The 285,226-nt window shown below is 38.4% G+C and overlaps 21 protein-coding genes and 2 long non-coding RNA genes across 42 annotated transcripts in view; 14 read left to right on the top strand and 9 right to left on the bottom strand.

The window, feature by feature from the left end:
* Positions 1-5,071: 5,071 nt before the first annotated feature.
* Positions 5,072-8,748, bottom strand: LOC131361217 (protein S100-A13-like). Its single transcript, XM_058402198.1, has 3 exons — positions 8,590-8,748; positions 6,786-6,911; positions 5,072-6,568 (listed from the first exon to the last, which is right to left on the bottom strand). Exons 1-3 carry the CDS (start codon positions 8,599-8,601, stop codon positions 6,398-6,400), a joined length of 309 nt encoding a protein of 102 aa, XP_058258181.1. The 5' UTR covers positions 8,602-8,748; the 3' UTR covers positions 5,072-6,397.
* Positions 8,749-9,267: 519 nt separating this feature from the next.
* On the bottom strand, positions 9,268-17,487 carry dcst2 (DC-STAMP domain containing 2). The gene is made up of 16 exons (XM_058387172.1): positions 17,468-17,487; positions 17,105-17,361; positions 16,707-16,877; positions 16,459-16,560; positions 16,143-16,337; positions 14,777-14,842; positions 14,444-14,657; positions 13,881-14,038; positions 13,587-13,751; positions 13,017-13,184; positions 12,574-12,674; positions 10,906-11,036; positions 10,460-10,587; positions 10,115-10,208; positions 9,557-9,730; positions 9,268-9,460 (listed from the first exon to the last, which is right to left on the bottom strand). Exons 1-16 carry the CDS (start codon positions 17,485-17,487, stop codon positions 9,418-9,420), a joined length of 2,187 nt encoding a protein of 728 aa, XP_058243155.1. The 3' UTR covers positions 9,268-9,417.
* Positions 17,488-17,500: 13 nt separating this feature from the next.
* On the top strand, positions 17,501-26,498 carry dcst1 (DC-STAMP domain containing 1). The gene is made up of 17 exons (XM_058387184.1): positions 17,501-17,522; positions 17,735-17,800; positions 17,881-18,006; positions 18,114-18,188; positions 18,305-18,433; positions 18,867-19,006; positions 19,275-19,446; positions 19,619-19,762; positions 20,031-20,152; positions 20,346-20,503; positions 20,783-20,882; positions 20,949-21,044; positions 21,914-22,044; positions 22,138-22,250; positions 23,790-23,932; positions 25,542-25,652; positions 26,259-26,498. The coding sequence occupies exons 1-17, from the start codon at positions 17,501-17,503 to the stop codon at positions 26,496-26,498; spliced, it is 2,088 nt and encodes a 695-aa protein (XP_058243167.1).
* Positions 26,499-27,282: 784 nt separating this feature from the next.
* On the top strand, positions 27,283-55,118 carry adam15 (ADAM metallopeptidase domain 15). Of its 10 annotated transcripts, XM_058387275.1 has the most exons (25): positions 27,283-27,930; positions 31,083-31,177; positions 39,221-39,297; positions 39,422-39,500; positions 40,092-40,168; positions 42,158-42,362; positions 42,687-42,752; positions 43,050-43,121; positions 43,638-43,807; positions 43,909-43,993; positions 44,294-44,442; positions 45,647-45,824; positions 45,925-46,017; positions 46,150-46,345; positions 46,601-46,709; positions 46,948-47,143; positions 48,309-48,386; positions 48,863-48,974; positions 49,083-49,233; positions 49,761-49,869; positions 50,749-50,817; positions 52,109-52,189; positions 52,956-53,024; positions 53,136-53,308; positions 54,226-55,118. In XM_058387275.1, the coding sequence occupies exons 1-25, from the start codon at positions 27,684-27,686 to the stop codon at positions 54,293-54,295; spliced, it is 3,006 nt and encodes a 1,001-aa protein (XP_058243258.1). In that variant the 5' UTR covers positions 27,283-27,683; the 3' UTR covers positions 54,296-55,118. The 10 variants fall into 10 exon arrangements, with proteins under 10 accessions (XP_058243258.1, XP_058243276.1, XP_058243285.1 ...); XM_058387293.1 differs by lacking the exon at positions 52,956-53,024; XM_058387302.1 differs by lacking the exon at positions 52,109-52,189.
* Positions 55,119-55,266: 148 nt separating this feature from the next.
* On the top strand, positions 55,267-57,079 carry LOC131351781 (cell surface glycoprotein 1-like). The gene is made up of 2 exons (XM_058387369.1): positions 55,267-55,682; positions 55,897-57,079. Exon 2 carries the CDS (start codon positions 56,006-56,008, stop codon positions 56,543-56,545), a length of 540 nt encoding a protein of 179 aa, XP_058243352.1. The 5' UTR covers positions 55,267-55,682; positions 55,897-56,005; the 3' UTR covers positions 56,546-57,079.
* Positions 57,080-60,253: 3,174 nt separating this feature from the next.
* LOC131356803 (polyadenylate-binding protein 1-A-like) lies at positions 60,254-65,585 on the top strand. Of its 2 annotated transcripts, XM_058396012.1 has the most exons (9): positions 60,254-60,480; positions 60,887-61,087; positions 61,836-62,026; positions 62,135-62,250; positions 62,581-64,015; positions 64,228-64,312; positions 64,609-64,742; positions 64,901-64,951; positions 65,447-65,585. In XM_058396012.1, exons 2-9 carry the CDS (start codon positions 60,901-60,903, stop codon positions 65,525-65,527), a joined length of 2,280 nt encoding a protein of 759 aa, XP_058251995.1. In that variant the 5' UTR covers positions 60,254-60,480; positions 60,887-60,900; the 3' UTR covers positions 65,528-65,585. The 2 variants fall into 2 exon arrangements, with proteins under 2 accessions (XP_058251995.1, XP_058252004.1); XM_058396021.1 differs by having other exon boundaries at positions 60,254-61,087.
* A 4,198-nt stretch (positions 65,586-69,783) lies between these two features.
* LOC131357725 (uncharacterized) lies at positions 69,784-75,548 on the bottom strand. The gene is made up of 4 exons (XR_009205310.1): positions 75,437-75,548; positions 72,998-74,361; positions 72,767-72,893; positions 69,784-72,678 (listed from the first exon to the last, which is right to left on the bottom strand). It is a non-coding gene; the product is annotated as an uncharacterized LOC131357725 (long non-coding RNA).
* Positions 75,549-81,585: 6,037 nt separating this feature from the next.
* Positions 81,586-87,696, top strand: LOC131354550 (membrane-spanning 4-domains subfamily A member 15-like). Its single transcript, XM_058392329.1, has 7 exons — positions 81,586-81,742; positions 82,418-82,618; positions 84,554-84,655; positions 84,985-85,041; positions 85,227-85,391; positions 85,566-85,679; positions 87,420-87,696. The coding sequence occupies exons 2-7, from the start codon at positions 82,451-82,453 to the stop codon at positions 87,465-87,467; spliced, it is 654 nt and encodes a 217-aa protein (XP_058248312.1). The 5' UTR covers positions 81,586-81,742; positions 82,418-82,450; the 3' UTR covers positions 87,468-87,696.
* Positions 87,697-87,849: 153 nt separating this feature from the next.
* Positions 87,850-93,471, top strand: si:dkey-7j14.5 (uncharacterized protein LOC556563 homolog). Of its 3 annotated transcripts, none has more exons than XM_058392353.1 (8): positions 87,850-88,141; positions 88,297-88,439; positions 88,922-89,032; positions 89,493-89,549; positions 90,290-90,406; positions 91,018-91,086; positions 92,495-92,608; positions 92,836-93,471. In XM_058392353.1, exons 2-8 carry the CDS (start codon positions 88,380-88,382, stop codon positions 92,920-92,922), a joined length of 615 nt encoding a protein of 204 aa, XP_058248336.1. In that variant the 5' UTR covers positions 87,850-88,141; positions 88,297-88,379; the 3' UTR covers positions 92,923-93,471. The 3 variants fall into 3 exon arrangements, with proteins under 3 accessions (XP_058248336.1, XP_058248326.1, XP_058248340.1); XM_058392343.1 differs by having other exon boundaries at positions 88,374-88,439; XM_058392357.1 differs by lacking the exon at positions 91,018-91,086 and having other exon boundaries at positions 88,374-88,439.
* A 2,588-nt stretch (positions 93,472-96,059) lies between these two features.
* Positions 96,060-109,139, top strand: nudt17 (nudix (nucleoside diphosphate linked moiety X)-type motif 17). Its single transcript, XM_058392315.1, has 13 exons — positions 96,060-96,385; positions 96,467-96,583; positions 96,820-97,003; positions 97,271-97,296; positions 98,567-98,662; positions 98,995-99,093; positions 99,231-99,367; positions 99,762-101,900; positions 107,060-107,365; positions 107,468-107,530; positions 108,063-108,161; positions 108,389-108,438; positions 108,783-109,139. Exons 1-8 carry the CDS (start codon positions 96,311-96,313, stop codon positions 99,931-99,933), a joined length of 906 nt encoding a protein of 301 aa, XP_058248298.1. The 5' UTR covers positions 96,060-96,310; the 3' UTR covers positions 99,934-101,900; positions 107,060-107,365; positions 107,468-107,530; positions 108,063-108,161; positions 108,389-108,438; positions 108,783-109,139.
* LOC131354540 (uncharacterized) lies at positions 101,886-106,268 on the bottom strand. The gene is made up of 7 exons (XM_058392302.1): positions 106,130-106,268; positions 105,395-105,567; positions 105,162-105,226; positions 104,860-105,002; positions 103,900-104,738; positions 103,457-103,594; positions 101,886-102,047 (listed from the first exon to the last, which is right to left on the bottom strand). Exons 1-7 carry the CDS (start codon positions 106,194-106,196, stop codon positions 102,036-102,038), a joined length of 1,437 nt encoding a protein of 478 aa, XP_058248285.1. The 5' UTR covers positions 106,197-106,268; the 3' UTR covers positions 101,886-102,035.
* Positions 109,140-111,140: 2,001 nt separating the features above from the next.
* mtx1a (metaxin 1a) lies at positions 111,141-124,013 on the top strand. Of its 2 annotated transcripts, none has more exons than XM_058402154.1 (8): positions 111,141-111,239; positions 118,212-118,281; positions 118,988-119,067; positions 120,050-120,142; positions 120,696-120,878; positions 121,252-121,328; positions 122,677-122,834; positions 123,094-124,013. In XM_058402154.1, the coding sequence occupies exons 1-8, from the start codon at positions 111,159-111,161 to the stop codon at positions 123,306-123,308; spliced, it is 957 nt and encodes a 318-aa protein (XP_058258137.1). In that variant the 5' UTR covers positions 111,141-111,158; the 3' UTR covers positions 123,309-124,013. The 2 variants fall into 2 exon arrangements, with proteins under 2 accessions (XP_058258137.1, XP_058258145.1); XM_058402162.1 differs by having other exon boundaries at positions 123,097-124,013.
* A 7,423-nt stretch (positions 124,014-131,436) lies between these two features.
* On the top strand, positions 131,437-146,573 carry thbs3a (thrombospondin 3a). Of its 2 annotated transcripts, XM_058398837.1 has the most exons (24): positions 131,437-131,889; positions 133,474-133,521; positions 134,108-134,314; positions 134,690-134,943; positions 135,191-135,293; positions 135,482-135,508; positions 135,595-135,677; positions 135,768-135,819; positions 136,350-136,498; positions 136,589-136,729; positions 137,597-137,671; positions 137,777-137,929; positions 138,115-138,225; positions 139,050-139,157; positions 139,272-139,431; positions 139,943-140,061; positions 140,436-140,488; positions 141,470-141,672; positions 142,262-142,440; positions 142,625-142,673; positions 142,765-142,961; positions 143,177-143,349; positions 145,248-145,387; positions 145,582-146,573. In XM_058398837.1, exons 1-24 carry the CDS (start codon positions 131,796-131,798, stop codon positions 145,641-145,643), a joined length of 2,940 nt encoding a protein of 979 aa, XP_058254820.1. In that variant the 5' UTR covers positions 131,437-131,795; the 3' UTR covers positions 145,644-146,573. The 2 variants fall into 2 exon arrangements, with proteins under 2 accessions (XP_058254820.1, XP_058254830.1); XM_058398847.1 differs by lacking the exon at positions 133,474-133,521 and having other exon boundaries at positions 131,439-131,889.
* LOC131359206 (uncharacterized) lies at positions 145,840-147,699 on the bottom strand. Its single transcript, XR_009205762.1, has 2 exons — positions 147,455-147,699; positions 145,840-146,902 (listed from the first exon to the last, which is right to left on the bottom strand). It is a non-coding gene; the product is annotated as an uncharacterized LOC131359206 (long non-coding RNA).
* A 3,241-nt stretch (positions 147,700-150,940) lies between these two features.
* hjv (hemojuvelin BMP co-receptor) lies at positions 150,941-155,899 on the top strand. Of its 2 annotated transcripts, none has more exons than XM_058395082.1 (5): positions 150,941-151,070; positions 153,197-153,297; positions 153,602-153,777; positions 153,894-154,417; positions 154,708-155,899. In XM_058395082.1, exons 3-5 carry the CDS (start codon positions 153,675-153,677, stop codon positions 155,302-155,304), a joined length of 1,224 nt encoding a protein of 407 aa, XP_058251065.1. In that variant the 5' UTR covers positions 150,941-151,070; positions 153,197-153,297; positions 153,602-153,674; the 3' UTR covers positions 155,305-155,899. The 2 variants fall into 2 exon arrangements, with proteins under 2 accessions (XP_058251065.1, XP_058251073.1); XM_058395090.1 differs by lacking the exon at positions 150,941-151,070 and adding an exon at positions 152,995-153,093.
* A 4,976-nt stretch (positions 155,900-160,875) lies between these two features.
* On the top strand, positions 160,876-163,457 carry txnipb (thioredoxin interacting protein b). Its single transcript, XM_058414159.1, has 6 exons — positions 160,876-161,343; positions 161,426-161,501; positions 161,584-161,731; positions 161,853-162,212; positions 162,331-162,633; positions 162,742-163,457. The coding sequence occupies exons 1-6, from the start codon at positions 161,088-161,090 to the stop codon at positions 162,787-162,789; spliced, it is 1,191 nt and encodes a 396-aa protein (XP_058270142.1). The 5' UTR covers positions 160,876-161,087; the 3' UTR covers positions 162,790-163,457.
* A 6,323-nt stretch (positions 163,458-169,780) lies between these two features.
* Positions 169,781-179,443, bottom strand: polr3glb (RNA polymerase III subunit GL b). The gene is made up of 8 exons (XM_058401616.1): positions 179,130-179,443; positions 177,492-177,648; positions 173,572-173,701; positions 173,074-173,142; positions 172,001-172,060; positions 170,980-171,047; positions 170,665-170,781; positions 169,781-170,555 (listed from the first exon to the last, which is right to left on the bottom strand). The coding sequence occupies exons 2-8, from the start codon at positions 177,609-177,611 to the stop codon at positions 170,469-170,471; spliced, it is 651 nt and encodes a 216-aa protein (XP_058257599.1). The 5' UTR covers positions 177,612-177,648; positions 179,130-179,443; the 3' UTR covers positions 169,781-170,468.
* Positions 179,444-182,413: 2,970 nt separating this feature from the next.
* On the top strand, positions 182,414-198,409 carry LOC131342496 (ankyrin repeat domain-containing protein 34A). The gene is made up of 2 exons (XM_058373514.1): positions 182,414-182,761; positions 194,561-198,409. The coding sequence occupies exon 2, from the start codon at positions 194,625-194,627 to the stop codon at positions 196,185-196,187; it is 1,563 nt and encodes a 520-aa protein (XP_058229497.1). The 5' UTR covers positions 182,414-182,761; positions 194,561-194,624; the 3' UTR covers positions 196,188-198,409.
* A 6,279-nt stretch (positions 198,410-204,688) lies between these two features.
* On the bottom strand, positions 204,689-225,411 carry LOC131357891 (transcriptional repressor p66-beta-like). 2 transcript variants are annotated; one of them, XM_058397264.1, is made up of 11 exons: positions 225,231-225,411; positions 214,411-214,788; positions 213,722-213,848; positions 213,497-213,628; positions 210,014-210,190; positions 209,669-209,839; positions 208,942-209,305; positions 208,623-208,825; positions 208,404-208,514; positions 207,489-207,702; positions 204,689-205,951 (listed from the first exon to the last, which is right to left on the bottom strand). In XM_058397264.1, exons 2-11 carry the CDS (start codon positions 214,785-214,787, stop codon positions 205,815-205,817), a joined length of 2,013 nt encoding a protein of 670 aa, XP_058253247.1. In that variant the 5' UTR covers position 214,788; positions 225,231-225,411; the 3' UTR covers positions 204,689-205,814. The 2 variants fall into 2 exon arrangements, with proteins under 2 accessions (XP_058253247.1, XP_058253256.1); XM_058397273.1 differs by having other exon boundaries at positions 210,059-210,190; positions 225,231-225,409.
* A 370-nt stretch (positions 225,412-225,781) lies between these two features.
* iqgap3 (IQ motif containing GTPase activating protein 3) lies at positions 225,782-243,150 on the bottom strand. The gene is made up of 38 exons (XM_058394455.1): positions 242,773-243,150; positions 242,307-242,394; positions 241,500-241,656; positions 241,008-241,085; positions 240,820-240,896; positions 240,649-240,716; positions 240,437-240,550; positions 240,056-240,234; positions 239,866-239,947; positions 239,604-239,767; positions 239,418-239,505; positions 239,174-239,337; positions 238,579-238,739; positions 238,099-238,214; positions 237,821-237,984; positions 237,612-237,702; positions 237,261-237,428; positions 236,888-237,030; positions 236,001-236,171; positions 235,770-235,853; positions 235,612-235,683; positions 235,455-235,524; positions 235,036-235,244; positions 234,678-234,830; positions 233,888-234,051; positions 233,522-233,746; positions 233,251-233,391; positions 232,325-232,409; positions 231,976-232,208; positions 231,753-231,885; positions 231,535-231,637; positions 231,077-231,224; positions 229,306-229,393; positions 228,989-229,201; positions 227,953-228,113; positions 227,708-227,836; positions 227,260-227,368; positions 225,782-227,062 (listed from the first exon to the last, which is right to left on the bottom strand). Exons 1-38 carry the CDS (start codon positions 242,804-242,806, stop codon positions 226,949-226,951), a joined length of 4,941 nt encoding a protein of 1,646 aa, XP_058250438.1. The 5' UTR covers positions 242,807-243,150; the 3' UTR covers positions 225,782-226,948.
* A 101-nt stretch (positions 243,151-243,251) lies between these two features.
* On the top strand, positions 243,252-256,699 carry LOC131355897 (tetratricopeptide repeat protein 24). 3 transcript variants are annotated; one of them, XM_058394471.1, is made up of 14 exons: positions 243,255-243,550; positions 243,921-244,167; positions 244,298-244,591; positions 246,669-246,870; positions 247,011-247,217; positions 250,127-250,255; positions 250,376-250,497; positions 250,913-250,990; positions 251,100-251,152; positions 251,273-251,358; positions 253,838-253,952; positions 255,567-255,652; positions 255,779-255,827; positions 255,912-256,699. In XM_058394471.1, the coding sequence occupies exons 2-14, from the start codon at positions 243,958-243,960 to the stop codon at positions 256,021-256,023; spliced, it is 1,743 nt and encodes a 580-aa protein (XP_058250454.1). In that variant the 5' UTR covers positions 243,255-243,550; positions 243,921-243,957; the 3' UTR covers positions 256,024-256,699. The 3 variants fall into 3 exon arrangements, 2 of the variants coding, with proteins under 2 accessions (XP_058250463.1, XP_058250454.1); XR_009204957.1 differs by lacking the exons at positions 255,567-255,652; positions 255,779-255,827; positions 255,912-256,699 and adding an exon at positions 252,442-252,529 and having other exon boundaries at positions 243,253-243,550; XM_058394480.1 differs by lacking the exons at positions 253,838-253,952; positions 255,567-255,652; positions 255,779-255,827; positions 255,912-256,699 and adding an exon at positions 252,290-252,433 and having other exon boundaries at positions 243,252-243,550.
* A 4,692-nt stretch (positions 256,700-261,391) lies between these two features.
* On the top strand, positions 261,392-274,316 carry LOC131368853 (gonadotropin-releasing hormone II receptor-like). 2 transcript variants are annotated; one of them, XM_058415137.1, is made up of 4 exons: positions 261,392-261,612; positions 266,272-266,821; positions 268,383-268,584; positions 269,126-274,316. In XM_058415137.1, the coding sequence occupies exons 2-4, from the start codon at positions 266,294-266,296 to the stop codon at positions 269,521-269,523; spliced, it is 1,128 nt and encodes a 375-aa protein (XP_058271120.1). In that variant the 5' UTR covers positions 261,392-261,612; positions 266,272-266,293; the 3' UTR covers positions 269,524-274,316. The 2 variants fall into 2 exon arrangements, with proteins under 2 accessions (XP_058271120.1, XP_058271037.1); XM_058415054.1 differs by having other exon boundaries at positions 261,392-261,608.
* A 4,425-nt stretch (positions 274,317-278,741) lies between these two features.
* Positions 278,742-285,226, bottom strand: part of LOC131346388 (immunoglobulin superfamily DCC subclass member 3-like) — a 20,710-nt gene continuing 14,225 nt past the window's right edge. Inside the window, exons 10-14 of the mRNA XM_058379826.1 lie at positions 284,986-285,174; positions 284,116-284,232; positions 283,237-283,366; positions 282,345-282,471; positions 278,742-282,198 (exon numbers count right to left, since the gene is read on the bottom strand). Coding sequence (XP_058235809.1) covers positions 282,082-282,198; positions 282,345-282,471; positions 283,237-283,366; positions 284,116-284,232; positions 284,986-285,174 — 680 coding nt within the window. The 3' untranslated portion in view covers positions 278,742-282,081. The remainder of the gene's footprint in view (positions 282,199-282,344; positions 282,472-283,236; positions 283,367-284,115; positions 284,233-284,985; positions 285,175-285,226) is intronic.

Consider the following 285,226-nt stretch of genomic DNA (forward strand, 5'->3'; position numbering starts at 1 on the left):
ATAATTAAAATATTTTAGAATAGAATATAAAAAGCTTCTGTTACACACTTTGATTCAATATAACTGTAAATAGTATGCAGACAGTATGTAGTGTTAAGGATTTAAATATATTTGTAAAGAATGTTTACATCATCTTATTTTCACCAGCATATAAAAATATTACATTTTATGGTAGATCTCATAATTCACATGAAATTCTTACAAACTGGTTAATAAATGTTGGTAATTTTGTGCAAAGAGACAATCTGCTTTATTAAATATATCTAATATACAAATATATGTATAAATATATCTTTATACTATTAATCAATATACTGTATTTTTTAAACAAAGAGGTTGGGAGGGGGGGTCGTGGAGCTTTTGCTATGTATTTAGGGGGCCTTACCCCTCTGAAGTTTGGGAAGCTCTGCCCTATACAATCTTGTTGTAGCTAACGCCTGAGAACAAATGGTTTTCAATTGTAGATTTAGCTTAAGCATTATTTAGTGTTCCTGTTCATCCAGACAGTCAATTTTGGTTCGCTTTTTCTTTTAATGGCAAGTCATACACCTTCACATGCCTATGCGAAGGTTACTGTGAATCTCCAAACATATACAGTAAAGCCCTCAGAAACAGTTTGCAGTCTCTCACTTTAATTAAAGTTTCAGTCCTCCTTCAGTGCATGATTGTCTTTTAGCAGCTCCCATGAAAGAACAGTGTGAAATTGACACAATTGCACTACTCTGTCACCTCACTAAAGAGGGACATAAGGTGAGCCTATCCAAAGTTTGTACAAAAACAAAGTGACATTTCTAGGGCATTTAATCTCAGCAGATGGCAAATGATTGGAAACTAGTAGAGCTGAAGCCATCCAAAACATTCCAAAACCAATCACAAAGAAACAATTAATGTCTTTTCTTGGAATGTGCTCATATTGCAGGATGTTCATCCTAGATTATGCAATCCTCGAGGCTCCCTTGAGTGCTATAGCTCATGGGAAGGGCTTACTAGCCCACAGTGCCCCTAAGTGGATCCTTTAAAAAACTTAAAAGAGCTCTACAAACTCCACAAACACTGGACACCCCAGATCCAAACACTCCTCTCACACAGACAGTTGATGAAAAGCAGGGTTTCATGACATCAGTGTTGTTACAAGACCATGGGGTAAACTCAGACCAGTAGCTTATTTTTCAGCTAAACATCCTATGTGTCTCAGAGCTGCCGCAGTCAACACCTCAAGAGACATTGTGGGGTGCAGCAAACTAACTCTTCTTGTTCTACATGCTGTGTCACAGCTATTGCTAGAACAGAAAACAGTGCACATCACTGCAGCCAGATGGCTGAGATACAACATGGTCTTATTGGAAATGCCTAATATTACAGTAAAACGCTGCACAGTCCTTAACCCTGCCTCTCTTCTTCCAACAGATGCAGATGGAGAGCCTCATAATTGTGTTGATGTTGTTAATTAAATTTGTAGTCCTAGGCCAGACCTGAAGAAAACACTATTGCAAAATCCAGACCTGGACCTATTTGTTGATGGATCGGAATCCAGAGACCCAGACACAGGCCGCTGAAGGAGAATGCTATGAGAGAGCATGTGAGAAAAGGGAAGTACCTCACTCCATCCTCATTTTCTGAATGTGTATGTGACAGACGTCTCTTTGCAAAAAGACATCTGATTTGCGTGCCCTGCACTTTACTTCTGCTATCTTCTTGGGCAGCTGCATTACTACCTCTAGTATTTCTGATATGGCCTATTTCTGATATGGCTTGGCCATGTGATAGTTGACCCGTCAGCTTTCTGAGTCACTTAAAGGGGGGAATTCCCCCTATTTTCCAGGCTCTGACTATGACAAGGATATTGAAGCCACAGTTCTGAATTTGAACCTTAAGATTTTCAAGACAATTTTGAATGGGACTTTTTTTGGAAGGGAAAGGGTGGGGGATGCTTTCGTTTTACAGCAAACATAAGGAAATATGTCTTTTTTTTTACATTCAGCATTTATGCTTTTGTGTTGTTCAATGAAAGAATTAATTAAAGTTTTACTTAAAATTAAATCAAAGTCAAAAATCTCATTCATGCATAAGTTTGCTTGCATGTCAGCTTATGACCAAACAAAATGTTTATATTAATGTTTGTATATTCAGTTTATATAAGTTTCCCCAAATTGCTAAGTAATTTAAATGAATTCCCGTAAATTCCCATAAATTCCTGTTAAATTTCCAACTTGGAATATTTCCAAAATTCCCGAGATGAAGTTGCCATGGAAATTTTCCAGAAATTTACCGGAAATGTTCCGCCTCTTTGCAACCCTACCCAAAAGACACCAAACAAGCATCCAGCTCGTTGCAGTCTAGTGCAAAGTCCCATAAAACTCCACTCTATTTATCCTCTGTAACGGAACGTGCAGATCCAGAACACCAGAGGGAACCATCACCTGAGTTTTGACATCATGAACTGACTTCCGGTGCCTGGGTATATAAACAGTAATAAGCCCTTTGTTCCCTGCAAAGTATCGTTCTCTCTGAGTGCATACCGAGCGTTACCATAATATTGTCTAGATCAGGGGTGTTCAGTCTTATGCGCAAAGGGCCGGTGTGGGTGCAGGTTTTCATTCCAACTGAGCAGAAGCCACATCTGAGTCTATTGAAAGCCAAGATCAGTTGATCAGACAGTTGGAATCAGGTGTAGCTCCTGCTTGGTTGGAATGAAAACCTGCACCAACCACGGCCCTTTCTGGATTAGATTGGACATCCCTGGTCTAGATAGATTGTCTATGATCCTTGCCTGTTCCTATTCGACTTAGAGTTTCGGTTTTGCGATTTGGTTTCAAGAGTGTATTGTTTCCCGGCTTTTGACCCTTTTGCTTATCCATACCTACTACAAGTATTGCCTGCCGTTTTATGAATAAAGTTCTGCAAATGGATTCAGATCAACCCGCTTCGAGTGCGTCCTTACATCCTCCTTTTAAATTTGCTTAGCTTCTTAAAATTGCTGCCTCACTCATTTAATTTGCATCGCTTCTTATAATTGAACACCTTCTTAGAAAAACCCCTTTCTTTGTACTTTTCACTTTCTCATTCACTATATTTGTCTAAGTGATGCTTTATTTATTAACTTATTATGAGACTTTAGTCACCTAACATGCAACTCTTATAGAAATCTTGTATATTTGTGTCCTTTATTTGACCGAACTTTTTAAAAAAACAGTGACCTTATATTTGAATAATCAATACTATAGCCATCTCTCTCTCCTTTTCCCTCTGTTTTCCTCTACCAATCTCTCAAGCTCCAGTAAGTTAATCAAGATGAAGTACACCAGATCTAAGTTTAACAATAATCATTCATAAATTATATTTATCAAATAATCAAAAAATTATAATTTATCATTTATCAAAAATAATATTTTGCTGTGTCAGTATATTGCTTGTTATGCATGGTGTTTCTACTGTATGATCTTTTAACTTATATTTGCCCCTGCTGCTATGGTTAATTTTAACATAAGTTCTTATCTCATCTGCTGGCTGCTGTGGTTAGTGCTCTTCACACCTACTGCTGTAGCTAGCGCTCTTTCTAGGAACACAATGTCTAGTGCACATCCGTCAGACTGGTTACTGCAATCTATTTTTTTTGTAAAATAGATAATAGATGTGGTAGCCCTGTGTGTTTTTTCTGTACTTTTTTCAGGACTGGGTGTTCTCTCTGAGCAATGTACTGAGTCATTATTATTTGATAATAACTCATATCTGTTTTACTCTTCATAATAAACAAATTTTCCTACGTTCAAGTTTGGTTATTTATTCTCATACTACTATTTTCATGCTTCTTGCGTTTAATATGGTTAATATTGCCTTAATACCATAACTTGTAATTTGGTATATTTATGCTATTATAATGCTTAAGCTTAAGTAGAACTATCAGAAAAATCTCAACACATGTCATAGCCTGTGCACCTCACATTGCTTATCAAGAATGACTGGCTTGTCAATAATGCGTGTAATGCATGGGAGGTATACATTGTTACTGGATTGCCCATGATAATTGTTGAGGCATTCTGTATGCAAATGCTGCTGCTGCCATTGCACAGTAACAAGGTGGCAATCCCTTCTCAACCTTGTCAGGACAGTACTAAAACACACAATTAGTAGTTGTCCTGATCCATTTTGCATATTGAGTACTTCTGATGCAAATCCTTTTCTCTCGGACACGTACAGATGGAATGGCATACTATAGACAGGGCTTACCAGTGCTGGTGCTGAGGCCATAGTGCTTTTTAATAGCTCAAATGCCACCTGCCCCTTGGCAGTTCAAGTTAACGGGCATTAGATTTAGTTTGATCTGCAGCCTTTATCATTTCCCTGAGCAGCTAAACCCTTAACACAAAATCACATATCCACGGCCTGCTAAACCTGTGTGCGTGGTCCCTTCCAGAACTTGCCCCAGGTATTCCACCCTCTTTTGGCAAAACTGCAACTTTTCTTTGCTTTCTTTGTGCCCGTTTTGTGTTAGTGTTTTTAGCACCACTAGCGAATCCTCTTAACACTGCACTTTTGTTAGGCTACTAATTAATAAAAGTAATAAGTAATTTGCTGATTTGCTAGGTCCCGTGCAAAAAATTGGTTGAAGATTGACAGGCTTTCACAATACCCTTGTGGCAATGGTATAGGTATAGGTGTATTGCTGCCCTCCATTGGTAAATACAAATAATGGTTGAAAGTCTGGGTGTAATGGAACGCTGAAAAATGCTGAACATAAATCTATCCCCATATACCACCTTCTGGAATGTTGGATAGTAACGTGTGAGGATCCAGGACCACCAGCGTTTCAGCCACTACTACCTGATTGACTGGTCACAAATCATGGATCAGTTGCCATTCGCGATCATCTAAGTGAAGTGAGTGATTTAATTTAAAGAAGCAATTAAAGAGGCTCATACATAATTATTAATATAATAATAGGTTTAACACTGCTGTAACAAAATCTAAATATCATGGACCCCATTGGCTGTGCTAAATGAATTCCTAGACTCCAATTTCAGAAGCAGTGATATTGGGGCTGTCACCAGAGATTTTAGGTACACATCATTGGTTTGAAAAATAATTCATGAACAGGTTTATTTAATGGACAATATGTAATCAAATACAGTAATTATTTTTAAATGTTTTGTCCTTTTATTTGAGTAATAGTTAATTATAAATGTGTGATGTATTCAGATGTTTGAATGCTCTTTTTCATTCTTGTCTTTTCATAGATAATCATATTTACATTGGCTTGTCATGATGAAAATGTAGTCAAGTGATAGACTTGTTTGGAATGAACATTTCACAGCACATCTGTTTTGTATTAGTCTGTCATGATTGCTCAGATTCAGACTGAGAAAGAGACTCCTACATTATGTCCTTCATGATATACAGTAGGTCTAAAAGAGAAATCAATGTGCTGAATAAGAATATATACTAAATTACCAAAGACAAAATGGCCATTGTAAGAATGAACAGCATGAAATGATAATGATTTAGGCGAGGCAGCGCTCTCAAGAGGACTGACTGCTTAAGGAAAATGACTGACCCAAGCCAAGAAGAGTCCTCTGTTGTTTTCCTGGGTAAATGTGCGGAAGGTAATAGACTGCACTTATAGTTCTGTGTACCGTAGAGAAGCTGTTGCACTGGAAGAGAGTCTTTGGAGGCTACATAAGCGTTACACTGACCCCTGCTGTAAGTGCAAACATACTAACCACTGAGGTGTCACTATCATGGCACGTTCTTAACAGTGCACTGGTACCTTTAGAGTAAGACACCCTAGTAGGCAGATAGGAGGATACTAGGAAAGAGATCATAATATTAATAAATCTTAATGAGGTTAAAGCCAGAACTGCATGCAAGTACATATTAGTTACTCACTCACTGAATGCTGCTATATTCATTATATTTTCTTGTAATTTTACTGGATGCCAACATATATTTTTATTACTTTACATACTTATTTATATTTTAGCATGGTACAAAAGTGTATTAGTATGTATAAAAGGGACACTTGTCAAAAAATAACAACAAAGTGTCATACAACACAATTATTATTCTAGATATCATCATTGTACAAAAATATCATGAAGAGTAGGTTAAATCAGAAACGTTTAACCAATAAACTTGCAGCACCAAAGCATATTAGTAAATAAAAAGCTGCTTCTTCACATATTGTTCACAAACTCATGTGTATATGACCCTTACAATGTTGGCACTGTTTAGCCATTTAGGTTACAGGTGTGGCTGAGATTTTGTCTAGGGAATCTGATAACATGTTAAAGATAAGGCAGAGGAAGTCTGAACAAGAGCCTGCTGGGACAGCATTGCACCTACACAAACAGGGAGGGGCTGATGAGAGCACTTTGCATAGATTATTCAGTTGCACTGGATTTCAGAGTAGCAAGCAAGTGCATTTAACACTTTTTTCTTTCTGCAGCAGCCCACACTGATGGTTGGCAAAGGAATTCACCAGCTTCCAAAAGTTCTCAAAGGTGACTCCCTGACCCTCTGGCACATCCATCTCCTTCAGCATCTGGTTAAGACCTTCCTCATCCTTGGGAGTCTGTTAAGGAAGCAAACCAAGCTTTACTCTGGTCATTTTCATGGAATGGTCTGTTAGCTTACAAGCTTACTGAATACAGTTGAAACTACAACATGTCCATTTTGACTGTGTTACATGGATCATGGGGGTGGGGTGGTGTTATTGTGGAGTACAGTAAAATTTGTAATCTGATCTTCCTTTAAGAGAATGAGAGCTTATTGTAGTGAATGCTACCTACCACTGATGGCATTTCTTTGGATAGCATTTCCTGGAACTCCGTAACTGTCAAAGTGGAAGCTTCATTCGGAGAGGCTGCATGGAACTGGGTTACTATGGTGTTGATGGCCAGTTCTAGATCTGTGTACTAAAGAAAACAAGGAGTCTTTTAAAATTTCACACTATTATAGTTTGCACATTTATAACATGTGGAGCAATATTTAGAGCTAGCATGGTTTTGCTTTAAATTTAGAACTGCAATAATATACTACCAATTCAACAGATATTTCTCTTCATTAGTGTTTAAGCAAATATTGGATTATTAACTAATTTCTATATATTTTGCTTGAAATTAGCTTATTCTATTGGTAGATCATTTTGCTAATTTCAATTATTTATTTCTAGTCATTTATAAGATGGAAATGAGTAAATATGTCTAGGAATATGTAGTGGAGTATTCTATTTGTTATATAATAATCTCATAATAAAAAATATTAGCCTCCTTTTACTTTATTTAAAATACCTTCACTTGATTAGACAGCATTTATGTAGTAATTAACCATCACAGAATTATTTGACTCTCACAGTTTTTGTAACAAATATTTAAAAAAAAATAATCCTGTGATACAGTTCACAATCATTACAAAAAAAAGGGTACAGTAAATAACAATAGGATGATTTCAGTATTAGGAAGTGGTAGAAGGAATTAAGTAGTATAGGGACACATACTTTACACGCACTGTTGATTCTACAATCTGCATTTAAATTAGACTGGAAAGCTCTCTAGGTCAGTCAGAGGTTTAGGATGCTGTCTGAGATTTCCAATCTTAAAGCACTACGATGCTACTTTATGTCTTAGCCACAGTAACATTTGTAGCTTATTCAGAAGAATGCCTAAAAGATTAACAGCTGTTCTTGACTCATACCCCAAATTCTTTTGTTGCTGGATAAGCTCTCTGTGCTATAATCTTTTAATGTGTGCTTCAAAACAATCTTGAACCTGAACTACCGAGTATTTGATAAAAGTGGCCGAAAGACAGAAATGTTCTAGCACTAATGCCTAAAACAATGTTGATTTTGATCAGACTTGATTTTGTGGTGATCCTAACAGTCAAAGCTGGGTTCATGTGTACTACATATACTGTATGTAAAACAGAATGCCATGTTACTCATAGCATGTAAAATGATAAGAGGAAGATCCGCTTTACTTAAGCAGGTAGCTGAGCCTAGACAATCAAAACTTGGGAAGCAGTCACACCAGGTTGGGCTAGAGTGTTCGTAACAAAGCAGTACTATTTGCTTTATGGGCGTTGGCCAGCAACCAATTTTGACTGGTATGGTATAGTAGTAGAAATCTCCCCTGAGGTGATTTAGAGCTCAGACTTTGTGCGAACAACATATGTGATTCCCATTTGCATGTAAAGCAAACTTTCTGAGGACATTATCATATTAAAGAAAGAATCATTTTAAACTGGTTATGAACAAAAAAGCTCACAGTTACCTTAGGGATCATTATGAAGTAATTGTGTTAGAAAAGCATGTCTAAAGCAAGGACTATTAATGCTGTTGATCATACCATGCATTACAGGTGAACAATAATTGTAAAAGTTGGCTTGGATTACAGTAGTTTGCTATTTTCGAACTCTTTCAAACAATACACACGTATGCAACGATTACTAATGATAAAATCTACTCAGATCAGAGACTATTCAATTTCAGAGAGCATGAGCACACTGACATGGGAAGCTAGTTCATAAATCACATTCACCATGCAACTGCAAATATGTAAGCTCTAAGGGGGAAAAAAATACTGTACAGTCATTTACCTTTGGTGCCATTCCGTCTGTTTAATCTCCTGATGTCGAGGGAAACTACGTGAGTGAAGATCAGTGACGGTGTGTTTTCACCGCCCTGTGTGTGGAGAGTCCCCTTATCTTCCTCCCTTTCCACGTCAGTCCTTCGAACTTTAATGACGGGCTTCGGGGAGTCGTTTAACTGAATCGATTCTTTTGAATGACCACATTAGAATAATGTTGAACGCTGTGTAGCCGAGATTTGATTCCTTTGATTCAAAACCAAGCGCTACAGAAAAATATTGTGTAGGTACCCAAATTACTTGATGCATATTATTATTTTATCTACAAAGACCTTCTGTTTGACCCGTTAATAATAGTAGACTTAGGTTCACAATTTACAAGTTAACAACAAGTGCTCGTCGGAGGAAACGCATCATATCTTGTGCTAAAGTTTTGTGTGTTAGCAGGAATTGATTTTTTTTCTGCCATGTTAAAGCACATGCCGAAGATCCTAAGTAGGATTTGGAAATCCTGAGTTATTTTATTTATTTATTTATTATTTTTTTGGTGCAGAAGTGCCCATACCGGGAATTCCACAAAGCCGCGGGCCATGAAAAAGTGGAGCAATAACTCAACACCCAACCAGTCCGGCCACATTCTCATAGAACATCTGAAAAACAATGGCATTTTCAAGTTTAGCAATGAAACACAAACACCACAGCGAGGGGCATGCTTTTATTCAATTATTGGGTTAAGGCAAAAAATGCTGTTAAAATAGTGTTGACAATGCTGGATTTGTACAGGAGGTGATCAGAGTGGCCTTTGTCTTGTACAGGTCTCAAACTATGTTTTCAGACTTTATGTCTGTATGTAGAAGTTATGGCACTCGTCTTCATTGTCTCTGTCAATGAAATGCACACACATGAATGAAAATACGCAAGTCTCATCATCTGATATGGTGTACCTTCTGTGCAAAGTGATAAAGTTACCTCACTACCTGAGCTCAGAGTTGCTGGTGTGTGAATCACTCTGCTTCTCAGTATTTACAGACATCCCTGATGCCACAGACACATGCCTTTTTATCAGCCTCATCCTGTCAGTGTTCTGATTGATGTGTGATGATGTCATAGCCACTTCTGACAATTTCACCCCCTCCTCGTCGCTGGAGTCTCTGAGATACCATGCATTTCATTTTAAAGGTTACATGTGTTCACCCCAACACTGTTTTAATTGTTGCATTTTCTTGACCAAATTAACTCATTCATTCATTCATTCATTCATAAACTCCTTTATTCATTCATCTTTAGTAAGGATTTTATCCTGCTCATGGACATGAGCATGACTTCTGTGTGTGCACTTGTTTTTTTTGTTGTGCACATTTTACCAAAGCAGTGCTAATTTATCCATTACTGAAAAAAACGAAAATATGGACCTTTGATATGTAATGTTGAAATTATGTTTCTGATTAGATATCCTTCTGGTGTTGTGCACCAACTGTAAACTTCAGGTTTAGTTAAGTGTTGGCTTGTGCTAATTTCAATAACAGTTGACTCACTGTTCATACTCAGAGTCTTCCTGGAATGTCAGGGGCCCTATACAGACAGCACAGATGTTCCCCATTACCCTGAAGCACTGCATGCAGAAACACCCTGAAAACAAATGTGTACACACACACACACACATAGTTTTGAGAACTCTATCTCCTGCAGATATCTTGTGCAGATATTGCCATTTATGTTCCTTTTGTCCAAGCCGAAACTAAAACACCAAGCTAATCAAGGCCTTCAAGATTGTCTGAATACTAAAACAAAATGTCTTACACTTAACATGATGAAGGATGGAGATATTTGGGTTATGATATTAAAGGCAATATTTCCTTTAGCATGAATACTGCTATGACCTGTGCAGTTTTGTGTAGAGCAGATGTACACATCTGTGCTGTCTTTGACATTCACAGCTTTCCCACAGACCAGGCATGACTTATCACTTAATCCCAGAAATCTGGCAATGGTGCCTCCACCTGGCAAGCTGCAAACATATATAGACACACGAATATGACTGTACTGGCTCCACTCTATACACTGACCACGGAAAAGACATTGCTAGATCTGGCAGTTCTCGATCATTCCTAAGCTCCTAATCCACAGACAATAGCAGAGTAATAATAAATCATTTTTAGTGAGAGGACTAACAGGTACTATTTAATTCATATTATTTGCATGCATCATTCCCTTAACCATCCAAAATTAAACTGTTCTTACAGTCTGTTTGAACCAGGCCAGTATTTACTTGTGTCTGGCTAATCATTAGCGAATTCCATCTACAACAGTATAAGGTGTGACTCACAGCAGTGCCAGAGTTTGCAGTGCACTGCCATTTCCCTCCTTCTCCTTTTTTCTAGCCACCATCTGCAGCAAAGTTTTCCCCAGCGAGCCACGCTGAGAAAGGATACGACTACGGAGCCGCAGAATCCTCACCTGCAAAACATGAAAATGTATACACACTCAAGGACACATTGTCAATGTGACCTTAAAACCAATAAATTTCAAGAGATAATTTGAAAATTACTGGTACAAAACACTTTGTTTGCTTAAGTATATGCACCCTTTTATAATGGGTGTCATAATTGTTTTTGGAGTTAACCATTCTTTTAAAATGATGTCCAAAGGTCAGTAGCATAAAGCTGTCATCCATAAAAGTGACTAATTTACCCTAAACAAAAAATCATTTCCTTTGGATTTCTATGAAACCATCATACTGGTATGGCCATGGTTTGCAAGAAGCTGACAAAACCTCTACAGAACCTTGTTGTCTAAAGGTACTGATCAGGAGAGTGGTATAAAAGAAAGTAAGGCACTGGATGTACAATAGAGCAGCACTCTAAAGACTATCATCAATAAGTGGAGAAAACAGAGAGATTTGCCAAGATCAGGATAATTCTCTAAAGTTCTCTGTTAAAGTTACACTTCAGTTGGACATGGTTTATTACAAAAACCTGCTATTTCAATTAGGGGGTGTAAAGTTTTACATCCAAACAAGTAAATTTTATATTTCAAACAAGTAGATTTCAAAATAGCTTCCTATGAAACTGATTAGTTGCCTACTGAACTAGAGTATATAACAAAGAGATATATAGAAAGGAATCTCCATGTGTAGCAATCGTAAAAAAGTTGAAATATCATTTATCAATATAAGATAGAAATATCAATATCTAATTCACTGACGTCAATAACAGATACAGCTGGATGCACCAAAATATGATCATAAAATGACTAATTATCTGTTGTCCAAAATACTTATAGTCCACAGTAAACAATACTGTCCCAATAACCTATGGTAAGAAAATACTTTTCTAAAAGTAAAATAAACAAAACAATAGAAATGAAACCATATAAAAGTAAATATGATTTATGAGTTTTGCTTATTATGCATATTATGCATTCGTTTTAAATACAGCTGCTAGAGAATTTTTCAAAGTGGTACTCTCTATGGCCAAATGTATGTGAACAACTGACCATCACACCCATATGTGGTGCTTCCCCAAAAAGTTGAAAGCACTCATTTGTTTAGAATGTTTTTGTATGCTGTAGCTGGAACAAAGTGGTCTAGGCCAAACCTGTTCAGACATGACCCCGGTGAACAAAGTGAGCTCCATAAAGACATTTTGCCAAGTATGGTGTGCCAAATAGGATTTTAAACAAATACATATGCATGTGCCAGCCAGGTGTCCACATACTGTTGTCCATACTGTGTATCAGGAATGTATATGGTTTCTTTATTTATTTACTTTGCAAATCCTGTCACTTTGTTTAGGAATGTCTGAGATTTTGGCAAAAGCTTGCACCCAAAATATCCATTATAATGTCTGATCGCCCAAATGATTTTCCAATGAACAAACATTTAGCATTTTTTAAAAAATATTTTGAAGGGGATTACAAAGAGAAGAAATATGGTTTAATAGTGCAGAAAATAACCCAAATATGTTTGTTGTATGGATGGTTTTGGATGTCTTACTTTTTCCCGCTGAGGGTAGTAACGTGCGCACACCAACCTCTGCAGTCGTTTCGCATAACTTCCAGCAAGCACCACAAATAAGTAAAGACCATAAAGAAAGCCTGTAAATGAGCATAAAGTGTGTCATAACCCAAATAATGGTTACCTATTTCATGGCTAGAAAAAGTGAACAAAACTCTAAAATGAAAAATACATGCTTACATAAAAAGTATTACTTAAATGTCAATGCAGGTTTACTTCCTGTTTAGCAGGCACAGCAATTATGTTTCTGTTGTTTTAGAAGTTCAGAATTGTGATAAGTTCCCCTGATCACTTCTCCTTTATTAATTTTGTTCTACTCCCAAACTTAAATAAAATTTGACACCCGTAGTTCTAGTTCCGGCCACTAGATGTCCTTAGATATTTGTTGGCCTATTATACACAAAGCATTCATACTTATGTACCTATGAAAAGGTAGACCATGTATTCGGGCTCCAGAGGTTTCATCAGGCACTTTTTGCTCAGAATTGTAATGTTCCCTTTCTGCAGAATGTCAAAGGAGGACAGAATATCCTTGAAGATGTCAGAAGCATAGCCTGAGCCATTCACTTGTATTTCCATAACCAAAGGTGCTGGAAAAACAAATAAAAAATGTTGCCCATGAAACACTAGAAATGAAATATTTGAAGACAAGTTTTTAAATGTGTCTAAACAATCACATATAATTAACTGCTTCTTAAAAATAAAATTTGATAAGTAAATCGTTAGATCAAGCATAATATCTATAATGAAAATGTACTGTTAGATTGGCAATGTCTAATGGAAATTAAGTATAATAACATTATAGTGGGATGTATCAAATCTTAAATTTGGTTGAATTAGGCCCAATTTTTCTTTAAGTCATCATATATTTAAATTTACCCAAATTTGTCAATTTTCAGGTTAACATCAATGTCAAGTTATGTAGGCAAGTAACAAAACCAGCATAGAATGTATCAGAATATGTAAGAAGTGAACAACCCAAAGCCCCTTACCTCTAGCTACTATTTCTGTTTGAGCGTGGTAATGCAGAATGTCAAACACCCAGAACACCATGAGGTCTAAGGCAATCACTACACAGCCCATTACCATGTGCCTAAACATGGACATTAGGCCGGTCATGACTGCACGCTTCTCTCGAGCTGTCAACCGCAAACAGTCTCATGGGGTATGACATAGTAAAGAGATTATGATTATTAAAACAATTATATAAATTTTATAAATCTATAGGTCTACACTTTTGGCTGTTTTTCTCTTTTTAAATCAAACACACAGACACACATTCTTACAGGGTGTGATGTAGGTCAGAGCCTCTTTCTCACTGAGGGGCAGGACTGCTGGTTTTCCTTGTCTAGAGAACCTCTGATCCATTTCTACAAATTGCTCTGTTATGTAGAAGTTGTCAAAATTGTCTACATGAAGATAGTGTTTTTTGTACAGGACTGCCCTGTTCACAAATGCACAATGTACAAACAACTAGCATAAGTATCATAGACTACAAGGATAGCAGATTACATTTCATTATATTAGTACTTATATTTATTTTGTGGAAACTTTATATACAGTAGGTACTCACTTACATGTATATACTATAATAACTAATTAAATAAATAATCCTCAAACAGTTATTTAGTGTGCTAAATTTCCCTTGTACAAACCCAGATTTCATTTTATTTTAGTAAGTTAGCCTGTTTAAGTTAATGTAAAACTTTATTAAACACCTGAACCACAACAGGGCAATTCTTTTTCCAATTCAGTAGAGAACTTGTCAGGAGCTTTATTGCCTCAAAATAAAATAATAAGCTGTCAGTAACAGACTGTGGTGTTTGCTGCCTACTAATGATGGACTCACTGTAGGTACATGAACAACAGGAGAAACAGGCCTACATAGGTCAGTAGACCCATGAGATCCAGGACATGCTCTCTGTCATGTGACACCTCCTCCATGATCTTCTGAGCCATATGATGCACAGATTGACTGCTGTTTACTTTCATCTCAAAATGCACAGAGGCTGACATGTTGAACTCAAACTCTTTTTTCATTTGATTCAATGCTGCAATAATTGCTAGAGTGAAAACACACACACACACACTCATATGTATATACACACATATCTATCATGAAAGACCTGGGTGCAAGACGTAGAGGAAGAACAGGAAGAAGGAGTTGTAAAAAGAGACTTACGGAAAGCCAGTTTTGTCTTTAGATGGTTGCCAATATATGATGGTATAACACAGAATAACTCGCCAACTGTTGGGAATAAGGTGAGGAGAAATATCATATTACATTCAATATTGCAAATATTATGAAGTGATAAAAAAGTAAAAGCACATAGTCATTAAAACTTTTCAGGTGATACTTGCACTTTAATTTTGTTTAGTTAATATTGGGAAAATCTGGATATTATTATTATTATTATTATTATTATTATTATTATTATTATTATTATTATTATTATTATTATTATTATTATTATTATTATTCTTTCTTTCTTTCTTTCTTTCTTTCTTTCTTTCTTTCTTCTTTTTTCAATTTTTCTTTTTAACCCCTGACATTGTCTGCACTCATTGTCTCATTGTCTGAGGCTGTGTTTATGTATCTGAGGTCATGTTTGGCTTTAGAAGCAGCACTGTCACTACGGTTGTCTTGGCACAAAGGTGAGGATATAAAACAATTTATTCAAAATGAAAACATGATGGCAAAGGAAGGAAGTGAATGAGTCATGGCCAACCCAACCAGCACAAGAATGAGAAGGGAAATGAGAAAGCCATAGTGCAAGCTTAGCATTCAGAGTCCTTCAGAGTGCTAAAACAGATCTCTAGATGGTATAAAAATTTTAAATCACTTACAGTGGCTGACACATAGCACTAACAGCTGCATGAATGTACTACAGCCACTGACCCAGAAAGTATTTTTACTTCTTTTGATGTAGAGAGACACTGAAGACACATGTTGTTGTTGATCTTTCGGCTGCTCCCTACGTGCATGAGGGGTCGCCACAGCAGACCAACTGGTCCGCACAACAACTTGGCACAAGTTTTACACCTGATGCCCTTCCTGACGCAATCCCATTTTATCTGGGCTTGGGACCAGCACTGCATCCAGTGGCTAGGGTGGGGGCACTGGCTGGGACTTGAACCCGGGCCTTCCACATGGTAAGCAAGAAACCTACCACTGAGCCACCAGCGCCCTACACTGAAGACACATATGAAGCCTAAATAAAATAGTCTCTCTCTCTCTCTCTCTCTCTCTCTCTCTCTCTCTCTCTCTCTCTCTCTCTCTCTCTCTCTCTCTCTCTCTCTCTCTCTCTCTCTCTCTCTCTCTCTCTCACACACACACACACACACACACAGACATATATATATATATATAGAGAGAGAGAGAGAGAGAGAGAGAGAACCGAGTACAAAACCAGGCTGGATGAAAAAAAAACAGGAAAAACAAACTTCACCACAGTAATGAGTAAGAAGGCAATGATCAGAAGCTTCCTGTAAAGATGTTAATTATAGGACTGAAAAGGTCACAATAATACATCTGTGGAGAGACTGACCACGTGTGAGGCCACAGAGAGGCCTGAAGCCATCCACGATGTGGCATAGGAAGGAGAACACCGAAAGCAGCTTCATACAGTCAGCACGGCCCTCGTCAAACACTGAGTTACATTTCTTATGTGGTGTCCCCATCTTCGTGTTACAGATATCACCGATGCTTGCTAAGAAGTGCAGCACGTTTCTCAGAGAACGAGCTAAAAAAAGGTCAGAATAAGAGAGAATGAGGTGGTTACTATGGGATACTATAAATCATTCAAGGAGACACGATTTTCTGCTTAGTCCATCGGTCACTAAAATACACTAAAATTCACTCACAGATATGACGTGCAGACTCTGTAAGAGCTCTGATGAAGTTCTGCACTCTGCCTGCCAGTGAGTAGGCATTCCTGCTGACCTCCCTTACCTTCTCTAGCACAGCTATATTTCCGAATCAGAAACACAAAGGCACCAGTGTCAGTCATTTTTTAATTATGAAAGTCAGATCTAACTCAAATCAGAGAGCAAAGAGCACCATGCTTACTTGCTCTTTGAGTTTAGCAACACATAATGAAGGCATTGCTTACGCAACAGAGGAGTGGCAGCCCTCTGCATGAGTTGCTGGGTTTGGTTCATGGCAAACTCGATTCCACACAATACGCTGGCTGCTGCTCGGTCAAAGTTCTCAAGAGTGTTGTTCAAGGGGCCTCGAACCACAAGGGTGATGATGAGGAAGAGTAGGATCTTTTTACCCTCCCCTTCAGAGGTAGAATAAAGACATTGGGAGGGAGCTAGAAATATTCATTTGGGTCTAATGAATAGTTTTACTGAAGGGAATTTGCTATCGAGCATAATAAATAGTGGAGCTAACTGTTGTATAATATATATTCAGAACAATATTCAGAAAATACTCAATCCCATAGAGTTTAGTGCTACTATATAAGGCGTAAGTTTTAGATCTGAAATGATGGAAAGGATTACTTACTGGAGCACAGCATGGGAAGCATGAGTGTAATGTTGGCACGCACACTAGCGGAGAAACCCATTCCAAACGCAGTGAAGGCGGCCATGGTTACCGTGGTGATGATGCAGTACCAGAGTGCATGTTTCTGTATGTACAGTGCTGTTGCACCGTAAATGAAGGCAAGCAGCAGACCAAGAATAAAGGCTGCAAGACTGCGCCAGGCACGACTCCATGCTGAACTGTGAAAGATCCTTAACACCCGGCTTCTGAGGTTCATCCTGAAAAAAAGAGAAATGTTCAATAGTTCAGTTTAAACTTTAGGTAGCTTTATGTCTTATATCCTGCCATTGTCTTTTCTAACTTCTCATCAAAAATCTCACTGACCTTGACTTTTTAGGATGCATTGCCCCAGCTTTTATGTATATTCCCTTTTTGTATTGTTAATACACACTCAAGTCAAAGGCTCTCTCTGAGACTCTCTCAAACTCTTTCTGAGTTTTCACTCAATTTAAGAAACTACAGCTTTTTCCGATATGTAAATCTGTGTATAAATACTGTTTGGTTATTTTCAAATTTAAACAAAAGCATCTGAGAGCTCTATATTACATCACCTTTCAACTGGCAACATTTGGAATGCACCGGCTTTTCCAGTGGACATTGAAAATCAAAAAATGGAGGAACCTAGACGGAAATATAGAAACAAAGCCCCCCATTCGAGTATGTTATTATCTTAAATAATATTATTTTAAATTGTAGGAACATTCTAAATTTTACAGTGTATTTTTTTATTTACCTAGCATTGGAGAAGGTCAGTAAGCTTATCCTGCCTGGCGTGGCTCACAGATTCCTGTTCGGACCAACATCTGATTTCTCATTGGCCAGACTTTTAATAGGAGCTGCATTTGGAGCCATCAGTGGGGTTGGTGAGAGCATACATTTGTGTTTTGCCTCCAAAATGTAAAGGTTTTTCAACATGAATTTCAAATCTAATACACAGAATATGATGTTTTGGTCATTATCTTTATTCTAGCTTTGTTTCTTGGACTCCTGTACAACATTTCACTGTCCCCCTTTCACAGAGTTATAGCCGGATATGTTTTTATAGGTATGTCTCACCTTTTTCTATTGCTTTTGTATGTATTGCACTTGATATGCTGCTGGGAGATTTGGAGCAAAATAGTCTGTGAATGTTTATTTAATGATGTTTGTGTGCTTTTATAGCACTGTGTATCCTAGGTGGAATGCTGTCTTCATATTTTCGTTGCTCAGTACTTTTGATGTTCCCCAGCATCCTTGGCTCTCGTGGACAGGCTTATGTAATGTTGTTCGTAATACAGTGTCTCTATCAAGGTAAACATGTGTTTGAAATATTTCCTATTTTGCAGGTAAACACAGCATATTCCCTGGTCAAATTAGTGCCACAAAGTTAGCTTTCCTGCTGGGCTTAAGAAGAAGTATGCATCTTGTGCATTTTGTTTATTTTGATACTGAATAAAACGACCACAGGATTTATATCTACCATATTCTTCCATTATAAATATAACTCATTATATTTAGGATAATATTATAAACTGAATATTAGTAAATGTAGATATCATGATGATGTCATCATAAGACATGAAATCTTAAATTGACTAATTTGTAGGCTATAAAGAGTAGATATACAAACATATTATTGAGCACCAAGGCATGAAATTAATATAGAAATATTCTTATATGCTAATGCCTGTTCTACAAACATTGTAAAAGGGTTACACTCACTTGCTAAAGTGTATCCTCTCAGGTCCAATCTCCAATATCCAACATAATGTCCAGGATGTGGTGTTTTCTATGGGCTGCAATATAGACCTGCAAATTGGGCACAGTAAGATTATGTGGAGGACAGTTTCTGAGCCATATTTTCAGGTGTTACAGGAGATAGTGGTGAGTTCAACAGTAAAATGAAGTTTCTACTAACCTCACTTGACTAAAAAATATGACACTCACATCATATAAATTAAAATTAATGACACAATTATACATAATTATGAAACTAATAAAATTATGTAATTGAATTAAGATGGTTGTTCGTCAGTATTGATGAAGAAAGTTTACTCATATAAATGTATGCTGATCTTTTTCAAATGCACTTTTATGTATTACAAACATCATCAGCACTGTCGTAATAAGACCATTCTTTTGTCCCTATCAGGCTGACAGTGTGGAACTTCAGAGGGAGGCACTGAATGTGAATAGAGAGTTTGAAGGCATAAAAAATGAAGTGATGGGCCAGTATGGCTATGATTCCCTTGGTCAGAATCTTACAACTACAGGCAACAGCACACAAGAGCAGTACACTGCAAAGACCATGATGCGCTGTGAATGTGAGTGACATACATTGCAGGACAACACAAATGGTACTTTTGTGTGGATTTCCTGTTACAAAGATAATTTAGTGGCATCCTTATTCCAAATGTTGTGGTGTCCATTAACGATTTGCCTCATTGTTTTGAGTATATACTCCTTGTCATGTTGTAATGAGAATGCTGTGTACAGATGTGGTAAAGAAAGGCATTGATCACTGCATCGAGTGGTTCAGTGATACATGGCTGAAGTGCATGGACACTATTAAATCCCCTGTCATCAACCATTTCCTTTGTGTGCCTATGAAATTTGATTTTCTCTGTAATATTATGAGAGGTAAGTAGTTAAATCAAACTGTGTGTAGTCATTGTACATCATGAGATTATCACATTTAATTAGATAGATAGATAGATAGATAGATAGATAGATAGATAGATAGATAGATAGATAGATAGATAGATAGATAGATAGATAGATAGATAGATAGATAGATATGAATTAGCCATATAACATTTTCTTAAAGCTGTCAGTTAGTATTAACAACTAGGTTTTGCGCTTTCCTTTAAACATGGGATTTACTGGTTTAACTGTATATTCACCTCAGTAATGACTCCATGGTGTAAGGAACAGATCCCAGTGGAGGGAAACTTTGGACAAACCTATGACAAACTCAGTTCCTCCATCAGTAAACTCAGTGAACAGTTTACCACTAATGTGCTCCTTAAGGTACAGTGGGTTGTCACAGTTTTGTCTATGCCACAATCCTTAGATTACTGTGCTATATTCTGATAATAAACATTAAATCTCAGATGTATATTCATCTGTAAATGACTCCTGACTGAAGCTTACTAAAATATACATTTCCTATTTGCATGGTTGTATTTGATGCCATGTTAGTCTTGTCCTGTGTTATCTGCAGAAAATTGAGGATCAGCCCATGTTTGGAGTCAAAGTTCTTCAGGACGAATTTCGCAGGGAGCTGACCAGGACATTTAAGGAGAAGAGAAACACTGTTGAGCAAATATTAGGGATCATACAGATTCTCCTTTCTTTCACGTTCATAACTGTTTTCATATCGTAAGTGTACACATTTTCACCCCTGCCTCATAACATTTCAGATTTAGCTTAAACAATACAATAATAATAAAAAGAATAAAGATTCAAATATTCTCATAGATTATACACTGTATGTGTCTTGACACTTGACACCCATAGATAATATTTTAAATAATACAAACTAATTGTCAACCTTGAAAAATATACATTATATAATTACACTATATAATAATTATGAAGTTAATATTATATATTAATATTAGATTTTTATAGACTTCCTTTGTTTTTATAACTACCAAGAGCTTTTAGATATGCACGACAATATACCAGAGATATCTACTTTGACAATGTCTACTTAACAACCTACTTTAGACAGATTGATCAGCGGAGAAAAAGAGGGGTAAGATCCATTTTTCTTTAAAAACTTTTCTCTTATAATTCCGAGCTAACTGTAGCTACATTCCAGGGTAAGAGGTATCTGCTGCCCTTGAAGAAAGCAGAAAAGAGCAGTTTCATCGAGCCCTGGAGCTTAAAAATCCATTCCAATGAGCTACAACCTGTGGTAAAATCTTTAGGGCTTAAGTACATGTTGTATTATATATACATTCACCGTTCATTTTATTAGAAACATCTGTACACCTGCACTTTCATGAAGTTATCTAATTAGCCAAGATTGATATAGGTCAAGAGGTTCAGTTTATGTTCACATTAAACATCAAATAGTATAAAGTGTAATCTCTGTGACTTTGTTTATAGCATGGATGTTGATTCCAGGTGGGCTCATTTGAGTGCTTCAGAAACTGCTGTTCTCCTGGGAATTTCACACAGAACAGTCTAGAATTTAGACAGAACAATGTAAAAAAATAAAAAATAAAATAAAATAAAAAATATTGAGTGAGCAACAGTTCTGTTAGGGGCAATGCCTTACTAATAAGAGAGGTCAGAGGAAAATGGCCAAATCGGTTTGAGCTGCCAGGAGGGATGTAGTAATCATTCTCCTTTGACCTCACTCATCAGTAAGGTGTTTCAGCTTATAGATCCTCCACACACAGGATGTTGTTTTCATGTTTCAGACCAAACTGTATAAACTCTATAGACTGTTGTGTGTAAAATTACCATGAGAATAGCAGTTTTTGAAATACTCAAATCAGCCTATCTGGAACCAACATCCAAGAACAAAGTCACAGAGATCACACTTTTTCCCATTCTAATGTTTGATGTGGACATTAACTGAATCTCTTGACCTGTATATCTGCACAGTTTTATACATTGTTCTGCTGACACATGATTGGCTGACTATATAACTGCATGAAAGCACAGATGTACAGGTATTCCTCTTAAAATGGATGGTGAGTTTATGTCCAGTAGTTAATAACATTTTTGCTTTTGAAATGCGTTGTTTTTGATTATTCTATATAAAAAACTCAACAGACAACAAGCCTACTCCAGGTTGTATCTCTGGCTCTGTTTGTATGTGTTCTGCTGGCCACTGATAGAGTCCTTTACCACATTTTTGACATCATCCGTAGGCATACCTTTATAGAGCACTCTTTTACAAGTGAGTATAACACACACATGAAAATGTTCAGTATACTTTAATCACTATACCTGTAGTGTTCATTTGTGCTCATTATTTCTTCTTGTTTTACAGGTAGACATGACATAAATATTGACATTAAAGGAGAATCCATGTTAGCTAGGCTCCTGCGTAAAACTGTTGGTGCCTTCAACACCTCCTCTAACATAGACTTGCAGTCCAGTAACTGGCGTAGGTGTCTTTTTAATTTTGAACATTACTCTTTCTTTACACTACGGTATGATGGTTGCCCTTAACAAAACTCTGTGCACATTATTCTCTGCATGGTCACATGTCATATGGTCTAGGGGCATATTTTGTCAGAGTAAAAATGAAAATGGATGACATTAAACATTTATTTGACCTCTGGCTAACCTTAGTAGTGTTTTCTGATGCAGACAGCAAATTCATTCTAGAAACAAGCTAAGAACCTGCGGGCAAGGTCTCTATTTATAGCTGAGTTCTCAGTGCTCAGGCTTTAGCATTTCCACTGATCTGGATTTAGTTAATGAGCTGTTGGCTTTGAGAGGTGGAACATTATCCATTTAGAGTCCATTCACAATATGGCTTACAGTAAGACTGTCCACCACTTCCTGTATTTCTCACAGATTTACTAATATGTGATTTGATTGTCTATGATGTGATTTATGCAAAGGTCTTCAGAGTCTTCATATAACTCCAAGAATGCTCTTAATATGTCTGCCTTTATTATTTCTGTTATGTCTGCATGTGCTCAAATGAAAACCACATGCATCTGCAAGTCACATGCTTTGGAACCCTGTCTCTCCTGACGTGTTTAGCATGGCTTGTGATTTTAAGCTGACCAAAGTTTCTAGATTGGGCAGTTTAAACACAAGCAGAGAGCTTGGTCTGGCCTCTGTCTAATCAGATCTGTCCTTTACATGCTGGTAAGCAAAGCTGCACATACCTGTATATATTTCTATTGGCTGTATTAAATAGGGAATGACCCATACATAATTACACCACTGCAAATAAAAATTGCAAGAGCAAGTCTAAATCAAAAAAGTCTAAACAATTATAAGACCACTGAGGCCTTTTATAGATGCATTTACTAATTTCATTCTTTTTGGTCTTATTTTATTGGCAGATGTTTTTGATTTTACTTTAGAAATAGGGAGAATTATCTGCCAATAGAACAAAATACTTTAATTTCAAGCTTCGATTGAGTAATAAATATCTAGAAATATGCTTGACAATCTTATATATAATACAGTATAGTGCCTATTGTCAAGATTTTTACTTGCATTCAGTTATCTTCAGTATCTACATCCTAGTCAGGATTGCTGTGGATGTGGAATCTGGAGCCTATCCTGGCAACAATGGGTATAAGGCAGGAGAAATACCCCAGTCCCCAGTATATTTATATTGTTGCACATTAGACATATAACCAAGTATTCCTTTTTTTTAGTTCAGGTCTGGAGACCTGTTTTTCTCATTATCATGTTGCAGCATACATTCATATTTCATTTAGGAATTCTATTTTTGTGGATATTTATTGTTTTATTGGAGGTATATTTTGCTATTTTTCTTAAAACCAACAAGGACTGCAAACTGAGACCTCTGTAGTGGTCAACAGTATATTTCAAAACTTAGTAATTCTACAGTCTTAGAAGACTGGATCATCGGGATTATTTACAAGCTATTAAAAAGATAAAAAACAAAATGCATGACTTTATGTGAGGGTGTGTGTGTTTGTTTATGTGTGTATAGAATGCCTCCCACAGCCTCATGCCCTGAGCCAGGCTGACTACCTGTGGAGTATCCTCCCAGTGCTGCTCATGGGTCTCATGTGCTGCCTGCAGGTTTATACAAACCGCCTACGCAGGGTCATCACCACCTTCTACTTCCCCAAGGTAACACTGTTAGTTTATTTCAATTTATATTTCAATAGGCTCAGTTAGATCTAAAAATTAATATCTTTAATATAACTACAGTAATCAGACAAGGGAATATTTATTGTGTAGTGTTTTGGTCATTTATTAGTAACTTTATATCAGTCCTCTGCAGAGAGCAGCACAACTGATTCATTTTACTGCATATGTAAGCGCTCAATGCCAAATAGATTTAGTCTTACATAACACAGTTGCAATTTCAGAGAAATAGGATTTAATTTAGTACTGCATCAGACACAAAATATTCATGCAGTTAGTGTTTCTTATATAATGCCCTGATACAAGACCCACTAAACTTTCACAAAGAAATATGAGCAGAAATACAGTCATAATTAAGCAGTGAACGTATATTCTCTCTAAACATCCAGATATTCTGTCATTTATGCCAAATCATATTAAATAATAAATTTGGCCAGTGTTCCCTATGTATAAAAAGTTGCTTTCTGCAATAAATGAAGCATGTATTAGTACTGACAGTGGTCTATGAAAATGTGGCAACATACACATCATTATTCAGCTTCATCACTCCCCAATGATTGCATATATTCAGTCAGCAACTGATGACAAACAAGAATGGGCCAACTAGCAAATAGCCAGTTGGAGTAATTCCTTTAGGAACTGTCTGATTCTCAACATCCATTTTAGCCACATTATTGTTATGATCAAGACAAATTAGAAGAAAAAGTACATTCAAGAATTGTTAAAAATTTAATTTCATGGTTTAATCATGTTAAAATCCTGTTAAAATCCTGCAAGCTTTCCCAGAAGCTTCACAAATGTTGTTTAGCATGTTTAGCATGTAAACTTGCGTATTTAGTATTTTAAATGTTCTTGATTATGAAAAACCATTATGCTTATACTTTTATTTTAGCCTGCAGACCTTGCATTTGTTTCTTGGGTACTTGTTATTTCCTTCTAAATAAATAATAAGGCCATTAAGTACCAGCATTGCAGTGCATTTGATTTACCTCACTTGCTGAATGGTAGAAAGCTCTTACATAAAAGTACGGGACTTGGCTTGGGCTACCATTCACAGGTCTTAAACACTTGGAGGTGTGCTGCGGTGTGTTTCACTGAGTTCATAAGAATGAATAGAACATGCAGCATGAGCACAGTAAAATCCCTATTGGTGTATTTCTCTTATAGTGCTCATTTGTGTAAAGCTGGACCCTTTGTGTTAATCCATCTCTTGTGGGCTTTGTTGTGTAGGAAGAAAAATGTATCTGCATGTGTAATAATAAGCTGAGAGCGTTTTACATTAATAGCTTTGGACACATCATGTTCTGAGGACCCATGTGTCTATGAAAAGGATTAGAGGCTCCATCAGGCTTGAAACAGCTGCAGCATCAATAACACTATTATACAGAACAGATCACTGCTTATACCATTGTATCTCTCCCAGCTCATTCCATTTATCTGCAAAATAAAACGACTAGAATTTATTTTTTCGAGCTTAAAGTATGTTTTAAGTTTTAAACTATTTAAGTTTCTTACATTTTATTTTTATTGTGTTTTCTTGTGACTATTTGAATCTTCCATATGCTTTTCATCTCTTTGGGCTCTTGGATAGAGGGAGAAGAAACGGATTCTTTTCCTCTATAACCTCCAGATGCAGAGACACATTCATTTTGTCAACCGGTTGAGCAAACAGCTCAGGCGTCAACAGCAAGCACCAAAAATGGTGTGTATGCAGCTACACTCCAATTACTACAAAAAGGACCAAACACTACCTTACAATTTTAACTGACAATTTTGCTGACAGTCAACTTTATGTAAATGTATATCTAAGTTTTATTTCAAACTCTATAGAGTTTAGTGTAAAATATTCATTGAATCATGCATGTAGAACATAGAAGGCTATGAAGGTTAGGCTTTAATTAAGATTGTTACACTTCCTTCTACTTTTTTCTAGATTTACATCAATGTTCCAGATCAAAAAATCTCCTTTCTCCTTTTTGCTGCTGTCACTCCATTCTCTTGCCTTTTTTCCATTACCTTCAATTTCCACACTCTGTCTCCTTTTCTTCATGTATAGATAGATGGATGGATGGATGGATGGATGGATGGATGGATGAATAGATAGATAGATAGATAGATAGGTAGATAGATAGATAGATAGATAGATAGATAGATAGATAGATAGATAGATAGATAGATAGATAGATAGATAGATAGATAGATAGATTTGATCCTATGAGGGAAATTCTTGTTTAAGTATGTGTAACACACTAACATCTATCTCTCTCACACTTTCCTTCAAACTTTTTCCTCTTTTTGTCTTTTTCAGGTGTTGTCTGTGCTGCTGTCTCCACTGGACCGGTTGGGGTGGGGTGTGTGTTGGTGCTGGGTTTGTGTGGAGTGTATGAGGAAGCAGCGGGCTGTGCATTGTTCTACTGTGGGCTGTAATGTGCTCTACTGTGCACAATGCTGGAGGGATTTGGGGAGCCGCTGTATTTGCTCCTTCCCCAAGGACAGGGAACCTCAAGACAGTGACACTGACACAGACACTGTTTACTATGTTCATTAATCACATAGTTGTATATGGGACAAAAATGGTCATTTGTACCCCAATAAGCTATATAATCTGTTTATTAAAAAAACAAACCTTTTTAAATGTGTTCTGTACTTGTTTACAAGCATTAGAGTCTGTATTCTGTAATTGTATGATGAAAGCAAATTATAGGCTATAAAACACTTTGGGGTGTGCTGTTATAGGAAAATGATCACAGTCACACCAAACAGCTAAACGAAAGCACAGTTCACCATAATTCAGTTATAAACAGTTGTTCCCTCAACAGTGTCTGTTTGTTTTCCTTCCTTGAAATTAATAAGACAAAAACAACATAGTTTGCCAAGACAGTCCTGAAGACGTTCCTATGGCAGAAAACCAAAGCACTGGAACTGGAGACTCCTTCCAGAAATGCTAGTTGAATATCTCGTTTGAGAAAACTTTACCATATCTACAATTTATGCTCAAACAAAAGAAACCAACCGAACAAACAGTTTAACAATGTCCTTGGAGAAAGAGCTGTAACAACAGAAACAGAGCGCATTAATATCAAACTATTAAAGCCGGAACTAGTGTCCTAGCAGTGATGCTAAATTTTGGCCAGACATTAAACAGCGCTGTGGTACAATTTATTATAGAGAACATTAGAAACATTAACAACATTTTAAAAAATTCCCCCAATCCACCCAATGTGAGATAAGCTGCAAGCTCTGATAAACATGAGCAGTGTCCGCGTTAGTGGTTGGCTATGAAAGGGTTAAACAGCAGGAGGAAATCCCGCCTTGCTGACGAGCACTACAGCGACCTTGTAAACATTTAGTTGAGCCAGAGCAGCAGAGCCACACGCTTGGTTCTACCACAGCGATACGTTAAGATGTGCCACACTGATGAGGAAAGAGTCATGTCCTTTCCCCCAGTTTTTACACTGACAACGTCGGAGACATTTTGAATGGGAAATGACGACTGCATGTGAAGAAGCGAGCACTGGGCCGATCTACAGTGTTCAGTTTGGACCGCAGGCTCAGCAGGTGAAAGGTGTTCACGTCCATTAAATACTTTTTTTTATTTCTCCACCTGCCTTTATTTACGGACAGTGTGTCCCCTAAAGACGTAGCGCACACTCACTCCGACAGCTGGATGCAGTCTTTGTGGGAACCTCTGCTTTTCACTCCTTTCTTTTTCCACCGAATGGAAACCTAGACAATGAGCCACGGGTTTCTTCTTGTGTTTCGGACCCTTGTCACTGTGCTGCTTTTTGAAGGCACCCCGCTTTTAACATTTAGGGCTACACTTACGCAAAGTGTTAACGGCAGGGTGAGTCTACAGCATAAGAGGGCGTGGACTTCAGCTTTACCTGTGGAAGTCTTCAGCACTGATAGAAGGACAGAGACACACAGCCAAGATGATGTGCTGACCAGCACACCAACAATAACTCATTCTGCTCACTCAGGTACGAGTCACTATACGAAATCTTTCTGAAAGAAAATGCACTTCAGGGGTACATCTTTTCTACCTAAGCCCCTTTAAAAAAGATGTTAAATACATACATTGAAAATAAATCTTTTAACGCTTTAACATTTCTAGATACACTACATGCATGTGTCTAGATAAAAGATACACACTGGTACATTTTGTTTATTCTTGATGTTTACTGGTCAGCAACAACGGAAATAACAGTTCAGTTCTGTTTTTTGTTCTCAGAGTGTATAGGGTAAAATTGAGTAAAGAGCCATGTTTACACTCCATAACCAAATAAACAGAGGGCAACATTTTGTGTGAGTCAATATAAAGATAAGATATCATGGGCAACAACAAAGCATGTAATCTTTGCCTGTGTGAATATAGTAGTAGGAAGCCAACTTTAGCCTTCAGTCACAAACATAATTTGCAGACCACAGATGGTCACTCACCCAAACACACACAGCTGCAGACAACACACACATGGATTAGTTCCACAAAACAATTTACAATGACCCTCATTGTAAATGTACCAGCAGTTTAACATGAAAGTAATTATTATTATTTAAGATAAGTACTGATATTGCAGTATATAAGGTCAAAATAGTTGTTCAGCAGCTGACATGGAAAAAGTTGCTAATGCTGTTGTGATTGTAGCTGGCACACAGACACACACATAACATAATGTAGTGTACTTGCTGTGGTCTGCTTTTCACCAGAGAGTAAGCTGCGAAATGTCGTCATGAATTGACAATAACTTTAGCAGAGCTTTGATCTTATATACATTACAAACTGCAATTTCTTGCACCACTATATTATTATTTTTCCTCTTTCAAGCCTTGAGCTCTCAACTGTTTTAAGCAATATTATTTGGAACTGCGTTTTTGTAATGATGAAAGAATCGTATCCTTGGAGTCATCAGATTACATCAGGTTTATACACACTAACTATATGTGATAATACAATAATAATACAGCATGCAATAGATTTGGCCTTCAGGCAGTGAGTATTTTAGCATGGTATATGTTATACAAAGCTGTGCTGTGCTCACAGCTGAAAAAAAAAGTGGAATCCAATACTGAATACAAGATTTTACAATATGCCTCTCTTTGGCTGAAAAATCCTATTACTACCGGCATTACTCTTATGGAAGAATGTTTCTGTATGGGTTCTGCTTTCTCCATTTATTCATGCAGCTCAAATGCATGTTTAAAAATATATAACAGCACTAAAACACATTCAGACCAATCTGCATAAGGCACATTAAGTAGTATGATTAAATTGTTATTAAACCAATGGTGTGTTGAAGAAAAATATTTAATGTGGTGGTATGAACATTGGGAAAAGGACAAAGTGTTTGCAGGTTTAAATCTATATTTCCTTAATCTCAGTATTACAGATGCACACTGAGCTGAAACACACTAGCTACCTTATGTGTATCTCAGGCACCAACAAATCTGGATTGGCCAATGCTAGCTTAGAATAGAAAACATAGAAAACAAAAAACTATAACATCTGGTCACTTCTGATATGTGTATTACCTGTTGTGTGTTCTCTGTAGTAAACAACATTTTAACAAGTTCAAATATCTTGACTATTGTCAAAATGTGCTAATGTTTTTTATTATAAGATTACAATAAAGGAAATATCAGATTATTAAACAAATTTCTAAGCTTAGTAGTAGATAATATTTTGAAGCTTTCAATTTGCTTGTTCTATTGGCAGATTATTTTGCTAATTTTAAGCATTTTAAGAAACAAGCAAAATAATTTGCTAATTGAATAAGAGCGTAGGCTTAAAAATAGTATAATATGCCTGGAAATAGGCTTAATAATATTAGATTTTCTTTATTGTAATTTTATAATAAGAAATAGTAAAGAATTTTGACTAGATTAAGGTACTATTATTTGCTAAGATATAATTTTTACAGTGTAAATTATCTCCAATCCAATGTTCTTCAAGATGTCAAATTAGGCACAAGCACAATGGTGTTAGCACAGAGCAATGAACATGCACACCGAAGGCAAGATAACACCCTGGATGAATCAATTTTGCCGAATATAACTAAATTTAGAAATGCCAAACTATTCTAACCTGCACAAACACCTCCTGCTGTCACTAGCTAGCTGTTATGAGTTCTCTAGCTCAGCAACTGCACAACTCAGTAAGTAACAATACAAATTCTATAACTGACAGTTATTCGTATATTTTCACTAAATCCTGTTTGGGAAGAAAAAACTGTCAGTACTGAATCCATTTCTTCATATTGAGTCTCACTCTGACTCACTCACACTGTCTTCCCCCGGTTGGCTGCTGACTTCTGACTGGTCCTCAGAGGCAGACTTCTGTCATGCTTGAAGTTGCTTGACATATGTAAGCTGCAGAATGATGTATGTGTACAAATATACCACCTATTCTAACCCGATACCCCTGCCACAGTGCTGACAGGATTGTCAGAGAAACTCACAGCAGCTCAGGAACAAATTATAAAGTTTTTTTTTTCCTCCTATAACTCCTATAACCTATAAGATATGATTGTCTTCATTTTTAACAATAATAACACTGTGCACTGTAGCTTTAATGGTACAGTATGTACTGTAGTATGTAGTGTTAATGTTTGCATGTCAACTAGTACATGCTGTTTTTAAAATTCTATTTTGCAGTCAAAATAAACATATGAACACATTGGAAACTGTTACTGTGTTGTAATGGATAAGTACACATTGCTAAGAGGTGGCAGTCAGGTTAAGACTGTTTATAGAGCAAGAATGATGATGTCATTATCGTGACTGGCTGGAGTTCTGTGTCTGGAAGACATCCTTGTGACTGCTGAAGAGCAAAAATAAGATCCCAGCAGTACAAATTGAAAAAATATATATATATACAGAAATATATACACTATTTTGCCAAAGGTTTTGTGACACCCATCCAAATCATTGAATTCAGGTGTTCTAATCACTTCCATCGTCAGAGGTTTATAAAATCATGCGCCTAGGCAAGCGGACTGCTTCTACAAATATTTGTGAATGAATGGGTCTCTCTCAGGAGCTCATTATAGCTGATTCATTATGGCTGACCAATAAGCTATGTAGACAAATAGGTATTTTTTGATATAAGCATGTAATTTTCTCTGTGCCCCTGCAGTGGCAGGTCGTAGCAGAGGAGTTAAGCCATTGGAGAAGACAAGACCTTTTGTGATCATGGATGGACACAGGAGGAGCCTGAGTAACATTTTACAGGTGAGGGAAGAGAGTCACTGCGCTCTACGAGTAGGCACTTATATTATCAACTTTGTGCAGAAATTAACTCTAAACCAGCTTCTAAGGTTAAGCAGGGTGAAGGCTAGCACATGCTTACTGCATTTTTTTTTTTAAAAACTGCTACTCATGCTGAATAACAGGGCAGCTAAACACACTCAGCGGAACATCCTAACTGTTGTCTTTCACATACCTGAGATTACACGCATCCACAATTGACTAGTGTCTCTCTGACTGATAGGGGTATGAGTAATGGTAATCCCTCCCACACACAGAGCAAGACCAATTTTTGCTCTTTACGACTTCGGGCAATAGATGACTGTGGCTTTGTCTGTATTCAAACTTACAGTATTCCCATCACTAGTCAGAATGCGTTTCTGTTTTCTGTCTGCTAGTCATATTTTTCCAAGTGCATTAGATGTTTTATAGACCACCAAATGAGACAGAGAAGAAAATCAGTTTAGCACTGCTTTGTGTGTCTGCTCCAGCAGGATCATCACAGACAGATTTAATCATGCAAGCAATACCTATTCTCTGCTCTCAGTCAAGCAATAGGCAGAGCCAAGATTCTGGTCAGATACTGTCATCAGAAGACAATGTTCACTGTCAGCTGTCATGTGTGAAGCGTCAAGTGTTTTGGATTTAGGAAGCCAGCACTAAAAGCCAACAGATAATTAACAATTACAGTAACAACAAGATTATATAGTATAGTCATATTTGATATTTCTGCCTCTTCTATTATGCAGCCTGCATAGATTATATATACAGATTCTGCTACATATGACATCACATGATTCACAATCTGTAGATATATTATGTGAGGCTTATCAACACATTACAGAATGCTGTTATTGAGCACTGTTATTTTGTCAGTGAACCACACACTACTGTATATATTACACTAAGAAGATTTTAATTTCAACTTAAATGATTCAATTTAATTCTTTTAACAATGGATATTGTTACAAAGCAGCTTTACAGAAATCCTGATAAAGATTTAGATTTAGATTACTAATGAGCAACGATAATGAGCTGCAACTGTGTGGTGCTGTGTGTGGCCTTACAGGACTCTGTACACATAAAGGTACATTATTGATTCTAGATTTTTTTTTGAATCAATGACCTATGACACAGAACTCGAGCCCTAATCACCATTGTCATTGTTGGGATCAGGTTTGCCCGTGTGTTTCTAACTAAGAGTACCACTGTACTCTTGTTCTCTGTGTGTGAGTGTTTGTGTGTGTGTGTGTGTGTGTGTGTGTGTGTGTAGAATATTACAGGATATGATATCAGGGGTCTTCTCAGCTGCACAGGACATGACCATCCCCTCACCATAGCCTCCACTTCCTCTCTTCAGATCAGACTTATTTCAGGAAGTCTCCAGTAAAAAATGCCAGAGCACATGCTTCCTTCCTGCATAGCAGGATGGCAGAAAAAAGGAAACTAGCTAGCAGATCCACCTCTCATCACTCCTTGTTCCCTTTTTAAAAAAAAAGCACAGAGTGAAGACATGACTGAAAAAAGTTTCTGTGCTTCAGGAACTAGACCAGACATTGATTCTAGTTTTCTGCTTAGCTTTAGAGCTCTGTGGAGAGGCAACGCAGGTGTTGGGAGACTCACAAAATCAGACTCACACACATGCCACTTGTCTGTGAGCATTTTAACATCTAAAATTTAGTGTCTAAAAGTTTCTAAGCATTAATTCTTAGCAAGTAAATTTTGATAATTTAGATCTTAGCAAGTAAAATTAGATAATCATAAAAGAAATATAAGATTATTAAACCTATTTTAGACTTTTCAACTACTTTCAAGCTTGAAATCATTTTTCTAGTGGTGGATAATTTTGCTCATTTTAAACATTTGTTTCTTCTAAGAAGCAAAATTATTTGCTAATTATTACAAGAAAATGGAAAGTTTTAAAAGAGGAAAAATGCTTCAAGAGATGTTAAATGTATTGTATATGTATGTACATTGTCTAATGTAATTGTGTAATAGGAAATGCTTCGTAAAACTGACTATATTCAAGATATTAACATTTAGTAAGATGTCAGTTTTTGCGGTGCCTTCTTTGTCATACTTGTAATTGGAAGTTGCCCACATCATTCTTACTCATCTGGGTCTCCATGTTTCAGCATTATCTAGAAACCCATTTCTAAAATGCGGAGGGTGTGTGTGTGTGTGTGTGTGTGTGTCAGTGAATCAGGCTGCTTATGCAACCATGGCAACTGTGGTCTGTTTTTAGATTGTTTTCCAAAAGTGAGGAAAGGTGGGGAGCAATGTGTGTCTGTGTTCAGAGAAAGAGGAAGGGTAGGGTGATGCCATGGGTGTGGGTGTCAATGTGTGGATGTATGTACATATGTAATTTATTAGCCTTTTCTGTTCCTCTCTAACTGACACCCATTCATGAACAAAGTCTGCTCCTTTGGCCCACCCTGTGCCTTTAACAGTTAGTTGCCTGCCGGTGCCAAGTCTGACCTCAGTTGATGTGGAATTAGTTGAGTCCGCTCCCAATTAACCTCTTAATCTCCCAAAGCCTGTCACTGGGACCGAACGTACATTCCTCACTTTGCTCACTTGATACTTCTCTTGTTTGATTTGACTGTAGTTACTGAAGCATTCATATTATATCAAAAGTGTATTAATCACATACACAATTATAAACAGTACAACATGCAGTGAAAATGTTTTCTTGTCTGTCTGTATTATAAAATAGAATTTAATATAATATGGTAAAAAGGGGGGGTAGAATACAATTAAATGAAATAGAATAGGGGAAAAGAGATAAAATAAAAGATAAAGAAAGAAATAAAAGAAAAAGATAAAATAGAATTAGCTGTGCAAAATAAAGTAATGTAAAATGAAATAAAATCAAATTAGCTGTACATTGAACAGAGGAAAATAAATAGGCAAAATATAAATGATGCAGTATATGAGAACGATACAATGGCTAATGATATATGGTAATATGAATATAGAATGATTGTTACCAATGACTTGAAATAAAATGCATATGTGTAAATTGTGAGCTTGTTTAAGTACATAAATATGTAAAAGTATGCTGTGCATGGAGTCTGTGGGTAGTGTGTGTTACAAAGAGTCTGACACAAAGAGTCTGTGTTGTGTAAAGGGTCAGTTGAGGTAGTGTGTGTTGTATGGACAAGTACAGAAAAAGTCCAAGCTCTAGGCGTTTTCCTGGTTGAAGGCCTGAATGGTCTGCGGAAATAAGCTCCTCATTCTCTCTGGTATTCTCTTTATGGAGTGGAAGCACTTCCTTAACCACAACAGAGAGAAGAGTCCATTGTTCAGATGGCTGAGGTCCATGCTTTGGTCCAGCACCCGCTTGCTATAGATGGACTGCAGGTCAGGGAGCTCAGTGCAGATGGTACGCTCAGTGGATCTCACCACTCTATGGAGAGCTCGCCTATCCTGCTTGGTGCTATTCCAAATTACGCTGTTATACTTCCTGATAGGAGGCTTTCATTGGTGCAGATGTAGAAGGTTGTTAGCACCTTTGAGGGCAGTTTAAAGTTCTTCAAGCGTCTAAGATGGTAAAGTCACTGCTGGGCCATCTTCACAAGGGTGTTGATGTGAAAGGACCATGACAGGTCCTGTGTGATGGGAACACACTAGCTGGCGGAAACTATCTCTCTCCTCTGGGGTCCTGATGATTATAGGTGGTTGATGGTTCCTCTTCTGCTTTGTGCCGAAGTCCACTATCAACTCCTTCATCTTGCTGTTGTTCAGGAGGAGATTGTTCTCCTGGCACCATATCTACATTGACAGGCATGCTATAGAAAAAATAAACAGTGCTAGGTTGGTGTGATGTGGTCTGCTGCAATCTGAAAGCCATGTTACCATCATGAAGTTGATTATTATTACACTGAATGTTGTGCAGTGCCCACAAGACAAGTTAATTCCTGTTATCACTTACAATATAGCAGCTATAACCTGCTGTATATCTTCACCAGCCTGTTTTTTCTTTTTATCTAAATTTAAGTAGACAACAAAAAAACTTAGGACTTAAAGTTATGTCACTGAGAAATCAGAAAGTCCTCTGTCCTGAGGTAATGTCCTCTACCACTGAGGAACCTTGAAGGCTTACAAAGCGCTCTTGATACCCAAGTTTCCTTCTATAAATGTCTTAATAAATAAATGTCTTCTTACAGAATTCTTTCCATATCATTGATTAAACATCAAATTATATATGCTTGTATATACAAAGTAAAGAAATTGAGTTGATTCTATAGAAACAATGGCATGTTTGAAGCAGTGCATTAAATCAGTTATATTACATCCTGCATTGTTGTCAGAGCCGTGCTGCTCTAGAAAATTAATCGAAGCTATATGAATAAACTCTGAATAGGCTTATACTGATTTTGACTCATATTCTGGTTTGTCTGAGGCTTGATCTTTCTTAACACCACTGCTTAGTTAAGTGTGATCAAGCACTTAGACTTAGACACACTTCCATTTGGACACACTTAGGGTCTCTGTGCTGTTCCAGTGAAATGCCACACTGCTGATTAGTGAGTGTCTGGGGGTGCAGACACACTGTGTTACTTATCAGCATGACTACTCCTCAGAACATCATTCATTTACCTGCCAGTGTGCTTCAGGAGAAGCACTACAGCTACAGATATGGATGAAAGGATGAAAAGAAATTGGCTGTGTATGATAGTTAGGCTGTTGCTTCCCAAGAGAAAACACAAGGTTTTATCTCTCATTCTCCCATGTTTATAAAATTCTTGAAACATTATGATATGTTGTATAACTGCACATAGTTTTGTGAAAGCCAGGGGAACATCAGAGGCAGGGAGTGGTCTGTTTTTATACTGCAACTGAAAATCTAATTCAAATTTCATAACATTCACTTTTGATCCACAGTGCTAATCAAGGAATATTTTAGCGTAATTAGGATCTAAACCAGCAGTGTCTGGCAGCAGATATTTCGTAAAAGAGACACTGTAGTAATTGTGTGTCTTAATCCTAGCTTTACTGTCTCCATACTGGATTACTTGCTCATAACCGCAAGACCAAACTCACTGTAATGTAATAAACAATAACTGTAGATCTTCTGTTATGAGAGACTGTAAGGAAGACAGATTATTCTCACCCCACATCCGTCCACTAACGTTACCCACTCCCTCTCTAAATTCTTGCTGAGCCTTGCTTATGAACCACACCCAGCATTCATGTGCTGCTGAGGTCATTCCACCAGCTGGAACATGTGTGCAGGGACATTGCATCATGGACAGGAGGTGGGGTGTATGCGCGATAGTGAGCCAGAGCAGTAAAGGGTGGTGCAGTCATCGACGTAAGTGGTTGAGGTCAGAGAGTAGTTGAAATGCTCCAGACAGGCAGGAGATAGCAGTATGAACATGGAGAACAAAAGGCATACAAGGAATGCAATGAGTGAAAAGGTCAAAAAGAAACATCAGGAAGGAGACAGAATGGATAAGAAGTAGAAGAGGAGGGGGGGTAGCTGATGTGATGTGGGAGGCGTTAGCTGCTTAGCATAGTTATGAGTGTGTCATACTGCAATTAGTTCTGTCTCTTGACACCTCTGCTTGTCTTGTGATTACTTTTGAGAGATGCCAGCTCACACCTCTCACTCTTTCACTCATTAACCTTTTTTTGTTTGTTTTTTTACGAGTGTTCTCCTAGCTCCTATACCCCCCCGGTTACCCCAGTTGATTTCCTCTTTCTCTTTTCCTTTGCTTATTCTCGTCATCCATTACCTTGTCCCATGAGAAGGTTCTTGTTTCTCCCGAGCCTTTTTCTTTTCTCAATTGCTGTTCTGTGGTTTAGTCTTATTTCCACCCTTCACATTATTTGCATGGAATCATTAGCTGGCAGTTTGCCTACTTTGCTCAAAGGTATCTTGAATATTTGTGTCTGAGTTCATCCCTGTGAAGTCTGCAAAAATATGGGTGTATCTATCCAATCCATATACAGTACAAACAAAACTACCACTTGGCATTTGTATCATTAAGGCTCTAAGAGTTTTGTTTCTGTAAAGTTTAAAGTCAAATTTATTCAAACAACATAGGAAGTTGAGAGAGCACACTGGCCCTCGACCTCCACCCAATAACTTAATAATGAATCAGACACACAGCTGAGGAAATACCATGCAAAGTTATGCTTTAATTGTCAGTAGCTCCCTTTTCTCTAGGATTATGCTCAATTAAGTGATAACTGTCTGTAACAGTTGCTCATACATCAGCCAAATATATCCAAGTTGTCAATCTTAAGATGAGGTTGTTGAAAGGGTGAGTTTATGCATGATTTAAAACAAAGCAGGTCTAACACTTGTTTTTGTTTTTTTTTGTTTTTTTGAAGAATACTGGAATTGGATTGAAAGCAGTAGGCATAAATATTTACTCTGATAATAGTTACATAGCTTGGATATTGTGTGAGGGGACCATTTATTTGAATCAAGTGAATGTATTTTTCTTCCCCGCTTTCAGTGTATACCTTCTGGTAATTTGCGCTTACTTAAGAACTCTTGTTTTTACCCAAAACACAACACATAACTATTTTAATACTTATCAAGGTAAAGGTGTTGGTTTTTGTAACGTAATTATCAGCACCAATTTCAAAGGTTTAAAAAGTCAAATAGAATGACCATCAGTTTAAATGAATTTAAATCAAATCTTACTGAACGAATAGATAAAAGCTCAGATATATGCCAGGAATAAGTCTTCTGGTGCCTATCAGCCTGGAATATGTGATAATGGAGGTTTTCTTTTGAGATAGCTTTTGTGTGAAGCCTCTGTTCCCATGTGGAGAGAGAGAAGAAAGACAGGAAACAGAGGCGGCTGTGCAGGAGGAAGCAGATGGAGATTTCACTTTTCACCAGTCCTCTGGGGTGGGGTTGCTGGTTATCACTTGTGTATGTGCGTCCATGTTAGTGCAGCTTTATGTCTGTTGCAATCATGCGATCTGGCAGTTTTCCTTCTCTGGCTCCTCTGTGCAGGAAAGAGGCTCGTAAGTAGGGGAAATGTGATTTGTGCAAGCAAGACTCAGGTAAAGGATGTTAGATGATTGTTAAGAGAGTGAAAAGGAAGTGAAGTCTGCTTATAGTGCAGCACCGCCTGCATCACTTAACTCTCCATCAGCAGCAAGATCAGCAGATTTTTTTGTTCTTAATGGTGATGTGTGTGGGGAAAAGAAGTGGATATTAGACATCTCACTAGAGTACACCAGAACTCATCAATGAGTTTAAATCTTTCTAGCAGCTAAAAAAGGACCTGGTTCATTAAAGAGATAGCATTTATGTAGGTTAAGGTGAATAAAGAGGATCGCACTGCCAAGCAATTTATATGTGTATGAACTTCTAAACATTATTTTATGTGCAGAGATATGGAGGGTTTAATTTTTTTTAAAAAAAGTCCTCTTTTGTGAAAATCAAATTACTTTCTGTAAATCTTTAATGTCACTTTACTAGATAAGATGTAGTATTAGAATAATAATTATAAATTACTAATAAAAATAACCAAAAACATGCAACCAGAAATTGCTCAAATTGCACCTGTATTATAAATAAAGTTGTTTAGAAGTGAAATAATAAAAAAAAAATGCACAAAATCCTAATGCAGAAATTCATTCTCATACATAATATATTAGCACTTCCCTGGGTATTTCCAGTAATATGTCATTAGCTTCTATGTTTATAGCATAGCAAATGCAATGTGCTTTTGTTGGATTTCACAAAAGCATTAACGATGCAGGGTTTTAAGCTGGACTCAGCCTTCATGAGGAAAACACTATTATACAAGTAATTTCATGCCAATCTGCTACTAGACATTATACTATGATATTTTACTTAATGCCATGTACAGGATTCTTAATGTTGCAACTGTAATTATATGAATTATATGTATTAATGTGTATACATACACTGTACATACACAATAGGTATATCGGTATATGCATATATTATTTCCTTTTACATTCTTGTAAATAATATAATTCATATAAAATCATTTAACGGTGCCTATCAAGTAATGATTTATTCTTCTGCAGAATGGTCACCCAGACAGACTGCTGTGTGGGCTGCAAGTGGGAGACAGCCTACTTCTGCTGGACCTGGAAAAGAACCAGTGAGTGTGCAATCACTGATATACAGCAGATGAGGGCAATGAATTATTATGTCTATCTTATGTTTCATTTTGTTTATTTATCTTTATTTCTACCACCTCAATCACTGTGATCTGGATTCTGCAGAGAGCTAATGCCTAAGCCGCCTAATGTCTTCTACTACCTGCCAAATGGAGTTGGGGTGTCTGTGGAGGAGAGCCAGGTGGTATGTTCATTTTTATTCATTAATTAATGTGCTCAGTAATTAATGCACTTTATATTCTACAAGGTAAAATGTTTTAATTAATGTTAATATTTTAAAGCAATGCCTTTGGCAGATGTAAAGCTGGTAGCAACTTGCATTTGCAAAGTCAGTGCTGACATTACTCCATTACTCACTGTCCTGAACTGTACTACAAACTGTACACTATGCACCTTACACTCCGGTGCATGCACAGGACTCGTTGAAAACAATCAGATTTACACAGGACTTATTGAAAACACTCAGTTTTTGCACATTTTTAGTATCTATCTATCTATCTATCTATCTATCTATCTATCTATCTATCTATCTATCTATCTATCTATCTATCTATCTATCTATCTATCTATCTATCTACCTGTCTGTCTGTCTGTCTGTCTGTCTGTCCTCACAGACACAGTTTGCTTCTGTCTTGAAAATGCTAAGGCACTTGCCCATGAGTCCTGTGGCATTGAAAGTAGACCATCATGTCTTTGTGTGTCAGATAGATGTAGAGAAGGGACAAGGAAATGGCAGAGGAGCATTAAATATTAAACTACACCTGTTCTCTGTTAGGCTCAGTGTTACTATCATGGCTCTGTGAGAGGGTTCTCCCAGTCCCGCGTGGCTGTCAGCACCTGTGATGGCTTACGGTAAGACTCCTCTCTATAACCACAGTCTGCTAAGCTTTATTAAATTTAGATTATAGTGCTACTGCAGTCATGTTCATATAATAGTCTTAGTCATACCCTATTTAAGGGCGTGCTTCTTCTGAAGCAAAATTTTTAAATAAAATTCTCTAAATTACACTGTACTACTGTCGGAACTCAGAGTCCCCTCCGAGTGGCCATATCACAGGGTGGAATCTTTAACAGTACCAATTTTCTATTATTTTCAACAATCGTACCAAACGAACTCAATAAACAAACAATCAAATACTCAGCCGAAATGAAGGAGATCTCAGTCAGCAGATGAGAAGAAGCAGGTTTCTTTATTCAGAGATGCAGTCAATCACATGCATTTCTGAAGAGAGCAGCTGGTCTAAAAAAAACCCCAAAAAATTCCCTTCTTCTTATACCTCAGACGCCTCATGTCACCCCCTCTTCCAAATTTAAATATTTCTAGAAATTTCCACATTATACTCAATGTATGTATACTTTTAATCCCTCCTTCCTTAATTAACATACTTACTATATTTTCGTATTTGTCCCCATACCGCTCCCTTAGTTAAAACATCCTCTCTTTGATGACATCAAACAACCTTTCGGGTACATGATGTATACAACAATGTGCACGTACGCACGTACCGACCAACTTCGATGTTTTCGATGTGTCAAAATTAGATGTGCTTCAATTTCTTGGAAAACCATACTTCTATTTCTAAGTTTATCTCTTTGTGTATGGAACTAAATGTGCTCCTCTGTTGCCTATTAAGCAATGCTAAAGCTCATAAGATGCCTAGGTTATGTCTGTCTTGGTGAAATTCCCCTTATGTTTGCACTTTTCAGCACAAAAACATCTCCTCTATTTCACCCATCTCAGTACTATTTCTGCCTGATGATTATGAAATTTACAAAAACATTCCCATCTCAGCACTGCTTGATGATTATGAAAGTTACACATGTGCATTAATCAAAAGCTCAAAAGCTCCAAAGCCTGATATTATAAAGGATATATATTTGATATACTTGCATTACTCAAAAGCTTACTATTAATCCGAAGCTAAATAATTTTTGATCGATATTTGGTAGATATTTGATATATGATTGATAACCACTACTTCTATGCAGAGCATTTTAAATCTAGGCTAATGTATGATGTATGATATCTATGTAATTTCTCCGACACTACAACTAATTATTTAGCAAAAAGTCTGCTTGTGACTATGAATGTTAGAGAGACTGAAGATTGTTGAATATAACCTATTAGAAGTAAACACAGTCTATAAATAAGTAATGAAAGGAATATTTTACTGAAGATGAAGTTTAAGTAACCATTAGAAATTCTGTCTCTAGTGCTGAACTAGTACAGAGCTGGTCCTGGTTGTGTGTTGAAAAAGGGTAGTGTTTTCTGGAGAGTGATCCATTCATTCATCTTCAGTAATCACATTATACTGATCCGGGTGGCAGTTGATGCAGAACCTATTCCAGGAACAATAGACATTATGTGTCCCAAGATCACAGTGTGCACATTCAAAGCATATACAACGATCGCCAATCCATGTACAGTCTTATGGTCAAACCATTGACCCTGGAGTTGTGAGGCCAAAAAGCTACCCAACACGTCACCGTGCCGCTCCAGAATTATATACAGAGATATAATTACCCCTTGCATTTTTTCATGCTGGTAAACCATGTGTCTGATCACAACATGGCCTGTAGATCAAGGAACCAGGTCAGCTTAGGGTCAAGACAGGCATTTCTTTCCATGAAATGTAGAGAGTAAAGATGATATTTTAACACATGATTAGTTTAATTATATATATTATAAGTATAAGGAGGTTAATTATTCATCTGCAAACGTATCATTTATACACAAGTATTGGGTTTAGGCCCGTGTGCGTTGATGGTAATATGATCTAACATATAGTGGGGAAGGGGAAATCAATATTAGTAAAGTAACTCTTCTGCTTATCTCTGCAGGGGAGTGATTGTAATCAATGCGAGTTTGAGTTTTGAACTGCAGCCAGAGGAATGTGATGAAGGCATAAGGAGAAGTGGTTGTTCAGAAGAAGAAAAGGACTTGCACACGCTCTACCCAACCCAGCAGCAGAGCTCTGAATCTGGGGGATGTGGTGTTTCTCATACCTTTATACCACCCATCCAGATTATTCCACAAATACACAGGGTGAGAGCTGTGTGTGTGTGTGTGTGTGTGTGTGTAAGAAATTCAGTATTCACATTTTTGTCACATACACAGTTGTATACAGTAGACAACTTGAAATGAAAATGAAATGAAATGAAAATCTGGCCTACTCCTTAGATTGTGCATGTAAATAACTAAATTAAGAAATGATTGATAAATAATAAGAAGCAATAAGAAATAGAATATTTGTGTGTGTGTGTGTGTGTGTGAGAGAGAGAGAGAGAGAGAGAGAGAGAGAGAGAATCATAATCAGAATTTGAAGAGGATCAGTTTGCTGTACACTTTCTTTGTGTTTCTGTTTCACAGACTAAAAGAGATATTCTTTTAGAGACCAAATACATTGAGCTGGTGTTGGTGGTTGATCACAAGGAGGTAAGTGTATGTTTCTGTTACAGTGTGTCTTATACATGTAGTTGTCCAAATATTCACAGCTCACTGTATCATGAAGGGCTTGGCAGTCTACTAGTATTTTGCTTGAACATAATGTCAAAGAATGGTATTCATATATTAAAAAATAAATAAATGAAAAAACATCATGCAGCACAGTAAGCCACATTTGTTACTCCAGCACCATCTACTGGTAGATGGTGTTATCCAGCTGTTACATTTTGTTATCTAATTAAAGACAGTGGTTTAATGTTTTCTTTTGCATACATATCTTTGTCACAGTACCTAAATTATCAGAAGAACAACAAGACTATTATTTATCGCATGCTGGATGTGGCCAACCAGGTAGACTGGGTGAGTTCAGTTGTGGAATTTGTTTTTGTCTTCCCATTAAGTAGAAAGTTTGTTTGTATGTCCAAATAAAAATGCACAGTAACTTAGCACTCTAACCAGCATTCATTAAATGTAAAGAGTATTTAAAAAACAGACAAATCATATTTAAGCATTGATGTTTCAAATTTATAAGGAGGTAGTAAATTTGTGCATCTACTGTGTTTGTATTGGACCTGAATGTATGGTATTATTCTGAATGTATGGCATCATTTGCTATGTTACCACTGACATAGAGTAGTTTTAACAAATTTAAACAAAAGGCCTTTTGAACAGAAAAAATAGGTATTTAGTGATGAGACTGAATTCTTCTTGATTCTGGATTCTTGTGTTTTATGCCACATAAAACCCAAGTTCTCCTCAGTTCAGAGTTAGAGTAAAATCAGCTTAAAAACAGGTCTAAAACTCTGCAATACAATATTATGTGATTTAAGCTATTCAAATGTGGTTGAAGTTTTCTTTTTCTGTCCTGTGTTCCAGTTCTATCGGCCACTGAATGTGCGAGTGGCCCTAGTGGGGCTGGAGATCTGGAGTGATCAAGATAAAATCCTGATAGATAAGAGCCCCAGTGACACACTCAGCCGGTTTTTGGACTGGAGGAACAGAGAGCTGCTGCCACGACTACGTCATGACAATGCACAACTAATCATGTAGGTTCTGATCATTTTGTGCTTGGAAGGCATTGTGTTAGTTCAAACAATATATGTAACAGTGTACAATGTTACAGCTGTAATTTATTGACATTTTTAAGGGGTGAATCATTTGATGGCACAACAGTTGGCATGGCCTCTCAGTCTTCCATGTGCACCAAAGACAGATCTGGAGGAGTTAATGTGGTGAGACTTTGCTATTTAGTGATTTTCAATGGTTTATAATGACAAACACATTCAAAGGTATTTGCATTTTAGAAGCTGGAGAGCTTCCATCTGTTATTTCACAGTTACTGAGAGACTGCTGATATGCTGGTAGTAAACAGTGTACCATGTTGTTCTCCTAGGCAGTGTGCGATGGTTCTGGAACTGCTCATCATTGTTTATCACTGTCAGTCAGTGTGACATTTGCAATACTGAAAAAAAAAACAAGAAGTGAGATAGCACATACCAGAACAAGTTCCTCACCATTTTTTTATGCTGTAGGATCATCTGGTAAGTGTGCTTGGGGTTGCATCCACAGTGGCGCATGAGCTCGGCCATAACCTGGGCATGAACCATGACACAGCTGAGCGCCGCTGTCAGTGCCAGAATGAACGACGCCTTGGAGGCTGTATCATGGAGCCATCCACAGGGTGAGTGCTTCTTGAGAAGATAAGTGAAGGAAAGGTATATAACAATTACATTAGATGACTATCCATCAAATATTAAATATCAAACTAGAAAACTGCTTACAGCTTCAGAGTTGAAATAAATAGGATGACATTACACTGTATGAGCAGTTAAAGTATTCAACAAATTGGGTAGATTTGGAAACTGAAAACTAGCTCGTTATTAGGACTACTGTAAGCAGTCAGTGGGATATCACAAAGATGAGTGACTAAATATTCCTAGGAATGATGTGGAATTATTATTGTAACCAAATTGAACTGATTTAGGTCTTGATTTAGATTTTAGAATTGATCAAGTCAGGGTCAAGGTCACAGCAAGGTTAAATGCATATGTAGACCCCTGACTGTCACACCCATATATGGGTCTTCCACTATCTGTTGCCACAATGTTGGAAGAAATTGTATTAAATGTCTTTGTATGCTGTAGCATTACAATTTTCCTTCATTGGAACTAAGAGGCCCAAACTTGTTCCAATATGAGAATACCCTGTGCACAAAGCAAGATCCATGAAGACATTGTTGGCTAAAGTTGGATTGGAAGAACTCGAGTGGCCTGCACAGATCCCTGACTTCAACCCTGCTGAACACCTTTGGGACGAATCACAACACTGAATATGTTTCAGGTCTTCTCACCCAACATCAGTGCCTGACCCCACTATTGCTCTTGAATGAGCAAAATTTCACAGTCACACTCCAAAATCTAATGGAAGGCCTTCCTAAAAAGTACAGGTTATTATAACAGCAAAAGTGGGCACAAACTTGGAATAGGATGTTCAACAAGCACAAATGGGCGTGAATGGTCAGGTTTCCACATACATTTATATATTGTAAGGATATTAGAGGCATGTAAATTAATAACAAGGAGGATTAGATATGTTGTTAACAGTGGCATCCCCATTGTGGTGTTATCTATTTGTTGTTCAAGTGAGATGTCCTGTGTGATGTGTGATATTTTTCAAGGAATGCAAAGCATCTTAATGTATTTTTATATTAAGAGTAACTATTCTAAATTTCCCTATAGTTTTATTATAGTGTACCATAACACCTACTGTTGAAATAGACACAAAAGTAAAGGTATACTGAGGAAGCTAGATACATCTATCTGAAGGTTCAACATTATTAGACGATAAGCCTTCTCCTCCCTAAACCATGTGTGTTCTGTTCACAGGTTCATGCCAGGTCAGCTGTTTAGCAGCTGTAGTGAGAAAGATCTCTCTCTGAGCCTGATGCATGGTGGTGGCATGTGTCTTTTTAATGTGCCTCAGCCGGAAAAGATGCTGGGAGGGCCACGCTGTGGCAACCTGTATGTGGAGAAGGGAGAGGAGTGTGATTGTGGACTACTTGATGTAAGAAACTGTATTAATCTGTAGACACTCAACTAATTTTATCTAAAGAAGAATGTGCTTTTTAAGTCTCTGAAGTATTGCTTTGTGTGTATATGTGCAGGAATGTTTTGATCCGTGTTGTAATGCCAGCACTTGTAAGCTAGTTCCAGGTGCCCAATGTTCCTCTGATGGTATTTGCTGTGAGAACTGCAAAGTATGTATGAGTTTGTTTTTTTAATTCATACATGATTGGTGTTCTTAACTAATGCTGTAATAATAGCTTTTATTAATCTCTCTGTTTCTCTTATCTCTTGCTTGCTTGCTTGCCTTTGCTCTCTCTTGTCAGCTGCGTGTTGCTGGATCATTGTGTCGAGAGCCTTTGGGAGAATGTGATCTACCAGAGTACTGCACTGGTGCCTCCCCACACTGCCCACCTAATGTGTTTCTTCAAAATGGTGAAACATGTCAAGATGGCACGTCTTACTGCTACAGCGGAGTGTGTACCACTATTGATGAGCAGTGTCATATGCTGTGGGGTACCAGTAAGTGAAACCTGTTCGCTTATTTAATTTTCCCTTATTTATTTAGACGTCATAAAATAAACATCAATAATAAAATTTTTACTAAAAATTAAAGTGCCTAATACTTTTTGCACAGTACTGTATATGTCACAAATCTGTTTCTGGCATAATCTCAACCTGATAATTGCATTTCAAAGGGGTTTCATCTGGTTCCTGTATAAATTATTGCTGTCTGTTATTGGCATTAGAAATAATTTGTGTTTGTGGTTTTCTCAGACTCCACCCGTGCTCCTCCAGTCTGCTTCTCCTCTGTTAACAAACAGGGCAACATGTTCGGCAACTGTGGCCAGATGCCTAATGGCACTTATATACCCTGCTCAAATGGGTATGTGTCCTCAAGTACGCAACTCTGCTTGAATAGTTTCTAACAGATCATAGCTAAAAATAAAATACAGTCAGAGTGTTTTAATTTGCTGCATATGTGTTGAAGAAGAAGAACAGAAGAGAGAAGAATATTAGTTTGTTTGTTTTTTGTTAGGTGAATGAAATTATGACAGTTATGAATGCTTATAAGTGGTGTGTGTAGGAATGCTGTTTAAGTCTGTGTTTTATTCTCTTTCCAGTGATGTACAGTGTGGTAGAATCCAGTGTCAGGGTGGCAGTGATCGCCCACTGATAGACTCAAATGCAAAGATTCTGACAACCAAGGTAAAACTGAACCACAGTGAATTTACCTGTCGAGGGGCATATTTCCACATGGGTGATGATGTCTCCGACCCAGCCATGGTAGCTCAGGGCACTGCATGTGGTCCTGGCAAGGTCAGTGTTTTCACATTGCAGCTGCACAAACATACACATGTTTATATATACTTTCAATATATCTAATATATATAAAACATATAATATGCTCATTGCTAGTAAACTTCATGTTTACTGTAGAGGCATTTTGGTCAAATGATTACATGAATAGTTATATGATTATAGTATGAATAGTTGTCTATATTAAAATGCACCTTGTGCCTTGTTGAATTATTTTAGCAAAGCACCTGTTGGCAGCATTGGATGGTTTCCACTTTCAATTTGTTAAATAAATATACAGTGCTGTGAAAAGGTTTTTGCCCCCTTCCTGTTTTTTTTTATTTTTTCACATATTTGTCACACTTAAAAGATTCAGATCATCAAGCAAATTTTAATATTACACAAAGATAATGCAAGTAAATACAAAATGCAGTTTTTAAATGATGATTTCATTTATTAAGGGAAAAAAAGCTGTCCAGACCTGCCTGGCACCACGTGAAAAAGTAATTGCCCCCTAAATATCAACTGCAATCAAGCGTTTGCGATAACTGGCAATGAGTCTTTCACATCACTGTTGAGGAATTTTGGCTCACTCTTCTTTGCAAAATTGTTTTAATTCAGCCACACTGGAGGGTTTTCGAGAATGAATGGACTGTTTAAGGTCATGCCACAGTATCTCAGTTGGATTTAAGTCACTGTTCGAAGTTTTCTCCATTTGTGGATAATGGCTCAGACCGTGGTTCGCTGGAGTCCCAAAGCCTTAGAAATGGCTTCATAATTCTTTCCAGTCTGATACATATCAACTATTTTGTTTCTCATCTGGTCTAGAATTTCTTTAGATCGCGGCTGAGTTAATGAAATTTAACTCAGCTTTCTAAAATAATGTGGTTAACCACATTTCTTTCATGATTTAACAGGAGGGGGCAATTAATTTTCCACATAGGGCCAGGTAGGATTGGACAGCTTTTTTTCCCTTAATAAATGAAATAATAATTTAAAAACTGCATTTTGTATTTACCTGCGTTATCTTTCTGTAATATTAATATTGTTTGATGCAAAAAATATGCAAAAAATGAAAAAAAAAAACAGGAAGGGGGCAAAAACCTTTTCAAAGCACTGTACTATAATGGCACTGCAGTAATGTATATTATTTACTGTAATATGAATATGCTATTTGTTTCTTCAGTTGTGTTTAGATCAGCACTGTCAGGACGTGTCTATCCTTGGTGTTGAGGAGTGTCGTGAGAAGTGCAACGGCCGTGGGGTGAGATGTTCACACTTGCAGCTCTGTTTTTTTTCTATAAAAGTATGATTTTGGTTGACTTTTCAGTTCCGATTAACTTTGAGTTAATCTGATTAGCTTTTGGCAATGTAAATATTCTTTAAAATGCTTTCCTAGGGTACGGTGGCTTAATGGTTACACCTTGCACCTCTGTGCATGCTGTTTGCATGTTCTTCCCGTGCTTCAGGGGTTTGCTCCGGGTACTCTGGTTTCCTCCTCCATACCTTGTAGGCTGATTGTCATCAGAAATTATCCTTACTGTGTGAATGGGTGTTAGGGTATGTGTGGTATGTCTGTGTTCATCCATGGTGTCCCCTGTGTTGTTTTGTTAAACTAATATTTAACACTATTCATATTCTTAGCTAAACCTATAATACTGATAGCAGCCTGATATATGAAGCAGATACCAAGAGGCATTAACAATTCCTTATCTGTCATTTTTGCTTCTCCATGTGTAGGTGTGTAACAGCAATAAGAATTGTCACTGTGATGTGGGCTGGGCTCCACCAGACTGTAAATACTCAGGGACAGGAGGCAGTGTGGACAGCGGCCCTGTGCAAAAGCCAAGAGGTATCAGATTGCATGTCTTCAAATCTGTTTGATTTTAAGTAAACTGTATATTTCTTTAAATATAGCCTTTGTGTTTTAATGTATCTGTATACATGTGTTTGTGTGTAGATTCCAATCCCATTAGTGTGGCTCTACTGGTCATCTTTTTGTTCGTGCTGCCAGTGATACTAATATTCCTGGCACTCCGCTTCCCTCGATGTCGCCGAAGGATCTTATGTTTCAATAACACACCCTTCAACAAGGCCAGACAGCCCAGCCGGTAAGAGAGAAAGAGAGAAATGCAGTCTTCATATGCTGGATTTGTCTTAACAAGCTGGTGATTTCATATTTGCTTTTACTAACAAGGAGATTTTTTTGACTCCCACGTTTCTTTGTTTTACCCATAACACAGTAATCTCTCTGTGGCTCATATTGAAAATTGCATGAATCCACCAGAGGAACACTTTGAGAGGTATTTGACTAGTATGTGCAGTAATGTTAGTTATGTTGAACATTACTGCACATATGTGTATGTAGTGTAGTGTGTTACAGGTAGATACTGTGTGCTTTATATGAATTTGTTCTATAAATAAATAAATAAATAAAGTGAGCAGTGTAATGGCTACAGTGCAGTATGTACTGCTAGAATCACTTGTAAAAAAATATCTGAGGTTTGTATTGAGGCATGACTCTTCAAAAGCATGTCATTTTGATTCTGCTATAAGCGTAATAGTACAGCAACCTTTGCTAGTTCATTTTCACTTGGTGTAAATTCAGTAGTGCTGACTGGGTCTGTGTTGTTTACAGAACTCCTGCCACTGAGCGAGTGAACGCACATAATGGAGAGCAGATCTTGCCACTGAGGTACCAGTGGACCCCGCAGAATGACATCCCACTCACACGAGCCATTAGTAAGGTACAAGGTGTTACTTCTCTCTTCGATCTGATTGAACAGAACAAAATGCAACCTGAGGTCAGTTATGACCTATGCAAAACAAAAAACTTTTTTTTAAGAGAAAGAAAAGCATGGTCCAGAGAAGAATCATTATAAGGGATCTTATATCTTATAGGGGAGGGATATAGTAAGATTAACTTTTATATATTAATTGAAATTCTGTTTAGTGCAGTTAACACTGCCTAAACCTGTTTATAGTAACATGTAATAGTTTGTTATACTTTTGAAATCTGTAAGTCTTAAGAGGTTCAATTAAATTTTTTCCTTTTAGTCTGTTTCTATTGTATAATCCTCTCAAATGAACTGGCACTTGAATAATTAAACAAAGAATGGTTTTGCAAAGCATCTTTAAATGGATGCATCTAACTGTGATGCTCCCAGAATCTCATACTTGCCCTGCAGACACTGACTGTAAGACAACAGGACTATATATATATATATATATATATATATATAGTCTTAAGTGACAGTTACAACACTTGTTTCCAGCTTGTATTTATTTTTCTTTTAGGGCTACATGGAGTAGCTGAAACCACAGACTCAGCATGACCGCTTTATAGGAATTATAAATACCTCATATCTCACTTCCCACAGCTGCTTCCACATTTTTCACACATCTGTAAAGCACTGCTCAATGGTTCTATGTAAAATGCACTATATTGCTTTTTTTTTTAACTCACTTGCTTATAACTGAAACTTACTGGCACTCAATATTTAAAGAACATGCACGAATGTGCTGTGCTGTCTGCCTGTCTTCTACCTCTCCCTTCACCCCCCCACCTCTCTCTCTCTCTCTCTCTCTCTCTCTCTCTATCCATCTCTCTTTCTGTCTGTGGTTAGGCTCAGACCAGGCCTGCTCCACCTACTAAACCTCTTCCACCTGATCCTGTCTCTAAACAGCCTCTCCAGGTAAACTGTCCTTCTCTAGAGAGATTACTGGAGAAAGACAGGACTCCACATTTCTTACTCTTATTCACAGTCCAGGTCATCCATATACTCTATATTGATTAAACAATTTGTGATGCTTAATACTGTGCTTAATGCAATGAAAATTGCTCTTAAAAGTAAATTAGTTTCCATTGGTGTAAATATTTTAAAATTCATGACACTTTTTATATGTAATTATTTCCTTTTTTATTTATGTTCTCATCGGTGGAACTCATGTGCCTTAACACAATGATAAGAAACTTCTCCATTTTGCAGTTTACAGAGCAGAGAGACCGCAGTCCTGTGCTAATGCTGCTACTTGCTCACTAGTTTGAATACTGAATACAAAGGTCAAAGAGCACCAACTAACCACTATGTAAACGCTTCTTCCAAGCAAAAACACAGCACTCTACATGCACCTCTGCAGGGTGATCAGTCCGTGGGTTTCAACCTCATAGCCTTGAGATTTTTTTTTTATGTCATCGCTCTGGGAGAACCCTTAATATTTCGGTATGTAACTTTACAGTCTACGCAGATCCCAGGAAGGTAGAACTGTGAACACTACTTTTCATAAATGTAGATATGGCTGAATTATGAAGAAATCTTATTTATGCGTGTTATGTACAATGGAACAGATATGCCTAAAAAATAGATAGATGGATGGATAAACAAACAAACGTCCTTCTGTGGGGTGGAACATTTCCCAATAAATGAAAGCTAATGCTGCATTCATGACCATGCATTGGATTTACTTCCCAGTTCCAATTTCCAGTTTCCTAGTTCAGATTCCTGACTTCCCAATTCCAATTTCATGTAACGCTGCAAAGTCAAGAAACTGGGAATTTAGATACTGAGAAATAAAAAATGAAGCTGGAAAATTAGAAAATGAAATCAAGAAGTTGGAAACTGAAACCTGGTAGTTACTGTAAAGTACTGTTCAATGCATTAAAATGCATTAAGTTTGGCAGTTGTACATTTTGGCTGAGATGTGTCTGAGAGGTGGAACTGATGTAGCCTTCTTGAAGAAGAAGTAAAATGTCATCAAGGTTTCAGAACAAGATCAGTCTTCTTGACTTGACCCCTTAGTGTAAGGATAAGCATGTTAATACTAAATAGAAATAATACTAAAATAGCATATGGGCTTTTTTAATGGCCTGGATTTGTGTATTGCGTATCTGAAGCCTCTCTGCTCTGTTCCTAATGTGAACTGATCCATATTATATTCAGTTACTTCTAATAGTGTATATGCATAATGCTTTTTCTGTTGCCGCAGTCGGCAGGGCAACGGCCTGCCCCTCCCAACAAGCCCCTCCCTCCTGACCCTGCCCCCTCAGAGAGCAAGATGCTGCAAAAGGTAGAGACGGGTTATATAAACGCATGACCTCCTGTTCCCGTGCTTCAGCGCAGACCACCTCACCTCCCGTTTTGACAATATCACCTGCTTTTCGTCTCGAGCCTGTTCTCCAGTGTTGTGTAGCTTGTGTCTGAGTTCTGTGTGCCAGTGCATGCGTTCTGTAGCTTGATTATAATTTAGGAGCGCTGGGTATAAATCAGATTTTTTAAGGCTGGGTTTCTTAGCAGCAAATCGATAAGATTTTTTACTGTCTTCTTAAAAGACAAAACAGATGATTCATTTTTGAATTTTGGCTTTCAGTGAGAAACCCTGCTTTAAGAGTATTCATTTGCTGCAGGTCTTGCTGGTTGTCATTCATATAATTAAATTATTTTGTTTACTGTATAGGGAGACAGAGTAAGTCAAAAAAACATGCGAGCATACATAGATAATTATTAGGCTGCCATCTCTTAATAACCTCTTCACTAAACTGCCTAAATTAATGTCATTTGGAATACATATTGAAACCTTAACACTTGCTCTGTCACCTTTTACAGGTCATGTGGTTGAAAATTAATTTAACTAAGCTTACATGCATCATGAACATGAATCAAGGGTATGTGTTAGTAGCTCTCCTTGAGTGCAGGATTTAAGCATGGCTTGTGATTCTCTGTGATTGATTTGGGATGGATAATTGTTGTGACAGGAAGTGGTGGTCGTGAGAGGAGGTATTTGGTTTCATCCGTATTTTCTCTGTTAATCTCCTGCATCTTTAATGGATCTCCAGTTGAAGGTGACACGACCGGCTGCACCAAGCAAGCCTCTCCCCCCCGACCCTGTACTGTCTGACAGACAGGTACCAACAGCTGCAGGCCTGCAGAGAGACGGTCCTCAGGCTCTGCACTAGTCATCTTTTTATCGTCCATGAACAGCATATTGGATTCTTATATTTACTCTCCTATTGCAGAGCCAGAAGCAGATTCCCCCGAGACCTCCAGTTCCCAGGAAGCCTTTGCCTGCAGACCCCTCTGGTTACCCTGCTCCTCTGCCGCTGCTGCCCCCCTCTGAGCCATCAGGACATCACACAGCTGCTGCTGCTTCTGCCAGCTTCAGGCCTTCTGCTGCTGCTGTTCCTGCAAGGTGTGCATGCTAGCCGAGTTTGTGTCTGTTCATTCAGCAGTAGTATGTGAGGGCTACTGGAAATGAAAAAATGTTTAAGAGTCCATATTGTACCTTTTGTAACTTTTCACTCTTAAATAATCAATGCCACTTGATACAGAATGTAAACATGTCATTCATCGGATTTTTGTATATTTTCAGATATGCAAAATGTATCGCACATTCAAATTACATTTATTTCTTCTGTAAAATATGTGTTTTTTACAGTGCCTATACGCTAACTGTCAACTTTATTAGGAACACCTGTACACCTGCACACTTTCATGCAGTTATCTAATCAGCCAGTCATGTGCCAGCAGTGCAATGACACAAAATCAGCACATACAGGTTAAGAATTCAGTTAATGTTCACATCAAAGAAAAAGAAAAACAGCAGAACATTAACTGAAGCTCTTGACCTGGTTCTGTATGATTTTATTCATTATGCATTGTGCTGCTGCCAAGTGATTGGCGGATTAGATAATCAAATGAAGGTTCGGGTGTACAGGTGTTCTTAATAAAGTGTATATATATAAGGTGTGTATATATTGAGCATATAGTGAATTGGAAGCTATTTGAAATACACATTTCCATTTATGTTGCAGAAGGCTTACAACAATGTATTCTTGTATGAAGGAAAGTCAAAAAGTGAAATTTTATCATTAGTTTAATGTCAAAGTCAAAGAAGCTTTATTGTCACTTCAACCATATATAGCAGATGCAGTACACAGTGAAGTGAAACAACGTTCCTCCTAGACCAGAGGTGCTACACATAACACAGACAAAGTACAGTGACGCAGACAAACATAGAACAATGTGGACCATCTGCAACCTTTCTTGTAAATGTTAAAATGTGAATATATATAGGAACAGTGAATTTATTTTTTCTCTTTTATTTAGACGTCCCCTGGCACCCCCAATTAGGGCAGCACATCAGCCCAGGAAGTTCCACACACCTCCCCAAGTGTAAAAAGTGGGCACTGCAATGCATAATCTGTGTGCTGTGACCTGGTAGAGTGCTGAGGATTGACACTGTTCTAAGTGCACTGACCAAGAGAGACTCTGACAGCGGAACCAATGCCACGCACTTGAGCAAATTTGTCTATATGGAGTCCTCAAGTTCATTTTAAAAATAAACACAAAATTATTATCCAGTCAATGTGTTGATAATGAAGAAAAGCTTAGACACTTCAGATGTTACCTGATCAAGTCCTCTGTAATGTGCTAAACAGAGTTCTGTATTTCTGTGTGTCATCACCAGCCACTTTGGTGATGAGCGGCTGTAGGTTGAACATAGGTTAAGAACCAATGTTCTGCAGTCAAAGGGCTTGAAATCTACCCTGAACTTCCAGCCAGTAACAAGGATTTTGTAGCTAAACTTGATATAGCAGTAGCTATGGACTACTGATTCAGAAATTATCCAGATGGTTTGTTGATACTGTCTTGAAGCACCGTGATAACCTTGAGCAAGCTACTTAATGTGTGTGTGTCTAAGGAAATTAGAACTCTGTTAATTTTGTAATTTTTATGCAAGATATGTAAAGAGGATTGAACTTATTGTACTGTGGAGCCCAGGCTGTTCTATATGGCACTTATCTCAGTGTATAAATCTCACATGTCTATCACTCAAGAAACAACGGTCAATAATTTTTGAAACAGGAAAAAATTTGATGCTGCTGGTCTGGACTCTTTGCCTTTTGTAAATAATGAAAGTGTGAGGGGGATGTCATTGTTTATTTTGCAAAATACAGTATTTTTATGCAATAAACATGGAACCAGTTTTTAAAAATTGATTAATTTGTATTATTTGCACTCACACATAGTGATTTTATTGAGCATCTAAAAGCACATTTGACTGATTTGGCATTAAATGTCTGATGATACTATTTGTCCTCCATTTCTAGCCTTGCACAGTGGGTCCTGGCTGCTGATGGCCAGAAGTATCTAGTCATTTATTGTTTTTATGATGTGTATAATGAGATGTCAGTACAACAGAACTCCATGACTTGGGCATTTTAAATGATTATACTTTTAATGTAATATTTTGCTATAGTATATGCTATACGCAGTGCTCCCTCTACTGGCAGCACTCATGTGTAGTAGCACTGTTTCTGAAGAATTCTCTAAAAGGTCTCAAAACCATATATATATATACACACACACACACACACACACACGCACCAAATTATTATTGCCAAAAGTTGAATTCAGGTGTTGTTTTTCAGGGGTTGGGCTTGGCCCCTCCCAAATTTTATGGACTTTATGGACCTTGCTTTGCAGTCATGTTGGAACAGGAAGGGGTCATCAAACTGTTCCCACAAAGTTAGGAGCATGAATAACAGTGAAGCCGTGATAGCGTAAGTAACTCCTATAAATGCAGAATATAAATACTGAGTTTTTCTGCACTGTTATAGGAAGATTACAGTAATATAACTTGTGTAAATACGTCTTGTTTTGATAGGGAGGTTTTCCTGCTTTACAAAACATACACAGTGCTATTAAAAAGGGTTTCTGCTTCTTTTTATGAGATGATTTTAAATGTGCATTGTCTGTTTATCTTCTTTGACACAGGGACACGGAGGGAGACGTTTGCGTTTCCGGAGGATGAGCTCAGCTACAACGGAGAGCTCCGTGACTATGAGGACGATGACAACTGGCCTATGAGAGACCTCTCTCCTGTATGGATCCCACCACCTTTGAGGAGCCCATCCCCACCTATGAGAGGCCTCTCTCCTGTATGGATCCCACCCCCTGTGGGGAGCCTCTCTCCTGTATGGATCCCACCACCTGTATGGATCCCACCACCTGTGGGGAGCCCATCCCCACCTATGAGAGGCCTCTCTCCTGTATGGATCCCACCACCTGTATGGATCCCACCACCTGTGGGGAGCCCATCCCCACCTATGAGAGGCCTCTCTCCTGTATGGATCCCACCACCTGTATGGATCCCACCACCTGTGGGGAGCCCATCCCCACCTATGAGAGGCCTCTCTCCTGTATGGATCCCACCACCTGTATGGATCCCACCACCTGTGGGGAGCCCATCCCCACCTATGAGAGGCCTCTCTCCTGTATGGAGGAGACCATCCCCTTGCAGAAACCCTTCCTCTGTGATGAGTCCATCCCCAGTAACAATACCATCCCCATTGCGGAGGCCATCACCTTCAGGGAATCCACAACGTTCCAGAGTTCCTCTGCCCCTGCCTCATGTCCAGATTAACCCCCACCACATTGTGGCTGGTCAGCTGTATGTTCCTGTCCCACGCCAGGGCATAAGGAGGAGGAGGGACGAAGAGGATGGCAATCAAGAGGCCCCTCCGAGTATGCATGCATGTGGATCAGGATGGGTAGCTGGATTTCATCAGGAGGATTGTCCGATTCCCCATTCACTTGGTTTCTATTTACATGGGAGAGCTGTAAGTTCAAAAGCTCAGTCATCACCTCATGTTCATCACCTCATATCTGTGATGTATGGTAAGTATCTGTGGTAAGTATGCGTGGTAAGTATTTCACCCCTAGATTTCAGCAGTAGTCTTTTAGTTAGACTTTTAGTTATAGCATCTAGTTCAAAATGTGAGTCTGTTGTCTCTTTTGTATTTTGCATTTGTATTTAGTTTGTGTTAAATGTATAGGATTTTTATAAGATTAATGTTGTTTATTTATGTCGTGTATTATCCTAATTTATATTAATAAATAACTATAATTGTATTGTAGAATCATGCATTGTTGTAAATATGTAAATATTACATTTTTAAGATTTAGATTTTAATATTAAGTTATACAAATGTAGTGTTGTGGTATAAAATGTTAAAATATTATATAAAATATTAATATCTGTAAGTGTACAGTTTGTCATTGCTTGTAAATAGTTAATACATTATTTTTTGGTTCAATACACACCTGTCTCAAGCGTATTTTTTTTTATAACACATCATAAACATTTCTCATTTGTTTCTCATATAATTACACAGTAAACAGAGTAGAGTATTGCTGTATTACATAGCAGTATTTTTCTAAAACAGCAGACATGTTACTGTGTGAAATGTTGTCAGAGAGAGAGAGAGAGAGAGTGTGTGTGTATGTGTATTGAGATGAAATCACTGAAAGCTAAATAAAATCAGAAGGTTGTGAGTTCCAATCCCAGATCCACCAAGCTGCCACTGCTGGGCCCCTGAGCAAGGCCCTCAACCCTCAATTACTCAGTTGTATAAAATAAGATAAAATGTAAGTCTCTCTGGATAAGGGCATCTGCTAAATGCCAGAAACGTAAATGTAAATGTCTGATATCTGCCTCTTGTCTCCTCAGTTCTGGTCAAACCTATGAGAGTGTCACACTTATTCAAAACACATGTCACTAAGACCTGTTATAAACATATTCTGTCTAATTTAACTCATGCACCTGAATGAAATAAAACCTCATAAACCTATCTATCTACTTTTTATTCTTTTTTTAAAAAACATGCTACATGTGCTGTATTACACTAAACGAGACTTGGCACAGCACAGCACTTACATATTGTTGCTCCATTGTCTGTTAAATCTGTTGTTGCTTTGGATGAAAGCGTTAAATGAAGACATCAGAGTATCACGAGAGCACTCTTAAGTCACTCTCGCGGTACTTTGACGTTCAATACCAGCTCGGTCTGCGCAGCGCCGCTTCAATTCAAACACACCTATTACCTGCCTCTGGAAACTAGGCAATGCTTCGCTGACGTTGGGATATGTTGTGATGTTATTTTCACTACGTAGACTGAGAGGTCCGTCAACTAATTCCTAGCTGCATGCCAGCCTATCGCACGTCAAGGTGATTGTCTGTACGGCGGCCAAAACAACTGCCCGTAGCTTAAAATAAGTGGCAATGAAATTGTTACATTAACCAATCAGATTTCGAGTTGGTGTCACTGGGGCCATCTAGAAGGCATACGATTACGTCAGCAAGTAGTAGTCAGAGGCAGAGAACCGCACAAACTAAATAAAATATATATTTTTTAGCTCACAATGGCTGACAGAGGAGAAGAAATCGATTTGGTGAAAACCAGTGAAAGCCTAGGTGTGAAATGCACGGCCCGCCACTGGTTATTAGGTACCTGGTTTTACAGTTTCTCGAGTTTGCACATTTTATTGTGTTTTGCACACGGCACTATGTGTCCTGTGTTGTGTTGTTTTTTGTACTTTCTGTCTCACACTGATTGCACCTGATTGCCCATGTTGCACTTTATGTAGCTAGGACAAACTTTCTGTCCCTAGCATTTAAAAAAAATGTAATATTTAAAACAAATTAAATAAAAAAAATATTAATTTATTAAGTCCTGTTCAAGGCACATTGATGTACATGAAGAACGATGCTAGCCCATTTGGTCCGATGCCACAGACATGTAAGCATCAGAACTGGACCCTGGAGCAATGGAAGAAGATGGCCTGGTTTCACATTTTCTTTTACATCATTCGGACCACCAGGTACGTGTGCATCGCTTACATGGTGAAGAGATGGCACCAGGATGCACTATGTGTAGAAGGCAAGCTGGCAGAGGCAGTGAGAGGCTCTGGTCAATGTTCTGCTCTGAACCTTGGGTCCTGATACCACAGCATGCCTTCAGATGTCTAGTGGAGTAGACGCCTCCACTAATGTGTTGTTTTGGTGGCACAAGGGGGACCTTCACAATATTAGACATGTGGTTTTAATGTTATGGCTGATCAGTGTAAGTGTTATGTTAAAATAAAGTAACCAATATTAGTGCCTTTATTTTTACTTAAAGTAAAATACAGCCATGGGAAAAAGAAAGTACGTCCAAATCTATGTTGTAATTATCAGGGCATCAATAACAAATAACCTCAGGTGACAAAAACAAAACAAAACAACAGTAAGAACAAAAGAAAAACAACAAAAAAATGATTTCCGTATGTAGGATTCTATAAGACACTAATAAACACAGACTGAACACTGAACACCGGAAGGAAGTTTTGTGTAAGAAAACAAACAATAATAAAGACTTTGGTGATGTAAATCTAGACAAAATCGAAATGAAGCAATGTTTAAATTAATGTTTATTATTTTAAACTGATTTATCAAATACAGGTGATGAACAATAATAGGAGCTTTAGAAAGAAAAGATTATTGCAGTCACTATTGCAGACTATAAAATACAGCTCTCAAAACTGCATCTGCAAATGTGGATAACTTACAACAAATGCAAAACATTTTTTGTAAAAATATAAAACCATCCAGTTTCACCTGAACACCACACAAGGTGTAAAGTCCTGTACATTTTTTCATTATTGTTGTTTGCCACCAAATGAATAACAGTTAAAAACTGAATGGCAGTTTGATTGAAAACAAAATGGTTTTAAACAGTATTGTACATGCGTATTCACAGGACTGAGTAAATGCAGACTTCTCGGCACATCCACACCAAACAGAAGAGGATAGAAAGACAGAAGATCAAACACTGTAAACTAGTTCATGAGTGAAACGTTACACAGGCCACACTGGTGTACAACTTTACATTAGGGTACAACTTTATGAGTGCAGAGAGTCGGCATGGAGATTACCCACAATGCTTTGCTGATGCTAAAGCAAGGAGAAATGTTGTTTTTTATGAATAAGAAATGATGTCCATTAACTTTAAGGAGTCAAATAGGAAGCCACATAATGCCAGGGGTAAATCCAATGAGGAGGTGATCGGCTTAGCAGTAACACGCTGACGATACACACAGTTCATAATGCATGAGGATGAGCCCTTCATTGCCTTGTTGTTATTATTATTATTATTATTATTATTATTATTATTTAAGACTTGTCTCTGTGTGATTTCTTCACAATACTCTTAGTGGACTGAAAATAGTAATACCTGATTAATTACCAAAAATATCCACACTAGTATTTTTAAGTCCATAAGTTCCATTCATTTTGAATGCCATTAAATGTGGAGTGTGAGGATTTGTTTCTTGCTCTTGCTGAAGTTACTGTTACTTGGGACTGCAGCTAGCTGTTTACCTTCAGCACGGGTCAGCCACTATGAGTTTAAAAAAAAAAAAAAAAAAAAACACACAGAGTGCAGTGATGACCATCAGAAGTCCAGTTCTGTGACATCACCAAGAACCACTCGTCTCCACGGCTACAGGAAAACAAACCATTTCAGTTTCAGCGTTTCAGTGGTACGCATCCTCTCAATGTTTTAGTGATTTCTAATTTAAAAATGTTTTAGAAATCATTTTGAAACTGTTAGCCTAACTAATAGGGTGACTACTCAGTGTTATATAAATGATAAGTTCATCATACTGCTAGGATTAAGCGCTGAAGGCCTTTGCTCTTCCTACGATTTACAGATGTAAAAGTGTTTTGTTAGTTTACATTTTACTTCAATTTGTCAAGATAAAAGTTTTAGTAGCTTTTTAAAAACGATCATATCTTAATACCAGTAGTGTTATCTGAAGAAACCTTGAGGAACGTTTTAGGAAAGAAAGTAGACCACTCGTGTTAGATGAAATATTCAGTCTGCAGTTCAGTGTTCAGTTCTTGTTTTTGTCTGTCACTATAAGTTGTTGTTTTTTTTTCTTGTAGCATTTTGATGAAAAATGAACTGTGTTAATTTCCAAATGGCGTCTCTCTACGTTGGTGATCTTCACCCTAATGTGACGGAGTCTATGCTCCTGAACAAGTTTGGCTCTGTTGGGAAAGTTCACTCCATCCGCCTCTGCAGGGTTAAAAGTCCTGGCACATCACAACAATATGCCTTTGTCAACTTCCAGCATTGGGCAGATGGTAATACAAACATATCTTAACTGTATACTCTACACTTACACTACTTCACATATCGGAACACATGAGAGAAGTAAAATGATGACATATTTAGAAGTAACATTCTATCATTTTTAAGTGTAACACCAACAACAACAGGCTTCAGAAAATCTCGGGTATACACGTCATCCATCTACATACAACACATGTACATGATGTAAAGGAAAAGAAAGCTTATTAGTATAGGCATCAGAAATATCTGGAATATTTTAGTCATGACAATTTTATAACCTTAAAAGATAGGCAACATTAATGCCATTATTTCTATACTGTCTCAGTCCTCTGTTTAAAAAGTGTCTAATGAGCTTCCACACATTTGACATTATAGGTGAAGCTATAAGCTGATGTCAATGCTTAGTCAGAAATAAAATTTCCCTCATGGAATTAGGTGTTTGCTATGCTTTCCCAGCAGCAATTTCCATGTTGTGTGTGGGGGTGGGGGGTGGGGGGCTGTCACTTTCTACTGAGATTTGAAGGAAAAATCAAAGCCTGTGCACTCTCATGAACACTTTTGGTAGAACAGTGAACACAGAACAATAATACAAATGTAGAACTGGTGTATTACTGTACATAATCAGAAAGGGAAATGTATTATTTTACAGTTTTATTAGCAGAATAAGGTCAAGCGTACAGAATACAGAAGTGTATGGCTTTTATTACAGACCTCTCTAAGTTTAATGTTAATAAACTGTAATTCACTTTGTTTCCTCAGCTGAGCGTGCTTTGGACCTGCTCAATTTTGACCCCCTTTTGGGTCAGCCCATGCGTATCATGTGGTCCCGGAAGGACTCATCAAGGAAGAACAATGTGGGAAACATCTTTATAAAGAATCTGGAAAAGTCCATCGACAGCATTGCCCTTTACAACACCTTCTCCATCTTTGGCAACATCCTGTCATGCAAGGTTTGAGCTGTGTTCTCTGCAGATCTGAATAACTTCCTAAAAATGAAGTCTCCAGTTAAGTCTGTTTGACATCATTTCTGTGCGTTGACGGATTTGTCTCTCCTGAAGGTGATGTGTGATGAGAATGGCTCCAAAGGATACGGCTATGTGCACTTTGAGAGTGCTCAGGCTGCCGAGACTGCCATTAGGACGTTGAACGGAATGCTGTTCAACGACCACAAAGTGTAAGTCATGTGAAAATCTCTACATTGTACCAACCTGCTGAATGTGTTCTAGATGTGTGTATAACTAAGTCTGTTTAATGGTTGTTTTATGGCTGATGGTTTGGTTAGGTGAAGATATTTCAGTTAACATATTTGCTCATACATCTAAATAGAGAAAAAATCTTATAAATACAGTGAAAGCCAACAATTTTAATTTACACATTAAAATGCTAAAGTCATTACTACTACTACTACTACTACTACTACTAATAATAATAATAATAGAGACTAAAAATCTATTATTTGTGTTCTGATTAAGGCTCTAACAGCAGTGTCTCAATTGTCTTAAAGGTTCATCACACACTTCAAGTCTCGCCAGGAGCGCCAGGCTGCAAACAGGACGATTGCAGATGAGACCAGCAAACAGGTGCATGTGAGCCAAGTGCAGAAGAAGGAAGAGGGACATCCTTCAATTCAGCACGCTCAGTCTGCAGTTAAACCTGGTCCAGCTGCAGTTAAACCTGATCCAGGTGCAATTAAACCTGGTCCAGCTGCAGTTAAACCTGATCCAGGTGCAATTAAACCTGGTCCAGCTGCAGTTCAACCTGGTCCAGCTGCCATTAAACCTGGTCCAGCTGCAGTTAAACCTGATCCAGGTGCAATTAAACCTGGTCCAGCTGCAGTTAAACCTGATCCAGGTGCAATTAAACCTGGTCCAGCTGCAGTTAAACCTGATCCAGGTGCAATTAAACCTGGTCCAGCTGCAGTTAAACCTGATCCAGGTGCAATTAAACCTGGTCCAGCTGCAGTTCAACCTGGTCCAGCTGCCATTAAACCTGGTCCAGCTGCAATTAAACCTGGTCCAGCTGCAGTTAAACCTGGTCCAGCTGCAGTTAAACCTGGTCCAGCTGCAGTTAAACCTGTTCAGTTTAACTGGCAACCCATTCCAGCGCCAGTTGAACCCGTTCAGGCGCCAGTTAAACCCATTCCGGCACCAGTTGAACCCGTTCAGGCGCCAGTTAAACCCATTCCGGCACCAGTTAAACCTGTTCAGGCGCCAGTTAAACCCGTTCCAGCGCCAGTTGAACCCCTCCCGGCACCAGTTAAACCCGTTCAGATGCCAGTTAAACCCGTTCAGGCACCAGTTAAACCCGTTCAGGTGCCAGTTAAACCCGTTCAGGCACCAGTTAAACCCGTTCAAGCGCCAGTTAAACCCGTTCAGGCGCCAGTTAAACCTGTTCAGGGGCCAGTTAAACCCATTCCAGCTCCAGTTGAACCCCTCCCGGTGTCAGTTAAACCCATTCAGGCACCAGTTAAACCTGTTCCGGCGCCAGTTAAACCCGTTCCGGCGCCAGTTAAACCTGTTCAGGGGCCAGTTAAACCTGTTCAGGGGCCAGTTAAACCCGTTCAGGCAGCAGTTAAACCCGTTCAGGCACCAGTTAAACCCGTTCAGGGGCCAGTTAAACCTGTTCAGGCACCAGTTAAACCCGTTCAGGCGCCAGTTAAACCCGTTCAGGCACCAGTTAAACCCGTTCAGGCGCCAGTTAAACCTGTTCCAGTTAAAGCAGCTGAAGTTAAACCAGTAGAAGCTGCAGTTAAACCAGTAGCAGCTGCACTTCCCACTGCAGCTAAAGCGGTACAGGCTGCAAGTCCAGCCACAGTTAAAAAAGAAGAACCACCTGTAACAGCAGCAGCTCCATCTCCACCTCCATCACCTGTGACAGATGAGAAGCTGACCATGGACGCAATGCGAGAACAAAGCACCAAGCAGTCCATGGATACACAGGTACCAGTGCAGCTAGAACACACACACACACACACACACACCAATAAGACAACATTTTACTTGCTTAATATTGCAATATATTATGTAACCGTATCAATTATTTTTTTATACGTTATTGTTTAATTCATTTGATTTTTTTTTCTACTACTGTTACTATTATTAATACTACTACTAATAAGAACAATAATAATAATAATCTCCTACGTTCCCAGACTGCTGTTCCTGCACCAGCTCGGAAGCCATTAACTCTCTACATGCTGGAGTCAGCTGATGTGGAACAACAGGTCACGATGCTGCGTGAGTCTCACAGTCATATACAAACTCACACACAATTCCAGCTTAAATACACTTCTAACAGCACATTCCTTATGGCATGGGAAGTGTTTTATTAATACAGTATACTTTCCACTCCTCTTACTTTTGGAATATGGAGCTTGAGCCTTGTCTGTATTAGATGATTGGATGACAGGAACCATTAACATCATCCCTGCATAATGCAAAGAAAGCAAACAAAATACAGAACAGCATCTCTCCCTCTCACTCATACTTCTCTCTCTCTCTCTCTCTCTCTCTCTCTCTCTCTCTCTCTGCAGATGAGTACCTGTTACCTCTTGTGGAGCAAATCCATCCGACTCGGGCCAGAGAAATAACCTGCATGGTTATACAAGGAGAGAACAACTACAACCTGCTCGATATGGTCGCAGAGCCCAACCTTCTGCGTGCCAAGGTTCACACACACACACACACACACATTAATTGAATTGTGCCCTGTCTGATTCATGCAAATTGACATGAATTAGTTTTGTTTGTGTAGAAACAAAGCCACACATTGAAACAGCTGAAACACTGTAATTTACTGTCATATACATATGTGTGTGTGTGCAGGTTGAGCAGATGGTGGCTATACTTCAGGGGAGCGAAGCTGGCCAGAACGTGGTGAGTACTCTGATAAACGTGATAATACTTACACAAACACTACACAAGTGTAGTCTGTACTAGTTACACACACTTACACAGCTAAATATACAGTAAGCCCCCTGGGTAGATAGAGACTATATAAAGAAATGAAACATGTAGTATAAGTGTAGTGGGCAGTATAAGGAGGAGATCTCTTCTTCTGCATGATGAAGGGTTCTTAATGAAGGGAACACTTGCTAGGGCAAAATGGACACCAGACATTTCTGTAATCTGTTCAGTAGAAAGGTGCTCAATAGAACACATACAGAATGACGCAGGTTTTTGAATGTAATAATAATTATATATAATGAATATTTAGACTAAAGCAATGATGGAATATCACAATGATAGTACAATATTCTTATATCATAACTTGTAATAAAAGCAATTACCATAATATATAAAATATATATTATAATAATAATAATAATAATATATAATAATCAGTGAATGTCTTCTTTTTTTTTCTTTCAGCGTTTGCTTGCACCCAAAAACAAAAATAAGAAGAGGAGAAAGAAGAAGAAGAATCGATCAAATCTGTACATTAATCTGTAGGACATTTGAAATAGGAATTCTGTTAAACATAATAAATTTTTTTATTATCTATTGTTAATGACTGTGTTTATTTAAGCAAGTCACTCTTTCCGAAAACATGGTTAATCGAGTCGCAAATATTTTGTGCGGCTTTTAGATCCTCAGCAGTAACAGCGCTGAAAGTGGACAGCGAGTGTCCTCGAGGTCACACCCAACAGCACCATAACTTACTACAGAACAACGATTAAAAAAATGTATTAAGCCATATGAAATAGATCAATCAGTAAAATGAAATCAGGAGGCTTTTTGATACATTAAAAGGTAAATTTAATTTTGGTAGATGATAACCAGAGGTGGACAAAGTACACAACTTCCTTACTTGAGTAAAAGTACAGATACCACTGGTCAAACATTACTCCATTACAAGTAAAAGTTGTAAAGACAGATTTTTACTTAAGTAAAAGTACAGAAGTACTTGTTTTTAAAAGTACTTAAATATCAAAAGTAAAAAGTAAATGTCAACGCATTGTTTTATTATTGTTGCATTGCTGTATGCAATACTTACAGTACCTTTTGTAGCAACCTAGTGAATATACTGACCAGTTTGTAGTATCTGTGGAATTAAGAGCTTTTAGAATGTTACAAAACCTATAGAAATTAAACAACTGAATTGACAAAAAAGACGGGTATAATCATTTTCATTTTTTATTTAACACTCCTACCACCCCCAACAAAAAAGTACACATCTATTGTGTCCAGGATACGTTTTTGTGTGTTAACTAATATCATTACCGATGCATTGGTGGTGTATAATATGCAAAGCATATCTTCGTCCATTTTGCCAGCAACTGATCAGAGTTCCAAAAATTACGGAAAACCACTGAACTTCACGACACGTGACGCTACAAGAGTGAAAAAAATCATCCTCTGATTAATGTAACTACTTTCTACTCAATGACCTTGACAGAAATGTAGTGGAGTACAAAGTACAATATTTGTCTTTCAAATGTAGTGAAGTTAAAGTAACAAGTTTCCAGGAAAAATAATACTCAAAAAGTGTACTTAAGTACAGTACTCAAGTAAATGTACTTCGTTACTGTCCACTGTGGCATCCGGAGATGACCCAGCTACAGCCGGGTTCTGCTTGTGAGGATTGGGATATTCAAGCAGCGCCATGGAAAACAACCTCCTTATTGATTTACATAACACTATACACATGCTGTATCTGCATCACACAATTGTCACCCAAATGAGGATGGGTTCCCTCTTGAGTCTGGTTCCTCTCAAGGTTTCTTCCTCATACCATCTAAGGGAGTTTTTCCTTGCCACAGTCGCCTCAGACACCTCAGGCTTGCTCACTTGGGATAACATCTAGGACTGTCTGTCTGTTTGTTATGTCGTTTCTCATGTAAAGCTGCTTTGAGACAATGCTCTTTGTTAAAAGCGCTATACAAATAAAATTGAATTGAATTGAATTGAATTCTGTGATTAACAGATTTAAGCGAAACAAAGAAAAAAAAAATTATCTGATATGTTTTTACAGCAGATTAATTTAGTGGATGTTTTCATCCAGAACATAAAATAAGGGTAGTGAATTGACCAATTGAAATATGTGTATTATTGACCTTTTAATCATATTTCTAAATGTTATGTCAAATTAAGGTTCGTTATACACTGAAAGTTATGGCCAAATTAGGAGTGAAAAAAATTAGCCCTCGTGGATGAAAACATCCCCAACAGTACATGAGGCTTAATAACCATCAATCCATACCACACACTGAACACCAGGGTGGAAAACACATCAGCAATTATACTTCATAACCAAACTATTATTAACCCTGTACTGTACAGTGTTGCCCTCAGGCAACAAAAACTTTTCTTAAGCCCTAAATCCAGTGGATGTCCCTTTACATTTTTGCAATCATCTAGAATATTCAAAAAGGATCAAGGAACAATCCAATAAGGTGTGAGAGTCACTATCCAGCATCATTTGAATGGCCACAGGTGTATAAAATGGTGTGAGATGAAGGTAAGATTTTTTACTTTGGTAATCTAATTTAACTGTAAATTAAATTACATTACATTTACATTAACTGTAAATTAAAAATATATGTGCATGCATGAAGGCATAAAGAAGATTATCGGCATGGTTTAATGTTTTTTTGGTACTTTGCATGTTTATAAAATAAGTTTTTCTTTTTGTTGCCTCAAGGGAATGTTGTGTGATAAGGGGTAGTTTTAAGTTTTTAAGTTTTTGCTGACAGTGTGTTTTGATGTCTTCACAGGTATTTATGCACAATATAAAAATATTTCTTTTCTTTTTTTTTTTTTTAATTTTTCTTATTTTAACACATTGTGCCAGAAAAATGGACATAAAGTTGTTCTATGGAAAGCAAGAGCAGAATTGAAATGTTAGGCAAATCACATCTGACAGTGAGGACAGTGAGGTGGAGCGGAATGGAGAAAAAAGGTTTAAGCAGAAGAGGAAAAATAATTTTCATTTAGGGTTTGGATTGTTGAGCTTATTTGTACACAACCAAGTCTAATGAGTTGATTTATTTCCTGTAGTAGAATGGTTGTGATAGGTTTATGCAGCAGACAGCATAAAAAAATAGTAGTCAAATGTCACACTGTTTTATTTTTGCTGTGCTTTCACTGGCACTGGAAACTTACATTTTGTATGTTTTTATAGATAATCAAGATAGATGTAATACCATGGAGGATGATGAAGGTGAAATTCTGTCTGAAGATGATGAGGTTCTTTCTAAACTCCTCGATGGAAAACATGTCTCACCACTGTGCCTCCAGTTCACCCTGAATGGTTACAGATCCCTCCATCAGCTGGTGAAATTCTGTTTCAAACTACTTCTCTCTGATGACCTCTGTGATCTTATTGTTCATGAGTCAAACCTGTACAGCATCCAGTGAAACCCTGCCAAGCCCGTTAACCTTACTGTCCAAGAACTTGAGCAGTTCTTCGGTACTTTACTCCACATGTCATTATTCGTTCATCCAGCTACCCGCATGTTTGGGAGCCACAGTAGTCGCATTGCATGTGTTGATGATGTGATGTCTCTTGTGCGGTGGGAGGTAATCAAAAGATTTGTTTATTTCAGTAACAATAGCTTACAGCCCATAGCTTGGCTAATCTACAGATGGGACTGTGCCAACAATGGAAAGATGAGAGGTGACCATATGCATCTGTATGCCTTCAAGTCCCAAATAGCGCATAGTCTGTGCAAACCAAAGAAAGATGGGAGGAAGGGGGGACGAACCAGCGGTGGGATTTCCCAAGAGTATGAAGGAAGAAGGAAGCAGGGGCCATGGCTTCCATTCCTAACCAGGATGTCCACTTGGACAATACCTCACATTGCCCAATAATGTGTGACAAGAAGGGAAGGTGCAGAGTTCTGGGGTGTACAGGAACACCCAAAGTGATGTGTAAAAAGTGTAATTTAAGAACTGTTTTTTGAAATTTCACACAGAGTGAAGTATATGCAGTACATGAAACACACTACATGAAACAAACACACACCTGGATCAAATACAATATGTAAATATGTTCGAAGCTGAATAATTTTGTGCCATTGTTAAAGGAATTTGTAAATGTGTATTGAGCTTTCTTTTATGATCTGTGAATTCATCATTTTCTCTGTGATTCTGTACCATTGTTGATTTCACAACATCATTAATTCCACATCATCGTTGATGATGTGGAATTATTTACGTCATGAACCCGGCAAAATGTGTTAAAGGGTTAAATCGAATACCTCCGTACATATTTAATTACCTTTCACAGAAAAAAAAACATTTTGGCAATCAAACAGGTTCAGTCTGGCATCTGATTTTTGACTTATTATTATTAGTTTATAGCATCCAATGAGGTTTATTATAGTATTTAAAAAATCATGATAATCTAACATCAGCTGTGATATTGTCAGAATACACAACAGTTAGCATTCTAGCTATGTGTGTGTGTCTGAATATGGACTGCAGTGTGGATCTTGAGGATGAACATCCCTGGTCCTGTAATGTGTAATGTGTAGTATAACGTTTCTATACACTGGAGTACACAGAAAATGAGACTCCTTTGCCAGCCTAGAAGACATGAACTCTATCTAATTTGAAAAGGCATGTTCGAGACAAGTTCACTAACGTTAACTAACTACATTTAAACTAGTTAGCACGTTTTCTTTGCTAATGCAGCTTCCAGTAGCTAACAGATTTGGCTAAGCAGGAGATCAAATTTCAATTCAGTTTATTTGTATAGTGCCTTTTACAATGGACATTGTCTCAAAGCAGCTTTACAAAAGAAATTTAAGCTAATGGTAAATATTGCAAAAAGGGCACAATAGTTGGGGAGAAAAAAAATACTTTTCACCTGAAAACATAACATTAACCTTCATTTTTTATGAGTACATTCATAAAAAAGAGAGATTTCATTCTAACCTGAACTGCTGTCAGGACCATGCTGAACACCTTCTGACCAATCCCAATGAAGTATAACTTTTAATGTCAATATTGCACATACTTCTCAAATAAAAGTCCATCAAGCGGTGTGTAATAATGTTTCTGTGTTTTTAATTAAAATCCATATTTTGGTGTGATTTATACACATGGATTTGTGCATTCTGACTTTTGGAGGCTTTATTATGTCCATTTTATGATGAAACATGAAAAGACTTTAAAGGTCATCTGTCTTGTTCTGATCATGTTAAATACACTACATTGCCAAAAGTTTTGGGATGTCTGCCTTTACATGGACATGAATTTTAATGACATACCATTCTTAATCCGTAGGTTTTAATATGAAGTAGTCCCGCCCTTTGCAGCTATAACAGCTTCAACTCTTCTAGGAAGGTTTTCCACAAGGTTTAGGAGTGTGTTTATGGGAATGTTTGACCATTCCACTAGAAGCACATTTGTGAGGCACTAATGTTGGATGAGAAGGACTGGCTCAGTCTCTGCTCTAATTCATCCCAAATGTGTTCTATCAGGTTTAGGTCAGGACTCTGTGCAGGCCAGTCAAGTTCCTCCACACCAAACTCGCTCATCCATGTCTTTATGGACCTTGCTTTGTGCACTGGTGTGCAGTTATGTTGGAACAGGAAGGGGTCATCCCCAAACTGTTCCCACAAAGTTGGGAGCATGAAATTGTCCAGAATGTCTTACCGACACATTCTTTCACAAATGTTTGGAGAAGCAGTCTGCATGCCTAGGTGCTTGATTTTATACACCTGTGGCCATGGAAGTGATTAGAATACCCGAATTCAATGATTTGGAGGGGTGTCCCAAAACTTTTGGAAATACAGTGTATAAACACAACTAGACTGAAATATACCAGTATGATATGCAGCTAATTGTAAAACAAGGAAACCAGCAGATATCAGTTTATACCAGGCTCAGCAGTATCACTCTCAGTTATGATCAGTTAATTAAATAAAAAATTCATTAGGCAAGAAGAATTTAAGGAGAAACTTGTTAATTAACTGATGAAAAACTGAACAACTGTGTTTACTCTAGTGATCCACTGTGGGCCAGCAGAGCCAGCATATAGATCTAGATATAGACCTGTATATATCAATGGTTCAATGCATTGAAAGTCTGTGTTCAACAAGTCACAGTATTTAAGTATCTATTACAAAAATGTGACAAACTACCCTATCACACAATGTTAGCAACTTGGATGAAATAAATATTATATCTGGTCACTTTATTAGGTACACCTGTAAAATATAATGCAATGCAATGCAATGCAATACAGTGGCTTATTATAGTAAGGGGTATTTTTAATGTTTTGGACCCCTCATTCATTTTAAATAAGGTGGCCAAAACATTAGAAACATCTCTCCACTCCACCACCCACTATTACTTCAATAATAAACATAGTAGAATTATCACCTTGCTGACAGTTTTAACTTAAAAACTAAGAAATTATAACCTTGTAAAAGTAGAATTCATGGCAGGGCTGCTGTATTGGATGTACAGGCATGAATGTAATGCTTAGGGGATAGATGTTTGAAGCTGATAGTGTCTTAGCCTGTAAGTGATAATATTCTGTGGGCTGTATTTGATGTATTACCTGTCTTTTGTTCACACTGATTTTCTAATATTGTCACATTAAGCCCTTTAAACGTTTAAATAATGATTTGGTTTCAATCTTTTGGAATGGTTGTGCCACCACAGGTGCATGAAAATTTCAGACCATGCATTAATTTTAGGGGTTTGAAAGTTAAAGAAACATATCAAATACCACCCAGTTTTACACTGTAGAATAACCAACTAATTGATCTTACTACAGTATGTTACACATTATCCACAGTCTTATCTTTGACACAGTCATGGCTTTTGAATGTCTGTGCAATCAAACATTTTCTGTGAAGGTTTGTCTATTTCTGCCTTTTTCTGCCTTGTTTATTTGGAGTAGAATTGCATACTACATATTTAACTTGTTCACCAGGTGGCATAGTGAATCTATTACAATTCTAGTTGTATTTAGAGATTTTTACATGGTTAGAGTTAAGTTAAAATGATTTAGATGGAATCATTTAAATAGTTTAAAAAGGCTACAGTATTTGGAGTATATGGCAGGCACCTGAATAAGTGGTTCACTGCTTTCACTGTTAGGGCAACACAGAAATGACTAAAGGACTCCATGGTACTCCTTGTAAAACTTATTAAACAGATTGGTTAACCTCCAAACCTGATGAGAATTCATGTATTGTAATAGGACCAGCTGTTGAACAACACTTGAAAGTAACCTTGAACAGTAAATGTGGTAAAACATCAGAAAAACCAGCATAAAATATATAAACATTTGGTTTTGGCTCTGGCTCATAACTGTCATTTCATCAAGAACTGTCGAGTATCTCACACCCTATGAAAGGATTGTCCATGTGATATGGCTAGTTCCATAATGTTTTTGAAGTCATCAAATGTTGTCAGGTGAGTAACTGGAAATGTAATTGTGCGACTACATGCACTTACAGTTGGAAAACCAATGGTATGATGTGTGTCACAATCATGGTAGAATTTCACAGATATTATGAAGTCCTTCTTCTCACTTGGTAGTACAGGCTTGTGGGCCTGTCCTGTCATCCACTGCATGATTCTGCCAACAGTCACTTCCTGTAGCGCTTCATTACTTTCCTCGTCACACCGGCAACCTTGTTCTTAAATAAAAGATGGGTGTTAGTGTGAACTGAGAAAAAGAAAAAAAGAATAATAGATCAGTAACTGCATATATCAGCTCAAACATACCACAATCTTCAATCTCTTGTAGGAAGTCTTGGAAAAAGTTTATGATGTTTACTTCTTTATTGTACTTCACAGAGCCCTTCTCACTGAAGTCAGGTTGACATTTTTCCAGGACAAAGGCTGCATCCACCTAAAAATAACATGAAACACAAAGAGTGCAGATCTACAACACTACATTGTTTGCACTAAATAAAATTTTATGGGGGACCACCTAAAAGAGGCAAATGCATATACCCTATCATCTTCCCCTGGAACAAACAGTGGCACACAAAGGTCTGGGTGTGTCTTCATAACTGCCAGCAGGTCATACAGCTGCAGGCCTTTTCTCAGCTGGTCAAGCATGGGGACAACTCTCATGGTTGAGTGCAGTACAATAGCCCGGAACACAAAAGGTTTGAAAAAGTAGTAAGTAGAAGTTTTGTAAAAGGTACTGTACTCACAAACTATTTGTAATTGTGTAACTTTGTGCAATTGTGTAATTGAAATTATTTAGAAAAAAAAGCAGTATTTTTTTTGTTTAACCATGACTATACTCCAGACAGTTTTCCTTTAAAACTACCTGATTATGAGTTCTTTTTTTTCCACAGACACTCTTCCAGTGTATCCACAGTTTATCATGTCATCATTAAGCATCATTAAACAGATTTGTCTCAGCACACAAATTGTCAGTTGAAGATGTTTCCTGTTAAAGTCACAACTGTTGACTGTTATTCAATTTATCGCCATCCTGTTACCCCTGCAACAGTTTCACGCAATATTATACAGATAAATAGGCAAAACACCAGCAAGTAACGGCAATCATCCCTGTCGAGGTTTAATATATTTGCAAGTACATTTTAAAGTAAACAGTATAGTGTTTAGTAGGGATGCCACAATACTCAGTATAATATTGAACCGTTCGGTACGACCTCCACGGCTCCATTTTCTTTCTCCTCCTCCTTATGCCCTGGCGTGGGACAGGAACTGTCATCAGGGCGCGAACATACTGTTGGCCAGCCACAATGTGGTGGGGGTTAATCTGGACATGAGGCCGGGGCAGAGGAACAGTGGAACGTTGTGGATTCCCTGAAGGTGATGGCCTCCTCAGTGGGGATGGTTGCATTACTGGGGATGAACTCACAGAGGAAGGGTTTCTGCGAGGGGATGGTCTCCTCCATACAGGAGAGAGGCCTCTCATAGGTGCAGATGGGCTCCTAACAGGTGGTGGGGTCCATACAGGAGAGAGATCTCTCATAGGTGGGGATAGGCTCACAGGTAGTGGGTCCACAGGTAGTGGGATCCATACAGGTGGTGGGATCCATACAGGAGAGAGGCTCCCCACAGGTGGTGGGATCCATACAGGAGAGAGGCTCCCCACAGGTGGTGGGATCCATACAGGAGAGAGGCCTCTCATAGGTGGGGATGGGCTCCTCACAGGTGGTGGGGTCCATACAGGAGAGAGACCTCTCATAGGTGTGGATGGGCTCCTCACAGGTGGTGGGATCCATACAGGAGAGAGGTCTCTCATAGGCCAGTTGTCATCGTCCTCATAGTCAATGAGCTCTCTGTTGTAGCTGAGCTCATCCTCCGGAAAAACACAAACGTCTCCCTCCGTGTCCCTGAAGATAAACAGACAATGCACATTTAAAATCATCTCATAAAAAGAAGCAGAAACCCTTTTTAATAGCACTGTGTAGGTTTTGTAAAGCAGGAAAACCTCCCTATCAAAACAAGACGTATTTACACAAGTTATATTACTGTAATCTTCCTATAACAGTGCAGAAAAACTCAGTATTTATATTCTGCATTTATACGAGTTACTTACGCTATCACGGCTTCACTGTTACTCACACTGATCACTTCTCAATGCTCAAAAGTATCTTCCCCAAAACAATGCAGATTAAACTACATTTCTATTACAGTGTTTTTTCTTTATCAGTTCCTTACTCCAATGCTTCACATCCCCTTTGAGTCCATTTGTGTCTCCTCTCAAAAATTCGCCCTTTATCGTAAATGACACTACTCCTAACTATTTTATTCAGCACAGCTATAAACAAATCCTTGCTGAACAGAAGTGAAACAAACAGCTTGATATTTTTCCCTAAGCTGCACTCTACATTGCCACACTAGCTCCATTTATTTCTAGTGATTGGTTTTGTTCAGCTAGCTGCCTTTCCTCACAGCCCCTTTCTTTCTCCGCTTTAACAATTCAACAAACACGGACAATGAAAAATCCTTAAAATAATAAAATAGATCATGTTATTGTAAACATTTTAACTTGTTTTATTCACTCTTTATAAAAAACTATGAACACTGAAAAACAATTACTTAGCTACATGCTAACTAGCCGTCAAGCAAATCTTTGCTTATACTCCTCGGCTTGTCTTAATAAACTTTAATAAGCGTTAAATAAACATTCAGACTTTTATAAATAGCTGTTTTTAAAATATCTGAAAACATTATCACTGTTTATGTCTTCCCTGCTCGTTTCACTGGAGTCTGCCGCTTTGTCCGCTAGCTTTAGCATGATGATCGTGTACGTAAAGTTATTAGCGGAATAAAGATTAGCCGAACAGAATTTCTCAAAACCATCTAACCAGATAAAACGATATTCCTGATTGCGTTTTTTTGGTAATACTGCGGTGTTTAAAAGACTCTATACTTAAGTGAAAAAGAGGAAACTCAGTAACTGACCGTTCCAGGGGTCGTACAGTCCGCTCCATCCGGGCTCGGGCTCCACATCCTGGTGCTGCTGAAGCACGGCAAAAATGCCAAAGGATAATCCAAATCTTGTGACCTTCAGAACCGCAACACTTTAGGATTTAAAACGAAACATTCCACAGTTTAAACACAAACGTTCTAAAACTAGATCACGTGACGCGGCAGAGTGACAAGAACTCTGTGATTCCCCTCACTCTCACTCATACTGACTTATATTATAGATATATAAATAAAAAAGGCCATCTGTCTCTAAATATCTGAGCTTTTTTTCTTATTAATTCTTATTTTTACACATGCACACATATTGTTTTGCACAATAAAGTGTACATGTATATGTATATATATATATATATATGCATAAATTGATCAGCCATAACATTATGACCACCTGCCTAATATTGTGTTGGTACCCCTTTTGTTGCCAAAACAGCCCTGCAGCCCTGACCCACAGAGGTGTGGTCTCCACTATATCCCTGAATATATATATATATATATATATATATATATATATATACTTATAACTGGTGGAGAGCATGGAGCCAAAACGCATGCAAATCGGGGTTATTCCACCAAATACTGATTTCTTAATTTAGCCAAAGCATTAACACAATTTGTTTACAAATTTTTTCCATTTTGTTTTATTTGAGTTATTAAAGCTCTGCAAATACTGCATGATCTTGGGTTATTTTGATGTGTTGTCATTTCCTTTAAATATACACTCTAAATAACAATAGTTTTATTTTGAGTTTTGGAGAAATATTGTCAGCAGTTCACAAAAAATGAAACCAAACTGTTCATCTCACCAATACATGCACCTGTAAAAACAAAACATAAGAAACTGTTTATTTTGCAGTGGTCTCTTATTTTTTTCCAGAGCTGTATATATATATATATATATATATATATATATATATATATATATGACAGATGAAGTGAATAACACTGATTATCTCCCCATCATGGCACCTGTTAGTGGGTGGGATATATTAGACAGCAAGAATATTTTGTCCTCAAAGTTGATGTGTTAGAAGCAGAAAAATGGTCAAGTGTAAGGATTTAAGCGAGTTTGACAAGGGCCAAATTGTGATGGCTAGACGACTGGATCAGAGCATCTCCAAAACTGGAGCTCTTGTGGGGTGTTCCCGGTCTGCAGTGGTCAGTATCTATTAAAAGTGGTCCAAGGAAGGAACAGTGGAGAACCGACAGAGACATGGGCGGCCAAGGCTCATTGATGCACGTGAGGAGCGAAGGCTGGCCCGTGTGGTCTGATCCAACAGACGAGCTACTGTTGCTCAAATTGCTAAAGAAGTTAATGATGGCTCTGATTAAAAGATGTCATTGCATGATGGGTCAGGGCTGTTTTGGCAGGTAGACAAAATGAATAAAATAAAATTATTTGCTTCTTCCTGATTTTTTTTCCATATTTGTCACACTTAAATGATTCAGATCATCAAGCAAATTTTATTACACAAAGATAACCCAAGTAAATACAAAATGCAGTTTTTAAATGAAAATATCATTTATTAAGGGAAAAAAGCTGTCCAAACCTGCCTGGCCCTATGTGAAAAAGTAATTGCCCCTAAACCCAGTAACTAGTTGTGCCACCTTCAGCAGCAACAACCGCAGTCGATCATAAATGAACTGGCAATGAGTCTTTCACATCACTGTGGAGAAAATTTGGTCAACTCTGTTTTGGAGTATTGTTTTAATTCAGCCACGTTGGAGGATTTTCGAGCATGAACGGCCTGTTTAAAGTCACGCCACAGTATCTCACCAGATTTAATGTCATTCTTCTAGCAGCATTCACTTGTGGATTTGCTGAATGCTTTTTTTATGTAAAAGAACTTACTATGAATGAAACAACTCCAAGCTACACTGAACTCAGACCCAGCTGTCAGATATCAGAAAATGTAAGATTTAAGAATCTGAGAATCAGAGACTAAATAGGAAAATAGATATTGCGGTATGATGACACATCCTGAAATGTTTTATTCCCCTTATAGTGTTAGACTGTGAATGGAATGTGTGTGCAACTGTGTAGGTTTGTCTGTGATGTAGGATTGTGACCTGGTGGGGTGTAGCTGCTGAAAGGGAGGAGCAGGGACTGTGTGTGGGGAGGTGGGGACCAATCAGACCCTACTGTATGTCTATTCAGACATAAGCATAATCTCTGTGTCAGACATACTCATGCATACACACTCTCTCACTCATTACTTGGTGTCTTCTTGCCTTGGTTCAATACAGACAACCAACCCCACATTTAAAAACACATGTTGTATGGCTAGCACACAGCAGATGGACACTGATTATAAACTAATCCGTAGGTACAAACTCCAGTCCTGAAAGGCCAGCATCCAGTTTGGTGATTTTCCTTCTTTAACTCACATTTTAAACCCAGAAATGCAACTGATGCATTTAAGGAGGTGTGCTTCCATGCTGGCTCTGCTGGCCCACAGTGGATCACTAGAGTAAACACAGTTGTTCAGTTTCTCATCAGTTATTTACGTTTCTCCCTAAATTCCTCTTGTCTAATGAATTTTTTAATTTAATTAATCATAATTGAGAGTGATACTGCTGAGCCTGCTAAACTTGGAAACTGTCAGGAGTGTGAGGGCAAGACTAGTGAGAAAACTTGAACACAATCAAAGGGGGCTGAACCCAAATGCAGATGACCAGATCACAGTTCTGCAGATATGTTTATGTATCTTTAATTAGATGATAATGAAAGTCAAATAATCCACAAAACGATTCCAGCTCAAAAGACTTGACAGTAGTTCCAAAGAATAAATCCCCCAAATCCACAAGGTTCATCCAAAAGCTTTCAAAAGGTTCACAGGAGTCAAAAAACAAAAAGTCAATACTTCCACAAAGTAATTCCAATTAGTCTACAAAATAAATCCATAAGGCATTCAAAAGAGCACTTGTCAACAAATCAAAACAAAGAACTATACCAGATGCACAAAGCATTTTAAGGACAAGGCCATAAAACAGAGTAACTGAGGGTGACTTAAATACACAAACCTAAACAAAGCACAGGTGACACATTAGACATAACAACAGAGACTGGAAACCAACAAAAAGGCAGTGGGGGTCTCTAGTGGCCAGAAAAAGGGGGGGCATGAAATGGGGGAAAATGGTTTAGCTTTGAATCCCATTACCTGCATTTATATACATTTAGGGTCTATGGTTATACAAAATGCAGGAAATAATTAAGTTGATTATAATAATAAAGTTTATATAAAAAAGATCTTACTTTCTTTATTGTTTAATAGGGGCCGATCACTAAGACTTGAGAAAATCATTTTATAAAGTCAAAAATGTTCACCATTAATGCTTTGTGTGTGTGAAGAAAATTGAAATAATAATACCTGAAAATGTAAAATAAATGACTTGTTGAACAGGACGTCTGTCAGAGACACATCCACCAAACCGCAGGGATTTAGAATAGAAACATCAAAAAGCTTTCATGAACTATGTGTGTTGAATCACTATTGTGTAATCAACTGCAGATAGACAGCAGCAACATTAATATGGAATTATATGAAAATGTAGATCATTACTTTAATAATTGTCTTTCATGCATAAACAACCACCATTAGTTAATGAACAAATTAAAATATTTACATTCCTGGTGCTAATTTTCTGTGCAGCACAAATACCTAAAAAAAGATCATTTTTATGCCTCCAACACTGTATTATAGCAGGGTGGGAATAATGATCTGTAATCCAAAAGGAAGGTTAAATTGATAACACAATAGATACACTACTTATTTGGTACACAGAATGCAGGATTGGCACACAATCTCACAAACAAACAAAAAAAATATTAAAAACCTTGTCCTCCATTTATCCATTCAATCCCATCTTTCCATCCCCATCATCCCCATAGCTGTATTTCTTTATTTTAAATTTATTGTAAATATGCCACTTATGCAGTTCTGTTTGGATGCTAACTGCATTTCATTGGCTCTGTACATGTACTCTGCACAGTGACAATAAAGTTGAATCTAATCTAATCTAATCTAATCTATGTGTGCATCTGTTGGTCTGGCATCCTATTTATTTCTCAGCCTTTCCTCATAAGTCATGTTATCAAAAATATTAGTGTCTGTTGGGAGAAAAGGCAGTGAGGATAATAACTGGCTGGCTAAATTAAGTAAACAATCAGAAATAAGTTTTGATAATATGGTCTAAATTCAAAGATCCCCAAATGAGTTAGAAGATAGACAAGGGAAGTTTTCAGAGAAATCCATTTGCCATATCTTTTATTTGATTTCGAGAAAAAAAAAAAAGTCGTAAAGCTATTGACTCAATTTCGCACCAGAAGACTCAAACACTAACCTGCAGAGGCTGAAGGATTGTCTCGACTGACTTATGCTGCTCTTTCCTTGAATATTGATAAAGGAATATTGAAAAACATTGATAGCATGTTAAACAATTTTGTTTGGAAAAATGAAACCCACTATATTAGAAAATCAGTAATAATGAATACAACAAAACAGGGGGGACTGGATTATTTAGATTTTACCACCTTAAACAATACTTTTAAAATTAATTGGCTTAAGAATTTTTTTAAAAACCCTCTTCACTCTGGAATATTATCCCTAATTTTATTTTCTCTAAAGTTGGTGGCCTGAATTTTCTCTTACTCTGTAATTATAATGTTTCAAAGATCCCTCTCAAACTTTCTAATTTTCATAAGCAGATGCTCTTGGCCTGGTCCTTAATTTACAAACACAACTTTTCTCCGCACAGATATTATTTATGGAATAATAAGGATGTTCTTTACAAGAATAAATCACTTTTCTTTAACAACTAGTTTGAAAACAACCTTCTTTTAGTTGGTCAGCTTTTTCAGTCACATGACAGACTTTACAACTATTCAAATTTCTTACAGAAGTATAATATTCCTGTATCTGGTGATGAATATGCTGTTGTTTTCAATACCATTCCCTCTGATGTGTCTGTTCTGTTGCAAGAGAAATGTATGCGTTTCTGCAGACGAACATAAAAATAACTATAAAATCAGAGCTCTCTTCCAGAACAATTCCTTAAATATAACCCTACTGGAATAATATTGTGGAGAATATACCTTGGGAGAAAGTATATGGACCTTGCCTCATAAATATCGGCTTACAAATAAAGTAAAATAAATAACATTTAAATTGATTCACAAATGTTACCCAACTAAAGTTTTTTGAGGAAATACAAGTCAGATATTGAGATGAATTGTTGTTTTTGTCATTCCTCTGAAGAAGACCTCATTCATTTGTTTTGGCAATGCACCCGCACAGAAAAAGTTTGGTCAGATTTTTTAAAATTTATTCAAACTTACTTGGTAAGTGACTTTTCTTTTTGTTTTAAAGATGCTTTCTTTGGATTATTTGAATACTCAAAAGAGAATATAGGGAAGTATTATATTATTAATTTGTGTTTGCTGTTAGCTAAATTTCATATTCACAGACAAAAGTTTACTAGCTCTAAACCTCTCTTTTCGTTATTCAAAGTGGACTTGTATATGGAAACTATCCAAAGTTCTGTTAATTTGAAACCAATGAAAACTGTATCTTTATATTCGTCCTTTGTGTCTCCTTGAGATTTATTTCTATATTCTTCTTATCCTGGCAATAAGTCTATATGTATATTCTTGTATTCTTTTTGTTTTTCTCTCTGTTTTCTTGTCCTAATGTTTATAATTGTATTGTCCTATTGTCTTAATGGTTCGATGTCTGTACTGTTTAATAATAAAAATAAATAAATAAATAAATAAATAAATAAAAAACACTAACCTGCAGAGTCGCGCGTCAGTGACGTCCCTTTATTGGTTGGCTATATCAGGGCTGTCATTTGAGGACCAGTGGAGACTTTTATCTTGCCCTTAATCTTAATAAAACGCTACTATTATTATTATTATTATTATTATTATTATTATTATTATTATTATTATTATTATTATTAAACTAGCAACTTGGATAGAAGAACACAGAAAACTGAAGCGTGAATAAAGAGAAAATTAAATAACGTGCAAAACCCAGCAGAAAGAACAAGCATCCGAGTAAAGAAAGGAAGGAAAATAAAAATTTTGTTTTTAATTCCTAGTATATTGTGTTCTTTTCTTTTAGATTTTTCTTTTATTTTTTAAATTTTGTATTTAATTCTGGAATATTTTTACGACCACGATACTATGTGAAATTGACGCCGTTCTAAATCAACCTCACTGAAATGAAACTGAAACCTATCGGGACACAAACACGAATCTTGGAACGCACGATCAGTTTGGTAAGTTGAAATCTACTACAAGCTTAGGATTTTTTTTTATTATTATTATTGGCTCTAAATGTCTTTGATAGATATCAGTGGTCAAATGGCAGTTTAGATGTTTACAAATATATCCTAAAGGGAATTTGTTTCCAGCGCCTGAACGACGTCGTCACTGCTGACCGCAATATTTGTGTAATATTCGAGTGGAAAACACACACACACACACACACACACACACACACACACACACACACACACGTAATTTGGGGGTCTAAAGACGGCCCCAAAAATAATAACGTGGTTGTTCTAACGGTTTTGTGTCCTTAGGCCTCATTTTCCGCGTGTTTCCATTTTGTTTTAGACGCTTTATTTACAGCTACTAACCTGAACACAAGCAGCTCTGATATGATTGCCTACAGTTTCATACTTAACATTGCTAAAGCAATCTATGTATCATGCCACACACACACACACACACACACAGCCTACATGCTGCACACATTTTCTAATTTTTGGCATGTATTAGCACGAAATATATTTACTGCATGTATATATAACATACTGCACTGTAAATAAAACAAATAAATTATAGTCTATGTAATAGAATTAATTTGTATTATGTACATATCTTTCAAAATCTATTCTAGTCAGTAAATACTGCAAGCATGATTTATGAACGTCCATACTTTATAGACACTGTGAGCTTGGGTCTTGTATTCTTGAGAAATGGCCACCACACTGATGACAGATGCTTATGAAGTGACCCAGACCGTCCCTCTGGTGAGTCCAGAGCCTGTCCAGTGTCCAGGTGAGAAGAAAAACAAGAAGATAAAAGTACCTGAAGTACCCTACATGACCAGGATGTTCCTGAAGGGAGAGCCTGTAGCATTAGGGGTAAGACTGATCATCCTTCTCAGTGACAGTTTCTGAGGAAGGGACAATATAACAACAGTCTCTGCTTTCTATAAAAAAAAAGCAAGTTGGCTTAAAATCATTATGACTGAGAAAGAATTCTTGTGAATTTCCTGGTTACAGGTGCACTTTTTGACCATACAGTACAGTTATAGAAGAGAGTTTTCTGTTGATTTTGGTTCCTCTCAAGGTTTCTACAATATCTGCTGGGGTTTTTAATGCCATTTGCTCATTAGGGATTCATGTAAAATTGATGTCATTAATTTATATTTTTCTGTACAGATACTTTGTGAAAATGTTCATTGTTAAAAGCACTATACAAATAAAAGTGAACACTTGTTTGGTAAAACAGTTAAGTCTAGATTTGTTATATAACTATAATGTTGAGATACACTATATTGCCAAAAGTATTCGCTCAGCCATCCAAATAATCAGAATCAGGTGTTCCAATCACTTCCATGGCCACAGGTGTATAAAATCAAGCACCTAGGCATGCAGACTGTTTTTACAAACATTTGTGAAAGAATGGGTCGCTCTCAGGAGCTCAGTGAATTCCAGCGTGGAACTGTGATAGGATGCCACCTGTGCAACAAATCCAGTCGTGAAATTTCCTCGCTCCTAAATATTCCACAGTCAACTGTCAGCTGTATTATAAGAACATGGAAGTGTTTGGGAACGACAGCAACTCAGCCACGAAGTGGTAGGCCACGTAAACTGACGGAGCGGGGTCAGCGGATGCTGAGGCGCATAGTGCGAAGAGGTCGCCAACTTTCTGCAGAATCAATCGCTACAGACCTCCAAACTTCACGTGGCCTTCAGATTAGCTCAAGAACAGTGCGCAGAGAGCTTCATGGAATGGGTTTCCATGGCCGAGCAGCTGCATCCAAGCCATACATCACCAAGTGCAATGCAAAGCGTCGGATGCAGTGGTGTAAAGCACGCCGCCACTGGACTCTAGAGCAGTGGAGACGCGTTTTCTGGAGTGACGAATCGCGCTTCTCCATCTGGCAATCTGATGGACGAGTCTGGGTTTGGCGGTTGCCAGGAGAACGGTACTTGTCTGACTGCATTGTGCCAAGTGTAAAGTTTGGTGGAGGGGGGATTATGGTGTGGGGTTGTTTTTCAGGAGCTGGGCTTGGCCCCTTAGTTCCAGTGAAAGGAACTCTGAATGCTTCAGCATACCAAGACATTTTGGACAATTCCATGCTCCCAACTTTGTGGGAACAGTTTGGAGCTGGCCCCTTCCTCTTCCAACATGACTGTGCACCAGTGCACAAAGCAAGGTCCATAAAGACATGGATGACAGAGTCTGGTGTGGATGAACTTGACTGGCCTGCACAGAGTCCTGACCTCAACCCGATAGAACACCTTTGGGATGAATTAGAGCGGAGACTGAGAGCCAGGCCTTCTCGTCCAACATCAGTGTGTGACTTCACAAATGCGCTTCTGGAAGAATGGTCAAAAATTCCCATAAACACACTCCTAAACCTTGTGGACAGCCTTCCCAGAAGAGTTGAAGCTGTTATAGCTGCAAAGGGTGGAACGACGTCATATTGAACCCTATGGATTAGGAATGGGATGTCACTTAAGTTCATATGCGAGTCAAGGCAGGTGAGCGAATACTTTTGGCAATATAGTGTATCAGGTGCTATGAGTAACTAATTAGAGTGATCTAGATCTTTTTCATATTTTTCAGTTCACTTACATCTATTTATTATTATTTTTGTGTTCTAGATAATTCAATCTGAATAAATATTTTGAAGCTTACCCAAAAATGTTAGTACAAGGTGTGGAAGTGTATGCTATAGATGTGGCAAATAGAGATGAGCTGATAAAAAACATTTATTTTATTTTTTTAATTTTAATAACTTGTGTATAATTTTAAATTGACTGATTTTGGATTTTGGCCTTTCTTAGACTGTGCAGATCATGATTGGGATCATAATGATGGCTATGGGGGCAATTACCTGGTTCACACAAATTCTGTATAGTGAGATCTCTCTGGGGCTTGGACTATCAGTAAGTATTAGCAGCTTTGGCTCCACTGGCATCCTTTTGCATGACTGCTGAAAGCAAGTCTAGCTTTAAGCTGTTAAAACATTTTATATTATTCTGTAGCATGTCGGCAAAGCACAGTAACAGTATTAGGAGTTGACTTCATGGTTTAGTGTATTTGTATTGATTAACTACTGATTGTAAGCCTGGCTGTCCAGCTATTTTATGCCACTTGTGATACTTTATTTTTCCTACTTTTTAACTTGCTAGAGTTGCAAAACATGGTGAACAGTAGTGACCAGAGACAGAGAACAAACATTAAAACCTATTTACAAGTCACTAATATTTTCCAGTTTATCTTCTCTGGATCTGTAACTTTGGGTGCACACAAGGGAACCTATCCTCCACTTGTAAGTAACCTATATGATGGAATTCAACAAGCTTCATTGCAGTACATTTCTTCTTCAAATATTTGTCTTTTGTGCCATTTCCTTGTTGTACAGGTACAAATACAAGTGTGTATTTAATATCATTGTATCACTCCAGAATGTTTTGCTCAGTTCTACAGTCTGTCTAGCTTCTTCTCTTTTGTTAGATTAAAAGTGCACTTGCACTGAACATCATCAGTGCTCTGCTGGCCATGTCTGGTATCTGCTATTTCTGCTTTGCATTTACCGTCCAACCTGATTTGAAAACCTGTAACACTTCAGAATACGACCACACATACCATGAATGCGAATATAAAGTTGAGAGTCTGCAGGTAAGTGTTCCCACTGCATTTTTTTCTTTACAAAACATGTTTTAACCTGTGCAAACTAGTGATTTTGCTCAATAATATTGTGCTGTTTTATTGTTCATAACCATATCTCATGTTATTTGGCTTGAATTAGTTGACCTATTTTTGACAATCATACTTTGTTCTGACATTATTCAGGAATTAATACATGGAATAAAGGGCATCCTGTTGATTTTGTGCGTGTTGGAGCTGTGTGTGTGTACAACAACTATCGTCTTTTCCTGCAAGGCTAAAGCCTTTGGGAACAAAATGGTAAGATTTCCAGAAGGCTAAGCTGATGGTTTCCCTTTCTGCTTCTATGACTCAGTAGTCTGATTCTTAGAGTTTGCATGTTCTTTCTTTTCTTCTGTGGTTTACTCCAGGTTTACATGTATGGTAGGCTGACTGACATCCCTGGTGTGCCTTAGGAAAGGCTTTTGGCTCCCTATGACCCTTGAGCTTATTATAAAATATCACTGCAGAATATGTTTGCTAAACTAACCTAGCAAGTTAAAGTTATCGATGGACAGAAACATGGGTATCATACATTTTGGCAAGTGTAATACAAATTACTCAGAACTCTCACTCTTGTCTACTTTGACAAATAACTAAATGGCTAAATATGCACTATATTTTACTTATACAAAATATAGAATAGCTTTGCAGTAACATGGAGTGGTGTCAGTAAAGCTGACATACAAGCTGACATGCATCAGAATCAGGTTCTTTTCATGATTTATAATGACATTTATCTTAATGTATTATGACTTTATTCACCAAATACTCTGTTTTTATATTTGGTCCTAAAATGCCATTGTACATTTTAGTGTTTATCCTGCCCTAACATACCAATGCCATCAGCTATGTGGATTAGATACAATGGCAGGTACAGGACCAGGACATAGAACCACTATCTGAAGGCACATTTCAAACTCAGGAAACTTTTCAGCAATGCAGTAACTTTTTCAGGAACTAAGGAAATTTTAGAGGTGTTTATGTTTGAGGAGCAATTTTAGTTACCATCATTTTAGTTACCACACCAGCAGTTCCTGGAGTTTTTTTGGGCTCTTCCTTGGGGGTATGCAAATTTCTGCAGTACTGATTACTACTACTACTACTACTACTACTACTACTACTAATAATAATAATAATAATAATATTATTATTATTATTATTATTATTATTATTATTATTATGCTGTATGGAGCATTGCTTTTAAGTCAAATGTAATGTTTAATTATGACTGTCGTACCCATCATTTTAATTTTAAGGCCAATCAGAGACAAGGTAGAGATCAACAGTTTCCAAACTCATGGAAGTGTGTCTATAATCAGAGTAGCTGGAGGTAATTTCTATTTGCATACATACAGTTCCCTGCATTGAAGAGATGCCCCTAACATCTTACACCTTTAGAGTTTATTCCAGCTTTGTGCCCAGTGTTATTGGGATATATATATAAGAACTAAACAAATGTTTAATGTTAATGTTTCTTTTTGTCATTACATATATAATGTAATGTATTTTCTCATAAACATCTTAAAGTTGTAAAGCTATGCTTACCATGCTGTGATTTGACCATGTGTTTGTAAATGCAAGAGGTTGTTGTTCTGTACACATTGCCTCAAAATTCAAGGTGGGGTGATTTTAATTCATAAAACTCCCAACTTGTTTATTGTTTGTTTGTTTGTTTGTTTGTTTATTTTATGCATAACAAAGGTCCATAAGCGGTTAAGCTTCCAGGGATATGCAATACTTCCTCACACATGTGAGATGAGATTACATATCGATATACAATTAAAGCTAAAATTTTAGTTTAATGATTATATTTCAAAATTTCATGAATTTTGTGTTTATACTCTGTGGTTTACAGGTGTCAGTAGAAATGTAATCCATGTAAAAGTGATTTATCCAGTCAATAATCATTCCACCTCCATCTCTAACCATCTAACCTATAATGGGTCACAGAAATACAGAGTTGACATGCATGCTACATTACTGTTGTTTTGATTGCAGGGGAAATGCAGCAGCCATGCAGCTCTGCTAAACATACAAGAGGCTTGAGTGAACCCAAAGTATGAAAGCACTTCATGGTTTGAAGTATAGTAGCTTAGAAATGTACTTGCACCTTTTTGCACACTAATGTAAGAATCCCAAATACAATAAACTGATAACACTATAACACAAGTTTCATGTATTCTGCTTTTGATATTTCACAATTTTCTATAACCTTTGAAACTGCCTGCAGTTATTCTGCATGGATGTATTTTTCAATAAATCCACATGTGCATCACGTATGTTCCTCTTGTCATTGTGTGATTTAGTGACACAATTGCTATAGATTTATCTTCACAGCATAGTGGGGTGAGGCTCATTTACTGTGTCTGCCTTTAGAGCATGTCCTTTCCATACACACAGACTGGAAGTGTCGGCTCTTTAACATCATATTACTTTCTTCTCCTCCCACACCCACGACGTAGAACCCTAGTGTAAATACTGCAGTTCGCCACACCACACAACAGAACCCAGAAGCGTTTGCATAATACATACCCAGCTTAAAATACCGACACACACCGACAACTCTGCATTTGCAATCAAGATTACTCTAGAGTAAGGAAGCACTGGGCTGCAATTTCGCCCTCGTTTGTGTCCGGATTGCTTCACCTCATTGCATACAGAGTGCTGCAGCGGTTTGGACCACTCCTCGGTTTTTCAGCATCACCTCTGCACGGCTCAAGGTAGGGCTTGTTCAAGCTCCATGCATGCAAATGCAATCGCAACATTTTGATTTTTAGACCATTTGCGCTTTTTTTAACTTGAAGATGTAAAGAGTGCGTGCACGCGTGTGTGTGTGTGTATGTGTGTGTGTGTTTATGTGTGTGATGCGGTTCAGTCCCAGACTGGGATGCTGTGATGTTGCTGTGATGCTGATTAATGTCGTGTCGCTGACTGTGTTTGGCTCACACACAGAGCACCATGTCGCTGTATCCGTCTCAGATTAAGGCGTTCAAGAGCAGCGAGCCCAAAACCCTTGGGGTGAGTTGTTTTTCTGATAGGAAGAGACTAGACTATTTGATATAGACTCTACGCCATGGACAACAGCAATGCGATTAGTGGCCTAAATATTGCTGAGTATAGATTTTGCACCTAGTTGTGTCAGACACTAGTCCTGGTCATTTTAAAATTCATTTCTGTGATTAAAATTCTACTTACTATTCAAGGAAACGCCCATATAACTCTCTCTCTCTCTCTCTCTCTCTCTCACACACACACACACACACACAAGTAAACAAACACGTAAGCAAAGAGATGCAGCAGTGCTTTGGAGCAGATCCATTAGCCAGACTTCTTTTGCACGTTTAGATTACATGGAGTGCTTTTTTTTTTTTTGCACTATAGTAGATGATCTTGATTTATTTCAGATAGTTTTGAAATCCATACCTGGATTAACTTAACTAATCATGAAAGAGTAACATAGTGGTGTGTATTCTATTATAAGCTGCTTATCTGTTCAAAAGGCAGTGCAGATCATCATTGGCTTGCTGACGGTCATTCTGAGCACGATTGTGTATAAACTGCACTATCACATCCAGCGGGAGGTCATCATCCTCATCCTGAATGGTGCTCAAGTAAGGCTTGGCTCTTATGAACACTAAATATCTTCTTCACTACAACATACAATTGTGACAATAACTCAAACAATACTTAGATCAGTGGAGTAAGGAGCGAAGAAATGAATGGTTAGTTGTAATTTTAATATACACTTAGAAAAAAAATGTTTTGTCAGTGATTCTGCTGATAGTTAAGGGATCCTGTAGCTTTTTAAATGTAAACCCTGTCTGGTTGGGGAATACAGTGTTGTTTGGGGCTCCACACAGAATCCACCTTAAGATCAAGTTAAAGGACCCTTTATAGGTGTAGATTTAAGGGTGTAGAGTGCTTTTTCTGGGTGTTTGTCATAAATAAGTAAACAAGAGAGCTGGTGTGCTTCACGTCATGTTATAAGATATTTAGGGTTCTTAAACAATTTAGTTGTCTTAGTTTGACTTACTGAAGTGATGCAGTGTTTTTTATTGCTCTTTCCTGCAGCTCCTTATCACTGGAATTGTCTTGGTGCATACTGGTAGGAGACCCTCTAAATGTCTGGTATGATATTTTGTATCCCTAATGTAAAAGACATTCTCATATAATGACTATAATAAATGCATAAAGTGCATCTGTTAAGTACTTGTATTTTAGAAAATGCTGGGCTTGTGCAACCTAGCCCCTTGGACAGCACCCAGTGCTGACTGATAGCTGAAATCTTGCTTCTTCAGCAGCCTAGACATGTGTCTTAGTGTCTTTTTTGAGGTAAATAGGTGAATGACTTTTTTTTGGACGATGATGATGATGATGATGATGTTAGCACTGTGACTGAAATGCCAGTAATTTACTGGCATTTCACTGGCTACTTCAGTGAAGCCAGTAATTTACTTATATTTTCTCAAAGGTTCTTTCATCTTTCATTGCACTTCCTTGATGTACTTGTTCCAGTTAAGCTGAAAGGCCGATATATTGTTGAATGTTCAGTCTTAGAGTAGTCACAACTGTAAAATCTGCCATGTCTTACATTGCTTCATGGTCTCTATAATTTTTTTTTTAATTTTTCGTATATATATTATTGTTATTTGATCCTTCCGGCTCATGCCAGCATCAATACTATCTGTGTACAACGCATTTGTCACTCTGCTGCTCAGTGTCTCTCTTCTGGGAATGTGTCCAGTTTCATTCACCCTGGACTCAAGGAAGAACTCTGTTGAACTCAACACTGCAGTATACAGTATGCCTGCAATTTAGAAGCAGATTTTTATACAGAGACTTCACATTTGTCTTTTTTATTTTCACAGGTGGGTACAACTATTGTTTTGCAGTTGCTAACCGCAGCATTTGATATTGTCGGATTTGGTCTCATAGCCCGACATGTACCCTTTCGTGGGGAATCGTACTACTACAGAGACACTGAGGTAAACATCTGCTACCTTAGACACTTAAGACTTTTTGCATTATTTAATATGCCAATGCCAAGAAAACATCTGCAACATAATTTTATAACTCACTGACCTGGAAAAAAATATTGCACCAGTCATGGACTTTATAGCTGTGTTGCAGTAATATACTTATGTGTATGATCAGTTAAATTCATATTATATATTCAAATGTGTGATGCTCGAATTGGAAAATGTTATACTTCCTATACTATATGTCACTCACATACCAAATATATAATCAATAGTATTTTTTTGTTTTGATTTGTCAACTATTACCTGTGAAGCAAGACCTTTCCTTATTTTATTACAAATGTTGAATCTTCTTTTTAATGACAATATTTAATGTTCAGTACAGGAATATATACATTCAAAGTAATTTCACAATTATCCCGTAGATTGTGGTTAGTTTATTTTATATATAATTCATTACAGTATACAGTATACGAACAGAAAGCATCAGTTATAATGTGAAGCAATTGTCATTTGGATGAACTACATTCCAAACTGAATAAATAGATGGATATCTAGGAAGGTGTGTATCACCTTTGAGAAAGGTGTGACTCCAGGCTCTGCCCTGCTCGTTTCAGTGGTGTTGTGACCCACGCCATTCATTGTGGGCTTGCTGTGGAGAAGGAGATAAAAAGGGACAGAGAGAGGTGAGTTATATTCTGTGCTTTATTGTATGCTCCATTGACCAGTTTAACAAAGTAGTGCCTCTGCAACAATAATAACTTCCTTTGGTTTTCTGAAAAAGTTTATTAGGAATGATAGTTTTTTTCTAACAACCAATAAAAAAATATCACAACTATTTCAATACAGAGTTTTATTTTCTAACAAAGTATAACATTTTCCTTTGAGCATCTGACACAGGATTGTATTTTCTGCACTCACAGAGAACTTTATTAGGACCACCCGTACACATATTCATGCAATTATCTAATTAGCCAATTGTGATGCAGAAGTGCAAGGCATAAAATCATGCAGATTTGGGTCAGCAGCTTCAGGTAATGTTCACATGAACTATTAGACTGGGTTAAAAAATGTGATTTTGACCATGGCATGATTGCTGATGCCACACAGGCTGGTTTGAGTATTTCTATAAATGCTGATCTCCTGGGATTTTCACACACAACAGTCTCTAGAGTTTACACAGAATGGTGCAATACAGAAAAAAAATCCAGTGAGCAGCAGTTCAGAGGATGGAAACACCTTGTTATGGAGAGAGGCCAACAGAGAATGGCCATAATGATTTGAGCTGAGAGGAAGGCTACAGTAACTCAGATAGATGGACTATACCAGCAGAAGTCCACCTCAGCTTCCACTTCTGTGAACCAAGAAAAGAAAGCTGAGGCTGCAGTGGGCACAGCATCACTAAACTGGACAATTGAAGACTGTAAAAATGTAGCCTGGTCTGGTGAATCTCGGCTGAATCACACAGATGGTATGGTCAGAATTTTGCACCAAGATCATGAATCTATGGACCCAACATGACTTGGGAAGTCCAGGCTGGTGGAGGTGGTGTAATGGTGTGGGGAAGGTTTTCTTGGCACACTTTGGGCCCATACCAATCAATCATCACTTGAATGCCACAGGATGTTTAATTGATTTGTTGCTGACCATGTGCATCCCTTCATTGGCACAATTTATCCTCTTCTAATGATAATGCACCGTGTCACAAAACTAAAATAATCAAACTGGTTTCATGAACATGAGATTGAGTTCAGTGAAATTAAATCCAGTACAACACCTTTGGGATGTGGTAGAACAGAAAATTCACAGCATCTGAAAAATCTGCAGGAATTACATCATGCAGTCATGTCAACATGGACCAGAATCTCAAGGGAATGTGTCCAACATCTTGTAGAATCAATGTCCATGAAGAATTGAAGCTGCCCTACCCAGCATTAGTATAGTGTTCCTGATAAAGTGTTCTGTGAGTGTATGTATCTTATTTGAGGAGTAATATCTATTTATATAGTTTACGTTTATGCTTTTAGCTCTGGAAAGTATTGTATTATTTCTTATATCATGTTAGCTCAATAATCTTTTCTATCTTTTTTACAGTTCCTGGTGAATGGCATTCTGGGCACCTTGATTGGCTCTTTGGTATTAGTGTGTATTATCGGTTTGGTTGTGGCACTTTTCGGAGTGTATGCCCTGTCTGTTAGTGCTATTAAGGTAGGACTACTGCTATAAAATGTAATATCATGCATACATGTTGTCATGGCTGCTTTGTAGAATAGTTTTTGGCATATATTTAGTTAAAAACTATAACTGTAAGCTTTACACATTGGAGTTAAAAATTCCATAGCAGAATTCATTTTTAATTAAATGTGGATATAATTTAACATTGATTAAAACTATTGCATTTAATGTTTACATTTCTTCTCACCATTTGCCTGCAGGAGTTGACACCTATTCCCAACTCCAATGCAAAGGCACAGTATGGTTCTGGAGAACAGGCCAGGACTAATGTGCGTAATGGGAACTGACAGAACAAAATCTCTCACAAGATAAGGTCAACGGTTTCAGCACAGTTTCATACCAATCAAAAGAAACAACTGGTTCACCTCTAAATCACACACAAGTAAAAAAAACAAAAAACAAAAAAAACCTTTCGTGACAGTGTAAATAATTTGTAAAATTGTTAGCTCCTGTTATTTGGCTGTTTTCGCACTCTGCAATGAATTTTGATGGCTACACAGTTGCTAGAACTACATTCATTTTCCACTAATAAACAAGTTTGTTTGCATAAAAATGCTTATGTAGTATCAGTAATCAGCAAGCCATAGACGTGAATGCTGTGAGACTGTTTAGAAATGTAGGTAACAATTCTTTTTTTAATATGCTTAATAATGTTCAAATTAGACAGATTGTTCACAATAATTCATGTTTGTACTGGACTTCAACCGCTTTAAAAACAAAGAAAGAAATATGACTGAAGATGTATAATATAGTGTATTATTAATGCAAGTCTGTGCTGGGGTGCAGTAGAACATCATTTGCATGAAACATCATTCAAATTATAAGGCTAGCAAAGAGGTAATATACTGAACAATATTTATTAAGCTTGTCCTAAAAAAGGAACTGGGTCCAAAATAATCTACCAAGAAATTAATCTGGTCAACTCAAACAAAAACCTTAACAGTAAACACTAGCAATATGTAATGAATGTTAATAATTACAATCTATTTGTAAGAACATTTGCATTTACATTTTTAGTCACCCAGAATTAACAACTTTTTTATTGCGAAAAGAACGAAAGCTTGATAAATATTGTACAGTGTATACATGAAAGTGAGGATGTTTCTATTGAGGGAGAATTGTGTCAAGATCATCTAAGTGTTAACAAATGACTGGCATTGCTTGGCTTTTTTTTGTCATCCTGTTTTATATTTACTGATACTTCAGGAAAGCTATGATGACTGCCAACTCTGTAAGTGCCACCACTTGTGACCAAAATTAATGGACACTAACAACAAAAAAGTAAGAGGTTGAAGCCTCACTCAAGGGCTCAACCGGTGTATTCTCCTCTTATGGAAGCATGTTATCAGTTCATGGTACTGTTTGTGTCAGTGTTTCATTGCCTTTACAACAGCATGTCAGATTTACATTTTGCTTGTATTCTTCAACTTCTTTATATGTAGCAACTGAAAATCATAGACAGTTCCATGCGTGTTTATGGATGATTGATGTTTAAAATAAACAGGATTTGCTAGACAAACAGCAATGGAATATTTTCTGCATTAAGGAAAGTTCAAATAAAGAAAAATGTCAAACCCACAAAGTAAAATAAACATTCAGTATACCTAAAAATGTATTATGGTAATTTATTGTTTCATTTAAAAACCCAGCAAGGTTTTAAGGTAATATATTCGTTAATTCTTTTTAAGCAGCTGCACTGTCCTGCTCCAGTTTTACACTGATTCTAATGTATTAAATGAATAGTTCAGGTTGAATGATTTTAAAAATAATCTGGGAAACTGGTAGCCAGATCAACTATAATGCAAAACTGAGAAAGCAAACATGTGATGCCAAATATGCTGTTCAGTTACAGTCTACAGGCTATTTTTGGCTGACGTTTTCTTTAATGTAGTGTGATGACAAACACTTTAATGTCTCCACCTGCTTTACTATCACAAGCTATATCTGAAACCATATTCCATTCACTATACAGTGGACTATTCTCAGGGTCTGCCATTTTGTAGTGGTAGCAGGAAAAATAGGGGGCATCTTATTTCCTAAAATGTGCCTTCTTCTATCCTTTTTGCTTGCTTCCCTTGCTTGTTGCTTAGAGCCTCCTTCTGAAAAGAAAAGAAAACAAAGAGGCTCAGAACCCATTTTATACTACTTATACTACAACAAAATGGCAGGCCCTGATAATAGCAGACTATATAGTGAATAGGTAGGTTTCAGACACAGCAAGGGAGGTGGAGATATTAAAGAGTTTACCGTCGTATTGCATTCTTTATTGAAAAGCTTAACAATGATATGTACTAAATTAAATGCTGTTGCTCACTGGAGTGAATTCACCTATTATTTACAAGTTGCCCAGTCTTATTTGGCTAACTTTATAAAAGATCTGCAGATACAAAACAGCGATTCTTTCATTCATCAAAGTAATCTCTTTATCCTGGCCATGGTTGCACTGGGTTCATCTAGGGTATATCCTGGAAACACTGACTGTGAGGTGGCAATTCTGGATGAGACACCACTCCATGGCAGGGATGCATGCATTCATACACATTCACATGCTCACTCCAGCCCACCTTTAGTTATGGGGTTTTTTTGTGAGGAAACCCACCTGGACCCAAGAAGAGTGTGCACAGAAGCTCAGCATTACATCAGGGACTCTGGTGAAGTGGCAATGTTATCAGCTGCATTACTCTGTCAGTCAAAACTCTGATTGCACTCGGAATCAACTTTAAATAAAACATTATTGCATGCATCACAATCTTAGTTGTCAATGTTTTAAAATAAACAAGGTTCTACTCATTATCCAAGCTTTTATATGATAATTTTAAACAATGCACATTTTAACCTAAAGCTTTAATTTGTACCTAATTGTTTATACTAAGACACTTCCACTTAGGAAAAAACCTGTGTGTCCTCCCCCTAAAGGCCTCCATTCTCCTACTGCATTGCACTAGCACTTTTTTAATGATGGCAGACTTTGATTGATGAGTTGAGCTGACAGAGCTGGGATTGAGGAATCAAGGACGTATCAGCTTGAGGTTTTGAAAGAACTAATAGTGAAATAAAACATCCTGTGTGCATTTAATTTCACAATGCACAAATGTATACAAATGCTGCACCTATATTGTCCTGAATTTCTGGGTTTGAGCAATTCACACTGTTGATGAGAAACAGCACTGAGACTTCTCCTCAGATTTCTTGTAAACATAAAGACTAGATTAATTGTTTTGTGTAGTCCAGCATGCCTGGTTTTAGGCTTGATACATGACAAGTGTCAAAGAGTGATGAGCAAGCTTGTTTAATGTACCATATCAAATCATTTTCTTGAATAACCATTTCTGTTCCTATAATAGTGTTATAGTATAATGTAACAATATATTGTCCACTGCAGTGCGTAGGCAACCATTTCCGAACACGGCGAGTTCGTTTGTGTGCGCGACTTTTATTTTGAAAAATCGGCAGCCATTTTGGAGAAGAGTCCGGTAACTGCCGCGACATTGGATTTATGGATACTTGTTTTTGGTGTTTTGACCAACTGAAACTTCATTTTTTTCCCCACTAAATTTCAATAATAAATCTATGATAGCTAATTTGCATTTGGGGGCTATGTCACGTCTGTTAATGTAGAAGTTCCGTTCTTCACGAGAACTTAATGTTAAATGCTGTTTAATTATATCGGAAATAATGGAGAAAGTACGTAGAATCTTGGTGCATTTATCCAAAGAAAGCGCAGCTCCACACCGAGCCCAGTTTGTTCAGGTCAGTTCAACAAGAGCTGCTGTCAGTGTCAGTGCTTATACACTTGTACAAATAGTTTGACTGGTGTTTTTATATTCCTAGAGCATTACTGGCCATTTTATTGGGCAACTGGACGACCAAACAACGGTGAATTGTTCCTTGGAAAACAACCGATTTTTGTTGTTTGAAGGAAGCCAAGAGAGGGGCGTGCCTCTTAAGGTTAGACGTCAACAAGCGTTATGTCATTGCTGAGTACATCATTATTATCGTCATTCGAGCCGTTAATCATTAATCATCCAATTAAAAAATGTTTTCAGGGTTGCACGTTAAATGATTTATTAGACAGCATAGCGAAAACAGTTCCTACCGTAAGATTTTGACATTACTGATCAGTATGGTAGTATGCAGTTCTTTTATTTTGCCTCCTGTGGATGAAACTCACTTTCTGCCTCTAGAGGGCGCCGTTCTGCCCAATCAAATTGCTCTCTCCCTCAGAGGCGGAGTCGATTCCTCCAGACACTCTCCGGAGAGGGGTGGATGTGGGCGTGGCCATACTGCTCCAGTCAGCCAATCAGAGGCTGTTGCTGACCAGGCGCGCTCAGGCCCTGCGGATTTTTCCTAATGTGTGGGTCCCACCTGGTGAGTATGATGGTGCTGAGACTGCAGAGTGTTTTTTTCCCCTACGTGTTACACTAAACTGCAGCTTTAGGAAAGAACAAATGGAATATCCTCTTTGTTCAGTCTCATGCTTTTTATAAACTTTATAAGCTAAACTGTAATTTGCAATCCTTGGACCAACAGGGCTGAGTGTCACTTATTGCACAGATGCTTAATATCTCTTAATACCTAAAGAGCCATTATGCATGGACATTATTAGTGACTAAATGTTGTTCTCATATTCTGCAGGTGGCCATGTGGAACTGGATGAAAAGGTATAGTTTGAATTACAGCCAACTAGAGCATCATTGGCACCCTTTAGTAAAATGGTTATTTAGTATTTGAATATATTGATTTTTCGACAAGCAAAGAACATAAAGGTCATAGTTTTAACATTCAGTAAAAGATTTTTATAAATTAAATTTTAACACTAAAAAAGTTGAGGTTGTCAGGCTTAAAAAATCAACCATTAAATCAGTCACAGTATCAAGCTATGTGCATGAAAAAATTCCTTCATGTGAACAACCCAGGAAATTCAGTGCTCCTTGAATCGTTTGTCACGGTCAGACCGAAAGTGAACTTTGTTACAGTATTTTATGTACAGCATTGTGTTTAGTGTATATGTGGGCTGCACCCGAAGAGAAGCACTTGATACTCATCCCATTGTAAAACAGGGTAGTAGATTATTGATTTGTTTGGGCTGTTCTGTGGCTGGTGGTGCAGAGGCTCATGAATTTTTTTTTTTTTGCACCAGTGTATTTTAGCACCAAACCTTGTTGCTTCTGCCAGAGAGTTAAAACTATTATTACTCTTGCTAGTGGATTTTTCAATGCTGGGTGATATGACAATATAATATTGATATTCTAATAAATTATGTTACTAAATCAAATTACTCACTCTAAGCTGTTATTTAAAACATTAAAATGTGATTTTTAAGTGTTAAATATTTTGTACAATACATTTATGCTTGTTATTTTAAATATAAAAATATTAAATATCGCAGGCAGTTTGTGACCTGTGTATTGTGATACATATTGTGCATCCTTGACTTGCCTTTGAGAATTGTAATATGGCCACCATTTTTACCATGACAGTGACCTCAAACATACAAAAAAAAAAGAACATTAAAAATTGCTTGCTTGGAGGAGTGAACCAAGATCCAACTCCAGTCTAGATCTTTAATAGGTATTTCATGACCAGGGCAGGTGTCACAAAATATATAAAGGGTGTTGATCAATTTGAAACCAGTGTTTTGCGTGGCTTTTTTGGGTAAAAAAAAAAAAAAAAAACAACCTATGCACCTATATGTTCTTAAAAAACTTATTGCCTATGTTAATCATGCTTGTGCATTTTCTCAAAGAGTGTCAAATATTTTCGAACTAACAGGACACATCAAAACCATTTCTGTTTTTGGTTTCTAATGTTTAACCAACCTTTATAAATGCATTACTTGTGCAGATTAACCAGAGGCCCATCAATCAAATGAAGATCAGACATCCTTTGGCATTAAATATATCCTCTTTCTTTTCACTTCTTTTGCATTAGCTGTTGGATGCAGGCCTGCGGGAGCTGAGGGAGGAAACTGGACTCAAACTAGACCCTGAGGATGTCTCCTCCTCTCAGCTGCTAGGCCTCTGGGAGGTGAGCTCAAAGTGCTGATGTGTAGACACACTGGGCCAAACCAAATGGTCTCTAGGTTTGCAGCACAGAATAAAAATCAACTTCATAAAATGTTTGAAAAATATTAATGTTGCAAAAGGCTACCATGAAACCAGGGATCATTACTGTTGAAAATTCTTCAGATTTTAGGCTTTGTATCTTTTTTCTAACTTTTTTTTCTTTTTTCTAAGTTTTTCTAATGCTTTTTAATCTATTCAGTAGATAATAGCCAATGTGGTCATTTTCACTTGGGGATTTACCTATAAAGAAAAGCTTTACAATAAGACTCTTCTCACATCCTGACTCTTTCACAGTCTGTATACCCACCCATGCTGTCCCGAGGACTGCCCCAAAGACATCACATTGTCACCTACATGCTGCTTTGCAGTAGGCAGACACACCTGCACCTACAAGTAATGCCAGTCTACATCATCTCATCTCAGCTCTATGCAGCAAAAATGCCATTTAACTCCTAATGAAAGAAAGATGTAACTGGATTGTATGTGTGTGTCATTATTATCTATGAACCTGTCTCTTCTTTTCTTATTAGTCCTATATAAAGCCAGAGCCTGCTGAGGTGAGTGCTTGTGTGTGGGTTGATGCAGGACTGGTCAGGGCTATCGTATCTACGGTGGATGGGGAGGAAAAGTCTTTTCATGTACCTGCTGATCTTCCTCAATCTGTCAGGTATTAACACAGTCCTGATTAGAAGTGTGCTTTGCAATAAACATAAGTTATGAACACGTCTATGAAGCTTGCAGCATGCAGATGAGCAGTTCAGATGTCTTTTGTAAACATTCTGGGCGTCTTTTGCTTTGTCAAAAGCATAGAATTTTCTGCCTGATTAGTATTTTACTCGGAAAACTGTCACTCAGGACACCTGGTCACTTTCAGGGTTATCTCAACTATAGAACTGTTTAATTGTAGTTTTACTAACAAGACAATCTAATTGGGGAACACTGTAGAATCTCCTGTGAACATCATTCATAGCTGAGCTTCTGTAAATGCAGATCATATGTTAGTATTGAATGTTCTTATCTCTGCCCTAATGCTTGTGATGCTGTGGTGTCCTCTGTGTTAGTGTTACTGAGGTGTCTCCTGATGGCGAGCTAAGTGAGTCGACACTGCCCGTGTCAGTGTTCTGTAACCGGGCTCCAGCCGAGGGTGAGGATGTGGAGCGGGTCAGCACCGGAACCAAGTATGCCTTAGAGCTGTGGCTGAATGCTCTGGGAGCTAGCTGTGAGAAGGGCTAACTGCAGCAGACGTATTCTCACTCTCAGGCCTGATCTGTGGAACCCAAAGAAGCACTTGATATTTACCTTCATAATGCTCAGAAGTTGTTTATGCTAAGTGCCATGAAATTGATGATGACAGGATCTTACTTCTGATAAGCATCTCTGCTCTTTTTCTTAAACATCTAGCATGAAACGTTTTCCAACCACAAGAGGGCAGTAAAGATGCTTGTTACTGCTGAAACAAAAGTCTAATATGAATGTGAATTGTTCTCTCAGATAGTAGTGTAGCTAATTTAGTCTGTTGATTTCTTCATTTATTATTACTAAAATAGTAGTGATTTCTCTTTTATTTATTTTTTTCAGTACATTACACACAGATGATCTTGAACTCATTCTGCAGCACTAAGAACCTTGAAAGGCCTGTGGATATATGCTGAGTGTATCACACAGCATGTAAACTATGAGCTTATTAGGTGTGGTCTTGTTTCTTGTAAAACGATAACAGTGGCACAGGCCATGCTGACCTGTCCTGACTTCTAAGGACCATGATCACTTTTATAGACTGTAATGTAGGTTATTTGAATCCCAGTTGAGCAGCAAATGAAAATGAAATTCTATTAGTTGCTAAAACATCAGCAGGTTTATTATAGTAATTTGTATGCTGAGCATTTATTAAAAAAAAAAAAAAAAAGTGTTTGGCCTCATACATAAAAGCACACCATGAGCCTTTTTGACAATGCATTATGTTTTATTTAGTCATTTTTCCTAAAACTTCAGTTTGACTTGAGGAGAGACAGTAACAGCAGAGCAGGATATCTTGTACCTGTGTACATTTTTACTGGCTTTTAATTCTTCTTTTTGGTAGTTAGCTTCTAAATCTAATTGGAACCCTCAGTAATACAAAGATAATTGTGTAATTCAAAAGGTATTTTTGGCACAGTTCCACCATGGGTGCAACCAATGAGTAAATTAACTGTTGATTATTTCATGTAAGAGTGTTCAATCACCTTGTTACAGGCTTATCATTATTGTTCTACAATGTTTATCAGTTTCACTCCCGCCTGTCCTGGATAAGGCTGGGTGTAACAGGATGTAGGAGATATGGTATAAGTCACAAAATAAATTCTGACCATACAAAACATATAAGACTACATTTCTACATAGATTTAATGGATGAATTTGCAGATTGTTCCATACACTCAGGTTCACTTCTCTATGTTTTTCTTTCTTTTATGAAGAACAGCTCTTTAGAAGAAGGGTTCACAGCACTCTAGCTGAAAGTCTGTCTATCACCATTCTCTCTCTTTCCCTCTTCTTCCCTTTGAGACCTGCAGGAGAATCTTTGAGCTGGTCCCATCCACACAAAGAAACCTTTTTATTAGCACAATAGCTTCAGGAAGCAATGACCGTGGGGGCTGAGGTGATCTGGACACTGGCACAGCTTATTATCCCTAATCCTGCCCCCATTCAACACTGTTTAACCAGAGACATCTCTGGTTAGATTTGCAAAAAAAAAATGCATTTGTATATTTGTATCAAACATTTTCCTTTTTAAAATAAAATGACTCATTTTCCAGACAGAATATATATTGTAATATTTCATTCTTGGTTGCAAAGCCTCAGAGACCCATTTGAAATGACATTTTGCAATAGATTTCAAAACAGTTAGCAATTTGGAAGCAGTTCAGTTTACTTCTATGATCTAAATGTATTTGCAGTCACTGTCAGTAAACCATTTTGAAGCAAACAGATACTGTCTCATCGAACATTAGAGTTGTCCAAAGTGTAAGTAATAAGCAATAGTTGGTGATTGCTTTGAAATCAGTGTTATATATGCAGGATATTGTACAGTAGTATCCCCATTGGTTATTTGGAATGACAGTCTGTGATCAGCTTTTACATGGTGCCTCTTTGATCGCTGGTCTGGTAGGTGGAAGGTACAACATGGGAGCTCACTGGCACCTGAATGTTGCTGCTGAGTAGTGGTGAGTAAATTATTCCGTGGCTTTCACTGTTTAATTCAAAAGTTGTACCACTTGACTTTAAGCCCTGGGCGTTCACTTGTTCATTGTGTACATTCCAGTCCAGTTTTTAGGAGGTCTCGCTGAGGCTGAATCCTGTTAATTAAGATTCTGTTAGAGTATTAGTATGTGTGCTTATTGAATTCTCTTATATTTGCAACAATTTCAGTAACTTTTTGTCATAGTTTCATAGTTCTCTGAATTAAGTTTGAGTGAGTAAATAAAGGGCAAAACTCTTTCTCTGGGAGCTGCTGTGTGTGAGTTTGTTGTAGTCTGGACAGCATGCAGGCTTATTTATGGCCTATCAATGGCCTCTTTGTGCGGGGGAAATGGAGCAACAGTCTTCACTGACTTCAAACAGAATCCCAGCATAATCATTTAATATCATTTAATGAAATTAATCAATTTCATTTTAATATCATATGAGTAAATAAATATTCTTTAATCAATTTATTTAATGAATATGTAGCAAATATGTAAGAAGCATCTATATCGTTGTCTATACCACATCCCTCCAGCTTCATGGCTGTTTCTAATCTCTTTGGGCAAAAATGATAGTGATAGTGTGAGGTATGAGGTCAGTTATATAGCATTTATAAACATTAGACTATAGAAAATCCTCATTGATGAAAACAACTGTGCAATTGTGTCTTAAATGATACTGATGTGTGTTTGTGTGTGTGTGTGTGTGTATGTGAGTGAAGGCAGTGTTCTTTCTATGTGTGGATGAAGACAGTGCAGTGTGAGGTCTGATAAAGCGTTAGCTCCAGGGCAGTTGGGGGAAAGAGAAACACAGAGCAGGAGTAGAGTTTCCCACGCCTCAGGTTTCCCTGTCAAAGCTGGCTGGGTACAAAGGAAGCCCTATACAGGTGGGAGGGAAGTGGGACTGGGGGCTGTTTAGTAACTGCAGCCAGTTTTGCCTGGATGAACATTGTGATGGGGATGCATGGGGAGTCCCTGCAAGAGTGTGTTGTTACTTCCATATCTCTACATCTGATTGCCAAAGGATATGTATGTAGGAAATGTAGTGGTGCATATATTATAGAGTGTGAATGTGTGTGACTAAAGGAGGTGCTGAGTAATCTGGATCACAGTTTCAGATTCCAAAAGTCAACTGTGGTCAGAGTTGTATACATTTGGAAGCATGAAGCATTTTTTTGATAACATTTTTTATGTCACTGAATCTGAGTCTTTATTTTGAGTTAGTCTCTCATTTTAGTGTGGTCATAAGTGACATAATATGACTTATATAGAGCCAGTAGTGACTGGTGATACCAGTTTACTTTCACTCAGTACTCAGGACTCTTAAAAGGAACATTATCTTTGCCTTTTATCTTTTTTGCCAGTATGTAAAAAATGTTATTAATACTTTGTGGTCACACTAAGGACACTAAGGACACCCACAATATAGTAAAACTCTTAGTTTCCCCAAAAAGGTTTTGATTGGTGTGCTCTAGTTAAAGTGTGTTAAGTGTGTAAAACCAAAAATTAGATGGAGGTATAGATGGAGATTCACTCACCAGTGACTTGCCGTTGTGTGAGTCATACGTGCTGTGAGTGGAGTACATAGGAATGTCGGGGTTATAATAGCCCATTGGGTCTGGATCAGACACATTCATGAAGCCACGCTGTTTCCACCAACAGCACCAAAACAGCAGCTGTGAGGAGGAGCATGCTTTATTTTACGTTTCAGCAAAACAATGACACAACAACCATGTTCCATTCACAGCAAGAGCACATCAGCGTGAACAACAGACTTGTTGCACCCAAGAGACATCAAGAATTCAGTGCAGAAATTCAGTGCAGAAATTTCACAATAGCTTCACTATGTAACAATATATTTATGGAATAGAAAAGAAGAAACATAATTGTTAATTGTTATTTAAATGTTACATAAATGTTATTGTATGATACAGCTTAGGTATTTTTGAATGGTTTGATTGGTAGTCTATTTAAGGCTCACCAGCAGTATGAGGAGGACAAGCATGAAGAATAGTATAATAGCCGCCAGCACGAGGATGGCAATGCCCCAACCAGGCACACCCTGCTCTGTTTCCACTGTGTGTGATCCTTCAGGTTCTGTGGGATTTTGTGTTACAGTTTTACCCACACTTTCTGATGAACTGGAAGCAGACATGGTTGATATGTTGCTGCTTGGATGTACTGTCGTGGTTGAAGAACTGGAAGCAGACATGGTTGATATGTTGCTGCTTGGATGTACTGTTGTGGTTGAAGATCTGGTAGTAGACATGGTTGATCTGTTGCTGCTTGGATGTACTGTTGTGGTTGAAGATCTGGTAGTAGACATGGTTGATCTGTTGCTGCTTGGATGTACTGTCGTGGTTGAAGACCTGGTAGCAGATATGGTTGATCTGTTGCTGCTTGGATGTACTGTTGTGGTTGAAGAACTGGTAGCAGACATGGTTGATATGTTGCTGCTCGGACGTACTGTCATGGTTGAAGAACTGGCAGGAAAGATGGTTGAAAGACTGGTATCAGTGGTGGATGAGACGAAGGCGCTTGAAAGCACTTCCATACTTCTGCTGTCTGAAGTAGTCTGAGAAGTAGAATTGGTGAAGCCATGGCTATGAGTGGTAGAATAAGTTTGTGGGGGTGTGGTTGAGGAATTATCATCTATTGATTTGCTTTGGCCACTGGAGGTTGAGGCTGAAGTTGTAGAAATTGCAGACTTTTCATTTCCATCTTGATGGTGTTCAGTGCTGGTGGGGGATGTAGTCATAGCGGTGGTAGAATCAGAAATGTTTGTCAAGAAAGGGAGTTGGACAGGAATGGGTTCCTGATCTGGAAGGGGAAGACAGAGTCATATTGATAGTTAAGGATTTACAATCATGCATTACTATGTAATGTGTTTATAATCTATAGTGTAATATTCTTTTGAGAAACAATACGAGGGATGTTTTACCTGCGGTATAGTTGATGTTTAGGTCCAGCGTCAAAAGCGAGTGGTGGTGTTCATAATTGTTAACAAACACCTGCTTTACCTTCTCTCCACTTTCCTGCTTAGTACCAAATATCACTGTGGAATTGGCAATCACAGATCCATTGCTGAGGAAAATAAAATTTACACATTATAAAAGGACTAAAGCAGATTTACGCCAGACCAAAACTTACAAAAACAAGCCATCTTTTTTGTTTAATCTACTTTAATATTGTACTTCAAATTTATTATTTATAAAGTATTTACTGTTTAACCTTTTTATTTACCTGAAAGTCATCTCTGCAATCTTTTGATACTCTACTGCTGATGTAAAGTTATAGATCTCAGAAAACTGAAAAAAATGGGGAAAATTAAGATGTTTATGAAAAAAAATGTATATTACTAATAATGTCAGACTACTAGTCAGTTACATTCTTTGAGTGTATGATTACTCATTAATGAAGTTTTTTGGGGTTACTCTGTGTCTTTCTTTCTGTCTGAGAAAAATAAGACCTCTTACCACATTCTCAACCTCCCGTCGTAGTACTTTATAGCTCTGTGAGTGGTGGTCCTCAAGAGATTCATTGTAAATCTGATTAGTTATTTTTATGCTAATCATAAAGGCAGAGAATTCATATGAAATTTTTGTGCCAACTTCAGGTGCTGCTGTGGTATCGCCAGCGGTAATAACACCTGCACAATCAAAGCCAAGAAAATATTTACTCAAGATAATCAGCTATCGGTCAAATGGTCAAACATTCTTATTTCAACATATAATGAGATAAAGACATAAAAGTTATGCTGCATTGTCTTTATATTAAGAAATTTTCATTCAAAATGTGGGACAACTGGAGTGTAGATACAAAATGTGTGACAATGACACGAGAATATTTTACAAAAATGAAATAATCTCCTTCAAAATAAATAAATAAATAAAATAATACTGTAATATATATTAATGCAGTACTTATATATTACTTATTATATATATATATATAAATTACATTGTATTCATTCCATACATGTTTTCTAGTGGTCCTTGAGGAAAATAAAATCTAAGCATTATATACTTTTTATAGAAAAGATTGCCAAGTAAATTTGTATGATGACTTCTTAAGAAGAACATTTAATGAAATTCAGTTATTCACAGCTTTGACAAAGAAAAAAATGTTGCTCATAATTGTAAAAATATTGCAAATTGATCTCCTCGTTTCATCTTTATTTCTGTACATCAAAGAATATTTTAACACCTTACCTGACCAAAGTACTAGGAGCCCAATAATCCAATAAAGATTCATCATTTCTCTGATGATTACGCACATTAGTGCTAATCCTTCAGCCTGGAAACTCTTCTGCTCAGCTTTTGTCCGGATAGAAACAGTGCTTTAGATGCAGTGCCTCACTTTGAGAGTGAACAGTCCCTTTATTGTTTGTGCACCTGAGCAGGCATTGGGGTGGGACCCATCTGCTTAATCAGTGGGCCACATCCATGTGGATACATTAGTCTACACAGGCAGCAAAATGGAACTATGCTTCTGCATGCAAATGATGAAAAAATCATAGATTGGAATTGAGTGAAAAAAATTTTTTCTGTGACTGTGGAAGATACCTTTATTGTTTAAAGAGTTCATGAAGAGGTTATCAATAAGATAAGATAAGACAAACCTCCTCAACTAGGTGTTCATCCTGAAATGATGCTCAGTACTGCCCACTAGTGACACATTTTGGAGCTTTATTGAAGATCAGTTAGATGTTACTTTTGAATTGTAGTTTAAAACGTGTAAAAGATTAACAGATATAGATAAAGGAAAAGCCTCACAGATAGTGATCAGTTGAAACATGTGAACCTATGCAGCACAAGCAAGATGTCTTTGTGATATTATTAACAATCAAAGACAGTTATGGAAAATTTGAAAGTAGGTAGCCTCTTTGCGGTTTTTAAATTGAGGTCACGACACATCAGTAGCTTTGTTGACGAATGAAATGAAGGTAACATGCTATTCTTAGCAGTTTTCATTTTTCTTAAGTATCAGTCGAAGAGGTTAGTCAAGATAACAAGATGCTTTACAGCTTCTTTCTGATTTTTCTAATTCAGCTTATATGTACTGGTAAGACAAAAAAATTAAGATATGTTAAAAAAAAAAAAAAAAAAATTTTGTTTTACTTTTTTTCTTTTGTGTTATAGGTGGGAATCTGGTCTTCCAGTCTTCCAGTCTGACTGTGGATGTTGGTACAAATGTCACATTAATTTGTGATATTGCAACTGCATTTGGTCAATGCTCCTCTGTCAGATGGCTGCTGTACCAACAAGAAACTGGCCTTAAGATCTACATCTCAGGCATCAGGACCATTACCAGAAAAGCCCAGCAAGACACACTATGTACAATGCAAATTTCCAGAGTCTGTCCTTCAGATAACGGCACTTATTATTGTTTACTGTTAAATGAAGGTGTGGATTTTATGGGCAATGGAACAGAGCTGACAGTCATGGGTAAACATCCTTAAGCTATACTCATTTAAAATGAAATGTATGTACTGTATGTATTCTGGTCTCGAGCGTGTATTGTGTTTGAAGTCATGTTTTGTTTTACAGCTCCAGATATATCCAGCAAGCAGAAGGTGAATACTCATGACCTCAAGACAGATTTACAACAAGGTATTATTTTTTTAGTTTTTTGATTGTTATTGTTACAGAATTAAACCTTATTTTGTTAATAGGAGTTTGTTCAATTTTATTGAAGTTTTACATTTTGTTCATTAGTTTCAGTGTAAATAATTGGGAAGTTTTTTGTCGACAAGATTTATAATAACTTATTCAAGTAGCTCATTCATTTATCATAACTCATAACAACTCACTTATAATTTTATTCAAAGGTAGAGTTTTTGAGTACTGCTAACTGAGAAACTCTCTCTGTGTTACATATTGGCTATGATTAAATTATCTCTATCATCTATAAACAGTCTTTTTAACCCTTTAATGTCCAAAGCAATAGAAAAAATTCTTACTTTGCATTATTTATTTAATTCGGTCAATAATAACAACAATATATAACTGGTTTTTTTTAACAGACCCCATAATTATTTAAATATAGGCCTCTATACCAAATGGCTGCCTAATCGGCTTGGGTTAAGTTAAAAAAAATTTGTTAATGAAATATAGTGACTCTACCAAACCGGTTTTATTGCAGTGCAGGAACATCAGTGTTTAGTCCCTGTGGCTGTTGTGGGAGGAATCTCACTTCTGATCATCTTGGGAATTTTAGCCGTGATTACCTGCCACAGAAGAGGTATATAATGAATATGCAATGTAAATATCTGTTATATCTGCGATATGATATCCCAGGATATGATAACGGTAGTCTTTAAATAATGAGCCAACTAAATATATTGTATATATCATGCAAAAATGTTTACATTAAAAATGTATATTCAGTTATGAAATCTAGAAATATATGTTTATAATATGCAATATACTGATGCAATATTTTTAAAATGAGGTGATTGTTTTCTTCAGCTGTTTTGATGCATCCGAGAGGCAATAATGTATCACGGCAACATCAACAAGTAAGAATAAAAAAGAATCAGCTATAACAATGTCTTTTTACAGAGCCAGAGAAGTAACAGCTACACAAACTGAATTATGATAGAATTTACTTCTGGTCATTCAGCACAACATTTTGAATAAATTATTATATAAATTTTATTATGTGTATAATAATTATAATAATTATATTATGTGGCTGTTTTTGAGAGATAATGAAGAACAAGATCTAGGGTTAGCCCATGGCTTGTCATTTAATGTACCTTTGAGGACAAAAATACAGAAATGCTTCCCTGGCTCTGCTAATTTTTTTTATTTTACTTTCATAGAAATATTTTTTTAATGTGTCTGTAATTATTCTCCACAGTCCTCCGGTGAGACCCAGTATGCTAGCCTGATGTTTGTAACCGGGAGACGTAACCATGTTGCAAAATCCTGAACCTAAATCTTTAGTGGTAAACATAATTTTGGTTAAATTCATCATATGAATAGTCCTGTACATTCTATCTGTCTGCTTTTTTCACCATAAGTTTACTATATTTTACAATCTTTTGCTAAATGTATTAAAATGTCAGCACTGCAACTTAAAAGTATTCAGTGCTGAGGGCCAGTTCTCGATGAACTGTAATATTTCTTGTTTTTCATACAACAGCAAACCTGATTTTATTCAGTGAGTAATTATAAAGCCCTTTATAACTTGACTGAGTCAAAACAGACCTAAGAGCACGGGGGGGGGGGGGGGGGGGGGGATATATAGGACAGGCAATCTCTAGGACTTGAATTGTGAAGCAGTGCTGCAGATGTGCTCATTTACAACCCATCTAGTGTCATGATTTGCTGTAATCTGCAAAAACATTTCTGCACTCACGGGAAGTATATGACAAATACTTATACAAACTTTATGATTATTCTAAGATAATTATACTCATTATTTAAATTAGGCTCAGTATTACAATATTGAACCCATAGAGTTCTTTTTAATTCCTGAGCCTATTCAGTTAAACCAATTTAAATCAAGAGACCAGTAAATCAAGCTAATAACTATAAGGAACTTAATAATAAATACAATAACTTCAATAAAGGTGCTGTGTAGTTACCACCATTGTAACAAAAGTAGAAAATCATGGACTCCTGGATATGCTTCACATACCCCTATGGGTTCCTAAACCCCACTTTGAGAACTATTGGCATGTACAATATGACTTGAGTCAAGTTTTGGGCCTGCAATAATTATTTGGCTTTGGGCAGGAAATCAAGAGCTATGCTGGATGCTGGCCATTTTTTGTCAAGATACAGTCTATCAGCCAGGCACCCACTAGAAGGCAGCAGATTTTCCTTCATAGATAGGCCAGCGTACATTGTCTCTAGAGTAGAGTTACATTTTGGCTAGCTTTGATCTGTGATTTTGCTTTTTTGTAATTGTCTTTTTTTGAACTGCCATTTTGGGGTTTTTGTTTGGCCTCTATTAAAAAGACAAGAACACAAAGTGTTTGTGAACGTGTTTTATTTGTCAAGACAGAATTACAGTTTAGACGTCAAAATGATCAAGATCAAATGAGTTTTTCAAAAACAACCGCAGAAACATAGAGATCTTTCTGTCCTCCAAAAGAATAAACAGAATATCCCTTTATCTCTGAACACAGCATGTGATGTCATGTGTTGTGAATGTTCTGGCCCACATCTTGCCAGCGGCAAAGTTCAACTGTTGCGACACAGATTCAAATTAATGTCCAGCTTAGGGTCCCTCTGCATCTATAAAACAGTATCCTCATGTATGACACCATAATATGCCTAAATTGTTTTCAGATTTTGGTATACTAATACTTAGCAACATATAAGACATCATCTACTAGCATCTTGGCTAGAGAATTCTAGTTTTATCCAACAAAAATAAATTGCATATGAAACAAGGCAGTTGGGCAAATGTGTTATTTATAAATGCATTTTTATTGTTGTATCGTGGCATGTTTCATGCAGTAACTGTGTTTAATTCTGTTAAACTTTTTTAAAAACTCTGAATGCAGATGAGACTTTTCATAAGAACTACGTGCAGATCTCCAGTCATTAATTCATAAATAATTCATTAATTCTTTCCTCATCATCAATAACCTGTTCTGGTCAGGTAGACCATTCATTCCTTGATTTATTCAATAATTCATTCCTTGATTTATTCAATAATTCATTCCTTGATTTATTCAATCGTTCATTCATTCACGTTCAGAAACCTATGCTGGTGAACTATATGCCATCAGACAGTCAAGTAAAATTAACCGCATGTACTGAATTGTTACATAACTAATAAAATATAACATCAGCGTATGTTGCACCATGCTATTTATTTATTTATTTATTACAAAAATTAATTAAACAAAAATTAATATTAAAAAAATATATATTACAATATTTATATTACAAAATAATTTAAAATTTATTTTTAAAATATGTTATTTAAATATTATAATATTATATTTAATATGTAATATTTAATAATATTATAATATTATATTTAAAAATATTTAAAATAAAATATTAAAATTAATATTGAAATAAAAAATAAAAGTAATATAGAGAAACATCCCCAGATGCGTTTTTTCCACTTATGATTCATTATACAACAATTTAATATGTGTAATTTAATATATTTAATTTTACATGATTGTCCCCAGATATTTTGGTGTTTTCTCCACCGCGAAAAAAAAAGAAAAGATTATTTCCGTGTCAAAGTTTATTTGAGTTAAACAAGATGGCGGCTCCCATAGAGTTGTTTTGCTGGAAAGGGAGTTGGGGTTTACCTTCTGTTGATACTGACAGTCTGATTGTGTTGGTAAGCCTTGATATTGTTTTATTCTGTACTATAACCGGATTTACCTTCAATCAGCATGCGTTTATTCTTTTTAAGATCCAACTTCATTTAGGTATTGTGTTACCTGTTAGCACTGACTGAGTGTTAATCATTTTAACTTCTATTGCATTAAGGTTGTCTAAAAGCACACACACAAGCCCTGATATCTGCCAGCACCTCTGACATTATGTATGCAGTAAGTTTGTAGTTTGTAGTTTGTAGCAAACGCACGAAACAGCTGGAAGCTATAATAAAAACAATGATCCTGCAAGACGGAATTTGTATCGCGAAAGGTAACAGGTCTGTTTATGTGGAGTGCTTTTATAAGGACAAAAAAAATCCCATACCATAATGTTTGTTAATATTCTAATGCTTAGGAGAAACCCACCGTATTCGAAAATGTGCTACTCTTTGCACAACAAACAATTATTTGTGATCTAGGAATTAGACAGTTATGATAAATCTCTAAATATCCCATTGTAATTTATTAAGCTATACACCAATCAGCCATAACATTATGACCACCTGCCTAATATTGTGTTGGTTCCCCTGGTCTGCGGCTATGTGCAACAAACTGTGATGCACTGTGTATTCTGACACCTTTCTATCAGAACCAGCATTAACTTCTTCAGCAAATTGAGCAACAGTGGCTCATCTGTCGGACCGGATCACACGGGTCAGCCTTTACACCCTAGGAGCATCAATGAGCCTTGACCGCCCATGTTCCTTCCCGGTTCACCACTGTTCCTTCCTTGGATCACTTTTGATAGATACTGACCACTGCAGACCGGGAACACCCCACAAGAGCTGCAGTTTTGGAGATGCTCTGATCCAGTCGTCTAGCCATCACAATTTGTCCCATGTCAAACTCGCTCAAATCCTTACGCTTGCCCATTTTTCCGGCTTCTAACACATCAACTTTGAGGACAAAATGTTCACTGCCTAATATATCCCACCCACTAATAGGTGCCTTGATGAGGAGAAAATCAGTGTTATTCACTTCACCTCTCACTGCTCATAATGTTATGGCTGATCGGTGTACAGTTTCACTCATAATAATAATCCAGCTGTGTATTTTTGTATGTCTCTGGTTTAAGTCGTATTGGCTCTGAAGTCTGTCCTAAGCACACTAGGCATGAGGCAGGAATGCATACCTGTATGTACACATTGTAGATGATTGAATCCCATACATGTACACCTCCTTCATAACAACTACAGCTAAGAAAAACAAATTTCACGCTTTCAGATTTTTCCAGTTTTATTTATGTAGGAACATGGAGACTTCCACAGCAGGATGCACGGGCGAGTGTTTTTATGACTCCTCTAGCAGCTGGTTTGGGTTTAAATACTGGTTGAAATAAAAGTTTAACTGTTGCATTAATCCAGAGTTAAGAACAGGACTTTGATGGCTAAGCTTGAAATCAGGAAAATATAAGAGAGGGATTTGGGAAGCAGCAATGCACATACATTTTGATACAAATTTATCGTAGATTTTAAATATCACACAGACTTTACTGCAGCTCAGTCATTTATGACTAGGATAATGCAAATGATGAAAAATTGCTTGCACCTTATTATAATAGCAAACATCTATATCAACCAGTTAATAGAGGGATCATGCATAGACGAAAGTATTTCTCATTCCACAGTTTCAGTTTCGTGATGTTTCAGTTCTTTTCTAGTTTAACACAGTTTGCACATGCTAAATCGCTGTCTGATACAAAGTACTGATATTCTGAAACTTGATCTAACTTCAGCAGTGTACTAGATTGTTTATTATTTACCCTTTGTGTTCTACAAATTTCTTCAAATTTCAACCATACAGTTTGCATTATGGGTAGTTAATGGTAGTCCTGGTGTGATGCATTTCTGAAGAAAGTTCTTTGAACAGCTAACCAGATAGCTAGATTGTTGTTGGTAAGAAACAGTATTCTGACTAATCTGTGCTATCTGCAAATTTTAAACAAATTTTTATTAGAAGGTTCAATTAGCTAGGTAGTGGTAGCCTTGTAGCATGCTGCATCACGATACAAAAACTGGATAAAAATGATGCATATACTGCAGTTGCACTGTTTGCACACCAGAGGTCCCATCCTGTGCGTTCCATAGATTTAAAATATATAGAGAGCACACTGGTCATGTGATTGTGTCTTTCATGGAGAGTTTGCACCATTACTAAAACAGGAATCATCTGCACTTCAGACAGGCAATCCAGACCACATTATAACCATAAAAGAGATGCTGGTCCAGCGGCAGGATCCCGTGCTCTCCCTGCTATGACCCAGGTTTGATTCCCAGGTTTCCCCACAGCCACTGAGGGGTTAACTCTCAGTGCCAGTCCCAAGCACAGATAAAATGGGAGAGTTGCGTCAGGAAGGGCATCCGGTGTAAGACTTGCTAAATCAAAATATGTGGATCAGATGCTCCGCTTTGGTGATCCTGAACAGGGAGCAGCCGAAGGATAAAAACATAACCATAAAAGAGATCTTCAGTAGCTTTCAACTGACTCCAGCTCTGTGAGCTATTATGCTCAAGAAGAATGTCATCCAATTTTAGCCAGTTTTGGAGCTCTATTTCTCAGACGCTGCTACAAAGATCATTATGTTTTAATCGATCATTTTCCCTGGTCAGAGACTTTATATAACTTATTATACATGACCCCAGTATCTCGAATCAAATCATGACAAGCGTGTATCATTACACTCCTAGTGTACATACTCTGCTAGTATAAAACAGAAGATACCTGAATCATTTATAAGCACTTCCTCATGCCAGAAGGACATGTCAGAAGGACCAGGCTTCTAAGATTGACAAATTCTGGGGTTCTGGCTTGATATTTCCCCACTGAATGCTTTGTGTTGTTGATATTTGAGCTGTAATATTCACTGTGACCCTTTTTAAGGATTGGTATATACTTTCGATTCCTAAGAAGTTTCCTTCCTCATACAGTGCTGTTGTGCTCGGTTAAGAATAATGCTTGTTTTGGGAGAAAAAAGAGATAATTACTTGATAATTACACATGATAATGCAGCTATCAAAATTTGGATTGCAATTGGCTGATATTTGTATTGTTTTAGTGCACTGTGTTTTTAATTTTCTAAATAAAACCATGAACAGCATGATGTCTCTTCTGTGGCTTTAGGGCTTCTTCTATAACTTATCATGGAAAGACTTTCTTCACTTTCTTACTTTTCCACTCTGTCTCAGCCTCACCAGGAAATCCCTGTCCATATCTCAGCAACACCATAGTAGCCACATGGAATTAATTTCCGTTGTTTCAGGATCCCCCACTTTTTTTTTTAACTTTCAAATCATGTGGCTTACTTGCAGGAGGCGGCTTCAGAAGAACTTTCCTCTACTTGGTGGTTGGGAAAATGCCTGTGGCAGTTTTTCCCCTGTGTAGTAGGGTCTGTAACTACAGGCTGATTCGTGACACATCAGTGTACTCTCACTCAGACTGTCTGGAAAATTATAGCCCAGTTCCATTCAGTTTTCCACATGATTTCTGGCTTGTTCTTGCAATGAATAAACTAACAGTATGAAGGAGGCAGCCGAAGAGCAAACGTTCACGTGCACTCTAGTGATCTGCGTATAAGAGAATTCCATGAAAATAAATTCATCCCAGGCTATATTAATCCTGTACAAGTTTTTAGTGAGCTGCCATTTTGAAAACGATCTTAACTGTACAGCCTGTCTTGATCACTTTCATTTAGGGTTCAGTGGTGTCCAGTTTCAGTTTCATTATTTTATTTTATGATCTTATTTTAAGAGACTCCACATTACACCCAGTGCTAAACCATAGATTCATTCAATATGCATGATTTGCTTTCAGAGCTCAATCATACAGTTTATACTGTGGTGAAATTGCAGCTGAGCATAGTTTATAGCAGAAAGTCCATTTGGAATGGTGCTTATGGCATTTTTATACGAACTGGTGCTGTGTTGTAAACTAAACTGTCAGCAGAAGCAGTTTGGCCTGCAGCAACTTTCCTGTTCGTGTTTCTGTTGGACAGCACAGGGGCATTCATGTCTCTGGTTTTACGACATACAGTTTAAAATTTGCTGAGGAATTCTCCAATAATCTGAAGGCATGATGTCAGTCTTTGTGGGTAATGGTGGCTATATCGCACCGGGTCTGTTTCTGTTTCCACTGCTCTGCCCGCTTTGGCAGTAATTCTGAACCGCACAGTGACAGTAAAGACACTTAGATTTCATTTGACTTCTAATTTCTGAATTATAAAACTGCAAAAAGATGGAAAGTTCCAGAACTTTATAGAAGAATACGTGTATACAATCTCGACTAGCATGAAACCTCCTGGACTTTCTGACAGTGTTTTACAGAACGGCCATTTAAAACTATTCTTAACTTTTTCACTGGATGATTTGCGTTTTTATTCGTTCAGAAATGTAAAAGTGTTTTTTTATGTGAGGTTGATTGTGTTCTGTCATTAAAAACAATGCTGACAGCTAAATCTCAAACTTTCAAATACAGCATTTGTTGTTCAAAGATTTTTGTTGCTTTATTAGATATCTAGCCTATTTATAAGCCTTTAGTGCTCTAGACTCCAGGGAGGTTTTACTGTCACAATGATCTTGCAGTAAAATTTTATTACCACTTGAAATGAAATAAAAGGCAGTAATTTTTACATTCTGTTTGTGGTTGTACTAGATATGTAATTTCACCACCACTTGACTTTTTTTTGTGGGTCTCCTGGCATGCTGCTTTTTCCTTCGTCCATTCTCTTTGTAATTCCTGAAACAGCTTTTTTTTTTTTTTAAAGAGAAAAAAAGGATCTCAAGACCTGCAGACATTGTGGAAGAAATTTAGCAGTGTTTTCCATGACGTTCTCCTCTCCTCTCTCCTTCTCTCTGTCTCTTTCTCTCTAGCTCTCGCTCTCATTCACCCGCCCTTTATGCAAGAAGGTCTACGTGACTCTCCTGTCTACATTGAAATATAAATGCCCTGCAGCAAAAATGTCACATTGATCCAAGTGTTTTTTATGGTTCCCCACAAATGTATATGTCACCCAAACTATTCTCTAGCTATATAGAATACTAGTGTTGTTTCTGTCTTAATAGAATTCCACTGTGAGTATTCTTCACACCCTTGTCAATTATTGCAAGCATTTGCCGGGATATAAATAATAGGAAGCTTTATTCGCTGTAATTAATGATGTATTAAAATGTTTGCCATTAAGTAGTTAATAGCAGAGTTCTGTGGCTGTAACGTCTTCATCAGGAATTAAACTGCAAGTTCAAGCTTGGTCCACATGCGGTTGAGTGGATGTTTTCTTTTCAGCCAGAGGAGGTGTGAACTGCTTCCTTTCTCAAGATAAAATAAGCAGAGCTTGGCTTCCTGTCTTCCTCTACGAAGTCTGTTCAACCAAAAATCGTGATCGCACTAAATCACGACCTCACTCTGCTGTGTTATCAGGAATATCCCTATAATGTCATTGAACTGTTACCTAATTCTAAAGCTGTGATTGACACTTGTGTAAGACACTGCATCTCTGTCTTTCTCCTCAGTAAAAGCTCCTTTAGCATTGCGCTGGATGTGTACACTTTTTCTCAACTAGGCTCAGTACCTGCAGGTTTATGTGCTGAACTGTTGAACTGCTTAACATCCTGTCCTAAATTTTCTGCACTTAAAAATAAGGCTGCCAGTGGAAAAGTGTTTTGAAATAGTTATTTGTCTGTGTCTGGCTTGTATGCGAAGGCTGTTATTATTTATAGTTTATGATATTCATTAGGTTTTGAAGCTTTATAGTTTGCTATATCCAACTCTTGAGGAAGACACACTGTTTGTTTTGGGGTTGTTTTATGTCTTGGCTGTGTTTACTGTCCACAGATGTCTTGTAGGGTGTGTAGAGAGTGTTAATGCTTTCTGTGTCTGCAGGTCCATTGGCGCTTTTCCAGTCTGGCCTGGTTATAATTTGATTAAATGTGCAATTAACATAGATCTTTTCCAGGCTCAATCATGGACGGCTTTGCCAAAATAATGACTGGACAGTTGTTTGCTTATTGCAGCATTTACACTTTTACCTCAGTAGCAAGTTTGTGTTCAGCTACTCCTTCTAAATCACTTAACTACATTACAAAACGTTCTTCTGTGAGTTGCATGGAAAAACATTCCTCCTGAAGATGCTGCTAAGTTTCCAGATGTCACTAATGCTGCTTTAAGAAGTGCATGGATTATGGATTATAAATGGATTAAAACAAAACAAAAAAAAAAGCCTGGTGGGTCTTATCCATTGGTGGTTTTCTTTTCCTAAAGCTTTGTCCACACATGCATCGATTTTTATGATGTCAACAGTAGGCCTTCCTAATAGTTGTTGCCATGGTAATAATGTTCATCATTGCAGAAGAAGAAGCCTTTATTTTTCACATATACATTAAAACACAGTGGAATTCTGGGGCTTGAACCACCAACCTTCTGATCAACAACCCAGAGTTTTGGGTGGGGTTAATAGCATTTCACAGTAAAAATCAGTTTTCTTGTCGCTAAAATGAAACATTCTGTAGGGAGATTTGGTGTTTGTATATAAAATTCACCAGTGTATATAAGCATCATGTCATACAAGATGAAGGAGTAGCAGTGTGAGCTTTTTGCCACATGCACTCTACTGTCTTCCATTTACTTCTTCACTGCAGCAGGTTGCTCCATATGTGTGCAAATTTCTCTCAGCTTTATTGCCTCACTGGAGACAACCACATTGAAAGCTCTCATTGAAAATGGAATGTTCTCCGTTCACTTTGTTGCCACGAGTTGTATGTGTGAGTTGTAACATGGCATAAGACAGCAAATTCTGCCCATAAAGTTCTAACTAGTTGATGAGAGTGCGTTAAATGAGCTACATGCTTACCTCTGCAGTTTCGTGCAGCTCTACTCTGGCTTACAGCAAGAGTATTACTCATAACGTTGTTGGCTTCTAAACTGATGTTTTATTCTTCCAGGCATATGCTCGATTTGCTGGAACCCCACTGAAAGTTCACAAGATCTCCAACCCCTGGAGGAGTCCCACAGGTAGGCAGATTTTTTTTTTAATGTTTTTCCATGGGATTTTAATGGTTGTTTTCTGGCCAGCCATGCATCATTAATGTAAGTATTTGCTTTTAGGCTGATCAAGTTACCTCAAATTGCAGAAAGTGACTAAGCCGCTATTTCCAGAAAACTGACACTGATCTGCACTGGATCTTGTGTCAGAAGACATCGACATAGCAGCTTAGTGCTCACTGTATCCTGTACAACACAAGCTTTATGTTCCTGCCTCAGCATTACTCTTCTGCCATGATAAGCTTTTTCTTTAGATGCATGAGTAGCATTCGTACTGTTTATAAGTTACTGCAATCTGTGGTACTCTAGTATATAATACTAGAAAACAATTGTACTAATGTTACATCTTTTAAATCTATAAGTAACATAGAAACACTGAGCAGCGTTTGAATAAGAATTGTCATAGGATATGAAGAAGAATCAGTGTGTTTCTTTGCCAAATATCAACTGTCTTCACCCCTGTTGGTAGTCACAGCACCAGGTCACTTCATATTTGCATAAGGTTCAACTTTTCTCAACTTTGTTGCATAACTGGGCATATCCACTTTGTCACCAATGCTTACTTTCACTCAAAATATTATATTATTCATCACATTAGCCTTAAAATAATGTGAGGAGAATATTGTAGCAGGTGTATTGACGGACTGATCTGTGTGTTTGGGCTGTATGCTCCCAGGTTCACTCCCTGCTCTGAAGACCAAAGAGGATGGGAGCTTCTCTCAACCCAGCAAGATTATCATCCAGCTCAGGAAACAGGTAGCTCACTGACTTTGACTCATCAGCCACAGCTTTTGGCCCATTTTAGCTTGGCTAACATGTAAGTTCCAAACAAATGCACTAAACTGTAATACATTTAGACAGTTTCAGAGTCACTGTGGATTGTGGACAGAAACTCTATCAGAAAGTCTCCTATATTCCCATTAAAATTAGCCAAACCATTATAGGGGGATATTTGCTTTACTTTCTGACATTTGGCACATGCTATGACCTTTTTATCTCATTGCCATGAACCAGTTGCTTGTTACACTGCAATGTTAATAAAATTGAAAAAAAAAAAAAAAAGTAAATTGAAAAAAAATGAAAATGGGAAATATGTCAGTGTACAATTACACTGCAGTCTGTGCGAATTTTCAAATCTGATTGGTCAGTAGGTGTACAAGGTAAACAAATGTAATTGTTTTAATAAATTATTTCTATAGTTACAACTCATTTACAGGGATTTGTATAGTGGACATCTATGATTTAATGATCTAAGGCTAATAATTAACAGATTATAAAACATCTTGTTATTAAACAAATAACTTGTGATATGGTGAAACTGTATGTGAAGAGAGGGGAAGTTTTCTGATGTAGGGGAGTCTTTTGCACTTTCTGGTTTCTGGGTATCAAGACTAGCTTCATTTTTGATTTCCAAACTTAAAAAGTAAGAGGAAAAAACTGATGCTGCTGTGGGAATGATTGTTTATAGATGCGATGATACAAGTGAAAACAGGAACTAACATGTCTTGTGGACATTCCACAGCATTAAATGTAACTTCATATGTTAAAAAGTATGTGGTGTCATTTATCAATAAATGAATTGTAAAAATTGCTGTGATGTATCATATTTCTCACTTTGCCTGTTCTAACTTTCTGCTTTATTTTGTATTACGATAACTCTGATCATATCTCGGTATGGTCCTCATGTTGAAACCTGAATCTCTGCTAATGTGCGGGAAAACTGTGTTGTTTATTTCAGAAATACAATGCAGACTACGACCTTTCTGCGAAAGAAGGGGCCGACGCACTCGCTTTCATCTCTCTGTTGGAAGAAAAGCTGATGCCTGCTCTGGTAAGATTCACATGAGGAGTACAGAAGCTCGTTTGCAGAGATACATGATCCAGTCCTGTTAGTGATATAAATGATAAGAAAGGTGGACTGGTGTTCCCTGGAAGTTGAAAGGGGGCCAATATTATATAACAATATCTTTTTCATTACTTCTCATTACATGCTGTTTATCTTAACAAGCTCGCTCTCCTGCTATAATTTCTCCTATGATTCATTAATAGGTAAACAGTGACTGGGTTATTATCTCTGCTATTTAGTAGCTGCTGTATAACAATTCCTGACAGTTTCCTCTCAGTTGGAGCCAGTGAAGCTGGAGTTAGACCATTTTTAACTCTTCCATCACTCGAATTGCTGTTATGAAGGGAAATCCATAGGAAGCTTATGTTATTAACCACAGAGATAATGTTACTATACTGTTATTTATCATTATACAAATATTTATTATTATTATACTAATATATTGACTTTTACAAGGAATGATCTCCACTCACACATCTCTGTAAATGTCATTTTCTTCGTTCTGTTCCATGGTTGTCTATTGTGCACACTCTTGCAGATTTATGCTCTGTGGGTTGACCCTAAGAACTATGCTGAGGTGACACGTCGCTGGTATGCAGAGAACATCTCCTTTCCACTGAACTTTTTCCTGCCGAGCCGCATGCAGGGCCAGCAGCTGGAGAGAGTGAGACTCATGTGGGGAAACAGCACTCTGGAGGCCGGCGAGGAGGCTGAAAAAGAGGTGCACAGGCATGGAATTATGGGTTAAAGTGGGACAGATTGTAGCAATCTAAAGCCCAGGTGTCCATACTTGCAGCTGGGGATTGACCCTGCAGCCAATTTTGTTTCCACGGCTAATATAATAACATAATCCAACCAAACAGAATCTTGATGATCATCAGAATATTACAGGCAGAGGTGTTGAGAGACGTACTGCTGCTCTGCGTACCACAGATTCTTTTTATATGCACACACGCACGCACACACACACACACATACACACTTTTAGACACCTGCAAGTTTGATTTATTTTATCATGATGTCACAGACATAGTAATTGTGTTTTTTCCCCCAAAGACAAAAAAAAACCTCCCTTTTTCTTTTTCTCTTTGAAGCTATATGCCGATGCTCTGGAGTGCATGAATCTTCTCTCTCAGCGCCTCGGCTCAAACAGATTTTTCTTCGGGGACTCGTAAGTTACTCAACACACAAAGGCTTAAATTAGACCTTTCGAAAATGGATTTGAAGAAGCTTCCCTCCTTCTTTGTCTCACAGCACTAGTTCCTAAAGTGATGACTACTTTATTTGTAAGCCAGTAAATCTGTTAAATAGTGAGTCTGCACAGCTTCTTCTTCTAAGGCCCTATTTGTTAAGGAGGCACTGAAGCAAATTTATCTCCAGACCTGAAGAAAAAGATATGACTTCTAGTTAACTTGTATGATGTCATCAGTAGGAATGGGTTAGGCAAGCTCTAAAAGCTCAGAGGATGTGAAAGACATCAGAGGCAGATATAAATTTGTACAAGTTATTAGATCATATTTATATCACATTCAGAAAAGGAAATACAGGTCTTCGAACTGAACTGAACTTTTTTTTTTCCCCTCTTAAATTCCATTTCTCTGTATGGAAAGTTTTGCACATAAATCTATTTTGTGGATTTGTGTTAAATGTATTTTAGCTAGTTTTTAAGAAAACATATTTCTTCTGCACATGTTTTAAGATTTTGAAGAATTCCATCATCACATATTTAAAGTACCAGAGTATGCACTCACTGAGCGCTTTATTAGGAACACTGCACTAATACTGGGTAGAGTTTCCCTTTTTGGCATGGATTCCTCAAGATCATGGAAACACTTCTTTGAGCTTCTGGTCCACGTTGACATGATTACATCACACAGTTGCTGCAGATTATTCAGGTGCACTTTCATGCAGCAAATTTCCTGTTCTGCCACATCCACAACGTGTTCTATTCTGCTGACTGGGAGAACACTTAACTCATTGTCACATTCCTGAAGGCAGTTTGAAGGACTTTTGCTTTGTGAGATTGATTTGTATGAACAGGCGCAAAGTGTGCCAAGAAAACATTCCTCACACCATTATACCACTCTACCATCTGTGTCCAGTTTTGGGGAGTCTGTGCCCACTACAGCCTCAGGTTTCTGTTCTAACAGAAGTGGAACCTGACATGGTCTTCTGCTCTTGTAGCCCATCCTCCTCATGCTTTTCTGCTCACCTCAGTTGTACACATTGTTTATCTGAGTTACGGTAGCCTTTCTGGCAGCTCAAACCACTATGGCTAATCTATGTTGACCTCTCTTATCAACATGGTGTGTTTGTCTGGTGTGTGGTGTGTGTCTGCAGAACTGCCTCCCACTGAATTTTTAATTTTTTTTTTTATATTGAATGGAGTAAATTTTAGAGATGTGCATGTAAAATACTTAAACCTGCCACATCAGTGCTCTCTGGGGCTATTGTAGAATTGCTTTGACGATCTATGAAGAACAGGCTATAAAAAGCTCACTTTAAGATCTACCCTCCAGGCCCTCCTCCCTTGATGCCTATGTGTTTGGTCATTTGGCACCTCTACTAAAGATCAGGCTGCCCAGCAGCAGACTACAGCAGCAACTGAAGGCTCTGGACAACCTGACCAAATTCTGCTCTAACATTCTCTCCCTCTACTTCCCTGATGAGAGTCAAGGTGAGCTATCAGTCACTATTGGGAGAATCGTATTTGCTACAGACGAACTAATAACATCCTGCCTCTGAGGTATAAAAATTCTTTGTTGTTTGAGATTAAGATGAGATGAAGTGGTGTACTGTTATCATGTATGGTTTGGTGCCTTGTGCCCAGTGTTATCAGGATCAGCTCCAAAATTAACGTGACCCAGCTCAGGATGAAGCGGTTACTGGAGACAAATAAATAAACATGATTTAATCCCTTATTTATTTGTGAACAGAAGGAAGGAGTCAGCCGACATCCCGTGTGCAGGAAGGGAGTGACTTTGACCACGAGCCTTACAAGAGACACAAGCAGCTGCTGTCTGTCCTTGTAGCTGTAGCAGCCATGCTGGGTTACGCTCTTCTCAGCGGCATTGTTGCTATTGAGCATGTGAAGGAGGAGAGGTCAACAGGAAACTCCTCTATTGAACCTCCGGATGAAGAAGAGGCATGATGAAGAGAGGAGTGGGAAATATATAAGGACGCTATTTATCTGGTGGATAGAAATTTTCACTGGAGATTCTTACTGTGAGGAAGATTAAGAGTACCATGTGTCTAATCAGAGAACTTTAAAAAGCGCATATATGACAATCATTTATTTTTCTGTTTTTTTTTTTTTTTTTTTTTATTTCATCCTGTGGTCCTTTAAACTATTCTAGTTTCTACTAGATTCTACTATTAGTAACATTTAGCTTTTCATTGTACTTTATCTGAAATGTACTATGACAGGTTCTAGGATCTGGCTCAAAATTGATAATCGGAAATTGCCCATACTAAAAGTCTAATTTCTGTGTGGGTTGTAGACTTGGTGATAAATACAGTGTTTTTTTATTGACATATTGGTTTTACTTAGTAAATGTTTGTTCAAATTCCACTGATGGACCAATTAATGTATCTCAGCTTGATAAGCAGTCTCTGCTCATAGCACTTAGATGACATCTTGTTCGCTTGCTGCCTTGTTCACTAAGACACACATTCCTGCTGACCTTTGCAATTTTCAGACAAGTAATGATGTTCAGGGGACATTAGTGCTTAAGTAACTGATTAATGTATTATATTTGTTTTACTTAATATTTTTATGTTGTATTTGTATGGCTTTTAAAACACACTGGTAGTAACATTTGAAAGAGGAGCTTTAATAAAGTGTTATTTACCTGGTTGCAAAGTGCATGATCACATTTTCTTTTGTATTTAAAAAGTGCCATCTTAATGTCTGCTCTATCATTTAGTTAATATGATTATTTCAAAAACATTTATCCATATCTTGCATTAGAGTGCTAGCTTGAGAGCCAGGCTTGATGATCCTGCGTATGCATGTTTGTATGTGTGTGCGTGTGAGTGTGTGTACTTGCATGTGTGTACTTGCTTGCAAGACGAGGAGTTTGTAGTTGTTGAAAGGAAGTAATTTGTCTGGGGCCTATAAGTCATTTTTCAGTATTCAGTCTTATGTTCCGAAAACATCCATCACAGTTTTATTCGTGTATGTACGTCTGGGACCTTCTACATTTCTTATATATAGTACCTTGCAAAAGTATTCATACACTTTGAGCTTTTCCACATTTTGTCACGTTACAACCACAAACGTAAATATATTTTATTGGGATAGACAAACACAAAGTGGTATATAATTCTGAACTGAAAGGAAAATAATAAATGGTTTTAAAGATTTTTGACAAATAAAATCTGAAAACCTAATTAGTTAATAGAGACTGTGTGTAATCTCAGTATAAATACAGCTGTACTTTAAAGCCCTCAGAGGTTTGTTAGAGAACATTAGTGAACAAACACCATCATGAAGCCAATGGAACACACCAGACAGCTCAGGGATTTTAGTTTAAAGCAGGGTTAGTTTATAAAAAAATATCCCAAGCTTTGAGCATCTCACCGTGCACTGTTCAATCCATCAGCCGAAAATGGAAAGAGTATGGCACAACTGGCAAACCTACCAAGACATGGCTGTCCACCTAAACTGACAGGCCAGGCAAGGACAGCATTAATCAGAGAAGCAGCCAAGAGACCCAGGGTAACTCTCAAGGAGCTGCAGAGATCCACAGCTCAGGTGGGAGAATCTGTCCACAGGACAACTTTTAGTCATGCACTCCACAAATCTGGCCTTTATGGAAGAGTGGCAGAAAGAAAGCTATAAGAAGTCCAGTTTGCAGTTTGTGACAAGCCATGTGGGGAACACAGCAAACATGTGGAAGAAGGTGCTCTGGTCAGACGAGACCAAATTTGACATTTTTTGCCTGAATGCAAAATGCTATGTGTGGCGGAAAACTAACACTACACATTACCCTGAACACACCATTCCCCCCATGAATTATGGTGGTGGCAGGGAGAGGGAAGCTGGTCAGAGGTGATGGGAAGATGGATGGAGCCAAATACAGGGCAATCTTAGAAGAAAACCTGTTTAAGTCTGCAAAAGACTTGAGACTGGGGCGGAGGTTCACCTTCCAGCAGGACAACAACCCAACAGCCAGAGCTACATACATATAGCTAGAGCTACAATGGAATGGTTCAGATCAAAGCATATTCATGTGTTAGAATGGCCCAGTCAAAGTCCAGAGAATCTGTGACAAGAATTGAAAATTGTTTCATCCAATCTGACTGAGCTTGAGCTATTTTGCAAAGAAGAATTTTACTCTCTAGATGGGCAAAGCTGGAAGAGATGTACCCCAAAAGACTTGCAGCTTTAATTGCAGCAAAAGGTGGTTCTAAAAAGTATTGACTCTGGAGGGCTGAATACAAATGTATGTCACACTTTTTAGATATTTATTTGCAAAAAAAATTGAAAACTATTTATCATTTTCCTTCCACTTCACAATTATGTGCCACTTTGTGTTGGACATGACAAAATGTGGAAAAGTTCAAGGGTATGAATACTTTTGCAAGGCACTGTATAAATATAATTCTGCCTAATTTTTCTTACCTCCATTCCATTTTAAATCACATTCAGCAGTAAATTTGAGTGACTTCATGGAATAGATGTCTATTTAAAAATGGATCATTCTTTATTAAGTTTAACAAACAGTTGATGACCTGGCTGATAATCTATAGTGAGTTACATCGACTCAGTTGTGTAACCATTTATCAGCTGTGGTCATAATGATTCAGATGTTATTGATGTCTGGCTGCTGTTTGAGCACAGCTGAATCTGAAGCTTTGAAAGAAATCTTTGAATCTTGATTTGTTGGTGGCGATTAAAGAAACGGATTATAATAGAAATGGACAGGCTGTTCAGATCATTTAGTATAACCCACTGAGTACCAAAGATGGAAACTGTAAACTTAATTAGCGTAGAAAAAAGCCAGATTTGGAACTCCTTCATACCTCATACTTTGCACACACACACAGACATTTTGACAGTCATGACAGTGACTATATAGATAGATGTACATTTATCTAAACTTACAGAAGGTTTGCCTGCCAAGTGCAGGCACTGAATATCAAAGTTCTACCCCTCAGCCTCTTCCTAGCATCATAGATGTTTTTCAGGCAGCTTGATTCACTGAAACCGGTTGCCACCGTGTTAACTCAACATGTGGTAAACATTATTATGCTTGCCAATCAGATTCAGCCAGGTCATCATGTGTGGTACTAGCTGATGTTGAGGATGATAGGAATGATAACAGAAGCCATAGAACAAATTCTTCTGGGCTTTCTGGAGCTATTATCCTTCAGTAGTGACTTATCAGACTTTGACCTCATACACCATAAACAAATGTTAATTTGTCTTAGTGTAAGTGACTCGGGCTCTAGCCTGCTAGAGATACAAGGGTCTCCTAAGTGCACAGGGTGACAAGACAAGACAGTGCAGACAAACAACATATAAACCGACTCTGTGCAAAAGAATAGTGTTGACTGAGTGCAAATATTAAAGTTAACGTGAACAGGATCAATATAAAGTGTAATGTAAAGTGACATATGCGTGCAAACAGGACAATTTTTGTGTGTGTCTGTGTCCAGCACAGTATAGTTCTCTGTTGAAAGCAGTTCTCAGATGTGTGTGTTTCTGTGTCCAGCATAGTTCATTTCTCGTTGGGAACACAGTTCTCAGTTTTTGTGCGTGTGTGTGTGTTGTGTATGTGTGTGTGTCCGTGTCCAGCATAGTTCAGCTTCTCTGTTGAGATCAGATCTCGGTTGTATGTGAGTGTGTGTGTGTGTGCGTGTGTGTGTGTGTGTCCATGTCTAGCTCAGTTCAGTTCTCTGTTGAGATACCTGTTTGCCTGAGGGAAGAAGCTGTTCAACAGTCTGGTTGTGCGGGTCCGAATGCTTCGGTACCTCTTTCCGGATGGCAGGAGGGTGAAGAGTGTGTGTGAGGGGTGTGTGTGATCATCCATAATGCTGTTTGCTTTGCGGATGCAGCGTGTGGAGTAAATGTCTGTAATAGAGGGAAGAGAGACTCCGATGATCTTCTCAGCTGCTCTCACTATCTGCTGAAGGGACTTGCGATCCGAGACGGTGCAATTCCCAAACCAGGCAGTGATGCAGCTGCTCAGGATGCTCTTGATGGTCCCTCTGTAGAAGGTGGTCAGGATGGGAGGTGGAAGATGAGCCTTCCTCACCCTTCGCAGGAAGTAGAGACGCTGCTGGGCTTTTCTGGTGATGGAGGTGATGTTGAGTGACCAGGTGAGGTCCTCCGCCAGGTGAACACCAAGGAATTTGGTGCTCTTGACGATCTCCACGATGGACCCATAGATGTTCACTGGAGAATGGTCACTTCGTGCTCTCCTGAAGTCAACAACCATCTCTTTCATTTTCTCCACATTCAGGGACAGGTTGTTGGCTTTATACCAGGCTGTTAGCCGTTGCACCTCCTCTCTGGACACTTCATATCACTATACCACGCTCCCTCCGATCTACTAGCACTGCTGGACTGTTCCCATCATCTCTTACGGTAAGAGGTAGGTATACGTCAAGACTCTTTTCTGTTCTGGCAGTGAGGTGGTGGAATAAGCTTCCCCTAGATATACGAACAGCTGAGTCACTGGCTTTCTTCAAACAGAGGATGAAGATCTGCCTCTTCCTGAAACACTTAAACTAGCTCTTATTTTTCCTGTCTGTTTTATGAATTGCTCTATGTATTTAAACAAAAAAAAAATCCTCCCAACGCAGTTTTAGGCTGATGGTATCCTAAATCTGTGACCTATTGAACTAGTGTTAATGTATTTATTGATAGAGACTTCAAAGCACTTTTATACGTCACTCTGGATAAGGGTGTAACTGCCAGAAATGTAAATGTAAATGTAAATGCAAATATCACCCAAATATTTGATAAATCCTTTTTGAGAAGCTTTGGCTATTCTCTGGCTGGTCAGTTTGTCTCAGTGTTTTGTGCAATACTTACTGGCAAGCCATTATCTTGGGAGAATTTATATTAGACTTTGTATTTGCAATACAATTTAAAATACTCCAGCTCAGCATCCATCTTTCTCTTTGTGAAGGACATTAAACATCTTCTGTGGGCTACCAAACTAAGAGTTGTCTCTCCACTGCACCCTATGGACACACAGCTGTGTATTACAACACAGCCCAGGAATCCCACCTTGGCTCCTGTTCACTCCAGGTTTTTTGTGTTTCTTTGGCGTGTGTGTGTGTGTGTGTGTGTTTGATGACATCAAAATTCAGCACTATAAGAAAATATTCTGCAGCTTTGTTCTGTATGAGATTCCAATTCAGATAGAACAGGAAAGATGAAGTTTAATGCCTGAACATGTATGTCATGAATGTGTCTGCTTTTAGTTTAGTTCAGGAACTAAAAAGTGTGAGTCATCCTTTTTAGACTCACAACTGCTAAGCATTCTAACATTTTTCTGGAAACTCTATTTTTTTTCCTATGAAAGAGAATGATTTTAACAAGCCACCCATTCCATACAGGCAGGTTACTTCATGTTTAGCGTGCCTTTTTAGCAGACACACTTTCAAATTGTGTAATGATGTTTGAAAAGGGCAAGAACCAGCCATTCATTTCAAAACCTCCTGCTTTCAAGGTCCAGCAATAATGAAGCATGAGCGGAAATATTTCCTTGGCACAGACTGTTAAAAGCGGTTGCTGAGGCAACACAGTAGCAATCAAAAATAAACACTTTCTCAGAGCATGGGAGGGAGATGTCAAGCCTGTCCTCAGTAAAACCTGGCTAAAAAAAAGTTTTTCTAGTTTTAGTTTAAACCTTCAAATTCTATGAATCATGTTATTATTATTATTATTAACATTACTATTCACAGTAATATTTATTTATTAAACACATCTTTGAATGATTATTATATCATTCCATTTTATTTAACACTGTACAGTGAATACAGTAAGGTTTCAAGGCTGTGTTTAATAAGGCTCTTAAAGGACTCTGAGGTCACATCAGAGGTCAAGTGTTTGCCTGAAGGGGTCAACTGCTGGGTCTCAGAAATACCAGTATAATTGTTTTATTTCAACAGTGCCTTTATTTTCCCTACATGGTGATTTTCTGCTGTTTGTGACTGGACTACTGAATTTAGTCCAATCACAAATGAACACAGGACTGATTTATTCTGGTGATGAATGAAAAGAGTCTTGGCGGTAACAGAACATGTGTATGATCATTATGTGCATAACCTCAACATCTGTTTCTCTCTTTTGTTCCTTGTACTGTATGTATGTGCACTGTAGAAGGCCAGAAAAGCATTCTACTGTGAATTTCTTGGTACATTTTTGTTAGCTTCCTTCCAGTCACTATTCCATTTACTGCTGCTAAGATTCTATGTTAATGTCTCCTTTTTTCCCATTGTGTTTTTACAAAAATATGACTTTAACTTAAATAAGGTCCCCATAATAAGGAACAAAAATGATAGCATGTATAGTGTCATACAGGCCTATCCTTGCTTGTTATTCTACATCAGACTAGCTGTTTTACATTTGTGAGAATTTCTGATGTCTCTGGGCGAAAAAAAAGGTTGTGAGTATTAAATATTTGAAGGCTAAACAACTTATTCGTAATTTAGTTGTGTATTTTACCCAATTTCCTGAAAATATACAATTAACATTAATAACATTTTTCAGATCTTTAAGCGTCCTTTTCAATTGACAGACTTTAATTTACATGCATGTTTAGCCCATCATTTCATTATTACAAGACCTGGTTTAATTTAACTTCTGTAGACTTCTGTAATTTAATTTATCTGTAGACCTTGTGCCCTCATCTGATGGGCAAAAATAACAAAATACAGAATAATCAGAAAGTATTTTTCTTGTATTCACCAGGAAATATTCATTATAATAACTTTCTTTTAACATAATGTCACTTTTTTAACTTGGTGACTGTCAAATGTGCAGATTATTAGGTGAATCCATATATATTAGGACAGTTTTTTTTAAATTTCCTCATTGTTAAAATAACTTATCCAAAAGTATGTAGACACATGACCATCACAACAAGATGTGCTTCTGTTACTATAGGCAACTATCAAAATTAGTAACTAGGGCAATAGTTCCTAAGTGGATAAGGCTCTGTGTTACTGATCAGTAGGTCAATTGTTCATGCCCCAGCACCACTAAACAGCCACTGTTGGGCCCTTGAGCAAAGCCCTTAACCCTCTCTGCTCCAGGGGAGCTGTATCACGTCTGACCCAGCGCTCTGACCCCAACTTCCTAACAAGCTGGGATATGCAAAGAAAAGAATTTTGCAGTGCTATAAGGTATATGTTACAAATAAAGGCTTCTTCTTCTAGTTGGTCCCCGCTTTGCAGACATAACAGCTTCCACTTTTCTGGCAAGGTTTTCCACTAGATTTTGGAGCATGGCTGTCGGGATTTTGTAGTTCAGCCACAAGAGCATTAGTGAGGTCAGGCACTGATGTCAGGTGAGAAGGCCCAGGGTGCAGTCGGCATTCCAGTTCATCCCAAAGGTGTTTAGTGGGGTTGAGGTCAGAGCTCTGTGCAGGACACTCATGTACTTCCACACCAACCTTCTTACTTTGTGACAGGGCCATTTTCATGCTGAAAGACATTTCCAACTTTGGGGCAATAGTGTGAGGAAGACCACCTATGGGTGACATGGCCAGCTTTTGGCTAAATAGTTTTTTACACTGTTAATCAACCGACCAGATTTACCACAAGTCTTAGAAGAAAGAAATTAGTTGTTTTACATGTGCTTCATTATTAACTAAAAAGTAAATACAAAACAGCTACAGCACATGTCTTATGGTATTTGGTCTTACAGAATAATAAGTCTCCATCTATGGGTAGTTTTTCTAATTGCCTCAGCATGCTGAAAATGCAAATTTTTGCACAACGTTAAATATAACCCAGGTTGAGCTATGATAACAGAACTTCAGGGTTTGTTTACAAAAAATGACAAAATAAAAGAACATAACGAAAAAGTAGCAGATTCGTAAAAATGCTAGGTTATTTAAGATTATTTAATCGTTCAGATACTGTGAAATATAAGAACAAAGCCATAGAATAACACTGGCTTCAAACAATCTTTTGGGTATAGTATCTTCTACTGTTACCTCTCTCTCTCTCTCTCTCTCTCTCTCACACACACACACACACACACACACACACACGGTAGTAACGCTGTTAGAGGTGTATAAGTTACAGTATGACCCGGTGAGTGTGGGTTAAGGGAACACACAGTATTTCTGGATGGCAACAAAGGTTCAATTATACGGATAAATCCAAAGAACCGAGTCAGTAAAGTGAGTCATAAAGACAACAGCTGTTAATTGAGATATACACCCACGGCGCGCTTAATTGGACACGTCTCTCTCTCTCTCCCTCTCTCTCTCTCTCTCTCTCTCTCTCTGAGCGCACGAGCCAGTTGGTCTGAAGGAGCGCGCTCTGAACGCGGCACCCGCAACTTCACGCGCGCTGGTTTAATAAGGAAAACGTCTGTTTTATAACTCATTTATTTTTTTTCTTCCACTGGAGATTATCCTGTTCTTCCTATTTCGCTTTACCCAAGAACATGGGTGCAATGCGATCTGTGCCAGTGTGGATTGTATTGACCGTGATGCAGATCTCCTGCTTGTGTGAATCTCTGGAGAAACAAGACATGCATGGTATTATTATTATTATTATTATTATTATTATTATTATTATTATTATGATGATGATGATGATGATGAAGATGAAGATGATGATGATGATGATTGCTCCCTTAGTCTTCCTTATGTGCTGTTTTTATTACATGCTTAAATGATTTAAACAAAAAAAAAAACTACCTTTCTGTTAAGATTCGTTCTTTTATAAAATCACTTTGCTTTGTGTAACTGCTTGCTATAATAAGCACTGGAGACGGATGCACCATTTCTTTATGATTTCAGGCTTTTCAAGTTGATAAAAATGGAAGAAGTGATTCACACGTGCAACAAGTTGATTCAAAAGCTAAAGCCCGGTACTAAACACAACTGAGTGCACGTGACTAATTTTTTTTTTCTAATTGCTTTGTTGCATGTGTCTGCGAGTCTATCGTTAGGATTACATAATATCTCGTTTGTTGACCCTTGCGATGCTGACATTACGGAAGGCTGTAATATGAAACTATGCATAATACTTGGAGACATTTAAAAAAAAGTTCCACAGTTGTCTTAGTATCCTGGAAAGGTATCAACAAGTATTCTCAATGACCTCAGACATCACAGCTGCATTCTGCTCTGTTTGTTCCACTGAATCAAGTCATTTTTACAAAGTAAACTTCATCAAGTAATAGTAACAATTATGTTTTGTCTAGATGTCAAGTAGCATCAAAGGTTATTAGAGGTTATAACCTACAACAGAGGGGTTCCCCTTCTGAAACGTTTCCAGATAGGTCCTGTTGAGAACGCAAGAAGATTTCAAAGCCTGTAGGTTATTAAAAAGTATAATATGAGTACAGAGTATTATTATTATTAGTAGTAGTAGTAGTAATAGTAGTAGTTGTAGTAGTAGCAGTAAGATTACACATATCATGCATTTCAGAAATACTTGATTTATCTCAACACATTTATTTGACATGATCCAGAGCTCTTAGCTCATTCACCTTTAAAGCTAGAGATAGATATTAGGGTAAGTTGTCCTTTGATTTGTCAGTCATCTGTATCTGTGTGGTGAGTTAAGGAGTATGTACACATGGTGAGACAACACAGAGATTTCCCACTACCCTGGATCTGTGTACTGTCTCTTTGGTTCATTCTTTCCTTCTGTCTTTACCTCAGACACACACACACTCAGCCTTGTTCTGGCTGCAGTACTGCTGTCCTGTAAGTGAGTCAATATGTGAGAAATGACTAAGGGGGAGAGTAACTGGAAGATATATTCAGAGATAATCAGATTACTGCTTATATGGTTGATGCCTAATGTTTTTTGTCAAAGTGGACATAATTAGTAAAAGTAAAATTGGACTTACTAGGTGGTTTCCCTACAAGGAGATGCTGGGGTAAATAGTATGTACTGCATGTAATGTTTTCAAATAATGTGTACATTTGTTGCTAAGAGTGAACTCATATATTCATGTTGCAATACAGAAGGAAATATTTTCCCATTTTTCTCATTACTTTGTCCTGCAATTGGGAGGAGGTGTTGTTTATAAATTCTTTGGGCATTGGGCTTGGAAATATTTAGGCTCTGTTTTTTTTTTAAAAAAAACTCTCCCCTTTCCACAACAGACCCATACACAGGGGACAGTGGTTTAGGCCAAAAAAGCCACCTGCCTTGTAAGATACCATTTTTAAACTACTTAATATATGGCAAACTGCTACTGTAGTATTAATGGAAAGTTGCAGTTATATTCAGTTACATATACTCTAATGACTATAGAAGAAAGAAAGAAAGAAAGAAAGAAAGAAAGAAAGAAAGAAAGAAAGAAGGAAGGTTTTCCTTTTATATTTTCTTAAATAAATAATATAAGCTTACGTATAGACTAGGTGCTATAATATTTTCAAATATGTCAAAACACACATTACATTTAACCATTTTTATTGCATTGGAAGGATTTAAAAATCAAACATTATTGAGCTATAGACCACATTCCTATTTTAGGAATATTCAACGTGAGCCAAAAATATATCCTAAGCTCATAGAGCTTTGTATACTAAGCTTTCACAGTGTACAGAGCTCTTTACTTTATAATCTACAGTGAGTGTCTATCTGTGGTGCAAAAGTAGAAAGAGCAAAAGCACTGAAACATGCAGATGGAAACTGTAAGTCTTGCAATATTCCTCAAAATTAGAAATGTATCATAACTGTATATTAACTGCAAATGCCTGCTTAAGCATTAAAATCCATGCTTATGTATTTCAGTGATAGACATGTTGGCTCTGCAGGATGTCAAGCAGAATGTGGCTGCAGTGGAGAAGATGTCTGGAGCACTGAAGACTCTTAGTGATCTCTACATCGTCTCTACCTTCCGCCTGCCACCCAAACTTGGTGGAGTGCTACTCGGCTTCTACAATAAGCAGGACAATAAAAAGTACCTGGAGCTTGCTATCATGGGCAAAATCAACAAAGGTACTTTCAAGTATAAGATCAGAACTAAATTTGTGTCTGTATGGTGCTGCAAGGAGGTAGTAGAAACCAGAGCGCAGTACATTATGAAGACTGCCAGAACAATGCTGAACTTTTCCACTAATAAAAAAAACCAATACTGAGGTCATCAGAGGGTAGCTTTAATACTCTGTTAGTATAACCATAGATATACACACACTGATGCTTCTTTACCTTCCACAAAGGCCCCATTGCATAAATCACCCTTAATAACATAATAACTATGTTGACTGGACTATAATCTTTGGTTTATTACTGACTACTTTTATTACTGACTATTACTAACTTTTAAGGTCACTGATAATAAAGTCTATATTAATTACATTACTGTTCTGACAGCTCTTGTGCGGTATGTTCGCGAGGATGGCAAGCTGCAAACTGTAAATCTGCAAAGCTCTAACTTGGCAGATGGGCGTGCTCAATCCATCATCCTCCGCATAGGTGGCCTGCAAAGAGAAAACCTCAGCCTTGAGCTTTATGTCAACTGCCGCCTGGCTGACTCTGCCCAGCGCTTGCCTCAATTGGTTGCCCTGCCTGCAGAGGCAGAGTTGGTGGAGATAAGAAATGGCTACAAGGCATATGCTCGGCTTCAGGTATAGTCGCTTGACTTGATCTCTTGTAGTGCATATAAAAACGTGTTGATCAGCAGAATTGTTGTGGTCTCTGGACATCAGTGAGCTTGGACTAGGCTGGTTAAAGTTACTTAATTGGTTACTTAATTGGTTAAAGTTACTTAATTTGGCCCACATTTCTATTTTAAAATGAACCTGTGGGAGAAAGGCAAATTAAGTGAATAGATTAGGGATATTACAATTTGAGAATGTTTGTGTTTGGTTGCAGGGATCAGTAGAGAGCCTTAAACTAGCTCTCGGGGGGACTGTAGCCAGTGCAGGTGTTCTCACTGACTGCCCTTTTCAGGGTGACTCTTCCTCATACAACATAGGTAAAACACCATCATATACTCAGCTGGATAATGAACTGTACAGTAATATTGATTTGGTATTGTCATTCCAATATCTCTTGCCAGTCTTAGAGTATCTATTAATGTCTGTAATGAATTCTTCTTGGGATATTCTTTCAGTGTATTCAGTTTTCATTAATTTGCATCTCTGTCTTTGCTTCCATTCCCAGTAAATGGGGAAGTGAACTCTATTCTTGGTGAGTGCTATAGAATATTGTACTCTAGAGAGACTATAAAGTATTTGTGAGTGCATATAATAAAGAAATATCTTTGTTGGTAACAGGTGATCACACCAAAGCTCTGATTGGACAACTCATTATCTTTAATCAGATCCTGGGTGAGCTTCGACAAGATATCAGAGAACAGGTGTGTGTGTGTGTGTGTGGATCATAATAGATGTCTTTTTTTGCTGGTTTTGATGGTATGTGGATGTGCATATCTTTCTGCCTACTGTAGGTGAAGGAGATGTCTCTCATTAGGAATACCATAATGGAGTGCCAAGTGTGCGGTAAGTCTTCTCTGCCTAGCTCCCTCTAGTTACAGCTTGAGTTATGTAATTTGACCAAACTCTGTGGTCTGAATTGAGCAGCTTCTTTTCTGTTCTGAATAGGTAACTTTGTACCTCTAGCTGTAACTTCTTCCAATGGGGAAAGAAAAATGAATAATAATATAACAGAAACCGCATGAAGCTAGCTTTTTCATCACCACTCGTACAGGTAGAGACATTGTCTAACTCTGCACTTAAAAGGAAAAGTGGCAGAAAGAACTCTTGAGTTGCCCTAAAAGTCTACACCTAATACAGTGAAAGCTCTCGTAGTTTTATTTGCCATTGTGCTTTTGGTGTGAATAGCAAACAGTTAGGACATCTCAGTGACAGCCATGTCACCTCTGTATTAGTGAGTGCTGCTTGCAGTAATATAAAATGATAATATATGTATGATTTTAAACCAAATAGAAAAGACAAAGAAAAAATTTGAGAAAAAAAATTTGATTTTTTTTAGTATTAGCTGGTTTATTTTAAAATCTTTTATTGTATAGGGTTTCATGAGCCTCGCTCCCGCTGCCAGCCGAACCCCTGTTTTAAGGGTGTGCCCTGCATGGAGGCTTTTGCGTACCCAGGATACCACTGTGGGCCCTGTCCTGAAGGAATGACTGGCAACGGCACCCACTGTCAAGACCTTGACGAAGTGAGTCTGTTGTTAAAATAAGAATTAACACTGAAATATAGAAATTCAAGGTTTGTATACACTGGTGTTTTCTTTTTGCCCTTCTCTCAGTGTTCACTGGCTCAGCCCTGCTACTCTCCAAGTGCATGTGTTAACACAGTGAAGGGCTTCAAATGTGAGCCCTGCCCACCTGGATATTGGGGGAAACCTGTCTTAGGGGTTGGTGTAGAATACGCCAAGAATCACAAACAGGTACTCACTAACACTCACAATCACATTTATGTATAGGGTTGCTGCCCACCCAAGTTTCAGGCTGTGTTATGGTTTTCAGAAGAAAACAAAAACAACCAGTAATATGTTATTGGTCAGTTCTGTTGACACTAAAACATGCAGAAGAAGTGCAAAAATAGCCATGTAAAAAAAAAAAAAAAAAAAAAAAGCAAATAGAAACAAAATGTCTGAGCCTTGTCAAGAAAGAAATCTGCATTCAGTTTGTATTTGGATTCTCATGTGCTGAATTCTACAAGTCTGTTTTAAAGAACAATACACTGTTAATATCAGCATGGTCAAATGCCAAAATATTGTTGAAAGAGACATTAGGGGTGTGTCTAATGGAATTTTGATCTTAATTGTTAGGTCATAGGGTGTCCAGTTTTAGCATTTTAAAGGTGGCAACACTACTCACATTAGACATAACTACATAATCTGTCTTGGGCTCCAGAGTGGCAGAAAAGCATTTAGCTTATCGTAGGGATATTGTCAGTTAGAATCCTGATGAAGCTACAATCATCTATGGCTTAAGGGGGTCCAAGGAAACATAATTTGGAAAGAATGTTATTACTTTCAGTACAGCACTAACTGACTCTCGGTACAACCCTAGCTAATCATAGGGCTCTGTGAGCTTATGTATATGAAGAAGGGCAGTTAGTGACATTGTGTTAGCAGCAGTTGTCATGTAGTAGGGGAGAACTGGGAACTGGCAATGACTAAATGGTGGAAATGGGGGATAAATAAAAACAAACAATTGTTGTTTAGATATACATTGAGGATATTGTACTTATACTGTAAGTGTTAGAGATGTCATACTTCTCTTTTCTCTGATGGGTTTTTTCTTCACAGGAATGTCTAGACATAGACGAATGTGTGGAAGTTTCCAATGCATGCACAGCCAATTCTGTCTGCATAAACACCATTGTAAGTATTAAGGTTCTTATTTAGACCTCAGCAGCCCAGTGTCCTAAAGTCATTCGAAGTGCTAAGAAAGTTCCAATTTACTTTCACACACTCTTTCCTCCTCAGGGGTCATTTAAATGTGGGCAATGCAAAGCTGGCTATGTGGGAAATCAGACGGCAGGCTGTTTTCCTCGGAAAACCTGTGCTACACTTGACTTTAACCCATGTCACTCCCGTGCTCACTGTATCATTGAGAGGAATGGGGACGTGTCCTGTGCGGTATGCTAACAGCTAATATCACTTTGACTTTAAAATAATGGTAAATCACCTCATTCTAAGAGCATACAAGTTTTATTGTGCCTTATTAATTCATGATTTTTATTTTGACTTGTGTTGAATGTACGGTATGATTGACAATGTGTGGGTACAATTCATATGTCTTATATCTGTTCTGTGTTTTTCAGTGTAATGTTGGCTGGGCTGGTAACGGCAACACCTGTGGTGTAGACACAGATATGGACGGCTACCCTGACCGTGCCCTGCCCTGCATGGACAATAACAAGCACTGCAAACAGGTCTGAAGACATCATCACATAGTATATCACTTTTAATATATTTAAATTTCTCGTTTTTGCAGCTGAAAGTAAAATTTGTTTGAAAAATCATTATTATTAAAAACTTGGGTGATGTGGTAGCTCAGTGATTATGATATTGTACAATTGCTCCATAGGTTGTGAGTTAAAATCCCACTAATGCCAAGCTGCTACTGCTGAGCTTGGCCCTTGAGCAAGGCTCTTAACCCTGAACTGCTCTGAATAATGGCATAAATGTAAACATGTAACATGTATGTATAAATGTATTACAAATTGCTGAAAATGTGTCAATTTGTGTAAACAAATTTCCCAAATATTCACTTTCCTTAAAAGATGGTTAGCTGCTATATGATTAAGTATGTGTTAACCCTCCACATACCAAGCTCATCATTTAGATCAGGTAGTATGTAGAAACCTAAAAGAGACATCATGTTTAAACAATAAAGAAGAAACATATAATACAAATAAAATGTTCATAAATATATGTATGTAAAAAATATTTCTTACCCTTGTGATCATGGATGTTGTAGTCTATTTAAACATATTACTTTTTACGTATTCAATTGATGTACATAGTTAATGTGGATTAATTACACTTTTCCTCATCTCAATGGTTCATTTCCTTTTTGTTACAACACACCAATAAGCCTAATATACAGCTTTGATTCGAATGATTTGCTTTTATGTATTTTGCAACTCTTTACAATTTTTAAACAGTTCATTATAAAAATACATCTCTATAATTTCTCATATACTTAACATTTGATGTTTCTGCTTTTGGTATATTCATAATCATTCTTCTACAGGATAACTGTATATACACACCAAACTCAGGCCAGGAAGATGCTGATAATGATGGTATAGGTGACCAGTGTGATGAAGACGCTGATGGTGATGGCATTAAGAATGTGGAGGTATAACGATGGAGCTTATTATATGACTATTCTCTAAAATACCTCTACATTTGTTTATCCAAAATACAGTGTAATTATTCATAAATGTCTTTTCCGCTAATTACCTTGTTTTAGGACAACTGCCGGCTGGTACCCAATAAAGACCAACAGAACTCGGACACAGACTCCTTTGGTGATGCATGTGACAACTGTCCCAATGTGCCCAACATTGACCAGAAAGACACAGACAACAACGGAGAGGGCGATGCTTGTGACCATGATATTGATGGAGACGGTCAGTAAAGTTTCTGTGCTTCAGACATACACCAGCATAAAAAACATTAAATATGTTTATATTGAAATACTGTATGCATGATGTGCTTAGGGATTCTGGCACTAATTTATTGCTACATTTTGTTGTTCCTGTAAGAAATTAGCGATTGTCTGCTGCTCTGGTGTCACAGGAGGACATAGTTACAATGGTGCTTAATAGGAAAAAAAATGTAACCAATCTCACATATAAATAATAACAAGAAAGTTTCTCTTCCTACACACGATTTTCCAGCAATCTTTAAAGTCATATTAATGAGAAAGTAAAATGCAGTTCGGCTATAGTAGTAACTCGGCTCAGCTAGTTAACGATCTCCAAGATGACAAGTATGATAGCACTGATTACATTAGCATTAAAGTTAGAGTTTTGGCAACCGATCTGTCTGAGTATAGTGTGCAGGTAGAGTATCTACACATCATTTATTTTAATGTGTTTGAGACTGCATGTCTGATCTGTGTGTCCGCATGCATCGCAGGTGTTCAGAATGTGCTGGATAACTGTCCCAAAGTGCCGAACCCTATGCAGACAGACCGGGATCATGATGGAGTGGGAGATGCCTGTGACAGCTGCCCTGAGATGAACAACCCCACACAGGTCATCACAGCTTACCAAGCACTGTTCTAATCTCCAATGTCTCTGTTTTTACACTTAAAAAAGCCCACTGCAGGACTGGTTTAATTCTTCATTCAGTAGTCACAGAAGTGGTCTAATGCACAGTGGATAAGTAGTGTTTAGTTTGTTTGTACTAGATTGAATCATGATCAAAATATTGTTGATTTGTTCCATGTTCCATATTTTATTGCTATGCTTAGGTTTACTGCAACCCCTTTGTATGTATTTTACCTTTATGTTAAAAAACTAAAGTAAATCTAAAATCTAGAATTTGAAAGGATTTGTTTTAGTTTGTGATTTGAGTCAAAATCAAGTGCTGTGAAAATTTTAACATAATGCTACTTATATCCTTGCAGACTGACGTAGACAATGACCTAGTAGGAGATGTGTGTGACACCAATCAGGACTCGTAAGTTTACACACACACACACAAACAAGCTTTTTTTTTTCATGCAGTGTAATGAACATTATGTATTACTCTGGCGCCACCTAGACTTGCTGTCTGTCACACATTTTTGTAATTTGCTTTGTTGGCAACTCTACAGCTGAGTTGCATGTTTGCATACCCTTAGGGTATACTTAAGAAGAAATTTGTAATTAATGAACAGTGTGTTAGAGTTCACATCAGTTTCTTATCATTCTTTCATTTATCTTCAGTAACTGCTTTACCTGGACAGGGTTGCAGAGGTTGCAGGACCTCACCTGGGTACACTGTGTATGAGGAATACACCAAAATAAGAAGACAGTTCACCACAGGGCATCATTCACACACATTCACACCAAGGGGCAATTTAACATAGACACTCATCATTATGGCATATTTGTCAGAATGTCATAGATGAAACAGCAACACTAGAAGAAACCCACACAGACACGGGGTGGACAGTTTCTCTGATTGGTGAGAAACTCCAGGCAGACAGTAACCCGAGCTCAAGATCAAACCTAAGATATGAGGTGCCAATAGCTACCTGCTGTGTCACTAGCCCTCATGTTCATAATCACATGCAGCAGAAATTTATGTAGGGGAAGTTACGTATAAAGTTACGTAGGGGACATTAAGGTATAAATAGCAAATAAAAACAACAAAAATATAGCAGTAAACACCTGACCAGGCAGTTGCTAAAGATTAATAAATGCTGTAAATGCATTGTTCGTGGTCACATTAAATAATGTGGTCTTTCATTGTACTGTAAGCTTCATGTCTGACCTCTAACCTACATAAAAGTCAAAACCTTCCTGCTTGTGTGATATTTTTGTTGCTTTCTACAGGATCCCAGTGTAGATATATGGTTCTGATCTTAAGCAGAGGTTATATGAATCTTTTCACTTGATGCATTCATATTTGGTTGCATTCCCTATCTGATTTACTTTTGTATGTTTTTTTGGCCAGTGATGGAGATGGACACCAAAATAGTCGAGACAACTGCCCCGACATCCCCAACAGCTCTCAGCTTGACTCGGATAACGATGGTATTGGAGATGACTGTGATGATGATGATGACAATGATGGAATTCCTGACAACGAGACTGCGAGAGGTCTAGGTCCTGATAACTGCCGACTTATTCCCAATCCCAACCAGAAAGACTCAGATGGTAATGAACATCTCATTGTTATTTGCACCAGTGGTTATGAACATGATCATCATTGTTTAACTTTCCAGACAGCCTGTTTCCTGTGCTGCTAATACTCTTGACCTTTAACTAATGGTTAGTATAGTCAACAACTTTGTGGTTGATTATATGTTTGTATATATGTAGAGGGTTAAGAAATCCACTCAGTTTTAGAAAGAAAGAAAGAAAGAAAGAAAGAAAGAAAGAAAGAAAGAAAGAAAGAAAGAAAGAAAGAAAGAAAGAAAGAAAGAAAGAAAGAAAGAAAGAAAGAAAGAAAGAAATGGTTACCTGTTTATAAACAGGAATAAGATTACAACCTTTAAATTATTCTATCTAATAATTATCTGGTCGTTAAGGTATAAACAGATACAACTTTTCAATTTAATATTTTTTCATAACTTAAAGCAATAGTTTAGTGTAAAATATATGACATATAGTCAGTGGCATGTTAATAACATGAAACAAATATAATATTTTTCACTTTTATCAAAATATTAACATGCAAGTCCATACCCATTTAACCCCAATTAAGATTTTGTTATATTTACTATATTTCTCCGTATCTTCCCAGGTAATGGTGTTGGAGACGTGTGCGAGAATGACTTTGATAATGATGCAGTACTGGATTTGATTGACGTATGTCCAGAGAGTTCTGAGGTCACGCTTACTGACTTCAGAGCCTATCAGACTGTCATACTGGACCCTGAGGGTGATGCCCAAATTGATCCTAACTGGGTGGTTCTTAACCAGGTCAGCCTAGCAGATGATCATTTCTGTAGAACTCTTGTGCTATTCTAGAGCTGGAGAATAATACACTTTCAACTATTTAACAGGCAAAGTACATAGTTAATGCAACCAAAGCATGTCTTTTTGATAAACTTGAAACTAGCAGTAGAATTTGCAAATTTTAATTAATGCATTTATGACATTTCAGGGTATGGAAATTGTTCAGACGATGAATAGTGACCCTGGATTAGCAGTCGGTGCGTCCCATTTCAGAACATTTAAACACCAGTTGTTTGCTAACATTAGTGGTTTCTGTTCTCTTCTAACCCCACTCCCTTTTATTTGCAGGCTATACAGCATTTAACGGAGTGGACTTTGAAGGCACTTTCCATGTGAATACAGTGACTGATGATGACTATGCTGGCTTCATCTTTGGCTACCAGGACTCATCCAGCTTCTATGTAGTAATGTGGAAACAGACAGAGCAGACATACTGGCAATCTGTGCCATTTCGAGCCATGGCTGAGCCTGGCCTACAGCTCAAGGTACCAATACATCAAACTTCAGCTCACTTTATTCGTTTGGAAGTCTTTAATTGAAATAGCTGTATATATTTTAACTAACAGCCTTCTCCCACTTGTTTCTGTATTATCAGTGTGTTATTTCATGTTTGTAGATTAGAGACCCAGTTATATTGAGCCATGTATACTCAAATTAAGTTGGAAAGAGCTTACATTTGGTATCCTGGCTCCCTCTGTAGGCAGTTAAGTCCCGTACAGGGCCTGGCGAATTTCTCCGAAATGCTTTGTGGCACACTGGAGACACAGACGGTGAGGTGAAGTTATTGTGGAAAGACCCACGCAACGTCGGCTGGAAAGACAAAACCTCCTATCGCTGGCAGCTCACTCACCGGCCCCAGGTTGGCTACATTAGGTGAGTTTACGAAAGCTGCCAAGGGTAAAGACCTGCACCCCATAGAAATTTCCATTACAACTTTTCCATTCTAAAATTATTGAACTACAGTAACTTGGTCTTATTCCTACAGTTTCGAATTTGTTGAATCTACAGAAATATGTTGTCATTATGTCACATTCTGTAAAACATTTCTTTTAACATTAGAGGGCGCCCTTCTGTATACAGTTTATGGATGCAATGCTCCTAACATGAGGTGAACAAAATCCTCACTGGTGGGCACGAAGATGGGGGTCTGGAGGCTTGTCTTTGTATTATTTTTTTTTTGTTCTGCTACCCCCTTTTCCTAAAGCCCTAGCCCTCCAAAACCTCTGTGACTTTAGTGAGTGGTTGGGCCTCCTGGTCTTCCATTGTTGTGGTTGCCATGCCAATGAAATCCTTGGCAAGAATTTCCTTGGTGCCTGTTGATATGCAGATCCAACGGAAACTACTGTAGTGGACAGGCTAAAGAGACAGTGAGGAAACAGGAGGACACAGAACAAGGAATATGTGTGATTTAATGTATTGTATAAACATACAATATGAACTCATATGTAATATATTTTTCACCTGACTGCACATAGTGTGACTGAGTACAAGTGTTTCAGAAAATAATTTGCCAAACCTGTCATTGGAGCTTAATAAGTATGCTATATATTTAACCAAATATATATGAAATGGTTCTTTCTAACCATCATCAAATATTTTAATTACAAATGCAAAAACATGCAAGGGTTTGGATTTGGAATTCAATTTAGAGAAGTTGTCACACTATTTACAGCAGATGGGGAAGTCGGGAGTAGGGGGTGGCTCTGTCAGACTGCTGTGTGTATATAGCCAGTTCTCTGTGAAATTCCAGGCTCTTTCAAGCACACAGAGAAACACCTGCTTTGTATTCAGTTAGAGTGGTGAATAGAACTAAACACACACACACACACACCCTATACTTCACTTCAGTCCAGCATCTCTAAACCATCACGTCATCCTCCAAACTCCTGCAGGACTTTTCCCTCCTGTCTTCAAACACCCACAGCTTTTCTCTCACCAAACCCTACCATGGTTATACTATATTGCAATAATTGTCAGAGACCTTTCATTGAATTATTGTTATATTACCTATATGCCCACACTGTCTCATGCCACTATTATTTAGCATTATCTAATTAATTAGCAATATTTGATATGAATCAGTTATTATTGGGTCATTTATGGGTATTAGCAGTGGATAATATTACAAAATTGTTGTATTCTTTTACATTTTTACAGTATGCAGTATGTTACACAATGTAAAATAAAGCCAATCCTCGCTCAAACAAGGGTCACTATATATTATAAGTCTCTATAAGGGTCACTATACGAATTATTGGAGAACGAATTTAAGGATATTATTTAGGAACTTTGTGGAAAATGTTTATAATGTAATCATTATAAAATAGCTTATAATTTCCAGTTTGTTTTGCGGTAACAAAGCACTGTCACCAAATACCTTACAATACATCATGCATAAAGAGCATATTTGTTATAGAGTGGGGTCTTTAATAAGCTTTTTTGTAAGCTTTTTAAATAATCTCATTGAGATTTTTTTGTCCTTTTATTGTTATTTATTTTCTGCTTGATAACATTTAATAATCTGTTTTAGGGTTTTTGGTGGTTTTCTCTCTTAGCTGTGTGTCTATCTATCTATCTATCTACCTACCTACCTACCTACCTACCCACCTTACCTCTGAATCAATCCCAGCAGTCTATGGTAGAACTTCAGATGAACTTGAGTCAAGATATATAACAGATATCAGTATATCCAATGTACTGAATCTGAAATACACTGAACATACTGCCTGGTAATAAGAATTCTATAACTTAAGTGTGTATTTGTGTGGCAGAGTAAAACTCTACGAGGGAATGGATTTGGTGGCTGACTCTAATGTAGTGGTTGACACGACTATGAGAGGAGGTCGGCTTGGAGTATTCTGCTTTTCTCAAGAGAATATCATCTGGTCCAACCTACGCTACAGATGCAATGGTACTCCACCCTTAAAACACTCTGAGATAAACATCCACTGAATTGTGAAATGCCAGTTTTTCATATAATGGTTTGCAGTGACTGAGATGTGCCATCGAACACTGAAGTCATTAATGATAGAATAACAAAATGAGATTGGGTTCTTCTCTGGATGGCTGAATATTTATAAAATATTTATATCTGTCTTTTTACAGACACTGTACCAGAGGACTTTGACTCACAGAATGAACAAGTACTAATGCACATTCATGTGTGAGGAATGGAAGACTCTGACCACCCTGTTCTGCACTGCCTCTTCATACAGAAACACTCACAAAGTCTCTACATTTGCTCTAGGTCTTCAAACCAGCCACTGAGCACGAGTCAGACTGTTGAGCTCTTGTGTGAAAGGGAACACAAGATCAAAAAAAAGGAGAAAATGACACCAGGCATCTGAAGAGGCTAAATCAAAGTAGAGAAATCAACAACTGACTTTTTATTGTATGAATGAGACTGTTGTAGTTAGGAGGTGCCTCAGGTCAATGTAAAAAGCAAAAAGCTGTATTCTTTCGTGTGTGTGTGTGTGTGTGTGTGCGCGTGTGTGTGTGTGCGCATAATGATGTGTGAGAGAACAAGTGAAAGGGAAAATGTGTACAGTTGACCATGTGTTAATGATCACTGACTTGTACATCTAGGACAGATTTGCTTGGCAGCTTCTTGCTGTAAATCTGTCATCCCATTATTGTAAATATCAAATTAATCCATGAAACTTTAAAGTATATAAGAAAGAGATAATGCCAAGAAGGAGCGCCATCCTGTGTAATAGCTGTCCCAAGTGTAAAATGAAAAAATGTGCAGGTGTAATAGACCACCATTAAATATACATATAATTAAAACTAAATAGCCTCAGATATGAAACTGTACCTTTTTTACTTTCTTTACATTCATTGTGACAATTGCTCAGTGTGGATTATTGGCTATGTTGACATCCTTGTGATTAATAGTGATACCACTAGTATATACCACTACCACTATAGATACCACAAGACTAATACCACTACAAGACTAGCTGGCTGTTTAACACAAAATAAGTATTTATATATTTGTTTGGTCTGGCCTAATGTAGGGGTGTCAAAATCTCTAATTCACAGGTGTTTTCTGACTGATGTTTTTTTTTTGTTTTTATTAAACTTATATTTGTAATGTATTTTTAAAAACCTTGAACCCAATCTTTTTAATGAAGGAGGGTGTTGAAGACAGTCACAATCCCAATGTTCCTGTCATTATTCGTATCCCAGCAGCAGGACCTCGGTCAGTATTGTCGCTGCCTCTCTGTCACAGTCATCACTAATGAATCCGGCCATTTCTAGTTCAGACCGGCTCGCGGTGTCCTCGCGCTCCAGGAGGCCGGGACGAGTGCAATATTGGCGGGAAATCTTACAACAATGCACCGCGTCCCGCACCTGCCGGCCGGCGGGAAACATGATGTTCGCGCATGCGCTGTCCACACCGTGGCCGTCCAACCGCAGAGCAGCGCTAAACACAACAAAAACACACGAGTTGGAGGAGAGCGCCCATAACACTTTTCACTTTTCACTCAAATATATTATATTAGACATTTAGACTAACATAATAAAATACTTGACTTTCTCACTCAACATTTAAAAGCACGACGAACTTTGCTTGTTTGGTTTATATTCACTGTTTTGGAGCAGAGAACAAGCAATAGCAGGAGAATCAGAAACGCAGTCCTTCACATGATGGTACAAATGGGCTTTCTTTGTTTGTTAACATTTTATGTAGCATGTGTTATTTCTTTTGCATGCCTATGCATTCCTAAGTACTTAGTTAAAAAAAAATACAGCGAGCACGTGTGCTCATATAAAGCGGGACTTGAATGAATAATGCCGCGAGAGCGTTTCCTAGACAACAGGTTGCTTAGAAACCTTGTAGTTCTTTGCCTACTAAGGAGCCTGACCAAATTTCACCATGAAAAAGTTAACTTTTCTATAATAAACTTGCATGTCGCAGAAAAACACACGTCAAAGTCGTCCACAAGTTAAATAAATAAATAAATACATTTCTTACCCATAACAATAGAACAGCCGTTGTTGTCGCAGCCTTCCCTACTAGTTTCAAACCATTTGTTTTTGCGCAAAAAAGCGATTAATTAAATACAGAGTGGAACTTCTGTTGAATTTCAGTTTAGTCCGTTTCCTTGCATTTTTCACTTCCTCTGTGTCCAGTTTTAGTTTTTATGCCTTTTCCTCCAAATCTCGGCGCACAATGCGAGTCCCGTCATGTGGAGCTTCACCTCAGTGCCGAGCTCCGCCTCCACGGCCAACAAAGCGCAGTGTGGCCTGCTCAGTGAAGCGTGCACGCGGACACACACTCACACACACACACACACACACAGAGCGAGCCTTCTGAGTGCTCTCAGGGTGTGAGGTGAAACAGACTGATCGCTATCCACTAACAGGTGACGGATTCGCCCTAGTAAATAGTTTTCCATAAACTTCTAAAATCAATTATATACTGCAAAAACTATTAACAACACGTTTAACCTCCCATTTTCTAGATAATTACATCAGCTTGCCTATAGCACATCTCAATCCCAAACTGCCACACTCTTCCACCTATCCATATAGCTGTCCATACTAAAAATATGGCAAAATAATAAACGGACACAAACAAAATCTAATTAAATGGGAAGAAACAAACACACACACACACATCAGGCATACCATTATGAGCAGTGACAGGTGAAGTGAATAATATTGATTATCTCCTCATCATGGCACCTGTTAGTGGGTGGGATATATTAAGCAGCAAGTGAACATTTTGTCCTCTAAGTTGATGTGTTAGAAGCAGGAAAAATGGACAAGCGTAAGGATTTGAGCGAGTTTGACAAGGGCCAAATTGTGATGGCTAGACACAATGCGCATATACACTATATTGCCAAAAGTATTCGCTCACCCATCCAAATAATCAGAATCAGGTGTTCCAATCACTTTCATGGCCACAGGTGTATAAAATCAAGCACCTAGGCATGCAGACTGTTTTTACAAACATTTGTGAAAGAATGGGTCGCTCTCAGGAGCTCAGTGAATTCCAGCGTGGAACTGTGATAGGATGCCACCTGTGCAACAAATCCAGTCGTGAAATTTCCTCGCTCCTAAATATTCCACAGTCAACTGTCAGCTGTATTATAAGAATGTGGAAGTGTTTGGGAACGACAGCAACTCAGCCACGAAGTGGTAGGCCACGTAAACTGACGGAGCGGGGTCAGCGGATGCTGAGGCGCATAGTGCGAAGAGGTCGCCAACTTTCTGCAGAGTCAATCGCTACAGACCTCCAAACTTCATGTGGCCTTCAGATTAGCTCAAGAACAGTGTGCAGAGAGCTTCATGGAATGGGTTTCCATGGCCGAGCAGCTGCATCCAAGCCATACATCACCAAGTGCAATGCAAAGCGTCGGATGCAGTGGTGTAAAGCACGCCGCCACTGGACTCTAGAGCAGTGGAGACGCGTTCTCTGGAGTGACGAATCGCGCTTCTCCATCTGGCAATCTGATGGACGAGGCTGGGTTTGGCAGTTGCCAGGAGAACGGTACTTGTCTGACTGCATTGTGCCAAGTGTAAAGTTTGGTGGAGGGGGGATTATGGTGTGGGGTTGTTTTTCAGGAGCTGGGCTTGGCCCCTTAGTTCCAGTGAAAGGAACTCTGAATGCTTCAGCATACCAAGACATTTTGGACAATTCCATGCTCCCAACTTTGTGGGAACAGTTTGGAGCTGGCCCCTTCCTCTTCCAACATGACTGTGCACCAGTGCACAAAGCAAGGTCCATAAAGACATGGATGACAGAGTCTGGTGTGGAGGAACTTGACTGGCCTGCACAGAGTCCTGACCTCAACCCGATAGAACACCTTTTGGATGAATTAGAGCGGAGACTGAGAGCCAGGCCTTCTCGTCCAACATCAGTGTGTGACCTCACAAATGTGCTTCTGGAAGAATGGTCACAAATTCCCATAAACATACTCCTAAACCTTGTGGACAGCCTTCCCAGAAGAGTTGAAGCTGTTATAGCTGCAAAGGGTGGACCGACGTCATTTTGAACCCTATGGATTAGGAATGGGATGTCACTTAAGTTCATATGCGAGTCAAGGCAGGTGAGCGAATACTTTTGGCAATATAGTGTGTATATACGCTGTATGATCATATCAGAAAATCATGTGAAAACTGTATTTACACTGGTAAATTACACTTCTTAATCAAGTAAATTCCAACTATACTGTACTCTGTTATATATACACTGTGCCTCTTTTATCCTCAAATTCTTCATTTGATACAGAGCAAAAAAAAAATTGATAGATGTAAAATCTGATGTTTTCAGTTCTCTGACATGGTTGTTGGTGCCAGATGAACTAGTCTGCATATTTCAGATGTTGATTTCCTTGGATTTTGATGTACAACTTGTTGATGAGAGAGGTCAGAGAAGAATGGTCATAATGGGTTGAGGACCGAAATAACCACAACCTGGTGAGCAAATAAGCATCTTAGAAGATACACATAGAACCTTGAGTCAGATGAACTCCAACAGCAGGAGACCACATTGAGTTCCACTCCTGTAAGACGAGAACAGGAATCTGAGGCTACAGTGAGTATACAGTAGACTGACAGAAACTAGAACGTTGAAAATTGGAAAAATGTCACTTCCTCTGATGAATAAAAATTTCTGCTGTGACATGCTAGAGTCAGATGCTAGAGTCAAAATTTGTTGTCAACAGCATGAATCCATGGATCAAAGACACGGATGCCTTGTGTCAACAGTTCAGGCTGGTGGTGGTATAATGGTTTTCTTACAAACTGAGCACCATTTGAATGCCACAGCCTTAAGGGAGGCTCTATTTTATGTGCTTTATAACATACAAACCACTTGCATTCTTTTTCAGACACAGGTTGTTTTAGCCTGTTTGCACCTTCTATGCATATCATCCACATCCACAAATTCCTCAATTTCAATCCTAAGGCTTATCAATCAATAGTAATGACCACAACACATCTTCGGGTGACCCATGGCAAAGTTAAATCTACTTTTAAATGAATTTAACACTTCATTTAGTGAAGATGAGAGTAACACAGATGGCTTTACAAATTCCTCAGAGCTTTAATGCACTAATTTGTTGTGCACACAGCTCACACCAAACTGACACTTTTCTCATATGCAGATGAGCAGACGCACGTGTTTCACACAAGGTGTTTTAATAACAACTTTCTAAATGTTTTATAGCGTAATCAAATAAAGACAACGAAGTAACTTTAGGTGCTCATGTTTTTGCTCGAGTAGTTCATTTAATCCAGTGCGAGTTTTTACTCCAATCTACCCTAACAAGCCTTATAAATTAAGGTTTGTTGTCAAACACCCCCCGCCGAAGTGCACTCACAGAGACTCGTTAAATGGCGTGGGCTCAGTCTAAAATAGCCTCCCTGCGCTCTCGACCCGTGTTGAGCGGCGCAGTTGTTGCGCAGAGCGGCAGGTGTGCGCTGCGGGTGATTTACGCAGTCAGCCGAGGCGCTCTCCCACTCATTCAGTTCTGACCAGCGCAGCTTGGCACAATTAGCCCTACTGCACTGGGGCGCCCTTTTATCAACCTTTGTGGTGGATATGCAGTGATTACATGTCTCGATTAACGGAGTTGACAGAGGTAAGTCATCCCTGTAACGCCTTTACATAACAACAATCAATAATTAAGCTTAAAACTTGCTGTCTGGAGCGTCACGTGAGGATGGTAACTACCTTACATTAGTCTCTAAGCAGTAGAAATAGAAAGATCAGTGCACTGTCAAAAAGACTGAACTGTCAATAATACAAACCTAATTTATACTGTAGTATTTGGATCAGTTGAAACATTGTAGTTGCAACCGGGAGCAACTGGTTACTGAAGACTGTTTTGGACAGGTGTATGTATGTTTCTTTATATGTAAGATTTGAAGAGTTTAAGGTAGAGCCTCTCTGTTGAACTGTAGGTGCCACAGATCCACTGTTGGTATTTGAAGGGTTTTTTTTTATTTTTTATTAATGTTCCTAATATAAATGTTTCACATTACACCCTCTCTGACAGTACTTCATAACACGAAGAAAACATGTTGCTGTTGATATTATTTTCTTCTCAGCAAAAAAAGACCTAGAGGTTGTTCACATAACAATAAAATAATAGAAATACATAACAGAATAATTGCAAATCTTTGAAATAAAACCAACACGACATATTTTTTTCTACTGTCAGATGGGCTGTAATGGGAATTGTGTAGGCGATATGAAATAAAACTGTCAAATGCCACCCATGTATCTGTAATATATTTGAGGATTTTTATTCCATCTAATCTTGTATTAGTATCCTTGATAATAATTCATTTTGTCTAACAATAACAGATGTAGGAAATATATTGTGTTTTGTTGGTATTATTAAAATGATTTACAGGTAATCAGAAAATTAAAGATTTTTTTTTTTTTTTAAAGAACTGTGCACAGGAATTACATTACTACACAGAGATATAGCATGGGCCTGTGTGTGTGTGTGGTGATTAGGCTACAATTTACAGTTACTTCTAATAAAGAAAGGTTCCGGAAGCGATCAGTTTACAGTAGTGGGTGGGTGGGTGGGTGGGTGGGTGGGTGGTTGTGTTCACCAGTGAACTGGAGGTTCCTGTAACTGGTGGGGGAAGGAACCCAGTGCTCTTCAGGGAATTCTTATATCAAGGGATGCCGTTTGCAAAGGATGCACATTCAAGTGTTGTGTTTCTGCTTCTGAATTGAAATCAGTAGCATTTTATAGACGCAACAAATGGCCAACCAAACTGGTCAACTAAATGCATGGGTGGTATGGTCTTTACTAGCACAGAGGCCCTCTGCAGTGGCAGATGTCAGAAATAGCTCAGCTATTCTACTCATTGAGACACCAGATGAAATTAGATTGCTGAGGGAAGAAGATAGCCCATGTGAGCCAGAATGCTGGAAGCTCAACTCTGTTTCCAACACCTGCTATCCTCACCCAGTGTTTCCTGCAATGTGTTTTCAGATGGTACAGGGGTGTGGGGTTGTGTGCAGCCAGCTACCATCACAGGGTTTATTTAGCACCCTGTATTTTTGTCCTGCCCCTGTTCCTTCTGCCCCATTTAGGATTCCATCGGCTAGAATGTCATGGCTGACTCTTCCAGCATTCAGGAAAGCATTATGTAAACAATATACTGCAAGAGCTTACAGGAAAATCAGTGAAAAAATGAACTGAAATTGTATTTACCCATAAACCTAAACCTAAATGTCCCCATACAATCCATTGAATTTACCAAACGGGAATGGAAAGGCTCAGTAATACAATGGAATTGCTCAATAATAAACATTTTATCTGAAATATGATCCTGGGTGTTTTTGTGCACATTTGCCAAAAGATTTCTATTCTCCTCATTGTTATTATATTCTGATTATATTCAGATAATTTGCTTACAGAGGTTTGGCACAACCACTTCAAATTTGTGCTTGTGATCTCACTGCAAATACACACAAATGTCCAGGAGTTTGCTTGCCTTCTTTTAGTGTTTGCTCTCCACTCTGCAAATAACAGAACTGTAGCCAAGGTCCAAACTGCAGTATATCCATGCCGATAGGACAGGGTAGTCATTACAATAGTCAACCACAGCATTTTTATTTAAATTACATTGAACCATGATGTGTGTGTATAAGCTTATTCCCTTGTCCATTCATCCAAAATGTTAGCCCTCAGGTCCTGGATGATACTCATTACATGTGTTTTTATGCTTCTTTTTTCCCAAGGTTGGACAATGTGCTAATGATGTCACCATTCAGTGGATGGGTTTTGCACCTTGGTTTATTAATTTTTTTTCCAGAGCAAGAGTATCAGTCTGACTCTTAAGGTAAGAATAGTTTACAGTACATATAATGAACTGCATGATAATGTGACAATTTCTTTTGACTTAATACTGCAAAACTGTTTGTACATCATATTAAAATTGCTATTGCTTAAAAGTATAAAATAAAGTAAAATATTACGTAAAAGGGACAATCAGCAGCTAGATGTAAGATGAATAAAAATAAAATCACAGCATTTGTTAATGGTTGAATTGCCAAACATGTAAATGCTGAGAGATTAACGAGGAAGCAGAGCGTTTATGTTATTTGTGTTTGCACGTGTCTCCATCATGTGGCTACTGGGTGCAGTGAGCCTCTATCTTCCAAGTTAAAGTCACAGTGTAAAAAGCCCCAGCAGTCTACTAAGGCTGTGTCTGTATGGATGGGAATGGGAACACGGGCTACCTGCAATAACCATGAACAAATTAAATGGAAACTTCACGTTTTCATCATACTTCTGCTTGTTCTCTTGTTAACTTCACAAGGTATGACTTTTTTCTTGTTCTCTCTTTTTGTCATATCAAAGCTGAAATGATATGTAACTATTATGTGGCATTGGATGTTGTTTATTTACATCTGTGTAATGCCCTTTTTGCTGCAGCATGGGCCCAGTGTAGGATCTTGAGGTGCAACTCAGAATTTGTAGCTGCAACATTAGACCTGGGAGGCAGTGGTGGTGGTGGTGGTGGTGGTGGTGGTGGGAAAGATGCAGGCAATGTGGGTTACTGCAGTGCCCTGCGTTCCTACGCCACCTGCACCCGGCGCACTGCCCGCGCCTGCCGTGGAGACCTGGCATATCATTCTGCAGTGCAGGGCATCGAGGACTTGCTCATCCAGCACCGCTGTCCTAAATCAGGGCCGACAGCTCAACCCCGGCCTCTACCTCAGGCCCCGGTATCTGGGGATGCCTGCTTTTATGAGAAAAGCTATGTGCAGCGTGAAGGCCGTGCACCGGAGTACCTGCACTGTGGTGTGTTTGGAGACCCTCATATCCGCACTTTTAACAATGAGTTCCAGACGTGTGCTGTACCTGGAGCCTGGCCCCTTATTGACAACCAGTTTCTCTACATACAGGCCACAAGCTCACAAACTAGCGAGAGCTCTCATGCCACTGCACTCACCAAGGTTAGTACAGACACATACACTACTGCAGATGTAACCATGTCATGAACCTCACGGGTGCATTGTCATGCCGGAATCCCTTTGGGCCTATGTTGGGTTCCACTGAAAGGAAGTTATTACAATTATTACAGCCTACATTATAGAAGATATTTGTGGCAAAAATTTGGGCAAGGCCCATATACAGCTGGGATGGTCAGGTGTCCACAGGTTACTTTTGGGCATGGTCGTAATAAAATAATTTTATATACTTGACACTCAGTAAATCTGTCCTCATGTCCATTTTCCTTCCACAGATCACAATAATTTTTAAAAACTGGCGGGAGTGTGCTGAGCAGCAGATTTACCAAGCAGAGGTGGACAATGTCCCTGCAGCATTTGTAGATGGTTCTACAAGCAGTGGTGAGCGACGAGGTCAGCACAGCCTGCAGGTGCGTTCCCAGGCCCTGGGACGCCATGCGGAGATCTGGGCAGCGCACATTGGCACAACAGTGGTGGTACGTCAGAGCGGCCACTCACTGGGGCTGGCTGTGCGCTCCCCGCGGGCTATTACTGAGTCATATACCCCTGAGCAGGACCTGCAGCTGTGTCTGTGGGGATGTCCAGCCTCTCAGCGCTTACACACACCGTCTGTATGGCCCACCACACTTGCATACATACACTGCTCATCTCTACTACCAGCCCAGGACGTCTACTTCCAGGCATGCCTTTTTGATCTGCTGGCCACTGGAGACATGAACTCCAGCTCATCTGCACTCGAGGCTTTGGAGGATGCCCGAGCCATGATTGCTGACCCAGAAAAGGTGCATCTAGTGGCAGCTGCAGCAAGCAGGCAACCACCATGTCCCATAGCAGTATTCATGACTTTAATTACATTTATACTCATATTTTAAATGTGATTATACTGATATCACTCAAATGGCAGCTATTTCCTATTTTGAGATGTAAAAAATATCAGTTATACCTCTTTTATGTCATATATTTTCTCAGAACCTTGGTAACTGAACAATCTAACTGATTTTTTGTAAGATCATTTCGAAAAATGGGTTAATATGTCCTGATATATGATTGTATGTGACCTGCAATATGCTCCAGGAAAGTGGGATGTTATTTTTATTTTCAGATCTAAGTTAAAGAGACAAAATATTTCAATACTCGAATATTATTTAATGTATCCATCTTTGTTTTCATATGCCTAGTTTGAAAGATTTATAACTGCAATGACTGTCCAATGGGATGTACTCAAGAAGACAGTCTGGAACTGTCTCTTAGGAAATTCAGTATTTGTTATTTAAGTAATGTTAATGAAATCTTGGTCAAATTTGCTATGCCTTTTTCAGTTTGTGTTATAAAGATCAAAAAGTATTAGAATGTAGGGCTTCTGTTACCCAAAACAATGGCTCCCAGTTTTAAAAATCCAGCTACTGTTTCCATACAGTCAAATTTTGACATTCAAATATTTTTAATGTGCCTACATAAATACAAATACATGACTAAAAATTGTATGTATTTGCTTTGTTTCTTAATTTATTTATTTTATTTTACAAGTTTCTTGTTTAGACTAATGCAGTGGCACATGAGGTAGAGTCCCGAGTTTGGGTTATTTTTATTGGGAGTTTTTTTGCATGCATCTCCTTAAGTCTGCATCAGTTTCCTCTCATCTCACATAAAAACATGCCAGTAGGTGGACTGGATAAATTGCTCCTAGGTGTGAATGAGTGTGTGCATAGTGCCCTGTGATGACCTGGCATGGGGTATACCTTCTTCTGTGCCCAGTGTATGCAGGATAGGCTTCAGATCCACCACAAACCTAAGTAGGTAAATGCAGGTATTGAAAATGATTAAATAGCCTTTTTACAAAAAAGTAATGGACAGGATGCCTGAAAAGGAAGGGGAGAGGGAAAAAAATTACTGCAAGTATTTTGGTTGCCTATTTATTACCTACTTATATAGTATATAATATGTTGATGCCTCCACAAGCCATAATGATTTCTGTTCATGTTCTCCCTGTATCTGTGGGTTTCTTCTGGGTTCTCTGGTTTCCTCCTACAATGGTAGGTGGATTGATTGCTACAAATAGCCTATAGATGTGAATGAATATGTGAATGGTGCCTTGCGATGGACTGGAAAACCTTCCAGGGTGTATTCCTGCCTCATATCCAGTGTTCCTGGCATAGGCTCTGGCTCTACTGTGACCCTAATCAGGATAAAGTATTCATTCGGATAAAGGAATGGATGAAAAAGAAGCTACATACTAACTGTACAGTCAGAACACCCACGTTAGTGGTGGGTATAAAGTGCAGAAAGAATCATTAGAGGCCAAAAGCCATCGTTTATCCAGTCTTCTTTCATCCTCTTATCCAATACCTCAGCAATAACAGTGAATATGATGGTTAACTGATGATTTTTCATATAAACTTTAAATGCTTATTATAATATTAAATTATGTTACTCTGTTAGAAACAAAAAACATTTAAAGCTGTACAATGCAGCTTCACATTCATTCTAATTTCAGTCAAACTTCTATGAATTTTAAGAATTAATTCATTCCTTCTTGATGTTTCAGTGTTCATGGATGGGACCACAGTAACTGTGGCATTGAGTCTTGACATATGTTTTTTATCCAGACACACATACACACATGCCACATATGTTTTATGGACATCCATGTCAATCCCCAAATATAAACCTTGTTTTACATGTGTACATGTACATTAACCTATTACCTGACACAATTTCTCTATACACACAATTTAAAAACACATTTTTAGATAAATACAATTATACTGGAATTTTGATACTTCTATAAAAATGTCTTAATGCTTTAACAGTACACTACTGTGGTAGTTGGTAGACTGATTTATCATTGGTCCTGCATTGCTAATAACTATTAATAAGAAACTGCTTATTAATAAGTACCATTTTTTAGACATCCAGTATACTGGACCTGCTTGCTGTATGAAAAAGTCATTCTGGAGCAAGGCATTTGAGAGCAGGTTGCAAGGATCACTCAGTAGATGGCAGTACAGCTACCACCAAGGGAGAGTGGGATATGAAAATGCTCAGTCATATGATATGAGTAACTCTGTGCCAGCATTTGATAATTGCCCACATTTTTTCTGGCTGAGGAAGGCGTATAGTCTGACTGAGTATGCCATCTCCAGTGCACACTCTGCAAAAAAGATCAAACCTCTTCAAGACTTAGGCACATCAGTGATGTAGATATCACTGAAAATGTGAGTAAGTTCAAAGTACCAGCCTCATCTTTTAACCTGCTTCCCTATACTGACAAACTGTAACACAAAAAATAGTGTCAAAAAACTGGGCTCTGACAAAAAAACTCAAAATCTATTACAGGTTTCAAGCTTGTAATGGTATGATATTTTGCATATTTGTTTATAACACAATGGCAGGCATTCTGTCTGCATAACTGGGTTGAGAACTTGTGACTATGAAGGTCATAGCATATGATTTACATAATTTTCATCCTCATCAAACCACTTAGTGAGGCCTCAGGCCCTGTGGACAGTGACACTGCCATCCTGGAAGAAACCGCTGGCATTAGGATAAAAATGTTGAAGACAACTTTTTTTTTTTAATTCTCAATTTACAAAACATTTAATATTATTATTTATTATATTATATTATATTATATTTATTATAGAATATTACATTTATTATTATTATTATCAAATGAATTGAGAAATTACTTCCCTCTTGATAAGAAGAGACCAAAATCAATCTAATCAATCTAATTATACACTTGTACCATACCAAATCACTCAAGAACATTAAACTCATTTCAATACTCATGAAAGCTGTTTAAGATGACTTGTGAGACATGGTGTATTATCATCCTGGAAGCAGCCTTTAGAAGATTAGGTAGGTAAATTTTGGCCTTGAAGTAATGCACAAGGTCAGCAACAATAATCATATAGGCTGTGGCATTTAAGGTGATAACAGGTTTACATTTATATTTATTCCATTTGGCAGACACCCTTATCCAGAGAGACTTACATTTATCTTATATATACAACTGAACAGTTTAGGGTTAAGGGCCATGCTCAAGGGCCCAGCAGTGGTAGATTGGCAGTAGTGGGATTTGAACTAACAGCCTTTTCATGAGTAGCCCAGCGTCCTAACCACTGAGCCACCCAGGAAAAAAAGAGTTACAAAAAAACATTCCTCACATCATTACACCACCTCCACCAGCCTGGCCTGTTGTCACAAGACAGATCTCGTCCATAGATTCATGCTGCTGGTGCCATATTTTGATCCTACCATCTGTGGTGCCTCAGCAGACTCAGGTTTCTGTTCTTGGCTAACAGAAGTGGAACCTGATCTGGTCTTCTGCTATTCGAATGCATACACCTCAAGCCTAAATGTGTTGTGTATTCTGAGATGCTTTTCTGCTCAACACAATTGCACAGAAAAGTAGAGTGTTACTGTTACTCTTTCTGTCAGCTTGAACCAGTCTGGCCATTCTCTGTTGATCTCTCTCATCATCAATGGGTTTTTCGTCCACAGAACTGCCACTCACTGGATGTTTTTTTTTATTGTGAATGAAAATCCCAGGAAAGCAGTTATAGAAATACTTAAACCAGTCTGTTTGCTACCATCATGCCATGGTCAAAATCACTGAAATCACATTTTTTTTTCTGTATATGCATGACATTATGCTTTGCATTGCTGCCACATTCTTGAATGAGATAATTGCATGAATGAGTAGGTGTGCAAGTGTTCCTAATAAAGTGTTCAGTGGTTATAAATTAAGCATGTTAGCTAGCAAGCTAAAGCAAGCTAAGTCTGTTAAATTCTTAGTTAGCAAGCCAAATTCACTGATAGCTACTTAGCCAGATGACATGGTATTACAAAGATGGAGCTTTTTCCTCTGATGTCTTATGGCAGAGTGAAGTGCATCATTGGGGGGGGGGGGTCTATGAGTTCCACAAAAAGTTCAGTTTACTTATTTAATTTATATTTTATATTGTCTCTGACATAGAAAATAAGAAATTCTGTGTTCAAAAACATTTGGCTGGCAGTGTATATGTTGATATACAGTAATTATTTCACAGTATGGCTCTGCACATTATGGATATCAAGAAATTTCTGTAACCTTAGTCTTCCCTTGGGGAAATGCTGTTGTTTATACAAGTACAAACTGTTAAAGCACAGCCAATGACTGGATATATTGATATCAAAGACTACTAAATTCTGATAGAGCACCTTTAAATTTTAAACATGCATGTTTTTCACACAGGTCTCCAGACTTCAGACTTATGTTTCAGGGTAGCTGCAGGCTTTCAGCTAAATGCAGCGCAGTATTTGATTGAAGATTGATTAAATACATCTAGCTAAAAATCTGCAGCCCTAACAACCATTTACAGATACATTTGAAGATACCTGTGTTAAACATGTACTATTTTCACAAGCAGACATGCAGACTGGCTATGCAAAATTGCTTCTAGGTGTGCATGTGTGCGCAAATGCCCTCTGGTAGTCTGGCACCCCATTTAGGGTGAATTCTTCTGCCTTGAGCCTAGTGTTAACAGGATGGATTCTGCGTTCAGGACCAGGATAAAGTGCCTACTGAAGATGAATGAATGAATGAATGAATGAATGAGTAATTGGTGCGATGTCTACACACTCAGAAATAAAGTTAGAAGACTATACTTTAGGGCAGTACCATGAAGGATACGCCTTTATACCATATTTATTTCACCTGGAAATGTTTACAGGTTTGTATAAGGTATATTATTGGACTTTAGGCGCAGCTAATGCATTTTTAAAGCTTTACTCTTTACGGCACATACATCTTCTTAGGTAAAAGATTCATATTAAAGGTTAAAATGTTTAATGTTACCACCACAAGTAAAAAAAGAAAGAAGTTTTTTTATGTCTAAGAGGTGGGATTGTGTTTTTTAGGAAGAACACTGGAGAAAATTCATAAAGAAAATTTATATGGGTTAAGTTTAAAATGCTGACAGAACTTTATACAATATCAGGAATTAGCAGCCACATCAATTTACTAAACACTGGATAAACAACTGGTTCAGAAGTAAAATTAGTAACCCTGTGTAAACTTAGACCAATATTCTGAGAAAGAGCAATTAGGCGACTATTGACATGGTGTGTACAATACACTGAGAAGTGTGAGTAATAAACAGTATATGATAAGGTGGCCATGTAGGGTTCCCCTTAGAAGCTCCACCTACTCGTACAGTACCGTCCAGTTGTCCACGCCTCCGTTTCTCACTATGTGGTTATGTCCACGTCGTGTTCACGCGCCGCCGTTGGACGTTCATTGGTTGAATGACACCAAAACAAAGCGGCTGGCCAATCAGAGAGCAGCGCAAGAAGCCATTCACAGCACGCACGCGTTGTTCACGTGCAGGCATGTCAGGTAGCCACATAATATTGGAAGGAGGCTAGGCCAGTGAGCGATTTCACATGTTGGGAAATATAAAACAGTGGCGCCCATTCTCTATTCACAACACTTCCACGGAACTAACAGAGACAAATAAACAACAACAACAACAACAAAAAAAAAAAAATTAAACTTGAAGTTACACTCCGGAGTGTTTATCTATTAAATAAGCAGAGCAGAGGTTTCATTTAAACACAGAGAGGGGTGAAAGTGCTTTGACCTAGCGTTAGTTTTGCATAGAGTGCGAAAATGGTTGTTATGTCAAAAAAACCAAAGACTTTCAAGATTGAGTTCCGCGATTCCAGCAAGGCTTTTTATTGCAGTGGGGATAAAGTGGCAGGACGAGTGGTGGTGGAGGTGTCCGAGTCTACCCGAGTAACTGCCCTGAGACTGTATGGAATCGGCTGCGCCAAAGTGGAGTACAGTAAGGGAAAGCAGCGCTGTAAGGATGCCATAGATTACCTCAAGTATCAAGATGTTCTTCACCTGGATCACCAACCAACAGGTAATACTACTATAACGTTTGGGCTGTGATGATTTTAAGCATGAAAAAGAAAAAAATTTACGCAGTCTGTCTTGCTTTTCAGACTCGGATGGCTCTGTTATTCTCAGACCTGGAAATACATACGAGTACACGTTTGGGTTCGAGCTTCCCCAGTCAGGGTGAGCATCTCTACATGATGAGGTTATCAAGATGCCTGCTTGTTGTCCAGCTGTCTGAAAGCAGATGTTTTCTTTTTCACAGGCAGCTGGTGTCCTCATATAAAGGCAAATTTGGTTATGTTGAGTACTATGTGAAAGCGGTGATGGAGAAGCCCTGTCACTCAGATGTAGAGTGCAAGAAGTTTTTTGAGGTGGAGGAACCGATTGATGTCAACACCCTGGATCTTATGGTGAGTCAAGCTTAACAGTTCAGCTCATGTTTATAAAATCCACATACGGTCACCAAACATTTATTCAAATGATAATAAAAGTAACTAAGATATTATTATTCCTGATACGTCTTTGCTTCAGACTCCTGCCTCTGGAGTGAAGGAGAAAAAGCTGACCTGCATGTTCATTCCTGATGGCAACGTGTCAGTCACAGCAAAGATTGACCGTAAAGGCTACTGTGTAGGAGAAAACATCTGCATTGATGCCAAATTTGAAAACTCCTGCTCCCGCATCATCATCCCCAAAGCTGCCATTATTATCACACACACCTATCGTGCCAATGGCCGCACTAAGGTGCTCCGTGAAAAGATCTCAGCTGTCAGGGGCAATCATATCATCTCTGGCATGTGTGACATATGGCAGGGCAAAACCTTCCGAGTGCCTAAACTAAGACCCACCATCTTGGGCTGCAACATCATCCATGTGGACTACACACTGATGGTGAGCTCAGCACACACCAATAAGAGCCATATCATATTCATATCATCTTATAAATTATGTAAGTGACTCCGATTGCACCTGCATAGACCTTAATGTATTTGTGTTGTATGTGTTTCAGATTTACGTGCACATCCCAGGAAGTGACAAGCTAACCCTAGAGCTGCCTTTGGTCATCGGGACAATCCCCTTTACTGGCTTTGCCAGTCGTAGCAGCAGCATGAGTAGTCAAGTAGCGAGCTCAGCAGCTTCCAGCAGCCTGCCGTCCATGCCCTCTGCTCCACCTAGTTACAGTGAAATACCTATACATGACAGCTTGGACCCATTCATCACACCATTGCTAAATGATTACGGTGAAGATGACAGTCCTATCTTCATGCACGCCAGAGAGTACCATCAGATGCCCCCTCCAGCCTATACCGAGGTTTGCAAACATGTACATGCCTGAAATACAAGTGTGGATAATTCCTTAAGTAAATTGGGAAAAACATGAAGCCTAATGCTCCCCCTCCCCTCCTTTTATGTCTTGCAGGTGCAAGAAGGATGCAATAGCAGAGGCACTGCATTTGAGTCATATTAAACAAATACAGCTGCAAAAATCTTCAAAACACATTAACATTTCTGTTCATTTGCTAATACATTGTTGCAAAATGGGGAAGTCTCCTTATGTAATGTAATACAAAAGGATGATGTACATGAGAAGTAGCTTCTTGAGAACAGCATTAGAATGAAGTGCCTGATTTGTGTTTTCTGATTATTTCTGGGGTATCCTCAGTATTTAGACCGGAAAGGTTTTTATTTCCAGAAGAAAGTTGAGCTTTGCCATATTGGTGTAATGATAAACCTGCCTTTATAATCATTCCAGATCATATTCTAAAAAAAAGATCATTAGGACTGGTACAAATCAGTGTGATGGTGGGAATACAGTGTTGTTGTTTTTTACTGTAATATATCAAATTAGAGTTACAAGGAATTTCAGACTGCACCTTTGAAGATATATACAACTTTGTATCAGAGTTAATGGTTTGTTTTCATTTTGCTATAAGATTGAACTTTAATTTAATCATTAACATGATAACAGTATGTTCTAGAAATTTACTTTCATTATAGAAATTACACTCACAATAATATAAAAGAGTGCCTGTAAGTACGTTTTGCTTTAGGAATTTGACAATTATGTTATTAATGTATTTTTTCTGTTCATATTTTATACATACAGCTATATTTGTACATACATACATATGTGCCCTAAGGGCAAATTTGTAAATAAAAGTTTAATGAAAACATTGTCTCACGATGCCCTTTATAAACTTAATAATGTCTCAGTGGCTAAAATATTCAGGTATATAAATGAGTATTCCTTGACTAGCACTGGAAGTACTCTATTGAACAATAATGTTAGACAATGAATACTAAATATAAGAGAAAAATGCCTTCCAGTAATTTCAGTGCTAAGTCTATCGGAACTACCTGTAATTATGCTAAGCTTGTTATGCATGCACACTATTTAATAGGACATGATGTCAGAAATAAGATTCTTTTTGCCCTGATGGTACACTTATCACGTCATGCTTGATCTCCTGGTTGGGATTCCTGCAATGTAGGGGAAGGGTTGGCAGCAGGATATGAACGACAACCAATGGCACAAAGTCAGGGGAACACAATATTATTAAATGCCACCTGTTGCGTATCAGTGGTATCAGTATTATTTACAGTGTATGTTTAGCTGGAAACTATTTAGGAACTGCCTGGTGACTGGCGAGCATGTCATCCTCCAAATACATGGGGATGGCACCAGTGTGATTTGATTTTAATCCAGCCTGGCATATTCAAAGAGTGTAACAACTAAACACAAAATGCAATACCTGTCAGTGAAAAAAACAGACATATGAAACTCAGATATATGTAGCAGCTCAATTACTAACTTAGATAAAAGCTAAAATTGTGTATTTCTCCACAAAAATTCCTAATACCAGTAAACTAAAGAAACTTTATTAAGTGATAATACTTAGTCCTATATTACTAAAGTGGTAATTTAAATAATGGTTAACTTTGGTGATTAGTGAATAACTAATAAAGGGAAGAAATATCAAGATTTCTCCAGTAACCAGGCAAAGTAATATGTTGCATAATAGGTTACAGAAGGTGTACGTGCAGGAGGGAATGTATGCATTACAGTATGTGTGAATCATGTCAAGGGCGAGCTCAGCATGTATGCAGCCATCAAAGCAGAAATCTGATGCTGTTGTTTACTCCCACTGCAGCTGTCCCCATACAGTGAACCTTCTGAAAAAGGAACAGGATCTCTTTCTGTCCACTCTCCCTTGCTCGCTTTCTCCTTTTCTAGCTGTCCCCAACCTGCAGCTCCCTCCAACTTTAGCCGTAGCCATGAACCAAGCCAAGTAGAACTTTGTCACCTCCTAACATCACCTTGTTGCTTTCATGGCCTTTCGTGGAGTTAAACACAAACATATAACTTCACTGGATACTGTTCAGTTACCCGTTTACACATTATTCAGCAAGCACTATGAATGGTTGTTATAGGAGGCAATTGGCTGGTATGGTTTGTGACCACTTCTTCATATGACAGTCCTGCACATGTATGTTTTCTTTGCTCTAACACACCAGTTTTTACCCAGGAGGGGCTGCATATTTAGCTGATTAATTGGAAAACACTGAAGTGTGTGGATTAGGATGTAATCTGTGCCTGTTAACCATAACAAAATGATGACACCAACGACATTATTCTAATGGTTGTGCTGTCTTCTCGGATGACAACAGCCCCATCCGCAGGGCTACTGAATGGTTTGTTGAGGATTAAAAATGATCTCATAGTACCACCTAATTAAACACCCAAATAACAACTATGGGAGATTTTGGACTGACATGTTAGTCAGTGTATCCACCACCATTATCAAAGCACTAATTGAGGGAAGAATGGTGTTTATCCTTCCAGTACAGTTTCAGGGATAGAGAATCTGTGCCACTGAAGCTTTTCAGCTCAAAGTGGTCTAAACTGTGACAATTTATATGCAGTTGCAAGAAAGATGAATGGACTAGCTGAAGGGGTTAAAAGGAAGCCAGTGGTGGGTCTGCATAGGCCTTTGTGCATGCGTGGAAGCAGTTCTGAATTTGTAGTGACATTTGATGCACTGAGGCCACTATGTTTGCTGAACCATTCAAACCAAAATGTCAAACAGGCACCCTGTATGCTGAAGCACACTCCACACGTGTTCTGCAGACACATGCATGCACACACACACACACACACACATGCACGTAAAAAATACCTGTGTAAACATAGACACTTACAATGCCCAGATGTGTGACTGTGTGAAATGTTGCAAAAGGTTTTTGTAATTGTAAAAGGATATTCAGAATTTAACAACATAATAAGATGATGAGTAATAAGTCTTAAATATCTACAAATAAAGTCAAACAATATCAATTACAAAGAACCTACAGTGTGTCATATATCTGACACGTCGTGCACACTGGGTTTTCCCTGCATGTGATTGGCTCAGAGCTAGAATCACGCAAAAGGGTTAGGCAATGATTGGTTAATGTCTTGTTTCATGTGCTCAGTGCATGATCTAATGAATAAGCATCTTGGTTGCTGTGGAAAATGGAAGCTTATTCTAATGGCAAGTAAGTACATACAGACTACTAAATATGAATTAATATGACTAAACATGGCTACCTTTAGTATTGCTTTACCTGTTTCGCTTCTATTGTTAATCTGAATCTAGGATCTGTCTGCACCAAAATTTAGGGCGAATTTAGCGAGATGAGATTTTATGCTCATAATCTTTCTAGAAACCTGTTACAGTTTCAGGGTTTCCTAATTCTAAATACACCTGTTTCAGCTCATCAGCTAATGATTAAGCTTTTCATGAGCTGAGTAAGGATTTTTGGGAGTAGGAAACCCCACAATTGGTCCCTTGATACTTTACACCATTTTGAACATTATGTACAGATAGAAGGATTTGGCTCTCAGTCTAAAAACAATTTATTTGTAAACGTTTTCAATAGTGAATGTTTTGCCATTTTTAAAAAAGAAATTGGCTCTATGAAGCATTATTTTGACATAATTGTACAATTCTCTTTGGGACGGTTGGGTACTAAGCAAAATACATTTTTTTGTTCATTTGATCAGATGATTTTGAAGAGTCCTGTTTTTGATGACTCTGTAGTGGTCTGGGAGGAGGGGCTTTTCAGATATGTCTAACAGCTGAGGGCTTGTGCTGAAAACTAATCTAAGCTTGTTGTGCATGAGGATTAGTCTCCTACAATATCAGGCATGAGAACAAACTGTTCTTGCAAGTCGCTGTCTCTGAGGATGCCATGACCCACTAACTGAGACAGAGAGGCATAGGAAGCCAAATATATATATATATATATATATATATATATATATATATATATATATATATATATATATATATAATATACAGTTCATTAGTATACCACTCCCAGAATGTTTGTATACTGTGAAGCTTGCAGGGCGAATGTTCATCCATTCATTTCTTATTATTGATTGAGATACAAAATAAATAATAAATAAATAAAGAACGTAACCCAAATTTTACCATCCTTTTTGCACAACATGTTAAAAATGGAAAGTGTACACTGGATTCACTAATTAACCAAGTGAGACACTTTAACCTTCGAGGCTCACAGTGAATTCTGTGCTGTCAGCTCTGATGTGACTGCAATTTTAGCTTCTTGACTGTCTTACCTGGACCAGACAAGAATGAAATGAGAGGCATAAAATGCCACATCTACATTTGCATATCACAGAAAGGAATCTCAAGTCTCAAGTATGAAAATAAACGATTTCCGCATATACGTGTGTGTATGTATGTGTCCAAATGCAGGAGTTATAAACTGTGTTCAAGAGCAAACATCAATTACTGGAAAAAAAACATGTTGCTTGAGGGGCACCGATGGAGTGGAGTGGAGAGTGTCATGAAGGACTGCTTTTGTTTTCAGCACACGACTAGTGTTCCTCTCACAGACATGCCAAGAGCTGAATCTTAATTAAAGAGGATGAAAGACAGAGCCACACTTTCTACCCTCAGCTGGAACTGCTTTGTGTGCACGTGTCTTTACTTATGAGGATCTTGTTGTCAGTCAACAAATGCAGTATGTCTGTGTGGATTTATCTGCAGTATACCTTTATCATGTATAGTTCATGTTTTTAGTGTCATGGTGGCACTTCTTAGTCTAGTACTAACTGCACATTTAACAATTGCTGGTTGTATTAAATGTCACCACATTTGATACTGAACTGCGCTAACTTAAGGTGATCTGAAAGTGTTTTACTGACATTTTAAACACTTTAGCAGTATTTTTGCAGTACTCAAAGGTGTCTTGGAAGACAGTGTTAGATGTCTAAATGCTACACCTGAGCTCTGGGTTAGCACTTGCTGTACCAGTCACAGTCTCGTGTATCAGTATTTAGGCTGGATGCTGAGAAAGCACTATGGCCAAATTACCATACTGTCCCAGGATTTATTTTCTGCTTTTTCTCGACAGCAAGGTACTTCTAAAATTATGCACAGCACTCTGCGACATATTTGAAAAGTAAGATTTCTATGCATTAAACATAAAGAAGTTTCTAGTTTAGAAAAAAAAAAAAAAAAAAACAGTAACAATAGTGTTTATCCTATGGTTGTCAGAGACCCTATGACATGCCTGGACATGGAAAAGGTAGAGAGCTATAGTGAGTTTTTACAGAAATATGTGCAAAACTAGACTGGGTACTGACTAGCAGAGCAGTTGGTGTCCAGTTAGGCCTCTAATCGTTCTGTCAGTTTGTGATGAGCAAGCTTTAGATATTCTGCGGACGTACGCTGATTCATACCTCTTCCTCCAGCTCTGACCTGGCTAAAGTTTCAATGTGGGAATCTTCCACTGAACACGTTTCAGTAGTTCCCTGAATAGAAGCCCATTCTTGGAAGAGCTCCTACTCTTAAAGTGGAGTTCAAGTTGAACTGTTTAGGATTTCAGCTTATGTTCATTAGAGAGCCTTTTCAGGTCACATATTACACGTAAATTTAAAGGCATGCTTTGTTCAAGGATTCATTGACATGGCAGAAGATTAATAACACTTGATTCATAACCATTACTCCATTTACAACCCTAACTGTTGTTTTCTATTGATTTTAGAACTTTTTATATAAGTTAAATAATTACAAATTCTATAATATATGATATAAAATATACTATATGGCCAAAAGTTTGTAGATGCCTGGCACATACACTCATAATTGCTTATGAAAACATCCCATTCCTGATGTCCTCCTTTGTTCTTATAATAACCTACACTCCTCTAGAAAGGCAGTGGTGGCTCAAGTGGTTAAGGCTCTGGGTCGTTGACTGGAAGATCAGGGGTTCAAGCCCCAGCACCGCCAAGTTGCCACTGTTGGGCCCTTGAGCAAGGCCCTTAACCCTCTCTGCTCCAGGGGCGCCATATCATGGCTGACCCCACGCTCTGACCCCAACCTCCAAGGATGAGCTATGCGAAGAAAGAATTTCACTGTGCTGTAATGTATATGTGACAAATAAAGGCTGTTTCATTTCATTTTTTCATTTTCAAAGGCTTTCTACTCGATTTTCTACTCTAGCATGGCTGTGGGGCTTTCCCCATTCAGCTACAAGAGCATTAATGTGGTCAGGCAGTGTTGTCTGGTAAGGAGGCCTGGGATGCAGTCATAGTTCGAAAGGTGTTCAGCAGGGTTGAGGTCAGGGCTCTGTGCAAGGACACTTGAGTTCTTCCACACCAACCATGTCTTCAAGGAGTTCGCTTTCCAACTTTGTGCAACAGTTTGAAGAACAACCAAATATGGGTGCAATGGTCAGGTGTCAACAAACATTTGGCCATATTGTGTATAATATTATCTAATAAATAATATAAAATTCTGAACATAATTTCCAGTGTCAGGCAGCATTGTATGACTGCATCTACCAGCTCCCTTTCTTTTGATCTAACATAAAATAGCTTGAACAAGCAGTCTTGTTATGAATAAAAAGCACTTCCTCATGAGGCCACGGTTCACACCCCAGTATTAAAGCTAATTAATATTGTTTAGTTATGAGCATTATTGCTATTCTGCTGTGGCTCTTCAGGCTTCATAAAACCTTATGAGTTTTCATGTTGATCTTTGAATAAAATCAAATGCTGCATATGCCATTCAGTATATAGCTAAGTATTATGATGCATGATCTGTGAAGGCTATGTCTAATTGATATCAATACTGCAATGGCTGGAGATGAGTAGGTAATGGTAATATTAATGTTTGAAGCTTTAGTTCATTAGGATGCTGTATGTAAATGTTAAGGAAACATATAGGTTACTTTTAATCAACTCAATCACTGTGAACTCACACTTAATACAGGATTCATCTGTATTAGTCAAGTGTTTCACATTCACTGGTAAATCAAACCTGAATAACCAGATTCAAAAATCCCTTATTTTAGATTTGAAAAACTGATACACAGATGTTTATTGTTAATACAACAAGAGAAAATAATCACACTTATGCAAACTTACTCACAGTCGGTGTATTGGAATCAGCTACTGATTGTACCAAGTAATCAGGCCATTGTTGCAAAATACTACATTCAATATGTAAATACCGACACTGTATAAAACTTAAAAAATGTTTAAAAAATGTGGTCCTTTTTTCTGTATTACATTTAAAATAACAATAAAAATGCTAAAACTTGTCCAAAATGTCACGATTAATGAGAAACAAAATATACAGATATCAATCTGGCTACAAATTCACTTTAAAACATCAACAATGTACTACATGTGTTTTCATACAGGGCAGAATCTCAGTCTGAAATATGACTGCTCAAATCTATGGTGGTGAATAAATATTTTTCCTAATATTTTTTTTTTACCTTATATCTTACCTTAACAACATGTAGAATTCAACCAATAATGAAAGTGGTTAATTACATTTCTATTTTTACATTTGTATTTTTTTCCAAGTGGACATTCAGTAAAAATCAACCAAGTGTGTAAAGTTGTGCTGCGTTTCATGATTGATGCACTCCATCACAAGATTGCACTTCATTTATAAAAAAAGTCTATTGTATGTCTAGCCAATCTCATGATGAAGGGAATTCTATGTGTTTCTGTATAACAAACTCAGCTGCCCAACGGAATCATCAGCCATCCAGCCGGTCCTTAATGCTCGGAGGATTCAGATTCACTCAGCTTATCATTTGTGGCTTTGTAGTTCGGCATCAGTAAACAGCCTCATCCATATTGTCATCACTGTCTGCGCCGAATTCCTCACCGTTGTCAAAGTATGACATGATGTAGTCTGTCTCCTGTTTGAATTCACATAAAACACACACATACTGTACACCAGACTGGAACAGAAACAGGAATACATCACTTACATGATCATTATCCTGTCTGCCACTATGGAAACCTTACCTCTTCGAACTCTTCCTCGTCGTACTCCTCCTCCCCCTCTGCTTCTTCATCCTCTGTTTTTTTCTTCTCGCCCTCTTCTTCATCAGAACTCACCTCCTCCTCTTTTTTCTCCAGTGTCTGAAGGATTATATGTGACAGAGAATTAGTGAAAAACAAATTGATGATTTATTAACTAATTGCTAATTTTCAGAACTGAAAATCAATGGCCATTTTGAAATAAGTTTTCTCTGGTGTGAGGTCAGATTCAATCCGATCTTTCCATGAAATAACGAATAATGCGAAAGCTATTGGCATGACAGGAAAACAGGATACTACCTCCAGTTTGCGGATGATCTCTTTGTCCACTTGTGGCTGTTTGAGGCTTTTGGAAACGACTGCGCTTCCTGAAATACACAATTCACAAAACTAAGACCATCTGTGCTTAGTCGACGACAGAGGACAGAACAATAATGTGTAAACAGCCTCAGTTAGCATCAAACAGCAACGAACGTAGGTTTGGAAAAGCAAACGTGAATACTGACACTAAAAAACACTGGAAAAACTGGGAGAAATGACATGCATTTATAGACAGTTAATAACCAAGCTGTAAACATTTTGACTGCAATATGCTCCTTTTCTGAAAACAATGTAAAATAAAGACTAAGCAGGTTAGACTGTATGTTTGTTTATTGGTGTGTTGCATGTAGTTTATTATGATTGTAAAAATCTTGTTTAAAATGTTATAAGGCAATAAGTTACAACAAAAGTAGACAACAAATGAGCTAAATGCATGCTACTCTCACAGTCTTCTCTACATCTCTTGTTTTCTGCATCGTTCATCGCTCTGTCTGCAGCCTTTCATTTTGGAGGTGTGTGTAATGGCACAGAGTGCTGTCTTCCTGATTTCCCCCGAGACAGCAATGAGTCAGAGCCTACCTTCCACACTTAAAGACAAGAAGACAAGGCCGCCTCTTCCATGTGCTCTAATTTATGCCATTTACCCTCTTTTAAGATACCTGGCTACAGAAAGGCCTGAGTGCTGCAAAAGGACACACAGCTGTGGTGGAAAGCAACTTATAAATTCACACTGCTAACAAGCTGAGGCACTTCACTTTTCAAAGGAAATGTATTTAAAGACTGACATCATTTCTTTTTAAAAGCTCTGTCTCCACTGTGGCCTGAAAAACTGAAGCAGAGGCTCAACTTTGTCACACATCCAGTGTGCTGTGTTACTGTGGTTTGGCTATAGATTAGGAATTCTCTCTCTGAAGAGAAGAAAGGAGAGCTGCTAATCAGCCTGATTCTGTATGCGTGGAAGTGTTTGTTCAGGATGTTGTGCACAATGCAGCTCACTAACTCTCGCTTGGATGAGGCCTTTTCACCCGCACACGAAGCTCCTTCGGCAAGCGCTTCCAGTCTGGGAGACAACAAAACACTGATTATTACAAATGAAGCAAGAAACAATTTTTTTTTTCATTTTTGTAAACTGATGTGAACAAAAACAATAGGAACAGTGTTTCGGCTGTTCTTCAAAATTAATTGGGAAAACATCTGATCTGTGATCGCAACATGCTCAAGCTTGCCTGAGACCTTTTTCCAGAGCAAAATAAAAATAACTCAGGGAGTAAGGGGAATATGTGAAAGGCTACAGCTGAGCCCACACTTGACTTAATGCACACTAGTTCTAATGGACTGGTAAAATCTCTGAAAAAGAACAACTCCAAATTAATGTTTGTATTAATCAGTGTAACCAAAATTGTTTATCAAGTTCCTAAAATTAACAGCAAATTACTGAATATTCAACTTGTATTTAAATTTTCATTACTTTCTTATAACAGTTGTATTAATGACTATTAATTAATATATAGGATACTATATTATATAATTATATAATAATATGAATGCTATTTGTATTAGTATACATATTATTCTGCTTGTTTTACAGAATTTATAGTGCATAATGTTTGTTTATTGTTTATAGTTTATTGTTTGTATTTATATTCACTCCTCCTGTTTGTCACTGTATCATGTTAAGTGTAGCCGTGTGATCACAAGGAACAATATTCTATTCCTAGCACTACATCTATTGAGAGGAATGGAAATGTAGCCTTGACTTAACTTGAATATTAAGACAGTACATAAACAAATATGTGGATCTGAATGTTCCGGTAATGCAGTGCAGTTCCCAGAAGCCAGGGCTTTGCTGATATGAGATAAGGCCTTTAATTAGTGTGCAGACAACCAATCCTCACTTCATGGTAATTTGTCATTCAATTAATGGTGTCAATTCAGGCTCCATGGGAGTGATGATCTAATGGAACAAACCTCAGTGACATCCCTTAATAACACTGCAGACTGAGTTGCAGTTGAACATCAAGCCCTATCATGTTCGGTAGAAGAAGAGCATTCTGAAATGTACAAAACATGTACCTGGGCACCATTCAATGGTGTTGTCAGATGGTTCCGTATTCTGGTATTTGTCCGAGTAACGCTCCACATCTGCCAAAAAAATAAAATAATAAGAATAATAAAAAGAAGAATATAATGATGTAACTATATGCTTTTTTAATATAAATATCACTAAATCTAGATAGGATGGCAAAGAATAAAATATATTTGTAATGTACACTATAGAACATGACAACAGCCTGTGTATAAAATAAAAATCTACAAATCAAGAAACTTTCTAATGTGTCACCCTGAAATAAAGCTTTTTCAGCATCACAGTTCAGGTCAGTAACCAGCACCACTGGCCACTCCATCATGAAAACTGCTTTGAAGAACGACAAGATTTAAAACGTCATAAACTACCCCCCTGTAAATGACCTCATTTCGGCCTAATATGTAAATGCTAAAACCAATGACGAGGTAAAAATGACAAAACTGAGATATATTGTGATATATTGCTGTGTGGGGAGAATCAGTGACCTTTCTTGGGTGCAGCGGGTCGTATGTAGAAAGGCAGAGTCTTCATGGCTCCTCTGAACTCTTGCTTCAGAGCTAGCATGTATTCTGCTTCTTCTCCTGTCTGTAATGGCAGTGGCTTGTGTTCCAAGGGCTTTTCATTTGAAAATGACATGACAGAAAAAAACATAGTTACTCACAGTCAGGACGTTAACCAGAATTGTGATCGCAGCTGTTACAAATAGTAGCAATATTCAGACACTATAAAAACTATAAAATAATATAGCAATCTATAGAAGCACTGTCATACTGAAGCTCTGCAATCTGTCACAACAAACACAAAATTCACTAGAAAATTAAAGGATGTCATTTTCGGGGTACATATACTGTGCACAGTAATAGAAAGTAATAAGGTGTCTAGTATACTGCACAGTATACCCCATATATTTGTAATTATGCTGTGGCCAGATGAGATGGAAGCCACCTCTAACATAATAATGGAAAGAGTGACAGTGGGTCTCGTTGATCTGTTTCCTTTTTTGTGATAATTTCATTTGATGCAGCAGAGGGGTGAATCATTTCATACATTTTACTTAATAAAGACAAGGCTGAGGGCAACAACTAGACTACCCTGAAACACGCTGGAAATGAAAACCACTAGACTGAACAAAAGTTATTTAAGGTAAACGGATTTTGCTCCTGGGGGGTTAAGGACTGTGATTCGTATCTTGTTGGCTGCCCAATTAATTGCATTGTATTGTTATCATGATGTTAGATTCTACATTTGATAAATCTGATAAATAAAAGCTTAAAGGTTGGAAATATTAACAAAACAATTGAAAAATAGACTAATGCTGCCTGCAAGCTTGGTGTAGAGAGTAGTAGAGAGTAGCAGCAATGTTACACTTTAATGCCCGAGCAAGAGTAAAAACTACCCTTACAAGACTAAACTTCTTCAAGTCTTATGTAAAGGCAGACATTTACTTTTGCAGTGTTACATTTGTCTGTTTTTCCATGACATTTTCTTTCTCTGTTGCCAAATCTCGAATGGCATGCCCTACATGTAGTGTACTACTTGTACAACACCAGAAGTACTAAACAGATTCGTCCTAACTATGTTGGCGTGGCATAAATTAAGGAAAAACTGTCTGGATGCTGATGTTTTTATTTGACCCTTTTTGCACAATAATTAGTTTAAAACAACAAGCATTTGGGATAATTGTTTTATATTGTGGAATAAACCTTACATAAAAATCTTCGATTTCAGGTTCTTTAACAGATTCAGTGAGAAAGATTTATCTTTCAACACCTTTATCACATACTGTTTTTATCCATATTGTGCAGCGCTAGCTTTCTGCATGCGATGCAACCTCATTCTCTTTGCTTCCTTTCAAATTCAGTGTGCTGGAGGACTGAGACAAACCAGAAATTGTGTCACTGTGTAACTATTTATGGACCTGAACCAGACACTGACTCATGGCCTATATAGTATGTGATTTAGAGTTCTAGAGATGCATGAGACCAATATCTGACAGGGAGGTGGAGGAGCTCCAAACATTCACATTAGCAAGAGCATTGCAACTACTCTAGAAAAATACCTTCAGTACTGCTCAAAAGTCTTATGCACCCTACATTTTAACCTGTTTATTTTACAGTAGATTTTCTATGTTTCTACTTATTTTATTTGAGTAGAAACGGAAAAAAAAGAAAACTGAATGAAAACTGATTTGCTCAAGTATCAAACAATATTTCTGTGATTTTACCTGTAGACTGGTGAACTGTGTAACAGTCCACACTCCAAAAATGCTGGGTTATTTACAATACCTGGGTTAAGCAGGTTGGCTAATTTTACTGAGTTACTTTATATCATGTTTAAGTTAACTTTTAGGTATTTAACACAGTTGCCCTGAGAACCTAGAGCTTGGTTTAATTCTGCTAGAACCTGATAACATCCCAGCTTTTGGGTCCGCATTCTCTGCTGCAATGGCATGGAAACTGGAAACAACACAGAGCAGTTGAGAATTCTTAAATGACAGGAGAGTGGTGAAGGAAAAAATCACTACGTACCTTATTACTCACTTTATCCTTTGTGTTTCGTATTTAAAATGTGAATACCCGGCTCCAAAATTTACAGTTAGTATTATGTGCGATGAAATGACGTGAGCTTAGAGTGAGCTTAGCCAACATTAGTCAGTTGCTGTCTAACAACACATAACTAGTCAGGTTATTAGTTTTCTGATGCCTTATAGCAGTGGGCATTGAATTTTCACTTTAATTTACAGGAGATTGATCATGTTAGCTAGCCTTTATCAAACACCTCATCTAGAGACGTGCACAGAACTAATCTATCAATCCCCCTCACCCATCCCCAAAGGAATTCTGACCTCATGCATTATTATTTTTGTTTATTTTTCCTACAAATTTTTCTAATTAAGTTAATTGGTTCTATTTCCTAAAATATAAACAAATTAGCAATAAACACCTCAGAGACCTTAAACAGGAGAAAGAAGCAATTACTGAGGATGAATGGCATCTCTAGACCTTGGTGTCATGTCAGTCTCATGATGTCACAGCTGTGAGTCATGCAGTGATTAAATGGTGAGAATATTCCCATCATCAGGTTGAAGTCAGGAAGCCACTCATCAGTGGTGAAATGTCTTCATGACGGAATAACAGATCCAGTCACCAAGACTCCCTACTGAGAGAAATCTATTGCCTTCTTCTTTGCTTAGTAGTTCTGGTATTTTTAAAAATCTGATTTTATGGTTTTTATTTGAAAATCTATTGCTATATCTACTAATATTTATTTCTTTTTAGGTTTTGTACTATAGTCTTTATAACATATTTAATTATTTGTATTATTTACTTTACATCGTGTTATTTACTTCTACTTTAGAAGCACACTATAGCTGTTTTATTTGATATATAAGTGAAATTGCATAGTATTCAAGTGCATCCAGCTTAAAGCAGTGCATATATGTATTTTAAAGAAATGACTCAAGTTTATCAAAATGCTAGGTGTTTTGTAATAAACTATATGTTTAATTCATTATGCCTTAGACCCATATTATGGATTTCATTGCTGCACTGTCATATCTCATATTTACAGTGCATATAAAACCATGATCCTCAATCCTAGATAGTCACAGTTTTATTAGCCAGATACAGCTCAACCGAGAGGAAAAGTGTGATCTCTGTATCATTAACCGTGGCATGGATGTTGGTACCAGATGGGCTGGAATGAGTATTTCAGAAACTGTTGACCTCCTGGGAATTTCACACACAACACACAGAATGGTGTGAAAAAAAAGCAAGAATACATCCTGTGTGTGGAGGGTCTGCAGGCTGAAACACCTTACTGATGAGAGCAATCCAAGGAGAATTATCAGTCTGGTTTGAGTACATAGGACATCTATGCTAATTCAAAAATCACTCTTTATAGTACAACACTGTGTGCGGAAAAGTGTCTCAGAACACACAGTACATCAAACCTTGTGGTGGATGAGCTACAACAGCAGAATGGTTGTCAAGAGTCATTATATGAGTTACTATAATCCTTTCTGGCAGCTAAACCATTTTGGTCATTTTCCTCTGACCCCTCTTATCAATAAAGTGTTTACACCCATAGAGCTGTCGCTCACTCAATGCTTTTTGGTTTTTGCACCATTCCATGTAAACTCTAGAAGCTGTTTGTGTAATTCCCAGGCAATCAGCAGTTTCTGCAAAACTCAAACCAGCCCATCTGGTACCAAAGACATAGAGATTAGACTCTTCTGACTATTTAATTTTGACATTTGTTGTAAACATTAATTTAAACTCTTGACCCGACATGATTTTATGTCCGACCGATTAGATATCTGTATGAATGTGCAAGTGGACAGGTGCTCCTAATAAAGAGTGAACAGTGAGTGTATTTTGATGTATATGCATTACATGTAACTCACAGGAAATACTGGTGTAGGCTGGACAGTGGAAGGTGGAAGGTTCTCTCCTTTGCCTGTTCCCATTGCCTCCACAGGAACACTAAGCTGAGTTCTTCCTCTGCTGTGTCCTCGTCCTGCCATTCTCCGCTCATATTCAGCCAAAATCTAGGTGCAGCTTCTGAAAATGGACCAAATAAGTCATTAGAGTACAACTCAAGAAATATTACAGAGTGTCTGGAAAGTCAGGAAACAATGGGAGTTAAACTACATATATGCGGTTGTATATAATAATGTAATAAACGTTGTATGAATAGGTACAAAGGGTAGTGCTTCTTGGCATTTCTTGGTACTCTTAATGGTTCTTGACTTTTCTGACTCCCTCTAGTATAAATTACATCAGGAGGTAGAAATTCATTTTTCTTCCATAATTATTGGTACCCTTATAGTGAATGGGCAAAATGATTATATATACACACACATATACACCGATCAGGCATAACATTATGAGCAGTGAGAGGTGAAGTGAATAACACTGATGATCTCCTCATCATGGCACCTGTTAGTGGGTGGGATATATTAGGCAGCAAGTGAACATTTTGTCCTCAAAGTTGATGTGTTAGAAACAGGAAAAATGGGCAAGTGTAAGGATTTGAGTGAGTTTGACAAGGACCAAATTGTGATGGCTAGATGACTGGATCAGAGCATCTCCAAAACTGCAGCTCTTGTGGGGTGTTCCCGGTCTGCAGTGGTCAGTATCTATCAAAAGTGGTCCAAGGAAGGAACAGTGGTGAACCGGTGACAGGGTCATGGGTGGTCAAAGCACATTGATGCACGTGGGGAGTGAAGGCTGGCCCGTGTGATCCGATCCAACAGACGAGCTACTGTTGACCAAATTGCTGAAGAAGTTAATGCTGGTTCTAATAGAAAGGTGTCAGAATACACAGTACATGACGGGTCAAGGAGGACCAACACCATATTAGGCAGGTGGTCATAATGTTATGCCTGGTCTGTGTACAGTAACATTCCGTCCATGTAAATGTAAATGTAATATAATTACTGATACTCCTAAAAAAAATCTGAAATAAAAAAACTCCTTTGAGCACATGAAAATATTTTGTTGTTTTGATTCTGACTTTTTTTTGAGAGACTCTCAGAATTGTTTCAATAGACAAATATTCGACACCACTTCTATAACACTTCTATAAGCAAGCCACAAAATGCTGTTCTTGAACTACAGCTAGATGTTGTGCTCAGATAAGAACAAACTCAAGCTTTGTGCTCATACACTCCACTGGCAGTCTGGCCAGAAAAAAAGGAACTGCATACAAGAAAAAGCACTTTACACCCCCCATGTACAATGTGGTGGATCAATGAGGCTTGTTTTGTGTCCTAGTGGTCCTGGAGTTCGTGTGAAGGCTGATGATAATGAATTTCAGGATATTGTGGCCCAGACCCAACAATTTTAAAAAGAAATTTCCATAAATTTCGCCGGAAAGTATGAAAACACTAGCTGTATGTTATTTGTTTAACGCATCGATTTCCCCTTGTCTTTATTAAGGGTGCCAATACTTCCGTATCGGCTTGATCACTTATGCGAACAGTAGCTATAGCTATTAGCTGTGTTACATATATAAAGGTAAAATACACGTCTGAACTTACTGTTAATGCTAGTGCCCGACGTTCCTAGAGTCTGACTCCGTCTTTTAATTAGAAAAACGAAATAGATAACAAAAAAACAAAAGATAGTTAGCCGGCTAGCGAAGTATGCTAACTTTACTGCAACGGCAGTGCAGCAGCACCGCCTCAGGGGGCGTTGTTAATAACGCGTGCAAATTAACGTATGTTTAATTACATAGTTATAACTAAACACCCGAGGAACAATAACACCGAACGGTTAGTTCTGGTATGAAGTTACGCGCCAAACAACGTAAACAAAATAGAGAAAGGAAGTGGACCGAAAGGCTGCTCAGCCAGTCAGGGTGCGTCCCGCCCCCAAACAGCACAACCAATCAGAAGCCGTCTGCCGCTGCATTTCCTTCGAACGGTGTGCGCGCGATTGTCAGACTTAATGCAATAGACTTCATCACAAACACACCGGCTGCATGCCTGCACAAAGGGAACAAACTGTAAATCACCGACTTCTGCAAGTAAATAAAAAATAAACATAAACTACTTAATAACAAAACAATACACAGATCAGGCATAGCATTATGAGCAGTGAGAGGTGAAGAGAATAACACTGATGATCTCCTCATCGTGGCACCTGTTAGTGGGTGGGATATATTAGGCAGCAAGTGAACATTTTGTCCTCAAAGTTGATGTGTTAGAAGCAGGAAAAATGGACAAGTGTAAGGATTTGAGCGAGATTGACCAAAGGACAAATTGTGATGGCTAGACCACTGGATCAGAGCATCTCCAAAACTGCAGCTCTTGTGGGGTGTTCCCGGTCTGCAGTGGTCAGTATCTATCAAAGTGGTCCAAGGAAGAAATAGTGGTGAACCTGAGACAGGGTCATGGGTACCCAAGGCTCACTGATGCACTTGGGGAGCGAAGGCTTCCTCTTGTTAATGCTGAAGTTAATGCTAGATTGAAAGGTTGTTTTGGTAGGCAAAAGGGGACCAACACAATATTAGGCATGTGGTCATAATGTTATGCCTGGTTATGTGGCCATAACTTATTAACACATTGCCATATAATATACTACATTATATTATATATTATCCATTTCTAGAATGGGATAATGGCCACAGCTTAGTAATGTATAGCATAGTGTCTCCAAGATGAAAACAAAATTAAACCAACTCACTCTCCATTTTGCAGAAAAGGCTATCCTATGTATTTTGCTTAAGGCCACATGAGATCTCCTTCCTGTCAGTACACTGATCATGCTTTACTAAGTTGTGGCTTTATCACCTTCCCTCTTGTTACTAAGTCATAAAATGAGTCATAAAATGTTATTTAGCCAGCCTCAAGGGTCAGGTGCATTTACAGACCTTAAAACATATCAAATGAACATCTCAAAAGAAGCACATTTGGATAGTGATCAGCCAGACAGAATGGTGGCCTTTTCACTTAATATTTCTATCATGCTTGGAGGCATTAGGCATTACACACTATAAAATAAGAATAATATGTTACACCAATATTCGTGTTGTCAACAATAATTCAAATAAAAATTATGTAAAAAAAAAATCTAAATATTTTTATTAGCAAAGGTGTTAGATAGCTATCAAACTAATAAAATGTTGTTTTATATGATGGAATTATAAAGGTATTTAAAAGATTTAAAAGTACTATTATTTTTAAAATACAGAAGTTACGTGAGTGAAAACAACACATTAATGTTTTCTGTTTAATTAACGTTTGTTTCAAAATGTAAGAATATTTTGCAATTTAAAATGCTAAACATTTTATTCAAACGTCCAAGTTTCAGGATGTAGCACTACAAAATCTACAATAAATAAATAAACAAACAAATAGATAAATAGATAAATAAATAAATGCATGCATGCATACATACATAAAATAATGGGGTGAATACTTGTGCTAGACACTGCATGTACATATGACATTTCAAATATTTATAGTGCAACTTGCAAAACAAGTTTTTTGGTTATTCATATTCAGTAACTGCTTTAACCTGGCCAGGGTCTCAGTGGAGCCAAAGCCTAATCCAGGGAACACTGGGGATAAAGGTGAATTACACTATGGATCTCAAGGCAAACACATTCACACACACACTTATTCAGAGTTAAGAGATGCAAGGATACCAGACAGTCTGGTAGAAAGACACACAGAAATTTCCAGAAAATGAAACTTGACATTGGGTCACAGTGACCCAGCCAGCTAAACCCAGCAACAGAGTAGTAAAAATAACTAATTTTTCAGTGTACATACCACATATATACGTTTTATTGTAGTAAGTATAATTCATCTGACTGAATATTATGTTTTAAGCTCAATAGCTGAGTAAAAAGGCAATAATTTGTGTTTAATGATGCTAATACGATTGGCTATATGGATTGTTGTTCTGTATCACCAAGAGAAGCATTAACAATGGTCAGGTACAGCCAATGTTTGTAATTTACTTCCAAAGAATTGTTCAAACAATGAAAAAAATTGTTATTTTGTCGAATCTAAAACTATAATACCTCTTAATACAAATATGTTAAAAATAAATGCATGTGTACATAGCTCCCAGGGTTTGCTATAAAAAGCCCAGATTTAGCGTCTTTTTTCAGCTGGTAGATCAGTGGTGTCACTCCAGACTCTCTCTCTCTCTCTCTCTCTCTCTTCATTTCTCGGCATGTGCATGTCACCGTGGGAACGCTTCTGTCGGAATCCACAGAATCTGTTACCATAGAAACTGTGTTCTATAATAGCTACAGTCACTGAGTTAGTATTTATGCAGTCTGGGAATTGTATCACACCCTTAGTTTCTGTAAAGGGCACCTCAATATTCATTTAGGCCACAAATGATAAAATACAGAATGTTAAGCATTTATGTTAAAGCAAGACATGCTCTTCAGCAAGATCTGTAAGAACTGAGAGATTTCAGCAACATCTGCAAAATGCTGCATTTTCTCTGCACCCAAAATTCCCAACACCTGCACATCAGAGGAAAGTGGCATGGTTGTGTCAATATGAAATTGCGGTGTGTGTGTGTATGTGTGTGTGTGTGTTTTACGAAATATATGGGTCAAGAAAGATAGCAAATGAGATTTTTTTTTTAAATATGCTTATATTTTCCTGCATCACCATGAGGAGAGTGCACGCGGAGGTCTTCATAAAGAAAACAATCTCAGTACTAAAAAACTCTGTTAAAGTGTTGCATAGATTAAGAAACGAACAGCCACATGAAGTAGGATATTAGCTACCCAATAACAGATCAAGTCTAGAAAAAAAATATATATATATAAAGAAGCACCCGAGAACTAAAAACACGCGCAGATGCGCATCTGCACCACAGGAGGAAGCCCATCGTGTGAAGTCCGCGGCAGCATTAGATAGGCTGTGATGATGAGACTGAGAAAGTGTGTCGCCCCCTCCGCATAGGCTGCGTCCGTTTGGTCGCCGTTCTGCTCGGAAATCACTCGGAGCTCCGCTGCCCACCGGCCGCCCCCGCAGCCCCAGATACAGCTGAGATAGCGGAAGAAATGTGGGGAAACGGGGCACCCTTTTGACGGCCAAAATACTGGAGAATTGGTGGTCGAAGCGCACACATCGAGCGAATTTGGGCGGAAAAGTCGGCGCGCCGATGGAATTCATTTAACCAACGCAGCGCAGCCGCGGTAAGATCCGCACAACCACAGCGTCCGCCCGCACAACTGCAGGGGAAAAAAGTGACACTGCGATGCGGATCCTACATAGCTGACATTGTTTCACTTCGTAGTGCTTAATTTAGTGCGCAAACTGAGTTGAAGGAACGTTGTTGAGATTGCGTTAAATGTAATTTTGCCTATTGTATGTCTAGCGTTTAACATCATATACAATTACACTGGATTCAATGATCTAATTCCTTATTGTTTGCATGATAGTTCCTTGATTCTATGACTCTACTCACTTTAAGAGTAATATCTCAAGCCAAGACGATGCTCTGGGACAGGTTTGTAGCAATAACCCAATTCTTGGTGTTTCTTTAGATTTCAGTCAGGTGTATAACCGATCATGAGCTCATCTCCCAGGCTGTGCTGAGGCAGAGTCGCTAATTTTGGAAGTTAAAGAAAAGGCAGTCAGGTTTGTAGGGATGTTTTTAGAGCTATCTCTCTTTCTACTTAAGCGCAGCACTGCTGCTGATTTTCAGGTGTCCTATATTTAGACCGCATATTTATTGCTGTTCATGTGCGTCCAGATTCCAGGTTACACTGTGCCTGAATAAACAGTGCGGATGAGGAAAAAAATGCACGGCTAGTGTGTTTCTAAAAGCTATGAAGAAGGTTGCTGCACTTACTGATAATGACAGTAATGTTGCAAGTGATGGAATGTAGCTAAGTTTACACATGATCTCTAATCCAAACACAAAAACAAACACATTTTTTTTTACAAAAGAGTACAGAAGAATGGAAATTATGTAAAGTAGTAAATTTTACCTGACAATAGTAGTCTATAATAGTCTATTTGCTTTATATAAATATATCTTCGATCAGGCGACTTTGTCGTCATATTGTTTGGCTGTTAATAGGGAAGAAGCTTACGTCAGAGAGGCGAGCTGACGTAGGCAATTGGTACGACACCAGATTTGACAGTTTATGGCTATTAATAGCATCGGAGCCCTAGTTATTTTTCTGGTTCTTATAAATATTTTGAGCAAAATAAACTGTTTCATGCGTCGCTTTCAACAAGCTGCTGAAAGCCTTTTCCTTTTCAGCACCGTGGATAGCGACGCACATGTCTAGGCAAAGAAACCAGCAGGGACTTGATGCATTCTGAAATAATAATAATAATAATAATAATAATAATCATCATCATCATCATCATCATCATCATTAATAATAATAATAATGAATGCCAAATAAAATTGCTTGAAGACATTTGGGTTTGAAATCAAAAGCTAAACATGACGATAGATCAGAATTTCAACTTTCATTTCCTGATATTTACATCTACATCTATCAAACTGAGAATATAGGACCTTTTGTTTGAGCCCACCTATTTTTCAAGTGATAAAAAATACTTGAATATGTGACTGACAGGTGTTTCTTGTTGCTTAGGTGAATTCTGTTAAAATGATTGTTTAAATAATTAATTGACTTTTGGTTTGAGCACTGGGTCTCTCCTGTGAAGGCTGCATTTGTTGTTAAAAAGGATTAACCAATATGAAGACAAGAAAGCTGTTAATGAGAGAAAAGCCATTTTATCAGAGGCATTGCACAAGCTTTGGCCATACAAAATAAACCAATTTGCAATGTCCTGAAAAAGAAATAAACCACTAGCATACTAACAACCAGCCATCAAACAGATCAACCAAGGAAAACAACAACATTCAAGGACAGAAACATTCTATGACATTAGAAAACATGAATTCTATGACATTAAACTATTATGAATGCTAGGGAAGAAGGTATACCAACTGTCATTCCACAAGATGCTGTAAGAATCAAAAGACCAGGATAGGTATACAGAATCACAAATGTTCTGGAACCAAGATTAACCTTTTAGGCCAAATGTGTAGAGAAAGAAGGGATCTGCTCATGATCCAAAACATACAAGCTCCCTGGTCAGGCAGGTACTAGTAGTGATATACTGTGATATAGTGCAATACCACTACCTGCCTGACCCAGGAGCTTGTATGTAGATGGTGAGGTAGAGGTACTGGAACAAGCTCATTGATCTTTATTGATAATGTAACTCATAATGGTAGCAGCAGAATGAATTTAAAATTTATAGAAATATTCTGACTGCCAATTTACAGAGAAATGCATCCAATCTAATTGGGAGGAACTTCATCATGCAGCAAAACAATGGCCAAAACACACTAAAAACACAACAAAGGACTTAATCAGGGGAAATGTGGAAGGGTTTAGTCTGGCCAAGTCAATCACCAGACCTTAAACCAGCTGAGCATCCTGAAGACGAGAATGAAAGGAGAGAACCCACAAAACAATGCACAACTGAAAAACGCTGCAGTAGGTGCCAAGAAAAGCATCACAAAAGAAGACAATGTGGTAATGTCAGTAGGTACCTAAAACTTTGGTGATCTGCCAAATTTTTGTTTTTTGTTTTTTTAACAAATATAGATGTTAATATCAGGATATGCAAACTGAATGTATCATTTTATAGTCATCTATAAGATCTCCAAACAAAATGTCTTCAGTGTATAATAACAACAAAACAATTGCCCTTGCTTTTTCAATTCTTTCAGGGACTGTATATACCTTTCATATCCAGGTTTTAAAGCTGTGCCCAAATTAGTATGCAATGTGGTATCTGGTTATCTGGTCAATAGAGCTGGTGTGACGAGAAATGAATCCTACAATGACCCTAACATAAACAAATATGAAAGTGAATAATTTTATTGCTAAATGATTACTACCTACAACTCCTAGAACTTTTTACAGTGTCCATCATGTCCAACTATTTTTAAATATTTTACACTGAATAATTTATGGAAATAATCTTCCTCACTCAAATTCTTTAAAAGGAAATCAGAAAACAGAAGGAAAACACAAAACCATACCTAAGGGTTCATAAAAAAATCAAATACTTGAGAGGGTTCTCTCCACATTAAAAATATGATCATTTACAGATATAAAATAGAATCATGCACAGTTGTATAGCTTATATTTCATCAGGCTGCAAGTAGTTCCTATTCCTTCAAGTCATGCTTTGAGGATTGAGGTAACAGGTGTGTATATCCATGTTTAAGGTTAATATCAGTATGGCCATATAATTTTTTTTACTGGAGACAGCATGCAGAGAGAGCCTGAGCCTCTTCATATTTAACCTCATTGCATGAGTATGCTGCACTGTTCAGCACAACGATCACCATCAGCACCTGTGCTCCCTCTTAAGCAGCACTATGACTGATGAAAGGATTCATCAGATATGACTGGGTCAGAATGCCAGGAGGTACCAGATCAGGTTGGATATACCCACCCCAGTTCCATTAGCCCCTCATGCCCTTTTATATTGCTGCACAATAGAACAGTAGAAGCAGCTGGAACAGTGGAAGCACATGGGAGAGCTCTAGAAATGGACACTGCTCACAGGGCTGGACCACTGAGCCTTTGAAGAGCAATGAATATGCATGGAACAGCAAGATTTAATGAGCTGAATAGAGGGCAGGAGATGGCCTCTGTACTCCGTGTTAATTTCTAACAATGCATCCACCCACACAAACACACCATCCCCACCCCAATCCCCCGACCGTAACTGCAGCGAAGAGACTCCTTATTGGTCTGAGAGACACATGCACTCAGTGGAAAGCATTGCTGAGTGGATTGAGTGTTATAAGTGTGAGGGTGAAGAAGTAAGAATCAATTCCATTCTCTGTTGTTGGGAGACCCTAGAGAATTGGAGAAGACTCTGGAGCTTTGCCAGGATGTTCAGCTTGTCATTTACATCTCCCAGTGCAATATTGAGGATTTCAATTAAAATAAGAAATCCCTCTGCAGGAGATCTGCACTCCAACTGGTGTGAAATGCCTAGCTCTGTCTGCATCTGATTGATGTCAAACATCTCACTGCCTCCTGCTGAAATACATTTGTATTCACACACACACACACACACAAACACGCACATGCACACACACACGCACAGGTCAGACAGGGACAGAGGGAGTTTGAAGAACTGACTGCAAAACAGATAGAAAGAGAGTGAGGCATTGAGAAAAGTGGAGACAGTGTGAGATGACAGTACAGAGTGTCTCCTGACTGCAGTTTGATTCATTATGTTCGAACAAGCCCACACAGACAAGCATCAGAAAAATAAGATGGATACTTCCACCTTTATCCAATATAACTGCGATACAGTGTGTGAGTTTTAGCGAAGTGGAGGATCAGAAGGTCTTCTGGACAGAGTTATTGCTGCTGAGAGCGTGGCTTTCTGATTGCAACCTCTCTGTCATCATTTAAATAAGCTCAGAGAGAGAAAGCACTCCACTCCATAGTAAATAAAAGACAACAGCAGGTATAAATAGAATAGCAGAGATTGCAAGATGAAATTGAATTTGTTCAGTGTAGAAGGTTCTCCACAAGAGCCCTTGATTCACAGTCCTGATTTGAGATCTTTCTTGAGATGACTCACGCTAGTGTCTGCAACCAGAGAAAAACTCTCTAATCTCAGTTGCTCATGAGGAAGAAACTCTGTTTTTTTCTGGGGTTTTTTTTGCAGTTTAGGTTTTGCATCTAAAATGCACTGTTGTTTCTTTGGCTCTTTGCTGTTCTTTCTCACTCACTTACTCATTTTCTTGCTTGCAGCAGCATATCAGTTTGTTTAAAAGGTGCTCATTTGCTCATTACGCATGCTAGGGTTGAGACCGGTGTGGAATCACAACGAATGGACAAGAAGTGCAACACAGGGTGCAGAGCGCCTGCATCTGCTGAATAAGTGTGAGCATGTGAGAAAACAAGCTGTCGAGGGCTTCTGGTTTGGCAATGTGAGCTTAAGAAGTGTGACAGCAGAGCTCCGGATATTTTATGATAATATATACTTTAGGCATCTTAGTCATCCTTTTAAGTATTAAAGTGGAGCTTGTCATAAGTGCATTGATTTAGGAGGATGAGTAAAAACAAATGCCCTGCTGACAACATAAACCAGCATAGCTAGCATGTTAGCCATGCATGATGGCTAGTGCAGAAACGTTTTGATAAAGGAATATATTTCTGTCCTGATTCAGACCACTTCAAGTGTCCATGAATGCATTAACAGAGGCACTGACAGGTTTAAAGGTCCTGCTTGTGTGCTATGGAGTTTTGGTGGGTGATAACTTCAGCACACTGGCTGCTGCCAAAACAATTATCAAAACTCTTCAAAATGCAACATTTCTAGATCGATTTGATGACTTGGAAAACCGGTCATGGAGAGCAAATCTTAGGATTAGGAAGGCCTGCATAGAATTAAGTTTGTGTCTGAGATGCTAATAGAAGTCATGGGTCAAGAAAAACGTTGTTTTTTTTTTTAAACAAAATTCCTGAATTGAAGTGTGTGCATTGATCTCCGGGCCCAAAACCATAGGACGGACAACCTCCTTGTCTGCGAGTTGTATGTTTCCATAGATTCCACAAAAAGGAAAGAGCACTAAGATGGGCCAGACAACATGAGACAAAATACAAAGGCTTCACTTTGAGGATAGAGCCAGACATCTCCACCAATCTCACCAGCTGCATTTCAAAATGTCAAACAGTTGCTGTAGCAGAAGGAATATGTTTCCATTTGCTTCGTCTAGCATGACTATGAGTTTGCTACAAAGATGAAACATTTCTGTTCTACACGCCTGATGAAGCTCAGCAGTTTTATGATCGACGGGTTGCTATATGTGAATATACCTTGATATGGCAACAATGCTGTGCAATACAGAAGAGCCATGAAGTACAGGTGGAAGGCCTAACATATTACAATGAGAGTAAGACTGATTGTGCGATAACTAATGTTTATAATAGGGCTAGTTATATGTTGTTTTTCTGTGTTGAAATAATGAAAATTGCATGGTTCTCATAATACACACAAGTATATTACTGGTCCTATGCTTCATGTTAAAATGCTCCGTTAAGCAGTAGGCTTACTATATTATCGAATGCACTTTGTTTAAGTAACTGTGCTAGTTAACCTTCCATTCAGTATAACTGATGAGAAGAAACTTTATTGTTGAATAGTTTATAAATGATGCTTTGCATTATTGTTATATTTACTAATGCAATACTGGGTCTGTTAACTAACTGGGTCTGCTATATTCCTTGATATAGTAATATACCAGATTTTCTATTTTCTATTTTGCTTTACCTATTTAAATGATGATGTGAGACCTGTGGAAAATATAAGGCCATGGGATAGGAGAGTAATAGTCTTTTGTTGGGTTTTACTATCTGCCAAGGTTGAAAAAAAAAAAAAACATTGACTGCATTGACCCTATAACCATAGGTCTTGGGGTTCAGAAGAACTTTTTACTGCATCTGGAATGATTTCAGATCCCAGACCCAAGAGTGGTAAATAATTGTATCATGTCATCTTTTCAATACTGCAGTTCTCCTAGTTGGTGTTTATATGCTCATAGTTGATACTGTATGTTAATTCTCTGGTGGATTTAGGTATGGATCATTCAAACCCCAAAATTGTACCTCTCTTGAAAATGTCTCTTGCAACTTGAAAAACTCTTGCAGGCTGTATGACTCAAACCGGTTGTGTGGATTTAACATCTTCACCAGACTGATTCAAGGATTCCTCTTTATTGATAAAAAGCTAATTCACTCAACTAAAATGTCAAATATTCAGCTACTGTTGAATCAGACCATGCTCAGTGCATGATATTTGTATTTCATATAACTGTCCAGTGCAGCCTGATTGGATGCCAAATACAACTTTCCTTTCAGATTTTTGCCACTTCATATCTAGAGCAACGTTTGTCTAACAAATAAACCAGATTACATATCACCATAATTACTGTGGGAGACATTTAAGGCTGTAATAAAGATTTCATTCTCTGCCTCATGTAGTAAAGTAAAGAAACAAGGAGGAGGAACTTATTGACTTTATATAGAAAGTTGACCATCAATCTGCTACGGCTCCAACACCAGAGTTGTACAGAGGAAAATTTAAACTCAAAACATAATATGATTTATTATTACTAGAAAAAAAACTGAGTGAGACCTGGTACATGCCTGTGCTATGTTTGAACATGGTGAAAGAGCGGATCACCTTCTTGCTCTATTATGAGAAAGTAAATCAGCATCACAGCGTATAACTGAAATTAGAACAGCATTTCAAGAATTTCAGTAGATCCTGAAGATATTAATTTCATTTTTCAGAAGTACTATTCAGATTGGCATGCTTCCACATTTCCACATGATTGTGTCATATGTCAACATTCCTAGCTAATGTGAGCTACCTCACAGTTAAACAAGACCAAAAGATGTATCTGGACCAATCTTTACAACTTCTGGAAATAGAGGATTCAATTAAGGCCAGGTAGAGTGCTAAATCCACAGGAGTGGACAGTTTGCCTTTCGAAAAATTCCTCAAAATCAGCTTCCTCATATTTTCAAACATTTCCCTGAATACTTAAAACTACCATTAAGCCATATAGACCAATATGTAAATATATGTATATACTGTATAGACCTCTTTATTAAATGTGGAAGTATTCACCTGAATTGTTTCAATGAAAAAGTGAGTGTAGCTACAAATAATAATAATGCTCAAAGTATTTTTGCTATTTATTTTTGCCTATAGAGCCACTGTCAACAATACTCAGATCTTTACAATCTATCAAGGGTATAAACAAAATGGGTTTCAGCTCTCTTATATGATTTACTATATTTACAAAAAATATATGCCTCCTGATAAATTATCAGGCAGATTGATCATGGAGACTGATGTGCCTTTTTGCATATCAAAATCAGGATTTAAATACCTAGGAATTAATATCACTCTTTCGTACACTGATCTGCTCAATGCCAATTATATACGAATTATAAAAAAAAAATTGAATCCAAGTGTTGACGTATTTGAAGTCTATCTCTACCTGGGATAATAAATTGTGTTAAAATCAGCATGCTTCCCATATTATTGTATTTGCTTCATAGCCTTGTTTTTAGATCTTTTTGCCAAAGTCCTTCTTTATATAGTCCTTTATATGCGGGAGCAAAAAGCCAAGAATATGTAGAGTTTATTGAGACACAAAACAAAGATGAATAGTTGGTGCTCCCAACTTTAATTAATTATTACTGGACAGCAAACATACAAACATTGTTTATTGGGTATAATCTCCAAAGAGGCTACATGTGGACTGATCACAAAGTATTTTTGATTCTAATCAGTTCAGGCTTCATTTCAAATTATTGACTTTCCCTTGCAAAACCCCATATGCAACAAGCATCTTTTTCCAGTCACCAAACTAGATTTCACATTTTAAGCGATTGCAAGACCAAGGCTTGGCTAAATCCAATTTCTTTTTAATCAACAATGTCTTTGGTAGTTAAGATGATCTTGCTAAAATTTCAATTTTGTCATTTAAATAATTTTAGTTTTAGCTTTTAACCTAAAAATCTTCAATCTAACCCAAAAGTGTCAGAGATGTCCAAGTAACTGATACTGAACAAGCTTTTGCTTTTGTAACCTTGATAGCTAGAAGCAAAATAGTCCTATAGTGGAAGTCACCTAAAACACCTAAAATTGAAAATAACATCTCTCTCTCTCTCTCTCTCTCTCTCTCTCTCTCTGTAATATACACTATATTGCCAAAAGTATTCGCTCACCCATCCAAATAATCAGAATCAGGTGTTCCAATCACTCCCATGGCCACAGGTGTATAAAATCAAGCACCTAGGCATGCAGACTGTTTTTACAAACATTTGTGAAAGAATGGGTCGCTCTCAGGAGCTCAGTGAATTCCAGCGTGGAACTGTGATAGGATGCCACCTGTGCAACAAATCCAGTCGTGAAATTTCCTCGCTCCTAAATATTCCACAGTCAACTGTCAGCTGTATTATAAGAACGTGGAAGTGTTTGGGAACGACAGCAACTCAGCCACGAAGTGGTAGGCCACGTAAACTGACGGAGCGGGGTCAACGGATGCTGAGGCGCATAGTGCGAAGAGGTCGCCAACTTTCTGCAGAGTCAATCGCTACAGACCTCCAAACTTCATGTGGCCTTCAGATTAGCTCAAGAACAGTGTGCAGAGAGCTTCATGGAATGGGTTTCCATGGCCGAGCAGCTGCATCCAAGCCATACATCACCAAGTGCAATGCAAAGCGTCGGATGCAGTGGTGTAAAGCACGCCGCCACTGGACTCTAGAGCAGTGCAGACGCGTTCTCTGGAGTGACGAATCGCGCTTCTCCATCTGGCAATCTGATGGACGAGTCTGGGTTTGGCGGTTGCCAGGAGAACGGTACTTGTCTGACTGCATTGTGCCAAGTGTAAAGTTTGGTGGAGGGGGGATTATGGTGTGGGGTTGTTTTTCAGGAGCTGGGCTTGGCCCCTTAGTTCCAGTGAAAGGAACTCTGAATGCTTCAGCATACCAAGACATTTTGGACAATTCCATGCTCCCAACTTTGTGGGAACAGTTTGGAGCTGGCCCCTTCCTCTTCCAACATGACTGTGCACCAGTGCACAAAGCAAGGTCCATAAAGACATGGATGACAGAGTCTGGTGTGGATGAACTTGACTGGCCTGCACAGAGTCCTGACCTCAACCCGATAGAACACCTTTGGGATGAATTAGAGCGGAGACTGAGAGCCAGGCCTTCTCGTCCAACATCAGTGTGTGACCTCACAAATGCGCTTCTGGAAGAATGGTCAAAAATTCCCATGAACACACTCCTAAACCTTGTGGACAGCCTTCCCAGAAGAGTTGAAGCTGTTATAGCTGCAAAGGGTGGACCGATGTCATATTGAACCCTATGGATTAGGAATGGGATGTCGCTTAAGTTCATATGCGAGTCAAGGCAGGTGAGCGAATACTTTTGGCAATATAGTGTATATATATATTTATATACAATTAAATATTCTGTGTCATTATTAAATGATTAAATATAACACAACACATAATTAACACAATAATATAGAATGATGAAATTTAACATGGTTAAAATTGTACTTAAAATATGCATACTGGATAAACCAAAAAAAGTTATTTCCCTATGCAGTTTGCTTTCAGCACTGCAGTGGACAGGCGTCAGATCAATAGATCCCTTCATCCACTCCTTCTGCCAGTGCCAGGAGTAGAACTATATATCTGTACCAGCACACAGTGACAAGGCACAGTGAAATGACATACAGACCCACCAATTTTCCACTTCCTCTCTCCCATGCCTGTCATCTCTACCAAGCCACTATCCCATTAATTGATTTCTCTGTGACAGGAGGTTGTACTTTCTCCACATGTTGTCTGTATAAATCTACCAGGGGCTTACTTTGGTCACATTGAATTTTAAATCAGCTTGAATAAATCCAAGCCCCTGGAACACCCTGTATCTCTCTCTCTCTCTCTCTCTCTCTCTCCTGAGTCTCTGTCTGTTTACCCCCTTGCTCGCTCGCCCCCCTCACTTTTCACCCTGCAGTGCTGTTGTAGTAATGCCTTCCTAATTACCACATCAAACTTGTCTGTGTGCAATGAGCATCTCTCTCTGCTTTCTGTTACGCAAACGCAGATTGATACGAGACTCTCAGAGCTGTGCACAATTTGTGAATGCTGCCTTTATTGCTTTGATCATCACAATCAGTGCTTTGACTCACCCCACAGCCACAGACAGCTGTTGGTTCATTGTCAACTAATGCAGTGTATTAATGTAGCCACAGCAGAGGGGATATTGATAATGAGTGCCGAGTATATAACCACAATCGCTGCTAATCTGCCTCCTAGCAGACTCTGCAGGTGGGAAATGACTGCTTTTGTCTCAGTTTAAATACCTATTTTACTATGCATTCATCTGAATTACAGTTGTATAGAAAATCTTATATTACATAAACTTTAAAGTCTATTTTGCAAATACCTAGTACAAAATATTTAAAATATATCTATTTTTTGTCAAAAGAATAGGTGGTAAAAATGTAACCTAATAAGAAAAAAGCATATGATACTAAGTCTGCATACATCACTGTTCATCAATATTCTCATTACCTATTCAAGTCATGTACAGAGCACAGCTTATTATATTTCCAGAACATAGAGCAATGTATATGACAGAGCAAATGAGACTATAACCCGTAAGTCATATTTAATGTAACGTTTTTGAAATGTCATGTCTAAACCTGTTTTCTGAGGACGAAACAGACTAAAAGGATCGTCAATCAATTTTACCAGATGTTTTGGAAAAAAAAATACACAGTAAAAGTAAAAAATTTTCCTCTAAATGACTGATATTGCTGTATTGGTTGAAGTTGGAATTTCTTGTGAGGGGATGTTTGAACATGAGCAGATTTTTGACCAATTTTATACATCAATAGATCATGGCATGTGTAATGCTAATTAATAATTCATAATTCTTGAAAACCCTACAGTGAAGTGACATTGTTGCAAGACTCTAAAAGGAATGGAGATCTTCTATTCTACAAAGTTGATATTTTAACCAGGTTTCATTTCTGTTAAGAAAAAAATCCATATTTGTGTGTCATTTTAAAGGAAGAAAGTGTCTAAGGTCTGTGATTTTACCAAAGGTATTTTTACACCGTGAGAATTGCATGGTGCGGAGGCTTCACTGTGCTGGATCAATGTGAGCAGTGGTAATAATGGAAGACTATACTCTTCTCTATCACACTCTGCAGTGTGCAAAGCTGTTATTTCATAAATTAGTTTATAAGGACTAAAAATCGCATTATTCTCTTCTACAGTGTGATGCCATGAGCAATACAGAGCACACTGTACACCATAACACAAGCAATAACACACACACGTAACTGTCCTTATAAGACCTCTTGCATTTCTTCATATTTTACAGGTTGTTCAGGATTACACTGAAGATGTGCTGGCTGTGTTAACGGGGAAGGAAGACAGGTGGCACCATGGGTGATGGAGGAGCTCTACGGACAGAAGGAAATGCCCTGCTGAAGGCTGTGTTCCAAGGCAAGCTTCGTCTTGCCCGATTGTTACTAGAGGGCGGTGCATACATCAACGAAGGCAATGAGCGAGGGGAGACACCCATCATGGCTGCCTGCATGGCAGGATATGATGACCCACAGACGCGTCAGAAAATGGTGCGCTACCTTCTAGAGAAGGGCGCTGACCTGAATATCCCGGATAAATCAGGCCGGACTGCCTTGATGCACGCTTGCTCTGAGCGGGCGGGCAAAGATGTTGTGTCACTACTCCTGGAGAATGGAGCAGACCCAAGTCTCAAAGACTACTCTGGGTCCTCAGCGCTAATGCATGCCATCAACACAGGTGATCGAGATACCCTGCAGATACTTCTAGATGCTTGTAAGGCCAAAGGTAAAGAGGTGATCATTATAACCACAGATACCTCACCCTCAGGCACTAAGAAGACCAAGCAGTACCTGAACTCTCCACCTTCACCAGGTGTGGTTGATAAACTTTCACCAGCCTGCATGTCTCCATCAGAGGTGGAGATCCGGACCTCAAACTCACCTGCTGGAGAAGAGGAAGAAGGCATCTTCAGCTTTGCGCTTACTTCCGCCCTCCCACTCCCTTCCAACAGGCCACCAGGTGAGAGGAGACCACCACCACGCAAGCTTCTCAAAAGACTGAACTCAGAGCCCTGGGGCTTAGTGGCTCCAAGCATACTGGCTGAGAGAGGTGAGATGCTGGAGGGCAGCCTAGCAGAGGAGGACAAAGTGGTGTCAGAGATGAACGGTATGTCAATCTCTGGTCCAGGCAGACCACTGCTCTCACGCAGACACAGCATTGAAACTCATGACCCCTGCTCACCGAAGCTGATTGACCGCTCCTGCTCAGAAGATTGTGCAGCCCTGTGTGGTTCTTCTTGGGCCGACAAGGTGCAGCAGCATCAGTCACTGTATCGCAGGAACACTGCACCTGAGTCACAAGAGAATGCTGGTCATAACCGTGCTTTGGCTCACCCCAAACTTACACGCATGGAGCACTATGAGTCAGATACACACCTGTGTCCTGAGTCCATTCCTGGATCTCCAGATTCTGGTCGTGTGTCTGTGGAGCGCCGCAAGTACAATGCCTCACCACTTTCATTAGTTGCCAGTTCCTCACGGGAGTCCCTGGAGAGCATCCCAAACTCAGTGTCCCCCATCACTATGAGAAGGAGACCTCCAGGCTTGCTGGAGCGGAGAGGTTCTGGCACGCTCCTCTTGGACCACATTTCACACACTCGGCCTGGATTTCTTCCCCCACTTAATGTCAACCCCCAGCGACCCATCCCGGACATCCGGACCAATGGCAAGCCGTCTTCGCCCGTGCACTCTGGAAACAAGATCCTGCTGCCCGTAGCACCCACATCACCAAAGCGTGTTCTGGATTTCAAGATGAAGAAAAAGTTGATGAGGAGGCATTCCATGCAGACAGAACAAATGAAGCAGCTCTCTACCTTTCAGGAGCTAATAGCAGAGAAGGTGATGGAGGTCAATGGAGACTAAGAGTTATGAAAGAATCTCTCTCCCTGTCTCTCTTTCTCTCTTTGTCACTCACTCATCTCACACACACACACACACACACACACAAACACACACACACACACAACTGGATAGTGAAATGCTGACTAATCTAAAATGTATAAACCATATTCATAAAGGATAACCTTAATGACAGTAAATGAGAATGAATAGACACCATTTATACTGACTTCCAATTACTTTTGGCCATGTTAGCACATTTGGCCAAGCATTTGGCCTTAATTATTTCTTTTATTTGCGATTTCTCATATTTTCTTTCATTTTTAACAAACAGTTCTTGTCATTTAAAATGTTCACTTTTACACTTGAACCTGTTTCATGATTTTGTTTAAAAATTGCCAGCAAGGTTAAAATTGCTGACAAAGTGATGCGCTGTCCTTTAAAAGCATATCAAAGGGGAATATAAGAATGATCAGTGTCTACTGGGTGCAAACCAAATGCCAGTATTCGTTTTTTTTCTCCCTGAAACCCTACTGATTGATGATAAAACTTCTGTTTACTGTATTTACTGCACACTAATCTCTATTATTTATGATGCCTTTTACTGATGACTAATCACTTTAATAAGGTTGTAGCATTAAGAACAAGAATCAAAACCTTCAAACAAATATTCGCCACTGAAAAGGTGTGTGACGGGCACTATATGTATGATGAATTTTTGTTTTTCTTTAAAAAGTGCAATTCTTAATTAAGAATCCCAAAGAAGTTGTTTAATCCCCTTTCACACTCACACTTCCTAAAATGGGGGAGGAAGGAAAAAAAAACAATAACTCAATATGAAGAGCATGGAGGTTGTGTCATGTGTGCACAAGAGGCAGAGCGCACATGTAGATATTGTACAGACTTCACAGACAGTACAATAACCATTAGTATTTTAAGTATTTCTGTGTGCAATATTTTGTGCTGCAAGATCTCTGGTTTCATATTATTGTGGTGAACATTGGATAATCAGTTACATTTGCAGCACGAAGAGTAATTTGCACTTCTGCAGAGAAAAATAAATGTAGTGTGGAATCATGGACACAACAAACTATGTTAACCCTTACAAAAAGAGCATACACACATTTGAAATTCAATTATTTTCAGTGTAGTGTTTGTCAGTGTAGAGAGAGAAATATCTATATATATTACAAATAAACAAGAATTAGTTTAACAGAGCTTAAAAAAAGTGTTTAATAGTCTTGCTTTTGTTTCGTTGATGCGATATTCGAGTGATCTTATTTAGAAAATCTTAATTTATTTCTGTGGATTCAACTACATGTACTTTAATATGAAAACAAAAAAGTAGAGTAATATTTTTCTATACCTCTGTGATGGCCCATTTTTCATCTATTGTCCATCTTTTAAATCAAAAAACAATATTATTGCTATAGTTCTTTGGGTGAAAAATCATCTCTACTTTCAGTGTGGCATTTTCTTTTTCACAGGCAACATTTTAGGACATAAGGAGAAAAAAGTACAAGCATAAATGTTTGTTATTTAATTATGGACTTTTTTAAACCATTTGAAAACACCTCTTTAAAATATATCAGGTGACACTGTATATTTTAATTAGCAAGTTCTCTAGTTGCTACGTTATTATTCTTGTGCGATCGTCTCATCGTCATTCCAAAACCTTTCCACGCTCCAGAGAGCAGTGAGTAGTTGCACTGAGTTTTCCCTGTTTCTGAATATCATTGTGGAAGTTCACAAAATTCTCTGTTGTACAAAACTCCCTGTGACCTTGTTGAAATTGTGCTCAGGTATGTCTGATCAGACCTTAAAAAAAAGAAAAAAAAGAAAAAACGTACAAGGGTCTTCAGTTGTGTTAGGCTGTGTACACAAAGGACATTTCATGACGTGCTGCTAAGTCTCGTTGGTTTACAGGAAAATAACAACTGCGTATCCGAGTGTTTTAATTCGCATTGTGTCAAAGGGATTGCAGTTACACTATCAACATCTACTTCTATGGATTTAATATTTATTGTAACTTTGTATGTTTGGTGTGGTACACTGATAAAAACTGTACTGAACTGAATCATAACTAAAAAACGTAGACGACTCTTGTGTTAGCAGTAAGCCTTAGGGACGAGAGGCAGTAGGCTAGTGTCCGTGTAACAGTCTGCACAACACCACGATGGGAATTAGTCTCATATTCATGTGAGACATTTATGGTGCTTTGAATAAAGGCATGACTAAACCAAAAATCTGTGTCTGGTGAAGTTCTTTACCTCCATCTTATCTCAGAGATACCACTGTAGTATGTTACAATAATAAAGGTAGAGAGAATATGAACAGATGTCAACAGGTCAAGATGGTCACACTATTTTAGTTCCCCAAAGACTATCTACCAGAGTTTGTGCTTTCTGTCCAAGAGTCTCCCTTACTTCTAATTGTTTAGAGACAGTGTGCAAGACCACATTAAGCACAGTATCCTCTTCATGGTGCATTATATGTAATATATAGCATTGTAGATGCATAATGTAAGTTTGGCATGTCAACAATGTCCACAGAATGCTCTTGAGGCTAAGCCGAAACCTCCCCTCTGAAAGCATTGTAGAGATCAATTCTGTTCTTTTCGCTATACATTGAAGACATCTGGGGTTGAGAAGCTGAAAATTAGATAATAGATTAGAATTTCCTACCTTTTACATCTAGATCTATGGACCATGCAATTTTAGGTGAGTAAAAGTAGCAGAACAGATAGTGATTAAATTAAATTAAATAACAAATAACACAGCTTTTTCAGTTCTTTGTCTTGGTGAGTTTCTCTGTTCAGCCCCCTCTGTAAAGAAGAAATTCATGTTCAAATGGTGATTTTGTTGGTCCTTTGTTGTGTTTTTGGTCAATGTCTTGCTTCAAGATGAAGTTCCTCTCAAATAAATTGGATGTATTTGTCCATGAAGTGACAGGCAGATTGTCTGTCACTACAGATGTTTCTGTAGACTTTCGTCCTACTGCTAGTCATGAGTTACAGCATAAGTAAAGAGGAAAGTGAAGCAGTCATGCAAACCCAAGCCATGAGACTTCTTATACCATGCCTGAACAGGGAACTTGTATATTTTGAATCATGAGTAGATGATATCTTTCTCCAAAGTCATCTTTGGACAGTGGTTAGTGATACCTTCACCCCTGCCCTGGAGGTTGTTGGTGATTTCACTAACTATTGTTTTGGGTTTTCTTCACAGCATTCATGTAACCAATATTTCTGTCATCTGCTGTTGTTTTTTAACTGACCAGTACCATGTCTAGTCATTAGAACACCAGTGGTTTCTTTCTTTTTCAGGAATTTTCCCCTCTTTTCTCAGCTTCAAACTGACGTTGCTTTTCTCCAATAGATATCAAAGGAATTGGCTAATATATACTGTTCCAGTAGGAGGCCACTGTTTGTAGGCATGGAGTTTCATTGTAAACGTCTTTCATACAGATGCCTGAAAATCTTAAAATGTTTGTGCTGTGTTTTTCGAAGCGCCTAAATTTTGAATAAATGGCTACAAGGTTTTTCATTTAAAACAAGTACTGGCAATGCATAAAATAGACTTTCACATAAATAAATATCTTATGTGCAAACTGGCCAGTGTATCACTTTTTTACACTAAGATCACCCTGTTACAGCAAATATTATTCGATCATTCCACCCATCTCTGAACAGTCACACAGACAATTATTGTAATTGCACATGACTTCTTCTGCATGTGTACCTGAGAACTTTTGGTCACTCCAGAAATGCTTCAAGTAAGTGTTCACATGGGAGGTAAGCAAAAGCATGAATGTTGTCTTAATAAGTATTTAATCGTGCTACTTGTAAGAGAACCAGTGCGTGAGTGAATGACTCTAGGGGTGCATCCCAATATTCTATTTGATCCCTTCTTGTTTTTTCAATCTTACATCCTTCAGATTAAAGCATGCCATATTTAATGACATATTTATTCTTAAAATCAACATGAAATGGAAATCTGTAGATGGTTACCCTCATGTTACATATGTAATCCTTGTGATCCTGTCAATTAGATGTAGATATTTGTGTCTATTGACTTGAGTACAAGGCAGCTTTTTACAAGCAGATTGGCCGGTGATGCATGGCTGCTGTTGACACATGTATCATGTTACTGATGATCTCACTGGATGTCCAGATGAATCCTCCCCAAGCATCAATTGCAGACACTTGTATGATATTCTGGTGGTCCTCACTTATGGCATGTAAAGGCTTGCACTGGAACGACCATTCCATTCGGCATCCATCAACCCCTCTGTGACAGAGATATAGGACAGAGATATAGGGCAGCTCTCTGCCAATCTGGTTTATGTACAGTGCTAAGTATGGTTTGTGTGTTTAATGATGGGCATGTGTAAATCATCCCTCTGAAGCCTGCTGTGTACAAGAATTGCCCAAGAGTGGATCAGATCACTGGATCTCTCCATTTCCCCAGATAACAAATGTTTCTTGAATTTTGTCTTCGAAGGTAATTCTGATTCAAATTCATCAGCAGTCTGCCTCTGTCTAGTGCCAAATGTGTTCTTGCAGTAAATCCATGAAGTGCTGGTTCCATCAGTGGTGTGCACCCCATAATCTGGAGTAGGTACACTGCTTTGTTCCTAGAGTACTAGCCTTCCTGCAGTTATTGCTAGCCTTTGGAAAGTCCCCATCTACGTTAAAGTTGTATGTGGCAGCTAGCGCAGTGCATCACAGCACCATGGACAGGGTCTCACTGAGCGGCTCAAAAACTTCTCACAACCTCCCCCAAGAGCCTCACATGGGATCTTCACCTTATAAGCCCATGCAGTAACTGAAATATGTTTCTCTAAGCTCTCTAAGGACTGCCTTCCTGCTACCGATCACTTTATTAAAAATAATGGGATTTGAGCATGCATTGGTGATGCTGTGCAACCTGGAGTTTCATCCCCAAGTCATATTACCTACTTTTGTTTGAATGAAAACAGAGTTAATACAACAGATTTCGACTACTATGGGGAAATTTTATTTTTTAAATTTGTAAAAGTAGTAATTGTGATGGCTTTTATGGTATTGGTGTTGGGATGATAAATGCTAGCACAGGCAATAAGGTAGTACAGACAACATGTCATCATTAAGTGAACTCGATTTCAAATGACTCTTCGGTGACGTCTCATTTGGTGCTCATTTGTGTTCGATTCTTCCTGTTTGCTTCCTTTTTGTGGATCCCTTTTTTTCAGAGGGAAGAGCTAAGAAGTGAGGAAGGGAAGCACGTAACAAGAAAAGGAAATGAGTAGTGACTTTAAGGGGTCAGACGTAACAAGCTTCCTTTAGACACGCTCCCTGTGGTGATACTGATGCATTTTGTGTATTCTTCTTCACCCTCTACTGGATACACTGTGCATTTTGTATTCATCCTAAATGTTTTATTTAATACTTTAGCAAACTTAACTAGGAATAAAACCACTGTAGGAAAATACAAACCAACAGTATGCAGCAGTTATGACAGAATATAAAGCAAAAAAAATTCTGACTAATTTAAAACTGAACAATTTAACAGATAATACTTTAGATATTGATATTACTAGATCTGATCAGTGCTTAGACTATTTTAGTCCCCTTTGAGAGACCGATTTAATTTCACTAATTTCTTCTTCAAAATAATCAACTTTCATACTAGATCCCTTACCTACATGTTTCTTATAGATATACCAGCAGCTACCAAACCCCATCTAAAAATAATCAAATCTTCCCTTAGTACTGGCTATGTACTCAAATATTTTAAAAGTAGTGGTTATGAAAGCCCTGATTAAAAACTTTACCTCAACCCTATCCACTGCACAGCTCTAGGCTAATATAAAGCCTCCTCTTTATCAGCAAGATCCTAGAAAAGGTTGTAGCACAGTAGTTATGCTCAATCCTACATAGAAATAACATTCATGAAAAGTGTCAGTCAGGATTCAGGCCTCATCATAGCACAGAAACAGCACTGGTTAAAGTAATAAGTGACCTTTTATTGGCTTCTGATCAGGGTAGTGTCTCCCTGCTGGTGTTGAATAATCTGTCAGACTACACATGCTACTCCAGAGCTCCCACTGTGACCACTTCTCTCTGGACCTGCCTGATCCAACCTGATGCAATACATCTTGTTAGAGTCTTATCACTTGGTGGTGCTCAATGCTGCTAAGGATGGCTCCACATGGACTACCTGGATATATAGGGGACTGCTGTGAATAAAACCACTTGGAGATTATGGTGCTGGCTTTGAATTGTTGTTTCAGCCGTCGTTTTTGTGCTCAGGTCTCCATGATTGAACATTTGATGGTTTGGCAGGAAGGAATTAGCTATAAATCTAGAATGAACTCAGAAATCATGCCGACTTGACAATATATTCAGATATAGAAAGGACATTATTTATTATCACACTCTCCGCATCACACAGATAAGGATGGGTTCCCTTTTGAGTCTGGTTCCTCTCATGATTTCCTCAAATCATCTCAGGAAGTTTTTCTTTGAAACTGTTGCCTCAGACTTGCTTAACAGGGAATTTTATTTTAAACTTTGCAATTTTTACTGAATTTTTTACATTTCTGTAAAGTGGCTTGGTGATAATGTCCACAATTGAAACTGAATTGAATATTGCATATACTGTTAAATGAGAAAATCAGCTTAATCAGTTACTTAGATTATTTAGGTATATTGTTGAAAAGTAATATAGTAATTTCAAACAGAATCTAATATTTGTCAGACCAAAGTAAAATATTATATGAAGGACAATAAACTCACATGGTAGACTCTAAAGGGTTTCTCTGTGTTTTTCTGGATACATAATGGCTCAAGCTTTCTAAAGAGGACCTAATTTTAATCTTTTCAAAAAGGGAAACACTCTGTTGTAGGGTTCTACATAAAACATTAAGTGAAAAACACTGTATGGTGCTAGACAGATCTTTTTTTTCCCTAAAAGGAAATAAGACCAGTCTGTACTCACTAAAGCCTCAGAAGTAAATCATATTCATTTTACATTTGCAAATGATTCTTATATCATTGTATGATATATGCTCTTTATACACAAACCTTGGGTTTGTGAAAGACTAATAGTAATCTCCTGAATACCTATATGCCAGGTCTGTTACTGGGTAAAACCCTGACCACAGCATGAACTGCAATGTAATAATAAATATTTATATCTCTGATGAGGAGTTGTGATTTCCAACACTGTAAAAGAACAAAAAATGGCAAAGTGAAGTGGCCTAAAGAAGAAAGAAGAAGAAACACATGTCTGCTCATTAAAGGTGCTGGTACAAAAGAGGAAAGTGTAGATCATAACAAGGGCTGTGAAGAGACAGGGGGCCTCTAGGGAAAGAAAATCAGCCAGGAGATGGAAGATCTCACGCAGAAGAAGCAGTGCATTAAAACAGTCAAAAGGGCCAAAAATCCTGCTGGTGCCTTATGCCAAAATATACAAATGCTGAAGGTGAACGGAAAATAAACAAAGAAATAAATGCTGTTAAGTCATTTCTTCATTATTTTTTTTTTTATTGTAAGCTTATTTACTGAAATTATATGGAGCAACATTTGGCCTGCAAGAAAACATTTTTTTCTTCCTTCTGTTCAGTTTCAAATACAGCAAATACAGCATGTTGCGCTTATAACAACAAATAACAGCAAAGAAAGTGAAGAGCAAGAGCATTTTCCAGCCCTGGGATCATAAATGGCCATCTCCAGAGGACCGACATTAAAGAACTGAGCACATCTCTGATTGCCAGAGGCAACAACATTTCACTGAGTTGTCTGAGCTGTCCCAAATCTAACACTAATGTACAAAGGGCTGTGTGTTCATTTTAAACTTTAACACAGACAATGAAGTGAAATACTGTGGCCAGATAAGTCTTCTAATAGAAGGTCTTAGGTGGATGAAGCACACAGCACAACTGATTAAGAGGGGACCAAAAACATATTTAAGAATGAATTAAAAGAAAACTGTAATTTCATACATTTTGTGCAGCACTACAAAGGGAACACATGACAAAATGACACTCACAATATCAATGGCTTTTGTTTTTTTCCTATATAATGTACAAATGCATCGTTTCATGTTTTGAGCCCCAAAAGCTAAAGGCATATTTACAATACATTATTAAGAATACATCTGCTCATGCAAATAAGTATTTGTAATACTCGTTATAAGCTTAATATTCATAAAACCTTGACCAGTTTTCAAGTAAAGTAAGATAAAAGGGGCATGAAAAGGGGGGAAATGGCTTAAATTTCTAAAAGAATTTTTACAGGTATTTCATAAGAAATATTTTTAAAAATCAGCTTTACAGATATGAAGAATTCTTTTTTTTTTTTTTTAAACAACAAACATACCTTGGGGCACATGGTATAATGAAATAAAAAAAAAGGGGAACATACTATCCTGTACATATTTTACAAAAGATGAATAAACAAAGATACATGTTTAATAGAGAAATGTGGAAAAGGTTATTATCCATCATGGTGCAGGGCCTTGTTCATTTTCAGTCACTTGATTAAAAAAAATAAAATAAAATCACTTCTTGCCCAATATTGCACTGTGCACTTAAAGAGGCAGTGCATGAGAAATTCCTCTGTTCGGTAAAGCGCATGATGAAGAGAAGAAAATCTGACACACAGCACCTTTAAAATTCAATACTTATCCTTATAAGTAATTATAATTTTACTTAACCATACATGTTTAAAGTCAAAGGTGGACTGACATAAAAGTAATTCCTCATTTGATGAGGAAAAATGACTAATTCAAGGAGAGCACCATAAAAGAAAGGATACACGAGCACATAATCTTATGCAAAGCACGTACATGTTTGTGAATGGAAAAGGAGTTAGTAAATGCGACCTCACAGGACTGAATGCTGAATATGATGCAGCTCACTTCTTATCCTTGCTGGGAAAGAACTGGACAAAGACAGACCTGAAAAGACACTGCAGGCTGTTTGCACAAGAAACCCTCAGAGAAAAGTCTTTAGGAAATAGTGAGTAACAGGATGTAAGTATTCCACTTAGCTAAAAGTAGCCAAAAGCAAAGCTCTCCACATAGTGATATAATATGACTTCTTCATTTAAATCCCATCTTCTTAAAAACACTGATAGTTGCTTTCAAAGGGGGAAAAACCCACAATGTCCATTTAATTCAATTTTCTAAGCCACCCAAGAGCTTGTGTCTCGCTCTGTATAATGCCACCACACCTGCACACATTGAAAAACATTAACAGCCAAAAAAAAAAAAAAAACCCCCACACATTCTCACCGGAAAGTGCATTAATGTACAAAACATGTCCACACACACGCAGTTTGAGTGATGAAGACTGTAGGGGTTAAGCAGTGTTGAAGGGGGATTGCATACTTGCAGAGAGTGACTGCAGTTTACTGGTGGAGTTCACCACATACAGTCACTGATTGTGTTACACAGAAAGAGTAGCTGGTAAGCAGACTGACAGGCACTGCATGCAACAGGGGACTGGGAGACGTGGCAGGATACTTGAAAGAGAGTGTGTGTGTGTGTGTGTGTGCTGATCTGAGCGAGAGAGAGAGAGAGAGAGAGAATATGAGAGTGAGCTTGTCATGACAAGGTTGTTTGTGCATGTGTTGGGGTTATGGGGGTTAAGTGTGATAGAGAAGGCCTATTTCTGTCCTGTAATGGACTGGGATATGGAGCGAGGAGGAATCATGTCCAGCAGGTACTCTCGCTGTCTGTCTGCTAAACTAGATGACTTATGACCCCCAACATTACCAGAGCTCAGGTAAGCAATGTTGACTCCTGCAGACAGAGTGAAGGGGAAAAAGAAAGAAAAATTAAATGAGAAAAAAGCCTACAAACTATGAAATATAATCAGACAAAACTGGAAGTAATCTCTCATTAGCCTTGTTTAGAAATAGTCAAAAAATAGACTACATTGCCAAAAGTTTTGGGACACCCCTCCAAATCATTGAATTCAGGTGTTGTGCTTGGCCCCTTAGTTCCAATGAAAGGAACTACTAACGCTTCAGCATACCAAGACATTTTGGACAATTTCATGCTCCCAGCTTTGTGGGAACGGAGGTGATGATGGCCCCTTCCTGTTCCAACATGACTGCAAACCAGTGCACAAAGCAAGGTTCATAAAGACATGGATGAGCGAGTTTGGTGTGGAGGAACTTGACTGGCCTGCAGAGTCCTGACCTCAACCCGATAGAACACCTTTGGGAAGAACTACAGCTGAGACTGTGAGGCAGACCTTCCCTTCCAAGAAATGGTCAAAAATTCCCATAAACACACTCCTAAACCTTGTGGAAAGCCTTCCCAGAAGAGTTGAAGTTGTTATAGCTGCAAAGGCCAACTCCATATTACATTCATGTGCATCTAAAGGCAGATGTACCAGTTTTGGCCTGGCTCGCAGTCTCCGCTCTAATTCATCCCAAAGGTGTTCTATCTGGTTGAGGTCAGGACTCTGTGCAGGCCAGTCAAGTTCCTCCACACCAAATTCACTCATCCATGTCTTTATAATCCTTGCTTTGTGCAATGGTGTGCAGTCATGTTAGAACGGGAAGGGGCCAGCTCCAAACTGTTCCCACAAAGCTGAGAGCATGAAATTGTCCAAAATGTCTTGGCATGCTGAAGTATTAAGAGTTCCTTTTACTGGAACTAAGGGGCCAAGTCAAACCCCTGAAAAACGACACCTGAATTCAATGATTTGGCAATATAGTGTTTAAAGAGAGACTAAAGTTTATTAAAATGCATTATTTATTTAATTTAGGGCTAGATAAAGGGTAATGTCATTTAATCTAATATAATAAGGCAGTGTGGCTGCAGGTTTTCATTTGAGTCTAAACAAGCATCACATGTTAATAAATCAATTAATCATTAATTGAAGACCAATATTAATTAATTAAAAAAGCCAAATTAACTGACTGCCAGTAATAAAAACCTGCATTCACACAATCCATTTATGAATGCTGATTTTAACCCCTGCTCTAGACACACTTGACAATAAAAACCAAACTGCACCTTTAAATCCTAACACAAGTTCACTAACAAGGTTACAGGGGTCACAAGGTCACTAAACAATCTTTAAACTCAGATAAAGCTAGAATATTTTTTAATTGCATCTTTATCTCATTTAGATTATTCAGTTAATTCCACACACTTAACAGCATGTTGTGAATTAAAGTCAGTATCAGAGGTGTACAAGATAATCCCCCTGAAGAACCATAACCCTATTTTCTGCTTTCTAATACAACATGCAGTAACATACTCATTACATGACACAGCGGATCTGTTTATATTACCCCCAAGTGTCAGTGAACAAGCTACTCACCAGGAATGCCATACAGCTGATGTCGGCTGTCATGCTGTGACCGGCTGCTGGAGGTAGAGCAGTGTTTGCTGGTCATGCCCATTATAGTGCCAGGTAGAGCGAGCTGGGACGCCTGTGCAAAGTTGGATAGGACACCTCGTGCTGACCCAGAACCTGCAGCTGATACACTGCGCTGCACGGACACCTGGGACTGAGCAACTTGTGCTGAGGATGCCTGCAGGTCAATAAGCACACAAACATTCATACAGCATGTACACACTTGAGTCATCAGGTGGGTGTGGAAATGTGTCTAACTTCACATTTCTTGCAATTTTTATATTAAATCCCACCTGCATCCTACTAAGAATTTTTTTAAAGTATACCTATAATGGAAAATGACTAAAAGGAAAACAGCCAGATGGAAATTCTATTACTGGTTTCCAGAAGTTATATTTTTCATATAGCGCTCTTTGGCACATATAGTTGATTGTGTTTATCTTCTTCTTCATTATTAGACACACCTACATTTTATCTATACTAATGGACTAGTTTATCATATACAGGTACATATGCAATTAATGACCACAGGCCACAAGGTGTGCAATTTGTCAGCTCTCTATACACAGTGCATCAATGAATCAGCACTGATTATTATTCTCAACAAATCAATGGCACCGACACAGGAGTATCACCTCTGAACTAGCTTATAACTTCTTCCATATACAATTTTTTCATTTTTGCATTTCATTTTGCACTTAACTGTTTCTGACTACAGAATTCATTTGGCCAAAGTATTTGGCTATCCCTCCAAATCCCCAGTAGCACTGCTGCCCCTGATCCTCTTGTAACAGCACCACATACAAACACACTACCACTTTAAAGTATCACTACCATGATAAATAGCTTGTATTTGTGTGTATGTGTGTGTGTGTGTACCTGTCTGATGGTGTGGTGCCTCATCATAGACTCAGCTTTGCTCACACTAGCTGCAGACACTGTAGAACTGGTGGACAGGGCAGCTTGTTGCTGTAATCTCTGTTCAATCTCCTACAAAGCACACACATACACAGAATTAGCATTTGAAGCACACAGTGTGCGTCTCTCCATTAGTAGTGAGTTGTAGATGGTGGTACACCTGGATGACCTTGTCTTTACCTGCTCTTGCTGCAGAGCCTTCACAAAGGCATTCTTCAGCCTATTAGTATGTTCGGCTTTCAAAGCCTTCTTCTGATTAGATGTCATGCATGTCTCGCAAAGGATGCGCCCGCCCTTCTCCTGCTTCCAGTGAGGGGTAAAGTCAGTTTTACACTGAGCACAAGCAAAGGGCTCCAAACGACCACTTGTCCCACACAGCTTACCTACACACACAGTTCATAGGAGTTTAATGACAAGTACATTTAAATGAATATCCTAATGAAAATAGTGAGCAAATTGTGAATGGATCTCTGATGAGCAGCACTATTAGTGTTCTCACCCTGACTGTCAAGAACGCTCTGCACCACCTCCTCCAGGCCCAGCAGGTAGATGAACTCAGAGTTGGCGGCTGAGGGCAGGAAGTAGAGCAAAGGCGCAGGTGGTTTAGGCAGCGGGATCTCCAGCAGGGTTTTCTCCAGCTGTTTGCGTAGAGCCAGTTTGGCTGCAGCCTGACTGCTGGCCACATCTTGCACAGAGCTAGATGAGGAAGAGCCCACCCCAGAAACACCCACTCCACCTGTCACACCAGCCACCCCAACTCCCCCAGTCATCCCGGCCACACCCACTGCTTGCATGTGTGCCAGGTTCATGTAGATGGAGGAGGAGCTGGAACGCTGGGGAACAGACACCTGCTGACTTGAGGCCTGTAACATGTGTACACACACACACACACACACACACACACACACACACACACACACACACAGTGTTAACTCATGTTCAATTGCAAAAACTGCAAAAAAATGTTTCAGATTTTAAGTAAAAACAAAAATACTGCAATACTGTTATATAAAAAATCGTTTCATTATCACTGTCAAGAGGTTTTTCTGTACACTTCAGGGGACTTAACATTATTTTTTAATTTTTCGTCATCTCTTAAAATGACAGTCAGGCTGTTTTTGTTACTTCTCAGACACACAAGTGTGTGAAAAAGACAGCTGTTTCTAATAGAGTGCTCTGTGAGTGTATCTGCTATATAAACCCGTTTAAACACATGCGCACAGTACCTGCTGATAGTTAACAGTGCTGTTGATGCTGGCTGTGGATGTGCGCATGCTGCTTGGTTTGCTTGGCACTCTGTGGCCCTGGAGCTGCCCCGGGCTTGGAGCAACCACTCGCTGTGACATCATCATCTGGGGAATGGAGGCACTGGCTGCAGACCGGATCACACTCTGACCCTGAGGAGGGAAACCACCTCACAGTGACAAACTACACAAGTCACAGTGAAATCCTTTCTCTGCTTCACTTGTGGATGCAGGTTTATTCATGACCACATGATGGCAGTCACGGGCTGTGCATTTCTGCTGATATTTGTTGTTACACTGTTCAACACAATAAGAGCAAGAGCTTACGAGTATGTGGTCATGTGTCCTGAAATTAGCTTGTGGCCTCCTGACCTGTGCAGCACGAAGGTTCTGGGCATCTCCACTGTGGTGTGTGTGGCCAGATCTGATGGGTAATTTGTTGCTAGACTGAGAGCTGTGGGCTGAGGGATGAATGGATGAGGAACTGCTCTGCACCACTGATACCTGAGTGACAGATGGAGAAAAAAAAACATTTATTTACACACACAAGAAGACTTCTATTGCAGCTCCCACAGAATACACTGCCTACTACTATTACTATCTAGAGATGTTTCTAGGCAGCAGTGGTATAAATAATGAAGGAAAAAAGCGAATTGGATAAAGAGCTAAATGTATAACATTCTTTATCACGTAATACATATAGTTGCTATATTTTTCAATCATTTTATCTTATTTTGTGTTATCTATTACGATTCCATTATCTTATTTCATTGCTTTCTGGAATTCAGAGTCGTCCAGACAAAAGCAGCCGACTTCTCGTTACGGGCAAAGAAATTCAGCTTTAGCCTGTTATTAATTTTTTCAGAGGGCACTTAATTATAAGGCGATGTGACAAATAAAAGGGATTTTTCCCAAAGCAGTAATAAGCCTAAGTACTGACAAAGAATGAAGAATATTATAAAGTCTCAAATTTCTTCTTATTACTTAAAATGTTCAGATGTTACTGTAGAGAACACTGAGCTCATTTGTTTTAACGTGAGGCATTTATCACGGTTATAAAATGTTTTAATATTTGATATTCCTCAATAATTTAACCCTAGTTCTTGAGACCCTGTGGTTTAAGGTTCTTAAGGGCTTAATCAGATCAGATGTTAGAGCTGATCAGATATGTCAGAAGCAGGGAAAACAACAAACTGTGCATAGTAGGGGGTCCTGAGGACTGGAGTAAAGAACCCCTGGTCTAAACCTCAAATACAAGAAAAGTACCTAAACCAGTTTGGGATGTCAGTGGATGTTCAGCGTTTAAAGAAAGATATAGCGGATGACGTATGTGGTATATTATGTGATATACTTTATACACAGGGATTAGACAATGAAACAAATATTTATGGTCAGGCTGCAATAGCCAATACTTCAGTCACTCATATCAATGGCAAACATCTATTCCAAAGCTGCCAGCAACAAATATCTTTGACTGTGGACAATGTGTAACATGTATTATTCTCTGAAGAATCCAACTTCACTATTTTTCCATTTCCAGGAGAGTTACAGTGTAAAGAATCCCCAAAGAAGCTTCCCACCTGGTTTGTAGCATGCCCAGAGTGAAGCACGGGGTGGATCAGTGATGGCTTAGGCTTCAATATCATGGTATTCCTTAGGCCCATTACTTGTGCTAGTTGGACAAGATGGACACTGTCAAGGACGACCAAACCATTCTGGAGGATCGTGCCCACCAAATGGTTCAAACCATTTGTATCCTGATGGTGGTGCCACATTTCAAGATGATAATGCACCAATGCACACAGCAAAACTGGTGACAGAGTGTTCTGATGAACTTGAAAGTGAAGCTGAACATCTCTAATGGCCTGCACAGTTACCAGAATATTCCATCTGAATATTATTGAGCCACTTTGGGGTGTTTGGGAGGAGTGAGTCAGGAAACATTTTCATGTGGTGGCCTGGCCACTGTTCTGCAAGATGAATGCCTAAAAAAAAATCCCACAGGCCACTGGGCAGATCTGTCATTTCCAAGATGAACTGATGCTCTCTTGGCCTGGTGTCAAACCAGGTGTTTCATTTTAATTGTCCAGCCCCTGTATAAACACATAAACTGTGAAAGTCCATTGGCAAAGATTAAGGCCAAAAAGCAATCACAACACTGAAAGCATGTGAAATACAATACATAAACAGTCTTGCTTTGCATTAGTGACTTGCCAACTCTAAAAAGTAAAATCCTTCGCTCCATTGCTCTTATGATTCTTGATTAAAAATGAAATGTTTATTGAAGTCATGTCAGATGTCAGTGTTTTTCACCGGGCTGCACTGGTATTTCACTTCCATCAATGTGTAGGAGCCATGCCACACTAAAATACTGAAAGGTCAAAGGATCACCTTTATGTTTTAGTAATAATTTTGGAAAGTTTAATGCTTAAACATTCAAATCAGACTGAAGGTACCACAATAAACCAGTAAGAAGTATGAAGGGTGTTCCTTCAGATTGTTCCTTTATATGATAAGCTTCCTGGAAAGTCAAGCTCAAGCTCCAGGATACAGTCAGAACTTTCTCACCACCACATCCCTGACCCTGGCTTAGAGCACTGATTGCCTTTCAGTGTGGCACGTTTTCTGCATGTTTGCAAAGAAAAGCAATACGATTTGTGTACTGCATGTTATGTTTTTTTTTCCTCCACCCTTATGGTAGCTTTTCAGTCTGGCATGCAGCTGTTTGCATCTGAACAGCTGCATAAAATGACACCAAAAAATCAAAACCCACACAAAACAGCTAATGAAAATAAATAACTGGCTGGTCCATGTCCATTTCACACTTCTGTTCTCATGGCAGAAATGTATCCTAACAGCGAAGTGAGACTTTCTATTGTCCATCAATCAGGATCACATGCATATAATGTTAAAAAGATTATTTATCTAGAAATGGTATTTTTTTTGCATATATGCTTACTTTAAATATTGTTTACACACATTTAGGCTTGAAATAGTTAAGCCTGGGTCATTAATCCTGGCTATTCACAATATGACATACTGTACATATTTCACACCGAACATTCCTAAACCCTGGGTTAAACTTCTTATTTACATATTTGCAGTGTCAGCAATCATGATCATGAGTAGATAAATACAGCACATGCCCGCTTTAAATAACAGCATTTCTCACACTTTCACAATAGTGAGGAAAAAAGGGACAGGTCTGTTGTTCTTCTGAGCCGAGCAGGTATGGTTATCTTTCACAGCTTCGCAATCTTTTTTGACCTTTTTAAGTGTAGTCTAATTGACCAGATGCTTGCTAATTTTACAGCGTCGGGTATTACCCCCCCTTGCTTTGGCATACACTTCTGTGATGTTCGATGTTTTCCCGCCTCACACTACCGAGCCGTTTGTGTTAAATGTTGCCATGTCCTTGGTTTCACATAATATGAGACACACGCTGTTCAATTTCTGATTGGGTTTCTGCTGCTAAGCATCTAGCTGTAATATTCTAACACCACATCATTTCATGCTGTACACATCTGGCACCGTAATGCAGGGTTAAATCCACAAAAAGTATTGATAACTCTGCTTCAGAGCAGGGTTTCATAACCCTGGGTAAAAACCAGGGTTAAATGTGGGGTTAAGCTCAGTATGAAGCACCCTATTGTTTCTGTACACCAGGAGAAACTACAGTCTTTTTTGTAAGGCCTTCCAAAAAATAAATAAATAAATAAATCTTAATTTTAATTCATTACTGCTTAATAGACGAGGCATTAACTGAACTGTGAAGTGAAAGGAGAGACAAAAAGAGTCAGAGATAGCGACCTTGTGGGCGAGGTTCTCCTTCTGTAGTTGAGACTGCCTGAGTTTCTTGAGCAGAACCAGACGAGCCTCCTCAAGTCTCAGCTCCTCTCTTAAAGCCTTAATGACTCGCTGACGTTCAGCTATACTCTTCCCCTGCAACACAGACACATACACACTCATAATGCACACACAAATGCAACGAGATGTGAAAACACAGCGCAGACTGTCTCCTCACTGCCTCTTTACCTTGAACATGTCCAGGTTTACAGGCTTCACTTTCTCCTCTCTGCCTGCTCCTTTGGGGCTGGATGCCTCGTTGTCAGATAAAACGATCACATCTGGAGAGGGAGTGTGACGTTCTCGATCCACTACACTGCAGTCATACATATGATCAAATAGTCAAACATCAAATGGAAAGATTACAGGCATTTTCACATACATATTGTATTTTTTATTAATATGTATATTATTGTTAAGGTAATGTTTAAGGCAGTATATCACCTCATTATTATTTTTTTACATTTAAATGTATTCATATAGCAGACTCTTTTTTAGAAGGCAGCTTCAAATTGAGGCAGAATATAATCTAAGCAGCTGAGGGGTAAAAGGAGTCAGTTCAAGGGCCCTTCAGTGGCTTTCTATCAGTCCTGGGACATGAATTGGGACACAATCCTCCGATCACTTCCAATTCACTGCAGGAGAGCTGTGTGAGTGTGATAATCATACTAATAAGTCAGTTTTTTTTGTGTGACCCCAGTGATTTTAAAAAGCTTTTCAGTCAATACTAGAAGAGTATTATACAGTAGGACTTGTGGACGATTCTTTCACTCACACAATCTGGTTCACTGTTTAATTTAGTAATGCTGATCCTGAGCTGAGTTTTGTACATTACCTGTATCCCATACAGCAAAAACTGACCAGACTCTCTCCCTCACCTCCTCTTGGCACTCATGTCCACCGGCTCATCACTGATGTTCTCTTTCCCGCTGCGGCCCATAAGAGAGTGGGACACGGCTGGCGTCCTCAGGCTGCCGTTCAGCTTCTCCTCATAAGACGTGTAGCTCTGTAACGCAGCATGGCTGCTGGCTCCAGAGGCTCGCAGATCCCCCAGTGTGCCAGAGCTGCTCTCCAGGCCACTCAGGTCCTTGCGTTTGAGCAGTGCGAGCATTTTCAGTCTCTCCATGGCTTCATGACCCTCCATTTTCAGCCTCTTGGGCAGGACGTCATCGTGAGCTCGGCTACGCTCCTCTGCTGGCTCCAGGCCTCGCTTTAGCAGGTTCAGTCGTAATGCCTCCTCACTCATACGGTCCATTCTGAAGGAGAATTTGCACATACACACAAACACACAGACAGCCATCAAAACATTACTCCCTTATAATCTGTCATGAAATAAATCATCACGGAAATACATCTGAATTCAGAATACAGCTTGTCTCATCACTTCACTGAGACACCATAGATTAGTAAAGCTGATATTATTTTGAACATGTTCTTCAACTCTTTTGTCATTGTTTTGAGAAAACAACCAGCTTGTCTTTTTTTGTTCTAATATTTTTTATTCATCAAATCAAGTGTTTAGACATGCTTTATGCCCATTGCCTGCAGGCAGTGATATTATTAAACACAGAAAAGCTCTGGATATAGAGGACTTCCTTCATGAGGGAACAATTAAAACCATACAGCCTCCCCAATCAAGACAATTCTAATTGCTGTCCATTGTATTTCCTTCCTCTCCTTGATTGCACCTTTCAATCCAAACCCTACCATCTGGATTTACGTTGGACCATCACTTAAAATGCATGGGACAAACAGAAATGCTGTCAATTACTTTAAGATACAAACCGACTAATTCAGAGCACTTTATCACTGAACAGTGAGATGATAAAGGAAGAAGGTTTAATTTGCTCTTTTGCGACACCTTTCAGGACCACTTTACCTTCTAAAAGCCAGTGTAGAGCAGTCTTAGACAATGATCGCAGACTGACTCACTTATTTAAAGCTAATCAAATGTCTGAGCTGCTTCTCAATTCAATTCCATTTGATTTGTAGTGCTTTTTAGACATTGCCACAAAACAGCTTAGCAGAAATCCAGATGTAGATTAAGATCTCAGAGATGACATTTCTGGTGGGAATTTAAATCATTATAATATACAGGTGTAGAAAAGTAAAGACAAACAGTACAAAGTGAGTGGAAAGGATGTTAATTATGGACATAAAGTGCACAGGACAATCTATATCTGCTTACAGCAGCAATTCTTAACTACCAGTCTACAGCATGCAGGTGAGACTACTTATAATCAATACAAGCAAAGGTGAGCCTTTAGGGTATCAGTGTGGGACCGTCCAGAGGAGAAGATAAGTCACAAGTGAAGAAAGCTCCGAAAAGAAGTAGAGCACCAGGATGAATCAGGCAGGTCCAGAGGGACGAGAAGAACCTTAAAGTAGTGCGTCCTTAAACAGGCATACAAGCTGGTATTTGATTGGTTCCCAGTGACGCAGAGTGTAGACATCACAGAGCTGTCTGGATTAGTGGTAAAGACAGATTTGTAGATTAATGGGATAATAAAGATGGAATTGTTCAAAGTTAATTTAACCAACTGTGAAAACTGCAAACAAACCATAAGCAGTATTCAAGGATGCAGTGACATATAGAAAACTCCTGACACTATTTTAATGCTTTCCTTTCGAAAAGTGCTTTCAAAACTCTCCCAGATTACTCACCCACTCCCCCCCAAAAATATTAACTACTATTACTCTGGATCTCCACCTACACTAGTTACCCATCTCATACTGCATACAGAACAAAAATAAATCTATGACTTGCAAAGCACCACACAGCCCTGCCCTTATACACCTACCTAAACTTCTCCCTCCACAGACTCCCACCCTCAGGTCCTCGGACAGGTTCTGCTCATTGTTCCTTCCGCCCACCTCTCTTCAGTGGGTGGCAGATCATTCAGCTGAGAAGCTGTAAACCTTTAGATTTCACTAATGATGCACCGAAATAAACATTCAGGGCCAAAATCGAAACCAAAATTCAGGGCCAAATTCTGAGTCAAAAACATTGCTGGATTTAAAAACAAATAAACACAGAAAACGGATCATTAGTTAATTACCTTTCTGTACTGGTGAATAAATTGTAATAATGAGTTGCTTTCTAATAATGAAATGCAATAATTAAATAAAACATAATACTGTATATAACTACTAGACCATGTTTACTAGTTAAATACAGTATTGTGTTTTTATGGTTTTTAATATATACTTACTACTTATAGCATCTAAACATGGTCTGTACACTGAGAGCTGTGTTGTGCTTTCAAATGGTTCATCAAACATAAAAAGTGGAAAAGCCCCATAAGCAAAATGGTCACTTTTTTCGGTCAGAAATTTAAAATGAATACGTATCATTGTAGAAATTTTGTTGGACAAACTTTCACTCCCCCAACACATTATGATGTGCCTGAAACATCGATATCTTTCCAAGCTAAACACAAAACAGCTCTTTACACAATACCATGCTACTCCAACCTGGTCTTCAACAATCCAGCCTTTTCACTAATCACAAACAGAATTTTTTTGGATGCTTGAATTGACTATTTTTTATATACTTTATATTGTATCTAGGCGTAAGGCAAGCATGCTGTTTTATTGTCTTAATTGTATTGGGGGTTTATTGGCTGTAAAATGTCTCTGTATTGTATAAATGTTTAAATAGTTTTTATTATGGTGGAACTTAGACATGATTTATGCTATCTATAACAGATTCCAACTAGCACCAACTCAAGGATTATTCAAGTTTGTCTTTTCAGGGAAATCCTGAAAAACATGCATAGAACCAAAAGATAGTTTTCCTTTCTGAAAGATTCCTCTTCAGCATGTTAGAACCATAAAAAAAAAACCTTAAGGAACCTTTTATCTACAAGTGTATTTTCATCTGAGGTCGGTGTAGTGTGTACTGCAAGGATAAAGGCAGAATATCGCATTTCCTTAACACGTCACATACAAAGCCTTCTGCTCACTCTACCACTCACACGTTTATATATATATGCAGTGAGAACCAGATGCTTATGGTGGCATTGACTCCTCACTGATCCACAGGTTCTGAGATCAAACGGGGAAAAAAAAACTTCTGTACAAAAAATATGGGGGTAAATCTGAGATTAAGCACATTTTAAGAAAAAGAGGGTGTGAAGAACCAACCCTCGGGAAAAAAGTAACCATGCAGAGCTGCCTTTGGTAGATCTGCATGATGCAACCATCCTCAAATGTGATATCCTCACCAGAGGGTCCATCTTATCCCTTTCTGAAACAGAAAACCACTGTGTCTCTCTTCAAACACTTTCATTTTTCCTCTCTCAACTAATCAGCTTCCTACTTTCCTGCCCAACACACATGCCATAATTGTACACAGAGCTGCATATGTGTCCACACACACGCACACGCATGCACACACACACACAGAGCACTGGGCTCTCTGCCAGTCAACACAGTCCTTGTACGCCTCCAGCAGCTCTCACATGGCAGGAAAACGGAGGTGTTAAGATGGAGGTATGGTAAGCGACAAGATCAGACACACAAACACACACATTCCATAAACGCTCTTGTATATGCATCCACCATCCAGCTCCTCAGAAGACCAGAGTTTGAGAACATGCACATACCACAGATGCAAAATAAATACATGAATTTGTTCAGTGATGTATAAAGTGTGTGTAAGATGGTGGTATGTTCAACAACACACAAAAAAAAACCTTATACACTTTCTAGATCTTCAGCCAATCAGAGTTGGAAATTAAATATGTTCAAAGTGTGTGTGTGTGTGTGTGGTTAGAAGAAAGGATTGAAGTAAAGCTGCAGGCTGATTAAGCTTTAAAAGTCAGACTGTGAGAGCCTGAATTACATTACTGCTGGAGACACACACAAAGAAACATCCACACGGAAGCCTAAGTCATGCCAGTGTGTGTAGATCCTTTGTTAGCCCTGTCCTCCCCCCTCCCCTTGCGTACACGCACGCACGCACACGCACACTTACTTTTGCACTCTTTCACTCCATCTCTCTTCCCACTCTTTTACACACACACACACACACACACTTTCTTACTCTTCTACACACAAACACCCCAAAGTAGAGAGGTTTTTTTTAATGCCAGCAGAGTGGCACAAATCCAGCGACTGTTCTTCAGTCAGTGGCACACATGTGTAGCAATACCTCTTATCCTGCCCCTCCCCCATCCCACAATCCTCTACACTCACTCCGCATCTGGCTGCCAATCAATCTGCTCTCTGTACTGTACTGTACTGGGCAGTTTGGGCTCAACAAACCCAACCCCCATCTTTCTTTTTCTACAGAGACACTCACAACGAACATCCCACACACACACACACTTTCCAAGCCGTGTTTCCAAATTCCAAATCTGTTAGCATTCTGATCAAAGTTTGAACATTTGCGATTGAACATTCAATTATGCAAGATACAACTTTATAGGATTAGGTTTCTTAAAACTTTCATTAAGTATCTATTATGCCTCTTATTTTGAGAAAGGGAGAGGTTACAGAACAAAAAGAAGAAACCATTTAGCTATTGAGGGTCAAATGTTGAATATATCTATGACACATACACACACACATACACACAGTGTGTTCCCTTCCTTTTCATAGTTACCGAGATCTAAACAGCAACCAAAAACTTGTCCTTCGGGCAGAATGAGTTAGATCTGGGTGAAAATTGGACAATGTGTTACTGTAATGCGGACAGATCTGCTGAGAGAACCCACAATGCACCGGGAAAACATGTTGTCCCAAAAGCCAGGACAAACTTTAGAGTTAGAGTGAGAGTAATCGTAAAAAATGGGAAAGAAATGGTGAAGAAGGAAAGAAAGCGATAGATAGATAGATAGATAGATAGATAGATAGATAGATAGATAGATAGATAGATAGATAGATAGATAGATAGATAGATAGATAGATAGATAGATAGACAGACATTCAAATTTATGTTTTCAACTGACAATGACATATAAACATCCCATTTCCTAGGCCTTACTATGACATTCTAGACAATTGTGTGGGTCCAACTATGTGGGGAAAGTTTACTGAAGGGCAACATAAGAGTGTGATGGTCTGGTGTCCACAAACCTTTGGCCATATAGCACAGACAGACAGACAGACAGATCAAAAGGCAGTAGGTGAAGTTTGAGGTGAAGCAGGGATATGACATACAACTACATGTGAATTATATCCTATACTGAACATGGGGGCATCGGCTATATCACACTCCACTGCACTGGTCAATTCTGCTCTGCTCTGAAACACAGGTTTGCTTCCCAGCCATGCCCTGCACTGCCCAATGCCCCAAGGATTCAATTAACTCTGCTCTCACTGGAAGACCCAGATTCCTCTCCTGGCCCTTCTTAGGCAAGATACTGTAATGATAAGTGCTTTACTTTTTCCTTGGAGAACACTGAAGTGTTAGGTGACCCATAAAAAAAGCGAGATTTGATGACTTTGTAACAACCTACGAACAAGGTGAAGCAAACAAATGTGTAGACTAACTAACTGCATTTCATCATTACGAATAATTTTCAAGTTTACACTCAATTTGTATTCCAATGTATATGGGTAGATTAGAATGGGTAGATTGTGATTTAATGCACACAAGCCAGACTTAAGCAAGTTACCCAAGTTTAGATAAAGTAGTTAGAAGTTACTATTACCATGAGCACTAACAAAGGGATTGATGATGATTAAAATGGAAAATTAGGGTCGGTAAACTTTGGTGATTTGATATTTTAATAGTACAGAAGACATGTAAAACATACAGATAGAGTAAGGCTTGCTTTGCCACTCAAACACCAAAAATGCACAGAATTTACATGAAAATACAGAAAACAATAAATGACCTTGATTCAGATGCATTCATTGTGTTTAAGGGGACACTCTCTCTTTCTCACAAAGTCAGTCACTCACTGAGACTGGCTTTGTCCCCAAGTGCTCCTTTAAGCTGGACTATTACATAAAACACATCATCTCATGACATGGCTGAAGAAAGACAAAACACTGCACATGTACAGGAAAGCAAGTCACAGTTAAACACTAAGCGCTTCCACAGAGACCCCTGAGGAGCCGCTGGTATTCACACACTTCTGCTTGTTTAGGTTACGCAAAAGCACCATAAGACTCCGTCACCTGCAGATGCACTCCACACATTTCATACATTCATTAACCTTTAACTCAAAAGCGATAATTTCTCTGCATGGCTGCCTTTTAAGAACTCACACAATGTTGGCAGATGAATGAAATGAACAATGATGAAGGGAACACTTGATTTCAGTGTGGTTTCTTCCTATTAGAAAAAAAATAGCTAAAATTCCACGTCTCGGTCTGCTCCAGCCCCAGCTGACCATTTTTGGATGCATCGATTCCAAATGATCTGCAGACAAATCTAATAGCACAAGATGTAATGGCAGAGTGGGGAGGTCAGGACAATGGAGCATGTGTAATCTAATCACATGATATGAGCACGAATGAAGATCAGAAATGAGACCAGATACCAAACTGGACTGGATGCAATCACCAAAAACACTCAGTGAGCCACCAAAACTGAGTGAAGATCTGGCACGAGTGCCAGTGCCTCCAACTGACAGCACTTCATCCTTATCTCCATTCAGCAACCCACACACATACACACACACATACACACAGCACGCTGACAGCCAAGAGAATGGGCACGCTGCTAATTTGTGTAGAGTAGACTCCAAAGCCTGTCTTCTACAAGCTGGAGCAGCAGATCTGCTTCTTTTCTCTCCGTCACTGCTGTCTATAGCTGAGGCTTCTTCTCTAGAGACAAGCTCACCTGGTGGTGGTGGGGGGGGGACTGGGTGTTGGGGAGCAACTCACACATCACACACAGGCACAAAATACACTTTTCTAAAATGAAGACACAGAGGGTCACCTAAGGGAGAGGAAATAGGAAGGGAGTAGCCATGTAAATCAGGACAACACCAGTCGACTATAACGAGAGCGAGATCTGCTCGTCACGCAGCCTGTGTGTGTCTCTCAATATTACAACACTTAAGCACAGGTCTTCATCAAACAAGGCAACAACTCCGGGCTCTGGGGGGTTGCCATGGCAACCAGTACATCTATTTTTAGACAGTACCACTAATCAATTTAATTTCTGCAGTAGCCCAAGGCAAACATGGAGGGACAGAGGACTGGCCTTGGACAAAGAGAGACAAAGAGAGATGAACAAAGTCAGCACCAGGACAGGGTTAAACTGAATGCTGAGAGTTCCCTGAAATGAAACAGAGCTTTGTGAAGAAATGCCAAAAACTGCAGACGCCCCATAAGCCATGAAGTCTAAGCCCTATGCCCACCCCCTCATGCACACACACACACATTTAAAAACAGTCAGGTCAGTGTGTTTGTGAGTGTTTGTGTGTGTGTGTGTTTGTTTATAGGTGCTCAAACAAGCATGATCATCCCAGCTCACAAATCCACACATCAGGTTCCAAAGTCAGTCAAAGTGACTTGATTAGTCTCAGAGAGTGGAAGAAACATGTCTAACAAACTGAGTGTGCTCATATGCAAAATCCTTGAGAAGTTATGGTATTCTGGGGTGTAGCTGTGGCCACTGTGCTCCAAAATTGGCCTCCTGTTTTTGATTAAGTGTACAAGAGAGTGAGAAGGATTAGGACTGATCCCAGACTGTGGAGGGGCGGGCGTGAGGAGGGTCATATGATTATCTGTAAGTTTACACTAGAAGATGACTGTGTGTGTGTGTGTGTGTGTGTGTACAGCATTGGAGGTGGAACAGCGGTGAGTGTCCTGTATGAGTAATGATTAAATGTGGCACATTCCAATGACATGAGACACTCTGGCTTTAAAACAAAATAAGCAGGAAGATAGTAAGTGAGAGAAAATCAAATAGTGAAAGAGAGAGAGAGAGAGAGAGAGAGATCTGTGCTACTATGTTGCTTTGATTTTTCCTTCCTTTAAGACCCACCACTCACTGGTCTTTGTCTTACTGTATCTGTAGCCCCAAGTACAATCAAAATATATACAGTCGGGTTCCTAATCTCAAAACAGGGAATTATCCCTCAGCATAGCCATCAGTGGTTAGTACTCTACACACACATCTGCAAACACTACATACATCATTACACGGATTTCAACAACCTGGAGATTCAGTAGGTGTAAGCTGAAGGGGAAAAAATCTGGAAATGCCGCTTTTAAAAACCATCACAAAGGTAAACTGCTGCGTACACGGCAGCCTATAGCTTAGATATCATTTCACTTCACTAGCATTAGCTGTTATACGATCACTGATGCCATACAAGTATATACAATGTACTATGCTCTCACTGATCATCTTTCTGAGCCTAAGCTTCAAATATGTTTCTGAAAATAGCTACTGATTTTACTAGGAAAAAAGAACACTCTCAAGTCAAGTTATATGTAACATGAAAACTACTCGGAGTGTGTGTGTGTGTGTGTGGTTACTATGCTCAAGTTCTCTTAAGTGCACAAGTTACAAAATGCTAGAGCTATGTGTGTAACAGCCTGCTGTAAAATACAGCAGATCTGCTTCCAGGGTACAGTCACACAGTCACCTCATACTGAGGACTCATGGGAAATAAAGACAGAAAGAAAACACACAACTTCAAGCAAGCCACAATTAACTAATAGACTGTGTCAGATTTAAACTTCTTTAAAAAAAGAGAGTAAGTTGGTTGGAAGGATTGAATCAGCAAATATTCTTACAAACCTAAGCAAGTATCAGTATCTCAAGTCATTTGTCATTCCAAAATACACACAGAAATAAAGTATTAAACTGTACTTTTCCTTGGAATTAGCGTGGTATTATTAAAGGTAGATCTTTTGTACCTTCTTATATGTATCTATAGTCAATCCACTGTACCAACACAGAATTGTGTGGAGCCTGGAGCCTAACACTGGGGCACAGGGTGAGGGACACACTGGACGAGATGCTCACCCATCATAAGACACAATCTCTCTCTCTCTCTCGCTCTCTCTCGCTCTCTCTCACACACACACACACAAACACACACACACACACACATCCCACTGGGTTGCAGGGAACCTGGACCTATCTATCCCAGGAGGCTTGGGGAACAAGGCAGAGTACAGCCTGGACAGGATCCCAGCCTATTGCAGGGCACAATCGCGCACACACACACACACACACACAACAATTCAGCCTACAACACATGTCTCTGGACCAGGGAGGAAACCAAAGTACCCAGAGGAACCCCCTAAAGCACGTGTCCTGTAGTATGCATCTTTTTACATGGAATAATAAAGGCACAGAGTCAGTCTTTAAGGAACTGACATTCATTTAAAGCTTTATTCTAAAAGGTACACCACATACACCTTCCCTGGTACGAGGCGTCACACCGTCAACAAAGAAAAGTACAGTTTGTTACCTTCATTTCCGAGAGTACACGGGACAAGATAATAAACAGCAAAGTAAAAATGGTACATCAAGCGCAATGCATTTGAAGTGCGGCCCGTTTATGGCGTTCATGGTGTTAGGATCATATTTTCCAGGGTGCTCACAGAGCTTACCAAACAAGTTGGGAAGTCGTAAAAGCCCCAGTAACCTCATAGAAGCCAGCGTACTGGAGAGGAAATGTCAAATGAGAAATGTCAGCTTCATCTCTCTACCTCACTCTGTTAAATGAGGAAAGGGTCACTGGGTGCTTGGTGGAAGTGTGTATTATTCAGCAATCTAGCAAGATAATATGTGTGAGTGTTGGAGGGGCTGTGTTTATAAGTCAGCCGGGTCTATCCACTGTGAACAACTCCAGCCTCCTGAACTCTCTTTCCCCAAGTGTCACACACTTCGCTCCAATGTCTAAAACACACACACACATTACAGAAAAAAGCAAAGTGAACTAAACTGCCAAACTGACCTATGTGTCCCGGAGATGTGTTACAATTCACGCTCCGCTGCTACTTTTCCCACTACATTGTGTTTTCTTGACTATCAGCAGCAGCACCATCACCGCCGCGCACTGATAAATAGGACGTTACAAGGTAGCCATTTGCATGCTCTCGAAACAAGTTGAGGGCGAACACGTCTCGACTTACGCAAATGGCTGATGGCAGGATCTCTTTATTTTATCCCACAGCAGGAGGTCCGCCATCCGCAACTCACAGCGACACGCATCACATCAAATCGCCAACTTGGTTTAAAAAGAAAATGACTGTAAATCCCTAATCAAATCATTCTTCATGTTGTAATAGGTTATGTTTACAGTCCGCCTTCTGTAGTCGCGCAGCAGGTAGAAGGCATTTTATTTCTATTTTTTTTTACACCATATCTGGGGGGGTTTAACCCCGAGAGACTCAGTTCTCACCAAGAAACAATAAAAGCTCATCGAGGACGAAAAGGGTTCGAGAGTAGCGGAAAAAAAGAGAGAAAAGTCGCATCTGCCGGAGAGCACGCATCACCTTTATCTCTAACGAGACGATCGTGTGTGTTTACTTTAACGGGATCGTTAACACCTCGACGCGATCTTTTTTTTTTTTTTTTTTTTAAAAAAAGCAACCACAATAAATCCCACTGTACGAATATGCAGCGCGAGCGTTGGCGTATGAATATCATCACGGCTTTACTGTTCGTCAGCACGTCCCTTAATTGTTGTTGGGTTTTTGGTTTTTTTTTTTGTGGAGGGTGAGTTGAGTGAGTGAGTGCGCGCGCGGGCCGCGGCTACATCCTCGGTCTCACCTTGGTCGCCTTCACCCCGCAGGTTCCCTCTCGCTCCGGTCTGCTTTTGGGATGCTGAGACGCTGCCGTTACCTCTGGCGACTGATCCCGGCACCGGCGAGCAACACAAAGCCTGTGATTGGGCCCCGGCGCGCGCTCGCTCCGCGCTCAGGCGGGAGCGTTGATTGGTCGGCGCCGGTGTCGATGACGTTCCTCGCGTTACGGTTTGTTGTCGTGTCGGCGCGGTGGGCGGGGGCGGGGCCACGCTGACGGTCACGGAGAGATGTGAATGGGCTTGTTGTGGCTAGTGGCCGTAGTGGTTCAAAGGTCGAGCAGGCGACTGAGTTTCTTTACTGGATTTGTGAACTTATTCCAATTAAACACAACCTTACTTCCACAATACACACCACCGCATTACACTGTGCTTTAGGTAGCATTGTTTAATCTATATATTTAGCAGATTGGCATTCATAGTCTTGGTCCTTCATAATTCCACCACAACCCTCGTGTATAATCTTAAAAAAAATAAAAATTAATTACAATACAAACTGACTAAAAAAAACCCAACTTGCTCATAAAAGAGAAATGGCACTTTATTTTAAAATAACTTTGCAACAAAGAGTACAATGTTGTGTAAAATATTTGAAGGTAACATTGAGTTACAGAAAACACAATGCAAGGACAGCAAAAAACAAAGAGAGGAAAATGATATAAAGTGGAGAGAAAATATATACAGAGTACAAACAAGCAACATTCTGACACCAAATACCCTGCAACCATGTTTAACTGTGTTGAAAAGAAGAGGGGGGGGGGGTTGCAGGCATAATAAAACACTGTAGGACCTTAGAACTACTAAAAGCTTTAACACTGACCACAAATAAACACTTTCACACCGAGCTTCGAGCAGCTGTAAGACTCAAAACTGTTGCATTACCAGTCAAGTTCATGGCAATGGGTGAAGAATGAAGCATGCCCAAGCTGTCAGTCATACATTAAGCATCTTAGCTGGTAGGAGTAGAACCGAACGCAATGCTCGGCTGTGTACACCATGGATTGATGGCGAGTGTGTGTGTGGTTTTTGAGTACGGCTTTTGATAAGTAGTGGGTAAAACCCAATACTGCTGGAGTAATGCTGAGATCAAGTGCTCTATTTAAGTGCACACAATTAATAATGCAGTAAATCCCAGACACAAGAAAGACGGAGTGATCTACATGAGCAAATAACACAGACAAAAACAGATTAGGAATAAATACAAATTTTACAGATTGTCCCTTTGATACAGTATAATACTCATTAAAACAAAGTAGATTTAAAGATAGGAGATCATAGTCAAGATCGTGTTAGGAGAAATGTCCGCATATAAGAGGAAGCTAAGCTAACCCCTGGCATTTTATAAAATATATGGCAAAGAAGCTTTAAGTGTTACCACTTTCCCTTCAGGAATATAAAATGGCTGAGTAGTAATGGGATATCAATACACATGTACTGCATAGCTGTAAAGAGACAAAATGCTGCTCAACAAAGATCTATTATATATTATATGATTATATTCCCAACAACCCCCAGAAAGTAAATCATATGTCATGAATATAAACCTCACCAGGCTTTCCTTGCCTATTTTCCATTATTTTCAAATATCTAATAAGGTGCACATGTCCAATTGGTGGTGTTTTATCAAATACAGCCTAGCTAGTGTGTTGTGTCTATGGTGGGCGGACCTGGCCGTCATTAGTCCACATCACTTTTTGAAGAATTTCTTGTTTAGAAGGAAGATGAGAAGATTGACATTGACTTTAGCCTTATCAAACATCTTCATCACAGCAACTCCTTCATACTGGAGCTGTAGCAAGTCCTACACACACACAAACACAGTTATTCATGACTACATAAGCAACAGTGCAATTTCCTGATACAATGGAAAACACCACCCACTAATTGCAAAAAGATTTACATAGTATTATATGTTCAGAATGCACTGGCCTGTTTTTTGATACAATCCAGATGATCAGTGTTTAGATGAACAGCATTTGTGCATTTTTGGGTAATTACCTGATATTTCAAGGGAAATCGTTCCATGTCCACTCCCAAAAACCGAGCCTTAACCAGGAAGGTGCCTCCCTCCTCACTGGGTATGATGTCAAAGATCACATTCTTGAACCTGCACACATGCAAACACACACACACACACAGGTTTGAAACAGACCCAAAACAAATATTCATAAATCTTACGAAAGCACTCGCATTCACTGATAGTGCTCTGATGTGTGATTTAGGTCACACTGATAAATGTTTTCAGCTTTCTTAGAAACTTTTCCAAAAACAGACTTTTCCCTTCTGTTTCTGTTCATCCAGACAGATTTGTCTGTAACATAGTTGTAACAGAAGCAAGATTTTTTTCTGCTTAATGCCAGGATCTGCAGACATAGAGGATTTAAAAGAGAAAGTAAACAAATGTCTGTGTGTGTGTGTATGTGGTTGGCTTTTCAGATGTTCCTACTGTGTGATGGGCAGATCCTCTATCTCCAGGAGGACTCCCTTCTCATGGAGCCGGGCAGCCGTGTAGGTCAGTGTCAGCTGCTTGCTCTTCTTCCCTTTAGTGTCTGCTGCCTTCTTTCCATTTTTCTGACTGATGGGCCAGAAGAAACACAATCAGCATGGAGCTCTTCTCCACACATACACACCATGTTATACATGTTTTAGTGCTTTTGTACCTCTGTGTGTGTGCATGTGTGTGTGTGTTACCTGGCGGTGAGGTTGTGCAAGCAGGTGGAGATGTACTGGCTGTAGTAGTCTATCTGTTCAGAGTGGAAGGAGCTCTTGCAGTGCAGGCTGTGCAGTGTGTGTTTGAGCTTCACCAGCTCAGCTTGCCGTCTTTGACGGTGCAGACGTTGATGACGGATATCCTACGACGGGGACAGCACGGTGTCTTACCAAAAAAAAATACACTTCTATACCCCTGAGGATTAAGCACAGATCTAGTGCTAGTGTATCTAAGAGCAATCCACAAGCCAACACAACTGTCTGTGTTATTTATTATTTTTATTTTTATTTTTTTTTACAATGAAATAACCTACTGCTTGTTTTATTTAAGTCCCACAAATTTTTAAAGTCGCTTTCATATCTATTGGTCCAAAAGCCAAAAAAAGGGGGGAGGGGGGGTTTCGGGACAAGACACACCAAACTGGTTGAGGGGTGTACAAGGTTGTAATTGTAGTCCTTCATTGGCCAGAAATATGAGGTCAGAAATCGTTTTGCCTAAGGGTTTGCAAAGTATGAGTAGAAACCGTAAAACTCCCTCGAGCACAGAGAACACAGAGACATGCTCAAAAATGACTAGATCATTATAAAAATAACTATAGTACATGATTTTAAAGAATTAATACATCCATGCATCCACTGTTTTACTGTTCATTTCTACAGCACTGCAGCACAGTTTGAATCTACAGAAAAATTTGTTTGACTTTTTGCAGTTGGATTGAATTCAGGGTCAAATTGCTTTCTTACTGCAATCAAACTGTGCTGTGTTCACACCTAACAAAACAAACTGCACAGAGAAAAACACACCAGGGTTCAATTTAACAACATATGTGAAAGCTCTCTGAAAGGAATACTCTAGTTTTACTGGAAAACATTTCCATGCTTTTATTTTTCTTAAATCTGTAAAAATCTTCATAAACAGATAGATGACAACACAATGTTTAGAGCTAATTTACATATGGACCTGGGTAATATGCTTCATGAGAGAGTGTTAACGTCTGCACCTGTATTGTGTTTGTACCTTGGCAATGAGCTGAAGTATCTGAGTCTCAGAATCTGGTGGAGTAAGTACTCCAAGAGCCTCCAGCCTCCTCAGGCTGCGCTGGATCTTCCGCTTCTTTTCCTCCAGCGTCAGGTTGCTATCAGCAATCAAAGACTTATTCCTCTTCATTTTCTCCGGGGTGCGGGCGTCTCTCTGCGCCCTGCAGTGCATCATCCAGCCATGCTGCACCTCCTAAACACACACAATGTATAGTGTTTCGTCCTCACTGTACCCGAGTGTACTGAAAGTGAGATTGTTGAAGATAGAGGAGTATGTGGATGTATGTTCACTTATACCTGATCCTGAGACACAGAGGATCGGAGGACCTCACTCAGTGTATCTCCAGGCTGAGCTCTTATCACATCAATTATCAGCTGCTTAGTGCTGGAACAGAGGTAAAATACAAACATTTGCACTAGCTGTAATAATTACAAACAAGATGTTTAATTATTTAGATTTTTTTTGATGACGGTGGAAAGAAGAAAGCATCGTTGTTCTAGGAATTTCAAAACGCTGTGTAATGCTTTGTACTCTAAAGTTTGTGTAAATAAATGAGGCTCACTTAAAGATACAAAATATAGGACCATTTTGTTAAGTTCTGTAGGAGTTACACTGACTGACAAGATCCACAGCCAATCAGATTAGAGAATGAGAACATGACAATAGAATGGAAGCCTAATATTATACTGTAAGGAAAATGGATTAAGGTGTGATGGATATTTAGGACTTCCTAGCTGATGGAGAAGACATTTATTTCTTTTGAAAATTGGTAAGAGGCAAATGATAGTCGGTCAAAAGATAGTTAGCTAATTTTTGAATCAATAGTCAGTTGTTAAGCTGTTTTAGTGAGTTAGTCAGCACTTAATGGCACACAGTTGAGTTTTTCTTTTTTGTTTTGCATTTTATACTCCACTACATTGGACAAGAGCAAATTAGCAGATTAACACTCACTTGTACTCCTGCTCTGGGTAATTTTGACAGAATTGTGTCTATGACCTGATCTGTTGGTATGCTATCATAACAGGCATTTTTATTGGTCAAGAGTAAAGCAATCAAGATAGCTTTGTATTTAACAAGCTTTGTGCTTGTTTCCATACTCGACACATCTAGTACTCCTATGTGTCATTGTTATGTAGTAATTATTTAATGTATAGAATTCAATTCAATTTGAAATCTTTATACATTTGAACAAGCCATAGGCAAAGGTGGCAAGAAAAACCTTCCTGAGATTGTGGTTTAGGATGTAACCTTGAATTCATGCTTAATGTGTAATACTCACAGCTTTCAGATTTATTTGCATAGTGGAGAAAATATTCCTCTGCACGTAGCTTACATTTTACTACCAGAGAGGGCAAAATCTTACATCCTGCTGCTTTAACATTCATAAACTATTTTTTAACAGTCAAAAGTGATAATGTGATTGAGCTAAAATATGGTTTCTCTGTAAACAGTTCAGTACATTACCTGAATCAGAACAACAGAGAACACACCCTGTGTGGCCAAAAGTATGTGGACACTTGACTTTCTCAGTTATATGTGCTTTTTAAACATCATATTCCAAATTCATTCACCCTTTACTGTTATAATAAACTACACCTTTCTAGGAAGACTAGATTTTGGAGCACGGCTATAAGGATTTGCTCACAATAGCATAGTGAGGTCAGGGCCTGAGGTCAAGTGAGGAGGCCTTGGGGTGCAGTCAGTGTTCCAGTTTATCTCAAAGATGTTTAGTAGGGTTGAGATCCGAATTCTTGAAGCCGCTTCTTGTGGTTCTTCCACTTAAGCCTTTGCAAACCATGTCTCCATGGAGCTGGATTTGTGCACAGGGGTATTGTCATGCTGGAGCAGGTTTGGACCCCTTAGATTCACTGGAGGGAAATTGCAAAGCGATTGCATACAGAGACAATTACCTGCTTCCAACTTAGCGGTAATAATTTAGGGAAGGCCAACATATGGGTTTGAAGGTTTGAAGTGTCCACAAACTTTTGGCCATATAGTGTAACAGCATACACAATTATATTTAGAACTTTGCCTTTTAAATCAAGGCAACATCACATGATGCCTCACCTGAGCAGAATGCCTCGAGCATCGGGTTTCTCATCAGAGCTTTTAAAGATGTCAAACTTGGAGGTGAGGGTGAGCGATACCTCCATCTTATTGTATTGAGCCAAAGTCTGCTCCAGATTTGGGTCTGCAGAGTTGATAACCCCCTCTCCTATGAGAGATCATTACAAATAGACATGTTTAAAAAGTTAGTTACACTCGCTAGTAACTAAACCATTCACACACACTAATATGCGCTTTTCTCTAATGCCTCTGCTCAGGAGTAATAATCAGTTCTATTCAGATAATAAACACCCCAAATAACATAACACACTATAAAGAAGGCTGTAAAAGTTTGTCTGAAGAAGTGTTAAAGTAAGGTCACTCTATTTTGAGAAGATAGATTGAGATTTCAGGGAGGGAGATTATTTGGGGAGCATGTGTGATGTAGTTATTCGGAGTACGCAGGTGTGCAGACTAACCAACAAGGGCTTGAACAGAAGGCACTTTGCCGAGGTCCCTCAGCAGCAGGAACAGAGCATCATTCTGATCAGGACACAGTGCATCCTGGTGCTCCAAGAACAGCTGAACACAGACCAAGACTCAAACACTTTAGAACATACAGCAGAATGAACTCTTTATATAAAAATTCACATACAAAAGAATATGACAACAAAAGATTGGTAATAAACAGACATACCTTGTGAGTGTTTATGAGCTCGCTAATAGAGATGTAGATAACAGGTTTGTTGAGGATGACCATTTCAGAATATTCATCAATGTTAAAGCGCTCCCCAGGCTCGGGAACATCACACACCATTTTCAAGAACTTCCTGTTAGTCAAACAGGGGCTGTTCGAGTCAACTGTCTCAAAACTCCTTACATTCCAGTAACAATATTTAATTAGTGACTGTTGAACTCACTTGAATTTGCCGTGCATGTGTGTGATGTAGTCATTCAGGGCTCGCAGATGTGCAGAGTCCCCATAGAAGGGCTTGTGTGCTGCGCTGTGTTGCAGGATTCGGGCAATAGAACCGAGGGTACGTCGCTGATCAGGCAGAAGAACCGAACCTACTCCAAACTCTACAACATCAAATCCATCAGGAGCCACCACAGCAGGGTTCATGTAGCGGTAGTACACCAGGTTGCCTACAATCTAACAGAACTGATAATTACACAGCTGTACAGAAATCTATAAACTACACAAGAGAGACATAGAAGTGCAAACTTCAACTGACCACTTCTACTGCTTGTAGAAATAAACACACTAACCTTGTACAACTCCTCCTCGCTGGCTTGAGGAAACTTCTCATGCAGGGAGTCTCGCAGAACTTTAGCAGTGTAGCGCAACCCATACCTAACACACACACACACACACACACACACAAAATGGCACGTGAGATTAAAGTCTGCATCAGAGCAAAGCACTCCTCAAAACAGCTAAAGGTTGGGGTGGGGATTGGGGGAATAGGGGAGCCTTTATTTACTTATCTTTTAAACAGGTATAATTTATCAAGATGTCCCCAGAACATTTTCTAGATCTGCATCCAAGAACCACAGTGAAAACGCTAGAAAATTCCATATAGATATATCCCTAAATAGTTTATGTAGTAAATAACCTCCATTTAAAAGGCCCCAGTGGCATAGCTCCTTAGTGGTGCAAATATAAAATGTGTTCCACTCTATCGTCAGGAGATTGTGAGTTCAAGTGCTGAGAATGGCACTGCCATCTGTGGCTAAAAAGATCCAAGGTGGCAAATCATGCAGTGTTGTCGAGGGAAGAAGGATGGTATTAAGCTCTCCCCTGTCAATTGGAGCGAAATTAACTAACCGATGTGAGTGTGTATGAGCTCATGTACATGTAACAGAGCAGCTTCCAACTTCTGAGGTTTCACCCTCTCTAGTCATTAGCTGTAGTGTAACAGGGGAGAACTAGCTAGTGAGAGGGAATTTGCAAATTATTACTGTTGGGAGAGAAGAGGGGGAAAAGCTTAAACAAATAAATAAACTAAATATATAAAGTAATTTACTTAACCAGCATAGAACTTGGACCTCCAAATGGTAGTAATCAAGTGTTGGAGCCGAGAAATACAATTTTCTTCTATTGGGGTTTTGGCATATTTTTAGCCAAAAAGAAAGAGTAGAAGGAGCACTCTGAAAAGACATTACAAACACTATGCAGGTGTGTATATACATACGGTAGTTTGTGCAGGTTGCTGGTGATGGCATGAAGCACACGGTCAGTCAGCGTCTTCAGGTTAGTGATTGCAATGTTTAAACGCTGCTGCACCTCTGGGTGACTGAGGGCCTGCTCTGCACTCACCTCATATGGCAGTGAGCTGTGAAAACACACCACAAACATAGCATGAACACACAAAATAATAAAACAGAAATTCTACTAGAACACAACGTGAATGAATATTGTACACAATATGCAGAACGTGTTCATAGAACAGATGTAGCACTGACCTCTTGTGGCCGGTCTGGCTCTCAGTCTGGTTGATCCAGCTCTTGTATATCTCCACAGGATCTATGCGAATGCTGAGTGTGCGGTCCTGCAGAACCTCACGCACCACTGGCCCCAAAATCTCCTTCAAGGCATTCTGGCCACGAGCGTGACGATAGAAACTCACCAGCATCTTTATAACTGTGGGGTTCCCAGTTACCACCTCCTGAGGCTGGTCCACCTTCAGTCTTTCTCACAGAAAAATACATAAAATGCAACATATAAATAACACAATATAACTTTTAAGTCAAGCTAATTAAGCCGCTACAGCATCGCCTGAAATTCATGCTTGAGGAGGAAAAAAAGGGGCATCGATATGGGAACTATACTTGATCTCGTGGCGAAGGGCAGCTGTGAAGAGCTGCAACAGCAGATATGCCTCTCTACAGTCAGAGCCGTAGTTAAAGAGAGTGAAGATGACCGTCTCCATGAAACGTGTGCTCTTATTCTGTGGCATCAGGAATATGAGTTGGGCCAGGTATGATGGCTGGGTCTGTGGACACAAACAGACACACGACAGGATCAGTTTATGCAGAACCAAACGCAAGAAGCACTAGAGACAATCCCTACGTGAACGGCATTGCATGCCAGAGTAATGCCTTTCAAACTAACTCGTTATTCTCTAGAATTTTTCCCAGTGTTATTTCCATATGCTTCATATTTGCAAGGAAGTTCACTTATGCTAATCACCCATATTCACTGAAAGTAATTAAAGCATTACTACGCATTGTGAAAAGAAAAGAGAATACCAGTTCACTCAAACATCACATATAATGGAAGTCTATCGGCAGTTGTTGGAGCAGCCAGTCAACATTATTCATTGGTAAAACGTACAAATATTTACATAAAAATCACTGTAGTAAGACATTCCCTTTGACCTCATACTAACACCAGTACTGTTAGAGTGTAACAGCTGTAGTTTTAAATTTGTGTTAGTTACAATTATTTAATGTCTTTCAGTTTCGGTTGAGTCAACAAGTTTTCTGTTTCAGCACAAAAAATGTTGAATGTTGACATTGTCATTAATACACATTACAGATGGTATATAGATAGTTGGTTGAAAACACTGGAGCGTTCCTTCAAAGTTAACGTCCATACGCAGCTAGGAAATGGATGTACCTGCAACAGGTAGAACAGGTGCTGATAAGCCTCCAACTTCTCCCTTTTGTCTTTGCTCAGAGACTTGAGACCTTTGTGTTTGTCCAGGGCCATCATATCAGACAGCTCTTCTTTGTTCTTCTTGGTGAGTTTCTTATGGTGCGACACCACCTCCTGCACCCCAGGACCAGACCAAACAGGACAGAGTCACACATGGAGTAGTTTTCATGAACAGACATCCTGGCGCCGAGAATAAACAACTAAAGCACTGATATTTCTCTGAAAACAATTAAGTAATTAAATTCATGTGGGATGTCAAAGAACAACATGTCCGCTGACTAAGAAGGCTGAACAACTTTCTTCGTGTGTGGTTTCTGACCTGGAGCGTGACCCGGTTGCGGACCAGCAAGCCGATCTTCAAGTCCATAAGGTCCAGGTCTGCCTCCAGTTGTCTGTTGGAGCGGATGGTGCGCACCACCTCTTCCCGCAGACGCAGCAGCTCCCCCTCCTGGCGAATATCATCATCCCCCAGTTCTAACAGGTGTGCAAACTTGCGCACGACAGACAGGGGGGGAGTGCTGGAGTGTACTGTGTGCACACAGATAGAGACAGACATGGAGAAAATGTAAGAACATGTAACAAGAGAGTATTTCAGCACAATGTTAGCACACGCTACATGATCTGTTGCCAAAAAGCATTTAAGAAAATGGCTATTTAAAAGTTAAAGAGTACTTTACTTCAGATCTAACAAAGATTAACATACAATTAACAAAACAAAAACAAAAAAAAAAAACATACCCAGCATCCTGTACTCTTCACGTGCCTTATTGGCTCTGAAGAAAGCCTGGATCTTTATGATGGCACCAACCTAAAAGATACAAACTTCATACATTTACATCTAGTTTTTTCCTCTCATATGTTCAACTGTAATTTGCAGTTAAGCTGAGCTACTCACATGTCTTCTGAAGTAGCGCAGACGAGCCCGATACCTCCTCTGAGTGATCCACATCTTCACCCATGCCTGGATCTATGAAAGCACAACCAGATAAGAAAGTGTAGGGAAAAATTGAACTTCTGTATGAATTACAAAAGGTATACAGTATATGCTCTTACTTTGACCACTGCTCTCCAGTTCCGATAGAGGTACTCCAGTCTCTTCCTATAGGCTCTTTGTTGCAGACACCTCCGCCAGTGAGACTACCAAACCAGCACAAACACAATCATTAGATAATTTACCCAGTGATGCAAAAAAGCTTTGCCCTATTTCAAAATAACACTAACGCTAGAGCCATCTTTCTGAGCAGCTGCAATAAATTTGGTGGCAGCATTTCGATGATTTCTTACCTGTATGGTAATAATGGCAGGTAGCTGAGTGTTGAGGAAGTGCAAGCGCTCAGAAAGCTTCTGACGGAGGAGGAAACCTCGTGCACGGGCTTGCAGCTGCACCACCATCAGTTCACTGGCCTTCCATTGCACCTCCCGACTGTGTGCCACAGTTACACTGTTGCACACTGCCTGCAATTTAATTTTCATAATCCATAAATAAATTATCATTTGAATATTAATGTATGTAAATTCCAACATGCTGCGTCTAGTGCAGAAATATTTTGATTCTAGTACTTTAATAACCCTGATTCCTTGGCATAAGAAAATGGATTTGAAGAAACATTTAATTTTAACAAAAGTTTATATTTTGTATTTAGGCTTATGTAAGTAGTTCAACATTTTCCTACTCTTTGCATTCACGTGTTCACACTATGCATTATACCACAGGATCAACAACACTTTGGACCCTGTGCACTAAAGCATATACAGGAAATAAGACACCACTTCGAATGCAGCACAATCGTTAAGGATGCTTTAAAAATTAATCACGCATGAGAAAAAGTTAAAGGATACTAGTCTTTATAAAACATTAATCCTGGGTAACATTAGGAAAAAAGAAACGTTCTGGAAAAAAGGTACGATACTCCCCCTTATGCAGTTTATACACAAATGCATAGTTCAGAAATGCTGCAAATATTCATTTTGTGAGAAAGGTATAAACTTATTAATATTCCAATGCATTCAAATTATACAGCTCTTAAGAAATAATTATCCAAAGAAAAGAAATAGACATAGAACAAACAGAGAATATTAATGGCATATTAATGACACGAATACTGCTTAAAGATTCAGGCTGTTGAAGGCAGATCTGTTATTTGTGGTTGCAGTAACAGTACTGTAAGTACCTGGATTTCTTCATGACTGAGAAAGATGCTATTCTGGACAAATCCATGAGGTCTCTCCCAGCCACCCTCCAGCTTTTGCAGATGGAAGTAGTACGAGCTGCCATCTAGAGTCTTTGTTCTAATCCATGGGCTTTTGTTATCACCTGTTCCGAACGAAAGACACAAGATAAGAGGTTTCTTCCTAATATCATCTCAGGGAGGTTTTTCCTTGCCACTGTTGCCACTAGCTTGCTCATTAGGGATAAACAAAAATGTATACAAATAAAAATATATATATGTCTTGCATTTATATATATTCACTCCAATAGTATGTGAAAGTATAGTACAGTCGTGGCAGTACAGTAACAGTCTATGATGAGACAATTAGACTGACCTTCCATGTGCTTGGCACGAAGCAAGGCAGACAGCTCAGTTTGGTACACAGCTGCACACTCCGCTACCACACTCCTCAGAGCCACTTCTGGCAAACGCATCACTCGCAGGGTCTGAGAGGCTTTACCTTCCTTCACTGCCTGATTAACCGCAGCCAGGCCCAGAGACACTGACAACAAAATTCACACATAAGAACTTATAAGATACATTCTAAAAACCAGCAATAGAGAAGCCTGTATTCTTGTAAGTTAGATGATCTTCAGGCATGTTCATACTTTCACACCTGGATCAGCCCTGGGTATGCAAGCTGAGTTCAAAATGTCCTAAATGTAAGGTTTCACTATACACTCACTCTTCAGAGCTTTCTGAGTATCCTGGTTAGCCAGACTGACTCCCTCCTGAATATCAGCTAACCACAGTTCTGCTCCAGGGTCTCGAATCATCTGCACCATGAATACAGACACAAAACAAAGACAAGAAATGAAAACAAAATCTAATAAGGCTAATTCAAAATCTGTCTGTATCTCTACAATTCTTTCTCCATGTTGCTGTATACAACACCTCTGCCTTGCGCTTCTTGAGATGGGTAAGTACATCGTGGTAGCGCTTTCCATTCTGTGGCACTACATCTTTCAGGCCACTAGACAGCAGCAACAATGCAGCCAGAGTTTTCTGAGGGTCACTGCGACAGAGGGCCTGGTTGATCAGTCCAATAGTTAGGATCTCTAATAAAAAGACAAGAGGAAGGATACATGGGGTTTCTATAATTATACAAACCAAGGGCTCTAGACAATTGAGAAAAGTTCTAATAGGTTGGAAAGGTAGAAACCTATACTTACGGTCATGCTCCTCCTGAGCTGCCATGTTAACACTGTTCACTCCACTTTGCAGCTCATTCCAGGTCAGAAGCACTCTGCCAGCCTTCCTCTTCAGTTCAGAAAGCTCCTCAAAATACCTAAGTAAAGACTGAACTAAATATAATGTGTACAAATATTTGTGTGCATGTTTGTGTATAAATATTGTTTTTTGTCAAACTGGCTCCTTTCTCAAAATGACCAAATGATCTTTGCAAGCAGATGCCATGACAAGGTTGGAAAGTAACTCCCATATTCACAAAAAAACCTTTTTTTTAAAAAAAAAAATATAGTTGTGTTAATCTGGCTTCTTACTCAACATGATCCTTGCAGGCAGATGCCAAGGCAATGCATAATGTGAGTGGACTTAAGAGGAGTAGGTAAGGACTCTTAGCTGCTGAGTAGTTAGAAGCAGTACGGGTTAAAATGACCACTGATAAAACAATCCTCTGCAGTGTGTCGCACCTTTGCATTAAGCTGTCGTCGATGTCTGCAAGGCCAGCAGCAGGGCTGACCAGAGTGGCATAGAATGCGCCCATATCTTTAGCCTCCAGCGTCTGGTTGATCAATGCCACTGCCGACAGCATTTCTACAGCCACGAAGAGCTCCTCCTGCTGCAGCTCACCCTACACAATCACACACACACAAAGCAGATTCAGCATAGAAGCAAACCTAACCAAATATCATGTTTAACTTTCAGCTAAAATACATTACATATTAATAAAAGTTGTTCTCTATATTCTACAGTATCTTTAAAAAAATCCTTGTGCTAGGTGCACTGTTTGTTGAGGACTGCTTATGCACACAAATACACTTCTCATATTTGAGCTTCGGCTGCAGATTTTTTTAAAGTAAAACTTCATTATCGTGATCGGCCTACGTGTTGGAGCCCGAATCCTGGATCACAGAAGTGTCTAATATGCAAAATCCTACTTTAGGGAGTGCAAAATTTGACAGTGTTATACAAATCCTCTACAGCTTACTAGGCTTTAATGACGCTAGAAGAAGGAGAACTGAATCAGTCTGTATGTTTTGGTAAATGTGGTGCTATGTTAGCCACCTGGGGGCACTGCTGCTGCAGAGGAGCGAGTTCTCTCTGGTAAAGCTCAGCAGCGAAAGGGTAAACATCAGGCAGGAGCGCATCAGGGTTCATCAGGGCACGCACTGTCTGACGTGGCTCACCACACCGCAAAGCCTCGTTGATTTTGGATATTGCCTGCAGCACTATACACACACACACACAGTCAAACTCATGAGTATGACTTTAATTCATTTTTATGTCATAAAGCTGGGCATGAACTGACTGGTTCCTGAGCGCTGAGCTTCCTCATTGGCCACGCTGATACCTTCCTGCAGCTCATTTCTCTCCAGAGGGTCCACACAGCCCAGATCCTAGAAGAAAATATTACACACACATACTGACTCACACCTTAAGCAAACAAAGATAAAGAAGACGCAATGCAAGGCTATATGAGTTGCAAAGCTCCCACCAGGGCTTTCTGTTCTCGGTCAGATGTGAGCTGTTCCAGATACCAATCAGAATTGTCTCTAAGCAGCCCCCTGAGGGCAAGACTTGGGTTCTGCAGGGCTGATAGTAGAGCCAGGGCATCGCCACAGTCTATTGCCTCGTCCACACGCTCTACAGCTGCACGCACTACACAAGCACACACACCCCACAGCACATCACATCACAATTCGATCATACAAAAGTTCAAACATTCCCACAGGCATAGTACTAGAGCACTGACTCACCATTAACTCTAGTGATGTTGTCTTGAATCTCACTTTGTGTCAGATACTCTTCATAAATATCCTTTTCCATGGAGCCATTTGCCTAAAAACATTGAATAATTCATCGTAATCGCAATTTGATTCAGACATATTATATTTATGTTATATGATCTGACCAAACACAAGACTTTAGCACTTTAGTGTCCATTACTTTAGCAGAAGCCTTGGCTGCTTTGTGAGCACGAGCCTGGCGCAGCATCTCCTGGTAGACGGCCATGAGCTGCTCTTGCAGGTTAGTGAGCATGGCGTTGGGATTGCGCAGTGCTTGTGCAGTGTCCTCAACACAGCCCCGCTCCACCGCCTCATTAATGGCTATCACAGCTGCATGCACTGCACACATGACCGGGAAAGTATCCATAGAAGATATTCACATCCCAAATTTCCATAATGTAGCAAGAATATAATATAATGGGCACACTTCATAACTTATTGCTACTTGCTGAAAAGTCAAACTTTCATTAGCATCAGCACTGACAACAGGCTGGTCCTGTTCTAACATGTTACAGCAAAACCTAGACGTGATAAATCTTACCAGCAGCCTCATCCACCGACAACTCATTAGCAAGAATTCCTCCAATCTTGCTGAAAGCAGGCATCTGGATACCATATTTATCCAGTTCCAGTTTCATGTTATTGATCTCCTCATCTAGGCAAAGGAATGGGGGAAAAGGCACATCAATATTCAGACTAAGAAGTCAAGAAAAAACAAAAAGGCTTGGGGGAAAAAAAAATTTATGCTTCTACCTGTGAACTTGACTTTGCCACACAGGTCATGGATTTGAGGAGCCAAACCCTGACGAAAAAGGTACAGGCTACAAGAAAATAATGCCAATAATTAAATGAACATTAAAATGACATTTCTGGTAGAATTACACTGTAAAGTACAAGCTCTATAAATACATCACAAGTGCAGACCTGAGTGCATGGATACAATAGACAGTTCGTGGCATATTCTTCTTATCATAGATGTCTGTGGTCTCAGGGTAGAAAATCTGAGGGAGAAAAGGGAATTACAGATATTATAGTGATGACTGTGTGTGGTCAATATTTTGAATTAAAGAACATACATTTTAAGGGAAATATGCTTTATTGGTTTAATTTACCGTTGGCAGTCCAACCTCTACTAAGGCATTCCTCCAATGGTTGATGTTATCGGTGTGGCGAAACTGCAGTCCTACCACCTATAATCACACCAACAATTTATCGGTTTGTATTCTGTGGTTAAATGCACTCAGCGTCTCATTTATTCAACACACCTTACACAGAAGAACGACAATTAATGGTATCTGTTGATACATACAATTTATGTGGTGGGTAATTATAGCACAGTGGTGTCTAATGCTGGTATTTCGACATCAGATCATTTCCACACAGTAATGTGTAACGGGGAAGCAGATATACTATTATTTCTACTAGAGACATAATATTTCTTACTTTTATTAGACACATATACCAGCTTATATAGAGGCAGCTTATATTTGTAAAGGGATTATAGCACTCTTTTCATTCCCTAGTGGTTTATCAGTGTCTGGCTATACAACAATGATGTTCGTATCTTTCTGATAGGTTCTCATCTCTTTCATATTAAATCAGACCTTGTAACGTTCCTGGTTGAGGTCATAGATCTTCTTCAAAGGAACAATTTTTGGAGCAAAACAATGGCCAAGCTTAGCCAAGAGAACCCCATTCCTCAGTGCCTCCTCCAGCTCAATGGAAGGTGGAAGCTCCTCATTCAGGCATGCCTCCATCCACCTGAAAGCAAGTTAAAAAAATACATAAATAAAATAAATCACATTTCATTTTTCTATGTTAAAGGAAAAATCCACCCTGAATGACTTGCATTTAAATCTATATATTATTACACACTTGGCTCAGATCAGCTTCTAAAGACTTGCATGCTTGCATGCTCGCCGTCAACACTATTGTGCTGGTCATCTTGCAGCTCACTAACTGGCCTCATCCAGAGTGACTTACATTTTATACAACTAGGCAATTGAGGGTTAAGGGTCTTGCTCAGGGGCCCAGCACTGGCAGCTTGCTGAACATGGGATTCAAACTCAAAACCTTCTGATCAGTAGTCCAACACCACTTCTACATTGCATTTCTCATTAATATGACTTTATTTCAATCATCACTGGTATTAGTGAGTGAAGGAAAAGAAGTTCATTTAAAAGAGCCAACAGCAACTGAGGTTGATGCGTGAAAATTGTTTCCCATATTAAATACCAGTAATGTCAGTTCAGCACATCATACTAATTCCTCACAAAAAAATACCTTATCGACCAACAAATTAACACAACAACCACTCAACACATCAGAACTAAACATAGTTCATGTGCTCCTGGGTGGAGTTTTCCTTCATGTGGATGCAGTAGGAACTGAGGAGAGCAGCAGGGTCTTGCCTCTTTGCCTCCTCCAAGCGGCACAAGTACTGATAAGCCACATTCTGGATGCGTTGTTCATCCATTTCTTCTGCTGTTAACCGTTCATCTTTAAAAACAAGTTACAAAAAGAAAGAATTAAACCTGAACATAAACCTGAAACACATCCTAAAGTATATGACGAGTGTAAGAGTATTTTCACACCAGAAGTGGTTAAGTAGTGCAGCGACTTAGACCTGAACCTATGAACCTCACTCTATTGGTTAGTGCTCTCTAAATGACAACTTAGATAACAATATACGACGTACAATACAATCAAATCTAGATAAAACTAAATTAAATACTTTATATTAGTATGAGTTATGAAGACACTTAATATCTAAAGCGTTATTAATAGCTGTAAACACTTCCGCAGATCTGTAACATTAGTTCATCTGATCACTTATAGCTTGTATTTACGCGACAGCAATATAAGTAGTTTACTTACATCCTGACCGGATTTGACCACCGGATTCTCCCATTTTAATTCGTCTTGGATGTTTACAGATTAAGTTGAACTATTTTTTTGGCTAGTTTTCAGCTCTCCAGGTCCAGTTATGATTGTATCGCGACACTGAAAACTAACGTCTCCTGTCTATAAACCCGTATCTGACAAAACAACAACTGAAACGCTGTTAAAAACAAATCCTACAATATTATGTCTTCAACAACAAAAATGCCCTAGGAATAAAGTCGATTTCGGTCGGTGCGAAACGACTATAATAATCCGCGATCTAACACGCTTGTTGTTTAGAAATCCTAAATCACACTTGGAGTGTTGTTACTCTCCGGTCAGTTTGAATATCCCGCCGCAATCCCATTGGCAAGCCTGACGCGCGCAATGCATGATGGTCATTGTTGTCCTCCATGTGAGTGACACTTCCGCATTAGATGAGTTTACTTTCAAGTTCTTTATTGGAAATTGACGCAAGGAGTGAAAAGGTATCCATATCAAATAAATCTCTTGTAAGGCATTTGGTGCGCTTGGTGTTTATTTCCCCCTTATTAAAAACAATTGTATCACTATGGCAACACGAGTCCAACAACCGTGAGGTCACAGGCAGACGTCTGCACTCCGCACCTGTCAAACTAGGTGTATAAGTAATCGTCTAATTTCCCAAATGGCTGCGTAGATCCTTTAGTTGACATTCAGGCAGCAGGTATTATTCTCATGTTGACTGCATCATCTGAAGATTTTAGTAAACATGGCTTCACTTCCCAGAAGAGTAAGTTGAACAGTAACGTTATACGGTTGCTGGTTGGCTAATGTGCATGCGTAATGTGTTCATGTAATAGATGGCTGCTGATATACAGCTTACTAGTCACTAAAGTGAACTAAAGTGCTGTTTTACAATGGAAATCATAGACAATAGTGACCAGTTTGCGTGAGAAGGGGTGTATAGTGCTGTTACTTTAGACTGGTAATAAAACATTCATTAGTGAAGCGTGAATCCTCACAACAACAGTATCTGTGACTAAGCATCATTAGTAGCTTGAGGATATTACCCTACCTATACACCCTTACGGCACTAGGGTAAGCTTCCTTCTGCAACAAAACTATTTATTCATTCAGTTCTCTCTTTTTTTTTCTTTAAGTAACACACCAGCACATGACCTTAATCCGTTTCCTGTCATGGCCTCTGATGGTTCACAATCCCAAGATCCACAGAAGAAGAAAAAGAAGACAAGCAAAAAGGGGAAGGGTGAGGATGTAAAGGACACAGAGGTCCAGGTGGAGGTTCAAGTAGAGAGACTTACAGCATGTGGACATAATGCTCTACAGCAGGGAGACAGATTGAAGGCTCTTGAATACTTCAAAAAGGCTTTCAAAGCTGCTGTAACTGTAAGGAAGGTGTTGAGTGATTCATTTTCCCATCGAGGATGTTTTATTTTCATCTGCCACCATGTTTATGGTTTATAATCTATACCTGTGTGTCACATTTAAAAAAAAATTCTTATTCCTCCTTTTTCAGCTCAACAAGAATAAAGTACAACGGGCTTGTGCTTTTAACCTTGGAGCAGCGTATGTGGAGGCAGGTAAGCCCCAGAAAGGCCTTGATTTTCTGTCTCAGGCTGAGACAGGTGAGAGAGGCGAGCGTGTGGCAGATCTGCAGTTTAATCTAGCAGCAGCACATGAGGCTCTGGATGACCATATACAAGCTGTCAGGCATTACCAACAAGCTGCACACCTTTATCGCTCACAAGGGGATGGGAGCAGTGAAGGGGACACCTGCATCAGACTGGCCCACTGTCACCTGCGCAGGAAGGTCAGTGTCTCTGTAACACTATTTGTAAGACATTTAGTGAATATTAGGGTGGGAATTTCTCATTTGTAGCTGTAGTTTTAAATATCAATATACCTATAATTCTCATATATTAAACAAAATTATTACTTCTTATTATTCTAAACTGTGATTGGCCTACTATACTACCAAGATAAATGACAGTTTCTCACCTCCACCTTGTCTGTAACTACAAATTCAAATAAAATTTTTATTGGTCATGTACACAATAATACACAGTACGGTGTACAGTAAAATTTAACTTTAGAGTAGGAAAGGGAAAACTACAATATAGTTTATGAATAGAAAAACAGTATGATTGATATGAATATGATGATAGAAATACACTATATTGCCAAAAGTATTTTCGCTCACCCATCCAAATAATCAGAATCAGGTGTTCCAATCACTTCCATGGCCACAGCTGTATAAAATCAAGCACCTAGGCATGCAGACTGTTTTTACAAACATTTGTGAAAGAATGGGTCGCTCTCAGGAGCTCAGTGAATTCCAGCGTGGAACTGTGATAGGATGCCACCTGTGCAACAAATCCAGTCGTGAAATTTCCTTGCTCCTAAATATTCCACAGTCAACTGTCAGCTGTATTATAAGAACGTGGAAGTGTTTGGGAACGACAGCAACTCAGCCACGAAGTGGTAGGCCACGTAAACTGACGGAGCGGGGTCAGCGGATGCTGAGGCGCATAGTGCGAAGAGGTCGCCAACTCTCTGCAGAGTCAATTGCTACAGACCTCCAAACTTCATGTGGCCTTCAGATTAGCTCAAGAACAGTGCGCAGAGAGCTTCATGGAATGGGTTTCCATGGCCGAGCAGCTGCATCCAAGCCATACATCACCAAGTGCAATGCAAAGCATCGGATGCAGTGGTGTAAAGCACGCCGCCACTGGACTCTAGAGCAGTGGAGACGCGTTCTCTGGAGTGACGAATCGCGCTTCTCCATCGGGCAATCTGATGGACGAGTCTGGGTTTGGCGGTTGCGAGGAGAACAGTACTTGTCTGACTGCATTGTGCCAAGTGTAAAGTTTGGTGGAGGGGGGATTATGGTGTGGGGTTGTTTTTCAGGAGCTGGGCTTGGCCCCTTAGTTCCAGTGAAAGGAACTCTGAATGCTTCAGCATACCAAGACATTTTGGACAATTCCATGCTCCCAACTTTGTGGGAACAGTTTGGAGCTGGCCCCTTCCTCTTCCAACATGACTGTGCACCAGTGCACAAAGCAAGGTCCATAAAGACATGGATGACTCTGGTGTGGATGAACTTGAGTCCTTGTGGCCTGCACAGAGTCCTGACCTCAACCCGATAGAACACCTTTGGGATGAATTAGAGCGGAGACTGAGAGACCGGCCTTCTCGTCCAACATCAGTGTGTGACCTCACAAATGCGCTTCTGGAAGAATGGTCAAAAATTACCATAAACACACTCCTAAACCTTGTGGACCTTCCCAGAAGAGTTGAAGCTGTTATAGCTGCAAAGGGTGGACCGACATCATATTGAACCCTATGGATTAGGAATGGGATGTCACTTAAGTTCATATGCGAGTCACGGCAGGTGAGCGAATACTTTTGGCAATATAGTGTATATACTATTATTAAAAAAGTGCAGATGTGTGCAGTTTAGTGTGGTTATTTAGTGTGTTTTCACTTCTAATTAACCACACTAAACTGCACTGTACCAGTTTGATTGAAATGGACTGAAGTGTAGATAAAGTTAAATTGCTCTACACCAAACGTGGTAGGTATGAAAGTGCCCCAGAGTTTCAGCAGAAGAGATGATCTACTGGGAGTGCAGTCAGCACAGGGCTCTAAAATAACAGACTGTCCCTTTAATAAATGTTATTATATGTGAAGTCTTATCTTTTATACTGTAGTGGGGTGTAGCTTGTAGATTCCACAGTTTGCAGTCAATGTGTGCCAAATGTTTAAAAGATTTGTGTGATTTGTTTTAAAAATCTTCAGATTTTTAATCCATGTATTGCCATTATAACTGTTGTGTACAATTCATAACATTATCAGTGAATTGCTCAGACATCTGTTGTGTGTATTAGGAGTGGAATGATGCGACAGAGAATTACCTGCGTGCTGCAGAAAGTTATAAGGTGGCAGGGAAGATGGACTCTGCTGCTGTGGCCCTAAAGGATGCTGGGAATCACATGTTGAAATGTGACTGCTTCTCAGCAGATGATGTCATTAGTGTCCTCACTGAGTGTTTGGAGCTGAGTGCCAAAATCACAGAACCGGAGACACTAGGTGAAGTATAAGCGTCCATAATCTCCTGTTATCTTAAACACAGCATATATTGTGTCTTAATTAGCCTCAACAGCAGTGAGACAAGAAACTAGATGAAGCTTTTTGAGATATCTATCCTGTTTGTTTTATATGTTTTACAGGTAAGCTGTATAACTCAGTGGGGTTGAGTTTCTCGCAGCTGAAGCTCTTTCCTGAAGCTTCCGAATGCTATGAGCTGGCTCTGCCTCTGGTCCGCTCAACTCCACGCAGGCTAGCTGTGGTCATGCAGAATCTGGGCGCGGTCCACAATTCCCTGGCACAGTACAGGAAAGCACTGGAATACCACAGGGAAGCAGCTGCACTGCACGGTTAGCAAACCACCAAGCCAAGTTGCTCAGGCATTTGCTCATCAGTGGATGTACAGAATATTTTCTATACATAATATACATAGTATACACATAGCACAAATAGACACATTCAAAAAAACGCAATGCCAATTTGGGCTGTTAGAAAAAACTTATCGAATAATAATATTTTGATAGCAATTTGATGGCAAAAATCCTTTTAGATGTTTAAGTTCTCATTTTCTACTTTTACCTTTCTAATGTAATTCTTTCAAAGCACACTCTTCCTTCATTTTGTTGAAATGTCCTTGGTCACCATTGTGTGATCTGATTTTTTATAATGTCTATAATGGCATAATTGCGTTTTAAAAATCGTAATGCATCTGTCTTAAAAGTGCTATATGTTAGGGACTGTTGACTGATACATTCATTAGTCACTTATATGGGGAGCTGTGTATTAGTGAAGCAGATGGAAAAAATAGTAGAGAGGCAGAAGGCAAAATGTACTTTGTTCATCTGGAAATATTTCAGACTAGATGAAGATAATTCTGCACATTTTGGAGACTTTATCCAGGCTTGGGACTGGCACTGAGAGTGCACTGGCTGGGATGGTTCCCAAGCCAGGAAGTGAACCTGGGCAGTGGCAGCGAGGCATGTGATCCTTAGACATGGGATTGTTTGAGAACGACTATCTAGGAAAAAGTATTTTTTTTAAATGGTCTTTTGCGGTTCCCACAATAGAAACATGAAGATTCCCCTGTCAATCACAGAGACACTAGGTAATTGTGGACAATGAGGGCAGATAGCAGGTTCCTCTGATTGTGTTACAGATCCCTGTGATGCAACATGAGCAGCGGTTTGAAAAGATGCAGTGGCTGACTTCATGTGTTACAGAGGAAGCATGTATTAAACTTTATCTGCCCTGGCTGGTAGCTTGTTGTTTGTATAATACAGGATGGTTTATGTATAAATATTAGCAGGTGACCAAACTGGAGGTTTTTCTTTTTGTTTTAATGGAACATTATCACTTTATTATCACTTTTATGGATAAGTGGTTAAGTTTTGAGGTTTTCTGAAGGAAATTGTACCAATTGCTCCCATTTCTATGGTTATTTTTGTGAACTTTCAGTGACTCTGACCAGGATAAAGTAGTTATTTAAATGTTTGAATGAATGAATGAATCCCAGGAAAGCATAAAGAATCTAAAATATTAGAGACAAATTTAAACAAATGAAGATAAATAGTTATAAAAGGACTCCTTTTTATTTTAGTATAATAGACAATGCAAGACAATGTTCATAGTATCCTAAATAAATACAGTTGTAAATTCTCCCCCAAATGTTCATAGATTAAGCAAAGTGTCTGATCCAGGGACTCGATCAACTGAAACTTAATGAGCTCCATAGCAGAAACAGAGCCCCACATTTCCATGACCTTTTTCCTTGTGCCCTCTAGATGAACATCATGAGAATGCTGCTGTTGTTGAAAGTACTGAAATGCTATTTTTGAGTGTTATAATCTGGATGTATATTATGCATTGGTCATTAAAATCCAGAGCTATCATGATATCAGTCACTTCAGTAATGTAGATAATTCCTATCTCAGGCTCCCCATGGAAGAATTTGATCACATGACCAGCGTGCTTTATAATCTAGTTTATCAGTAGGAGATACAGGAAGGGACCTCTAGTGTTCAAACAGTGTAATTGCATCACATTAATAACTTTTTGTATTTATTGTGCCACATTATATCCCTGATTTTGTGCACCTAATATTCTCAGGTCTCTATTACTTCTGGTTACACACACACACACACACACATATATATATATATATATATATATATATATATATATATATATATATTATATACAGATCAGGCATAACATTATGACTACCTGCCTAATATTGTGTTTGGTCCCCCACCTTTCTATCAGAACCAGCATTAACCAGCGGCAACAGTAGCTTGTCTGTTTGATCGGATCACATTAGCCAGCCTTCGCTCCCCGTGTGTATTAATGATCCTTGACCGCCCATGACCCTGTCGCCAGTTCTCCACTGTTCCTTCCTTGTACCACTTTTGATAGATACTGACCACTGCAGACCGGGAACACCCCACAAGAGCTGCAGTTTTGGAGATGCTTTGATCCAGTCGTCTAGCCATCACAATTTGGCCCTTGTCAAACTCACTCGAATCCTTACTCTTGCCCATTTTTCCTGTTTCTAACACATCAACTTTGAGGACAAAATGTTCACTTGCTGCCTAATATATCCCACCCACTAACAGGTGCCATGATGAGGAGATAATCAGTGTTATTCACTTCACCTCTTACTGCTCATAATGTTATGCCTGATCGTATGTATGTATATGTAAAAAATGCTTTTAATCATTAAACTACAATGTTAAGCAGCCCTACTGTCAGTATCTATTTTCACTTCTAGTAAGTATGCATTATTCCTCCTGTATTATCTGTAAGTGCCTGTGCTGTAATTGCATCTCAGTCTCAGGGGGCAGTGAGAAAAAGCTTATACAAGCATCTTTCTGTCTTTCCCTGTGTGTTTTTTACTCTTTGTGTCTCCTCCCACAAATGCACTGGCTGCTTTTATATCTCTCCATGTGCTGACATTGCTGTATATGTGGCTTGAAGTTCCACTGCTGTGATTTAATTCCCATTTCTTTATGCTAATTACACAGAGAAGATAAAAATTTTCACAGCTTAGTGACACAACCTGCAATTTACGTGTTGCTTGAGTCACTATGTGTGCTGGTGTTGTTTGATGTTTGTTCTTTGCTTGTGCTCATGTGTTATGAATGTGTTTTATTAGACAACAGTAATGAACTGCAGCCTGTCAGATGACACACAGACCTTGCTGTAACCTTCAAAGCTACCACTATTTATCTTGCTCATTATATTTCTCCTGCTGTCTTGGTAGGGTCGTTGGGTAGCCGGAGGGCTCAGGGCTGCTGTTTCTGTAACCTGGCTTATGCACTCAGCGAACTGGGGGAACTGGAGGAGGCAGGAGAGAGCTACTTGCATGCTCAACAGGCTTTCAAAGACAGTGGTACTCACCTCAATGCCTTAATATTTTCACACAAACTGTGATGCTTCAGTGGCAAACTGTTTGACAGTTTGTCAATTACTCTACCTAAATCCTTATTTCTTCTATCTCTCTCTCCCATAGATGATTCCTCAGGGCACTGGCAAGCATGTGAAGGTCTGGGCGGAATCAAATTGAGACTGAGAGACCCAGACAAAGCCATTCTCTACTATAAGCAGGCTCTAGTCCTACTCTCCAAGTGCAAGGTAAAAGGTTTGATCCAAAACTGGTTCCTTAGGATAAAATACTCCCATTTGATTAATCCAGTTGCCAATCCGGATATCTGCTGGGTACATTTGGACAGCTAGCAGTCAACTCAAGGGCATACAGAGCTGCAAGCTGAGACCTGTATGGAAAAACAGTACAAAAAGCATGCATTAAATAAATTCCTCTCAGGCCCATGCCAGAGTAAAGAACTACAGTATTATCTATTAGAGAAAGCAGAGCAAAATAAGTGAAAAAGAAAAATACATTTATCACAGTCTGTGATTGAAACACCAGGGCTGAGTAAATCCTCAATACAGTCCAAATTTCTGCCCTTTACTGTTGTTGATATATTAAATGCACAATGATTGATGTGCATCATATGTGTTACTGAACACATTACTGTCTTGCTTCCAGGATGTCTCTAGCTCTGTGCAGGAAAGCCTTGTCAACAAGCTAAGTGAGGCTTTACAGTTGAAACTGGCCATTCAGCAGGTAAAACTCGTGATTTTATCATACTAAGCTGTGTGACTGTGTATATTTGATCTAAATACCACAGATATTTTACATTTGACATTTCACTGTATTGTAACATTCCACACAGAGAGTCCCCCCTGTAAGGCAAACTATCAAGGAGAGAAACAGGCAACACCTGCGGTAATACTTGCAGACCACTGATAATACTGTCTCTGTAGTCACTTTACTCAAGTGATTTCTGACAAAGAACCAAATTCTTTCATCATATACCATTGGTTCCCTGTAATTGCTTTTATGTAGAATAGCACAGAGGAGGAACACTGAGGAAATGATGGCTGAGCAGAGAAGAAAAGAGCCACTGAACAGTCACAGGGTTGAGGAAAAAGGTAAGATGTGATACATCAGTTCAATATTCAGTTCAGCTAATTTTTATGTGTGTAGTAATTTTAACAATAAGTTTCACAAAGCAGCAATACAGAAATCTCAGAGTAGCTTTAAATGTCTATATTGTGAGAAATCCTGGGAGGAAACTAAGTTTAAGGAATTTCAGACTGATGGTATCTAATAGATAGATAGATAGATAGATAGATAGATAGATAGATAGATAGATAGATAGATAGATAGATAGATAGATAGATAGATAGATAGATAGATAGATAGATAGATAGATAGATAGATAGATAGATAGATAGACAGACAGACAGACAGACAGACAGACAGACAGACAGACTAGCCATGGGGTCACAGTCCAGTGACTTCTGTGCCGGTCCCAAGCCCGGATAAATAGAGAGGGTTGCGTCAGGAAGGGCATCCGGCGTAAAACATTGCCAAATTTAACCATGCGAATCGTCAGTACTCTAGATAGATAGATAGATAGATAGATAGATAGATAGATAGATAGATAGATAGATAGATAGATAGATAGATAGATAGATAGATAGATAGATAGATAGATAGATAGATAGATAGATAGATAGATAGATAGATAGATAGATACTTTTTTCATCCCAGAGGAAAATTTACAGCTGCCAGCAGTATCCACAAACATTAAAATACCCAAATTTAGGGTACAAAAATATAACAAAAAATATATCAAATAACAAAATATTACACAATTTAACAAAGTATAGCAGAAAAATACTGAATATAGAGATTTAAGGAATAAATATAGAGAATTAGATGAAAAACAAGATAAGTAATATGCAAAACAAGTGTTTAAGGTTACAAACTTGATGTGCAAAAACTGCGTGTTTATGAGTCCTGTGCAAATCTCAGTTTAATGAGAGTTCTGTATAAACCAGAGTGTATTGTGTGTAGTGTGTGGTTTATTGTACAGTCCAGGACAGAGAGAAGAGTATGTCAGCACTGACTTTTCCCACCCCATGTGGAATTAAAGAGTCACATTGCATGGGGGAGTCTGTGACCTAGTGAACCAGTGAATACATGAACATCTATTCATTCATTGATAGAGACTTCAAAGGTACTTCTGTAAGCTGTTCTGGATAAGGGTGCCTCCCAGAAACCATCCTCTCCTGGGTGACATTTCAGTCTAAAGCTGTGAGTAAAAAGTAAGGTCAAGCAGTATTACTGCTTTGAAGTGTGCTGAACGGATGTTCAGTAGAATATTGCAAAAAAAAAAAGTATTTACAGTTACGTTAGAAAAGTATTTCTAAAATGTTAGAGAAATTTCAAATAAGCACAGAATGCACAACTAGGGCAGCATGTAACACTAGGTGGCTGTAATAAGTACTGTCTTTAGTAAATGAGTTTTATTGCTACAGGTTTTAGTGGAAAGGAAAGACTTATCTGAATGTTACACTGATGCTAATGTTTAGGGCTAATGTATAATATCTAGTAATTTTAAGGGTTGTCTCAATAACAAAATCCTTCCAGTGTACTAACAATCCCACAATTCACTGCAAATACCAGAGATCAAGTGCTCAATATGGGTCCTTACTTCAAATGACATCATTTCTCTGAAGCTCAAATGGACAAACTCAAAGAAACCGTATAAAATATCCAATCTTATCCACAAAGGGCCGGTGTGGGTGCATGTTTTAAATCCAATCAAGCAAAAGCCACACCTGATTCCACCCATTTAATCAACTGATCCTGGCTTTCAGTACACTCATATGTGCCTCATGCTTAGTTGGAATGAACACCTGCACCCACACCAGCCCTTTGTGGACAAGATTGGACATCTCTGTTTTATACGGTTTGTTTGAGTCGACTTTTAAGTGTTTAACGATTTTTAAAAATCCACTAGCCTACAATTCTTCCTGAAGTGCCTGAAATGTCCTTTACACAACATAAAAAATAATGTCAAAGATACCAGTCCTATCTGTTGTTGATAAATGACAGTGGTGACATTTTACAACAGGAGTAAGTAGTCATGTCAGTGAAAATGAAGTCATCAGTGTCCCAATGTGAAGTGAACCAGGTTCCTTACTCGTTGTGTACATGATGATTCACCACCTAAGGAGATCGGGAGCTGATCGAGATGCACATATGGAGAAACATGCATGTGCATGTTTGTGTAGTAACCTGAACAAATCTGTGTATGCATGTATAACCTAAACAAATCTGTTTTTTTATATCGGAGCTAAAAACGACACACTGCTTATGCAGTTTGTATCAGAGTTTAATAACCATTTCAAATCAATGTTTGTAATGTCATCTTGTCAATCTACTTCAGCTTTATTGGTCTATCCTTATTTAAGTAGAAAGCAGCCTGCTCTTGTATTACTGAAAATACAGTCACTGCCCAGGAGCATTGTTAAGATTGTTGCTAAGTTAATTTTTATTAATTAGACACTATAAGGACATAGATATAACTCCACATTTGTGCTGTATTATGCTTTACAGAAAGCAGACCTACAGAAACAAGTTCACAGAGGAAACCTCCTGGTGACATGATATCATCAAGAGCAACACAAACAGTTCGTCCTGATTATGTGAATGCACTACCAGAAGCCAATAGGTAGATATATATTCTGAATATAAAATGTTCTTATAGACTGCTGCAGTTTTTCTTCGGCAAAAACTGAATGAAAAGTTTTGATTATAAATCTCTATTCAGTTTAGCTTTGAATGAGTAAGTGTGTGTGCATGTGTGCACATGTGTGTGTGTGTGTGTGTGTGTGTGTGCAAGTGCAATAGACTGATGTCCCAGGGTGTATTGATTTAGCAAAAATCACAATTGATTTCCATTTTCTTCTGGCTTTTACTGACTTCACTGATCACTTAATTATTTACAGAACTGATTAAGTAAAGATTCCTCCAGTAACTGTGTTTTTGTCAGTAGGGTGGAATTTAAAATGTGTATTTTATCAGATTGTGGTAATATTGCTTTTAAGTGTTTATTAAGGGTTTATTTTAAGTGTTAAGGGTTTATTTCTTTCATCATTAATTTTTATACAAAATAAGGATTTGTTTCATTATTCAAAACCTGTGTATATTTTAACATTAAGCATTTATTAAACCTAATCTATACTGACCTAGCTATAAACCAAATTCATATAACTACCTACAGGTGGGAAATGGTTCGGTTTTCTGTTTTATTAATTATTCTTAAATATTCTTCAGTTGAAACAGATGATTTTATGTCATGTTATGTTTTGTCACCTTTTCTTTTGATGAATCCAAAAAGGATCATCTTTGTTTTCTACAATCCTGCACAAATTCAGATTCACTTTTCTTCAGATCTTTTCTTGGCTCACTATCAGAAAACCCGGCGTGTAAAGATCAGTGTTACATAATGTATTTTTTAATTTAGATCTTTATTAAGGTGCATGCTGAATAAATCTGACATGTAAATAAGGGACTAGTGAGTGGAAGGAAGGTTTTCTATCATCTGCATAAAGTCTGTGCTCATTTCTGCATCTTTTATGAATAAGAGTTTATTTTCTGGGTCAGATGCGCAAGTTTAGGCACAGTTTATTAAAATGAATGTAGCTATTTGAGTTCTGTCAGCATGAAAAGAAATGCTAAAGTTTGACTGTGTAACTGAGTCATGATGCATTCTGGTGAACTGGTCATGCAATAGTGCTTTTTATTACAATTACTATTATTCATTTCTGTTTATTCCCCCGTAACTAACAGCTACTAGCGCAAATGCGTGATTCAAAATAGCACAAGGCTCTGTAACTCCAATAACACGGGAGATTTGTGTGTATGACTGAGCACTTGAATCCAGAATATTTTTGAACAATACTCAGATCACAGAGGAAAAGTGCTATTGTGTCTACGTTTAGGGAAACTTGATATTTGTCCTCATGTTACTGTCATACAATATAACTGATTTTTAGACCTATACTCCTGGGCTCCACATGTCTGACTTTAACTGAAATGAAGGAAATCTTTCTTTGGGGTGCAGCCATTCTTCCAAAGGGACATGGCTGCTTTGGTATAAAGCTGCACAGCATGCAATGATGTTCTTCCCACAGGAGTGATATTTCAAGGTGTTTTATCAGCCCACCTCTCTCGCTGTGCTCCTGCCATAGAATACCAATTGAATTTTTTTCTTACTGTGTGATTGTGTGGTTTATTAAGTTCTAATATTGATGTTAAAATGTAAATGTCTTCTCCACGGCAGGAATCTGAATAACACATATGAGAAACCTTGTCTTGAATATAATAATCCCACAGACTCCCACTTAGGAGATTTCATCTCACAACAGGGTAGGTATACACATACTCAAATATCTGTTTGGAGCTGCTCATTCATAAGATATTACTTAAAACTTTTGTCTTTTTAAATTTGCACCGATTTATTCACTGTGTGAATAAATGCATGTCTTATCATAGATGAAGCCACGTGTGAAACCTCCAGACAAAACCAACTAGAAATATCCAGGTAAGAGACTCCAGCTCAGTGATTAGAATTTTCTAACCAGATGTTAATGGTGAAATCTGACTGATGACGCGTGTCCATTTTTAGTGCATCCCCAGAGGAGGAGAGCACTGAGGCCTTACCTTCAGCACATCTTCCCAATGAGGAGTCTACATCCATAAACAGAACTGTAAAATCCAGATTCTGCACAGTCATGTGACCACCGGCAGGTCATATCTGTCTTTCCGCTGCCAGGGAAAGACAGCCTTTTCTGCTGCCACATGTCCTGTTAGAAATATTGATTAAATCTACTGATGCCATATGAAAATCTAATCCTGAAACAATAATCTTAAATGATCTGCTGATTGCTCTTCTCATATACACTATGCATCCATTTTCTTCCTCACTTATCTGCCTCAAATCAGGAGGCATAATATGAAGACAGACAGTAATATGGAACTCGAAATACTATCACTGGATTACTGAATGCAGCACTGCCTCCAAGACAGATATTGATATTTTGTGATATTCTATTTATCATAGTTTGCTGAAGTCAGAGTTTATGTGCCAGCTCTAAAACAAAGCAGTCTTATGGTATAGGAAGATACTAAAAGATTCTAAATTACCTATACTGTAAACATTATACTATATACATACTGATAATTTGGGCAATCTACAAATCTTTTCAAACCAAGGCCTATTTTTGAGCCTCTACGCTTGAAAAAGACATATTCTCAACTTAAAAGGAGTATATCTCAAAAACTACAAGGTGTATTTGAATAAATAAAGTGAATGAAGTGTGAGAAGTGTTAGAAGAAGTATATATTATCAGGTCAGAGTAAGAGAAGATGGAACACAGCAAAAAATAAATAAAAAATAATTCTGCCTGACCAAAATTTTTTCATGTATAATTTCTTACCATTAACCCTTTCAAGATTGATTTATCCTAATGTGTAGCAGAGAGTTATAGAGATGTTTTTGTAGAGGAATGTTTAGACAGACTTTCCAGTGTGCCATGTTGGGACACCTGTGTCATCTGAGATTTCTCAGGTACCAAACTATAAAACTTGATTTATTTGATTTATATGTCACTATAGGGGTTCATCCAAAATAAATATAACTATCTAGGGTTTGTTTTGAAAACTCCCCATCAAACAGCCATCCTACCCGACCCCACATCCCCCTCCAAAGCCCATTCAGATAAAACCCATACAAAGGAGATTATGTTTGACTCCAACTAGACCATAATTATTACAAGTAATCTAAAACAGTATTGTGTAAACACTGGTGCAAATTTAGAGCTACTGCAACAACACACAAAACCAGATAAATTAACACAAATATAAAATAAAGTGAGGCGCATATTTAGAGCTATTGCAACAAAACCACAAGATTAGACAAATTAATATGAATATAAAATAAGAAAAAGGTAAGGCGCATATTTACTAATAGTTCAACAGTCTAACAAACTGTGAATTACAAAACAGCAACAATAAATACACTAGTTACAGTAATGTGTGCCACATCTGGATGCACTTCCGGGTTGAAGACCACTATGAGAGCAACTGGGCACTGGGATAATATTGGACCAAATACAACTAAATTGTAATAAATATGTGTACATCGACTCCACAAGATCTCTGAAGCTGTGCTGTTCTACCTGACACCACAATGTTAGCAACAGATTCTTTACATACTGTAAGTTGTGAGGTAGAGCCTCTATGGATCAGACTTTTTTGTCCATCACATCCCATAGATGCTTGATTATCTAACTATCTGTTTATCTGTCTGTCTGTCTGTCTTTCTAATCTACTGTATATATTTATCTGTCTGACTATCTGTCTGTCTGTCAGATTCAGGATTTCATGATTTTTCAATTGTAAAAAATGAACGCAATATTCAGAGGAACTTGCACTTTTCAAAATGGCCACAGATTTTCTGCAGATTTGGGCCGAGACACGTCATGTGACTTTATCAAAACCCAGCCAAAGCTCTCTTCAATTAACGTGTGGCAACGTATGTGAGTGCAGTTATCATAGAAATAATTCCAATATGTGTCTTCACTGGTATGAGTTTACAAGAAGAATCCTGAGCCAATTAAGTAGTCCACAAAAAAAGCTGAAAACTGAGAGAGTGAGTAGTGAAGCCACATGTGATTATCTGTTCACTGTTATTACTATTGTTGCTATTCTTCTGAGTTAATAATTTTGTTTGATTATTGTTATTATTTTTATTTAATTTTTATAATCCAAATATTTTAGATTCTGTGATTGTATTATTAAATTATTACCTTGGAATGCTCTTGAGTTGTAAATAAATACAACTCAATAATTGAATTAAAATGACAAACAGAAGATTTGCAATAATGATTATAATGGTGTTTATTAATTCTTTCTCTTTTTTTTCTCTTCTTGTTGTTGCTGTTTCTAAAGATCATCTTCAAGTATTCCTGAAAGAGAAGAACAGAAGTCAGAAATGACTTTTGAGCTTCTGTGTACACTGTGATGTGATGATCATTTAAATATGAATCAGTATCAACACATGTCCAATTTTGATGAAGGATCCTCTCTCGCCTTTTAAAAGAGCATCCATTTCATCCACCTACAAATGTGCACATGCACACACATGAGGAACGTGGGATTAGTAGGGTTTTGTTTCTAAATAACTTCACCTTGGCACACGGGTGCTCAGGATCTCCAATCATATTCATGATCTTGAAGTTGTTCTCACCCTCCAAAATCATCCGTTATTTTGCTGGCTTTAATAGGGTGAATTTCCTCAACTAGTGGATGCAGGTAGCCATCTCCAGAGAGAGAGAAGGTGTGTGAGGTGTGTGAGAGAGCTCTCTATCAAGAAGTCTCTATCAAGGAACAGTGAGCACAGAGGAAGCTTTTCACTCAGTAAACGGAGGTGGATACAGATTCTTGGGAGTAACATTAGTTTCAAATTGGCCTTTGCATTCCAAATCGTGCAAATTGTGCAAACACCATGCGCAGGGACTTGTCGTCTCTGGTGTTGTCCAGGTTCTTAATGTACAGGTTATTGCCCTGTTCTTGGGAACTGGGGCGAGCCTCTGCCTTGCGTGCCTCAGCCTTGGGTGCCTCAGCCTCGCGCTCCTCATGAGACTTGAAGTACTCAATGCTGCTTTAACACAGCAGAGACGCTGCTATTAGAGTCTTTATTTAAACCCTGCTGTTAGAGGTCATGTCTTAGGCAGCAAAAGTTCAACCTGATCTTGACTGAAATACACTCATAAGACTGAACAGAACCTCTGTTTCGACACACAGAGTTCAATAAATATGAAATGCAATTAATTAAAGCACAATGTAAAAATAACATCTGACATTTAAACCCTGGCTGGTAAAACATATTCATTTAAACGTGGCTTACACTTGGCAGCTGTTTAGCAGTTTTCCATTCAAACACTAAACAGCCAACGCTGCTACCTTTGCTGACTCAGACTGGATGTACCCTTATCTCTTTGAGTCCACAACCTTAAGGAGAAACACAGAATGTCACACAGTTGATACACACATGCTAATCAGGCAACACAGAGATTCAGCTATTCCGATCTGAACAGCTCAAAGCTCGAACCTTGCATGACATGCTCCTCACGAATTCAGAGAAGGTGTCAAACAGGGCAATGTTGTTGATGGACTTTTGGAAACTTTTGGAAAGTTTTTGATAATGATGTTGCCCACTTTGATGTTCTTTGTTATCATTATCCAGTGAGACCGCATGACATGCATGGGCCATGTTCAAAATTTAACATATGGAGATCTTGCTCAGCTGAGGGAACAGTAATAAATCATTAATTTTTATAAACAAAATCAATATAATAGCCATTTATTTATAATAGGTATTTACACAGTCGATTTCAGAATTATTGCAACATAAGCAAGACAGAATTATTAGAGCATTCATTCAAAATATATATACTAAGATAAACAAAGAATTTAATTTGGTCTGGAACCCACCATTGAGACTGTCCAAAATTTTAAACCCCATGTTTCTCTTCAAAGTAAGTCCAGCATGTTTTTTCCCCCCGGTGTTCTTTTTTTTTTTTTTTTTTTTTTTTTTTTACACGTTTGCTTCTCAACTGCAGAACTGCTGCTTGCTGGAGGTTTTTTTTTTTTTTTTTTTTGCACCATCCTATCCAACTTCAGACACTACTAGGTGTGAAAATCCCAGATCAGCATTTATAAATAATCAAACCAGCCCATCTGGTACCAACAATGCCATGGTCAAAATCACTGAGATCACAGTTTTCCCCATTCTGATGTTTGATTTGAACATTAACCAAAATTTCTAGTATGTATCTGTATGTATACACAATTGGCTGATTTAGATAATTGCATGAATGAGTAGGTGTACAGTTATTCCTAATAAAGTGCCCACTGAGTGTACTTACCAGATGTAAATCAGACAAAACATATATATACACTGCAACACTAGACTAAGCTACATTTTGAGAATAAGCGTTGAATCCCTTAAATTATTACAGCTTTCAGGGAATACAACATTTATTTTTCCATGACTGATATTGTTGCTTTCACTGTTTGAAACAAAGATTTAAACCTACACCTGATTTGAGTTAACCAAAGACTAAATTCTTTCCTTTTAACATTCTACCTATTCACAGTGCTGTGAAATCAGAGTTGCAAAGCCCCATGTCTACTTAAGCAGCTAGAAAATCAGGCTGATATCAGAATGTTATATGCTATACAGAGCTACAGTATTTCATGACTAGATATTGCAACTGCAACAGTCTTAATGTAACTTTATATCAATGTAAGTATATTTTATGTCATACAGCTCTTTAAACAACCAAGAAGCATTCGCAGCTTATTTTTCTGCATAAGTTTGCTTTTGCTTATACCTGTATGTTCAGTAACACACACAGGCAGAAACACATTCAAAATGGAACATCATTCCATTGAAAGTCACCAAACACTGCGTATTGTCAGGGGGGTGAATACTTAAGCAAAACATTGTATTTATTTCTTACTGTGGGCTGATATTGTTACAAATATCATGTTTGAACTATCAGAGTAAAAGCCATCACAGTGGACTATTTACACTCTTGAATAGTTAAAGGTTCTTATCTTCCTAAAGGGGATCTGCTTGGAATAATATCTGACAAGAAAAACAGTTTCTGTTGTTGCATTCTACATGGGATGCAGAAAGGAACAGTCCAAATAATCACATAATATATTAAGGTTCTTGATGTCACCGTTTTTAAATAGTGCGTAATAACGACCTTTTGTAATAGCAACCTGAAAAAGTCTATGGGTTTTCTCTCAGGTCCGCTTGTAAAGGCACTCCAGTGGGCAGTGGAGTTCTCATCTGCACACATATACAGCTAACACTGTAAATTATAACATCTTAGATATTTAATAATCAATAATTCAATAATTATTTGCACAAAAAAATCTGCGAGCCACACGCAAGCTTTTCTTAAACGCAGTGAGTAGTGTGTTATGTTAGGTGTGAGCAGGGCACAGAGAGGAGCTCGGGTTCTGCGTCATGACGCAGTGATGTTCTGTGTGGCGACGCTTTCACATCGTCGCGCGCTGCTTGCACCGGATACCGGACCGAGCACCGGTCACCTGCTGCAGTGTCACATCATAACATTATCTCACCTTACTGCACTCTCTGCGTGGTTTTTAACTGCTTTTCTTTTCGGAAATGGAGTTTTACAGTGGGAAAAGTACTAGGATTAAACTGTGTGCTGAAGGACAAACGTGTTTTATTTGTCGTTATAAAGGACGCGATTCATTGTAGGTGGAGTCGGCATTCCATGAGGTAGGTAAGATCTTTCTATTTATTGAATTTTGAATCGATTTTATTCCCCATGGATAGTTATGAGTGCATGATAATTATTTGCTATTTATTTCATTAGTAGTATCCTCATGCAAGCGTTCAAATGGGAAATATTGTTTATGAACATAATATTAGAGTCAGGCGCCAGTGCGTTTTCATATTTTCATCATCTCATTAATTTATGAGGAAATCAGATTGAAGTTTATCCCAGATTTCTGCTAGATGCTAGAAAAGATCTAATTGTTTAATAGTTAGAGTGAGACTGTGGCTGTAAGGTAACTGATGAAAAAATGAAAAAAGCAAAGAAAAACAAAAAGTGTGTCTCTCTGTAGTAGTAATCAGACATACTTTTACAGAAAATATGACGAAGTTTACCTCTTATCCAGAGAAATAACTACATTTTGGGATTATTTATTTATTTATTTATGTTTATTCATATTCTGCTATTTGTCTCAGCAGTCTCAGCAATATCAGTATTACCATAACCAAACAGATGGTGAGATGGTGAGATAGTTTGAACCCTCACAGGCAGCTGAGGGCTTTACTGTAAACAGACCTCATTCCTGTTAAGATTAAGTTCAGAGCCACAACTGAAACATTCTTGCTTTAATGAAAAAGCTTTAATTAAAAGGGGGGAATTTAACATTGCATAATTGCAAATGGAGGGTGGGAGGGCAAAGTGATTTGGTGCAGTGGCTCTACCATAACATTCATGTTATGACTGCTGATTAGAAATTCATTTGTCAGCTATACTATCATTTGATTCTAGGGTTAGAGTACACTGTAAAGGTGCAAATTATTTGGGTAACACCTTACATTATGAATAATTATGCACTAATACCTGAATTAACACTTACTAACGATGAGTGAATTCAAACATGCTCAAGAATAAAGAATGTGAATTAAGCATGCATAACTTAAAATTGTTCACCTTTTTGGATAGAGGAACAGAGCCCCAGACCTGAGACACCCAGAGTACATACTGCTCAAGGGCTCAGCAGTGGCAGCTTGGGGTTCCAGGGACTGAAACTCATGAACTTTCAAGCAGTAGACCATTGCCACTCAGCTACCACTGTTAATTATATGTTTTCATTTTAATTTTCTTCTAAAGGTTTTGTTGCTCTCAGATTTTTTCTTCCATAACCTTTTTTTGCCCATCTTTACCAAAGAAATCTAAAATGTCATAGATCAGGAGACAGAGAAGAAAACTCTGTTTTAAATGAAATCTGTCAAAACTGTGAGTTAGCAGTCTTACACTTTCTATTCACCCCCATTATTACTGTATATAACCAGTATTCTATAACAACATACAGAAAAAAAAGTGTTTAGAATTATATTAGTTTTATGTGTAATAAGTCATTGCATGACATGTTATTTGTGTCATACTGTGGTGTGACAGAATGTTTTCTTTCTCTGTTCAAATCCTAATGCACGCTTATAAAAAGAACATTGCGCTACAACTGAATTAAATTCCTTAGACTTAAGGCTGAAAGTCCTCATGGGGACATATTGAGCTTAGTGGGTGTCCAGTCATTATGAATCGGATTAGGAATTTGTCTTGAAATTATTCGCTTCTCAGCATGAAGGTTCATAAACACTGAGCTGTTGAAGAGTAGGCAGACTGGGGAGGCTTTATAGATAAGACACTGCTCCTAACTGTACAGCATTCAAGTCTGGTCTTTCAGCATGTGATCTGAAATGCAGCTCACAGGACAGGCGTAGGGTGGTGTAGGGGAGCACAAAGGAGATGGGGACAGGCTTTGTCACTGTGTCACTGCTATCAACCCTTGATCAGCCTGAACGATGGCCTGCCTCAGGTGGGGATGCACTATAGCACAGAGGGGGAGGAGAAATGGAAAGAGTGGTCCTATTTTGCTCCTGGCACGGAAAAAAAAGACCAAAAGACATACGCAAACATCAAACACTTTTCAGGTGCACTAAGAGATGTTCTTCTTAGTAGGTTCCTTACAAGTGAGCTGACATAGGATTGCCTAATTGAATAGGGAATAGGTGACACAGGGCTTTTAAGAAACACCAGGGCAGAGCAAAGCTAATTACAATGTCTTCATTTATGTGGAGGAGCTTCTGCAGTTAACTTCATTAACCTCAGGTAATACTGTATGTAATACAATTGAACTACTCATTGCTTAAGTTAATTTAACTTAATTAAATTACTTAAGATGACATTTATGTAACAACCAGGGTGCCCCATCCCACTACATTTACATTATTGAAACAACACCATGTGTAGTTATGTTTTAATTTCTGTATCATCTTCACAGTAATATCTGCAAAACAAGTGCAGTTTTGTCCACAGAGCTGATACATGCCATATGCCATACTGTCCTTAACTGATATTTTTTGTGTAACTCAGATGTTAAATAAAGATCCAGTTGCTAAAGGTCAACCGACCTTTAAAATGTGCCGAGAGGTCAACCCAGCTAACCATTGTTTAAAGCATTATCTGTAATTAAGATTGATTAATTTGCTGTCGATTGTATGATTAATTAGATTGATATGTCAAAGAGGATCATGTAATCTGATCTGTGTGATCTGTAATCACTTAGAGGCCCAGTACTGCAATAAAATCCAATAAGGTTCAGTATTTTCTGTTCAATTACACATGCTTTATCTCTAACCTAACAAGCAGTGTTCTTACTTAGATCATTTAAGGCAAAAGCAAATTTCTCAAGTTACATGTAAGTAGTGTGAATTTGATAGACTTTGATACTTTCATTTTTTTACTATTATTCTTTTTATAGTTCTGGCATAGGCAGATACTAAATTAAAGGGAATTAATACAACTTTCAACAAGCTACAGCAAAAGACCATTGATCTCAGGGATATTTTTTTTATCTCATTTGACCATATTTGGGTATCATACTTTCAAGACAACATAAAGCACATGTTTAAACTCTCCTGTAGATTTCAGTAGTGCAAATTTCAGTCTGCTGGAGACTCATGGTGAGATCATCCATTGCCACACACATTTTATACTGAGTGAGATCTCAGCATCAAAATACAGCCGTTCCACTGGACGGTTCATCTATATGGTGTAATTCATTTCTATCTGAACATCTGGTGTTCTCTGCGCACTTCAGGATTGTTATCAATGCAGTAAAGACTGAATTCAGCAAAGACAACTCTCTCCATCACTGTCCAACTACAGCTTAGCTAGTGCTAGCCTTTGCTTATTTGAAGAACAAAATGCATTCACATTTACATTTTCACACCATCAGCAAACATGTGTTGCTTAGACATATTTTTAAGTTTGCTAGGGTAAAAAGTACAAAGTCAAATTATATGCTCATGAGTTTTAAAGCTACAATACATTCTCATTCCCACCTGCTGTTGAAGAGATCACCCCATTGTAACCGGAGAGATACAGTTAACTAACTGATACTTCAGCTCTCCTTTAGAAGAGCATCTAAAAATAGCCATACGGTTGCCAAATGATTTGCTCATTACTCATTTTCTCTGGAGCTCTGAGTCACATCTGCCCTCAGTGGCAAATGTGAATCATGTCAGCACTTTCTCCTGTGCTGCTGGTAATCGAAGCATTAAAGCAGTTAGATGAGAGGGTTAGGGGTTCCTAGATTTTCAGATTTTTGAAGAATGATGGAGGATTTTCTTTAATATAACAAATTATAAACTAAAAGAATATATTATATATAATTTATGTATATTCTTATACAAAAAGTAGGATTCTCCATTTCTTGAATATATTCTGCCATGTTTTTGAAAGTGAACCCAGAGGAATGATTTGAACACAGATTAATTAATGAATGAATTTAATCTAGCTCTTTGTGGCCTCAAACCACTGATATACAGTTTACTATTATTATTATTAGTAGTAGTAGTAGTAGTAGTAGTAGTAGTAGTAGTAGCAGTAGTAGTAAATAGTACAGTATGATACAGTAAATTATCTGATCAGTTAATGGCTGTGTCTTTTTGATACAGCTTAATAAATTGGCAGAAATATGAATGTTTTTTCAGTTAGGAATCACACGCTAGGGTGGTTTGAGTGTATATTTTGTGGCGTTAAGGTCAGTTAAAGCTTGGATAGCTTTAGTAAAGCTGTCAAGGTGACCCGACTTGGCATTTCAATCTCTATGTGTCATCCACAACAATGATGTCACTGAGGTCAGGAAGTGTTATTTGGTATGAACCTGTAAGCGAAAACACACCAGAATGACATTATCAAAGACATAGACTCATCTAATAACATCTTTAACCGAATGTAAGACTATATATGATATATAGATTTTTATAAGATTATACTATAGTTTAATTTAAGATATATAGATTATTAAACCTGCTAGACTTCTAGAATATTTGCACTAATGTCAAGCTTGAGCTAGTCTTGTTGTTTTGCTTTTTTTTGGACAGGTGAGATGAAAATGAGCATTTATTTCGAGAAAGAAACAAATTATTTTTCAGACAGAATAAGGCTTTGTCAAGCTTAAAATGAGGAAAAATGAGCAAAATATTAATAATAATCTTACAAAAGTTTCATTGTAATCTTATATTAGGTAATATTAGATAAATTTGACAATACTGAAGATATTTTAACTTTTGCATTGTTTAAACTACTTTTTTTTCCAAACTGTACAACAATGTAATAATGTGCTGTTTCTCTTAAGAGGTTGTGGATTCAGGGTAACTGGATGCCGAGGAACAACTCTCTCTTTTGGCCCTCAGAGCTGGACATTTCTCTGCAGGATGTCTCAAATTCTTCTCGCTCCCCTCCACTGGCTGAGTGGGAAGCTCCCACATTCACCCGGGCAGCACAGTTTCGAGTTGGTGCCACACTGGTGCTCTTCCTGTTTGCAGCAGTCAGTAACCTGGCACTTCTCATCAGCGTGTGCCGTGGACGTGGACGGCGCCTGGCATCTCACCTGCGGCCCCTCATTACAAGCCTGGCTGCAGCAGATCTGATGATGACATTCATCGTGATGCCACTGGACATGGTGTGGAACGTGACGGTGCAGTGGCATGGTGGTGACAGTCTTTGCAAGTTGCTTAGCTTCCTTAAGTTGTTTGCCATGCAGTCCTCTGCATTCATCCTGGTGGTGATCAGTCTGGATCGACATCACGCTATCCTGCACCCTCTCGACACCATAAACGCACACCGGCGCAACAAGAGAATGCTGATGTTGGCATGGAGCCTCAGCTTGCTGCTCGCCTCACCACAGGTGGGCTAAAGCACCGCACACATAAACTATGTTGTGCTATTACCCTCATGGGTACACAGATATCCACTGTGCTCTATGTTAATAATGTCATTATGTTCTGTGGGGTTTTTTCACAACAGTACCAATGCTGTGACCCAGTCACTGCTTAAATGCTCCATTATGGCTTCTGTGAAATTGGATGAGTCGCAGATGTTGAGTAGTTTAATTCGTGTATTTTTTCCTGAATCACAAACTATTAGCTTGGATAAAGAGTGTGATTGAGATTGAGGTTGAATCCATATTTGATGACCAATGAAAGAACTTGTGGTCCTTTTATTTTTAATGTTCTTTCATTAATGTGGTATGAAATTAACCATTTTGTTGTTTCCATACAGTTCAGAACAATAGTTATTTCCAGACAAAAAAAAAACAATATAGAAAAAACAATATAGAGAACTATTATGATCCTTTTTAAGAGAATGTGCTGAAGACCAGGAATAATTGTTTTTAATAAGTAGCTCATCCTCCCACTTTCATAAGTGCATACATCTGTTTTTACATATGCTTATGACTTATAGTAAGCTACAAACTGCTATGAGTGATTTTTCATAGCAAGAATGAGCTTTCTGATGATGCTGGTCAAGCACCTACCATCATCATCATGATCATCATCATCATCATCAACATTTTAATTATTTTAAAGCCAACATTATGTTAACCACTACTTAATGCATTATGTCATTTTTAGAGAGTCTAAGGTTTAGGATGAGAGTCAATCCACCTTCATGGTCTGTCTGACAGACTCTGATTTTTCCACACTGGCGCACACATACGCACACATACACACATACACACACACACACACACACACACACACACACACACACACTGATCTCATTACTGTATACTGTGCAATTGTATATATCAGGTATATTACGAGGCTTCTGGTGAGCTAGAAATAAGGCTTTTGCAGTCATAACAGCCTTGGCTTTTTATTTTGCCCCCAAAAAATGCCTCAGAGGTTCACATGAGGGTCACAGTATGAAAATTTCAGCAGTAATGAGGAGGGTTCAAAGCACACTTATTACTCATGCATGCCACATACATTGCCCAAAAACAGTGGTGATGTGATACTCTATTTCTGTGTGTGTGCGTGTGTGTGTGTGTGTGTGTGTGTATGAAGATGTATTGTGTCAGGATTACAATATGCTAGCGTGTTACATCAGTATTATGTATAGCAGAGGAGCACAAGGATTGCTGGGAATTTTATATGCACACCTGTCAGGGGCACAAAATGCTTGTGTCTCAGGTTATTCCTGCCTAATCTAATATACACCTGCTGCAGCAGGACTGGGAGGAAGGGGGGATGTCATTTGATCACAGTAATGCAGCAGGAGATGAGAATTGAGAATCACTTGAGAAATTGGGAAAGAGCAAGTAATGTGTAAAAAGGTACCAGAGTATAACAGGATCATAACAAAGGGAATCATTTAAAATGACATCTGTGTTGGTTGGTTTTATAGAATATTTTACTGTAACTAAAATGACATTTTGAGTCTCTAAAGTGTGTCTCTTCTTTCAGTTGTTCATCTTCAGAGCAATCAAAGCTGAAAAAGTTGATTTCACTCAATGTGTGACACACGGGAGTTTCCGTGAGCGATGGCAGGAGACAGTTTACAACATGTTCCACTTTGTCACTCTCTACGTCATCCCACTGCTAGTCATGAGCTGCTGTTACACACGCATCCTCGTCGAGATCAACAGACAGGAGCGCAAAAATAAAGGTAATTGCACGGTATTAACTCATATAGCAGCAGCTGTTCATTCCACGTATCATCCTGGATATATAGTTTGTAGAATAAGTTGTGGAATAAGTTTCTTGTTCTGCACACATTTACACAAAAAGGTTTCGCATCCATCATGAAACCAATCACACACTCTATTTCATCAGCTATCCACAGACCAATCAGTCTACTTTTAGCATGTAAAGTGAAAGGGAATAAAAACTTAAGTATGTTATAATACTGATCCTATAGATCATAAAGATAATATCTCTGATGCAGATAAAGACATGGTATGCTAAAGGAAAAGGTGACGCCACAAATTTAGGCCTGAGTCTACAACTATAAAGTCAGATTAATATTGCATAGTGCACTGCGTTTTCCCAGATCAGAGATCATCAGTATTTGGCTTTATACTAAAAGTCCTATGTGACACTAGCAAGTATTAATATTTAATCCAGTTTTAATGGGGAATTCAAGTTATTCCGCATTTAGGTTCCCTATTAAGTATTTCAGCCTGACATAATCTACTTCTTCTGTGCAGCGGGGGAGTCATGTCTCCGGCGCAGCAGAACAGATATGATCCCTAAAGCAAGAATGAAGACTCTGAAGATGACCATAATCATCGTCCTGTCATTCATAGTCTGCTGGACTCCATATTACCTGTTGGGGATCTGGTACTGGTTCCAACCAGAGATGCTGAAGGTCACTCCTGAGTATGTCCACCACCTGCTCTTTGTCTTTGGTAACCTGAACACCTGCTGTGACCCAGTAATCTACGGCCTGTACACTCCGTCTTTCCGTGCTGACCTTGCACGCTGCTGGGGCTGCCGCTCAACCGGCGAATCTCCTCGCTCTTTGGAACGACTCTCTGCCCGACAGGGACCTCACAGCGCAGAGCAGGAGTCTGATCCTGCCAGTGTGAAAGGGGCTGAGGGGTAACCTGCGAGGAACCCTTCCAAATCGCTCCACATACCCTCAAGCAGTGCAAGCGCTGAAATAGCTAAAATGTGCATTAAGGGTGGATTACAAGGGAAGCAGTGTTTTTTCAGAAATATAATGTAATGTAGTGTAATAAAATGCCCTTGTAAAAAATGTTAAGGTCAGAACAGAAATACAGTTATCTGCATGCACTGCAGCAAGTACATCAGCATTATAGCTGATTTCTGTGATGCTGCCAGCTCCACAGTTGGTACTTTAAACTTTAGCAATAGCTGACATTTTACACCAGCAGTGAGTGACATTTTGTGCTGCAAGTCTGAGTCTCTGTGCAACTTTTTAACGAACAAATCTTACATCATTTCATATTTGCATAATTAAGTTTAATAACCTTGCACAGCCTGTACAGAGACCACAGAGACTGATTTACAGGGATAAAAAAAAAGTGTTTAAAGCCAGAACAGACTGTAGCTCCTTTTGAAAGTGAAAAGGAATCTGATTTCACATTGGGCCACATTAAAAACTGGCTTAGCACAGAATTAAACAGAGATTTTGTACTAGAAAAACTGCATGGTCTTCAGAGAGTCAATAAGTATGCTTATTAATGTGAGTTGTGTGTTTGGCATCAGAATCAATGTATATAGTGTGAGATGCACAGAGAGAGAGGTTGTTAAATCTCAGTATGTGTTAAATCTTTGAGAAAGTTATATATCACTGTCTCATCAGCAATAGAATCAAGGGTCAAGGATAATCAACAGAATGGTGTTCACTGTAGGTTATTGTAATGGGCTCTGGTCACTACTCTACAGAGGCTCACTGCCTGTGTGGAGCACAATAAGGACCACAGGACAATAATCTGAGGAAGAAGTGTTGTATACACACACACACATAGTTTCCCCCTATCTCAGTCTATTATGGAATATTGACCAATACATGTGGTAGTTTAAGTAAGAAAGAACAACTACAATATTTACAATATGATATTACAAAATAAAAGACGAGATTAGCCAAAGAAGTACGCACTGGTAACCAGACCGGCATTTCCTCCACCAAAAATGATTTATTTTAATTTTTTCGAACACATAAATAGTTAGTAATGTAAAAAGACAGGACAAATATAAAATAAAACATCAACATGTAATGAAGATTAATAGGGCCAAGCTTTAATCTACATTAACTTTACGCCTAATGTGCTTTTTATCTTCACAGTTGCTCGCAGGGAGCTCAAGTTCATCAGCCAGTGATTAGCAGTTTAAATTAGCGTCTTCATCAGTGTTGAACTGTAATGGTGAAAAAGGCAGAGAATATTCTTTTGGTATTTCTGCAAGAATGTTGTCCCTGTGAACATCTTAGAGAAAGGAGTTTTTCCCCTGCCACACTGAGGGTGGTGTGGTGATGCAGTGTCTGTTCTCCAAAAATGTTTTTGTACTTTCCAAACAAATTACATCCATTGTCATTTTCATTTGTTCAGGATTAATGCTTAGAGGCAGGAGCGAAACAAACTATACACCTAATCTAAACTGTTGTGGTTATGTCCCATCATCTACAGTATTGTAGAGGTTCCTGATATATGGAATTAATGCACACTTGGCAGCCATTCATTTAAGAACCAATGATGTGAGTTTATACAAGATATTATGCCAGTGACTATAGAAACAACAGGATTTAATGGTGAGAGTGGAACAATAAAGCATTACACATGAGAATGCAGTAAAATCCTCTGCATTAGTTTACCTCCTACAGTCAGTAATGAGAGAGCTGCTGATACAGCACAACCTGCTTACATCTCACAAACAATACAATTTGTATGTACACCCATGCATACATGTACATAATACACACAAGATATCAGCAATTTATAATTACAGGAATGTTCTGGAAAAGCCTTATAATCCTGTGTGAAAATGACTGAATTAATGAAAGTCATTTTCAGGCTTGAGTCTTAATGGAATTTTCCCTTTTGCTCAGATGGTCAAAGCAGGGATTGTGTCAGGATTAATTCCTACTGTGAGCTAACACAAGTAACAAATGATCCTGTACAGAATACATGAAGGAAGTCAGGGAATCTCTACAGCATATCAGAACCTTTTCAAGATGGAGATATCACCAGACAGTATATGCCACATTCTGCCATGAGCTCACACAAGCACACTGACGCTCACACACACTATAGAACACACAGGGTCTGTCTCTCTAGAAAGGTCCCCAGGGTCCTGCTAGCTGCCATGGCAACACTTGAAGTCCATGTAGCTGGTGTGATGAAGATTTCTTGATGATGTGGCCAAAAGAAAAGCAATTACTGTGCGTCATCTCTTGTTTTTGAATCTAAACTTCTATCCTGATCAGATGTGATTTTGCATTTTGTTGCCTGACCACTTGGAAAGAATACAATAGTCTGAACTCAATGCATCTATTACACATACTGTATAATGCTGTTTTAAATCAAACTGCCATTCATCAAAGTTGAGCCTTCATGGCCATGCTTCTGTTTGTCAGTACTCATGTCTGGTTTCAGTGAGCGTAACAATTGAACAAAATGCAAAGCTTTGTTTATGCAGAAGAGGCTGTTAATGCTTTTAGTGATCATCTTCTCCATGAAATAGTATGAGCATCAGCTCAGAAAGAAGCAGTTTCACTTGTCTTTAATGAAACGTGTTAAGCCCTGGTGATAGGAAAGAACTAGCAAGTGGTTGGGAATTAGCAAATGACCTTTATGAGAAAATGGGCTGAAAAATCTCCTGGTACATTACCAAGTCCAAGCTGCCCTGCATCCTAATAAGGTTTGCAGGGTCTTTGGAGGAAAATAAAATAACACAACATCAAAGATCCTCCTCCATAATTAACAGTGGGAATTAGATCAAATTTCTTTATAACCATCCTTCTCTTCTCAGACAAAAGCCTTCCTTAGTGCTTGTTGCCAAAAAGCTGAATGATTCATTTCACAGACTCACATTTGGGTGTGTTGTGTAATGTATAAATAAGGGCCAGGAGCATCAAAGGTCACTATTCTTTTTGACAGTTACATGAGTCAAATATATAGTTCATATCATTCCATGTGCTCAAATCGACACTCATTCCCACACAACTTTGATGAATAAGGACCTCTGTGAGTAGAAGCTAAGGCTGAGACTGAGTTTGGTTCCTTCATGCTGATCATGTTCCTAGATCATACATTATTCAGCAATCCATATAAATCTGAACCAACAGGGATTCTTAGGCTAAATATAAACCACTATGTGTGCAAATGGATGTGCCTTGCATAACTTTGCATTGAAAAAAAAAATTAATTCAAACTTTATTACCTGTTCATTCTCAATGAAAATCTGCCTTTGGGTTCTTTATGCTGCATTACCGGAGTGAGAGTATGATCAAGGAATTTTCTTCAGTTCCAGTACTCTAAGTGCAGTCAATATATAATTAGAGGAAAGCAACCCAGAGGCTATCTGGAGAAGCTGCATTAGGCCTTTTGGCTATTTAAACATATTATTGGCATGAAGAGGACATTGTAAATCCTCATCTATCGTTTTCCTTCTGGTATTTCTGGTGCTTTATCTTTGATAGATTTATTGATTGATTTGCAAAGCAGGTAGCCAAGCCAGAACATTCAAAGAAGATGCTTTCCTCATGTCTGAAACTGATGCTTACACTTCCCAGTCTCAGTATAGCTGTAATACTTTTTCAGCAGGGAATGTGATCCTGTATAGTAATTAACTTGTAATTTAGCCTCATACTCTATTAAGAACACACACTGACAAAGATTCTACCCTAACCATAAGACCATCCTTCTAATTCTGTTTCCTATAAGGAATTCTGATATATGTACATTAGACAGAGAAGCTTACTGAACTTATGGAAATAATTACATTTGGCTTTTGGACTATTCTGCATGAATTCTTTAACACACTGATTAGAGTGAATCTCTGTTGTTGATAGGGACTGGCACACAGATGGTGGTTCTGTGACAATTATTCCTGTATTCCTGACCTTTATGTCTTAACATGTAAAACAGTGCAAGTACTGACAGGGTGTTTCCTTATATCTGCACAAGAAGTAGACTGATACTGAACCATACCTAGGCTTACACAGGACTTTGTGATGCCTAATACAATGAGTGGTGAGTTTGCTTTTCATGCAGAGTAACATTTTGTACTTTTTATTGAGATTGTGAAGATGTAAAGTGTTTGTATAGCTAATAAAAGTATGCATTGCTGATGGATTTTCTTGTCAGATAATGTCACTATCATGTTTTATGGTCTGATCTATGGACCTCTAAAGTAGATTAGTTTGGCATAATTAAAAAGACAAATTGATTTCTAAGTTTGGTGTACAGTGTATCTGGACAGTCCTACCTTGGACCAATTTTGGTATGTGCTAATCACCTGCTGTTTTGGAGACGCTCTGACCCAGTTGTCTAGCCATCACTATTTGGCTCATGTCAAAGTCACTCAGATCCTTACAGTTGCCTCTTTTTCCTACATGATTAACAATTCATATTAACTATCTAGCCAGTAAAAATTCAACAACCCTGTATGTTTGTCTTTCATACTGAAAATGAACCTCCTTCAGACACACTGCACTCCACCACATGGTCTGATTTAAAGTCTTTTTTTTTTACCTACACTTCTAAACCATAAAAAGGTACACCTTCTAGAGTAGTGAAATTAATTCAGAGACATTTGTAAATGGTGGGCTTTGCTAAGATTTGTGAGTAACACAGTACCATTCGGCATTGTTTATACAATATTATTGATAATTAAATTCTATATGGTGAAAATAAATTCACATCCAGAAGTCAGTGTTCAGCTTGGGGTTTTTTTTATCTCTAAGGAGCGAAATCCAGTTCATACAAATGAGCATTTAAGGATAGGAATGCTAATACTGCTATCATGTATATGTACAATACCATGCTCTATTACTCATACTCATACTCGGAATAAGTCACCGATTTCATCTAATACTACATGTTATTATGTGACATAGGCTACGGTGCAAAATGGCATCATTCATGATTCAATCAATGAAAAACAGAGTGCAAAATACTCTCTGTGAAAATATAAACAGGATGAAATATATATGTAACCATGATAAAAAGTAAAAAATCCTCATGGCACTAGGTATGACGTGAAAAGAAGCAGCTGAGCTTCATATCAGTATAGTTAAGGAATTTTCTACTTTCCTTTAAATTCCCAGAGCAGATGGATTTCAGTCTTCGCAGGTTTTTAACTGGCTGGTCAATGAAATCAAAATGGCCAGAATACAGAGGATAGTGTGGGTGTGAATAGAGCTCCCGAGTCATGCTTTATTCATATCTGATATTTCATAGTGACAGCCTGAACATGAAGTCTCCCCTTTAAAGTATTATATTTGAAGATTATAAAGTATAAGCTATTGGCCAGTTCTGTTATTCTACATGAGTCTACCCTGTAAGCCACTCACTGCAGTAAACACTGTGCAGTGATATTCAGACTTGCTGCAGTCTCCTGGGACACTGCAGGTCTTCTGCCTTAGATTGCTACCATCAATCCTTATTATAATACTGTCCTATCAGAAAGGCAAATACACACACACACACACACACACAACCAGTCAACACAAAGTGCCTATAGAAAACAGAAACATTGCAAGGAAACAGCTCTGAACCAGTCTGTATACTGGAGGTACAATTTGACATGATGAAATGTGCAGGAATAGAGTTATAGATGACATCTAACATCTATCAACCATAATCAATAAACTGTAAGAAACCAATTTCAGAGCAGCAGTGTAATTATGCTTTACTATTAAAAACAGACCGTTATGAAATCTTGTCAGGTGAAGATGAAAAGGATGAAGGGAAGTTGATTTCACTGTGATTTTTACCATGAGATCCATGGTAACGGAAATTTTCTAGTATTTTCCTGGATTTATGTGGGTTTTTTTGTTTGTTTCGGAACAAGTCTATGCTACTCGCTGTAAATTAAAAGTTGAGCTCTTCATCCAAAAGTATTGATTTTGAAAATATCTGCTAGTCCTTCATATGCTGCTTTGAAGTGCCACTCAGACTTGTTTGTGAGGTGAAGCTTTCATTTCCTAGATGAGCCTGTTGAAATGGAGTGGATAGAATTGGATGCAAAGAAAAATATTGCAGAAACCCATTGAAGACAAGCTTTGAAAAAATTTCTATAGCAGATAAAACTGGTCTTCTGTTTATTTGCGCCATATTTGGAACATATCCCCAGAAAGACAACAGCAACAGCTTGATGACCTTTAGAAAATGATGGCTTATTATGGTGCTGAAGACTACAACTGTTAATGGATTGCAGGGATTCGATCTGACCATGTTGCTGTAACCTGAGCATGAAGAAAGTGGAAAATCTATGTGAAAGTCTATATTGATTTTTGTGGTTGGAGTTCACTGTGGCAGCAGCATTCTATTTTTGTAGCACTCAGTAATAGATAGGCGTGAGCCTGTAGATTTCGGGTGGAAGCTGTTTACTTCTGTGGCAGACTGCAGACGCTGCTGCAATGTGGCCCTGCACCCTTTATGAGTCATATACTGATGAGGTTATCTTACGTACAAGGCTGCTCTACCCTTTCCTTATGTTCTGAGGGAAAAAAAGAGAAAGAAAAAGAGAAATTAATGAAGCAAGCAACAAAGCCAGGACCAAAACAGAGAACACAGAAGTGCTGACAGAAGTGGTAAGAGAAATTATAAATCTATAAAGCTCAGAGTCTGGTGTACAGATGTATCATTAAGCCTTTTTTTTCTCTTTGTGTGTGTGTGTGTGCGCATGGAAAGCATTAAAACTGTACAGTGACAGTATGCACACACACCACATGTTTCATTGTGCATTGGTGAAAAAATGGCTTTTCTCATATCATTATAGTTATCGAGGAATCTGCCTCTATTTGTCAGTTAATCAGTCTCTAGAGGACAAAAAAGCTAGAAGATATTGCCTATGTCTCTGAACACAGTGCAACACAACGACAGTGCTCTGAATCACTTTAATAGTCTTCAGTTTCTAGCACAAGTTTAATCAGTATGAAAGTATCTATATATAACAAGAGCCAGTGTGGTGTAGGCATATGCAAGGTCTTTCGTTTACCAAGAAGATGTTAGTGTAATGTACTTTTTTTATGTAGCATTCATGCTTGCTTTCCAGGAGATGCTTACCGATTCTGTTACTAATCTGTCAGACACTGATGTAATCTGCAACAGAGATAAAGAACACAGTCTAGATCTGTTAGGGAATTTATACAGATTTGCATAAATATTCCCTTAAATTTCCACCTTAAAATTTTACATTTGCTTTAATGAAGACACACTTAAAGGAAAATCAGATATAGGAATAAACAAATAAACAAAAAAATAAATAATGCTTTAGAATTCTAGTCTGAGAGAAATAAAGAAATAGATGATATCACTTTCGACAAGCCAACTGAACATTTCTCTTTAGTGAGAATATGTGAAGTACATTTCAGCTGGAATGTAGATTTTGCTGATGCTGCCCTCACCTTGACTCTGTCTGAGCTGGCACACTGCCCACTGAGCATGACCGCAATGGCGTAGAATGGGCTTAATGTGATAAACTGAACTGGCAATGAGATCTGAACACACACACACACAAGAGACAAGCATCAAAGCATCAACATCCACTCAAACCTCTGTTTACTGCAGTAGATATGCATGAGGCAGCTTAGTCATATATAACCCAGTATCCTGGGTTTGATTCAGAACCTGGGATGCTATCTTTGTGGTGATGTGTTCCCTCCATTAACCAGATGATCTGTGTTATTATACTAATAAGTGTTCATGTCGTTATGGTGAAAACCAGAGAGTAGTAGGAGCGGTAATGGTATGATGTATAATGGTATGAATTTGTTGTTTTTATCATTATTTGCATAATCCTTTTTCAACCGATCTTGAATATTAATAATGGTGACAAAAAAACAATGTCTTGGTTCCAAAGAAGATTATTTCAAAATGTTAGTAATAGAGAAGAAAAACATTTTCTCCTGTGGTACACCGTCAGCCATCACATCAATATCCCTAAGCTCAGAACTTATAAATTATTATTACACAAACAGACATGTTTATTACCACGTTTTAGGTTTGGCATGGGTAAATGTGGAATTATAAATAAAATGACTCTACTGACCTTTTACGGACATTATTATGTCACATGATCTTGCCTCACATTCACTGATCACTCACCAGTTTTTCATTGTGAAGCTCTGGGCATCATTACTGAAAAACAGTTCACTGGTAAGTTTTTTTGTTTTGCGCCCTCTCTGAACTAGGGATGCTGTACCATAGCTGCCCCTGAGCTCTGACCCCAACTTCCTCAGTTGGATATGCAAAGAACCGAATTACACTGTACTGTAATGTATATGTGGTGATAATAAAAGCTTTTTCTTCTTATTCTTGTGTATACCCTGTTACCGAGTATAGTCTGTATTTTTTGCCTCACATTCATAGTTCATATTGATGGTTCTAGTTTTCATCCTTGTTTGTTTTGTTTTGTATTTTGCACAATAAATGACCTCCCCTTCCATCTGTCATCCACCTCCGCTACCAGTTCCTGACACATTACACACAATTGCACAATGATCATTAATATTGTTTTATGCAGTGACTGAGTGATAATGATGTATGTGTGTTATGTTAATTATCCACAATTAACTATTTGGAAGGGGAAAATATTTCAAAAGGGTTCAATCCCAACATCCACCTCCCTCGCTATGCCTCTGGATTGTAGTAAACCATATGCAGCACTTGGGTACTGGATTGATGGTGTACTAAAGCTAAAGTACATATGTGCTATTAGTTCTAACTAGTTCTTATTATAAGTTATATACACTTCATATTTTAAAAGGAACCATAGAAAGACATAGAAAGAAATGTGTGTTGTTTTTTTGCTTTGGTTTATGGAAAGCTAATGGTTTTGGTGCACTAAAGGTAATAATATAGGCAATTAAGCAAGGAATAGAAACTATCTACAAGGAATTTGAACAAGTCTGTTTATCTGTATAGTGCAGAGAGAATGAATTCAGTTTATGACATGGAAGAGGCTTTCTGGCCTGGATACAAAATGGCTCCTAAGACAGTGGATTATGTAGTATAAAGTGTGCGGATTCAGACACAACACAGAAGCGAGGCAAAGAAAATTCAGACAATAAATGTGGCAACTGCAAACGTTCAATAAGTCTGTGAACACTGACATCTACTTAGCAGTCTTTTATTTGGTACAAAGGCATCAGTATAACCAAATGAAAACAGAAAAAGAATTTTTTATTTAACCTGAGACACATTCGGAGCACGCTGAGACCTTCTGGCTAGATTCACTAGATGGTTTCATTCACAAACTGCTTTTCAGGAGCAGTTCAGGTATTTATCCATATCTGCAGTATAGGCTTCCGTTTTGTGTACTGCAATGTGTCTCAGGGTAAAAGACTCCACAGTATGAAGCTGCACCAATTAAAAAAGCAATTTAAAGCTATGGCGAGTTTGGTTCTGAATCACACAAGTATGGTATAAAACAAAACAGAAAATACAAACATTAAAGCATTGCTTTCTCATTGGTACAAGCATCAGGCATTCACTACTTCTCTATTCATTTTATCACTTACTCTAAATAACACACATGTTGGGCAGGCAAGAGCAGATGAACTTATTCTTGTTATGTCCCTAGTGAACCTATTAACACTGGGACATGCGACATGTAGCAGCAAATGTTGCAGTACTGACAAGCCAAATGAATACACAAATTAAGATAAATCTGACAAATCCATTGCAATCCTGAAATCAATGAATGAAATACATTAATAAGACAAAACTTAAATTATGCATTAAATTAATTTTTGTATATGGCTTATTAAAATATGGCAAAAGTATCAACTAATAAACACATACTGAAGAAACATATGAACATTGTGAATAAATAACTACGATGAAGCAATAAAGAAAACCTTTAAGTCATGCCTTGCTTGCCGTCAACATGCAATTCTGTTTCAAATTCTCAATTATTTTCTAGCATTCTTTTTTCATTCTACTGAGGAAGAAAATAATAACTGAAAATCAAATCTGAATACCAGAAGAAATCAAATTACATCATTATTATTAATCATACTCACAATAACCAGTTTGAAGGAACTTATCAAAATGTTTTTTGGCAATGTTTTCCATTTATAACAGAAGGAAACAAATGAGAAGAAACACACAAACAAAAGTTTTTTCAAAAGTTCTCAAGAGAACAGGTAAAAAATATTTTTTTTGTTTCACTTCTTTTGAAACTTCTTTTTTTTTCTGGACATTGGGTTTTGTCTTTTTTACATTTTTATATTTTGGCATTATACTTGTTGCTCTCATGAGCAAAGCACTCTCAATATATAAAACTGTCAGATCCTTCTGTATTAAAGACAGCTTTCACATGTGAAACTCTGACAGTTAATTCACAACCTTTAAAACAGCGGTGTTTTTCCTTGTGCAGTGTAATTAGACCTGGTGTGCTGTGTATATAGACTGAGTTCAGTTATTACTAATAAATACATCTTTCAAATCTTTAAAACTTCTTGTTTTCTCATGTTTTACAATTTATCCCACTGCTTTCAAGGCTGTAAACTGTCAGCAATTCAGCACTCACACACACACACACACACACACACACACAAACACGCTAACATGTGAAAAAGCATGACTATACCAATCAGCGTAAAAAGCACATATGAACATGTTATGTGCCTTTGTCAAAGAGAAGCATTAATATGAATGGTAAAGTACATACGAGGTATTTGGTCACATTTCACTATAGATCATACGAGTTATTTGGCAATATCAACTCCATCAGTAAAAAGAGAAAAGCAGTTATTACTTTCTGGTATCAGTGTATGAAAATATATGCATTATTCACTAGTTATTATTTTAAAAGTTATATATTCTAGTTCTATAAAGAATTCCATGTTTTAAAGGTAACCATAGAAAGACTTGAACTAAAATGTGAGGAACTCTATTGGGTTTTGAGGGTTTTGTTTGTTTTTTTTTTTGCTTTGGTTAATGGGAAGCTAATGTTTTTAGTAGCATGACTGCCCTTAAAACAGGAACAAGCGTGACATCTAAAATGTCCACGGAAGGAAAAGACAAATAGAAAGCAATGAAAACCATTATAATACAGCATCTTTGGATTTCACTCAACGGTTTTCACTGGATTTTTGGAGAGGTTAAAAGCAGAAAAGACAGAAACTAACTTTGTGCCTAGCTTTGTGACAGCAAATACTTTCATGAAAAAAGGGTCACCAAAGAAACCTGGAAAATGGTTAGTAATCACTTAAAAACAAGAACAGATCTCCAGGACAACCGCTGGTTCACTGATAGCCTTCCTTCTGTGTGCGGTGCTGATAGGAAAGTGCTAGAACACCTCCTTCAACCAGAGCAGGCTGAGGAAATAGTGTTCTCTAAGTCCATTCTTTCCTACTAGTGTTATTTTTAGCCATGTTTTGATCCGAATGTTGTATTCCAAAAGAAGAATGTGCTCCTCTGCACTGGACACTTCTCCACAGAGAGTCTCGCAACATCGACTTCGAGGTCACACACATCGTTAGCAAAGCACTCTGTCTGGAGAGCAAGAGAATTTTTCTACCTTAGGGGGCAGCATCTCTGTTAACAACACATCCGAATAAAAGCCCCAGAGGTTAGTGAGTCATTCTAAGGCTTAGAGTGGAAGCTTGAGTGCTGTGGAAAGGTTTGAGTATGGCAGTAGTGGGGTGTGAGACACATAGGACACAGTGGCAGAAGCTGGTTGAAGGCAAAAGTATCAGCGATGTCTGAATGGCACAGGACACTGGCACCTAGCGCCAGAACGGCTTAAAAAAAAGGCTCCGATGTGCACAGGGCTTTTGGTCGAGGTAGGTTTGCTTAACGAGCAGCAAGGCAGGCAGATGGTTTACCTTGATAGCTCCGACGTTCTCGTCAGGCTGAGGTAGCTATCTTTGGAGGTAATTTGGTCCGAGGGGAGAAAGGGAGAGGAGGAGAGAGGGTGCAGGGTTAGCCACTCCATTCAACTCTTCTGGCAGGCTAACGCGGTGACACTATCACATATACAAGGCTACGGTGTGGCGTCTCGCTCACAGATGAAATTAAATGACTATGACAGTAGGAGAAGAATTATGCTACATACTTTAAACATTTCAGTCATGCTAAGGCCTCAGAATTTTTTTGCTTCTGTGAAGAAAATGTGATTTCTTGTAACAATCAGAATTATTAATAAAATGCGAATGTGGTGCACAGGGGCTTTGGGTTAAGACAAGAGTTATGAGTGAAAAGTAGTGTGTATTGTAGTTTAGGTTAAAGGATATCGTTAAATGTATCTATACAATAATTATTTATTAAATCTTAATATTTACTCCCTTACAGGCATAAGCCAGACTCTGTGAGTTTGTGTGTGTGTGTGTGTGTGTGTGTGAGAGTGTTACAAACTGCTCAAGGAAGAGCAGGTTGGAATAAGGCTTTGGTGAATAGAGTGGCATGGAGTGGCCAAGCACTGCACTTTGGGGGATGAGGGGTAGAAGAGAGTGTGTATGGGGTTATCAGCCTGTGCCCGTGCCTGTGCTCATGGTGGTGTCTTGTTGGCAGTTGGGCTGCTGCTCAATGAGAACCTGGCAGTGTGCCCCTGCAGCCTGACTCTCTGCTAGGCCGTTCTGAGGCTGTGAACACAGAGCAAATGGCACATGGGTTAATGACACTACTGCTATTTAAAAAGTGCTTAGAATTAAGAATTAATGAGCTATGAGGAAGCAGTGAGAACAACAGTATAAATGGGCTATTTGGGTATGTTTATGTGTGGGTTTACCTGTGGCATTAGCTCAATAGCCTCAGTGGTGCGTATCACTCCTTCTTTAGGCACTGTGTCTCCCAGTGGTACTGCTCCGCTCTGTGGTACTCTCCAAGCATCCTCAGTGCCCTTTCTACAAAATGAGCTACTCATGGGAACACACACAGACACAGAGAACAAGTATATTAGCATAGATACATATAGGCAAGGGTTGAAAAGATTCTACTCTTCTACTCTAGTGAAAATGTTGGCATTGTGTCAGAAACAAAATGTCAATTAGACTGAATTTGTTTTTGGTTTTCAAAAAACGCAGCCTAAAAAAAGCATGAATTCTCTGTTCGTATAAAGAGTATAGAAGCTGGAATTAGACATTTGTACTTTTTCCTGTGAATTTATCTGCAGAAATGGATCGACATCCAACTACATTGCTCCTGAGAATTAAATCCGTCCAATGTTTTTCATAAGGCTAATTTATTTTATTAAACAGAATGTAATATCTGAAGAATACAGTATAACTAATAGGCAGGCCACAAGTGAGGGTGATTAGTGGTGGTATTTATAGGAATTTTCAGTGATAAATTAAATCTGTAGTTATTAAAAGTAAGAATTAGAATTAGTAAAAGACATAGCAAATAATATTGAGCTAAACAATGATTTAAGGCAAAAGAATGCATATGGGATCAAAGTATATATTAGCAGGCAAATATTAATTAACATTTATATTCAGCTAAACTACAAATCCCATAAAACTAATGCTATACCCCTCTTTGAATGTATTATTTTAAATCTGTAAAATCTGGTGCAGGCATGCTATCAGCTGGTTATAGATCAGAACTGAAGGAAAAGCTTCAGTGACATTAACCAGAATGACTCTCTGATTGGATAAGTGTTTCCAGAGTGGAAAGCTCACCTGCGCCGGTATGCGAACATGAGGAAGAGCACGCAGAAGATGATGCAGGCCATTCCAATGTGGATGCCAACCACAATGCCAGTTATTGAGCTCTCTCCATCTTGCCTGCAGTTACATAAGCTTTGCCCTCCTGTTTACACACACACATTTCACATAATGATCACCACCATTTCTCTACAGCCAGACAGATAGTCTGAATTTTTTAAAGACAATATTTAAGGGCTTTCGGGGCTTGTCATTGTTCCATGTTGGTTTGCTGGCAATTTTAAACACCCAAGCATCCAAGCTGGAGAAAAGTGGTAATGAACTTTATTTAGCACTCCCTCCTAAACCTAGAGCTTATAGCAGGCAACTCCCTGTACACAACTCTGTCTACATCTAACAAACCCATTTACATGGAAGCCCTGTAATGCCCTCCAGGCAGCAATAATTTAAACAGATCCTCCCGAGAACATCTAGAGCCCAGGATCTCTGAGGTATAGACCGTAAATTGAGCTTGTAATGAAGCATGAAGCTCTCTGCATTACACTTAACAAGCTAAACTGCTGTGGGACAGTGTTTTAGTTTTGAACCGCCAAAAATAAATAGCAAGAAATTTATTAAAAAAAAAACTTGATACAAAAAATGAATGAAGGTGCTTTTAACACATTACCACAGATAGAAAAGTGAGCTACAGATGCAGCATACGCATCCTTAACATTCTATCATCACCTAGTGACAGAGCTGTCACCTCTTCACAGAGCTGGATGAAATTGTGCAGTAATACAATATGTACTCACACATGGATAATATATGAATATCTGCCTTCACGTAAATACATAAAAAGTGGGTCTAAGATGAGCTGGTTATCGAGTGGCAGGTGTATATAGTGTAGCTCACCAGCACTGTTCTTTTCTCCAGTTCCAGTCTCAGCCAGCGAGACGAGACGCTTGTTGCCGATGCTGTCACCGTTTCCATTAAACGCCACTAGCTGGATCTCATACACAGCTGCTGGCTCTGTCAAGCCACACAGACAATCACCTTTAGCTTTGAAAGTTCAATCAGTACACTGATTTACTCAATACTGATTTTTACTGATTTACTTAATAATATGAAACATCACGTCATGCCTTGTCTTGAAGATATCATAGTATCATAGAATGTAAATCTTAGGTTATCTTTGTATATTTGTATATTATCTTTATATACATATATTATATATTATGAGACAAACTGTATATTTATGACTAATACTTATATTATATATAATACATATATTATGTAATTTTAAAAGCTATTGCAGTTTTTCTATTGTAACATAGTGTTAGTTCTCATTCATACTGTTATCTAATCATTAGCTACTGCATATATTCACTATTCAATATTCTACAGTGTATACATATTAGGGGAAAGAAATAATGTTTTATATAGTTTTCAGCATACAAACTGTATCTGTATGGATTTGTCAATTCAAGAATATTTTCATTGGCAATATACTAAAACAAAAAGCTTTAAGTAATTAGCAGTCAATTTATTTCCAGAAACACTCTGCACTTTCATATTTCTTTATTCAAGTGTTCTTTTATTTCTTTCATATTTCTTTTTTTTCCCTTTTATTTCTCTAGGACTTCCTTTCTTCCTAATTTAACCAATTTGCCAATTATAAGCCCTAATAAAAAATAAAAGTGCTCAAACCTAATATATGATCAGTAAAAATCAGTTTAGCTATGCAGCTAGTTTTGTGTGTGTGTGTGTGTGTTTAAAGCTAACCGAGGTGTGAGATGGTGTGTGTGTTGATGTGGCTGGGAAACAGCTCCTCTGGACCAAACTGCTCCTGAGGCACAACACGGAGCGACAGTTTAAAGCCCTCCAGCTTCCCTGGTTTACTGGGCAGTTCCCAATAAATCTGCACTGCTGTGCTGTTCAGAACTTTCGTGAAGAAACTGGGCATTGAGGGAACTTGAGAGAGAGAGAGAGAGAGAGAGAGAGAGCTTACACAATATTACAAAAA

Source organism: Hemibagrus wyckioides, linkage group LG01 (genome assembly GCF_019097595.1).
Source record: "Hemibagrus wyckioides isolate EC202008001 linkage group LG01, SWU_Hwy_1.0, whole genome shotgun sequence".
Classification (NCBI taxonomy): domain Eukaryota; kingdom Metazoa; phylum Chordata; class Actinopteri; order Siluriformes; family Bagridae; genus Hemibagrus; species Hemibagrus wyckioides.

Coding starts and splice junctions, on each gene's coding strand:
- hjv (XM_058395082.1), top strand. CDS start 153,675: ATGGGAATGGGAACACGGGCTACCTGCAATAACCATGAACAAATTAAA. Junction 153,778..153,893: donor TCTCTTGTTAACTTCACAAG/GTATGACTTTTT, acceptor TTTTTGCTGCAG/CATGGGCCCAGTGTAGGATC. Junction 154,418..154,707: donor ATGCCACTGCACTCACCAAG/GTTAGTACAGAC, acceptor TTCCTTCCACAG/ATCACAATAATTTTTAAAAA.
- adam15 (XM_058387275.1), top strand. CDS start 27,684: ATGAGCCACGGGTTTCTTCTTGTGTTTCGGACCCTTGTCACTGTGCTG. Junction 43,994..44,293: donor GATCTGGAGGAGTTAATGTG/GTGAGACTTTGC, acceptor TTTATGCTGTAG/GATCATCTGGTAAGTGTGCT. Junction 52,190..52,955: donor AGAGCAAGATGCTGCAAAAG/GTAGAGACGGGT, acceptor ATGGATCTCCAG/TTGAAGGTGACACGACCGGC.
- iqgap3 (XM_058394455.1), bottom strand. CDS start 242,806: ATGGGAGAATCCGGTGGTCAAATCCGGTCAGGAT. Junction 235,684..235,769: donor ACTGGAGAGCAGTGGTCAAA/GTAAGAGCATAT, acceptor GTGCTTTCATAG/ATCCAGGCATGGGTGAAGAT. Junction 233,747..233,887: donor GCCCTTCGCCACGAGATCAA/GTATAGTTCCCA, acceptor TCTGTGAGAAAG/ACTGAAGGTGGACCAGCCTC.
- LOC131342496 (XM_058373514.1), top strand. CDS start 194,625: ATGGGTGATGGAGGAGCTCTACGGACAGAAGGAAATGCCCTGCTGAAG.
- txnipb (XM_058414159.1), top strand. CDS start 161,088: ATGGTTGTTATGTCAAAAAAACCAAAGACTTTCAAGATTGAGTTCCGC. Junction 162,213..162,330: donor ATGTGGACTACACACTGATG/GTGAGCTCAGCA, acceptor TATGTGTTTCAG/ATTTACGTGCACATCCCAGG. Junction 162,634..162,741: donor CCCCTCCAGCCTATACCGAG/GTTTGCAAACAT, acceptor TATGTCTTGCAG/GTGCAAGAAGGATGCAATAG.
- LOC131357891 (XM_058397264.1), bottom strand. CDS start 214,787: ATGGACCGTATGAGTGAGGAGGCATTACGACTGAACCTGCTAAAGCGA. Junction 213,849..214,410: donor GACATGAGTGCCAAGAGGAG/GTGAGGGAGAGA, acceptor GTATGACTGCAG/TGTAGTGGATCGAGAACGTC. Junction 210,191..213,496: donor AGGAGAACCTCGCCCACAAG/GTCGCTATCTCT, acceptor TCTGTCACTCAG/GTATCAGTGGTGCAGAGCAG.
- polr3glb (XM_058401616.1), bottom strand. CDS start 177,611: ATGGCAGGACGAGGACACAGCAGAGGAAGAACTCAGCTTAGTGTTCCT. Junction 171,048..172,000: donor AAGGCCTCATCCAAGCGAGA/GTTAGTGAGCTG, acceptor TGTGTATTTCAG/GAAGCGCAGTCGTTTCCAAA. Junction 170,556..170,664: donor ACGAGGAAGAGTTCGAAGAG/GTAAGGTTTCCA, acceptor GAATTCAAACAG/GAGACAGACTACATCATGTC.
- nudt17 (XM_058392315.1), top strand. CDS start 96,311: ATGGAGAAAGTACGTAGAATCTTGGTGCATTTATCCAAAGAAAGCGCA. Junction 96,386..96,466: donor ACCGAGCCCAGTTTGTTCAG/GTCAGTTCAACA, acceptor TTATATTCCTAG/AGCATTACTGGCCATTTTAT. Junction 99,368..99,761: donor GATCTTCCTCAATCTGTCAG/GTATTAACACAG, acceptor CCTCTGTGTTAG/TGTTACTGAGGTGTCTCCTG.
- LOC131355897 (XM_058394471.1), top strand. CDS start 243,958: ATGGCCTCTGATGGTTCACAATCCCAAGATCCACAGAAGAAGAAAAAG. Junction 244,168..244,297: donor CTTTCAAAGCTGCTGTAACT/GTAAGGAAGGTG, acceptor CTCCTTTTTCAG/CTCAACAAGAATAAAGTACA. Junction 250,991..251,099: donor TGAAACTGGCCATTCAGCAG/GTAAAACTCGTG, acceptor CATTCCACACAG/AGAGTCCCCCCTGTAAGGCA.
- LOC131351781 (XM_058387369.1), top strand. CDS start 56,006: ATGGATCCCACCACCTTTGAGGAGCCCATCCCCACCTATGAGAGGCCT.
- LOC131368853 (XM_058415054.1), top strand. Junction 266,822..268,382: donor TGCTGCTCGCCTCACCACAG/GTGGGCTAAAGC, acceptor CTCTTCTTTCAG/TTGTTCATCTTCAGAGCAAT. Junction 268,585..269,125: donor ACAGGAGCGCAAAAATAAAG/GTAATTGCACGG, acceptor TCTTCTGTGCAG/CGGGGGAGTCATGTCTCCGG.
- si:dkey-7j14.5 (XM_058392353.1), top strand. CDS start 88,380: ATGTCGCTGTATCCGTCTCAGATTAAGGCGTTCAAGAGCAGCGAGCCC. Junction 89,550..90,289: donor GGAGACCCTCTAAATGTCTG/GTATGATATTTT, acceptor TTATTTTCACAG/GTGGGTACAACTATTGTTTT. Junction 91,087..92,494: donor ATAAAAAGGGACAGAGAGAG/GTGAGTTATATT, acceptor TCTTTTTTACAG/TTCCTGGTGAATGGCATTCT.
- LOC131356803 (XM_058396021.1), top strand. CDS start 60,901: ATGAACTGTGTTAATTTCCAAATGGCGTCTCTCTACGTTGGTGATCTT. Junction 61,088..61,835: donor CTTCCAGCATTGGGCAGATG/GTAATACAAACA, acceptor TTGTTTCCTCAG/CTGAGCGTGCTTTGGACCTG. Junction 64,313..64,608: donor ACAACAGGTCACGATGCTGC/GTGAGTCTCACA, acceptor CTCTCTCTGCAG/ATGAGTACCTGTTACCTCTT.
- thbs3a (XM_058398837.1), top strand. CDS start 131,796: ATGGGTGCAATGCGATCTGTGCCAGTGTGGATTGTATTGACCGTGATG. Junction 141,673..142,261: donor CAACCAGAAAGACTCAGATG/GTAATGAACATC, acceptor GTATCTTCCCAG/GTAATGGTGTTGGAGACGTG. Junction 145,388..145,581: donor CCTACGCTACAGATGCAATG/GTACTCCACCCT, acceptor GTCTTTTTACAG/ACACTGTACCAGAGGACTTT.
- LOC131354540 (XM_058392302.1), bottom strand. CDS start 106,196: ATGTGCGTAATCATCAGAGAAATGATGAATCTTTATTGGATTATTGGG. Junction 105,568..106,129: donor GCTCCTAGTACTTTGGTCAG/GTAAGGTGTTAA, acceptor TTGATTGTGCAG/GTGTTATTACCGCTGGCGAT. Junction 105,227..105,394: donor GACGGGAGGTTGAGAATGTG/GTAAGAGGTCTT, acceptor CATTTTTTTCAG/TTTTCTGAGATCTATAACTT.
- dcst1 (XM_058387184.1), top strand. CDS start 17,501: ATGTATATTCCCTTTTTGTATT. Junction 17,523..17,734: donor GTATATTCCCTTTTTGTATT/GTTAATACACAC, acceptor CGGCTTTTCCAG/TGGACATTGAAAATCAAAAA. Junction 21,045..21,913: donor CCAATGAGCTACAACCTGTG/GTAAAATCTTTA, acceptor AAAACTCAACAG/ACAACAAGCCTACTCCAGGT.
- mtx1a (XM_058402154.1), top strand. CDS start 111,159: ATGGCGGCTCCCATAGAGTTGTTTTGCTGGAAAGGGAGTTGGGGTTTA. Junction 118,282..118,987: donor CCCCTGGAGGAGTCCCACAG/GTAGGCAGATTT, acceptor GTATGCTCCCAG/GTTCACTCCCTGCTCTGAAG. Junction 120,879..121,251: donor GCGAGGAGGCTGAAAAAGAG/GTGCACAGGCAT, acceptor TTCTCTTTGAAG/CTATATGCCGATGCTCTGGA.
- LOC131361217 (XM_058402198.1), bottom strand. Junction 6,569..6,785: donor CCAAAGAAATGCCATCAGTG/GTAGGTAGCATT, acceptor CTTCCTTAACAG/ACTCCCAAGGATGAGGAAGG.
- dcst2 (XM_058387172.1), bottom strand. CDS start 17,487: ATGCATCCTAAAAAGTCAAG. Junction 14,658..14,776: donor AAAGACAAAACTGGCTTTCC/GTAAGTCTCTTT, acceptor TTTTCACTCTAG/CAATTATTGCAGCATTGAAT. Junction 9,461..9,556: donor ACCAGCAACTCTGAGCTCAG/GTAGTGAGGTAA, acceptor TTTCATTGACAG/AGACAATGAAGACGAGTGCC.
- LOC131354550 (XM_058392329.1), top strand. CDS start 82,451: ATGGCCACCACACTGATGACAGATGCTTATGAAGTGACCCAGACCGTC. Junction 84,656..84,984: donor CTCTGGGGCTTGGACTATCA/GTAAGTATTAGC, acceptor AATATTTTCCAG/TTTATCTTCTCTGGATCTGT. Junction 85,392..85,565: donor ATAAAGTTGAGAGTCTGCAG/GTAAGTGTTCCC, acceptor GACATTATTCAG/GAATTAATACATGGAATAAA.